The 288,358-nt window shown below is 38.5% G+C and overlaps 1 protein-coding gene across 1 annotated transcript; it reads right to left on the bottom strand.

The window, feature by feature from the left end:
- Positions 1-68,722: 68,722 nt before the first annotated feature.
- Positions 68,723-253,404, bottom strand: LOC131064650 (zinc finger CCCH domain-containing protein 64). Its single transcript, XM_059211204.1, has 10 exons — positions 253,180-253,404; positions 241,429-241,708; positions 211,573-211,700; positions 211,257-211,378; positions 181,876-181,993; positions 165,440-165,912; positions 164,818-165,163; positions 131,884-131,980; positions 82,533-82,678; positions 68,723-69,159 (listed from the first exon to the last, which is right to left on the bottom strand). Exons 1-10 carry the CDS (start codon positions 253,249-253,251, stop codon positions 69,025-69,027), a joined length of 1,917 nt encoding a protein of 638 aa, XP_059067187.1. The 5' UTR covers positions 253,252-253,404; the 3' UTR covers positions 68,723-69,024.
- Positions 253,405-288,358: the final 34,954 nt, after the last annotated feature.

The raw sequence follows: 288,358 nt of genomic DNA, 5'->3' as shown, positions 1-288,358 counted from the left end.
CCATGAATCCACTGACTTTGATATATGTAGAATGGTGGTTCTAAATGAACCAACATGTCCATTTCCTGATTATGGCCCTTGCTTTCGATCTTATTCTGTAACCTGTGTCACCTGTGAGTTTGATAATGACAGGGAAAAGGAAGGCATCATTTATTCTTTTGAAATGTGTCTTTGCGTCACTCAGAGGGAGTTGATTTTAGTACTCCCACACCTTCTTTTGCTCTTCCTCATCACTAAGCTGGCCCACTATTTGTAATCCTGGAAATTTGCTTGCTCGAGCAGCTACCCAGATAACATACGAGGTAAAGAAGAATTTCTTCATTTTTTGTACCTTAGTCAACTGCTTATGTATGTTGTTTGACAATATTTGGTTCCAGTCAAAGTATCATTTTCCAATCAGAATAGTGATCATCTATTGGAACATCCTTAGGTGGAAATGTCGGCAATCTGTCTTGCCGAAGGCCTTGCTCAACATGATGATCAAGTCACATTGTGGCTCCTTGAAGTCAGCCCTTAGAACATCATTAGCCTCCAGTCTTGTCTTCCTCTCCTCCTCTAACCAATTTTTATTCATGTTCCTTTTGAACGAAGCAATTTTATTTTCCCATATTTCAACAGCTTCTTCCTCAGTAGTTAAAAATAATTCCTCCCTTGAAGGGATGCCAAACACAAATCCTAACATATCTATTGACAAGTCTATTACTGTCCTTCCTTGATCATCTATGCACTTTCTAGTGTCAGTGTTATAAAATTGTGCCACGGTCATGACAAATTTCGGGGCTTGGATAGATTGAGGAAAAATGATTGTTTCTACTAACCTCGACCTCTTAATTCTCCTATAAGTAGCCTCTAGCCTTGGATTATCCATTTGTGTTTTGATATCCTCCAACTCGATGTGCCCTACCTTAGAATCAATCACCCAATGAACTACATGTTCTAGATTTGAGGCGTATGTTCGCCCTTAATATTGGTATTTCATGGTTGCGGGCAGTTTGTCCAATTCCTTGATTCTCTTTCTGGAGGTTGGGTCCATCTAATTGCTTTGATCTGTAAGAAAGTTCCAAATGTATATGGTGAAAATGGATAACAAATAACAACAATATTGAAAGACTAAAATGGATTCAACCACAAAAACCCTAGCCTAACAATGAACAAAGATCCACCATAACATATGAAGATAACCTAAGACAATGCAAATAACTCAAAATAACAAAGATTATACCATCACATGTCCAATAGGGTTTTGATCTCCATTCTTCCTATCTCCATTGATCTTGTTTGATATGCTTGCTCTCAGATTTTTGTATGCACAAGAGCTCAACAAAGAACGGAATGTGGTTGCAAGTAGAATTCTAGTGTAGTCAATTGATCAAGTAGTTAGGGTTTGACAATGAAGAAAGCATCTCCTTAAATAGAAGACACAATATGAAATGGAGGGTTAAGATTGAGAGGTGTAAAAAGAGAGGTCGGCTAGGATTAGAGGGTAGGTAAAAGAAATAATAAAATAATGAAAGGGGTAGGTAGTGTATGAATTAAGAGATGAGTGACATGTGTCATGTGTAGAAAAAGATAATGAATTAATTAAATAAATAAAGATTTATTTAATTAATAGAAGAATAAGACAATTAAATAAATAAAAGTATTTATTTAATTTAGGAAAGGGATAATTTAAATAAATAAATGTATTTATTTAAATGAGAAATAAGGCTAGAAGAGGATAAATGAATTAATTAAATAAATAAAAATTTATTTAATTAATAGAAGAATTAGGCTTAGATAATTAAATAAATAAAATATTTATTTAATTAGACATGACAATTTTGAGTGTCTACATTTTGCCCCTCTTTGAGACAATGCGGCTTGTCGCGTTGTTTCAAAGAAGATAAGATGAACTGATACAAAGTTGCCCCAGTATGGGAATAATATGCCCCCTCGAGAGATTGGATGAAAAAGTCTGGAAAGAGTGCAGACAATCTCTCGATAAGAAAGAAAGGTTAGAATGGAATGGCAGGATAAAGTGACAAAGTCACGGGATGAGAAAGACTGACTCGGGAAATGAAGACGAGGGCTAGGCTAGGCTATAAGATAGACCACGGGCAAAAGACATCCTCATTGTCATCCACTCCCTTAGAAGATCACAGTGCAGAGCGAGAAAAGAGCAGCAGCAGTCAGCAGCGATGGCATTCATTCATAGATTCGACCGTGTCCGCCGATTCCAGCGACCAGCCGATGCAGGAGAGCCGGTAAGTACCCGAAAACCTCCTCGTACTTTCACGCATTTCGAGTTTTGTCATAAATGTATATGGTGAAAATGGATAACAATGATAATCAATATTGAAAGACTAAATGAATTCAACCACAAAAACCCTAGCCTAACAATGAACAAAGATCCACCATAACATATGAAGATAACCTAAGACAATGCAAATAACTCAAAATAACAAAGATTATACCATCACATGTCCAATAGGGTTTTGATCTCCATTCTTCCTATCTCCATTGATCTTGTTTGATATGCTTGCTCTCAGATTTTTGTATGCACAAGAGCTCAACAAAGAACGGAATGTGGTTGCAAGTAGAATTGTTTTGTTAGACGCCTCAGCTTGGCCATTACCTTGAGGGTAATATGGTGTGGAGAAACGGTGAGAGATATGGAAGCGCTCACAGAGTTCACGAACATCCTGGTTTTTGAAGGGACGCCCGTTATCAGTGATAATGGAAGTAGGAATCCCATATCGGCAAATGATAAAGTTCAGAATGAAAGTAGCAATTTGTTTCCCAGTAACTTGTGTGAGAGGCACAGCTTCAATCCACTTTGTGAAATACTCTGTGGCTGTGATAATGAATTTATGTCCATTGGAAGAAGGAGGGTGAATCTTGCCTATGAGATCGAGTCCCCACTGACAAAAGGGCCAAGGAGATGCAAGTGGCTGTAGTTCTTGTGCTGGTGCATGTATAAGGTCTCCATGGATTTGACACTGCTTACACTTCTTGACAAACTGATATGCATCTTTTTCCATAGTAGGCCAGTAGTATCCAGTTCTGATGAGTTTCTTGGCCAAGGTAGGACCACTAGTATGCGGACCACATATCCCTTCGTGCACTTCTCGTAACGCAATCTGAGCTTCGTCACTCTCTAAACATCTAAGAAGGGTGCCATCTAGACCTCGTCGGTATAGGATATCAGCTAGGATAACGTATCGGGAGGATTGGCGAATGAAAGTGCGGCGTTGGTTGTTCGATAGATCGAGAGGTAAGATATTGTCGCGAAGGTATGTTAATATGGAACCATATAACTGGGATTTAGGACCAACAACACATATCATTGCCGTAGGAGTGATCTCATATGATGGAATCAGCAGGTTGTCAACCAGGAACTCATAGCAGGTCTCATTTTGCGGTAGATCAATGAGCGAAGCAATTGTAGCCATGGCATTAGCAACACGATTCTGTTCTCTTGGTATCTGCTCAAACTCTATCTTTGCAAAGTGTTGTTTCAGATCATCTACCAGTTGTTTGTAAGGCATTAGCTTTTCATCTTTTGTTTGATAATCATCAGTTGCTTGACGGATGACAAGTTGAGAATCCCCAAAAACACGAAGTTCTTGGATCTTTCACTGAACTGCAATTCTTAGCCCAGTTGTTAATGCCTCGTATTCCGCTATATTGTTGGTGCAAGGAAATGATAAGCGGTATGACTTTGGTATAGAATTGCCTTGGGGAGTTATAAAGAGTATACCCGCTCCTGCCCCATGCTGTGTGTATGAGCCGTCAAAGTATAGTTGCCATGGCTTGGCAGGTGATATTGTTAGAATGGACTCATCTGGAAATTCTGACTGTAGAGGAACATCATCTATCATGGGAGCATCTGCCAGTTGATCTGCGATGGCTTGTCCTTTTATGGCTTTTCTGTCCACGTATTCAATGTCGAATTCACTCAAAATCATTACCCACTTGGCCAGTCGCCCAGTAAGTGTAGCTTTGTTGAGAAGATATTTTAGTGGATCAATTCTGGCAATCAACTTAGTCTTGTGAGTGAGCATATAATGTCGTAACTTCTGTGAAGCGAAGACCACAGCGAGATAGGCACGCTCAATCGGTGTGTAATTCAGCTCATATCCCACCAGTGTGCGACTGATATAGTAGACTGCCTTTTCCTTGCCGTCAGGTAGTTGCTGTGCTAGAAGTGCCCCCAGTGCTGTTGGAGTAGCTGATATGTAAAGTAGCAATGGTTGATCTGGAATTGGTGGCATCAAAACTGGCGGGTTCAAAAGATAGTCTTTGAGTGCCTGAAAAGCCTGTTGACAGTTCTCATCCCATTTGAACTTGATGTTTTTGTGTAACAGGTGCTGGAAAGGATTGCACTTATCTGCAAGTTGTGCTATGAATCTTCGTATGGACTGGAGTCTCCCTTGTAAAGACCGAAGTTGACTGATATTCTTGGGTGGCAGCATGTCCAAGATAGCCTTGACTTTTGCTGGATCAGCTTCTATTCCTCTTTTAGACACAATGAATCCTAGGAGCTTCCCGGAGGTTACTCCAAAGACACATTTCTTTGGGTTTAATCTTACCTTGTATTTTTCCAGCCTATCAAAAGCAACTAAAAGTATGTCCAAGTGTGTATTTCTGTCTATTGATTTAACCAAAAGGTCGTCAACATAATCTTCCACCGTTACATGCATGAGATCATGGAAGATAGTAGTCATAGCTCGTTGATACGTGGCACCTGCATTTTTCAGCCCAAAGGGCATGACATTCCAGCAAAAGGTTCCCCATGGACAAGTAAATGATGTTTTATGTTGATCTTCAGGTGCAATCCTGATCTGATTATATCCAGAGAATCCGTCCATTAAAGATAACATCTCATGGCCTGTTGTGAGATCAACAATTAAATCAATGTTTGGTAATGGGAAATCGTCCTTCGGACAAGCCTTGTTGATATCCCTGAAGTCTGTACATATTCGGATGCTGCGATCTGGTTTGCTAATAGGTACTAAGTTGGAAATCCATTCAGGATAATCAATTGGGCGTATGAATCTGACATCCAGTAATTTCTCCAGCTCTGCCTTGACTAATAATGCCACTTGTGGATGCATTTTCCTCAATTTCTGTTTTACTGGTTTTGCCCCCGGTTTGACTGTTAAATGATGCATTACTAAATCGGGGTCTAGTCCAGGCATATCAGCATAAGACCATGCGAAGTTGACTTGTCGTTCCTTAAAGAAGCTTATGAACCTTGCTTTCTTGGCCTCTGTCAATGATTGAGCCAAAAATATGTTATGTGGAACCTCTGTTGTACCAATGTTTGTCTTTATAGTCTCCTCTACCAACATGGATGATTTTTCCTCGTATGATGCTGGGAGAATGTCAAGCCTTCCATCTTCGGGCGCCTCAGAGAGGTTTTCACCCTCAGATACGTCCTTTCTTTTTACTTTTTTAGAGTCAGATAGCGCCACAGTGTGGTTTTCGCCATAAGACCCTTGTTTTGTTTTTATTTTCACATTTTTGCGACTAGAAGGCCCGACACCCTCACCAAAGTATGCCATGTTATTAAGCTCTATGGCGTATCCTGCTTTATGATCTCCCGGGGGAAGATCATCTCGAATGCCAAGATAATCGACAATAGCTTCGTCGTTTTGAAATGTATCAAACTGTGCTGGTCCATCACGATCCCAGTCAATGAGTTGGGGGTGAACTAGGGGAAGGTCTTTAGTGTTTTCAGAATTCGCAAGGTTAATAGTGAAGATGTGGTTATATTCAGGTATGTCAAGATAGTCATCGAGGTCGTCAATGGCACTCTCCTCATCAGTTTCGATCGTGAGTGAGTCCAAATTATCATCACTAGTAGCACCCTCAGGGACAGGTGTCCTCATCCTATGTGATCTTGACCTAGGGCCTTGAAACGACGAATGTGCGGGATCCTTATGGGTCGGTTCTTGACCAACTCTGAATTTTTTGTAGAATTCCTCCTCCTCTGTAGGTTCATCTGACTCTCTAAATGTCTCATTGAGTTCATAGTCGCTGGAGGATTTGTCTGAACCCCATTCCCACTCATTGGAGTCTGTGGAATAATTATCCTCTTGTTGAACTTCAACCACTTTGACTTGCCATACCTGTTTTGTTCTTTTGTTGTGAATCTTGGGGTTTAGAAAACCAAGCCCTTTTGAGCGTTCCCTTCTTGTAGTTAGCTCAGGTTGTAAAGGCTCCATGACACCTTCTTTGCGTAGTCCGAGAGGGCTTTTTCCATCATACCCAAATCTTTGTAGAATTTTGAAACCTTTGCCATAGTTCTCACAGGGTATTATAATTTGATCATGTGTATCCTCTTCAGCGTCCTTATATAGCATTTTATATAAATTTTCTTCCTCTAGTTCGCCCCATTTTTGAAAGACGGTAGGATCCCATTTGAGTAGCATGATGGAGATTTGCTTATTAGGATGTGGCCTCCCATATTCCTTGGGAGAGGTCATGACTTGTCGTAAGAACATTGTTTGATTCAGAGTGTATTCTCCCATGCCTTTGTCTTGAAACTTGGCTCTAAGTTCACCTTGCTTGGATGTCGAGGGCTTTAATGACTCAGGATCAATATATGCTGAAGAGGGAGTAGCCTCACGATTGCTGGGAATGATAGTCTCAGTATGTGATCTCAAGTTATTGCAATATATGAATGGATTTGGATCACCATTGACCGTCACCTCGACTCCATTATGAGGAAACTTAATGCACTGATGGTATGTTGATGGAACTGCTCTCATTTCATGAATCCACGGACGTCCTAGCAATATGTTATACGTGACGTCTAGATCCAGGACTTGACAAACCACGTCCTTCGTGACTGGCCCTATTCTTAATGGTAATATGACCGTGCCCTTGGACGAGCGCTCTTCATCATCATAAGCCTTAATAGTGATTTGGTTTGTGGAATTTACAGCTTTGTCAGAATATCCCAATTGTCTGATGGTACTCAATGTACAAATATTAAGACCTGCTCCTCCATCTATCAGGACTCGTTTTATTCGGTGTTTATGTATGAAGGCTTCAATGTGTAGAGGTGCATTGTGAGGCTGACTTATGGAGGCGTCATCGGCTTCTGTAAATGTGAGGGAGTGTGGAACGGATAGGTATCCCACCATGGCTTGAAACTGGTCCACGTTCAGATCAGTAGGGACAGCAGTATCTCTCAAGGTTTTGTCAAGGACAACTTTATGTGTAGGAGATATACGTAAGAGCTCAAGAATAGAGATGAGTGCGGGTGTTTTCCCTAATTGCTCTACAAGGTCGTACTCAGGCTTAGTTGACGGAAGATTGGTATTCTTAGTAGAGGTACCTGGCAATGTGATCTTACCTCGACGGGTTGTAACATGACATTCAGAGGTAGATGCGGACGAAGATCCCACACCTTTTAGGACAATTTTAGGTCGCTGAGGAGGATTCTCAGGATTTTTATTTTTGATAGTAATGGTAGAGATATGATTGTCCATTGAGATGTGATTAATAGTGGAATCATAATTGTAAGATGCTCTGGTGTAATTGGCTTGATTATCTGTGACTTTGCCTTTTCCTTTGTCATGTTTTGGGAATGGTTCCTTAAACACCTCATGCTCTTGATTAGATGAATGTCCCTCAATCTCAATATCTCCTCTGTCAATGAGATCTTGTACAATGTTTTTCAATCGATGGCAATTACTTGTCTTGTGACCCTTGCTCTTATGAAACTCACAATATTCATCATCATTCCACCAATTCGGTTTTACCTTTGGTTCATATGGAGGAAAATCTGGGACCGTGATCACTTTGTTTGCTACAAGCTTTTTGAATACTGATTCAAGTGGTTCTCCCAATGGAGTGTACTTCCTTCGTGGTTTAGCAGCCGTTTGATTGTTCACTTGATTGTTGGTAGAACTTGATCCAGAAAAGATGAACTTTGGTCTTACTGTGTTGGCATCAACAACACCATCATTAACCGTGTTCTTGTTCTTGTTCCAAAATTTTGGTTTGTCCTTTCCTTTGAAGTCCTCTTTGTTTTCTTTGAATAGCTTGATAACTCCTTGTTCAATTAAGACCTTTTCTGTTGCTAGGCCCTTTTCAATGACATCCTTGAATGTAGACAAACAAGATTTTCTGAGATCATAGCCAATAGCCTTGTTAACATTTTGTGTGAACATTTCCACCATTTGTTTTTGCGGGATTTCGCAAGAGCATCTGCTAGCTAAGTTTCTCCATCTCTGTAAAAATGTTGCGAAAGATTCTCCTTCCTTTTGTTTCGTGTTGCACAAGGTAGTAACTGAGACATCTGTTTCAATGTTGTAAGAGAAATGCTGAATGAATGCTTCTGCCAAGTCGCCCCATGACTTAATACCAGGAGGTAATTGAGAAAACCATTCCATAGCTTGGTCACCTAAGCTCTGTGGGAACAACCTCATTAAGTATGTTTCTTCTGCGGCTACCTCAATGCAAGCTGTGAAGAATTGTCTTATATGTGCCTTGGGGTCTCCTCTCCCTCTATATTTGTCAAATTTTGGTGTCACAAAATGTGGAGGAAATGGAGGCATTGGAATGCTCTTATCGAAGGGATAAGGGCATATATCTCTCATAGTATATGTAGGTTTTGATGTACTCATGTCCTCCACTTTCTTTTGTAGATCTCTAATTTGTTGCTCCAAATTATTTTTGGGAGGAGATGGATTTCTTGTAGCATATCCCATGTTTGAAACACCCATTTGAGGAGGAACTTGTTGCATGTATGGATGATACTGATCGTAGACATGTCCATATGGAGGTCTATATTGTTGCGACATATATGGAGCACTTGGCATAACTTCTTGTTGAGGGACCCCATATCTGTTTTGTGTGTATAAACCATATTCAATAGGCCTTTCATTTTCCATTGTGTTGCCCCCAATTTTGGCATGAGGTCTCCTTGTGTCAAAATTTTGAGGAAGTCCTTGAGTATCCATTTGTCTTGGTTGACCCATATCTTGAGCATGTGTTTGAGCATAGGGCCTCCATGATGGTCTTTGAGTGTAAGTATCATACATTTGAACTTGTGTATGTGGGGTTGCTGGTTTCTGAAGCAAAACTGATGGTGACTCCGGCATCATATTATTTGGTCCTCCACTATTAGGTTGAGTTTGTTGTGAAGGTCTACTTTCCATAAGTTGAGATAAGTCAAAATCATGTGGTATTTTGGTGCCACTTTGTGCCATCATGTTTAGGAAATATTGACGATCTCTCCTCATTATCTCTTCAACCAATCTATTGAATTGAGGATCCATTATAGATTCTTGTATGTCTGCTGATAGTATTGAAGAGTTGTCAACATTGTCATTGTGTGTAGTATTGTTGTTTATAGCGTTTGCGCTTTCCACATTTGGATTGTTTCTATAAACATTCATGTCTGGTAATGTAGTGTGCTCAGGATTGTAGAAGACATCATTGTCATACTCATAAGAACTCATGTTTACAGATTCTTGAGCTTCTTTAGTTATTCTCCTAGACTTTTGAAGGCGGGTTTCAACCATGAACTAGGTGTTTAGCAAGATGTGAGAGACTTAGACGAAAATGACAAGGGTATGGAAGACCAAGAGTTGTATGGAGTGTAAATGAATCTTGGTGTACTTGCAATGTCCAAAGTGTAAGACCAAGTATGTAAGTAGTAGAGTAGGTGTGACTTCCAAAGAGAGGATAGTTTCTCTTGATGAGGTAAGCTGACCTTGACTCTAAGTAAGACCAAATGAGACCCAAAGGTAAGAAACCTTGATGAGGGACCACTTAGAAAAGTGTAGTTGTATGTAGTGTGTTGACAAAGTATGATGAGGACAAGCAAGTGACCTTTTGACTCAAGTTTTAGACAAGTATGAATGTAAAATGAGATGTGAAGCAATGATGGACTATGTGAGACCCTTAGAACAGGCTGAATGCTAGATGAAATCTGAAGAGACAACCTAGGAAGCTCAAGTATGTCGAAACTGATTTTCTTTGTTTGTTTGACTGTTAAAATTTTCAAATCCTGACACAGACGCCTCTGTATACTTCACAGACGCGGTTTTAAGACACAAACGCTACTCTGTTTAACGCAGACGTGATTCTGAGATTTTCCTGTTGATGTTTGCTGGGACTGTAACAGTTTTTTGCAATTGTGGACACAGACGCGCCTGTATACTTCACAGACGCGATTTCCAGACACAGACGTGTCTCTGTTCGACACAGACGCTGATAAAAACACAGACGCTATTCTGCCCTTCACAGACGCGTTTTCCCGACACAGACGCGGTTTGAACAGACACAGACGCGTTTCTGTAATCTTAGTGCAATTTTTCCTATCTGTGAAATTGTTTTGTTGTGACCAAATCTGATTGTTCGACTGTTTTTCGTGACAAGAGGACACAGTGTTGATGACTCAATGTTTGCTAGTGTTTAGACTCCAAAATGACTCCAAGAAAGTGTGTTGTTTGATGTAAAAAGTTTTTGCATACACTTGAAGACACAAAAGACACAATGTTTTGCTGTTTGGTCTTGATTGTTTGAATGTTTATCATAAGTCAAGCACAATTCTTATGGCTGGCCAAGACAATAGTTGTTGATCCCACATGGGGTTTTACCCCCGAGGCTACGCTATTCAGAGCGGATACTTAGATGCTTGACCTCACTGGCTCCACCCTCGGCACTCACTTCTCGGGTCAGCCAAGCATCAGTCCCCATGAAAACTCCCCATGGCAAACTTTGTATCTCTACTAAGAACCGTATGTGTGTGGGCCGCTACCAGAGGTCCGACCTCCTGCCCCAACAACTAGAAGGATTTGGGCCTCTAAAACAAAATGGTGCTAGTAAGGGCATCCGCTCGTGTGGCCATACATGCGGCACTTTCAGCTCTGTAAATACAGAAGGCTCCCAGCCAGTAGGGGTTACGCCCTACAAATGATCAAATAAATTTGATCAAACGGGTTTATGGGGAGACATAGTGTCGGTATGAACTAATCAGCACACGTTATTCATAGTTTTCACCATGAATACATTTGATTATAGTGGTTCGGATGAGGTGGGTTTTCCTCGCTACCACTTGGGTCGTTCTCTTCTCACTAGTAGTCCTAATGACCACACGGGAAGACAGGCCCTCTAAAGAGTAAACAAAAAGAGCCTATTGCTCAAGACACAAAAGACAATGATTCAATTTTAGTGCACCAATTGAAGTGTTTGCTAAGCTATGAAAACAAGGCACACAATAAAAATTACAAAACCCTAGCTAAGGCCCTGCAACAAAATTGTTAGTAGTTTGGATTGTTTCAAATGATAACCCCTTCCTGCAAGCACACAAGTTAGGTAAATTTTTAGAAAACCCAAAAAGACTTTGTGAAAAGGGGCCTTCAACAAAAACGTATTTGCCTCCAAAGCAAGCTGCACAAATCAGGTTAGCTAGATCTGCAAAGGTTAGCCGAAAATAAACCAGATCTGAAACCCTAAGTACAAAATCCGAAAACCCGAATCGAAAAACTTGAAAAATTTGCAAAACAGAAAACACAGACGCTGTTATACCAGACACAGACGCGTCTTCTCGACACAGACGCGGTTCTGTGAGACGCAGACGCGGTCACAGAACACAGACGTTACTGTAGAACTCAGACGCGATGATATCCGGCACAGACGCGGTTCGGAATCACAGACGCGGTTAGGAATCGCAGACGCGACTTTCGGAAACCTGCAAAAATAAAAAAGCAGAAACACAGACGCGATTCCAGAAACCTGCAAAAATAAAATCTGGCAAAAACACAGACGCGATTTTCGATATCACAGACGCTTCTGAAACACAAAAACGCGACCCGAACATTCGCAGACGCGAAAGAGACCTAAAATATTGCCGAAAACTGTCCGATCTGCAACTTCAAAAATGCAAAATCTGCAACAAAATGTTAAATGCAAAGGGACAAGAGTCCCACCGGGCGTGCCAAAATGTATATGGTGAAAATGGATAACAAATAACAACAATATTGAAAGACTAAAATGGATTCAACCACAAAAACCCTAGCCTAACAATGAACAAAGATCCACCATAACATATGAAGATAACCTAAGACAATGCAAATAACTCAAAATAACAAAGATTATACCATCACATGTCCAATAGGGTTTTGATCTCCATTCTTCCTATCTCCATTGATCTTGTTTGATATGCTTGCTCTCAGATTTTTGTATGCACAAGAGCTCAACAAAGAACGGAATGTGGTTGCAAGTAGAATTCTAGTGTAGTCAATTGATCAAGTAGTTAGGGTTTGACAATGAAGAAAGCATCTCCTTAAATAGAAGACACAATATGAAATGGAGGGTTAAGATTGAGAGGTGTAAAAAGAGAGGTCGGCTAGGATTAGAGGGTAGGTAAAAGAAATAATAAAATAATGAAAGGGGTAGGTAGTGTATGAATTAAGAGATGAGTGACATGTGTCATGTGTAGAAAAAGATAATGAATTAATTAAATAAATAAAGATTTATTTAATTAATAGAAGAATAAGACAATTAAATAAATAAAAGTATTTATTTAATTTAGGAAAGGGATAATTTAAATAAATAAATGTATTTATTTAAATGAGAAATAAGGCTAGAAGAGGATAAATGAATTAATTAAATAAATAAAAATTTATTTAATTAATAGAAGAATTAGGCTTAGATAATTAAATAAATAAAATATTTATTTAATTAGACATGACAATTTTGAGTGTCTACACTTATCATATACTCGAAATATCAATATATCACCCAACTCGGGACTCTAGGGTTTCGGGGTGAGTAACTCCTTTAAAACAATTAACCTTTGAACTCCGGGGTCCTGAGTTCTACATAAGCTGAAACAACATAGTCCAAAACTCCAGGGTTCTGGGGTGGAAAAAATAATAGTCTGGAACTCTAGGGTTCCGAGGTGAGTAAGTAACATGGCTCATCTAGGACTTCGGGGTTCTTGGGTCCCGTGGTAATTTAAGTGCAGGCCAAAAAGATAATCCGGAACTCGGGGGATCCGGGGTTGTAGGGTGGACAACATGACCACAAAGAATCAAGAACTTCAGAACTCCAGGGTTCCGAGGTTGTTCATCAACAAGGTGATTGGTTTGGAACTCCGGGGATCCGGGGTTTCGGGGTTAAGGTGCAACCAAAGAGGAACAACCTCGGGACTCCGAGGTGGCAAAAACCTTAGGGCACACGAAAAAACAATGAACACACAAAAAATGAAAAAACAAGAAAGGAACAATCTAAGCCTAAAAACAAGAAAATCTAAACAAGCAAACACAAAAGGGAAGAAAATCCACCAACCTGGCGGAAGAAAAACCCATGAAAGCTCGGCAACACAGAGGCACGAAGTCGGGAGGTAGAGCTAGGAGGCTGGAAAACTTGAATGCACAAATGAGCTCAAAAAGGTTCATTTCCTTTATTTATACCTACTGATACCTCGTCCGTATGGTTTCCTTAAACACAACCTCAGGAGTCTGGGGTTTCGAACTTTCGAGACAAAAAACATGAAAACCGAAAGCACACTTCGGAAGTACGGGGTTCCGAGGCAAACCCGCCCCCCCCCCCCCCCAAAAAAAAATAAAGACACCTCAGGACTCCGGGGTTTCGGAGTTCTGAGGTAAAAACATAAAAACACCTCGGGACTTCGGGTTCCGGGGTTCCGAGGTGCAAAAGGCAAAAACATAAAACTATAAAAACTATAAAAAGAAAAGAGAGGGGACCCATATTTTCAAGACAAGGAAATTAATGGGGCTAGGTATGCAGGGCATAACAAATGACGACTATATGAGAAAAATGACTCTGATAACTCAATGATGAACCACTAGTACCAAACCGGTACTGAGAGGGGGGTGAATTAGTACAAACACAAATACAGTCCAAAACCGGTTTGACAACAAACACTCCAAATGACTGATAAATAGAGACACCGGTAAAACAGAGTGCAACCGGTAATATCTAGTATAGCTCAATCAGTCATGAACCGGTCACTCAATAAGGTTTTCTCGTAGCTCAATACCACATTATCATAATATTCACATGCATGAACTAGTAGACTTAACCATCAAATCTTCACAGCAGTGAGTTCAATATGTTTTATAGACAGGCATAAAATATAGAACCTTCATGTGCATAACAGATAAAATAGAGCATCGCAAGACAAGAGTATTACACATGACACACATATTTTTCACGTGGAAACCCAGCTGGGAAAAACCACGGTGGGGATGAATACCCACAAGCTACTTTTTGAACTCTTTAGAAGTCTGCTCTGTTAGGAGCCTTGTCCGGTTAAGAACATTACAATAGGTTCTGGTAGGAACCGATCCTGTTAAGGATCACCCAGTTAAGGGATACCCAGTAGGGTCACCTTGTTAGAGGATTTTAAGAACTCAATAGCTGAAAGGATCTCCTAAGCTTCTCTAGCTTCTCAGAACTCATTAGCCTCGAGTTACCCGGTTAAGGGATTTGAAACAAGCCGGTTAAGGCCACTCGATTTAAGGGATTTTGAATCAAGCCAGTTAAGGCTACCCTGTTAGGGGATTTTACAACTGTTGAAGTGGTTAGAGATCAATAGGCATTACAATGATCTGTTAACAACACTCAATGCTAATGCAGATCCGTTTAGGCTCCTCTTTTCTTTTTGCACATTCACTTTGTAGGTATCTCTTCTCTCCTTTGGTCTGGCAAGAATCACGTATCACTTTCCTTGGATACACACACAACTTTTGCCAACAACCTCAGACAGAAACCTAACATTGACCTTATAGGGAACATACAGGTTGGTAGCAAAAACCCTAAACCCTAAACCTGTTAGGTTGAGCAATTCAAACGGTTTGATCCTGACTGTTGAATCATATTGCATTAAATGCACCAGTCTTGAGTTGATCTCAAGACATTATCCATCGTCCATTATCCACCGTTTTCATGGCGGCTGATAACCCATCACGCGTTATCACTGTTTGACAAACTTTGCACATTCCCGAGGTAGATAGGAATAGTCATCTTCATGCAAGATCCTTCATGCCCACAGAGCTTACGTGGCAACACCGATCTGTCCTCCATCATACTGCTAACTCATTACACAAAGATCACCGATTGAGTCACACAGACTTGAGGTACTCCAACCGAAAACCCCGAAGTGGAAGCTGCCTACCAACCGGTAGTCATACAGTGCTTCCATGTGCTGGTTCCCATAACTACATGCTGGTTCACCTTGAACAAATGTGCCGCTTCACTTTGGCATATACCGGTTCACACATATGCCGATACCTCTTTTTTCACTTATCACATGTGCCGGTTCACACCATGTCTCATATTGACATCAATGACAACATACAGTATCATTATGTCTTCATGCCGGTTCACATAATGCCAACAATCTCCCCCTTTGTCATTGATGACAATATACAAAAGATATCTTCTCCCCATTTGCTGCAGATATCTTTTCGCTTCACTCCTTCTCCCCCTTTGACAACAATGCCAAAGTGGAGGTACAATCATCACCGTTTCATCATGCTGCTCCCCCTGAGGAGTAGCATGCATAAACACACCAATCAACCAAAGATTTGTCTTTTCAATATCTGACTGATGTGGAACAATCACTTTTAGTTCACCTCCTGAAGGGGCAATACCCCTATTTCACCTCTTAAATGCACAAATGTTGTCTTTGGGAGAGGCTTGGTGAATATGTTTGCTAACTGCTCCTTATTGGACACATGCTCCAGTGCAATCTCTTTATTCTGAACCTTTTCCCTCAAGAAATGATACTTAAGCTCAAAATGCTTGGTTCTAGAATGTAAAACCAGATTCTTTGATATATTGATAGCACTTGTGTTATCACAGAATATACTTACCGGTTCAGGTACAGGGATCTTGAAGCCTTCTAGTTCATGCTTCATCTAGATTGTCTGAGTGTAGTTCATGAAAGCTGCAACATACTCTGCTTCCGCTGTAGACTGAGAGATGCAACTCTGCTTTTTACTCATCCATGAGACCAATCTACCACCGAGAAAGAATGCTCCACCGGTTGTGCTCTTCCGATCATCCACATTACCGGCTCAATCAACATCTGTGAATACTTTCAGATTGAAATTATTGCTGTATGGGTACCACAATCCATAGTCAACTGTTCCCTTCAGATACCTAAGAAGCCGCTTGACTGCACTCAAGTGAGATTCTCTTGGACTCTTCTGGAACCTTGTAGTGATGCCAACTGCATGTGCAATATCCGGTCTGCTATGCACTACATAATGCAACTTACCAATCATTGATCGGTATTCCTTCTCATCAACTAGTGCGGAATCATCCTCCTTTGTCAATTTGCAACCGGTCACCATCGGTGTACCAACCAATTTGCTATCTTCCATGCCAAAAGTCTTCAACACTTCTTTGACATATTTGGACTGAGTGATGAAGATTCCATCTTTCATCTGCTGGATCTGCAGTCCAATGAAGAACTTAATCTCCCCTATGAGTGACATCTCAAACTCTTTCTTCATCTCATCAGCAAACTCATGACTCATCTTGTCATCTCCACCAAAGATGATGTCATCAACAAAAACTTCACAGATCAGAATCTGATCTTCTTCAGACTTCAAGTAGATATTGCTATCTTCACTTGTTCTCTCAAATCCAATCTTCACAAGATGAGAATGTAGGCGCTCATACCATGCCCTAGGTGCTTGCTTCAGACTATATAATGCTTTATGTAGCCTACATACCATGTCACTGTCTTCAGATAGGGTAAACCCATCTGGTTGCTCAATATATACCTCCTCTTCAAGTACACCATTTAGGAATGCAGATTTTACATCCATTTGATATACCTTGAATCTCTTAAAAGCTGCATATGCAAGAAGCATACAAACTCCTTCCAATCTGGCTACAGGAGCAAAGGTTTCCCCATAGTCTTCACCTTCTTCTTGAGCATATCCTTTGCATACCAGTTTGACTTTATTCCTAATCACTATGCCATCCTCATTCAACTTATTTCTGAACACCCATTTGGTGCCAATGACATTTTTATGCTCTAGTCTGGGTACCAAGGACCATGTACCATTTTTCTCTATCTGGTCAAGTTCTTCTTTCATTGCCTTGATCCAGTCTTCATCTTTATGAGCCTCTTTGAATGACTTAGGCTCAAATTTAGAGATCATACATAAGTTTTCTTTGACCTTTCTTCTAGTAAGGATTCCTACATCCTTATCACTTATGATCTGCTTGGGATCATGATTCAACTTGACATACCGAGGAATGGTCTTAATTGGTTCTTCTTGCTTTTCTTCTTCATCCTCATCTTCATCAGTATCAGCATTCACCGGTTCAAGAACACTGTTACTGGTACTAGGTTGACTGACAACCGCTTCCTAGAAGATTGCAACCGGTTCATTTACAACTTGTTCACTACCGGTTTTCTCAATCTTCTTAGAGGATTCATCAACTCTTACATTGATGCTTTCCATAATTCTCTGAGTCCTATTGTTGTAGCACTTGAAAGCTTTACTCTTGGTGGAATATCCTAGAACTATTCCTTCATCACATTTAGCTTCAAATTTGCCCCGATGTTCACTCCTCTTGATGTAACATTTGCTACCAAATACCTTAAAGTAGTTTACCACAGGTGTCTTACCGGTCCAATTCTCATAAGGAGTTTTGTCCTTACCCTTTTTGATGAGTACCCAGTTCATAGTGTAGACAACAATGCTCACCACTTCTCTCCAAAAAGTGTGAGCAACCTTTCCTTGGATCAACATAGTTCTAGCTGCTTCAACCACAGTCCGGTTATTCCTCTCTGCTAGGCCATTCTGCTGTGGAGTCCGGGGGCAGACAACTGTCTCTTGATGCCAAATTCTTCACAATACTTGTTGAATTCATTGGAAGTGAATTCCCCTCCTTGATTAGTTCTGAGACATTTGATCCTTTTACCGCTTTCCTTCTCCACTAATGCTCTGAATGCTTTGAATTTCCCAAAAGCTTCAGACTTGTCTTTCAGGAATGTGACCCACATCATTCTTGAGCAGTCATCAGTGAGAATCATGAAGTACCTATCACCCTGCACACTTCTAGTTTTCATAGGACCACATAGATCAGTATGCACAAGATCAAGCAAGTTGTCAGTACTGAAAGATTTACCTTTAAAGGTTGAGGAAGACATTTTCCCTAATTGACATTCTTTACACAAGGTATTATCCAGTTTGCTCAGCACCGACAACCCTCTAACTGCCTTGATCTTACTAGCCTTCACAATGTTATCAAAGTTCACATGGCAGAACCTCCTATGCCATATCCAACTATCATCAAGCTTAGCCATAAGACATGTACTTATATTTGCGTTCAAATGAAATAGGTTACCTTTAGTCTGCATGCTGGTGGCTACCAATTTACCATCTTTACCTTTGATTCTGCAAACACCATTCTTGAATTGCAGAGTGAGACCACTGTCATTTAGCTGGGCAACACTTAGAAGGTTGTGTCTGAGACCATCAACCCAGTACACATTGTCAGCACTACTCTTTCCATTCAAAGAGATGGACCCTCTGCCTTTGACCATGCAAGGTGCATCATTGCCAAAGCGAACCACACTGCCATCATACTCCTCCAAGGATAGAAACTTTCTTCGATCACCAGTCATATGGTGAGAATAGCCACTATCAATGATCCACTCATTTGAATTTTCAAACTAGGAGACAAGAGCCTTCTTGTCTGCCACATCTTCCTTTACAACAACAAACACAATGTCTTCATTCTCTTCATCTTCTGATTCCTCATCTTTCACACCTTCATCAACTGCCACAAAACAATTTCTCTGGTTTCCTCTGAATTTCTTGAACCTTTCTGGTTTGTCCTTATTGTCACTATTAGGACAGTTCATAGCAATATGTCCTATCTGTTTACAGGAGAAACATTTCAAAGGAAGCTTACCTTTGTATTTACCAGTCCCTTTTGGAAATCTCCTGGCTAGAAGAGCTTCAAATTCCATCAGAAACTCTTCATCCTTCATTTCTCTATTCTGACTATGTTCCCCACTAGTGCTAGCCTCTTTTCCTTTTCTGGATGGTATAGCAGAAGCTTTAAAAGCTGATTCTAACTTTTGAACACTACCATCAAAACTATTCAGCTCATAGGCTGTCAACTTGGCTATGATGGAGTCCAAGGATGCCTTAGACTTGTCTATTGATCTCAGCTCCTGAATAGCAGCAACCCTTATTGCATAGACCGACAATAGGGATCTCAGGACTTTACTGACCATAGTGGAATCTTCTATTTTGCCACCTGCACTCTTTATTTCTTCAAAAACTGTTTTGATTCTTATTCCATACTGCTGAATGGTCTCTCCTTCAACCATCTACATGTCTTCAAACTTTCCTCTCAAGCTCTCTTCCTTAGCCTGTTTTACATGCTCATCACCACCATAGATATTTTCAAGAGCATCCCATACTTCTTTGGGATTTGCCTTGTCCTGAACATCAATAAACTCAATGTCAGATAGACTACTGATGAGGGCTTCCATGACTTGCCCATTTTCTTGTATCTCTCTCTTTTGATCGTCGGTGAGAGTACCGGTAGGAACAACATATACATTTTCAACATAACTCCAGTGTTGAACACCCATGCTTTTGATGAATATCTTCATTCTATCTTTCCATATACCAAAGTTTTCCCTATTGAACTTTGGACCTTCTCTCTTCATCATTGGCTAGGATCTTTTCCTCAAGCGGTTAAGCTTACAACACAGAGGACCTGGAATGCTCTGATACCAATTGATAACTCAATGATGAACCACTAGTACCAAACCGGTACTGAGAGTGGGGGTGAATCAATACAAACACAAATACAGTCCAAAACCTGTTTGACAGCAAACACTCCAAATGACTGATAAACAGAGACACCGGTAAAACAGAGTGCAACCGGTAACATCTAGTATAGCTCAATCAGTCATGAACCGGTCACTCAATAAGGTTTTCTCGTAGCTCAATACCACATTATCATAATATTCACATGCATGAAATAGTAGACTTAACCATCAAATCTTCACAACAGTGAGTTCAATATGTTATATAGACAGGCATAAAACATAGAACCTTCATGTGCATAACAGATAAAACAGAGCATCACAAGACAAGAGTATTACACAGGACACACATATTTTTCACGTGGAAACCCAACTGGAAAAAACCACGGTGGGGATGAATACCCACAAGCTACTTTTTGAACTCTTTAGAAGTCCGCTCAGTTAGGAGCCTTGTCCGGTTAAGAACATTACAATAGGTTCTGGTAGGAACCGATCCTGTTAAGGATCACCAGGTTAAGGGATACCCGGTTAAGGGTTAAACCCGGTAGGGTCACCTTGTTAGAGGATTTTAAGAACTCAATAGATGAAAGGATCTCCTAAGCTTCTCTAGCTTCTCAGAACTCATTAGCCTCGAGTTACTCGGTTAAGGGATTTGAAACAAGCCGGTTAAGGCCACCCGATTTAAGGGATTTTGAATCAAGCCAGTTAAGGCTACCCTGTTAGGGGATTTTACAACTGTTGAAGTGGTTAGAGATCAACAGGCATTACAATGATCTGTTAACAACACTCAATGCTAATGCAGATCTGTTTAGGCTCCTCTTTTCCTTCTGCACATTCACTTTGCAGGTATCTCTTCTCTCCTTTGGTTTGGCAAGAATCACGTATCGCTTTCCTTGGATACACACTCACAACTTTTGCCAACAACCTCAGACAGAAACCTAACATCGACCTTATAGGGAACATACAGGTCGGTAGCAAAAACCCTAAACCATAAACCTGTTAGGTTGAGCAATTCAAACGGTTCAATCCTGACCATTGAATCATACTGCATTAAATGCACCAGTCTTGAGTCGATCTCAAGACATTCTCCATCGTCCATTATCCACCGTTTTCATGGCGGCTGATAACCCATCACGCGTTATCACCGTTTGACAGACTTCGCACATTCCCGAGGTAGATAGGAATAGTCATCTTCATGCAAGATCCTTCATGCCCACAGAGCTTACGTGGCAACACGATCTGTCCTCCATCATACTGCTAACTCATTACACAAAGATCACCGATTGAGTCACACAGACTTGAGGTACTCCAACCAGAAACTCCGAAGTGGAAGCTGCCTACCAACCGGTAGTCATACAGTGCTTCCATGTGCCGGTTTCCATAACTACATGCCGGTTCACCTTGAACAAATGTGCCACTTCACTTTGGCATATACCGGTTCACACATATGCCGGTACCTCTTTCTTCACTTATCACATGTGCCGGTTCACACTATGTCTCATATTGACATCAATGACAACATACAGTATCATTATGTCTTCATGCCGGTTCACATAAGGCTCATGCCGGTTCACATAATGCCAACAGACTCTACGCATTTTAGAACTTGAGAATCTTGATATAACCTGACACCTAAGGCTACTATCATTCAAAATAATGTATAAGAGCGAAAAGATGAGTGAACTAATGAACAAACAACGAAGTCCAAAACTGAACAAGATTTAACTCTTGAGTGTGTGCTCATGATTTATTACTCCATCATTCTCAATAATGAAGGTAAACAAAGGAAATTGGGCCCAAGCTACCGAGGTGAAGTCAATCAATGTGTTCTGTGCAAGGTCATCCTGGGCATTGCTCTGCTGCCAGTCAGACATCCATAGCCCCGATAGAGATACCTCTGGCCCCTGTCAAGCAGTGCTCCACTGCCAGCCATGCGTCCATAACCCTGGTGGAGATTACTTGAAATACCCAAGTTTAGTTGCTTTAAGTGGATCATTTCTTTCTCTTTCTTTTTGTAGATCATTTTTCACGTAGAAGGATTATTTCTTTGTAACCTTTAAGAAACTTTCAAACATTAAAGTCCGAATACTGGGTTGGGAGCCACAGTGGACAACGTAAAACATCTTGACTTTCGATTTTTCACTTGGGAAAAAGTTCATCTGATATCTTACAAAATTTTGCGATGTAACTTAGTGTGATGGTAGTGCTGAGTAATCAGGTTAGCCTTTTCCAATTGAGAGTCAAGAACTCAAATCATATTTAAACCATTATATACCACCTTGGACGAGTGTAGACAAAGATTTCAAAATCAACCAAATAATAATGAAGCTGTAAAGAGCAAAGAGTCAAAGTCTCTCAAATTTGACAATCTGTTATGCAAAGAACACCTATCCTTTAAAATCTCTGAGAATAAAAATGTATCCCAACAAAGCAAAATGAAACAAACATACGAAGACCAACGAACCAAAGAAAACTAACGCGCAACAAAAGCGGAAACACGCAGCAACAATGAAAACACACAACAAACACTGAAACCCAAACAAACAACAAATAAAATAAAACAACTAAACTACTATAGTACAAAAATATTGAGCTTCTCTGAGATTTAATCAAAATAATGCTTGAGGAACTGACCATTGACGAGCAATGGTACAAGTTCTCCTGTCAAAGAGCTCAACCTAAAAGTGTTATCTCCTAAAAGTTCAGCAATCTGATAAGGACCTAACCACAACCTTTCAAACTTATGGTGACCACCCTTCTTTTCTTTGGCCTTGTCCCATAACAGAACTAAGTCAGAGATCCGAAAAGCTTTCACCTTGGTTCTTTATCAAACCATCGCTTAACAACTGCTTGATGCTTAGTGAAGTGTTGCAGGGTATTTATTCTTTTCTCATGAAGTTTTAATAGATTCAAGAGACAAACTTCCACTTGGTCCTCAATTTCAATATCTTTCATTAGTTGGAGGACAGGTATTTGTAAATTGACTGGGAAAACAGGGTTTTGGTCATAGACAAGGTAGTATGGAGAAGTCCCTAGGGCGGCTTTAACTCTGGTGCAGTCAGCCCATAAGGCGTACCTCAATTGATTGTGCCAATCCCTAGGGTTTCTCTCAAGAAACTTCTTAATAACATCTAAAATATTTTTATTCGTGGATTCAACTACATTTCCTTGCGGGTAATAATTAGATGAAAATTTCATATCTACCTTGTACTCATATGACCATTGCATTAATTGTGCAGAAGTAAAAGTAGGGCCGTTGTCACATACCAAAGTGAATGACATACCAAACCTAGTGATGATGTATTCATCAATGAATTTTAGAACAACCTTCGCAGTAGCCTTCCTACATGCTATGGCCTCTATCAATCGGGTGCAATAATTCGTTGCTGTGAGAATGAACCTATGTCTTGTAGACGAATTATGATTAATGACACCTACAAAATCTAATGCCCATTGGGCAAATGGTCTTACCTCGAACACTGGTTGGAGAGGCATAACAGGATTCCTTTCTTTGGAAGCTGTAGTTTGGCATGTATGGCAATGACGAACATGTTCATGAGTATCTTTAAAAATACTGGGCCAGTAATAGCCAACTTAAAAAATCTGGTGTGTTGTTGCATCTGCTGACCCATGGCTTGTACCATATTTCCCATGGAATTCCTCGATCATATTACGGGTTTCTTGGTGATCAAGACATCAAAGGTAAATACCTTCGTAGTTATTCCTATAAAGTGCCAAATCCTTGATCATATAATTGGAACTTTTGCACCTTAAATCTCATCTTTGTGTGGCCGTCAACCCCTCCGAACACTTGTTATTTAGTAAGATGAAAACCAAATCAGTGTACCATGGGTCCCGAGTGAATGACTGCAATCTATATTACTGGCACTAGATTTGAGGGATATCAGTCGCCATAGCTTGAGACATACCCTGACCTCTAACTAACCTCATTGGGTGCATTTCTAAATCAAATTCTTGTAAAATAGCCATCCATTTCCCTTGGCGTTCTCCCATCTTTGATTGCATAAGTAGTGACTTAACTGCTTGATCTGATACAATTGTGTATATCTTGCTCCTCAAGATATAGTGTCTAAATTTCTTGACTTATCTTACCAAAGAAAAAACCTATTTCTCAAGAGCAGAATATCTCACCTCAACATTCTTAAAAGGGGAGCTCATGAATGCGATTGGTTTCTCATCCCCTGCTTGCCTTTGTGTCAGAACAACAACGCCTGGATGCAATGATGCAAAATAATATATATAAAATGGCAAAGTATAGTTAGGACTAGTTAGTACAGGGGCTTCAACAATGGACTTCTTGATTTGGGAAAAGGCCTCTCTTGCTTCAACAGTACATTCAATCTTACCATCCTTTTTCATCATTTCGTTCAATGGCTTGACTATCCCTGCGAATCCAGTGATAAATTTTTTAACAAAAAATGATCTTCCCAAAGAAAGATCTCATCTCCTTTTTACTCCCAGGCATCTGCAATTTCAACAGTGCTTCCACTCGATCTGGGTCAATAGATATCCCTCTTTTAGAGATTACATGATCGAGGAGCTTCCCTTAAGGAACCCCGAATACACACTTTTTGGGATTAAGAGATATCCCATATCTTCGACATCTTTCTTAAACTTTACGGAGGTGGTCCGAGTGATCTCCCCTAACTTTGGAGAATATTGTCAGGTCATCCATATATATTATAATGCATTTGCCAATCAAATCTTTGAAAGCTGTATCCATTTCTCTCTGGAATGTTGCTCCGACATTAATCAACTCAAATGACATCCTACGGTATGCATAAGTCCCCCACTTCGAAGTGAATGTTGTTTTCATGCGGTCTTTATGGTTCACCAAAACTTGGTTATCTAGAATAACCATCAAGGAATGACATCATCTGTGAACCATTAACAATCTGTAAAACCTCATCCAAGGAAGGGAGCGGGAAGTTGTCCTTTTCAGATGCCTTATTGAGGTTACAGAAATCAACACAAAGTTGAATTTCCCCATTCTTTTTCCTTACTGGCACCAGGTTGGCAACCCAAGTAGAGTGGCGTATTGGGAAAATAATCCTAGCAATGAGCAGCTTTTGAACTTCCTTGAAAGTCAAGGGCTCTATCAATGAATTTACCGGTCGTTGCTTTTGTCTGAATGAATTTGTATTGGGTTTAAAGGTATAACATGAGTGATGATAGATGTATCAAATGTTTTCAGATCTTCGTATCCCCATGCTATAACATCAATGTATTCTTTTAATATTTGTAGAATTTTCTCCCTCTCAGTGGGAGTACAAATCTTCCCAATGTACTCTATCTTCTCTTGACCTTCCGGACCAATATTATGTGGTTCATATTTTCAAAGCATCTGAATCTATGGTCAATCTTTCTTTTATCCTGGGATCAGAGTCAAAAAGCCTCTCTAGAGTGACCATACCTTTGGGAATGACGTTCGTAGGCAAATTAATGATTTCTTCATCCCCATCTTCATTGGCAACATTTGATCTATCCTCTTCATCCATGATTTTCTCCTCGAAAGCAATGAAATTAGCAAGAAAAGATAGAATGTGTCGATCGTCCTCAAAAACTACGAAATGCTTAATATTGTCGGTGACAATGGGGGTGGAAACCAATTCTACAGAAAATCTTTTCAAAGGGGATTGACTTATTGGTTCTAATGTACTTGTTGCTACAACCAATGCATGTGATATTCCATTTACTTTTTTGGTCACTAACTGGATATTAAATGCATCAAAGTCTTCAATCAATCCCCATACCTGGTTCCTGTATGCTGCTAACCTTTTGTCATGACATGCATACTAACTTCTTATTTGCTTGACCACCAATTCAGAATCTCCTTGTGCTCTTAAGCATTTGGCTCCCTTTTTATGAGCGAAGAGGAGTCCTCTAACTAAGGCCTTATATTCAGTCATGTTGTTTGTGCAAGGGAATTGGAGTCGATAGGAGGCTAGAAAGGTCTTCCCTTAGGGACTGGTTAACTCAACTCTTTCTCCACTACCTTGCTTGGATCGAGACCCATCAAACTTTAGGAATCAACTTTCATCCTTTAGTTTCTTTATATCCACCGACTTAAGTTCGACAATCAATGGACGAGTTTTAGTTTCTGCAAGTGGTTGTTGTTCGTTAAGTTCGATGTCTTCTAACATTTGAGGTTGTTCATTTACATACTCCAGAAAGACCTTTGACCATATCAAGAGTGGACTGCTCTACTTGGAGCTGCATGAGAGATTGAGTTTCTTTGTTCTCCTGCTTGGGTGGAGTCTCCTCATTCCCTTGCTTACCAATCTCAACCATAAGGATCTCCTTCTTGCACTGCTTCAGTTGGGAAGTTTCTACTTCAACATTCACTCTTTGGGGTATTACTCTCTCATGGTTTAAAACTTCAATTTCTTCCATGTTGATATGATAATCAATATCTTCACAAGGGACTGGGCTCATCAACTTTGTTTTGGCAAGGGATACAGGGTATCTCCGAATGTTCTTGATGAGGTATCCTACACCATTGCGGGAGTAAAAAATCTTGCATTTTGATATCATCTCCTAACAGGCACATCCCTTGTTTCATTCCTACAATAAAGTCTTTAATTCTCCCCATATGCTCTTCCGCATCAACTTGGTGGGACTGGGGAACTATAGGTGCAAAGAAAGTGATAATTTCATTTACTCTATAGACTCCTGGACTCACTTCAACATATGCCACCTCATTGGGAGCTCCGTAATCTATGACCAACTTCTTCAATTTTGGCCCACTGCCAATTCAGATTTGGTTACTTACTCCTTTCCAAGGAAGCCATAAGTATGTAAAATAGGTTGAGAAGTAACCTCCCAAAGTTCTTGACCAATCTCTACTGAGAAGCATCCCATATACTTATGGAATATCAACTACTTGTATGTCAATGTAACGAGATATGCGTGGATCAACACCTAACTGGATGTACACATCTTTCAATTCCCCAATCACATTGACCTCAGTCTTGTCCAATTGTACCACCTTGTTGTTTTCCCGTACTGGGTTGAGACCGAGCTTCTAACATATAGAGTGAGGCATCATGTTTCCAGATGCGCCTGAATCTATCAAACAGTTGTGTAAGTTCTTTCCACATATCTTCAAATTGAGTAGAAATGGTGGGTTTTTGATGGCATCATTACTGATATTAGCATTGACTTCATTCAAATCAGTCATCTTAACCTCATTACTTTGAGATTTCAGTTGTTCCAACCTCTTGAGAAGAGCCTTTTTCTGTTTGGGGCAATATCTTATTACCTCCATTAGGGACATAGTTATGGTAGTCCTCTCCATCTCCTTAGTAACGTCAAAAGATCCTTTTACAATATATTCTTGGCCTTGACCTTGTCTAGGATGCGTTCATTTAAAAGCTTGAGGGAGGGGATTGTTACTTGCATTTGCATCAGGAGGTACAAATCTGCCAGTTGGGGGAGGTGGTTCTATCAATGGTGCCTTGCCTTGATTTCTAAGGTTGTAATTATTCTTGGTTTGAAAATCTTGCACGTCATAGACACATGGTTCACCTTTCGCTTTTGCTTGAAAATCTTTGTAGAGGAACGTGTCAACCAACATTGTTGTATTGACCTTTTCTGGTTCCTCATTAGGGCACCTTATCGATTGAGAATCAACTTGAGCAATCCTAATGATCTTTTCAAATTGGGCACAATTGACTTTCGAATGCGATGCTGTATCGTGCAACCTACACCAATTAGTTAGTAAATTCATATCTGCTAGGTGAACACTTTGTGTGTTATTATGGTTGTCTCTTGCATCTGGATGGTCATGGTTTACCCCACCATTGTTTGGACTTGTGTTCCATTGTCTATTGTATGGCTTGGAGTTATACCTTTGGTTTTGATTTTGGTTATTATAACCTCACTGGTTATTATATGTTTGGAATTGGTTATACCCTCTTGGAGGATTCATCTTCAGTTGACTCAAATTTGAAGTAACTTGTGAAATCATTTTATTTAATGCTTCTACTTCAACGGATACGTGTGACCCTTGACTCTCAGGAATCGTAGTTGGGGCTTGGTTTGCTGTTTGGGGATTACCAAACTGTTGATTTTTCCCTTGTACCTAACCAACGTACTGTGTTTGGATAGGGACATCACTAGTATTGTTCCACCAAGTTAAAGCTTGAGCAACAAACTATTGACTAGCCTGAGGTTGAGGTGCATAAATTGGCACCGGGTTCATTGTTGGGGCTCCCATTGGTAGAGGTGATGGTATCCTGGGGAGTTGGTTTGGTTGTAATTTCCTTGGTTTACTCCTATGGGTAAGTTGTATCCAATCCCCCCAGGTGTTTGATTCAACTCTTGGTTCATGTTGATGGCCAACGCATAAACCTTCGCCAAGGTATTCCTTGATCTTCAGGCACACTCTTTTTGATAAACACAACATTCCATGGGTCGATGGCTCTCAAATATGAGTCAATTGCTACATTTGTTGCCACTTGATAAGGAGCCTATAACCTCTTATATGCCCTTTAAAAGTTGGTATTAAAATTTGTCAAAGGCTCATTCGGTAACATTTTAAGAGATACAAACTGATGGTACAATGTTCCGGGATCCACATATACTCGAAACTGATCAATAAAAGCTTTTTCCAAAACATCCGAACCATTGATAGAGTTTGTAGGTAGGGTTAAGTTCCAATTATACTCATTTTCCCCAAGTGAATATGGGAAGAGTCTACACACCACGTCTTGATGTTCTATGTTATTATGAACTACTGCATCCTCGAATGCTCCAATATGCTCGTCTGTAGTCCTAGGCCCCGTAAAATAGAACTTACTATAAAATTTATCTGGGTTCCTAGGAAAGTCGTGTATTCCTCCAAGTATGTTTCCCAATGGTGTGTGATCTTGGTTGAAGTAGGCCATTGCGAGTGGTGACAGTGGATGTTGATCTACGAAAGGTGCAAAGATGGGTTGAAGGTTAGGGATTAACTGGTCTTCTATGTTGGGTCCAAATGACTGTGTTGGTGAAGATGTTGAAGGCTGTCCTTTAACTTTATTCCTTTTCTTCCTATTCCTAGGTCCTAACTCTGCTAAGTTTGATGGAGAAGAGTTACTCCTGAGAACTTTGTAAAACCTCTGTGGAGAAAAAGATGATATACGATCCAGCTTAGTACCTCAATTTCTTGGTTGTGGAGGAGCTGGTTGGGGGTTTCTTTGGGCAAGAAGTTGTCTTTGCACCTCCTCTTCTACACGTATACCTCTTTGCCTTTCGTAGTCAAGGACTTGTCGCGCTCACAACCAATCACCATGGTTCCTTCTACTATCCCAAGCAAGGGTGTATAGATGGGAAAGGGCGTCGTCTTGTTTGTAATTGAGGTTGGGTTGCATGAATGGTAAAAGTTTGTCTCTTGGGAGTACCATATCAAGTCATAGTACGACTGTGCAATTGAAAATTGAGGGGATTAGTATCTTGGCCTTCCTTCTAGTGCCGGTTTCTGTTGATGGGAGCTTTGACACACTCACCAACAATCATGTAGTTTATGCAACCACTCACCACCTCCTTGAAAAGCAATAAGTTTCGAGAAACTAACTACTCTAAGGTCTCTATAGTCGGGTCTCGAGGGTGATGGGCAACTCAATGGTTGATGCGGTTGTCCCTGTTAAGGGGCATGCTATTTAAAATAAATCCCAATAACTTTCAATAACTTAACTTTTTTTGGTATTTTTATGATTTAAAACTCTTTTAAAATAAACTGCAAAAGATAGAACAGGGAAACAAGAAAATAACAATGAAAATAATGCAATCACAACTTAATGAACTACTCAATTAGTACCCTGCAATCCAAAAATCATCAATATTATTTAAACCGACATTCAATAACGAACCTCTAATAAACCTGCAAAGTCAACAACCTCACAAATTCATGGAAAGAATATCACCACAATATCGTCCTATCACAGTAATTCTCATACACCACTTACATGCACAATATGAATCATAAAGCAATAAAACATAAGACCAAAATGAGTTTGTAATTTCAAACAATAGACATTACCAGACTGCAAAAAACAAATTAATATCACATACGCATAGATCAGGCAATCTATAAGCTGCTTCTTGTATTAACTTCAAAGAATGTATGACAAAACTATTCTCATTCATAAAAATCTGCATAAAAGTAATCTAAAATCTCTAAGTGGGCCTCAAATCATCAATTTGTGGATCCTTACAAATGAATCAAAATCTCCAATTTATAGAGTTTCTTGTCCTACTTTCGAGGAAATAACCCTATCTAATTTAAGCCCTAAAAAAGAAAGGAGTCGTAGTTGACATGTAAGTCTCTGCCTTGGACTCCAATTAATTATTACAAAACTAGGACTAGGTGAGCATTAGGAAAATAGTGCTGCATGAGCCAACATTTTGTAATCATGCAAAACCCATTCCATAATCCATGTACATGCCGAAGCAACAATGAAAGTCCCAGTTTTGGTGTCATGCAAAATTCCACAAAAATATCATGCTATAATTAGCAATTGCTTGTTTATCTTTTACTTATTTTTATAGCTCTTATAATTGCTAATGATACATGCAACCGCTTCAGCAGGAGGATCTGCAACATGCTTGATTATGAACTTGTACTTCTTCAAAATCTCCTCTGCATTCTTACTCCTATCTTCTAATTTTTCTATTATTTCTGAAGCTAGTTGACATTGAGTTATTAAGTATGCACATCTGTCCATTAACTCAACAGGAGTTGTAAGATATTGTGCCACATATGCATCCCATTGACGAAGTACATTGTCTTCCTCCATGTGTCAGGCACTACTAACAACAAGCCCAAAAATACCCAATACCTGGCCTACAAACCTTTCATACTTATTTACTACACCTAGGAGAGAAGAACGAGCATTTGTTACATCTTTTTGATACTGTAGAAGCATCTCAATCTTCAACTCCAAAATGTATATATATGATTGTAAATTGTCAACACTATCCCCTCCTAATAGGCCCTCACCTAGTATGATATCCGTTCCGAGATTCAAAACCCTATTCAAAACTTGACACTGCTTACCAAAAATGTTAAGTTTCCGCTCCCACTGCTGAGAACATGAAGCTAAAGCTACTGCAACTTGTGTAGCTTTCTTATACACGTCCATAGTATTTTGCAAAAATAATCTAATTTTAGAGGTATTTGCCTGCACCCATGCTTTTGTAGTGGCTGCCACCTTTCACACTTCAATAAGTGCCTTCACGTCTCCCTCTGGAAGTGATGAGGTTGAGGGAAGGCTATCATCAACCCGTACATCAAGGGGCTTGCTCATCTCCACTAGAAATTGATTATACTGTTCTAGCTGGGCCTTGACCTCTGAGTGGGAGATGTGTTCTTTTTCTATTCGGCTCCTCACTACACTAGTTGCAAGCTCCAATGTATCCAACTCTCCCCATTTGGTCCGTTTACCCAATTTTACCTGTGAACTTAGTATTTGGGGGAGCTCTGGCCTTCAACTTGTGTAGGAATTGCAACATCGACAATCACCTCACCAGAACCAGTTCTAGATAGATGATGTATGGTTTTAACCTTCTTTGTTTTTCTCAGTTCTTCAGTGATTGCCTGTTGTAGTGTGACCCTTGGTAGCACCACTTTCTTTTTGTTCTCAAAGGTTAAGTTTAGCCATTGTGGTGTATCCTTGTCCTCATCACCTTGATGCGGCACGATGTCTGCAGTCACCATGAGTACCTCCGACTGCTCTTCTGCGTCATCCTTCTCTCCTTCTACTTGCTCCGAGATTGAAATATCTTGGGTCGATGTTCCCGGTTGAACCTGGCTAGTTTGAAGAGTCATATCAATATTTAACTGCTGTTGCATGTGCAACTCTCCTAACCTATCACATATTTCTTCTTCAAACTCTTTATCTCCTTTATTTGTTTCTTCCATCCCTCCTTTACTAGCTATTTCTTTTAATAACTCCTCTTGGTCTTTTGGAGTTAAGATCAATCTTTCATCTTGTTCATCTTCAGAGTCATTCAACTTCTTTTGTAGGGGTGAACACTTGTGTTAGCGGAGGTAAGGTCGCTGATGCTGTAGTAAAAGTAGGAGTTGGTACATATACTGGCGCTGTTGTATCAGGAGGGGGTTGATTAGGTGTAGATATTTATTCATTGACCCATTCTTGCTCATATTCCTTTTGAGTGCCTTCTCCTGGTGTTTGCCCAATTGTTGTCATAGAAGGATGCACCTCAGCTAGTGGGATGGCTCCTAACCCTTCCCTTATTCCAATATCTGCGGCCTTTTTCAACAACTCGACCTTTCTCATTTTCTCCTTGACCTATCCAAGAAGTTCCTCAGTAGTTTTCTTAGGTTGGGCAACTTCATCTGGGTCCGTGGATGTGTTCCTTCTAGAACTAGACGTTGTCCTGCGGGCATACTCTTTATGAGCCCTTGACTGAGGATTCCCGGAGGCTGATTCCTTTTGATTTCCCTTTCAAGCACTTGGCCCAATCCTTAGACTCAACCATTGTTTAGTTCTCTCTATAATCGTTTGAGTCAGTGTATCTATATTTACATCTTCCTGCCCTGACCCTCTGATTGGAGAGAGAGGCTTTTCATCAATTCCTTACTCCTTATATGTTGGATCTAACAATTCACCATCACCCCTTAATTCTTTAGGGAGATTGGTCTCTATCTCAAAATCTCTTATTTGTGGAATTGATAGCCTAGAATAACTCTTCTCCCTAACCTCAAAACTGTCTTGGAGGTTGGCCCAAAAATCCTCCAAACTTGGTTGATGCCCATCATATGCTTTTGGCATCAATTGCTTTAATTTTCCACATGGGTCATAGTATTCCCGAGCATAACCAAACTCTTTTAAATGTAAATCTTGTAGCTCCCGCTCGACCGACTTAGCTACTTGGATTTGGGAACAAGAAAAGTAACCAATTGAAAGAGAGAAATCCACACTTGCCTTATGTTTTGAAGGTAACAAAGATTGTAACCCAACCATCTACTTGACATATTCCAAGAGTAATATCCTGTCAGTGCAGTATCGAGGCAACAACATGGGGTTCTCCGTGAATCCACTAACTCTGATATATGTAGAACGTTGGTTCTGAATGAACCAACATGCCCATTCCCTGATTATGGTCATTGCTTCCAGGCTTATTCTGTAACGTGTGTCACCTGTGAGTTTGATAATGACAGGGAAAAGGAAGGCATCATTTATTCTTTTGAAATTTGTCTTTGCGTCGCTCAGAGGGAGTTGAGTGTAGTACTCCCACACCTTCTTCTACCCTTCCTCATCACCAAGCTGGCCCATTGTTTGCCATCTTGGAAATTTGCCTACTTGGGCGGCTACCTAGATAACATACGAGGTAAAGAAGAATTTCTTCGTGTTGCGTACCTTAGTCAACTGCTTATGTATGTTGTCTCACAATATCTGGGCCCAGTCAAAGTATCGTTTTCAATTAGAATAGTGGTCATATATTGGAACATCCACTAGTGGAGATGTCGACAATCTGTCTTGCCGAAGGCCTTGCTCAACATGATGATCAAATCATGTTGTGGCTCTTTGAAGTCAGCCCTTATAACATTAGTAGCCTTCAGTCCTATCTTCCTCTCCTCCTTTAACCAATTTTCATTCATGTGCCTTTTGCACGAAGCAATATCATTTCCCCATATTTCAACAGCTTCTTCCTCAGTAGTTAAAAGCACTTCCTCCCTTGAAGGGATGCCAAACACAAATCCTAACATATGTGTTGACAAGTCTATTACTGTCTGTCCTTGTTCATTTGTGCACTTTCTAGTTTCAGTCTTATAAAATTGTGCCATGGTCATGACGAATTCCAGGGCTTGGAAAAATTGAGGAAAAATGGTCGCTTCTACAAATCCCAACCTCTTAATTTTCCTATAAGGAGCTCTAGCCTTGGATTATCGATTTGTGTTCTGATATCCTCCAACTCGATGTGCCCTACCTCAGAATCAGTCACCCACTGAACTACATCTTCCTGCTTTGAGGCGTATGTTCGCCCTTGATATTGGTATTTCATGGTTGCGGGCAGTTTGTCCAATTCCTTAATTCTCTTGCTGGAGGTTGGGTCCATCTAATTGCTTTGATCTACAAGAAAGTTCAAAAAATTAGCTTATCATATACTCGAAATATCAATATATCACCCACCTCGGGACTCCGAGGTTCCGGGGTGAGTAACTCCTTTAAAACAATTAACCTCATTACTCCAAGGTTCCGGGGTGGACAAAACAATAGAGTTCAGAACTCCGAGGTTTCGGGGTGAGTAATTAACATGGCTCATCTAAGACTTTGTGGTTTCGAGGTCCCATGGTAATTTAAGTGCAGGCCAAAAAGATAATTCGGAACTCTAGAGATTCGGGGAGGACAACATGGCCACAAAGGATTAAGAAATTCAGAACTCCAGGGTTCCAGGGTTTCGAGGTTGGGGGGGTAGTTCATCAACAAGGTGATTGGTACGAAACTTCAGGGATGTTGGGTTCTGGGGTTAAGGCGCAACCAAAGAGGAACAACCTCAGGACTCTGGGGTTCCGAGGTTGACAGGACTATGAAGCCCGGAATTCTGGGGTGGCAAAACCATGGGGCACGTGAAAAAACAACGAACAAACAAAAAACGAAAAAACAAGAAAGAATAATCTAAGCCTAAAAAACTAGAAAATCTAAACAAGCAAACACAAAGGGGAAGAATATCCACCAAGCTGGCGGAAGAAAAACCTACGAAAGCTCGGCAACACAGAGGCGTGAAGTTGAGAGGCAGAGTTAAGAGGTTGGAAAACTTGAATGCACAAATGAGCTCAAAAAGGTTCATTTCCTCTATTTCTACCCCCCGATGTCTCATTTGTATGGTTGCCTTAAACACGACCTCGAGAGTCTGGGGTTCTGGACTTTCGAGATGGAAAACATGAAAACTGAAAGCACACTTCAGAACTCCAGGGTTCTGAGGCAAAAACCAAAAAAACAAGCAAGACACCTTAGGACTCTGGGGTTCCGGAGTTTCGAGGTAAAAACAAAAAAACACCCATATTTTCAAGACAAGGAAATTAATGGGGCTAGGTATGTAGGGCATAACAAGACCCGCTCACATTTTTCACATTAATGTTAGGAGTGTGTGGCCATTTAATTATTTGACCACCCTTTTATTTCCACTGTCGACCATCGACCATAGCTTAGTTGGTTTCAAATATTAACTGAGCCATTAAAACATCTCTTTTTGGCAAATTTGGGGAATATGTTTGTTCTTTTCTTTACTTATATGTATAAATGTATGCATATACATATGCATTCATATGTATGTTTGTTCTCTTGTTTGCTAGAAATGTATGAATGTTTGTTCTCTTCTTTAGTCAAATCTATAAATGTATGCATATTTACACACACACGTATATGGCTGAAACATAGATAATAAACTAAAGAAACAATAAACATATATGACTAGAACATAGACAATAAATTGAGAAACTAATAAACATCTATGATTGAAACATAAACAATAAACAAAAAAAACAATAAACATATATGACTAAAACATATATGTACACATGTATACATATACATATGTACATATACACCTCTAACCCTGGATGAAATCATATCGTTGATACAAATTTTTTTGATGGAGGTCCAGACCTGCGAGCACAACAACTCAGCAAGGGCATGAATCCCGCGAGCTGCCATCCCAGCGAGGGCCTTCACGAAGTAATTTTTTCCACCCGATAGGGGGGCACGAGCCAATAGGCTGAACCTCTTCGGCTAAGAGCCAAGGATTGAGGGGTATCCATTCCACCAAATTCGCCCGGAGCACGATCCTAGCCTCATCCCTTATGATGTCGGAGCCTTGCACTCAACAAGACTTGATCCTTGGTGGGCTCATTTGGAACCATTCAACTTCACCAGTAGACCAAGGGTCCATTGATACGAATTTGACAAAATAAGTGTAATGACTTTCACATTACAAATGGAGACTATAACAAGTGTGCATGCTAAACTAGACATGTAGACAATAACAATATACCCATTAAATTTCATGATTAAAAATATAGGGTTTCGAATAAAAGTAGACAATAATCAACATTTTTTGCATTCTCTATAATTATTTTCACATTATAATGTGAGAGAGATCATTGAAATGAAACCCTCAATACCATAGCCATAAATAATGAAAAAATAGGTGTAATGAATATCATTATAAATGAAGACGATAATAGGTGTACATGGTAAGTAACAAATAGCGACAATAACACTTTACCCATTAAATTTAATGATTAAAAATCAGGGGTTTCGAATAAAAGCAGATAATAATCTATCTTTTTTGCATTCTATGTAATAATTTTCAAATTATAAAGTGAGAGAGATCATTGAAATACAACCCTCAATGCCATAACACTATTCCCATTCAATTTCATGATTAAAAATTAGGGGTTTTGAATAAAAGGAAACAATAATCTATCTTTTTCGCATTCTGTGTAATGATTTTCACATTATAAAGTGAGAGAGATCATTGAAATGAAACCCTCAATCCCATTGACGAAAATGATGAAAAAATAAAGCAAAATGTAGGTATGAAGGAGTAAAAACCCATCATTGAACATGAAAATTGCAAGGAGGAAGGATGCATGGGCGTTTCCTAGGCGAATGCAGTGAAGTTTTCGACCGGAGGCGATGAGGAAAGCTTTGTTCATCACAGAGCCCATTGTGGGAGGAAAACAATGGGGAAAATAATACCTGAATTTGCCAAAATGAGATTTTTTTAGGGTTTAGTTAATATTCGAGATGCGTGCCAGCCAAGCTATGTACTTGGTTGAGGGTGACATAAAATTGTGCCTTGACAACTAAATGGCCACACACTCATAACATTAAAGTGAAAAATGTGAGCGGGCCCATATGGATAAACACTTACAATTAGGTGTTATTTAATTTTTAATTAGATGCTATTTAAATTTATAATTGAATATTTTAAAAATTTATTTTGGTGGTCTTTTGAACTACTATTGGCACAAAGATCATTATGTATCGAGTGACACTTTGAAATGGCCACTTTTTGACCCTTTCGAGCATAAAAAATTCCACAACGTGCATCGTTACTTCCTAGAAAATAGAACCTTAGTTATAAGCAGTTAAGTCGTTTACAAAGACTACAAAAAAAATAGTCAAATTTTGATGTATCATTTATGAGTTCTGTTAGAATATTTAATCTTTACTTAGCTTAGGTTTATTTGTATTTAGTTTAGGATATTCCTTTGGAATTCCTACATGTAATTTGTCCTCTAGTACATGTGTGAGGACAAGTCATTTCTTTTATTTTCCTTTATTAAGGAATATTAGATTTCCTCCATAAGAGGATGTGGACACATGGCACACACATTTTATGAATGGTGGCATTCATAGATTTGGGAGTTACTTTGTAACTCCTCTCCTCATCTCTATTTAAGAGATGTCTCCTCTCTCATTTCTTCTTAATGACAATATTGTAAAGAGCTTCTTGCTCTCTCTCTCTCTCTCTCTCTCTCTCTCTCTCTCTCTCTCTCTCTCTCATTTTAGGCATTGCCTCATTCATAATATCACAAGGGGTTTTTCTTTTCTTTTCCCCTTTCAAAAGTTCTTGTGCCTCCTTCTTCACATTTGGGTGATTGCTCCAAGGTTTTTGCATTTCTCTTGGTAACATTTACTTCATCAATAAATTTTCTTGGATTTTATTTTTCTTTCCTTGCTCTAGTATTTCCTTTCATGGTATCAGAGCAGGTTTCTAATCCTCGTTTTAAGTTGACATTGATGAAGGTTACCATTCTGTGGAGTTCACCTTGTTGGAGGCATTCTTGAGAGGAGAAGTTCTTTTTCTAATATTTTCTATTGTGCAGGTTTTGGTTTCAGATTTTAATTTTTTTTTTTTCAAACTTGTTAACAAGTTTGCCTGCAGGTTTAATCTTCTATTCTAGTTTTTTTTTATTAAAAAAAAAAAAGGGCTTTGGAAGGCTTGCCGCCAAAGTTTCTTCTTTCTGGTTTAAATTTGTGTCTTTGGAAGGCTTGCCGCCAAAGTTTCTGGTTTTTTTTTAGTGTGAATAGTTTGGAAGGTTTACCGCCAAACTCAGCCTCCTTAATCTGTTTGGTCGGCTTGCCGCCAAAACTAATTTATTATTATATTACATTTCTGATTCACTTGCAGATTTTAACTTTTTTCTTGCTTACAACTATTCTGATTCAATTTGTTTGAATCTGCCATTCAATCCTAACATCTTTATTTGCAGGTGTTATTGATAAATAAAAAGGGTTTATATTGTAAGAATAACTGATTGTAGCAAGCTATTATAATTTCTCTTTAAGGCAGATATAATTTATTCTTTATTATTTTATTTCAAACCTTCTCTGTATTTAAGCATTTTGAAAATTTAAAATCTAAAATCATTTTCAAAGTACCTATAAATGATCCCTAACTGGCAATTATTCTTAACATTATACTCTCTGTGCTCTCTCTTCATTACATCTTTGCCCATTTTCTTTTCACTGTTTCCTTTTCGCTGCGTGCTCTCAGTGTAACTCTCCTGCCTGAATCCTCTGTAACATTTGTCTGTCCTTACTTCATTTCTGCACAAAACGCCTCTGTCAATTTTTGTCATTCATTGCATGCAGGAGCCATTATTTTTTTTCTTTGACCATAACATTTCACGTTGAATTCTTATTTCATTAGTCTTTAAAGAAAAAAAGTTTTAACTTTTTTTCTATGCGTAAAGGTAAACTTAAAGTTTTATAATTTAAGTTTAAGTTTTCTTTAATTTTAAGTTTCCTATTCGTATAAGTTTTAGTTTACTTTATTTTAAATAAAAGTTTAAGTTTCTTTTAAGTAAAGTAAAGTCTATTTAAAATAAACTAAACTACAGTTTAGTTTAGTTAAATATTAATTTATTTTTTAAAAAAGTTTATAAGCTTTTTAATAGAGCTTTGTTTCTTTAAAAGTTTTTTTCATATAAATAATTTTATTTTATTATTAATTAAGATTTAAAGTTTTTAATATAAAGTTTTTTAACTGAAATTAAAGTTTTTTTTAATTTAATTTTTTTATTAAAACTTTGAAAATTGCAATTTTTTTGGTATTTTTATAAAAAATTGTTATTTAAAAAAAAAAATATATATTATTCAAATTTTGTTTAGTTTAATCAAGGAGGTTAATTTTTCATTTTTTAATCAAGTGATTTTTTTAATAAAAGGGGGTAATTTTTATTTCTAATCATAATTTGTCCTTTATTTTGCTATCATGTCTACATTAATTCCGGAAATTAAATTAAATAGTTCTAATTATCATTCATGGAAAACACATATTTCTTTTATTTTTCGTTTCAAGCATCTTTTGAATGTTGCAACTGATAAAACCTTTGAGCTCGCTACAACTGCTCCTCAAGCCGACCAAGATAGATGGAAGGCTCAAAATGAGGAAGCACTTGGTTTAATTGGTATTTCAATGGTTCCTGATTTGTATGTTCTAACTGGAAATTGTACAAAAGCGTATGAAGCTTGGGAAATTTTAAAAACAACTTATGATAGCTCCAATGAATCCCGAAAAATTCAACTTCAAGATCAACTTGAAGATCTAAGGTATACGGATTTTAAAACTATGGATGAATTCTTATTAAAGTTTGATTCTGTTAATAGTCAATTAACTGGTTTAGGAGTTACTCTAGCTGATTTATGTTTAATTCATCTTATTCTTAAAAAATGTCTTCCTCATCAATTTCAACAATTTATTACGAATATTCATGCTCAACTTGCTATTCCTAGCTTAGCTACTCAATTAACTTATGATATTTTTCGTAATTTATTGCGTCAAGAGGAAGCTAAATTAATTCAATTTGGTACTCTTAAAAGTAGTGAACATGCTTTTATGTCTAAAAATCAAAATCATAATAATAATTTTAGATCCAATAATAATAATCATAATCATAATCATAATAATAATCATAATAATAATCACAAATCTTCTAATTATCAATCTCATTCTAAATCCTATCATAACAATTCTCATAATAATAATCATAATAATACGTACAATAATCAAAGGAATAATTCTCAAACAAGACCCCATTGCACATATTGTGGAAAAGATGGACATATTACTAATAATTGTTTTAAGAAACAAAATGGTAAAAAGCCCATGAATCAAAATAATCAAAATAATCAACATAAACCTCATTATAAGAAGGGTAATAATAATAATGGTAATTCATCTCGTCATGCATTTACATGTACTTATAATGTTTCTCAACCACTTGAGTGGATTATTCATTCTGGTGCATCTCAACATGTTACTTCTCATAAAGAATGTTTTGAATCTTTGCATCCCGATACTTCTAATATTCCTGTTCAATTAGCTAATAATCATAGTTGTAAAGTTGAAGCTATTGGTGATGTGAATGTTCCTAATGGGAAATTACATGATGTTCTTTATGTTCCTGAATTAAAATCAAATTTGATTTCAGTTCCTAAACTTTGTCAAGATTATAAAATTAACTTTTATAGGGGCATATGTTATATCATTGATCCAAAAACTAATCATGTTATTGCTACTGCTAAAATGGATAGTGATAACTTATTCAAGTTCTATGAATTTGCTCCTCCAAAGTATTCTTTGCTTACTACTGTTGATTTTACTATATGGCATGAAAGACTTGGCCATCTCAATTCTGATTATATTTCATTGATGCAAAAAACAAATATGGTTGATGGATTGCCTAGTATTGTTCCTTCTCAAATTGTTTGCAATGGTTGCATGAGTGGTAAGATGCATAGGGAACCCTTTCCTCATGGTCAATCTTGGAGGGCATATACTAAATTGCATCTAGTTCATAGTGATCTCTTGGGTCCCATGGAGAATCCCTCCATCCAAGGTTCAAGGTATGCACTTACCTTTGTTGATGATTTTTCAAGGAGAACATGGATATATTTCCTTCATAGGAAGGATCAAGTGCTTGATGTGTTTACTGAATTTCATATGTTTGTAGAAACGCAATCTGGTTCTAAAATTAAGATTCTCCGTACTGACAATGGAAGAGAATATGTCAATAATGCATTTAATGCTTATTTGAAATCGTTTGGAATTAAACATGAGCTTACCGTTCCTTATACACCACAACAAAATGGTGTGGCAGAACGGAAGCATAGGACAATTGTTGAAATGGCTAGATGTTTATTGCATGCAAAAAATATGGATTACAAGTTTTGGGCTGAAGCTATGGCTTGTGCAACTTATTTAATTAATAGAACACCTACCAAAGCCTTAAAGGATAAAACTCCTGAAGAAGCTTGGTCTGGTAGAAAGCCTAATTTGCAGAATTTAAGAATTTTTGGTTCCATAGCTTATGTTCACAAACCTAAGGAGAAAAGAAAAAAATTAGATGCTAAATCTTCTCCTTTTATTTTTGTTGGTTATGATGAAAATACTAAAGGTTATAGAGTTTACAATCCTATTACTAACAAGGTAAAAGTTGCAAGAGATGTTTGTATTGCAGAAAAAGGCATTCATGATTGTTCTAAAGTAGAGGATGATGAACTTGCTCAAAGCAAAGTTGTGCTTGTGGAGGACCAACCCCCTTCTCTTAACCCTACTCCTAATGCATCTCTTTCTATTCCTTCTAGTGATAGTGATGATGATAATAATAACTCTACTCCTCATGACTCTTCTTCTAGTGATGAATCCATTACTTCTAAAAGAAGACCTAAATGGTTTAAATCTTTAATTCAAGATAGTGATGAATACTTAGCTAGAATGGATAGACTTCAAGCTAGAAGAGTTAATTATTGTAATTATGCTTTAATGACTACTATTATGAATTCTAATGATCCTAAAACATTTGATCAAGCTAAAAATCAACCACATTGGCAAAAAGCAATGAAGGAAGAATATGATACTCTAATTTCTAACCAAACTTGGGATTTAGTTCCCTTGCCTCATGGTAAAAATCTTGTTTCTTGCAAGTGGCTTTATAAAACCAAATTGAATGCTAATAATCAAGTTAATAAATTTAAAGCTAGATTAGTTCCTAGAGGTTTTTCTCAAATTGAAGGCTTAGATTATACTGAAACTTTTGCTCCTGTTGCTAAAATGCCTACAATTAAACTTGTGCTTGCTTTAGCTTCTAGAATGAATTGGCCTATTCACCAAATGGATGTTAAAAGTGCTTTTCTTAATGGTGATTTACATGAGGAAATTTATAGGTCTCAACCTCCTGGTTTTATTAAAGAAGGTAATGCACACTTAGTTTGTAAATTAAAGAAATCAATTTATGGATTAAAGCAATCTCCTAGGGAGTGGTATTCAAAGATTAATGCATTCTTTCTTTCTCAAGGCTTTATTAGAAGTAAAAATGATCCTAACTTGTATATAAAACACAGTGAAGATGATATTATCATTATTATCTTGTATGTAGATGATTTGATTCTTACTTCAAGTTCCAATACTTTGATTTCTGATATTAAGTTTCAACTTAATCAAAAATTTCAAATGACTGATTTAGGTCTTTTACATTATTTCTTAGGAATGCAAATTTGGCAAACCTCTAAAGGAATTTTCTTATCTCAAAGTAAATATGCTCAAGATCTCATAGATAAGTTTAAAATGAATGATGCTCATCATGTTTCAATTCCTATTGAATTAGGCACTAAGTTAATGCTTGATATGCAAACTCCTCTTGTTGATCCTACTTTGTATAGACAATTAGTTGGAAGTTTGAATTATTTAACTCTTACTAGGTCGGATATTGCTTATAGTGTTGGTTTGGTTTCAAGATTCATCTCCAAACCTCAACAAACACACTTTAAAGTTGCTAAGAGAATTTTAAGATATATTAAAGGAACTATTAATGTAGGTTTGTTTTATGATGCAAATTCCGATTTTACTTTAAAAGGTTTTACTGATTCCGATCTAGGTGGAGATCCCAATGATGGGAAATCTACTTGTGGTTATTGTTTTTTTGTTGGTTCAGGAGCAATTTCTTGGAGTAGTAAAAAGCAACAATCTACCTCTCTTGGATCCACTGAAGCTGAGTACAAAGGATGCACTAATGCTTCCAAAGAAGTCTTGTGGCTTAGAAGACTACTTGAAGATTTGGGTCTACCTCAACACGAACCAACTCAATTGTATTGTGACAACCAAAGTGCCATTGCCTTGGCTAAAAATCCAGTTTTCCATGCAAGGACAAAACACATTGCTCTCCAACACCACTTTATTAGAGAGCAAATTGAAGACAAGCAAGTTTCACTCCTCTATTGCAAGGGGGAAGACCAAGTTGCAGATATTTTGACCAAGCCACTTTGTAAAGAAAAGTTCCAATTTCATTGTACAAATCTTGGATTACAACCCATTGAAGGGTTTGATGTAAGCTCCCCAAGTAAAGCTTAAGGGGGGGTGTTAGAATATTTAATCTTTACTTAGCTTAGGTTTATTTGTATTTAGTTTAGGATATTCCTTTGGAATTCCTACATGTAATTTGTCCTCTAGTACATGTGTGAGGACAAGTCATTTCTTTTATTTTCCTTTATTAAGGAATATTAGATTTCCTCCATAAGAGGATGTGGACACATGGCACACACATTTTATGAATGGTGGCATTCATAGATTTGGGAGTTACTTTGTAACTCCTCTCCTCATCTCTATTTAAGAGATGTCTCCTCTCTCATTTCTTCTTAATGACAATATTGTAAAGAGCTTCTCTCTCTCTCTCTCTCTCTCTCTCTCTCTCTCTCTCTCTCTCATTTTAGGCATTGCCTCATTCATAATATCACAAGGGGTTTTTCTTTGCTTTTCCCCTTTCAAAAGTTCTTGTGCCTCCTTCTTCACATTTGGGTGATTGCTCCAAGGTTTTTGCATTTCTCTTGGTAACATTTACTTCATCAATAAACTTTCTTGGATTTTATTTTTCTTTCCTTGCTCTAGTATTTCCTTTCAAGTTCTAGGTGCACAAAGTTAGCTATATCCACTACTGGTACGCTTCCCCTATTGGTCCAACACATTAATATACTGTGGTCCAAGCATTTTTTGGGATTGTTTTATTGGGTGATTAGGTGATTAGCGATTGGTGGTTGACATTTTTTTAATTTTTTGTCACATTTCATTTTGTGTTAAGTGGTGTGCTTTGGAAATGACACAAAGCTCCCAACACTTTTTTTTTCAAATTTATGCCAACTATGGCATTTTGGCCCCTATGTGCCTCTAAAGAGGGGGTGATTTTCTTTTGCTCATAACTTGGGCAAACAAAGGTTGTTTGTCCAGAACAAGATATCATTGGAAATGCGGCTTCATCAAATTTCTAGTGGTGGTGATAAAATAGTGACAATTTTGGGGCCAAATCAATAGGTTGGTTTTTGTTGTCAATATTCATAATTATTCATAGTGTGATTTTAATACCTATTAAGGTATACCCTAGGAACACTCTCTCGAGTCTAAGTTGAGCTTGAAGTTTAGGAGAGATAACCCACTCTCATAGAGTCTAACTTTAACCCTCCATGTTCTTTGATGAGCCATTTTCCCTTGCATGATGACAACCTTAGCATTACGAGTGGATTTTCATTCTAGAAAGTGGAGTAAAGACTTTGGGACCCAACAACATCCACTCCAACATAACACAATATGCACATACATTGCTATACACACTCAAGCAACTAGTCAAACTAATACGCAGTAGTGAGTTATTCACCAAGTTCCTTATAGTTACAAACACATTAACATTGGGTTATAAAAAATATCCATGGAAGACCTCAACATCTAAAACTTGCCACAACTTATCATAATAACTTTCTATCACTATTGTACTAGTTTGTGATCAAATGTTGTTAACATGATCTCAAACAATCCAACATTTTCTCTCATTGAGAACCCTTTGTAGGTGAATATTACACAAAAGTTCAAATATTTTCCCACTTGATATTTACTACATGAGTTTGTGGTATAATCAAAGAAGATAACTAATGCATGAGAAATGAATAAACCCATTGCATCCTTGCAATATGAGAATTTAATAATACTTACATGATTTGTTAAAGAAAATAGTATTTACCTAAGTGTCAATTTTCTTCATTTGAAATTCCTTGTATCAAATATCTTCCCAACGTAACAATATTGCACATCCAGATTTTTAGTCTAAAAATGGTAAAAAAATATTTTTAGCTACACAACTCTTTGATTATCACAATGCAACACTACATGACTCTAAAACTCAATATTGTTAAACAATATGTTAATGACCACACCACTTAGTTGTAAGCATTTGTTGTATCATATACTTTGTTTCAATAGTAGATGAAAAAATTACATGTTGCAACTTATTGAACTCATCACACCTTCAAACAAAGCTAAGATAACCATGTTGATATTTAGTGCAATCAAAACCAGAAAACCTCTATATGTTCAACATATTGCCAAAGTTGTTATGGGAAAATAAAAAATTGCTGCTGCTCAAAAACTCTCGCCCAGTGGCCTGCGTTTTGGGGACGACGCCTGGAGGAAGCCCTTCGGCTTGTGCTGTCCTTGGTCATGGTGGTAGCCCTTCAGCCTGCACAGTCCCTGGTCCTGTGCTAGGTGATGTGTCGTCTTGCCCTGCGACTGATGGTGGTGGTGGTGCTGCAGATTCTGGGATATTGGATGCAAACCATGCTTTTAGTGGGATTGCTAAGAGTTCGCATGCAGATCGATTGGGTAAGGAGATTCAACCATTCCCTGTTTGTCGCTCCATTGTTGTTAATTTGGATGATGAAATAATTAATGAAATAGATCAAGTGGCCTCTGATCTATCTTCTCATGCGGTTATCTATTGATTTAAAGGCTTTTGGCCTAGTCTTCCAGGGCTTCATGATTGGGTCTCTAAGCATTGGGAGCCCCTTATTTCAAACTCGGTGCAAATTTTCCCTTTGGCCAAGGGTTTCTTTGTTGCCAAGTTTGAAAATGCAGCTGACAGAAAGATTATTCTTTGCGATCATTATTTTATTTGGGAGAATCGTTACCCTTTTATGATTAAACCATGGCATAAGGACTTTGTTCCTTTATCTGAATCCTTTTGTAAGATGCCAATCTGGGTTAGACTCCCTAACCTCCCTCTTCACTTTTTGATGGATCCACTTCTTGAGGTTGTGGGGGATGCTTTGGGAGATTTTCTGATGGTAGATGATGAGTCTTCTGATATCCTTCATTCTACCTACGCTCGTATCTTGGTGGACATTGATACTTCTAAGGGGTTGCTTGAGGAGATTAACTATCGACTCCCAAGGGTTTTTGGATCCAACCTTTGGATTATGAAGGCATTCCCTTCAGATGTAGAAGGTGCTTCAAGACAGGTCATGTAGTGGCTAAATGTCACAAAGTTAAAGCAAAGAAGTCTTCGTCTTGGTAGATTGAGGCTTCCTCTCACCATTACACGGTGTTAAAGGGCTCTCCTAAGATGGGTATGGGGCCTGATATTTCTCCTGAAAATGTTGTTGAAGATGCTCCTCCTGCTACTAATGCGAATGGTGAGATGGTTCGTTCGGAGCCAATCGACGGTTCGAAGTTGTCAAATGCTGCTGGATCTGCTCTTGTTGTTGGTTTTGGAAGGTCTGAGAGTGTTGTTCTTGTGTCTAGGGAGGTTGTTGGAGTGATCCCTGTGCCTACTATTGTTTCTAAGGGTGTTTCTGACCCAAGTCCTGCTATGCCTGCTGGAGCTTCGTTGATTGCTGGATATCCCTCAACTACTGATTTTCCTGTGTTAAATTCATTGGAGTGGCAATATGAGGCTGCTAAAGTTGAAGATGGATGGATAATGGTTAAAGGTAAACGGTCTAAGAGGTCCTCACCTTCTTTTGACATGACCCTTCGATCCCACATGAAGGGTCCCAAAGGGAAATCCTAGGCCTACTAGTTTTCTTTGTCTATTCTTTTTCACAACTTCGTTTTGTGGAAGCTGTAGAGTCAGCTGTGCTGATTTTTTGGCTGTGGTTTTCATTGTTAATATCTTTGCGCAACCTGTTTTGTTGGGTTCTAGATCCTGGTAAAATCTATTGGGTTTCGGGTCCCTTCAAAACCTGTTGTATGGGGTTTTTGGTCCCCTTAAAACCCGTTTTCCCTTACTCAAAAACATATTGCCAAAGTTATTCATAATATGCTACAAAAATAGTAATCTAAATTTTATTTCAAGCACTTGAAAAATCCTTTTACTTGAGTCAAGTGTTCTCTACCAATATTTACATGAATGTACTTGGGCAGTATCTAGCCTTTATGTATTCCATTATATACATAGGGCATCATACCATATTTGGATGATTAAGAATTTTTGGCCCTTCCCATGTTGCATCCTTAATTGGCAAATTACTCCATTTGACCAAGTGCTCTATGGTACTCTTATTTCTTAGCTTCCTTTCTCTTGTTTCCAAAACCTCATTAGAAACCAAGACTAATTTTCCTTCATCATCTCAGGATGGCAGTTTAGGTTAAACCACAACTTGTTGTCCAGCCACATTCTTGAAACATAAAAGATGAAAGACATTATGTATCTTGCAACCCAATGGAAATTCTAGTTCATTGATTACTTCCCCTACCTTCTTGATGATCTAGTAGGCCCATAGAACTTGGGTTTAAGCTTATTTTCTATACTTTTCTTCAAGGAACCTTGATTATATGGCTACAACCTTACCATAACCAAATAATCAACCTTGAATACTCCCTATGTTCTCCTCTAATATGGATATAGTTTCTGTTGATTTTGTGCATGATGCAAATTATCTTTGAGGGAACTCAAAATATTTTGACTTTGTTGAACAAATTGGATACAAGAACTCTACTACTAGAAACAATAAATCAACAAAAGAGAGTACATCATAACTATAGAGAGCTTGAAAAGGAGACATATCAATAGACATGTGATAGGAGGTATTATAACAACACTCTCTTAGGTGCAACCATTTCAACCAAGCATTTTGTTGATTTGAAACACAACTCAAATATCCTTCTATCTACTTGTTAATAGCTCCTGTTTGCCCATTTATTTGAGGATGATATTTGTGCCATGTTTGAACTCTTTGGTGCATTCTCATACTTCTTCTCATCTACCTCTTCACACAAAGATATACCAAATGCAATTTTGCCCCCTTCCTTGCTAACATTCTAGAAACGTTTTGAGTAGTAAACTTGAGATAAGTAACATTGTTGTAGAAATCACAAAAATATAACCACCTTACCAAATCTATTAGTTGGTATGGAGTATGTCTCTATTCCTTTTCTATCAATACCTTACTCCTCACAGTCATCTCTGAGTTGTTGAGATACACCTTGCTAAAAACTATACCAATTGTCTCAAACCTTGCTTCAACTTCAAGGATGTGAAATACAAATTCAAAATCAGATTTTGAATAGAAATGGGACAATTGAGAATTAGGAAATAACATTATATAACAATAATAAATACTCCACCCAAATCTGAATATTGAACTTGCAATCAATAATTTATTTTGATAAATGCTTGGGTGAAGTCACAATACTGGTTCCCACTTTTTGACCAACTTTGACACTTAGATGAATATTTTGAAAAAAACCTTCACTTTCCAACACCTATAACTTTTAAACCGTTAAGAATTTAAAGATGATATAAACTAGTGATTTTTAGCATCTTGTTTGTAGATTCTAAATATATTTTTTTCAAATTTGTTTGAATAAAATTTTATTGACTTTTCCATCTCCCTCAAAAAGTAGTTTTTTACAGCAAACAACATTTTTTAAGAGTGATGTGTATCCCGAAACACATAATTTTTTTTCTATAAATGATAAAAACTTAATTCTTTTGAATTTTGGTTTGTAACATCAATACCCAGGGCATGCAGTTGGTTTGATAGTGATATGTTGAATATTTTTCATTTTATTAAGTTTTGAAGTTCGACTAATTATAATTCAAATATAGGTGTATGTTTGAACACATAACTTGTTCTCTATATATCAAAATTCAATTTTCTTTTTTTTCTTAGAAAGAAAACACCAATACCTAGTGCATAGATATTTTTCAGAATTTTTTTGAATTAGTTTACTATTTTTCCCAATGCATTGAATAAAGAAGTTCATGTTTAGTGAAAAACCTACATTCATAAGAAATAAAATAAAAATATATTAATGAAATTAAATATATTAAAAGTTATACTATTTGGAAAGCTTATAATAAGGACTAAATACCTAAAAAAAATAAAAACTAAATGAATTAATTTGACCCCCCAAAAGCTAATGTTAAATTGTTTTTTTATCAGCATTTGATAGATGCAAAGGAGACTCCATTGCAAGTATGATTTAGAAGTAGAGAGGTTCTATCCAAGAATTTTTGATCTAAGAGCCTTTGATTTAACTCTCTTCAATTAATTACTTCAAATGGGACATCTTAAAGCTTAAATCATTATATTTTCTAAAAAATATACAATTTCAGCAAAAATCAGGACGTACCAAAAAGTGGGAACCAGCTTTGTGAGTTCACCCGCTTGTGCATTATTTAATTCCAACCATTAGTGTATACTGATTAGCCAAAAAAAATTCTAGTATAATAGTGGGACGCACATTTATAACATGTTTTTCTATAATTTTCTCGATAACTCCTTTTAATCCTCTACATTTTCTTTTCTCACTTCCTATATGACATTTACTCAACAATGTAACCAGGCCAACTCCCTTCCCTCTAGTTATTGATTTGGAGAAATCTAAATTAAGAAATGCAAAACATGAGTTGATTACCTTCTCATATTTGGGGAGTTTTATTTGTATTCCATTCATCTACATAAGTACTTTATTTGTCATGTTGGTGATCAGTACTATCACATAAGGGAAACCCTATATAAAAATTATCCCTTGGACATGAGTATCAACGATGATAAACCACAAGAGGATTGAGAAATCTCCCTTAGTAGTCACAATATAGAAAATATTCTTCTCCCTAACTGAGATGCCCACTATAACATAGATTTCAATACTTATGATTGGGTGCAAATGAGCATTACAGGCACCATTCTCACAAGTGATTTTTTGATACAAGCTAATTTCTATCTTCATGGCATATTCAAATACTTTATTTGGTGGTGATTAAATTTTGAAGATTGCTCTATGCTGATTTGAAAGCATCTGAAAATCAAAATGAGGATTGTAATTCTTACCACGCCCTGAAATGTTATGCATGTTCTCCAAAACCAAGTTACTCACTGCCCCAAGAACTTATAGCATCAAACACTTCAAAGTAACTATCTCCACATGAAAATCACTCATAAACTTGTCTTCATTTATGGTACTTGGCTCCACAAAAATGATCTATGGATTGTAAACATTGATCCTTCACAACATGGTTACAATGTCAAATAACCCATAGAAACTTTCTTTCAATATATATGAGAAAATTGAGAAACTTCTTAACATTAAATCCTCCATTTCTTTTGATCCTCATAACATCACTAGGATTCCTTTGCAATAATAACTTTGAGTTGACACTAGTGAATCAACATTCTCATATTTACAAACTATATCTCTTACTCTAATCTCCCCTTTAGCATGTGCCCTTTTGTGACAAGATCTTTGCATTAGAGGCACCATTCTCACAAGCGAGTTTTTGATACAAGCTAATTTCCAGCTTCATGGCATATTCAAATCCTTTATTTGGTGGTTATACATTTTTGAAGATTTCTCTATGTTGATTTGAAAGCATCTGAAAATCAAAATGAGGATTATAATGCTACTATGCCTTGAAATGTTATGCATCTTCCCCAAACCCAGACAACTTGTTGCCCCAAGAACTTATAGCATCAAACACTTAAAAGTAACTATCTCCGTATGGAAATCACTCATAAGCTTATCTTCATTTGTGGTACTTGGCTCCAAAAAATGATCTATGGATTGTAAACATTGATCCTTCACAACATGGCTACAATGTCAAATAACCCATATAGACTTTCTTTCGATATATATGAGAAAATTGAGAAAATTCTTAGCAACATTAAATCCTCCATTTCTTTTGATCCTCATAACATCACTTGGATTCCATTTGCAATAATAGATTTGAATTGGTACTAGTGAATCAACATTCCCATATTTACAAATTGTATCTCTTACTCTAATCTCCCCTTTAGCATGTGCCCTTTTGTGACAAGATCTTTTTATTGGCATAAAGGAAAGCAATAAATTTGAAAATTGGAATTTCTCTCCATACCATAATTTTTCAATAAGGAATTCATTGTTTTTTGCCAAACTTAAAGTTGGGGAAACACCAACATGATTCCATTGTTCTTTTTTGATACAATTGGAAATTGATAGTCTTGAGCTATGATGTGGTTTTCTAAATGTGGTATTCAACCCATCAAAATTTGCAATCTTCATTTGTGATATCTTTATACCTGGATCCCACATTATTATGTATAAAAAAATTTGAGCCTTTGGAGAATGATCAATCCCCTTTGCATGTTTTACATCATGACAAGAATTTTGTGGTAACATATAAGTGAACTATTGCAAAGATGAATACCAAAATCAGAAAATTCATCTTACTTGTCAATAGTAATTCTATAGCATCCCAAATCATCTGTGCCTCTCAAGGAAGATGCTCAACAATAAGATTTGGATCATCGCTCACATGAATCCCTTGCTCAAAATTAGCTGCCAACAATGGCAAATCAAATTTTGTTTTAAGATCTTCATCAGAATCATCACCACCATCCCCCATACATACATTGTGCTCAAAATTAAAAACATCACCATAATTCCTTCTTTTATCATAAGTAACCATGAAATTTATCAGTCTTAGAAACATCACTTGATAATCATAAGATTAGACCCAAAGTTGATGTTTGGTTCTTTTCTTCATACACACCCTCAACTTCATGGATTTGTTTTGTGAAGTCGTATGAATCAATCTTTACTTGTTCTTCTTGCTCCCATAGTTTTGAAACTTCTTTTTAATTATCCATAGCCTCTTTCTAACTTGGACTTTGGTGTTGCTCATAACCTTTGTTTTCTAGCATACTTTGCATGAGAAACAAATAGTCATCAAATGGGACTGAATTTCTGAATCCCTCATCTAGCTTATCATATGTAGCTCTTATAGCAACTATCTCTACTACCAGTTCTTGAAGAGCACAAGAATATACTGAGAGGGGGTGAATCAGTATATTAATTAACTTTTAACTTTTTCAACTTCAATCTCAAACATATAACTTATCTCATAAACCTATTCATTGTATATTACCATTCACACGAGAGAAAACTATTATGAACACAATTAGAACACAAGATATACGTGGAAACCCTTATGAGAGAAAACCACAGCAAAATAATGCTTTTATATTTCTTCTTTTACAATGTTTGTAGGCACCAACCTACCAGAGGCACCAACCCACTGGAAGTACCAACTCCCATTTTATAATTCGTGAGCACCAACCCACTGGAAGTACCAACTCCCACTTTAGATTTTGTGAGCACCAACCCACTGGAAGTACCAACTCCCACTTCAGAATTCGTGAACATCAACCCACTTCACATAGATTTGATTTTCCACCTTACATTGTTTTTGTTACAATGGATGATAGACAAGTTGATCTTCTCAAATCTGCTTTAACCTCATTATAAATCTGATTACTATCTTCTCATAATCTCCCCATAGATCAGCAATTGACTACCTCACAATTTTCATAAATCTTGCTATCTGAGCTTCCCTTATGTCTGATTTATTCTTCCAGAATTATGTCCCACACGCACATCATTCTTTATGCACAAACTCATTTCATAATTTGATTACCAATATGGCAAAAATATCTTCCTTCAAAGTCTGATCACAAACACAGTCATTTTTCTTTCAAAGATTCTGCTAATGATTTCTTCATACGTCCACAAGGTCTTCACAAAAGTCTTCATAAGTCTTCATAGATCATTTTTCTTTCAAAGATTCTGCTAATGATTTCTTCATACGTCCACAAGGTCTTCACAAAAGTCTTCATAAGTCTTCATAGATCTGCCCTTCTACTTTCAGTATGCTTTATGTTTCTTTTCTTTATTCACATATCTTATTTTTCCTTTTTCTTACAGCTTTTTTTTTTTCACTCTTCAACACCGATTTAATATGCCATATACATATCTTTCCTTTCCTTTACGTGAAAGGATCACACCTCTTTGTATTCACCATACCCTTTCATATAGGCACAATTACATATAAACCTATTACTAAATAATTTGTTGAGACCGATTCATCACCATTATTTAAAGAGTTTTTTCATATTAATTATCGTGGCTTATGGCATCGAACCAACCAGTTATTAATAACAAATATTCTTTGTGTCTATCCACGGAGGCATTCTCTTCAAACAGATACATATGAATATTACAATTTTGACCAGCATAGAATCGCACCTTTTGTCTTACTAATCCAAACCGGTCAAATGCTTTATCAATCGATAATTGTAATTATCATGATTTCATAGTTTTATCAATTATCATATCATTCAACATTTGCTTTTTGTCTTCATCGGTCAATATATGGATCGCTCCTTATCCCACGACTTAGAATTTCCACGTCCAACTCACCCGATAGTAAGAATTGTCTTTTTCAAACCTTAGGGCCATCGAATTCATTCAAAACCACTTGTATTAACTATATGAATCACGGTTTAAAGAATCGTGGCATGTTCAAATTATTAATATCGCTGCCATCTTTAATGAACCACTGTCGTATCATAATTGTTTGGCTTGTCTAATTTACATCGCTGCCATAATATATCATAATTTTTGTAGACTAACTAATCACTTATTACATGACATCGTATAACAAGCTTATGCTTTTCTTCAGTCATGTTCGATGCCATTCACGATGATCATATTTACGTATCTCTGCCGCTGTCAACTCAACTTGAGATGCTGTTGCTATCTTACTTATCTCTGCCATTAATTATGTTTACTTTTGCACGAAGTCGACCATCATTCTGAATTGTACAGTCTGCAATTTCATTCAACACTTTGTTTATTTATTATTTCAAACATAGTCGCTCTCTTTCATAGTACAATCGCTGTGCTTATCATGTTTATGCTGTCGCTGCTATCACACTTATATTAATTTAGTCTTATACCGTCTTTCAATACAAGAATAATCCACGGTTTTTATGTAAACATTTCTTTGTGCTTTGTTTATATCCTCCATTATTTTCATAATCGGCTTGTCTAATCTGCCTTTAATATATCTGTAGCCTTCAAAATCCCTTATCAGTCGCTTCTTTAAATTTTGTGCATAAATTTTGTATCATCTGTATGAGCTCAAAACAATAGATGCCAGTCGACTCTTTTTTTTTATTTTTTTATCTCAAGCTACGAATCTGCACCACCATCTTTATTAGAATTTATATTAGATTCTTAATACAATTCGGCCGCATCCACAGAATGCTGCAGTAAGACATGAAGTCGACTCCATTCCTAATGACACCATACTCCAATGAAGTCAGCCATACATCAACTTATCTATTTATGTCTAACCGCTGCCTTTATTTACTTCAAAGTAACCTGATCTGTAATGTATCTGGAATGTTTGGTGTAGTAGTTTAATTAACAAGTGCAACAAGCTTTTTTAATATCTGGATCCTTCACCAAATTAATCAATCCTTGCATTAACTCACATAGACTTATCTATTGTAGACATTCTTCCAAACTCTGATATGCAACCAGGAAAAACTACGACCCAATAGGATGGCAAGGAGAACTTGTGCTCTGATCAACTGAACACACAGGTTGGCAGAAAACCAGTTTTGATACCACTATAATATGCCCCTTAATTTTTGTTTTCAATTATTTCAGTTTACAATCAACACAAACACCCATTAAGGTTAGAATAATTGAACTTGCACATAAAGGAAATGCTAAAAGTAACCCATTCACTTTCTGATCACCGAGAGCCTAGTATGGGAGGGTGAAAGTATACGGTAGCAAGGGGATCGTTAGCTCAAATAACTGCTGGAAATGAAATCTCAATTACAATACTTGGCGGCAAGCTAGCCCCTTCCGCTTATCTAGCGGGTGTAAGAACTTCTACAACAGTATGGCGGTGCAACCAGCCAATTCGAAGATTAACAATCACTCGACCGCTTATGCAGCAGGAGGACTAGAAATGAAATAGCAATCAACTCAATTGCTTATTCAATGGGAGGACAATGTTACAATAGATAAGAAGGTGGCAAGCCAACCTCTTCCACTTATGCAGTGGGACAAAGAGCAACAATCCAAGTATATAGCTGTTAGTACTACTAATCAGCTTTACAATGCAAACATGGATTACAAAATAACTAGAGTCACTGTCCAAACTAAGCGGCAAGGCTAGCCTCTTCCACTTATGCAATGGGACTAAGAGAGTTCAAATAAATTGCTATTATTACTACTAACCAGCATTATAATATGATTCATCATGGATATTCAAATGCCGAAACCCAAACTAACAATTGCAACTTATTACCAACACTCTTCACACCACACCAATAGACTCACAAACTTGAAAACCAGCTTCAACCCCAAAAGAAATAAATCTGATATGAATAAACAACATGCTGGAAATACAGACCAACAACATTAAAATCCTCACAAACACTTCTAAATCACTCCCCACACGCTCAAATTATCTCTAAACACACTCCAAAAGGCCTAGGCTTAAAGCGACTAAGGCTACACTGAGAAAATGGCACCAACAAATCACATTCAACATAACACACAACCCCAAACACCTCCCAGCAAAAACGCACACGAACCGAGAGTTATGAACTAAAACATGCTACAACCACACCAACACCAACAAACTGAAAATCCACACACAACACTCCAGAATTAGAAAACTAATACATAAATCTGCAACATTATCTTCAATCCACTTCTCTGAATGAAGAGCAGTCTCTGGCTCGACTAGTTGTTGTATTGCAAGCAAGAAATCAAGCTATGGCTAGGAGATAAACATTTCTCGAAGCTTTCACTCTGCATTTCGGCAACATTTCAATATAAAAAATTCTTGGATAGTCCCAAATGAAATCCAAGGCACATATTTACAACTTCCTCCTCAAGTCAAACTTCTTTTCCCTCCAATATGGGATTAAACAACCACATTCCAATTTCCTAAATTTGCATTTCATTTCATTTCTCCAAAATCAACCATTACTTGGTGGCAAATACACTTTATAAAAAATACATTGATAAAGTGTACTATGGCGTTTAAAGAATAAAGTGAATTATATCATAAAATTGTCTTATTTTTCTTCCTAAGGTGTCCATCTTGCATTAACAATAATTCACTTATAAAATATTTTCCTCAACAAAATAACTTAAAATAAATCGTCCAACCTTTGACTTCAATTATGCTAAAAATAGTACTTACTAAAAATAGCATACTGCTAAAAATAGTAAGTATTTCCAAAGTCATTTTAACCACATTCTGAGTAGCCGTCACACTTACTAAAAAATAGTAAGTCCGGAAAAAGTCTTCGGATTCGTTTGCATGTCACACCATCACGATGCTCTCTGAAAACCCATAAAAATAAGTTGTCCTCACCCACACTTACTAAAAATAGTAAGTTCGGAAAAGTCATTGGATTCAATTGTATGTCACACCATCGCGAATCTCTCTAAAAACCCAGAAGGAATCCAGAATCAGAACTATAAAATTCCAACATGGAAGCCACCAAAACTGCTAAAGCATCCTCCTAGAAAATAGGAAACCCTAATTTTGCCTTTGATTGACCAATGGGTCTCAGAATTGGCCAACAGACCCCAAAACAAACTAGAGTGGAAACAGGGACATTACAGAACATGGCAATTACAGAGAGTATAATGGAGTTGCTAGGTAAGATGTGGGGAATGATGTTGAGAAGGAAAATGAGATGTTTGCAAGAGAGCCACACTATGTGTCAAGAAAATTGAGGCGTCGTCCCCTAGGTGTTGTATAGAAGGTGTCTATTATGCAATTGCAAGAGGTCCATGAGTTGCAAGTCAACAACAAAATGCTAGAAGAGACTGCCAGACTTACGCATGGGCATGAGGCACATGGTAGTCTCTTTTTCACAATGGCACTTTGGGGTTGACCAATGGGTTCACGATGCCACTCTTGGGGAATGGATTGCTAACTAGGGCAGCAAGGAGAATAAAAGGGCTTTGTGATGACAATGGTTGGTGTGATTGCACCCATGCTGGAAGTCACCCAATTTTAGGATATAGAGTATATGAGTTTACAATTGTGTTTTGTGTTAAGGAATCTAGATCAGAGATAGAGAAAACAATAGTCTGATAATATATAGTAAGTATAGACTTTTGATGAGATCTGCAATGAACATCTTGACCACCGATTTATATATACAACTCTGTCTATTAATCTTCTATGACAACGCCGACTGCTTGATGGATCGTGAAATTGCCACGGTTATTGGTTTCACTCCCCAGCAAGTGTCAATGCCTTTGCATAAATAGAGGGGTGAAAAGTCATGTCCACGTAGGGGCATGAATTCTACGTGGCTTATGCCACGTAGAGTCATGACCCTACGAGAACATGGCTCTTCGTACATTGTTCACCTTTATGTTCATTAGTTAACATTATTAACGATGCTCGGGTTTACTAACTACTTTGACTGTCATCAGATAATGCAACGATGACAGTCACTATCTATGTCTTTCAACTTCGATAGTCACCGGGATTATTTTGATGTAGGAAATCTGTAACATGTCAATTAATATATGATGTGATATATATACCGGGATTATTCTGATGTTACAGATTTCCTACATTAGAATAATTCCGGTGACTGTCGAAGTCGAAAGACATAGATAGTGACTGTTTAAGTTTAAGGAACAACATTCTAGATATACATATTCATTTGACATGATCATTCACTCAGTAATACTTACTAGTGAAATATTTCATATCTCAGTGAGATATGGATTATCTGATATCCAACACTCTGGGATAACAACTACATGAAGTCTTATCAATCCTAGTAAAAACTGTAACATTGTCAGTATCACAGGTGAAATAATTTTAGTATCATGATATCCGACACATTCCGGGACAACAATTTAATGTAGTCAATCATGATATGATTGTTATTACAATTTCCGGCATATTTCAAAATAACCACTTAATGATAACAATTCAATAACTCATCATAGCAAATTTAGTATCAAGATTTCCGGCACATTCCGGGACAGCAATTTAATGTAGTCAATCTTGATAACCGATCAAGCTATTGTGAAAGTCGTTACCTTACAATAACGATCTTACACTTACATCACATGAAAGATCGTCACCTTTCATGACATAACACATACATGCAATATTGCATCCAAGATATTCATGAATATATCAAATTACATATGATTTAGATTAATATCAGAAATTTCCATTATAATTTAGTCATACCAAGTTTACCTCTAAAGTACTCCACTTTCAACTTTGCAAGAGGTTTGGTGAATATGTCGGCACTTTGGTCTTCAGTGCTGATGTAGGTCAATTTGACAACATCTCTGTCTACCATATCTCTTATGTAATGGTATGAGATTTCTATATGCTTAGATCGATTATGAAAAACTAGATTTACAAAAAGTTTGATGCAACTTTGATTATCACAGTGAATCACAGTGGGGTTTAAGGGCTTCCCAAATAGTCCAACTAGCAATTTCCTTAACCATACTGCTTCACGTGCTCCCATGCAGGCAGCCATATATTTGGCTTTAGTGGAATTGTTGATTGTTTTCTGCTAAACCAGGATATCATAGTTGATCCAAGACTAAAACAACACCCCGTTGTACTTTTACGATCAATGGAACTGCCTGCCCAGTTGGAATCAGAATACCCTTGGAGTTGTATCTCAACATTTTTATACTTCAATCCAAGTCCAATAGTACCACGCAAGTATCTCAGAATATGCTTAGCAGCTATTAGGTGAATCTTCTTAGGTTCGCACATGAAATGACTTAACACATTGGTAGCGTAACAAATATCAGGGTGAGTGTTTACCAAGTACATAAGAGATCCAATAATTTGTCTATAGTATGTAGGATCTGTAGGTTCTGAATCTACTGCTTCACTTTTGAGTTTATGAAGATTTGTTTCCATTGGAATGGATAGAGGTTTACAATCTATCATACCAAATCTGGTCAGGATATCAGTGGTGTATTTTCCTTGATTTAGGAAAATATAATTCTCTTTTTGCCATACTTCTAGGCCCAGAAAATAGTGCAATAGACCTAGATCCTTCATATCGAATTCAACCACAAGATCTTGTTTGCATTTTGCAATGAGGCAATCTTCTCCTGTTATCAACAAGTCATCAACATAGAGAACAAGTATTAACATGTCACCATCCAATATTTTGAAGTATATGTTAGAATCTGCTTCATTTTCGGAATATCCTAGTTTGGAGATATAACTATCTATCCTTCCGTACCATGCCCTAGGAGCTTGCTTGAGGCCGTAGAGAGCTTTTTTTAGTCTACACATAGAGATTTCTATCATGTGTAGCAAAGCCTTCAAGTTGTTCTATATATACTTCTTTTTCAATAACACCATTAAAAAATGTGGTCTTTACGCCCATTTGATGTATCTTCCACCCTTTGGAAGCTGCAATGGCAATGATGGTTCTTACAGAAGTATATCGGGCAACTGGAGCAAATGTCTCTTCGTAATCAATTCCAGCCTTTTGAGACAACCCCCTAGCAACGAATCTGGCTTTGTCTTATTCAATACTACCATCTGGTGCATATTTGATTTTGAATAACCACTTTGATGAGACAACTGATTTGTTTTTTGGTCTAGATACAATGTCCCAGACATCATTTTTAAGATTGATTGATATTCCTCAATCATTGCATCTTTCCAAGCTTGACATGTTAAGGCCCCTTCAACATTTGATGGTTCAGATTTTGTAAGTTCGGTCATGAGTGCAACATAGCATGATTGACTTCTTGTTTTCTTATTCTCTTTGAAGATTTCATCAGGTTCCACATTATTTTCTTCAATCATCTTTCTTACCCATAGTGGTTTTTTCTTCTTCTTAGGATTTTCAGCATTCTCGAAATTAGGTGATTGAAGTTCATGATTTTCTATGCTATTCTCCCTCTGATTCTCAATTGTAAGATTTTCATCTAATTCTATGGTTAGATCATCTTCTGCACTTAGAGAGAGTTTATAAGCAACATCTTCTTCAAATTTGACATCTCTACTAATTTCAATAGATCTTCATCCTGGAATATAGACTATGTATCCTTTAGTGGTTTCACTGTAGCCAACAAATATGTCTTTCTTCCCGAAGGATTCTAGTTTGGTTCTCTTTTCTTTAGGAACGTGAATATACACGTGGCAACCAAAGATTCTTAGATAGCTTAAATATGGTTTATTTCCTATAAAGGTTTTTTCAGGTGTTATATTCCCTAGGATTGAATGAGGGCATCTGTTTTGAATGTACACGGCTGTATTTGAGGCTTCAACCCAAAATGAGATATGTAGATTTTGATCATGCATCATGGTTTTAGCGGCTTCGATGATGGTTTTGTTTTTCCTTTCTGCGACTCCATTCCATTGAGGATTATAAGGTATAGTACACTCCCTCTTAATCTCAATAGAAATGCAGAATTCTTTAAAATTTTCAGAAATAAATTCACCCCCATTATCTGATCTTAGAGTCTTTATTTTCTTCCCAATTTGATTTTCCACTAAGGCTTTAAATTCTTTCAATTTCAATAACACTTCATTTGATTCTTTGAGTTTTATGAAATAGATCCAAGTTTTCCTAGAGTAATCATCAACAAATATCACGTAATACAAGAATCCCCCTAGTGATGGTAATGACATTGGACCACACAAATCAGTGTGGACAAGTTCTAGTACAACTTTTGATTTGTGTTCACTTGAGGGAAAGGATCCTTTTGAGTTCTCCCCTAGAGCACATCCTTTACAAGTTCCAACATGATTAGATTTTAGATTGGGTAATCCTATGGTAATCTTTCCTATAGAAGGTAGGGCACTAAATTGAAGATGTCCTAATCTTCTATGCCAAATTTCATTAGAGTTTGATACTTCATGATTTAGTGCTTGTTTTTTAGTATTACATAATTTGTATAAACTACCGTCTCTAGATCCTATAGGAATAACATTTTTTATGTTAGAATTTTTAGGCCAGAGTAGAACTTTATCTTCATGGAAGGTGACACGATATCCTTGATCAGCTAGTCCTGAAATAGAGAGCAAATTCCTTTTAATACCTGGTACAAAAAGAACATCTTTTAATTGTAATGTAACTCATGTTCTTAATTGAATTGAGCAGGTCCCAATTCCTTTCACTGGATAGGTAGAATTGTCTCCTATTGTAACTTCTTTAGTTGAGTGGCCTTCAAAGGTTTTGAATTGATCTCTAAATCCGGTTATGTGTCATGATGCTCCACTATCGATTATCCACATATGTTTGTTTGAGTTTAGTTCGCTTGATAAGGCTAAGAAAAATAGAGGATTCTCTACTTCCTTGACTTCAGCTATGGTTGCTTGAGCTTTCTTTCTTTTTGGGCAGAACCTGTGAGTGTGTCCAAATTTATCACATCTGTAGCATTGAATCTTGGAGAAGTCTCTGGTTTTGTGATTATTTCCTCTCTTCCGTTTGAACTTCCTTTTCTTCCCTTTGTTGCTTGTGTTAGCATGTAGTGCTTGGATTTCTCCCTCTTTGTTTGGACCCAACCCTCTTGTAATTAGTTGAGATTCTTCTTGAGTGCACTCATTCTTGAGTTGATCGAATTTTGGTTGTGTCGATCGAGCACTAATGCCTTGAATAAAGGATTCCCAACTGGATGGTAATCCCTTAAGTGCTATATGAGATAGCTCCATATCTTCTACATTATTTCCAATAGTTGACAATTGGTCTTTCAACTCTGAAATCCTCATGAAATAGGATGTGATTGTTTCTCCTTTGTTCATGTAGATATGCATTAATTGTTGTTTTAAAGTGAGCAATCTACTTGCATTATTTATTTCATATGAATTTTGAATGGTCTTGAACATATCATAAGTTGTAGTTAGTTTTGAGATGGTTGTAAGAATGTGATCTTTAACAACATCAATTATGATTTTCTTAGCCTTGTTGTTGTGTCTTTTCTAGGTTTTCTCTGGTTCATCTTTGGGCATCTTAGTATCTTCTTCTATGTATGCATCTAGTTCGAGTTCTTGAAGAATTGCTACTATTCAAATTCTCCATGAGACAAAGTTGGATGCGCCTTCGAGTCTATCCTCCACTCTAACACTGTTCAACATGATTGTTCTTCCTTTGATTCTGAATGCAAGTCTGAATTTAAAACAAAAAAGTTGTCACTATTTTTATTATTTCTCTACCAACTTGGCTCTGATATCATGTTAAGGAATCTAGATCAGAGATAGAGAAATCAATAGTCTGATAATATATAGTAAGGATACACTTTTGATGAGATCACTGCAATGAATATCTTGACCACCGATATATATATATCGCTTGCTTCAATCCGAATGAGGCTACATCCTTAACATTTTGGAGCAATGGAAGATGGCACCCCTAGGCAGTTGCTGTAATGTTCTCACTTTGAAATATAATTTAGTAATAAATAATAATAATAAAATAAAAATACAAAAAAAATTAAAAATTAAAAGTAAATTAATATATGAAAGAATATAATTAAAATTTGATTAAAGTTAATGAATGGTCAAAAGGCATGAAATGATAAGTAGTGACTCCCCCAAATATGAGGTATAAAAAGGAGAATAATACTCTTTTGAAAGGGGGATAATTTGGGAATCAGAAATGCAAATCTAATTTAAATAAAAAAGTGCAGATCTGATTGTGAAATGTTGTGTCCCTTTCAAAGAGTAGAAATGATGAAGAGTTGTACACTTTCAAAGGGTGCTAATGGTAAAAATGTGTGTCTCTTGCCAAAGGACATACATGATGAAGAGGTGTTTTCTCTACCTCACATAGAGAGATATAAAGGAAAGGAATCAAAGCATCCAATGAATCACCATGGATCAGATCAGATCAGAATTGTTATTAAGTTTCAGGCAATAACATCCTTGTTCTTGGTGCTATGCATGGGGATGTGCTTAATATGTGAAGCCTGATAATGTTCTTAAAGAGAATTTTATAGTAATATTAATATAGACTGCAATATGTATTACAGTCATACTTAATTTCATATATAATACATGAGAAGTTAGTATACTCGTACCCTAATCGTTAATCACACGCTATTGCCCCTTAAGAGGATAGGTTAGTTTTGTTAAGGAGAGGCAGAGAACTTCCTCACAAGGTAGGCAAATCCCAAGATAGGATATGGACGGGGTCCTGATGTTGCCAAGAATAATCATTATGTTATGTTGTCATATTATGTTTATGTTATCGTCGGTAATAATGACTTACAGTAGTCAGTTAGTTAGTCGTCCCGAAGCGCAGTTGGATGCGATGGTTGGTTGCACCCCTTCGGGTATTATATATTGCATACCGTTCCTTCTTAGTAAGATCATGATAGTCGTATTTGAGTTTAATGTTATAAGCACTTGATGTACATGGACTGTTGAATTAATACAGAGACTGGTTATTTAATATATTTCCATTATGTTATGTGCATTTACTTTATGCATTTAATTGTTTACTCGTATGTGGCAAACATTTGGCGTTGTTGCCTAGACATAATCGGGAAAGGAAGGAGCGGATGGCGTACGGACACGATGGGCCTACCCGTCGGTGAGATTAACCTAGAGGCCGACGTCGTGCAAACGGAACAATCGTCGTGGGACGCAGAGCGTGATGGCAAGAGGCGAAGGGGAAATTGAACCCTGTAATAATCCCCGCAAAATGTTGAGATAAATTGTGGCCGAAAGGGAAAATAATAAAAAAAATTATTTTTTTGTGTACATGGTGTGTGCTTGCTATGTACGGAAGTGATTTATGCCAAATATACTAAATAAGGACAAAAATAAAAAGATACAAAGTGACGAATGGGAAGTGGCACAAAGAGCGTTGAATCTTAGACAACAAATAGAACGAAGGCGTAGGCTAAGGAAGCTTGTCGAGGGACGACCGACCGAGGGGTTGTTCGAAGGGAACCCAGGAGGTGTCACAGAGGTTGCGGAGGCAAAGATAGACGGAGAGAATTACACACTCTACACTGTCGTAGGGTTGCCCGAAAGGAACTTAGGAGTCACAGAGGGTGCCGAAGGAGAACTCTACAGTTCGCTAGAATACCACCGTAGGGTAAGAAGTCATGAAGAGTTGGTGGAACAAACAAGGCGAAGTCTAAACCTGATCGACACTACCAGAGACCTACTAAAGAACTTGTCCATTTCAGAGGACAACCGGAGGGAGACGACGGAAGGTGACGGTACGGCCGACGGTGCTGAGGGAGCACAAGGGTGCCGTACGGGAGGCAATTTGTTCGGTTCGGGGTCAACAACCTTCTCCGGAGGACCCACAAGTGGAGGGTCAGGTGCAGGAGGCGGAGGCGGAGGATCACCACATACAAGCACACAAGGCACTAGAGGAGCGAGACCCAACAGTGGGATGGCAAGTAAGAAGAAGCTGCCGAAGTTCAACGGTGACGGGAAGGAAGATCCCATCTGCCATTGTCGCACTTGCGAAACCATATGGTCAGCGAACGATGTTACCGACTAGGACGAGTGGGTAACACCATTTCCAACAACCTTAAAGGGAGTGGCCATCGACTGGCACTCCAATACGGATAAGGCCAAAGTCGACACATGGCCCAACCTGAAGGAGTTCGGGATAGAGTTTCGTCTCCTCAAAGACGACAATGAAATAGTAGCCGAAATCTATGGCACAAAGCAGAACAAGAACGTGATTGTCTGAGCCTATAGTCGTTGGCTCAAGGAACTCTTGGGGAAAATGGAGAGTCAACCAGCGGATGGGTTCAAAAAGAGATGGTTCGTGGAGGGACTGAAACACTCCATCTGGAAGAAGATGAAAATTGTTCCACCAACCTCGTACGAAGATGCATCTAATAGAGCAATGGATCTCGAGAGCGAGACCAAGACATCCAAGAAGAAAAAGAAGAAGGATAGCTTGTCCGAGGATGATGACTCTTTCGAGGGAAGCAACAGTGATGGAAAGTCCGGCAAAAAGGTGCAAGCCCTATAGAAGGACATGTTGAGGATGATGAAAGAGATGAAGGTTATGAATGGAGGTCCGAGCAAGACCGATGAAGGGGAGCTTTGGTGCACGGAATGCAAGACGGACGGCCACACAAAACGCTCCTGCCAAAAGAAGGCCTATTGTGATATATGCCAGTTGATGGGGCATCCCACCAGGGAATGCCCCTACAACATGAAAACACGAAACCAACAAGTATTGCTTACGTAGGAACAACCAACTACATCGGGTAGTACCGACAGCTCCTAGGCGAACAACAATGCAACATTGGGAGGCTACCGAGATAACTGGTGGGGAGGATGAAACAACAATAACAATACAAGGAGCCGGATCCAATATGACTCCAAAGGCTGACCGATGGTACAATGCAGAGCGTGCAACCAGTGGGGGCACTTTGCCCGAGACTGCCCGAAGGGAGAGGCCACACAATATTTGTGCAAATGGTGCAGACTGGGAGACCACAAAGACACCACCTGCCTGAAGTCCAACGTCAATTTGCTCAATATCGAGGAAACCAAAGAAGAGGAAGTGTTGGCCGTAACCCACGCCCAAGCCAGACACGCAATGTGCCCAGACCCGAAGACAGGGAAGCGAAGGGTACGGGAAGCACAGGAAGAAATTGAGAAAGAGATACGAGAAAGGGCGAAGGCGAAGGGTACGACGATTACTTCCAGCCGACCGGAGGCGGAAGAGGCTATACTAAATCAAATTTTAAAATTGGAGGTGCCTATAAAGGTACACGACAACCTCCAAATGATGCCTCAATTACGAACAATGTTGCTGAATAATCTCTCCCAACCACACACCAATACCAACCACCGCACAAATGTTTCTGGGGGGTCTGCAATAGACCCCATGCTGCTGGCAGTTAACACTGGAAGGAACCCGACCATTGTGGAGATGGGTATCCTTGGCACCATTCTAACCGATACCATCGTCGATGGTGGATCAGGAGTGAATGTTCTTCCAGAAGAAACCTGACAGAAGCTAGGGAAGCCGATGCTGTGGCCATCTACATTCAATCTGCTGGGAGCAGATCAACATGGAATCAAACCCATCGGGACACTAATGGGCCAGCAAGTTACCATCGGGACGCAACCCTTCATACTGGACTTCGTGGTAATCCCACTAAAGAAAAAAGGGTATGATGTGATCTTAGGGAGAGGGTGGCTGGTGGCACCCAAGGCCACCCACAACTGGAAGAAGAACACTTTGTCTATGGAGAATGGAGGAAGGAATTTTATCATAGACCTCGGGACACAGTTGGTTAGTGAGGAACTAGCATCATCTTTGGAATCAGAGGGTGAAGGAGAAGGCGACCTGAGGAACGAAGGACGGGGCTGCAGGGATCCCAACGACGAAGGGATTCTCAAACTAGGAGAGTGCTCTGAGGATGAGACGGGGTCATTGAATGGGCTCTTCCACTGGCAGATGGAGGATTACGAAATGTTCTAGAGCTATAGGCTCGAAGTAGAGGAACTAGAGCAAGCAACAAAGGAGGTGTACCTGCCGGAATATAGAGAATATTGGAAGGGAGACACCCCAAACTTCGGTGATGTAGATAATCCCAAGATCATTCATGTCGGCAACGATTGGAACCCTGTGTGGAAGGCCGCAACCTTCAAAATCTTTATTATTCTTCTTCTTCTTATGTACGGGAAGGCGACCGTGGTTCCTGTAGAATTTATGGTTCCAGGTCTTCGGATGGCCATTGAAAATAGACTTGCCATCAACGGGTCCAAATTGAAACCCTACCACAAGAAGCGCGCAGGGGACTCAAGAGGCCGAAAGGACACTCGAGAGTCTGGAGGGGGACCCGAGAGGATGGAAGGGGACCCGAGAGGTCGGGCAGGAGACTACCGTGCAGTGGAACCACCGTACGTTGGACCACTAACGACAAAGGACACCTGCGGTGGAATACCATCGTACGGTGGACCCCCGTACGGTTGAACTGCGTTGGTCGTGCGGAAGGGGGACCGTATGGTGTGGACAGTTGGTCATGTTGTCTATACAGTGTGATCCGTACGATGGAGGGGTGACCGTACAGTAAGGAGGGTGTTGACCACACGGGAAGGTGGTCGTACGATTGGAGGTGTCAGTGTTGTTGTTGACCGTACGGGGAGGTTGTAAAGACCCCCAGTTTATTTTTGAGCTACAATACACTTTTTGAGTTGGGCAAAGGGCATCAGAGGAGGCAAGGTAAGTGTTGGATTGTCTCGTATTGTGAGAAAGAAGCCTGAAGCTAAGCAGTGGCAGGGAAGCCATAAGCCGTAGAGGGAGACGGATTTGGAGGTTGCGAACAAACAGAGTCTGAGGGAAGGCATTGTAGGCACGCGAAGTCATACGACACCAGGGAGTTATTCAGTTTAGTTATCAACCTTGGCTAGACGAGAGGTTGCCTTGGTGGATGCACAAAGGGCTCGGGAGGAGCTGACCACCGGGTTGGAGGCAAGAGTAGCGTGAGACTTAGCTCAGCGTACCCAGGAGTTGGATGCCGAGAGGGCCGTGCGGGTGGCTATCGAGGACAAATTGGCTAGGGAGATAGTATCATTTGAGTAGTAGTTGGTGGAGGCTGAGACTGAAAAGCGTGTTTTGCAGACAAGTTTGGTTTAGGCACAGGAGGACTATGATGTCAAAGGAAGCACTAATGGTGAAATCCGCTCTTGAGCATCGGATGGTAACAGAAAAGGGTTTTCAGGCGAGGACGCAGCAAGTGTATGAGTTCCACGCTCGACTAGCGTTCGCAGTTCCTGTAGTTCTCTACCTTGGTTTTGTTTAATGTCATCTCTATTTTGTATTAAGTCGTTCGGAAACGACTTCTTTTCTTGGGGGGGGGATGATGTTGCTGGGAATAATCATTATGTTATATTGTCGTCGGTAATAATGAGTTATGGCGGTCAGTTAGTTAGTCGTCCCGAAGGGCAGTTGGACGTGACGGTTGGTCGCACCCCTTCAGGCATTATATATTGCATACCGTTCCTTCTTAGTAGGATCATGATAGTCGTATCTGGGTTTAATGTTATAAGCACTTGATGTACATGGACTGTTGAATTAATACAGAGACTGGTTATTTAATATATTTCCATTATGTTCTATGCATTTACTTTCTACATTTAATCGTTTACCCGTATGTGGCAAATACTTGAAGCCTTGAGAGAGCCTACTTGTAGACTGGTTTCCAACCGCCCTATGACACGTAATTCCCCATCCTCCTTACGGTTGATGATTAGGAGAAAAGTAAGGAATTGGGGCTTAATTATGTCAACTGTCAAATGTATTATGAATCATTAATTGTTTCTTAATTTAATCTGATTTAAATGCATAGTGATGCTTGTTAATCATTGGGAATTGGCAGCCTCCTAGTTGGGGTCATTACAGTTGCAATGCTAGTGAACAAATGTGATAGTTTGTTGATGGATGGTTGTATCTTGCAGTGCAGGTTTGTCTAAGTTTATTTATCTTTTGTCTTGTCTGTAACCCTTATTTTGGCCATGGTGTTTATGGTTTGGGGAACAGTAGTTGTATTAGTTTTTCTGTTTTTTAGTGTCCTTTCTTTTGTTAGTTTTAGTTGTGCTTCTGGATTGTAATTTAAACGGGATACTTTTATCATTTTGCTAAGTAGTCCTTGTTTATGTGTATTTGGAGGTTAGATGTTTCCTTATGTTCCTGGGTCGTGGCCACAAAAAATAGAACCCCGAGATATATATATATATATATATATGGTTTTGCAAATCACTTATCTTAATATTGATTGCAAATAGATACTTTCATTCATCATCAGCATAAAGCAGAATGACACAAACAGAATAGGGTTTTCATTGTGAAAACTTCCTTTACAATCATGGGATTATTATTAAAGGTCAATTCTTCTAAATAGGAGCAAACAGCAATCATAAAGTGAAAATTTTAAAGACAAAATTAATCAAAAGAAATGCATAACTAAAGTAAAAGTGGCAACCCAGCAGATCTCAAAAGTTCATAATTTTGTTGCGACAATAAATTTCACTAGAAATCTCAGCGAAGGTCAATTCTATGATGACACAGAACTCATAATTGGATAGCTCACAGGATCTTAAAGTAACCAATTATCTGTGGTTATGATGAAATCATTGGATCAAATGATTCAAAACGGTTTTTGAAGTCCTCTGCCATTGATGTTTCCTCTTCCTTACTTAGTTTGCAATTCTTCCAATCACTTCTATCTATTTTCCCTAACAAGTTGGCAAGAACCTGCAATAAGTAAAACATATTAATCCAATAATCAAAGAAGATAACTAAAAGTTCAAAGATCCTAAGCAGAAAAGAAACAGACCAATCTGATTTTTCAATGATTACTGTCCATTCCAGATAAAATACATTATGTCCCCAGCCTTACCTTATGAATAAATAATGTTGATATTATCAAGAATAACAAATAAATGTTAGTTTTCTCCAGGTAGTCATGTTTTCATTTATTATTCAAGAAAGAGGCTAAAAAAAGCAGTGTTGGATGACAATGGAAATATGCTATCAACCTTGTCAGATATTAGAATGGTCAAATGCAATTTCAACAAATGTACAGAATATGTAAAAATCAGAAACAAGGATAGAGAAGACATGGATATATGTATAAAATTACATTGAAAATTACTATAGGAAGACAACTGTTAGGCTGAAAACTGTGGTGGTACATGAGGTAGAAAGAGTACCTTGTGGAGATTAAAGAGAGAATGAGGATTTGAAATCTCCTCTGCAGATTGTGCCAGAAGAAGTTGGCAACCTAGCAAAGTGATCAGAAGAAGTTGGCATACCCCAATTAAATAATATATATTTTTTATAACTGATTCTATCCTCATCCAACAATAATAACCTTTCAGTTTTAGGCTATTCATTTCAACTCGTAATGAGGTCATGGATGTGGTGATCTTTCAACTTTTTTGAAAATGTATAAATGGAGTCAACTCAAAGCCAATAAACAGAGTTGGAGGCATACAACTCTTTGGACAACTTTGTCAAACTGTGGCATACATCTTGTTTGATGAGTTTGCCAAATTGTATTATCTCTTCTAATAGAGATTGAGACATACATCTCTCTCAACAAGTTTGCCGAATTTTGCATACATCTCATCAAATGAATTTGCCAAATTGTATAAGCTTTCCTAAACAGAAATTGAGACATCTCTCCCACGAGTCTGCCCAAATTGTATAGATTATTTATATTCCAAATGTAGTGATGCTTCACATATTATTTGTTGTGTGTTTCACAATACCATCAGCTCTTAGCTAGGTATTGTCCTTTGAATTCACAAAATAATTTGGATTCAGTGATATCAAAGCCAAGTTCATTTTCCAATGGAGATGGCACAATCGATTTCTATGACAAGGGGTCCATGTGTAGCAGCTACTAATCTTTCAGCACCTACATCTATTACTGGTGGTGCAGGCTTTTCTTCAATATCTGCACCTATAACACTCTTTTTGGGGCTTCTACAACTGTAACATCATCTACCCTTTTCAGTGCATTAGCAACACCATCCTCCTTTGCCACCATACCATCTACCTATAGAAAAAAGTGGTCAAGGATAGTGCTTTGTCCAAGCACAATTTTGATGGTATGAATGCAATCAATATCAAACCTCATCAATACTATATAGTCATGACCCTCCTGCATCCAAGCTTCCAATGATGGTTTCTCGACTATTGCATAATCATCTTTCTTGTCTCAATAAGCAATTCAGAAGCATATTTTCTCACAATTTGTAAATATCCTTTTTCCTGCTCTACAAGTTTGAATAGTACAACAAAGCCATATTGAAAGACTACCATGTGGCGATGGTTGCTTTACTCTAAAAAATGAATAGAACACAAAATTGTATCTTCTGTTAGATATTGGGATAAATCAATACAAACACATTCACCTCCTTTAGAGTTTTGGAGTCAGAGTGAAACCTAAAAATAACCTGATATTAGAAATAAACTGATCTAATTTAAAGTCACTAAAGTGATTTTATTACAAATGTAAGTCTTAATACCCTCTCTTTAAGACTTAGAACATTAAAACAGACAAAATTAAAATAAAGCATATCAAACCAAAAACACCCTAAACCATGCATTCGCCATTCTTCAAAAGATTTACTTTGAAAACAGATCATACACTAGGTAGAACTCCATCAAACTGCCTCGAGCCTTCATAATGGTGTAGCTCACAAGCTGAAATCCCAAGTTTCCAAATTACCCCAGGCAACATGGACTCCAAATCTAACTAGGAAACCATCCATTATAAGTTTTGTCTACACTAGCTTTCTATTTGTCTTCAAGAACTAGACTTGTTTAAAATGCATAAAAAGAAACTTTTTCACCATTGTCAACATCTAGAGGATCTTCAACAATGGCTACATTAGCTCCTTTGAGTTTTCCTTTGAGAAAATCATTCATTTGAAGTCTACAATTCCAAGCCACATGCCCATTCTCTTGCAATAATAGCATTTTGGCCCCCTTTTGTCCTTAGTAGATCTTCTATGATTTGAGTATAATGCTACCTCAATTTGAGGAACATCTATTGTATCTTCTACAATAATTCTCTTTTGTTAACTGAGTAAAAATCATATCTTCCAATCTTTTACAAGAAAGTTGACTAAGAATAAAAATGCCATTGCTGAATTTTGAAGACAAAGTTCAATAAAATGGCTTTGGCATCCTCATCATCCACTGTAGCATTGACTTTTGCTAGTTGTCAAAGAAGAGATCTCAAATTATTCATGTGGCTTGACATAGTGACTCCATCAGTCATCTTGAACTTGAAAAGCTAAAGCTTTAAATAAAATTTTGCATTAACCGCTATTGCTCCAAATGGTGTATTTTCAAATTTCCCCAAATTTACTTAGATGGTTTTGCCATATCTATATGATGTAACTCAAAATTGGAGAGGAAAAGACCAATAATGGCTTTGGCATTATCATCTCTGCTCTACCATTCCATTACTTCACTAGCATCTATAGGAAGTTTCTCATTTCAATTTAATATTCTCCGCAGGTTCTTATGCATCAATTGCATCTTGATTTTTACTTTCCAAGTATGGAAATTGAAACCAGAATGTTAATCCATTGGAATTTCCATTTTCAAAAATTATATATGGCCAAATAATGAAACTTAAAAAAATTTAAACCCTAATATCTTCTTCCTGAAATTTTGACAAACCTTAGGATGCTGATCTACATAAAAATGTCACAAAAAATCCTTACCACAATTTTGAATTGGTGAACTACAAATCCTAATACCTTCCATAAACTTTAGCAACTGTGGATGATAAAACCCTAGTTTTTGTGATTGTGAAAACCTTAGTAGCAAGTTGTACCAATCAAACCCTAGTCATTGGTCTGAATTCTAGTCGTGATTTGCCCTAGCCACACCTAAAAATGGCTTGAAGAAGAAACCATCACGTTTTTCTTTAGAAACCCTAGTCGCCATTGCAGAAAATTTATGAAAAGATCAGTGTGAATTTTCTAACTATAAAAATGCTTAGGAAATCTAGCTGCTGTAGGAAAACTTGCTAATAAATAACACCACGGTTTTAAGGTTGAATAATCCACAATTCTGCAGCAAATTCCAATGCATTTTTTCATCAAAAAATTTGCTGCGATTTTCAACAAAAAATGGTTGCAACTTTTGCTAGCAAATCATGCAATTTTCAAAAGTACAAACCTACACGATTTCAAATATCTGCAGCAATTTCTCTATAAACTCTGCCATGACTTTCCCTTAAAATATAAATCTACCCACACAAAAAAAACAAACCTGTGATTTTTCTTGAAACCCTCACAAGCTCTTCCTACGTCACTCCTTGTTCTGATACCATGTTCCTTAAAACAAATAGAACACAAAATTGTATTCTTCTATTAGATATCAGGATAAAGCAATACAAAGACCTTCACCTCCTTTTATAGACTTTTGGAGTTAGAGTGAAACCTAAAAATAACCTAACATTAAGAAAAAATAATCTAATTCGAAGTCATTGAAGTGACTTTATTACAGATGTAAGTCTTAATCAACTCTAACATGCTTCAATATATATTCTTAGATTCTAAGCCATTTATTTGTAGAAGAATACTCGAGCATGTTACCAAATGGGACTCTTAGCACAACATTGTTGTCCCTACGAGGATTGGGAGGAACAATGTCCAACAAAGACTCCATTTGTAAACCTTTCAAATCCATACTCATGCCCAGCAAGTATGCCTTGATTGTAATACAAGTTCCTTGGTTTTTACATTGTGCTTTAAAGTTAGATTCCTTGCATGAATCCACAAGAAGCCACTTCTTTCTCCACATTATCGTCTCATTAACAGGAGTGCTACTGCAAAACCTAATTGATAGTCTCAATATAAATGTCAGGGAGGAGTAATAGAAATCATGTCAATGACTGGATTTTTGTTGAACTGGTGAATTGAATCGATCTTTTTAATAGGGGCTGTTTTATGTGGTGTTGTCAAGGTTTTAATATAGGATGATGAGTTTTAACAAGCATGGTGGAGGAGCTTTCATGTTCAAATCCTGCCACTCTGTTGAAGCTATATTTTAATTATGTATATAGGCACTAAGAATAATACTAGGCTTGTCATGAGCAAGTCATCAAACAAAATAATGAAGAAGATGCCCACCATGGCCAAGCCAGCTCCAAAGCTTTATAACATCCATCCATCTAGCTTTTGTGATCTCGTTAAGGAGCTCATCAGAAAAAAATTTGAATCTGAAATGTTGCAGACAGCACCATCATTGCTACCTCAACGACTAATTTAAATGACCATTTGCAAAAGTTCATGCCACCACCATTGAGCTCAGACACCACCTCTACTTTTCCTTCTTTGGCTTCCCATTAAAGCTCAATTTGTTAATGTCGTTGCTTATGAGCCTGGAGTATAGGGAGCTAGCAGACAACCTTCTTCAATAAGCAAAGGAAGAGAATGTAACAACTGCTCTCTCAACTATAGCATTTCACCACTTCAAACACGAGAGCTCTCGTTAGTTCAATCAACGACTAGGGTTTGCTTGTGTCATCCTTGTAGTGTCTCTACAGTTAGAGTTGTGGGACTTTGATAACAACATTTGGGTTTTCGAGCCCAAGGAACCATAGTTGGAAAACTTGGACTCGTTGCGGACTCGACAGCCCAAAAATTGGACTCGGACTCGGACTCGGCAAAAAAGAAAACCATAGTTTTACAAAAAAAATAAAAAAGAAATTAATGCATTTAGAGAACATAAGAGCCATAATTGAAACATTACACGTCATATAATCTCCAAACACTCAATATTTGAAATTTCATCATTCATACTCATAGTTTCAAACTTTAAAATGTATAACAGCAGCATAAGTTTATAAATGTTGTCAAAATTACATATAATGATATGTCCAAATGTAAAAAACAGCAAACTAAAGAGTACATCTTCCTCTTTCATCTCCTAACATAACTCAATTTTTCAGGCCTTGAACTAGTAGGTGCTGAGGTATCTAAATGTCAAAAATGAGGAAAAGGGAAAAAAAGAACATGTTTTAACTTGACCGGGCGTGCTCAGCAAACAGTGAGAGTCCTTCATCAGGACTCGGGAGTCTCAACATCAGACTTCAGCAAGTCCTCAGAAAAAACTTGGGAGTCTTTGTCTTGGACTCTCCCGGACTCGGCTCATGAGTATGTGGCGAGTCGACTCGGCCCGCCAAGAACTTGCAAGTCTGCAGAGTCTTCCAACTATGCAAGGAACTTTGTTAGTTTTGACCTAGAGACCATTAAGACTAAAAAGTTAAAAACAAAAGAGATTGATTAAAAGAAGAATGAAAATGTGGGACATCTGGAGGCAATAGCATGGTTTGTCAAAAATATTGGCAACAATAAAGACCATATGGCTGATGCAAAAAAGAGCACAAAATGAGCAGATAATGAGCATAATTTCAATCAGGTGCAATGGGGCCCATTGCCTCTCAAGGGTGGAGGAGTGATCAGAAGAAGTTGGGGTAGCAAAATTACATAATATATTTTAATTTTATTACTAGTCATATCCTCATCCATGTGTAATGACCTTCCAATTTTAGGATGTTCATTTCAACTCCTTATGAGGACATGGATGTGGTGACCTTTCAACTTCTTTAAAATGTATAAATGGGCTCAACTAAAAGCCAATGAACAGAGTTGGAGGCATACATCTCTTCAGACAAATTTGTATTAGCTCTTTTGACGAGTTTGCCGAACTGTATTAGCTCTTCTAGTAGAGTTTTAGGCATAAAGCTCTCAACAAATTTGCACAATTATGGTATACATCCCATGATCAGTATGCCAAATTGTATAAGCTTTCCTCAACAGAATTTGAGGCATACATCCCTCCCACAAGTTTGCCCAAATTGTATAGATTTTTTATATTCCAAATAAAATGATGCTTTACATATTATTGGTTGTGTATTTTACAATACCCCAAACTCCCTGCTAGGTTAGTTCTCCGAATTCACAAAATAATTAAGATTACAGAATGAGGATTCAAATCCAGCTGCTGGCTATTTGAATCTATATCTAGTGCTCTCGTTGCCATTTTGTTCCTATTTTTACTTTGATACAGTTAATATAATGGCAAAAGACTTCTTAAGATTGACTCTCACAGAAAATGGAGCTCTCTCTGAAACAATCTATGGACAATCCACACCTAGTAGAGAATAGGTCTGACTGTGTTTAAAAGCAGAGTTTCTGATGTAACTGTTGATATTAATTAGGGAAGGGCGGATTCATATTGCCTTGGGCAACATTGGAATCCGCCCAAAAAAGGGGCTGGCCCCTTTTCCCTCCAACGTGGCCCTAACCCCCACGCTACATCAAATAAACATTCAACGTGCTGTCCTATAGGGCCGACCCTATTAACAAAGGCAGTTAAAAAGGAAATAATTAAAAGATTAATTATTGGAAAAGCCGACCTAGTTAAAGGGGTTCGCTCCATATAAATAAAGATCAAGATTCATTTGTTATTCACTCAAGAAAACACAAGCTCTCCCATCTCATGCGAAAATTCATATGTCTACAATTACATAGTGCGAACTTCAGTCAACTTCAAGCAACAACCTCATTCACCATTTGAAGATGCGAAATTCACCTTAGTGTATTTGGCAACATTCAGGGTATGCACAGCAAGCTGATTGGAGGTTGCACAACAAACTGATTGGAGGTCTACCAGCCACCAATATCTAGCAAAGTACTAATTGAAGGACTGTCAACTTAAGGTCATACACAGCATAATTCTTAGAAGCCTACAATCTGAAGAAGTGAGCAGCAGTATCTATTCTGCATATAACAGCAAGTGAATGTTGAAGGCACCTCCCAGACAGCAACATCTGAATCTGCAAATACAAGAGATAAGTGGTGTAATGATTACATAACTATAATCCATAATCAGATCTAAGGATCTTTTCTGGCTGGGTTTTTCCTCCTAGGAGGTTTTCCCAGGGTAACTATGTCTTGCTCTCAATTTGTTCATTTCTATATTGTCATTTTCTTTCAATTAAACTAACTAATTAGAAACTAAGTCTAAAATTCTAAGTTATATCAATCTGAAAGTGTTAAATCAACATGGTATCAGAGCTATAGGCTAGATCAACTTTAAGATTTCAGAATTTAGTGCTCCTTTATTTCCAGATTGGTGTGTCATTTTCAGGTTAGGTCAATGGGGCTGAAAGTTGAAGATAGGCTTGATGGGAATCTCAATTTTACTGTATGGAAAGTTCGAATCAAGTTGGCTCTAGAGGAAGAAGATCTTCTCCAATTCATAGAAGCAAAAGAGCTAACTGAACCTACGGATGCAGCCGAGCTAAAACAATTCAAAAGGGATGCTATCAAGGCCAGGAAGATTCTCATTGATTCAGTCAAAGACCACCTAGTCACCTCTATTGCCTCATTTACCACTGCAAGGGAAATGTTCAGCCATTTACAAGGTACATATGAAGTTAACAATCTCAGTAGGGCAATTACTTTAAGACAACAACTACTTAATATCAAAATGGCAAAAGAAGATTCTGTTATTTCCTACTTTTTGAGAATTTCAGAACTAAAGAATCAGCTAAGCTTAATTGGCCATAACATGGAAGATAAAGACCTTGTCATGATTGCCCTAAATGGTCTACCTCACTCATGGGAGTCATTTATCCAAACCATAAGTGGCAGGACTGAGTTACCCACCCTTGATCGCCTTAAAAATGATTGTATCCAAGAAGAGTCTCGCCTCATCACAACAGGGCAAACCAAAAGTTCCCATATAGACGATCATCACATGCTTGCAGCTCAATGCAAGAAAGGGGGAAATTGGAAGAAACCTTATCCAAAAAGAAATAAGGAATTCAGACCATTTAGTTTCCAACACCCTTGGAAGAAACCAAGAGATACCTCGCGTGTCCAATGCTTTAGATGTGACAAATTTGGTCACTATGCTAAAGAATGTCAGTATAACCCTAACCAAAGTGAAGCCAACCTAAATGAAGTATCAGAACAAAATGATGATTTTTTATTCATCTCCGCTCTGTCTAGCAGTGTTACTTCAGATAGCAATACTTGGTTGATTGACAGTGGTGCCTCCAAACACATCACAGGCTACTATGATCACCTTTCAAACTTAGTAGAAAAGGATACCAGCCTTCACGTAGTAATTGGTGATGACGCTCGCTATTCGGTAAGAGGTTCTGGCTCTACTTCTCTAAATTTAGATTCTGGTATTTCCTTGCACCTCAGTGATATCTTGTTTGTTCCTGGAATTAAAAGAAACCTAATTTCCATTTCTGCCTTAGAAGATAAAGGTTATCAAATTGCATTTTCTGAGGGAAAAGTTCTTGCATGGCCTAAGAAATCTAGTTTTAAATTTGCTTGTATAATTGGTCATAGATATGATAGTCTTTATAAGCTCTCTACTAACCCTATCCAAGCACTCATTAATGAGGTTCCTGAGTCCTGTGAGTTATGACATAGAAGGCTTGGACACTTGCATTATCAAGCTCTTCCATCCCTTGAAAAGTTAGTCAAAGGTATGCCTAAACTCAGTCAAATCCATGATAACACTTGTAAAGGTTGTGCTATAGGTAAGAATGTTAAAAGTCCATTTCATAAAAGTGAAAATAGAGCTAAAGACAAACTAGAACTTGGTCACTCTGATTTATGTGGTCCTATGTCTATAGCATCTCCTAGTGGATTTCTTTATCATGTAATCTTCATAGATGATTTCTCTAGGAAAACTTGGATCTACTTCTTGAAATCTAAAGAATTTGATGAAGTCTTAAGTAAATTCAAAGAGTTCAAAGCATTAATTGAAAACTGCTCTGGTAAAAGAATTAAATGCTTAAGATCTGCCAATGGAGGTGAGTACACCTCCGGTAGCTTTTATGATTTTTGCGTTGAGTCAGGAATTAAGAGGGAGTTTTGTGTTCCATACAATCCTCAACAAAATGGTGTTGCTAAAAGAAAGAATAGGACTATTGTGGAGGCTGCAAAGGCTATGATTCATGATCAAAACTTACAGACCTCCCTATGGGCAGAGGCCTCCAGAACAACAGTATATATCCAGAATAGATACCCTCACCGTGTTCTAAAGAATGTGACCCCTGAAGAAGCCTTCACAGGATCCAAACCTGACATCAGTCACCTCAGAATCTTTGGAAGTCCTGTTTATGTTCATGTGCCCAAAGAAAAGAGAACCAAGTTGGAACCCTCCGGAAAGAAAGGCATTCTAGTCGATTACAGTGAATCCTCCAAGGCATTCAAGATTTACATCCCAGGTCAAAGGTATGTTGAGGTAAGTAGGGATGTTACATTTGAAGAAGATATTGCTTTTAAGAAATCAAAGGGTTCTTGTGTTATCAATGAAACTAATGACAATCAAAATATGAATGTTGATACTAACCATGAGATTCAGAGGGAGCCTGCTGATCCTCCTCCTCAAGATGATCTTCATGACCCACCAGAGCCCATGAATCCCACTGATATTCCTAGCGACATTGTCGTCACCAAAAAGAGGCCTCTTTGGGTAAGAAACACCATTCAAGAAGCCAAAAGATTTGCAGCCCCCAGTGGCACCTTTCGTGAAACTAAGAGACCTCAGGTTTTCTCCAACTACATTGCATTGATGTGCAATCTCATCGAATCTGAACCTTGCAATGTTGAAGAAGCCTTGAGTCATCATGCCTGGAAGCTTGCTATGGATGAAGAGTATCAGTCAATCATCAAGAATGATGTGTGGGATATTGTGCCCAGACCCAAAGGTAAATCTGTTGTTTCCTCTAAATGGTTATTTAAAATTAAGCATAATGTTGATGGTAGTATTGAAAAATATAAGGCTAGATTTGTAGCTCATGGTTTTTCTCAAAAGGAAGACATAGACTATGAAGAAACATTTGCTCCTGTTGCTAGATATACATCTATTAGAACGATAATAGCTATTGCTGCTGCTAAGGGTTGGAAACTACATCAGATGGATGTTAAGACTGCTTTCCTTAATGGTGTCATTGAGGAAGAAGTCTATATTGAGCAACCTGAGGGTTATGAGATTCAAAATAAATTAACTCATGTGTGCAGGTTGAAGAAAGCTCTGTATGGTCTTAAACAAGGTCCTCGTGCTTGGTATGAAAGAATTGATAAATACTTGTTAAGTCTAGGTTTTTGTAAAAATGATGATGACTCTAACATATACTTTAAGGTAGCCAATGATGAAATGCTAATTCTAGTTCTATATGTGGATGACCTATTCCTTACTGGTAAAGATGAACTTATTATTAGGTGCAAGAAAGAACTAGCTTCAGAATTTGAAATGAAAGATTTAGGTCTAATGCATTATTTTCTAGGTCTTGAAGTATGGCAAAGATCTAACGAAATTTTTCTAAGTCAAGGAAAGTATACTATTGACATTTTGAAAAGATTTAGAATGATGGATTGTAAACCCATGTCTACTCCTATGGAATCTAACTTAAAGAAGTTAAGTGTTTCTGCAGCTAACTCTGGTTTTGCAGATCCATCAGAGTACCGACAGTTGATTGGATCACTGATGTATCTTGTTAACACTAGACCAGACATATGTTTTGTTGTGAATGCTCTTAGCCAGTTTATGAGCATACCCAAACATGTTCATCTTGTTGCGGCCAAGCACATCCTAAGATATTTGCGAGGTACAGTTGGTTTTGGGCTTAAGTATCCACTTAACACTCCAATAACCTTGGAAGGTTATTCAAATGCAGATTGGACTGGAAGCGTCAAGGATAGGAAAAGCACCTCTGGTATTTGTTTTTGCTTGGGATCCGCAGTAATCTCTTGGGCTTGCAAGAAACAATCCTCAGTGGCATTGAGTACTGCTGAAGCTGAGTATATTACAGCAAGTGTAGCTTCTAGAGAAGCAGTGTGGCTTCGCAAGCTTCTTGCAGAGCTGTTTGGTCAGGCTTGGGATCCTACAGTTATTCACTGTGATAACCAGAGTTGTATTAAAATGTCCATCAACCCAGTGTTTCATGATAGGTCAAAACATGTGGAAACCCACTATCATTTCATTTGGGACATGGTGCAAAGAGGTGCTATTCAGCTGAAGTATGTCAGCACTGATGAGCAGGTTGCAGATATTCTTACCAAGCCTCTATCCAAAGTGAAGTTTGCGTACTTCAGGGACAGACTTGGTATTATGGAAAATGAAACCCTAATTGAGAAGGAGTCTCAATCTCAGTGATACGTTGTGTTGTATCAAACCACCCTCTGCGGGCAATGTAAGGTGGTATTGTAAACTTCTCAGGGAGAAGTATAATTATTAACCATCCTCTGCGGGCAATGTAAGATGGTATTGTAAATGTTAAACCACCCTCTGCGAGCAATGTAAGGTGGTATTGTAAACTTCTCAAGGAGAAGTATAATTATTAACCATCCTTTGCGGGCAATGTAAGATGGTATTGTAAATGTTAAACCACCCTCTGCGGGCAATGTAAGGTGGTATTGTAAACTTCTCAGGGAGAAGTGTAATTAGTAACCATCCTCTGCGGGCAATGTAAGATGGTATTAGTGTAATTGATTGACCATCCTCTGCGGGCAATGTAAGATGGTCAAAAAGATCCTCTCCACCCTCTGCGGGTAATGTAAGGTGGATCTAGTCTATGCTTGTGTGCAAGCTAAAAGATTGTATTATGTAATTCCATTCCTTGCTTGTGTATGCAAGATGGAAGATTATAGTTATGTTCTCCTCCCTAATTAAGAGGGAGTGTTGATATTAATTAGGGAAGGGCGGATTCATATTGCCTTGGGCAACATTGGAATCTGCCCAAAAAGGGGCTGGCCCCTTTTCCCTCCAACGTGGCCCTAACCCCCACGCTACATCAAATAAACATTCAACGTGCTGTCCTATAGGGCCGACCCTATTAACAAAGGCAGTTAAAAAGGAAAAAATTAAAAGATTAATTATTGGAAAAGCCGACCTAGTTAAAGGGGTTCGCTCCATATAAATAAAGATCAAGATTCATTTGTTATTCACTCAAGAAAACACAAGCTCTCCCATCTCATGCAAAAATTCATTTGTCTACATAGTGCGAACCTCAGTCAACTTCAAGCAGCAACCTCATTCACCATTTGAAGATGCGAAATTCACCTTAGTGTATTTGGCAACATTCAGGGTATGCACAGCAAGCTGATTGGAGGTTGCACAACAAACTGATTGGAGGTCTACCAGCCACCAATATCCAGCAAAGTACTAATTGAAGGACTGTCAACTTAAGGTCATACACAGCATAATTCTTAGAAGCCTACAATCTGAAGAAGTGAGTAGCAGTATCTATTCTGCATATAACAGCAAGTGAATGTTGAAGGCACCTCCTGGACAGCAACATCTGAATCTGCAAATACAAGAGATGGTGTAATGATTACATAACTATAATCGATAATCAGATCTAAGGATCTTTTCTGGCTGGGTTTTTCCTCCTAGGAGGTTTTCCCAGGGTAACTGTGTCTTGCTCTCAATTTGTTCATTTCTATATTGTCATTTTCTTTCAGTTAAACTAACTAATTAGAAACTAAGTCTAAAATTCTAAGTTATATCAATCTGAAAGTGTTAAATCAACAGTAACTGGCTGTGTTAAGGAGCTACCATATTTTATAGTCTTCAGTGTACATTAATGAAACTGTTTCTGAATTCTGAATCAATAAAAGACAGATACAAGGTTTCTAATCCAACAGTTTCTGAAGGCACCAAAGGCTAACCGAAAGGCATAAATGTCTTAGGCTAAAGCTACAAAGACAATGTAGACCACCTCCAATGATTTTATTGAGGTCAAGTTTCAATAGATTTCACAAATCAGCAGCAGTAACCTATTTTCATCAACTATCACATATTTAATATGAAAACACAGCTGGAATCCATATAAATTAATCCCAGATTAACGAAACAGCACCATTTAGAATTTTCTGTTTTTTTTCTAAGGTAAATCAGCAGAAGCAATGAGTGATACTGTGTAATGTGGGAAACATTACATCAACCTCCAGAAATAGCTGTTCAAAAACAGTATGGGCTATAAGTCACTAAGTAGAACAAAACAGTCCACAGTGGCTGTTCAACAATTCTGATGTGAGAACAATTTTGATATTACAACTTACCTCACGCCCAAATTGCATAGGCAGTTTCTCTCCAGACTCAAGCAAATGTGCCAATATGGTTCCTTCTGGAAGCTCCACAAAGAAATAGCCATTCCCACCACGCAGTAACTTCTTTAATGACATTTTGGTATCATCATCATTCTCTCCTGATATGCATGGAACACCACAATCAATTGCTAAGTTTGACAAAGAAAAAAAATAAAGCCATGTGAGATTTAATACAAAGCAAGATGAATTCACTCATTGGGATGTGTATTCACTCCTGATATGCATGGAACACCACACAGTGAATTGCTAGTGTTCAGCAAAAAGAAAAATATAGACAGATGAAATGAAATACAATAAAAGAGAACCACGGTAAGGTTTGCCCTCAAGATAACTGAACATCACAACAAAATGCAAGGTGAATTGGCTCATGCCAATCTGGTATGCATAATGCCACGCTAAAGTAAACTCACTTAAAAAAAACTGAACAATAATGTCACATGGCACACATAATCTTTCAAGTACATACACTAACTTGCCTTATGCATATGAATCACCCAAAGAACATCTCACAAACTAAGTTGGACGACAAATACATCATATTTATTTAGTGATTACAGGAGCTTTTACTATGGGTCATGTGATAAGGAACTTGGCAACTGAATTTTAGAATACTTATAGAAACAACAATATTGTTATACATATTATGGGCAATAGAAAAGATTGACCAAAATAGTTAGGGACTAGTACATAAGTGCTCAAAGAATTTTAATCTTAAGTTATGAGTTCCAGGTTACTGCATTAAACACAATGCTGCCAAAAATGTATAAAAACTGTTATTCTAAGTTGCCAAATTGGAATCAGGTACGGGTGTGATAACCCCTACGGTATCACCTAATGTAAAATTATTTAATAATGTTAACATATGGATTAATTAAATAAGGTTATTGTAAATAGATGATTAATATGATATTAAAAAATAGAGGAAATATATTTAATATGTAATAAAGGAAAGTGGTATTTAATATTTAATATATTTAAAATATATATATAATAAGGAAGTGTTATTTATTATTTAATATATTTAAAATGTATATATAATAAAGAAAGTGCTATTTATTATTTAGTACATTTAAAATATATATACAATAAAGAAAAAGTGTTATTTATTTAATACATTTTAAATAACAAGGTAATACGTAATACCTTGCACATATAATGCGATGGACTTTGACGAGCCCTCCCGCCCACCCCCCCCCTCTATCACCCCTGCACGAAGTGGTGCGAGGGTAATCGCAGCCTATCGCACCCCTTCATGTGGAAGGGGACCCGTGGAGGGGTACAACCCTTCACGTGGTATTAAGGGGAAGACAGCCGCAGTTTGGAAAGGGAAAGGAGAGCAGGAAGTATAGCATAGAGACAAACCACAGAGCAGAACCTCTGCTGCGAACAGTCAGGTAAGGATATAGTATTGTTTAGTTACCAATGAATATATAGTAGTTAATACGTTGCTGCTCATTACTATATATACCAATGGACATAGGTAATTAATACGTTAGTGCTATTTACTTTATTTATTAATGAATATCATTAATTAATATGTTAAGGTTCATTACTATATATATATCGATGAACATAGATAGTTAATATGTACATATTAATGAATACAAGTAATTAATATCTTAATTTACACATTGAGGAATGAATTTACTAATACAGATGTGATGAATGAAATTAATGAAAATGTAATGCATATATGAATGGCTTGGTTGACAAAGTTCATCCAAGAAGAGACGGATCTGGCCGGTCCCCTCTGAGGACTTGGATGATGAGATGCATCATCCAAGGCAAGGAAATGACATATGATCTTCCTTGGATGGCTTGGGTGTAAGAAATTACGCCAAGACAAGAATCAAATTAACATCCGATTTCCTGGATGGCTTGGGTGTAAGTAGTTACATCCAAGACAGGGATCAAATTAATTTTGATTTCCTGGATGGCTTGGGTGTAAGAAATTACACCCAAGACAGGAATCGAATTCACTTTCGATTTCCTGGATGGCTTGGGACCAAGATGGGTTCCAAGAAGGTGAGCTTCACAGCCGCCTAAGGACATACCTCTGTTTGGCATTCATATCCTTTTTGTTAGATAGGAATTGTAATTATTATCACTTAAGTATTTCAATGTTTAATTGCAAGTTGGATTAGTAATATATATTTACATATTTGTTGTATTCTAACAATCTGTTTTGCAGGACAATAATCCCTAACTAGTGGGGACATTACAACGGGTATGGGCTAAGTCACCGCATTCGAATTTGAATTCGAGTTCAGCAACCATAAAATTTGGATGTAATTTGACAAAGCGAAAAATTCGAAAAAAAAATTCACCATTAAATTCACCCTATATAATTATTATTTTTAAATATATGTAATATATCTAATATAATATCAAAATAGTTTAAGATTGAAAAATAGATTTGAAAGCATTATAAATAGATTAAAAATAAATTAAAATTATAATAAATTAAATATACTAAATATTAAATTTTTAATGAAAATTTAATATAAATTAAAATTATAAAACAACTACCCGTTCATGGGTTTCCAAGGGTTAATCCTGTTTGTAAGAACCATGGAAACAAGGAGGAAATTTGGTCAAAACCCGAACAAGGATGGGTTAAGAACTTAAGATCAACTTTGACGGGGCTTTTAGGGGTAACCCGAGTACTTATGGAGCAGGATGTGTGGCTTGCGATGATGAAGGAAAGGTTCTTTTTAAAGGAGCAAAAAGGCTGCAAGACGGAACTAATAATGATACAAAGGTGCAAGCGGCTCTGTTAGCAACTGATTTGGCAGTAAACATGAAGGTTTCGAAAGTCCATTTAGAGGGAGATTCTCAAGTTGTGGTTAACGCAATCATGAAAGGAGTAACTCCGAGTTGGAGATTAAATAAGTTTATCACATTAATCTGCTCAAAATAAAAAACTTTTCAAGATTTTTGCATCTCTCATATAAGGAGAAGTGGAAATGTCAATGCTAATGGGTTGTCCAATGTGGCATGTGATCTAGCTAAGGGAGAGGTGAGGTGGTGGGATCGAAATGACAGTACCATTCAATGGAGTTAAGACAATCTGCTAAGTACAGTACTGTTGTGACGTATTCACACATCGCCCCATTACAAATGGGGACCCCTACTTTTTGCCTTCTAGGGTTTGTTTTCTAGGTCTTTTAGGTTCTTGTCTATTAGCCTTTGCATTTTGGGAGTTGCCAGAGGGATCACTAAGATAGCAAGCTCTGCTTGAGCTTGGGTGAGTCAGTGGATGCTCCAGGTCAAGGTTTCTTTTAAGGCCTTCCTTAGGTCAAGTTTTGCTTTTGTGTCTGGTCTGAGTTCGAGGAAGTCAGTGAAGTTTTGTGAGTGAGTATCATCTTTTGAGGGTTTGAGATTGGTCCAATTGGTAAAAGATGAAGTCTTGGGCATTGATTGATGAGTAGCTAACCTATTTATCCTTTGGGGACACCTTGGACAAATCTGGACTTGGAGATTTGATGAAAAGGTCAATATTTGAGCCTAGTGGAGAAATTTCGCTCCTAACCCTTCCAAAGGGTCCAGAGCGAAATCCTTGGAAAAAACCTAAATTGTCATCAAAAACATTGAAATGATATCACCTTGAAGGCGAATCAACTTGAAAAGATGAAGGAACGATCTAACAACCAAGTCAAATGTTGATGATTTATAGCTTCAGTCGGATAAAATTAAATGTTAAATTGGCCTTAAGGCCTTCAACATTTTATAATATATATTATTATGTTATTTATTATTATTATTGTTAAATTGATTAGATAATAATAATTATTACTATATTTAAATTAATAACATTATTATGTAACTAAGTAAATATAACATAAATACACACAATAGATTGTGCAAAAGAATTTTGTGTTAGATCAAATCTAACTGAACTAGAAACGAAGACAGCATGCTGTGGGTGCATATAATTTGCAGATCAAATATAGGATACATATAAGATCGAATTGATATATATAGGGCAGACCGATGCCTGGGCTGCATTCAACATGGTATCAGAGCCAGGTTTCCTTCTATAAGCCTAACCGCTTGAAGGAAGATCCGATTAAAGATCAGATTGATATCTCCTTGAAAGTTTGTATTTTAAAATAACGAATGGAATCAGATTCGAAGACAGACTTGAAGGTGCCTCAAACTATGATTCATGGAAACTACGAATGATGTTGGTACTAAGGAAGAATGAGTTAAAAACAATAATAGAGAATCCTTCTAAACCTGATGGAAAAGACGAACAGAGTCAGTGGGAAAAGAACAATATTAAAGCAATGGAGTTATTAGTAGATGGAGTAAAGAGTCATCTACTACCTATCATTACAAGGTTAGATTTTGCATATGACATGTTCAAAGCCTTGAGAGACATGTTTGAGATTAACAACACGAGCAGAATCCTCACACTTAAAAATCAACTTTCTAATATTAAAATGAGTAAAGAAGAGACTATCACTTCATATTTTATGAGGATAACAGAATTAAGGAACCAACTCTCATCAATTGGTCACATTTATGATAATAAGGAGCCAACTATGATAACTCTAAATGGGCTCCCTATCTCATGGGAAAACTTTAGACAAGGAGTTAGTGTCGATCCAAAGTTCCCAAATTTGATAGACTAAAGCTGACTGCATTCAAGAAGAGTGTAACCTAATATCAAGAGGAATCACGAAACCCATTGATGAAGATGTTCAAGTTCTAGTCTCTAGTTTGAAAAGGAAAAAGGACAAAAAGACATATGGTAATAGATCATTCAAGAAGTCTAGAAACTTCTCTAAAGTACAATGTTTCATATGTGACGAATATGGCCACATTGCAAGAACTTGTCCTCTTAAACTTAAACTACAAGCTTCCCTTGCTGAAGTCAGAAATTCAGACATATATTCAGAAAAATATGTTCTCTAGAAGAAACTCAAGATACCTTGTGATTGAGAGGGAGCTTACTAATAAAGATTGAGCACTTCTCAGGTAAAATTGTAAATATTGATTATTATTATTAATACTAATAATTATTTTATGGGCCCTGTGTAAATCATAAGGAAGTGACGACTTCCAAATGATTTCCACTTGTATTTTTTGAAGTTATTGGAAGGTGACGATCTTACAATAACTCAAGATTGTGGATAGAATCGCCGACTGAGGCAATCCACATGAGTTCATGGATAGAACTGCCGACTGAGACAATCCACGTAAGAGCTTGTGGATAGAATCGCCGACTGAGGCAATCCACGTGAGAGCTCATGGATAGAATCGCCGACTAAGGCAATCCACACAAGAGCTTGTGGATAGAATCGCCAACAGAGGCAATCCACACAAAAGCTTATGGATAGAATCGCCGACAGAGGCAATCCACTCAAGAGTTTGTGAATAGAATCGCCGACAGAGGCAATTCACATCTTGAAACTATGGTCCCAAGATAAGCATCATACGATTTATGAATATTGTTCCCAATTTCTTTTATCCTCCCTAGCTAAGAGGGAGTGTTGATGATTTATAGCTTCAGTCGGATAAAATTAAATGTTAAATTGGCCTTAAGGCCTTCAACATTTAATAATATATATCATTATGTTATTTATTATTATTATTGTTAAATTGATTAGATAATAATAATTATTACTATATTTAAATTAATAACATTATTATGTAACTAAGTAAATATAACATAAATACACACACTAGATCTTGCAAAAGAATTTTGTGTCAGATCAAATCTAACTGAGCTAGAAACGAAGACAACATACTGTGGGTGCATATAATCTGCAGATCAAATATAGGATACATATAAGATCGAATTGATATATATAGGGCAGACCGATGTCTGGGCTGCATTCAACATTAAAGGGCAAAGTTGAGGAAAAAATGAGAAATTCTAGCCCAATCTATGAATTTCGTTCCTGACCCTTCCAAAGGGTCCAGAGCGAAATTCTAGGATAGGTCTTGTCCTTCCAAGGGTACTTGGGCAAAATGGTTAAAATGTCTTTATAATCCAAAATTTTGAGCCAGGAACTCCTCAAGGTGGTTTGTTAGAGGTAGGAGCAATGTGATTGAGGTGGAAGTTTGGATGTTTGAGTGGTCTCTAAGGTAAAATCTCAAATTTCACTCTTGACCCTTCCAAAGGGTCCAGAGCGAAATTTCACAAAGGACCTAAGATTTCACCTAAGTTAAAGAGTGGTTGAGCGAATTTGCAAGGATATGGAAGGATGTGCATCAAAAGGTTGAGTCTAAGGCAAAGTCAAGTCAAATTCAAGGAAAATTAAGCCTAGAATAGGAATTTCGCTCCTGACCCTTCCAAAGGGTCCAAAGCGAATTCCTCTATAAGACACTCTACCTTGCCCAAAACTATGAACCAATCCATGTCCCAGGTATTATTGAAGGCAATTCACTTGTTTGGATGAAGAAATGTGGGAGTTGAAGTCAAAATTGGAGCCTAAGGGTGAATTTCGCTCTTGACCCTTCCAAAGGGTCCAAAGCGAAATTCTTGTAAGACCCTATTTCTTCACAAAATCTTGAACTAAATGCCAATTCAAGGAGCAAATTCACTTGATCATGATAGGAGGAGGCTTGAGAAGTTATGTCCAAAGAATGGAAAGGAGAAAGGAAGTGAGAAATGAGCCTAAAATGAAAATTTTGCTCCTGACCCTTCCAAAGGGTCCAGAGCGAAATTCACATATCCTCTACGTTGCTACTTGTTATGGCCAAGTTCTTGACTTCTAAGGCATGGATGGAAGGACTTTGATGTGTTCTAGCCTTTGAAAGGTGGATTGAGGCGATGGAATAGTGAAAATCAACCCAAAATAGGAATTTCGGTTCTGACCCTTCCAAAGGGTCCAGAGCGAAATCCTAAATTTGACACTCTATTTTGCCTAAGACATTGAAAAGTGAGGATTTTGAGCTAAGTGGATGGCAAATAGACTTGATTGTGGTGAGGAAAGGTGAGTTTGATCAAGTTTGACGGTGGATTGAAGGGAAGAAGTGTGAAATCAACCTAGAACAAGAATTTCGCTCCTGACCCTTCCAAAGGGTCCAGAGCGAAATTCTCCATAAGCACTATTTTCTTCCTTGTTTTGACCAAAAGCCTTGTTCCTTGGACGTAATGGGGGTAAATTGACATGTTTTTGCCTTTTGAAGTGATAGAAAGTAAAGAAGATAAAGGATTTTGTCCAAGATTATGAATTCCGCTCCTGACCCTTCTAAAGGGTCCAAAGCGAAATTCTTGAAAACACCTATTTTCTCTTTACATGAGGTCCAAACCTTGGTTCCTTTGGCGTGGATGGAAGTGGAGTGATGTAGTCTTGCCTTTTGAGGTACATTGGAGTTGAAGAAATGAAGAATCAAGTCTAAAACTTGAATTTTGCTCCTGACCCTTCCAAAGGGTGCAGAGCGAAATTCTAAATAGGTCATGTCCCTGGCCATGGTTTTGAGCGAATTTCTCCTTTTAGGCCTTTTTGGGACCAAACAAGTGTTGTCTTTGTGTGAGAGGGATCCAAAGGTGAGAGTCAAAGGAAAACAAGGTAGGAAAGGTAGAGCTAAGTGAGGGAAAGCAAGCAAACTATGAATTTCGCTCCCGACCCTTCCAAAGGGTCCAGAGCGAAATTCCCAAAATCACTTAATTTGCTCATGATGGAGGCTAAGATATAGATTCCTAGGCCTTGGTGGAGAGAAGACTAGTGTATGATTGTCTTGGGAAGCAATTTGGAGTAAGGAAATGATGGAATTTAGACCAAATCATGAATTTCGCTCCTGACCCTTCCAAAGGGTGCAGAGCGAAATCCTTTGAAACCCCTATTTTTCACCTTGTTTGAGCTGGGCAAAGGGATAGTTGTGAGATCATGATGGGAGGAGGCTTTAAGGTTAAGTCTAGGATTGTGAAATGTTGAAGGAAATGGTCTAATTGAGCAAAATAGCAAAAATCGCTCCTAACCCTTCCAAAGGCCCCAGAGCGAAATGCTTATAGGGCCTGTCCCTGGGGAGGATCCTAAAGCAAATTCCATTTTGATCCCTTTTTGTTAATGATTTGAGGTAAAAAGTGCTATGACCAAGATAAATATATCATGTGTGCTTAATCATCTTTTGGTTTGTTTTGCAGATGGAAGAAGGTCAGGTCAAGACAAGGATGACCTATTCCAATCCCATCATCATCAAGGACACTCCAAATGCATGGAGGAAGACTTCAAGTATTCGAGAAAAGCATTGGGAGATTTCAAGTGTTCAAGGAGTTCTAAGCTATCCTCAAGGATTCCATTCTACCACATGATGACAGAGAAGAATGACCTTACCAACACTTCAAGGCGAGGTATGCTACCGGAGAAAGAAAACTTGACATTAAGGAAGCCTCATCAAGCACATAGAGAATCAAGGAGTGCATCATTCATCGCATCAAGGACGAAGGAGGATCAACTAAATTCAATACAAAGGTACATTTAAGAAGTAGATAGTTTCAGAAGAGTTAATCAAAGTTAAGCTTCTCATCAAATATCAAAAGATCATCACAGAGCATGTACCAGACAAGGTGGCGTCCCAGTCACTGTTCCTCCAATCAGATAGGTCCACCTCAGCATGTCTAGATTCAATGTACCTGACTCGCCAGTGATGGCACAAACTTCGAGGCACCTACCCTTGTTTCTATTGGTTGTCAAAATTAAATGTAATTATTTCATTGGCTAAAGGAATTTGTTGTAACAAACCCTAATTAGGGTTTCTATCTTGTAATCCTAGCCATTGATTCTAAGTCAATCATAGCCATCAATTTGTAAAGGGCTCTCTATATAAAGCCCTAGCTCTTCATTTGTAAAGGTTAATAGTTAGGAATTAGCTAAAAGAGAGTTAGTGAATAGTCAGCAAATAGAATAGCAATTAGAGTAGATTAGGAGGACAAGGCAAGAAATTGTTGCCCTTGATTGTAAATAAACTCCATTTTCATTGAAGTCATGGTGAAATGTGTCGTTTCTTTGCAATATGCATGGTCTCTTGTTGAATCTTCGTATTAGATGGTAAATAATTAGATTGAATGGAGAAAATTGTTGAATGCACTCGTGTGGAATCCGCCTAATCCAAACCACTTGCTGACTGTAAGTGTGCCTTGTGTGGTCAACTGGCATAGAATGAACTTAATTTCGAGTCATTACACGTCTATTGTTCATGCATTATCTTGAATGGTGATCAGTGTTTGATGGTGTATGATTTGAATCCGTTTGAAGCATCCCTTAGAAGATCGCACTGAGTTGGTGTCGGGTTGTTCAATCTCATGGTGAGACCCAGCCCAGTAGGACTCCATCTAGTCATTCACCCATCTGCTCGCATTCTAGGTCTTAGAGTAGACTTTCTGAGCCTTTCATCTTTTGATATTTCTTTATCTTCCAGCCAGTGGATAGGACTTGAGTTCCAGCAAATCAGATGCTCGAGTGTTTGGATGTAAGTCCCCTTGTGATTCCAACAAAATCACATCATACCGCAAGAGCTTATCCACAAGTAGAGAACCTACATACAAGAACCTTGGAGTTGCCTCGATTGATCCTTCGGCGAAATCTTCAGCATTCGGGGAAACTTTGTTCAAGAGAGGATAAGATACCTTGGTATTTTATTCTGTGTTCGCATATGCATGAAAAACACATCAACAAGTACCTTGTCATACTTGAAATGTGCGAAATGTGTTTCTTTTCTCTATGTTCGTGTGCGTAGGCTGGCTTGAGTATTACGGGCACTTAATGCCAAGTTCCTCTGTATTGGTGGCGGGAGTTGGGAGAGCTTCATTTATTGTTAGAATGGGAATTTTCGTTCACTCATTGTGGTAGTCGAGTGATTTTGGTGGTGGTAATAGTGGTCTTTGTGCAGAGTTAGGCGATTTTGTGGGGAGTGCGATATGGAAGCCAATTTCACACTCAAAAGAACTAAAATCATGCTTGCTTTTTGGGGTCCGCTTCCTGCAAAACGGCTGCAAAACGGCTGCAAAACATGTTCATTCCAAAGGATCCCCTGTTATTGAGGGTTGTTCAATTGGTTCTTGGTCAAGAGGTGGCTGTTATCGGACATAGATACAAAACAAGGGTGGACATCTACGCCTTAATTATGGCTTGGGGACTCGAATTTGGTTATTCCTGTGTGGAGGTGAGAAACGTGACGACGACAATAGTGCCAAGAGATTATTTGCTCAATATGGAATCTTTGCTAGAGTGGGCGGTCCTGAGATGGGGCTTTAATGTTTCGGAAGGCATCCCGAAGGAGCATGTTGAGCGTAGAGGCAAGCATTTGCGAATTCCTTTTTTGAGACACTGAGAAGAAGTAAAAGCAAGATTTCGGGATGATGCGAGGAGAGGGTGGGAGGGCCTGATAATGTACATTCAAATCATGGAAATTGAGGAGATTCTTAGGCAGGCGAAGGAGGAAGTTGGGGTGGTGGAGGAGGAGCAAGGGATGCGACTGATAATCAGGCGCCTATCTGCGGAAATGGCCAAGCAGAATATGTCGCGGGCTAACAGACCGACTGGTGAAGTGTTCAAGGTTGGGGGTGCTGCGAGCTCATTGGATGCAGAGGTGGTGAAGAAAGAGAGATAAAAATACTGGAGGCCAGGGTACCTCTTGGTGCCATTTCTTTTTTCTATTAAATTCTTGTTTTGAAAATCTGAACTTTCAGTTAGAACAGTTTGAATAGCATATGCCAATTTTTGTCTGGCATAATGTATATGACATTCTAATACTTGTAGATGTAGGGTAGGGTTTGTGCAGAATACTAGTTTATGGATGTTTTTTTTATGGGTGGTTTGGAGTTTTTTGTGGGTGATTTTTAGGGTGGCTTGAGGGATATAATCCGGTTGAAGATGTACTGTTTAGTTTTATTCAATAAAATAAAAAAATATTACCGATCAAAAAAAAAATTATAAAACAATAAATAAATCTAAATCTATTTAATATTAATAACTAACAGCCTATTAAAATAACATTAATCTTGGTCAAAATAAAAGCTTTTACATTAACATTTTTTAAAGTAAAAAAGAATAATATTTCAACTTTTACCTATGTATGCTTGAGGTTACCAATATTAATGTATGGTAGAAAGAGAATTTCTTAAAATAACATTAATGTATGCTTGGTCGAAAACGCATTCACGAGGTTACATTATTTTTAATTAAAATTTGGTAAGTTCTCTTTTACTACCAAAAACAAAAAATCCAGTGGAGCACTGCGAGCGCGAGGGAGAAGTCTTGGGCTGGGCAGGGACTCACACAGCGGTGGCTGGGCACAAATGATTAATTTTGCCGTGCAATTTTTTCCAAATTTTATTTTTATAGATTCACCAAATTCTGAACTTGAAGCCGGAAATTCGGCGAATGCGGTGACTTAGGGTATGGGTTTGTGGGTATGGTACACCGGTACAGCAAAAATAATTGGGGCTGGGTACATTCTAAGTAGGTCCATTTAAAAATATATACGAATCACAAACATATACATACTTTCAGCCTACTACTATAGATACCACATATAATGCATATATTAAACCAAACTACCATAAATATTACAAATTTGAGATGCAATAAATTAATTCTCTGTCATTTTGTCAAACTTGAATGTCATGATACATATTTGATGTTCATAAAAAAAATGGCTACATGAGCATTTATTTATTTAATAAATAGAAGAGATTAATTTATTTATTTAACTAATTAAATTTTGAAATCCAAAAAGTTAAATAATAAAAATAATAATAAATCAAACAAAACTGAAAAAAGAAAAAAGAAAATGCAAAGAGAACAATGAACTAAAAGATATAAATGTATTTGTAAGGGAATTTAAAAGCCACAAAAAAGAGGGTAAATCAAATGAAATATAAAGTGAATACAAAGAAATGAAACAACATATGACTCAGGACTCTCAGAGTAATGAAAGACAATGCACACAAAGTAATTAAGTGAAAACAAAAGAGAATGGGAGATGAGTATAGTTTATAAAGATTACAGGGTATGATTTCAGATTGAAGCATTAACAAAGTAGGCAGTTAAATTAAATGGTAATTCATAATAACATCTCAGTTTGATCTTTCCAAAGAAATATTATTTTGGATTTTTCCGAGTATTGATAAGGAATTTCAGTGACTTGTTACTGTTAGCTGCAACTTGTTCCCTATTTACTGTTGCCTGTGACTCATTCACTGTTTGTTGTTGACTATGACTCATTCTGTAATGTCCCCAACTTTGGCCTAGAAAACAACAAGCACTTGTGTGATCAAGGGTGGCAACCTTGATGACAATCTTTAAGTAGTTAAGAGTTAGGAAGTAGTAAAATGTGCGTAGTACCAATGTTAGGTTGTAAAATGGTAAAATATTGAGGAGATCATCATATCTCAACAAGATAAAGATTCATGAGAAATTGAATGTTATTCATCCACCAAAGAATAAAGACTTGCAAGCATCCAAGCTCGCATACTGTCATTTTTGCTCTACCATTAATGACATTGATGATCACCTTTCCAGAAGTGATGAGGATCAACATATCGAGCAAGAAGAGCATTAAGTCAATTAATCTCACATGGAGAAGAAGCAAAGCAATGACATGAAGACCATCCATAGTATAATCACAAAGAGGTTATGAACTATCAGCACCTCAGTGTGGATGAGAAGTTTACTCTACCAGTGTCAGGACATCATTGCATATCTATATCGATGGTGACTTACTCATAAGAAACCTCGATAATCATTGTCAAAAGAACAGGTCGATTAAGGCCGGTATGAGATGTGATCAGCAACAGATCAACTGGGGAAGAGTCGGTATTAGATACGAAGGGATCAACTGATCAGATGGTTACTTACGGAACTCAAAACATGAAGATCATCAATCTCTATCAAGGAATAAAGGGCGAATGCAGTTGTAAGGATATTGACTAAGTATATATCAATCACAGTGACTAATATTTGCCATCAGCATGATCATAATTGATCAAATAAACAGCAATTAGCATCGATGATAGACCAATACAAATACCATTGACGGATGTCAACTATTGATTGCAACATCGATTAAGGAAAGAAGACTATCTATCCTCGAGAGAAGCACGATATTAACTAAACATTAATTATATAAATCAGTGGAGAAGACATATTAATCAATCATAATTTGACAACGATTAGTAAGGAGACTAATCGAACCCACTGATTATATATGGATAAGGAGTGATTAACATAAGTGTAGATGATGTTATAGCTAAGGTCGGATCCTTCAAAGGGCCAACTCATAAATATGCAAGTAGTCATTCGACTTTGCATATTTAATATATGCCTCTCTTGTCCATGTTGGATCTACCCTATGAGCGTAGCCATTGTGGTTGACATCTTGATGAGGTGATATGTCTTGTGCAGCTAGAAATATCCTCCCTAGCTGAGAGGGAGTGTTGAAGATTGGCAGTGTCAGTCATCACTTCCAGCCTGAGGAAGACAAATATGAAAGTGGCCTAATCGGCCTAATTGTCTTAGAAGGACTGTTGATGCTATGGTCAGATTCCTTCAAGACGACATAGACAACATAAAGGTTGTGTTAATATAATTATTGCGATATAATAATTATATTGATAATTATTGATAATATAGTAATTAAATTGATAATATAATTATAATGTGATAATATAATTATATTGTATAATTATTATATTATATTAATAATATTATAATTGATGCCACTTGGAAGAGTGGCGTCCCTTGGTGAAGGGGCACCACAAAAGGTAATTAAAAAAAATAGAGACATAACACACAATCTGCTATATTGAGAATAAGCAGTGCTCGGGGGAGACAATCGTGTATTGTCTATGGCTGGGAGGGCAAATCAGTGCCCGTGGTTAATCGAGCACCTACAACAACATGGTATCAGAGTGGGTACGAAACCCGGGAAACGCCCTGATACAGTAGCAACATTTGACAGAAGAGAATAGGGAATCGATCATTAAAGGAAATTGACCATCCCGGTATAAACATTATATCAGCAAACCCCTTAAGTTTGGTGATCAGTGAATTACAATTTTGATTGACGATTCATAACTTGATGATTATCAAGGCGTGGCATAATTCTCTTCGAAATAGTTTTTGGCCGCCGCTGCGTGGATTTGACATGAAGAATTGATTTTTGATTCTGAAATCGAGCTCTGCCCAAGACTATTAATCTGAAACAGGAAATTTTAGATTTCAAAGAGATTACCAGCAAAGTAGAGAAGAGAAGACATGGAGGATAAGTATGGAGGTAGAGCACCAAGAAGAAGTAATAATCCCAATACACATCAAGAGACCATTCAAGAACTGGGAGTCGGACTCAAACTCCAGCGAGGTCACCAGTTCAACGCCCAGCATTGGCCCTGCGATATCTGGCATGGGAGGGAGGCGGGTCCTCTATGTATGATCCGCCTAGCCTAGGATTTGCTTTGAGCCCCTGGGCAAGCAGATCAAGTTGGCAAACTCCACCAAGGCCAACAGCATATGACTTCCACCATTAAATTTAACCCTTCCCAAATCCAATTCCAAGATGAATCTTACCCACAAGCACAAGGTTTTCTTGCTGATTTGTTAACTTAGATGTTATTTGATGAATCGATCATGAAGATTTGTTGTGAAGAACTACAACTTTTTACAATTTCCTCTTCCCCATTCTACTGAGAAATTGGGTAGTAGAGAATATGGTCCTCGTGCTTGAATGTAGCTCCTTGCTTGGTCTAGAAGATTGTGCCCATGGCTCCACCCTCCTACTAGATGACAATGACTCCTCTGCTATATCAATGTCATCAAATGACAATCCAATCTCCCCTGCTTCCACTATAGCCACATCCTACAAATCTTGCCTCTCAAAATCAACAATCTTCTCCTCAATAAACAAGGAGGTCTCATCATCTTGCACAGTCCAGTCACTATAGAGATAATCCCATCCATATCAATAAGTTGCTTTGATTGGTCTTCCACCTTTCTTGTGCGAAGCCAAACATTCTATTGCTCAAAAACTAGATCATTGAGGTGTTGATAAGTCAGCTTATTACACTTCTCCAAGTGAATGGCATCAAACAAACTCCAATTGCACTCACAACCAAAAGCACTACAAGTTTGAGACAAAATTTGGAGGGCTAGCCTTTGCAAATTTGGGGTATTTCCACCCCAATCTTCTTGTTGACGAGTGTTTTATGACCACACCAGCATAGAATAAAGTTTCCAACGGTCACTCTATCCTCTCTTGAGCAAAATCCCAAGTATGCTAAGATTGCGAAATATCATACAGCGATTCCAAGGTTCCAACTGCGGACTTGCGGCTCTGTGATGGATATAGGCTCATTTGGCTTTGATGTTTGTTGGTAATCCAAGGAGACTTACATGCAATGAAGAAGACTTAAACAGATTTGGAACTTCAAGGAGATTTTGCAAATGATTTAGCAATAGATAGCTCTTTTGGAAATGTTTCTCTATGAAATATGTGGAAATTAAATGGGAAGGGTTGACAGAGATTCTAGTCTAATCTAAGGAACTCAAAAGATAACACGGGCTCAAGTGAAATCAACCACACTTTGTTTTGCCAACATTAGACAACTATACAAAGGGAGGTGCAATCTTCAACGGTTGTGCATAAGATTTTCAAATCGCCAATGAATACCATCAAGACAAACAATATTCATTCAAGGATTGAAGTTAAACATACACATTCAAAAAGGCTTATAGTCCAACCTTACATTGCAAGTAGAAATCATCTACTTACAAAAGGTATGCGTGTATGATTTCACCATAAGACAATGCTATCGATCTCATTCATCAAAGTACTTGAAAGCATATCTAATCTAAGTGAGGAAGACGAAACCATGCAAGCTTTAAAATAAAAAAAGTGAACACCAAATTCCAACGAATCACTCTTATTATCTCAATAACTTATAGCAACAATCTCATACAATCCCTCCTTTTACAAATGAAGGGGTGAACCCCTTTTATAGGCCCCAAAATGAAAATGGACAGCCTAGATTACATTAAGATCAATGGTTAGGATTCACCCATGCAATGAATGACATATCATATGCATTTAATAGATTATCATCCAAAATAAGACAACCATTATCCCTTTCGTTGATGGTGAATGCGATGAATCTGGTCACGACGGCCTCTAGCTCTCCTATGGAGACACTTGGCACAATCTCTAATTTGAATTCCAGCATGGCAATATACTTTTCACACTTGGAGAAAAACTTCTCCCATCTTGGCACAGCTTCCTGAGTCTTGCGCATTGTGCTAGAGAACAAGGAAACATTTTCCAAATGTTCCTTTGAGAAGGATTCCATGAAGAAGAATTCATGCAGCCTATCCTTTAGGTTGTCCACTGTCAGCTCTTCATCAGTTGATCTTCTTGCAAACAATGTGTTGGCGGCAATATTGTACATGAAAATAAAACTAGTTAATTAAGTTGTAATTGTCTTGGTTAGTTGGCAACCCCGGGGTGGTAGTTGCGGTGCGACAGTTGGCGCTCGCACCCCCTCGGTACCTTTAAATACTTCCGAATGTAACTTGTGAGAAAACAATTATGAATGGAATAACATCTTGTGAGATTTTGCCAAGATCAAAAGCTCAATGAAAAGTACAATAGAGAGACAAAATATACGATAAGAATAAACTGTATTCTCATCAATAGATAAATGATCAATTGTTCCATTTTCATACAATGTAGATGAACTTGCTTATATAGGCAAGGCTAGGGATATGTGAGCACACAAACATGACATGTGGCTCAATAAGAAACAAGGGTAGGTAAAAAATAGGTGTGGGTAGGTAGGAGAAATAATATAATAGTCCACATGAGGTGGATCACCCACTGAATGTGGAGTGTAACAACAAGATCAACACCATAAAAGGTGGAAATTCTCCTACACACACTATCCCAATTTGGCACAAACACCCAAGTGTCTCATACCCAAACTACTATGAAATGGATTTCCTAAGTAAACTTAAGTAAAGTGTAATAATATCCATGATGAATAATTATTTACACCAACACATCTCTTATATTGCATCTGATATCTATGGCATTATTATTCTACATTACGTGTTTTATCTGTGTGCTTTAAGTTATTCACCCAAGAGGGTAAACATTTGGCGCCGTTGCCTAGACGTACTCGGGAACGGAAGACGCGGATGGCGCACGAACACGATGGGCCTACCCGTCGGTGAGATTAACACAGAGGCCGACGACGTGCAAACAGAACAATCATCGTGGGACGCAGAGCGTGATGGTAAGAGGCAAAGGGGAAATTGAACCCTGTAATAATCCCGGCACAATGTTGAGATAAATTGTGGCCGAAAGGAAAAATAATAAAAGTTCTTTTTTTTGTGTACATGGCGTGTGCTTGCTATGTACGGAAGTGATTTATGCCCAATCTATTAAATAAAGATAGAAATAAAAAAGCAGAAACGGACGAGTGGGAGGCCGCGCAAAGGGCCTTGATTCTGGAGCAACAAGTAGAACGTAGACGAAGGCTGAGGCAACTTGCCGAAGGATGACCTACCGAAGGACGGCCTGAGGGGAACCAAGGAGGTGTCACGGAGGGTGCAGAAGTCGACAAAAATTTCTACGTGTCGCCAAAACACCGTAGGGTGCGGAGCCACAAAGAGTTTCTGGAGGAAACAAGGTTAAGGAGAGAACTAGTCGAAAAGACTCGGGATCGGTTTAGAAACTTATCCCTTACACCACAAAGTGAGGATCACCAAAGAGAGCCAGGAGTGGGCGCGGGTGACAACGAAGGGGAGGATAACCGTACGGTAGGTGCCACACTCGGCAGGCAAAACACCGTACCTCTAGTCACCCACGCAGGACACACCACCGGCACCGGAGGGAGCGGCACAGGGGCACAGACACAGCCACCTCCAGGAAGACGACCCCCATCGATGGGGAGTAAACAGAAACTGTCGAAGTTCAATGGCGACAGGAAGGAAGATCCCATCCGCCATTGTCGAACGTGCAAAACCATATGGTCAGCGAACGATGTTACCGACCAAGACGAATGGGTAACATAGTTCCCAGCAACTTTAAGGGGAGTGGCCATAGACTGGTACTCAGACATGATAAGGCCAAAGTCGGCACATGGCCCGACCTGAAGGAGGAGTTTGGGATAGAGTTCTGCCTCCTAAGAGATGTCAACGAAATAGTCGCCCAGATCTATGGAACGAAGCAAAACAAGAACGAGACTGTCCGAGCCTATAGTCGGCCGCTGAAGGAACTATTGGGAAAAATGGAGAGTCAACCAGCAGATGGGTTGAAAAAGCGATGGTTCGTGGAGGGACTAAAGCATTTCGTCCGAAAGAAGATGAAAATCGTTCCACCTACATCATACAAAGACGCATACAATAGAGCAATGGATCTTGAGAGCGAGACCAAAACATCGAAGAAAAAGAAGAAGGAGGATAGCTCGTCCGAGGAGGATGACTCGTCACAGGAAAGTAGCAGCGACAACGAGGCTAGCAAACGGGTGCAAGCGCTCCAAAAAGACATGGAGCGAATGAGGAGGGAATTCAAAACAATGAGAAGCACCGGTCGGCCCGAAGGGGACATATGGTGCACTGAGTGCAAAGAGGAGAAGCACACAAAGGGTACTTGCCCGAAGAAGGCATTCTACGAGATTTGCCAAGTGATGGGACACTCCACCAAGGAGTGCCCATACAACATGAAAACCCAGAATACGCAAATGAACCAGGTGTTGTTCACGGAGCAGGCCACAACGTCCGCACCAACGAGTACAAGCCAACAAGCGAACAACAATGCAACCTCGAGAGGCTACCGAGATAACCGGTGGGGAGGACGAAACAACAATAACAACAATAACAACACAAGGAGCCAGATCCAATATGACTCCAAAGGTCGACCGATGGTACAATGCAGAGCGTGCAGCCAGTGGGGGCACTTTGCCCAAGATTGCCCGAAGGGAGAGGCCACACAATATTTGTGAAAATGGTGCGGACCGGGAGACCACAAAGACACCACCTACCCGAAGTCCGGTGTCAACTTGCTCAATGTCGAGGAAACCAAAGAAGAGGAAGTGCTGGCCGTAACCCGTTCCCAAGCCAGACATGCAATGTGCCCAAACCCGGAGATGGAGAAGCGAAGGGCACAGGAAGCACAGGAAGAAATTGAGAAAGAGATACGAGAAAGGGCAAAGGTGAAGGGTACGGCGAGTACTTCCAGCCGACCGGAGGCGGAGGATGCTATACTAAATCAAATTTTAAAATTAAAACTAGAGGTTCCTATGAAGGTACACGACCTCCTCCAAATGATGCCTCAATTACGAACGGCGTTGCTAAATAATCTCTCCCAACCACGCACCAATACCAACCACCGCACAGATGTTCCTGGGGGGCCTGCAATAGACCCAATGTTGCTGGCAGTTAACACTGGAAGGACCCCGGCCATTGTGGAGATGGGTATCCTTGGCACCATTCTAACCGATACCATCGTCGATGGTGGATCAGGAGTGAATGTTCTTCCAGAAGAAACCTGGCGGAAGCTGGGGAAGCCGACGTTGTGGCCATCTACATTCAATTTGCTCGAAGCAGATCAGCATGGAATCAAACCCATTGGGACACTGATGGGCCAACAAGTTACCATCGGGACGCAACCCTTCATACTGGACTTCGTGGTAATCCCACTAAAGAAAAAAGGGTATGATGCGATCTTAGGGAGAGGGTGGCTGGTGGCAGCCAAGGCCACCCACAACTGGAAGAACACTCTGTCTATGGAGAATGGAGGAAGGAAGTTTATCATAGACCTCGGGACACGGTTAGTGAGGAACTGGCATCATCTTCGGAATCGGAGGGTGAAGGAGAAGGCAACCTGAGGAACGAAGGACGAGGCTACAAGGAGCCCAATGACGAAGGGATTCTCAAACTAGGAGAGTGCTCCGAGGATGAGACGAGGTCATTGAACGGGCTCTTCCACTGGTAGATGGAAGATTATGAAATGTTCCAGAGCTACAGGCTCGAAGTAGAGGAACCAGAGGAGGTGTACCTGCCAGAATACATAGAATATTGGAAGGGAGACGCCCCAAACCTCAGTGACGTAGATAATCCGAAGATCAATTGTGTCGGCAACAATTGGAACCCTATGTGGAAGGTCGTAGCTTTCAAAATCTTTATTATTCTTCTTCTTCTTATGTACGGGAAGGAGACCGTGGTCCCTGTAGAATTTGTGGTTCCAGGTCTTCGGATGGCCATTGAAAATAGACTTGCCACCAACGGGTCCAAATTGAAACCCTACCACAAGAAGCGCGCAGGGGACCCGAGAGTCTGGAGGGGAACTCAATAGGATGGAAGGGGACTCGAGAGGCCGAGCAGGCGACTTGAGAGGCACGGGACCAACGCGAGATATTCTTGGTCAAGGAAAACCGAGAAGGATGAAGGGCGATCCCAGAGACAGGGGACCCGAGCCGAAGACTCTCTAGACAATTAAATTAGGAAATTGAAAAATAAAAAAAATAAAAAATTCGGCCATACAGGTCCGTACGGCAATTGACCATACGGCTTGAAAAAAAATTTTAAAAAGGAAAAAAAAAAGAGAAGAAAGCCACGGTGGAACCACCGTACGGTAGCACCACCGTGCGGTGGCAACACCGACGGTGGAACCACCGTACGGTAGCACCACCGTGTGGTGGCAACACCGACGGTGGCACCACCGTGCGGTGGCAACACCGTCAGTGGGACCACCGGCAGTGGAACCATCGTACGGTAGCACCACCGTGCGGTGGCAACATCGACGGTGGGACCATCGTATGGTGGACCACCGTGCGGTGGAAACCACCGCTGCCGCAAGGAATAAAGGCGCGGAGTGTGGAGACATAAACGCAGCCCCCGCACAAACAAACACAGCCGTACGGTGGAGGGGTGTTGACCGCACGGGAAGGTGGCCGCACGATTGGAGGTGACAGTGTTGTTGTTGACCGTACGGGGAGGTTGTATGGCCGGGGTGCCATTGGGGACATTACAGTGGGAAAAAAAAAAATGACGACGACCAGATTGAAAAATCATTCGATGACATCTGGAGCCAGGACGCTGAAAATATTAGAGTGGAGAAGAAGTGTTTTGACATCTGGAGCCAGGACCCTGCGAGGGGCGCTGCTCCAAACCCTGCGGGGGCGCTGCCCTCGACCCCACTGGGGGCATTGCCCCCAGACCCCCAGTTTATTTTTGAGCTATAGTACACTTGTTGGAGTTGGGCGAAGGGCATTAGAGATGTCACGGTAAGTGTTGTGGTTGTCCGTACTGTGAGAAGGAAGCCTGAAGCTACGCATTGGGGAGGGAAGGCATTGCAGGTCCGCGCAGTTGTATGACACCAGGGAGTTATTAAGTTTTTAGCCTTTGGGGAGTGTGATGGAGGATTTGAGGTGTCTCCTAGCCTTTGTGCCAGCGGATTGTGGCCACCTCCAGGTAGGAATGGTATGCTTTGAGGAACTTGGAGTAGGTCTCGGTTGGACGTGAGGTTGCCTTGGTGGATGCAGAGAGGGCTCGGGAGGAGCTGACCACCAAGTTGGAGGCAGTACTAGCGTGAGACTTAGCTCAGCGTACCCAGGAGTTGGATGCCGAGAGGGCAACGCCGGTGGCTATCGAGGACAAATTGGCTAGGGAGACAGTATCATTTGAGTAGAAGTTGGTGGAGGCTGAGACTGAAAAGCATGTTCTGCAGACAAGTTTGGTTTAGGCACAGGAGGATTGTGATGTCAAAGGAAGCACTAATGGTGAAATCCGCACTTGAGCATCGGATGGTAGCAAAAAAGGGTTTTCAGGCGAGGACGCAGCAGGTGTATAAGTTCCGAGCTCGACTGGCGTCAGCAGTTCTGTTTAATGTCATCTCTATTTTGTACTAAGTTGTCCGGAGACGACTTCTTTTCTTTTGGGGGGGATGATGTTAGCAGCAATATTGTACATGAAAATAAAACTAGTTAATTAAGTTGTAATTGTCTTGGTTAGTTGGCAACCGTGGGGTGGTAGTTGCGGTGCGACGATTGGCGCTCGCACCCCCTCGGTACCTTTAAATACTTCTGAATGTAACTTGTGAGAAAACAATTATGAACGGAATTACATCTCTTATATTGCATCTGATATCTATGGCATTATTATTCTACATTACGTGTTTTATCTATGTGCTTTAAGTTATTCATCCGAGAGGGTAAACACAATGCCTCCACTGAATTGAGAATTTCCTCCTAAACCCTTTTGACCAATGCTCTCAATAATGTCTACTCCCTATTGGATCTCTCAAAGAATTCCTTTCCAGTGCTTACTGCATAGAACCATTGAGGGAAATCAAATGCCTCGTTTTCCTTGATGACCTTTCCATCAATCAATGTCTGCCTAGAAGTCTCCATTAGTGCCTCAAGGCGTGGAATTGTCAAGTCTTGATAAATGTGCACATCCTCCCATGAATTGTCCACACTCTCCAACCTGCTTAGGATAGCCAAGATCCTCCAGTAGAAATGAATCAAGTCCTCAATAAATTTACAAGCTAAGGTCAAGACGTCCTCTACTCGTTTCTTAGAGCATTGAGCCATTTTCCTTATTTCTTCGATCCCATCCACGGATTCCTTCGAAAGAGAAGAGGAAAGAACAAAAGTCTGATCTTCCTCTCTAAATGGACACATCAAGCACCACACATACTCACACAAGGTTTCGTTTTCACTATTCAACTTCTTGTTTTTCTCTTCTGCTCTCTTCACCTGCTCCTTCAACGTTAGGGAAGACTCATCAAACTCCTCTATCACTTATGCCTTGGAGGCACACCCCAAGTCAACTGTTGTAACATCATACTCATTTGGAGTAATCTCACTCTTGTCCTTATTGACTATGGACACAACTATGTGCAAAGTCTTGGATCCCGATTCATCTCTCGTGACTTTGGCGAATATCTTCACCAATTTCTTCTCTGTTGGCTTGATTATCCTGTTTAGAATTTCCACAAGTTCCAATGCAAGATCCATCTCTTCCTCTGTTTCTTTCCTCATTCTCTCTTTCAGCCAATCTGGAGCTATTGCTTGTTGATCCTACATCCCTAGTTGTACTTGTTCTTGTGAAACTTCCTCGAAAGGTCCTAAATCTCCCATGTTTGTTTCCCTGAAACAATCCTGGACTTGTTGTCCCAGATTCGAAGGAAGTTCCTATCTTTGATTCTTCTGTTGAACAGGTCTCTAGGAGGCATTGACACTGAGAATATCCCGCACTTGTGAAATGTCCTGATCATCATCTTGTGGCTGATTTCCTACTACTTCTGTTGTGAACATTTCAACTTCGTGCACGCTTGAAGAGTTGGCGGGTGACTGTGCTTCTTCCATCCTTGGCCTCTTTTGTTGCAATTCTTCCTGTTGAACTTCCTTTCTTTTCCTTCCATGTGTATTCACTAAAACATTTTTCTCCTTCCCACACTCTATCCTTCCCTATGGAATTGCTTCTTCTCCGGCCTGGGCTCCTAATGACCCTTTAGTTGCCTCGTCATGGGATTCCAAGTCTCCCATCATATTGTAAGTCAATTAGGTACTCTTTGATTTCAACTTTGTGTTATGTTGTTCAACCCAGTGCCTAGTGAACTTCAAAACTTGCTTGCTTAGGACATCTAAATAATCCACTTCTGGTTCTAACTAGTTAGGCGCCTGAATTGGCTTATCCTTCTCCTTTTCATACTCCGGCTGAACAGTATTCACATCCTCCTCTATTTGATCCGACACTTGTATGATTTCATAAATTCTTATCAACTTAAGAGGCAATCTGGAAAACATCCTCTTCCTAATTCCATAGTCATCCTTGGCGTTAGCCCAATAATCCTATAGCTGAATCTTGTGCCTGTGTTTTATGCCAGCTACCATCCTTATCTTATCATACGGATAAAAGAATGTCCTTGCGGTATGAGGTGCTAGGTGGTAGAATATTAATTCATCTATTGACTTCTTCGCTGCCACCAATGATGGACACATTTCCTCATAATCTCCCATGACAATTGGAAATTCGAGCCCCAACTTCTTCTTTTGAATTATGTCATAGGCAATCAGTTGGCTGGTTACTTCTAATAGCACCACCTTGTCCTTTGGATATCTTGGAAGTTTATATGGCTGGGCAGAGAATCCTTAGACTCGGATATAAGTAAACTTTGGAAACTGAATGTACCAGGCCCCATACTTCTTTACCAACTTCAATGCCTCTTGCGACAACCTAGTGTGCAGTCCTCCTTGCAAAGATCTGGTAATATGCATAGTGAAATTGCTGCATACTTTCTTGAAATAAGTAGGATCTTATAAGTGTAATTGTGGATAACATTCATGGAACTTCAGTTATCTTGGGCTGCATCCCATGGGTCCTTTGCCTAGAAATCGATTGAAGTTGCCCATCCTAGCCAACAAGTAGAGAATATATGAGCTCATGTAGAAAGACTGAGACTACTTTAAATTCCTCAGCTGCTCGTCTAGGTTGTTTCTAATTATTCTTGCCTAATCTACCACCTTTATGCCTTCCATTACTTCACCAATGAAGTAAAACATCTAAGATTTGAAGATGTAGGCTTGGGCAACTTTGAAATGCGAAGCTTCGGCTTTCGCATCCATGTTCTATTGATAATTCTAGTGCACCTCTCAAAACCAAAATCATAAATTAAAGTTGCTCTTTCTCTGGTCTTATACATCATGGACTGGAAAGTTGGGATTCCAAAAGCTTCACCAATTGATTGAACAACAAGATTTGTCAGGAGCCTACCATGAGGTGCCAAATCGCTCTTCTTTCAGTGTCATAATGCTTTGCACATTCCATAATCAGTTTCGGGCACTAGATAACAGAAGGGAAGTCAGCAGCTGCTACAATTCCACTTTTGACAATCTTATTGGCAGTGGTAGATGGAGAATGTCTGTTTGTTACAAATACTCTTTTTCTGAATTCTCCCAACTTGAAAGTTCCCAAGTTGGTATCGCTGACTTCTCTCCATTTTGAAATGATTTTTATCTCTAGGAGAAATCATCTTTGTTCATTCTTGCTCCGTGTTTGTCGAGAAATATTTGCCACTTTGCTGGATTCTGCTATTTCTGCAAAATAAAATGATTAACATTAAATTCCTGACAAGAGAATTCTAGAATTTTGCCAAGGGGAGAATTCTATGCTTTCAAATCCAGACTTGGAATAAATAAAAACCTCCAAAATAAGAACTTCTAGATAATAATAAAAAACTTCACCCTAGCTTTTCGTTGCTTTGCTCTTGCTTCAATTTCTTCAAAACTTGTTGTGAAGAATGAATTCCTAAGCTTTGCTTATATAGAAATAGTCCACTAAATTGCTAAGTTGGCAAGGAGATAAATTTAGCAATTGTATTAATTCATTCTAATCATATGTCATGTTTGCTTAATGAGGAGACAACTCGCCATTCTTGTGGACCCTGCTATCATTCTTGAGTTCAAAAATAGAACTTCCATAATTTTCCAAGTTATGCTTCATTAATGTGGAATATTCCCTTTTGCATGTTGCCAACTCATCTTTCATAAGATTCTTTCTATCCTGGGCATACAAGGGATATTTTGGAGGATTTTCTTGCATTAAAGGAATTTTTACAATCTTTTCCATTTCCGAAGAATTCTTGAACACCTGTCGATCTTGTGAAATTTTTCCATTTCATGTTTTGTAAATGCTCGTGCATGCTTTGTCCTAAAGGAGGAATTTTCTGACATTCAACCACTTTTTCCATTTTCAAGCAATTATGTCTTGTTTGGAGTCTGGAGGAGGATTTTCAACACTTAGTCAATTTTTTCACTTTCCTGGACTTCTACATACTTGGGCGCATTTTGGCTTGGAAGGAGGAATTCTGGCATTTTTGAAAAATCCTTCATTGCTAGTGAAATGCACTTTCTTCCCTATCCTAGGCACAAATTTGAGGTGGAGGAATTTGGCCTTGGAGGGAAAATCCTCCTTGACCAAGGAAATGTGCTATCCTCTTGTCCTTGAGTGCATTTTTTATGAGGTGGAGGAATTTCATGATAATGGAAAAATCCTCCTTGACTTGGTTTTGGTGCCCTCCTCTGTCCTTGAGCACATTTTTTATGAGGTGGAGGAATTTATTGATAATGGAAAAATCCTCCTTGACTTGGTTTTGGCCCCCTCCTCTTGTCCTTGAACACATTTTTGAGGTAGTGGAGGAATTTTCCCAAAGAAGGAAATCCTTCTTGACATGTGAAATGCGCTCTCTACCTAAACCTAGGCACCATTTGGAGGTGGAGGAGGAATCTTGAGTGAAGGATAAATTCCTTCATGCCCAAGAATAGACTTTTCATGCCTTTGTCATTTCGAGAAAGAGTTCCAGATTGGGCCAAAATTTTGATTGTCTGCCTGCTTCTCAAAGTTTATGGATTTAGAACTTAGATATTCAAGAATGTTCTATCGTCAGTGTCCTGCTAGCTGCCAGAGATAGACTTGCCAAAACTAGACTTACTAAAAATGGTAAGTTCTTCCAATCACCAAATTAAGGCAAATTGGGACACAGTGACACTTATTAAAACTAGACACTGCTAAAAATAGTAAGTTTGTTTAAATGCAAAATTAGGCCAATCCGAGATATAGTGAAACTAAAAATAGTAAGTCCTCAGAATTCGCTCAAATTTCACTAGTAGCTTCCTTGAAGGGTTCTCATTTCATTGCTTCGTTTAGATTTCTCAAAACCCTAAGTTACTAACCTCATTTCTAAGGCTAAAGGGTAAAAACCCTAAAATAGCTATGCCGACATTCTTTTCAAGCATCCCCATCCCGAGGACAGGGGACTCCTAGGGCACGTCCCCATAAATTCTGCATATATAGCTGTCCCCTTTGCCATCCCCTAGTCGTCCCCGAAATTGGCAAAAAAAATCACCATCCCGGAAACGCATACCCCGTCCCCTGTCGTCCCCATCTTGAAAACTCGGGGAACATAGTAAAATAGACAATACAAGCTTCCAAACTTAGCCAAATTTCCTCAAAACTCTAGCAAACTTAGGTAAAATTTGCCAAAACACTTAGGGACCTGAGGAGATCAAAGAAACAACTGCCAAACTACCCAAAAGACCAAGTGGACAAAAATGTAGGGGTTCCCCATTTGGAATGGGGTGATGTGTGATTAGCTCACGACACTTCCCAACAAAAAATTGTAAATAAGATACTCAAGATTTTCTAAATAAACAATATTCTATTAATAATTGTAATTTACAAATTATAAGATATAAGACTTCAATTTTTCTTACTTGGTGTTTGGGGGGATCTTCCTCATATAGCTAATGGCGAAGAGAAGAACCTCCCCCTACTTTGCTTATAATTTTGCAACTTGGAAATGATGGGGTCTCTCACCTCAACCATGGGTCCCACCTCTCAATGCATGTCGATAGGCCATCCATGACCTCCCCATTAACGTCCATAAATCTATAAAAGAAGAAAAACTTGGGGTTAAGGTAGTATTGGTGGATTTGATTGTTCCACCTCGGATCAATGATCTCCCAAATCGAAGCAAATCATTTTACGTCAAGAAAAATGGATTTCAATAGGCAAAGTTTAGATCAAAGCCCTCTCCTGGATGGATTGCGCCTCCTCTAGCTTCAAAGAGAATAAACTCCACCCTCTTTAGCCTTCAACACTTGGAAGAAATTCGCTCCAAACAAGCTAGATTTCACTCCTCCAATTTGCTCTCCAAATTCGCATTTAAAGGAATGATTGAATGATTTGAAATGCGAAGCAAAACTCCTCCAATATATAGAGCGCTCACCCCTTGCTTCCCCTAGGCCGACTTGGCAAAAAGGAGGCTAAAACATGGATATAGCATGTGTATGATACTATGAAAACATTTTAGAATGTAAATTCTGGACATACAACATTGTCAATACTCAATATGCAATTATGCATTCATAATTCAGAGTTTCAATTCATTCACATTGTCAATATGCATGTCATAATAGATATTAAAGAAATAACATACAAAATGTCAAAATGCCCAAAGGCTACACTGCTGCCATATAGTTTTATTGTCAATTACGATATGAAAATCAAAATAGTACTAATGAATTAATATTCTATTATTTTGATTTCCTATTTATAATTTATTATTTATTAATTTTAAATTTTTAAATATTTAACAATTTAATATTTTCTATTTATAATATGAATTAATTTTAAACGTTTGATATGAATTAAATTTTAATAATGTTGCCTTTTCATTTTTTTAATAACAATTTGAATTAATAGGGGCCTGTTGTGACCTTTTCCACACATCGCCCCATTGCAAATGGGGACCCTCTTTTTTCTTGCTTTCTAGGATTTTGTTAGTGTCCTGTGACCTTTTGCTGCAGTTTCACCAAGCCTTGTCCAATTCAAAGCATTTCAGGCCCTGACGATTGAAAGTTAGTTTCTGCAAGTTATGTGATTCCAAAGTGTGAACACCACCAAAATGCTTAGAGAGGCCAAAGGACGAAGATCGCAATTGATTTGGACAAATTTGGACAACTTTCTATTTTTAGAAAGATTGCTTTTTTGCTTTTGCCTATTTTTTAGGAAGTTTCGTTTTTGGCATTTTTAGCCCGATCCCTGGTATGGCTATTTTTAGAAAGTTTTTCCTATTTTTTAGGGATGTCTGCCTTTTGCTTTTTCCAGGATGCTGTTGAAGTGTATTTTGTACACAACCAAACACAGAATAAAATACCCAAATGGTACCTTATCCTCTCTTGATTAAAGCCTCTGAATGCTGAAGATATCACGAAAAGGATCAATCAGGGTGACTTCAAGGTTCTTCGTTGTAGGATCTCTACGTGTGGATAAGCACCAGTGGTCGTTGTAAATGTTGTTTCTTCAAGGGGTCTTACACACTTCCTGAGAAAGCTGGTCTGTGTTACTCTCGTTTAACTGCAGGAACAGGATTTTCCTAATACTAACAGATTCTCAAAAAAGATCAAAAGATAAGGGTTTCAAGAGATGAATACTAATCTAATCCTAAGAATGACTCAATGTAGGCTAGACTTGGTAAGATTCTACCAATTTCAGTATTGCCAAGAAATTACAACTCTACTGGAATTAATGCGATCTTCTAAGGTGATTAGTGATTTTCAAATCATCAAGGATTATAGATACTATCATAAAGATGCATATCAATATTTCAACAATGATTGAATGTTTAAGCAATCTCAATATCTCTAGTTGACCACACAAGGCGTCCTTACAATCAGTAAGAAGCTAGTGGTTTGGACATGAATCTCACCAAAGATCAAGCACAACACTTAGTCCTTCAAACTTAAATACTACTTCGACTGAGAATGATTCAAGAAGATAAACAATCATGAAGATAGCCACAAGCATTGCAATAAAACACCATAACTTCAATATTTTATTGATCTCAAAGCCAAATAGACAACAATTGTTCAAAATTCATTCTTCACTACTCAATCTTGCTACACAATAACTTTCTTCTCTCTAAGCTCTAACTATTATCTCTCATCTATTCTCCTAATCACAAAATGAAAATGAGCGAGGGTATATATAGCATCCTCAATTACAATGAATGGCCCAGATCGAAAGAAGATCAATGGCTGAGATTTTGACACCTAAACCCTAATTAGGGTTTGTTACAAAAAAGGTCCCCATTTATATGAACATTATTAAATGCATAGCCAATATTTAATTGGCACAAATATTGAGGAAACATAGACCAATAGGAATTGAGCTGCCACATCATCCTATAACAACTTTTCATCTAGAAGCTTGTTCCCTTTCCTATGTTCTTTCTTAGCATATCCAATGAATCTGGACACAATTCCTTCAATCTCAGCCATGGGAATCTCAGGAAGATTCTTCATTTGTTCTTCCAAGTGAATGACCTGATCAAAAGCAGTGAGAAGAGCTGTCTCCCATCCAGGCTCAAGTTCTTTGATCTTATTAATCAGGAACATGGTAGTGAACATCAGATCTTGTTGCTCATCTGTGATGACGTTCTCCTCTTTGCAAAAGATGACCTTGACTCTTTCTTCCAACTCTTGGATGTCCACATCTGTCTCAATCTCGATCTGCCTGCCAAGAATGGTACACAATACTTCAAACACTTTATCCTGAATCGGATGGATGATACCTTCAACTTGACTGCATTTGGTGCTGATGTCTTCAAAAAGGACCTCTTTCATCTAGAGTAGAGCTGACCACTGTAAGAGGTTATGAGTTCCTCCATCCATTATCTTTTCTTGTGCCAGGATCCGTCTTGGTGTTTGCCTTATTACTTGCAGGACAGGAATGATAACATCTCTAGTGTGAGCGAAAGCGGCTACAGTTATCATTAGATTATGAATAATCTCAAGGACCTGGTAGCTCGATGAATTGTCTTCATCATTCTTGTTGCAAATTCAACAGCTACCATGTGGGATTTATCAATCCAAGAGCTCATAAGCTGAACCAAGCTTTTGACCCTTTCCGCTTCACCAACTGATTCAAGAGGAAGTGCTTGTAAAGGAGATACTGCTGGATCCTGACGTCTCAAGGGCTGATTGAGATGACTAAAATAGCCTCTCCAAGCACCTCTCTCTCTCTCAAGCTTCCTATTCTTTTCCATTTCTTCCTTAAGTTTGTCTTTAAGTGCTTCAAATGAATTGGTTGCCTCTTCCATTGCTTGTTCGGTGGTAAGTGGACCAAGCTCGAATGTCTCTAAGTCATACTCATCTGCGAGAATCTCATCCTCATACTTGTCTACTACTGGTGTAGCAATTTGCAATTTGCTGGATCCCGTTTCATCCCTTATTACCTTGGACATCTTTGTGGCCTTCTTCTTTTCCACTACCTCTTGAGAATTTCCTATAAGGCTTTCTAAATCAAATACATCTTCTTCTTTTTCGACCACAATTACCCTTGTCAGTCTCTCTTTTAACCAATCTGGAATGGCAGATCTTGTCTCTCTCGCTTGTATTTCTTTAGGCAATGGATCATCTTCTCGGAGAGGAGATGTCGCTTCATCATCATTCTTCTCTTCATGTAGCTCATTAGCATCAACTTGGGGAGATTGACTTGATGAATGCTGAGGTGTCTGTCCCTTCTGAGGCTTGTCATTTTGTACCATAGATTCCATAGATTCATCAACTTCAGGTACCATCTTCTCTTGACCTTCTCCTTGACTTGCCTTCTTTTCATGTCGAGAGGATGTGCCTGATGGGTGATCTCGATTGGCCTCTTGCTTCTTCTTCTTCCGGTCATGCCTCCAAAGTAAAAGTCATTGATATGTTCTGTTCTCTCAACTTCTGATGCTGTACATCTACCCATCTACGAGTACATGATAAAACAGGAGCCATCAAAGCTCTCAAGTCTAAAACTTCGGGCTCATTCCAATCTATCTTCACTGCTTTGTCTTCTTTGTCATAAGACGACTGGAGATGTCTACTGCTATCCTGGGCTTGATCAGCTACTCTATAAACTTTGCATTTCCTGATGAGATCTAAGGGTAGCCTGGAATGCATCTTTCTTTTCACCTCTAAATCACTTGAGAGATTCATCCAAAAGTCCTCTACCTGAAACTCATGTCTGTACTTCCTACCGACTGTCTCCTCCATATAACCGTAAGGATCAAAATTCTCCCGCAAGGCAAAGGATGTGAACGAATATAAAGATAATTCCTTCTCTGCATCCTCCGAGGCTTGAGTGTTAGGACATACCTCAACTGAATTCCCCAATATGATGGGCACGGGAACTCCATTTCCATGCTTGTATCTGGATGCCTTCGCATAAGCTGCCAACTGTCTGGTCACCTCAAGTAGCACTATCCTGTCTGTCGGATACCTCGGCAACATGTAGGGAGGTGAAGGACACCCATGAACTCTGATGTATGTAAACTTTTGAAACTGGATGAACCATGCACCATACTTCTTCACAAGTTCTTGTGCATCCAGAGATAGTCGATTGTGAATCCCACCTTGCAATATCCTAGTGATGTTCATCGTGAAGGTATCATTGACTAACTTGTAGTCACTTCTAGGTGGATGATGCAAATGAACATAAGAGTCACAAACTCTCACCTCTCCAGGTCCTCTTCCGATCACTCCTCTGTGAGGTAGCCCTGCATACTCGAAACTCCTGATCAAGGCATATATAACATATGAGCTCATGTGGAATGATTTGGTAGGTCTTAGCCTTCTCAACTGCACATCCAGACTATTGCTAATAATTCTGACCCAATGAAGCGTTCCTTTTCCTTGGACTATCACTTGAATGAAGAAGAACATCCACTTCTCGAAGTATAAGGCTTGAGGAGCCCCTGTAACTTGATTGAGCAAAGTTATCAAATCTCTATACTCCTCCTGGAAGTCGATCCTATGCGGTGTGTTGGGAATCTTGCTTAGGCGAGGCCGACTTTTGAGCAACCAATTCTTATTGATGAGATTCAGGCAAGTGTCGGGATCATCTTCATACATTGATCTGGCTCCCTCTAGGCTTTTGTAAATCATATCTTTATGCTTTGGAAGATGAAGAGCTTCACTTATAGCTTCCTCTGAAAGATAAGCTAAGGTGTTCCCTTCCTTGGATACGATCGACCTTGATTGTGAGTCATAATGGCAGGCACACTCGATCATCAACTCATGACACTTGACTGCTGGAGGGAAACCTGCCACCTTGATGATGCCACTTTCAATTATCCTCTTCGCAACAGGTGATGGCTTTGCCAATGTAGGGGACCTCTCGAAACTTCTTCACATTGAAGTTTCCCAAGTTGGTATCTCCAATATTACTCCATTTGGACACGATCCTGGTCTCCAATTCGTCATTCTTCTGATCTTCCTTGATGAGAGCCGGGCAACTAGTAGATGCTCCTGCCTTTGGAGTCGCCATCTTGATACCTACACAACATTTTGAAATTAGTTCTTAAGCATTATATCTTGAAGTGTAGAGATTAAGACTTAAATGGAAGATTTAAGATATTAATTAGGAAATTTCATGATAAATCTGGAGTTATCATTTCCTAATTAACTAATCAATCACTTAGACTTTTCTATAAAAATGTCCAAAAATCAAGACTTGACCAAGGATGTAAAGATAATTTCGCCATACCTCCTCTTGAGTGCTAAACTCTAAGACCTTTGAAAATGATGCAAGAAAAATGGATTTCACTAGGCAAAGTTTAGATCAAAGCCCTCTCCTGGATGGATTGCGCCTCCTCTAGCTTCAAAGAGAATAAACTCCACCCTCTTTAGCCTTCAACACTTGGAAGAAATTCGCTCCAAACAAGCTAGATTTCACTCCTCCAATTTGCTCTCCAAATTCGCATTTAAAGGAATGATTGAATGATTTGAAATGCGAAGCAAAACTCCTCCAATATATAGAGCGCTCACCCCTTGCTTCCCCTAGGCCGACGTGGCAAAAAGGAGGCTAAAAAATAAATAAAATCTCCAAAAGGGGTGGCCGACCTGAAAAATAAAAGCAAAATAATGCCTTGAGTGCTCACCAATGAATTTTAATTTAATAAAAAATTAATTTTAAATGCCTCCAAAGTAAAATTTCGATTTTCTCAAGGCTTAAAATTGATTTATTAAATGCCAAAATGCTTTTTAATTTAATGCGAATTTAATTTTAATTTTCCAAATGCCTCAATTTTAGCAATTTTGGTGATCTAATGCAAATTGAAGAATATCAATTTTCAGAACAAGGCTTAAGGATGCTTCATGATGATTTCGCCTTGGACCCTCTCCAAGGGTCAGGGGCGATTTTTTGTTTTTAGCCTTGAATACTTCACATATTGACTCCAAAATCTCCTGGAGGATAAATTCACATCCAGTTAAGGCGTTGCACTTCAAATTTTGACATTTTCTATGAGGAAATTTAGGTGGAAATGTAGATTTTGCCCTGGACCTTCTCCAAGGGTCAGGAGCGATTTTTCAATTTTAAGTTGTAATCCACCTTGGCTTGATTGTTGAACCCTCAATGTTATCTCTAAGATCCATTTCCTTGCGCCACCAAGTTAATTCATCAACAATTTTGAAGGAAATAATGTCTTTTAGAGGAATTTCGCCCTGGACCCTCAGCAAGGGTCAGGAGCGATTTTCCATTTTTTGCTCAAAATTAGCATTTTTCAACGTTCAAAATCTCTTCAAGGCATTTCAAATAGGTTTTCTTACTAACTTCTAGACTTTGCTTTATCAAACTTTGGGGAAAAAGTGCACTTTTGGTGTTTTTCGCCCTGGACCCTCTCCAAGGGTCAGGTGCGATTTTTCAAATTTTGACTACAAATCCTCATTTTCTTGTCAAAACACTTCTTCACCAAGCAAGATTATGTCAATGCCTCCAAAATAAGCAATAAAATCCTCTTTCCAAGTTTTTCGCCCTAGACCCTCTTTGAGGGTCAGGAGCGATTTTTGCAAATTGGGCTTAATTCTCCATCATTTTTCATTGAAACTTTATTCACTACCAGGCAATGTCTTTCCTTTATCCCCTCCATCCAAATTTGCTTTGTTATTGCAAGGAAAAATAGGAGGTTTTAAAGTTTTCGCCCTGGACCCTCAGCAAGGGTCAGGAGCGATTTTTCAATTTTGGCTTGATTGCTTCCTTGTTGATCGTCCAAGTTATATTCAATGGGTAAGACATGCTTTCTTTCATCCCTTCCAATCATAAAAAACATTTTGACTTTGCAAGAAAAATGTGCTTTTGAAAATTTCGCTCTGGGCCTTCAGAGAGGGTCAGGAGCGATTTTTGCTATCTGGACCAAAATGCTTCACTTTTCATCTCGAAATGTCCTTGCTAAGGAAGATGTCATCTTGTTTCATGCTATGAATAGGATTTCATGTCCAAGAAGGTTAAAAAAAATGTGTTTATAAAGAACTTCGCTCTGGACCCTCAGAGAGAGTCAGGAGCGAAATTACTCTTCCTGGGCAAAACTCCTTCATCTCATCATCTTTAGTCAAGTCTGGATACTTTATCACGCTCCTTTCATCCTCCACCATGCCTTTGACATCCCAAATCGACCAAACAAGGCTAGAACCGACCTCCATAAGAATTTTCGCCCTGGACCCTCAGCAAGGGTCAGGAGCGATTTTGATGATTCCAACAAGATCCTTCATCACTTCAAGTTAAAACTCTTTCAGGCGGGTGGAGAAAGTCATCTATTTTCCATTCATGCTGAAAACTTGGTCTCTTTCTACTGCAAAATGAGGGAAATCAAAATTTCACCCTAGGCCCTCAACAAGGGTCAGGAGCGATTTTCGCCTTAGTCTCCAAAAATCATCACTTTTCTTGTCTTCAAAACTTCAAACTTCAATTGCCTTAAGTGACGTCCAATCATCCTTCCGGGAGACCCTGCACAAAACAATTTAGAAAAGTCAGTGACAAATAAGCTCAAACAACATTTTCGCCCTGGACCCTCAGCAAGGGTCAGGAGCAATTTTACCCTGTTAGGCCAAACAGTTCAAAATTTGAGTCTCAAACCACTTCATGAGGCAGAGTTAGGTCATTTTCAAGGCCAGGAACCAGTTAGCAAGTCCATCAAAAACAAGAAATTGTACTTAGGATAAAGTTCGCCTTGGACCCTCAGCAAGGGTCAGGAGCGAATTCTCTGTTTCAGGCATCATCTCACTTTCAAAAATTGATCAAAACTTCCCCAGGCAAGAACACACAATTTCTCCTTCAAAAATGCTAACACTTAGTCAAAACTGTGAAGCAAATCCAGTCTACAAGGAATTTCGCCTTGGACCCTCAACAAGGGTCAGGAGCGAATTTGACATTGTCAGGCTCTTGATCTATTTCATTCCCTGTTTAACTTAGCCTACTAAACTCACTCTCTTCACTGACCATGCTTCACTAACCCGGACTTTGAAACAAACTGGACTTGACTCTAAAAAACCCTTCTTTCAATTAGGACCTAACCTGAGACCTACTTTGACTCCCCTGAAAGGTTTACCTCATTTCAACAATCTCAATTCTTCAGGAAGACACTTACCAATTTTCCAAAATTTGACTGGACTTAGCTTGAATGATGTCAAAAAGGAACCCTTAGGGTTCAGCCCTAGCCCAAACAGACCACTCACTCACTCCAAAACCCTAAAACAAAGAGAAGAACAAGCAGAGAGAAAGCAAAACAAAAGCAAGAAGAGGGGGTCCCCATTCTAATGGGGCGATGTGTGAAATGGTCACAACAGATGCAAACCTAGGATATTGTTGCACCATCGACCAGCTCCGACCAGATCTCGAAAATTCCAAGTTTTGAACTAAAAAAGCTGAATCCCTAGATTTTAGGCTTTTTGCTTTTTCCGGGATGCAAACCTAGGGTTTACACTTGCACCATGGACCAGCTCCGACCAAATCTCGAAAATTCCAAGTTTTGACCTAAAAAGCTGAAATCCCTAGATTTTAGGCTTTTTGCTTTTTCAGATGATCCACCTAAAGCACGGATTTCAAATTTCAAGTTAATCCGGTTAAATTAGATTAAACTGTGAAATTTTGAAATTTCTTTGAAAATTCTTCTAAGTCTGGCTAACAAGGGTTTTGAAGTGTTTCTGCAGGTTCAAACCCCATCACGAAGGTTGAAGAGGCCATGAAGGTGCCAAGCTCAAAGTCCGCCATGCCAAGGGAGGTCATGTGGGTGCTGAGGTTAAAGTCCGCCATGCCAATGGAGGTCATGTGGGCGCCTTGCCTAAAGTCCACCATGAGTTGGGAGGTCACATGGGTGCCCACTCCAAAGTCCGCCCCACCTAAGGAGACCATGGAGGAGCAAGGGTTGAAGTCCGCCCAAGATCAAAGGAGGTCACATGGGTGCAAGGCTTGAAGTCCGCCCAAGGCATAAGAGGAGCCATGAAGGAGGTAACTCCAAAGTCCGCCCAGCCATGAAGAGGCCTAGCTAAAGTCCGCCCAAGTTTGAAGGGGCCACAAAGGAGCACTCTCCAAAGTCCGCCCAAGGTTGGGAGGCTAAGGAGGAGTGATCAAAGTCCACCCAAGGAGGAGAAGCACTAGAAGTCCGCCCAAGATGGAGAAGACACCAAAGTCCGCGACAGCAATGAAGAAACCTTGCTAGAAGTCCGCCCAAGATGCTAAGTCAAGCAAGAGGAGTGTAGCTTAAAGTCCGCCCAAGCAAGAAGAGGGGCTATGAAGGAGCTAACAACAAAGTCCGCCCGACCTTGATGGAGACCATGAAGGCGCTAAGGCCAATGTCTGCCCCACCTTGATGGAGACCATGGAGGAGCAAGGGTAAAAGTCCGCCCAAGGCTGAAGAGGCTATGTGGGGGCTAAGGTAAAGTCTGCCCAAGGTTGAAGGGGCCATGAAGAGCCCAAGGTAAAGTCCGCCCAAGGTTGAAGGGGTCATGAAGAGACCACCAAAGTCCGCCCAAGCTTGCCAAGTGTTGGGAGCAACCTCCAAAGTCCGCCATAGGCTAGGAGGGTCCATGGAGGAATCAACACCAAAGTCCACCAAGGTAAAGGAGGCCATGGAGGAGTCAACATCAAAGTCCGCCCCAATGCCTTAGTCAATTTTTCACGTTAATAAAGGCCACGAAGGAGTTCTAGGCAAAGTCCGCCATACCTTGGAGAGGTTGGCAAAATTCGCCAAAATTTGAAAAAGATGGAGATAAAATTCGAAAAATCAACCTACACATGGAAGGTCAAACAAAGTCAACAAAATCCACAAAGAGTTCAAATTAAATCCAAAATGAAGAAATATCTAAATAAAAAAAAAAATCCTCAAAATAAATCCAAAATGGAAAGTATTTTTTGAGAATATTGAGGGAGTATTAAAAATTTATTAAGATATTAATTCAAAATGGAAAGTTTTTTTTTGAAAGGGAATATTGGAGGATTAATGAATATCTTCAAACTTAAATCGAAATGGAAAGTTTTTTTTTAGAATTAGAAGTATGAGTTGGATGATTTTAGGGGTTTTTCTTAAAACTTGTCTACAAATACTTCATTATCAAATTCATTATTACATCAAGAAGTTCAAAATTACTAAGGAAAGCTTGGTGAAAGTTCAGTTTGACGAACATCTAGACAAGGATTTTGACATTTTTTGAAGATTTCTAGCCCTGTTTCTGCACATTCGAAAGTAAAATCCAATTCAAAATGCAGATTTAATGGATTTTTCTGAATATTTTCAAGAACTTGAGAAATATTTTTTTTGGTTGAGTATGAAAATTTTCGAAGGTTTTAACACTTGATGGTGACTTCAACCAGCTTCAAGGTTGAGGGTCTGGAGGTGAAAATTCAATTTTTTTGGCTAAGTATAAATTTTTTTCGAAAGTTTTAACACTTGATGGTGACTTCAACCAGCTTCAAGGCTGAGGGTCTGGAGGTGAAAATTCAATTTTTTTGGCTAAGTATAAAATTTTTTCGAAAGTTTTAACACTTGATGGTGACTTCAACCAGCTTCAAGGCTGAGGGTCTGGAGGTGAAAATTCAATTTTTTTTGGCTAAGTATGAAAATTTTCGAAAGTTTTAACACTTGATGGTGACTTCAACCAGCTTCAAGGCTGAGGGTCTGGAGGTGAAAATTCAACTTTTGTGGCTAAGTAATGAGAGTGAAAAAAAATGGAAAATTTTCCAACACTTAGCCATTTCGCGGCCACGTTTTTTCTAACTTAAAGTTTTTATCATTCATCTACAGGTTTTGAGCACCATGAAGTTCCAGGTAGATAAAGATGCTCCTCCAGAGTCAAGGATGACTTCCAAGTGGAAGAACATCAGCGACACGAACCTCGGACACATCAATCTAAGGGAGTTTAAGAAGCGAATGTTTGGTCTGGACAACCTTGTGCCTACCACCATTGTGTGGAAAATGATGAAGAGTGGTATCGTGCACGCTGCCGGCTTCCTCCCCACCATGCAGTGCAATGAACTAGTAGTTGAATGTGCCAAACACTACAACCCCATCAGTAAGGATATTGTTGCACCTGATGGAAGAGTGTTGGCGAATGTCAGTGATGAGGCCATCAGAGAGGCCTTCAGGATCCTTGAGTACCACAACACAGTATATATGACCAAGGACGAAGCTGACAGTTTGTACCATGATCACCTGGAAGAATATGATGCCATAGTTAATCATTCCTGGCTAGACAAGCCGAGGAAGGGCGCCTCTAAACTCCAGAGAAAAAGCCTAGTGCGAGCATACTTCAAGGAGGACATTGGGGACATGATTGTCTTACTCAATAGAATAATAGGAAATCCTCAGGGAGCTCCATTCGAACACTGGATGTATTATTTTATTAATGAAATAATCAATGGAGTAAAAATGATAGACTGGGCCCGTATGATCAGCGACAGTTTAGACAGCCAGCTAAGGAATCTGGAGGCAAATAGGACTTTCTTCATGAGTTCTTACTTGTTCTATTCTTTGGCCAGGACCTACAGGTACAGAGGTCTCACTTGTAGAGGAGAAGTTGGGAACAAGGAGAACCAATTTCCGGTATATGATTGCTATCCCCAGCTCCATATGGAGGAGAAGTTCCATTTCAAAAGGGTGAATGATGCCTTCCTAATGCACATTACCCAGACCCTTCAAGGTGGCCTGCACCAGAGGCTCTCTCAAGAGTCTATAGACTTCATCGGTCAGTTCGGGTGTTGGTACATCCAATATCCAAAGTTCACTTACCTCCGAATTCAGGGATTCTCTGGTCCTCCATACAAGCTTCCAACTTACCCTACCAACCGAGTGGTGTTGCTCGAGGTTGTGAGACAATTGGAGGAGTATATAGTGATTCAAAGGGATAAGCAGAAGAAGGCAGGCACATCCTCACTTACAATTGGTAATGGGCTGGAAACATGTCCATCATCACAAGCTGCAGCTACCGCTGAGAAAGAACTGGCCTGGTATCCCTTTTACCAATACAAGGCAAGAAAAGATTTCGATCCATTCCAGAGGATAAAGAAGATCGAAGGGACAACGTTTGAGCACAGACTGGATCTGGAAGACTACTGGGCTAATGCAGCCGATAGTTTCGAGATCCGAAAGAGGTTCTGGTCTAGAATTCCTTTAAGTATGGTGAGAGCAACAGAAGTGTTCAAAGTTGCCGATCAGGTGGAAGAAAGCCTAGAACTTCAGCAGCCGGGTTTTGAGAAGATGAAGAATGAACCTTTAGTCTTGATAGATTGGACAGAGCGAGAAAAATCAGATCTAGCAGACCTCATGAGGTCAGTGGTTGAATACTCAAGGTGGTGGGCATCTGAAAAGACAAAACAGTTGAAGGCCAAAGGTATGGTTCTAACTTATGAATTAATGGGAGTGGATGATACTCTATCCGTCCACCCTTGTACCTTCGCCGGTGATGCTCGGAATCGGGAAAGCGTTGGATCTCGAAAGAGAAAGGAGTTGGGTGGAAGCTCCACAAAGTGCATAGGGAAAAGGGTTGTAGTTGAGAGAAGAGAATCTAGCGAAAGTCACTCCATCCTAAGTACTGCTTCCATTGCGCCTGATCAGAGTACAATTGGGGAACAAGAGATAAATATCTATGTGAGTGATGATGAAGTAAGAGTGCTTTCTCAGCCAGTTGAGGAGGTGATGGAGAAGGTCTTCCGAACTCCAGACAGGGGGCAGGATGAAGCCCCTATAATTTTCTTGGATGGCATACTAGCGAACCCAGGAGAAGCAGACGATGAGTTTGATCGGAATACTCTAGAACAATCAACCATTCTTGATTGGCTGAGAGCAAGAATAAAGGCCAAGGTTCCCAAGGAGGTTCACTCAACCGAGGAGGCTACCGCAGCATTCCTGGAGAAGGTGAATGAGCCTGCCGCAGCTAAACCGCCCAAACCAGCCAGGAAGTTCTCCCTGATTCAGAGAGACAGTGCCAGATTCAGGACAGTCCAGATAGCAGTGCCCAAAGAAGGGAAGACTAGGGACAATGTCACCGCAGATGACTACAAGATCACCACCATAGAGATGGGTAAGCCTACCCAGGACCAGGAGGTCCAATATTTTGACGACTCCTGTAATGTTCTAAAGACAAGGCTGGCTCATGAGAAAGAAAAGAGAAAGAAAGTGGAAGAAGAGAACCAGCAGTGGAGGAAGTATGTTCTCCATCTTACCAGCCCGCTCAACCATGAAGTCCCAGCTACTCCACCACAGCCTCTTTAGCAGGGATCAATGAAGGGATCGTACACTCAAGAAAAGGAGTGGATTTCAGATGCTGTGATACGTGCTGACACCCTGGTAGAAAACTTAGTATCAGCGCATGAGGCAACTTCTTTGTTGATTGATCGTATCCAGGATCTATCATTCAATTGGGAAGAAGTGGATGAAATTCAGAATGAAATACTCCCTCACCTAAAGGTCATCTGAGGCATGTCAAAGAAGAGCTTAGTGGATGCAGGCATCATACAGACAGGAGACAGGTACGACTTCGGCACGTGGTACTATGCTCTGGTCACTCGGATTGAAGTCCTAAAGAAATCCGAGATCAAGTGTTTCGAGACAAAGGCAAGGGTTGGAGAGATCCTAGGCAAGGTATTCCAGGTGGCGTCAGAGATCTGGCAGAAGGAAAGCCTAAGGGAGAAGCATTTACAAGCAGAGAACCTGAGAGCCAGGATTCAGACAAGCTTCTTCCGAGATTCAGGGATGATTGACAAAGGCGATCTTTCTAAGATTGCCAACTTCCTCTCCATCGATGACAACTTCCTCACCCAGGCAGTGGAGTGGGAAGGCATCCTTGCTACGTGCGCCGAAGATGTGGATCTCGTCGACTTCCAAATTGGCGGTTTGCCAAGTGTCACCATAGAGGAGGTCAAGCTCGTGGTGTCCAGATACGTTGAATCTCTGAAAGAGGAAAGTGGCCACTCACCTCAGTAAAATTAGTAGCTGCGCCACTTGTCACTCTTTCATTTGCTTGAATTGATAGTATTTCGGGAAACCCTAATTAGGGTTTAGGACTTTCAATCTTGGCCCTTGATCACTGTTTGATCTCGGCCATTCATTTATTTTTGAGAAACTATATAAGGTTGCCTCCCCTCATTTGAAAAGGGTGAGGTTTTTGATGTATTGTTGCTTAAGGTCATTTCCAGATAATATATTGCATGTGCGCTGCTTTGTAATCTCTATTATTTGAATGATTTGCATGGTTTCAATTGCCTCAACACTTAGTTAGAAACAATTTAGATTTGCTTTCACTATTGTTAATTTGAATGAAGGATTTGATAAGTATCAATTAATGGTGTATCTTCGCTCATACTTTTGGTAAATGGATGATTTCCATTCTACCATGCAAAGTTAGTCTGAGCCCATCCCCTGTGCATCCCAACATAGTCGATCATAAGCACAACCCATTGAAGATTGCACCGGCCTTTTGTAGTTGTCCCTAGTGTGGCGAAGCAAGGTTTGGTTTCTCGAGAGCACCCAGTTGACACCGTCTCCAAAATTCGTAGGATTAGATTAGCCTTCCTAAACCCTATCTCTTTTTCCCTTTCTTTTGAAAGTCTAAATCCTAGAAAACCCCCCAAAAAAGAAGAGCCTAAATTGCTAAATCCATCTAAGTCCAGCAGTTCAAAAGAATACTTGTCAAACGTAAGTCCCCCTTGAAAATTTCAGCATACACTACCCAAGAAGCTATTCCACTAAAGTCGCTTGTTCGCACATATAGACCTTGGAATCAGTAGTGATTTTTCAAGAGAGGATAGAATACCTTCGGGTATCCTATCCTAATGTTTGGTAGATGATAAAACAGACACCAACAGGGCCCATATTAGAAAATTAAAAAAAAATTGAAAATACGACATTTTTTATTATTTTAATATTTTTTAAGTCTTAGATGTGGGGGACGTCTCGCCATCCCCGACACAGATTGGGGACGTCCCAGTCATCCCTGGGACGTACAGACGTCCCCCCATTTCGGGGACGTCCCCTCTAAATTCTTGGCAATTTGGGGATGGGGGGAAACGTCCCCTGGCCGTCCCCAGGTCCCCGAAACGTCCCCGAGACTGGGACGGGGGGTTTCATGCCGAGGACGCATCCCCAGGTTACATAGATTATATATCAACTTGCAATATCAATAAGAACAAAAAATAGTGATTAAGAAGATAATCATTTTGAACATGATTTTTTTTTAATCATGTAAAATTCACATGCATTTATATGTAATACAATAAAACATAATTGAATTCACGAGTTTGATAGAAGTATGATAATATCATCTCTTAACCTTACATTAAAAAATAGAAAAATAGAAAAAAAATGGAAAAAATTGATTCAAATCATCATAAATCAATTAAATTTTAATCAATCACAAACTAAGTTACTAGATACGGCATCAAAAGTCTGGGTGTCTGTCTGGGTTTGAGCTGGGTTTGGGTCCAAGCCGAGTGCGATTCTAGGTTCGCTGCTGGCACTAATAAAAACTTGTCTTTTTTTTGCAGATTTTTCTCCTGCGTGTCTCGGTACAAAATCAATGTGGGCGCTTCAACCTCTGCTCCACCCCTACCTCTTCCCCCACCGTGCTACTATATTTGTTCGCAAGCCCTAGAGCGAATTCCACATCCATCAAGGGTAATGGTAATCAAACGAAGTTTATATCTAATAAAAGGCAAATTGATATATGTAAGTTTATTTATTAAAAGACTTTAAAATTAATAAATAAATTGATATATTTAAGTTTATAATTAAATAAAAAAATAAGTTTATTTATTTATTAATTTTAAAGTTTTTTAATAAATAAAATTGATATATTATAATATATTAAATTATTAATAATATGTTTGGATAATGGTCGTTTTCGTGATCTATGGTGGTGAAGTCTCTATGTTGCTGGAACTCTCTAGGTTGTTGATTTAGATGGGCCCTTTGTGAGTTGTATTATTGTTCCCATAGTTGAAAAACTCGGACTCGGCAAACCAAAAATTTGGACTCGGACTCGGACTCGTGAAAGACTCGTGAAAGACTCGGCAAGGACTCGGCAAAAAAAAAAACCGTAGTTTTACAAAAAAACATAAAGAAATTAATGCATTTAGAGAACATAAGAGCCATAATTGAAACATTACACATGTCACATACTCATAGTTTCAAACTTTCAACTCTAAAATGTATAATACCAAGATTTCTTCAATGCTAATTATGCTTTTATATGGAGCCTAATCAGACTCGGAGGTTAAATTTTCCCCACTTCCATCGGCGCAATTTCCCCCTATATTTTTTGACAGGGGTTTGGGGGCAATGCCCCCAAGTTGGGGTCAAGGGGCATCGCCGAAGGATCCTGAAATTTGACTAAGTCTGGAAAATTGAAGAATCCTCCAAAAACTAGATTTTGCATTATAACTCCTGGAGGTCCGAAACCACTCTCAAACATCCTGATAGTATATATGGAATATAACTTAAAGTCTGGAATGTCATCCTGATCTTCAAATGCCCTGAAATTTGGCTAAGTCTGGAATGTCTTCCTGATCCTGAAATCTGACTAAGTCTGGAAAATTGAAGAATCCTCCAAAAACTAGATTTTGCATTATAACTCCTGGAGGTCCGAAACCACTCTCAAACATCCTGATAGTATATATGGAATATAACTTAAAGTATAAGCTTATACTTAAATGTTATATTCCATATATGAATCCTGACGGAGAGACCAAATTTTTTCACATGTTAAACTCAATTTTAAAGCTTGCATGACATTTTTTCTGGGTCGCGCGAGTCCATCTGAAAGACTCGCGAGTCCATGCAAAAGACTCGCGCGAGTCCTTGCAAAAGACTCGCGAGTCTTTCAAATGGACTCGCCAGGACTCGCCTCGCGAGTCCTTGGCGAGTCGACTCGTGGCTCCCATGGACTCGCGAGTCTGTGGCGAGTCCGTGGCGAGTCCACGAGTTTTAAAACTATGATTGTTCCTTCTCTGATTTGATAAATTTTTATCCCCCTTTTTCCAATATCTATACATATGGGCGTAATATCTATACATATGGGCGTACCCATACCCAAGTGAAAAAAATTGCCATACCTGCATATCCGTATCCATACCTGCACCAATTTATATGCCTAAAAACAGATTAAAACAGTGGAACTAACTAATGCAAATCCAAAATTCTAAAAATTTCTTCAAATCACATAAAAAATCTTCCCAATTAGTTCTAGAATGCTTGCTTGCTGCTGTGTGTCGAGGAGCAACGAATGAAGGGTTTTAGAGGCAAAAAATCGTGTTTTTATTGCATTTTTTTTCCATTTTTTCCTGCGTGGAACCCACATTTTCCCTTATTTACACCAAAGCGAGTTTTCAGCTCAAACTCATTGAGTTTTGGCCATTAGTCACCAAAAAACTCAGCGAATTTTCCTCTACAACTCATGATACAAACTAAATGAGTAAAGCTTGTCAAATTCACACCATAAAAAAGGCAAGTACTCAAAGACTCGCAGAGTATGTAAACAAAGCTCATAAGACTCAGCAAGCTATACAATCTATTACAACACACATGCCATGTCACATAGCAAGTTTTTAGCTCAGACTCACTAAGTTTTGGCAATTACTCACCAAAACACTCCGCGATTTTCCCTCCATGACTCGCCATACAGACTCAACGACTAAACCTTGGAAAACTCGTGCCAAAAAAAAAAGCAGTGAGTACTCAAAGACTAAACAAGCATGTAAACTATGCTCAAAAGAATCTGTGAGCTATAGAATCTATTACTGCACACATGCCATGTCGCAAATGGGTGGGAAGGACTATAGCTTAAAATTTCCCAATAGAATGCAATAGACATTACTCAATGAGATGCAAGAACACATTGCAAAGTGTAGCTAGTGTTGTCAAAAGTTTAGCATTCCAAAGAACCCCATCAGCTCTTCATGGTTCAATATTCAAGTTATGAGTCTATTGTCATCATGAAACAAATGAAACATTAGCAATTAGAAGCTCATCTTGAATACCTCCAAAAGTTTGGAAAATTTACCTAATATTAGATGATATACATTATTTTTGTTCTTTGCTTTTCAACTAAGAATCAGACTTTTCTTTTTGGGGAGGATGATCTTTTCCCTAAAATCAACTTGTGTTTTGTTAGTCATTTCTTGATTTGTAGGTAGTTTCTAGGAGTTGGTTGTAAGTGGTTGTCGACAATTGTGTTCCATTTGGCAACCATAGGGCACTTTACGACAATATTATTATAGTCTAGGAAAGAAGTATGATTTGAGGCACAATCTTCTCTAGTCTACGATTTGGATTGTGCAAACACTACCAGACTAAAGCAATTTTTGGTTTTCGTCTAGAATTATTTGGTATGTACCACTATATTTTATTTATATTGCAATTGATAGTGTTAGAGATTTAATTGTCAACAATTACAATGCTCAAAATTTTACATTTAGATGACACTTTTTTAGCCGTTTGTGGATGGAAATAAAAATTTGGAAAACAGAAAAAGAAATAATTCGCCCAAAACCTCAAGCAATAAGCATTCCCCCAAAGAAGTGATGAGGTTATGTCATGAGATGGACCACATTAAAGGCATAATGTTTCTATTTCCTAAAACCTTGGCTTTTTGATACATTTTTGGTATTTTATTTTCCAAGGCCCTTTGGAGCATTTTTCAAAAAAATAGTATTCCATTTGAATGAAATTGAAGAACGGCAACTCCGAAGCTTTCCAATGGATTATTACAGTTCCAGATTTCAAGCACCGGTAAAGAGTTGACCCAGCAAGGTGACCATCTGTAGTGACCGACCCCGGATCACGGAATCACAACCGATCGTAAGTCAGATTTTTTTTGATTTTTTTTTTTCTGATTTTTTGGTTTTGGAGTTTTTTTATTTTTGTGTTTTGATATTTTTTTGATTGCTATGTGATTTGTAATTGATTGAAAACAATGCCAAATTCTGGAAATACAAAATAAACTGAAACAAGTGCTGATTTCAACTAGAAAGCATACAATGAAAATTTTGTAACATACCATTAACTCCAAAATATTTGCAATGTAAGTCCAATAGGCAGGATGTGAAGGATCAGGTCTGAAAACTGATTTTTAACAGCATAACCAGGTCTGATACAATCAAATTCACATTCCCACTTGCTACATTTAATGACTTATTTGTGGACTAATGCTGGAAATGGCGGATCACAGTCTGATATGATGCAAAATTCCTACTGGCAGTAGTTCGACCTGTCATAGAAGTGGTACAGCCTGTTTGTAAGCTGCTGAAACTACTGGATCTGCAACAGCAGGAGTCCGATCTGCCAATACTAAGGTCTGATCTGCAACCTGCCCCTTCGATTTTTCTCTTTACACTGACTGATTTACTGCTTCTTTCACCAAATAAGCTGATAAAGATAAATTGTCCTATAGAATACCCTTAGATGGTCTCACACACCTGTAGGCATTCGACCTTCTGAGAGTGTACGTTCTCAAAAGCTCTGCAATCACTTCTGAAACCGTGCACAAGGCTCCAATACCAAGTTTCTGCTGTAAAAATGAGTTCTTGAATCCCCAATTTCCCACCAACGTCACTTTATTAACTTCCCATGGATCGAATTCCCTCCAAAAGGCATTTTTGGCATATTCTTTGGTTATTCCTTGGAATATGCTCTCTCTAATTGGTTTGAACCTCTTGGAGATGCATAACTTAATTTTATTTCATTATGTTTTTAAAAACGTTACGTGTCCTAGGCATCATGACTCCCAAGGGGGTCCACTTCGCCCCTTTTTATAATAATAATATAATAACTTTATTGAAGCATTTTATTTAAATAAATGAAGATATTAAAGTTATTATTTAAATATTCAAATTTATTCCCTGAAATCACACCCAATAACCCCCAAACTGAAACCTGATGGTGCCACTGGCACCGGGGGTGATGACTGGGTGTAGTGCTCCAACTGCCAATCTCCCCTAAAAATTAGGGATCCTCCTCAAATACTAAGGAACGGCCCCTAATCACTGAAATTCACTTCACTAGCTCCCTGACAATTCTCCCAACATCCTGGTGGGTCCACTGGTGACTACTAGTCTGCTCCTAAAAAATAGGAACCTCCCTAAAATTTAGGAGACAGTTACCGAACAACCGGTGATGCTCCCAGTGTCTCCTGCTATGCTTCCCCAAGCTCCGAATGAGCTAACAGTCACTCCCTAAAAAATAGGAGCCCTTCCTAAAAAGTAGAAAACTGGCTCAAAGCTCCAAAAACGACTCATATGCCTACCCAAAGTCTCTCGGTCCACTGTATAAGTCCTCTGTCCACTGTATAAGCCTATGGGGACTCTTGTCAATAGGTAACCCCTACAAAAGATACTGACCTAGGAAATGGGGACATTACACCATCTTGAGGAAATTTCACACTAAACTGTCACTAGATCAAATGATGGACACCCCAAGGTATCATTGGGGGGGAGAAGTGGGGAAACCACAAACAAAATAACTTGAACTATCAATGTTATGGTTGCACTAACAGAGAAAAAAGACAAAACAAATAACAACCTTTGATCCAAAAACATAAAATTCAACTTTTGTCGGACATCGACTAAGCTTGGTCCTCTCCAATAGATGCTCCTCCTTATATTCTTGGTACTCTTTCCTTTTGCAATCTGGATTGAATAATCGTTAACCATGGAACTCCTTGCGACCAAATCCCAGCTATATGTAAAAGTTAAAAATATCCTAAAACATATCCAACTGAAGTAGAAGTTTCAATTCTCCAAATGCAGCTATTAACTATGCTAGAGAGTAAAAAAACAAAATTAGGACTAGCCCAGCCTTAATAGTTGAAATCCTAAAGTGGGAGTACAGCCTTCGATACCTTTGTTTTAATTGATGACACCATGCATAAATTGCCATTATGTCTCATTAATGATACTCACCTCATCCACAATCCCAAAGCTTTGAAGAATCATATGTTCAAGGTAATCATACATGATGCAAGAAGCATTATCTAAGCCGATGAATACTTGTCATTTATGAGACAAACAAGGATAACTCAATAACTCTACATGCTAGTTTTAAACCTTTATAAACTCTTCATCATGAAAATATCCATCACTCTTCCATGGAAATGTTTTAAAGAATGTCTCTAAAGTAATATTCATGGTTTAAATATAAGTTTTTTACCATAATAATTTTAAATGTCATTCACAGCTTGGCCTGAAAACTTTTAATCGTATGCATAGTTACTTAGACATGTCATTTGGGTGTTGAGGTCTGGTTAGGTGTATAAAACCATTCAGAATAGATAAAAATATTTTTTAAGTCCGCCCTATCAAGACAACTTTTTCCATAGGAATCAATAAGAGACTATCTAGACATGCTGCTCTGGTAAAGTCCCTAGGGACTCCTCAAATTCCTAAAAATCCTACTCCATAGTTTATTGCTTACCGAATGCAAATATACAGAAGGATAAAATATTGATAGGATATTAAATGGCACTTTAAGCATTTGAGTGTTGAAAACTCACCAGGTTTGATTACATCAAATTCAAACCCTAACTTCTTGCCTGCAGATATAAATTCACTTCGCACAGCTGATGCCTTGGATAATGGTATGGGAACAACCTGCTCATTAAGCAAAAAGCTTATTACTTCCTGCCGTAGGCAAAAGGAATTATAGAAACATTTCCTTAACTAGCCATTATTAAATAGACCTTCAAACAAATCAAAATCAGTTATAATTTATTATTTAATATTTATCCATGTTTTCTTGTCAATATCGAAAGAGCAACAATGCTCATTTCTTACTAAATTAAAAAAATTATGATTTATCTCAATTGATATTTGATAAAAGGTTTAGTTTCAGTCATATTGCTCCCAATGTATAGTTCACGTAAATAATAATAAATTCTTTGTTATAAAAGCATGAGAAAAGTGGCAACTGTCTTACTTTTCTAATTTTTAAAACTAAAATAAAGTGTGATGTCCACTTGTTCTCAAGTCAAAGTTATCAATTGTGGTTGTACTTGCAAGTGGTTTGTAGTCAATTTCAGTCCCCTCAAGTGTCATAAAAATTTTTTAAGTCAACTTAATAATCTTATCAACATGATAATCCATGCAAAATGATTATGTTCTGATAGCAGAAATACAGGATTTAACTGCAGCATGTGATATCCTAAACTCAAATAAAATTGTTTCTGCAATTTCACAATGGACAATGAATGAAACCTTAACACATTTTGATCAATGAGATTCCAATGTGATCAGGGTGAGAGCATAAAGTGAAAGAAATTTAACTGATACTACAGCAAAATGCATGTTGGTGGCAACCCACACAACTTACATAGCACTGTTACAAAATCTAGAATTATTGAAATGTTTATTCAGGTGGCAACTCTTCTCAATTAATAACAAACTGACTATGAAACATCTGAAACTGGTCTTGGCACAAGCTAACATTGATTCTGAAAGAAAATTGCACAAGTTATTTGTAATGTCCCCTTCTCAGTGAGGAGTAATCAGTGGTCCATTGGCCTATCCCGGAGACCCATAGGCTGATCTGCAACTTCATTCGTGGATTCCTTCTGGGTTTTTCAAGAGCTCCACAGTGATATAAAATGCATTCAATTTTGAGAGGAATTCTGAACTTACTATTTTTAGTGAGTTGGTGGCAGTTGTCGGGGTTTTGAGATTATTCTAAGTTTTCTGAGCTTCTTCTCATGGTTCGAAAAGCAGGCTGTTTGGAGTTGTTTTTGGGACTTACTATTTTTAGTAAGTGCCATTTCAGGCAGTTCTATTTTTAGCAGTGCAGTTCAGAGCCCCAGTCTAGTCCAGTTGTTGGTTTTTGGTATTTCAACCCATCAGTTCAATTTGGCATAATCAGTATTTGATTTTCAGTGATTTATTAAATATTATTACTTTATGCTAAAGTTAATATTTAATGTGTTTTTGGATGATTTATGGAAAAATACTTTGCACCTAAAAATATTATATTTTTCCTAAGTTGGTGGCATGAGAAAAGGAGGCATATTTCATGAGTTTATTATGTTTTAAGTTGTAAGTCATACACCAAGGAAAAAAGTTCGAACTTTTTGCCTAGGAGTTGGACGCCAAACATATGAGGGCGTGGGAAATGAAATGCAAATGAGGAAGTTGTAATTTGGATGCCATTTGGAAGTGAATTTGGGGTCTCATAATCTATAAATATGAGAGTTTTGTCTCTCATTTGGGATCTTGAACATTTTCATAACGAAGTGCTGCCAAAATTGTGCCAGACCTTTGCTTCGAAGTTGCATGCTTCCTACCTTGTACCAGTTTCGTGCTTGGGAGATAGCACCTAGCTGTGAGAGAGCTTATTTCTCATTCAGAGGAGTAGATTGAGCTTCAAAGTGATGGAGTTTGTTGTTATATTTTCAGTTTTCTGATTGCTGCTATGTTTTTGGTGTGTGTTGGGCGTATAGTGGCTGAAGCAATCTTTCATTCGTACCTCCCTATCTGTTGAGTGTTTCGATATGGGTATTGGCTCTGATTTTCTCTTTACCATAGGCGATGAAGTACTCCAAATTGCAGAAGACAGTTTGCTGATCTGATTTTTATATTGCTGGTCGAACTTTTCTGCTGGGCCGCCCCTTCCATAGCTGCCTTGGGATGCATGCAGCTGGTTTCAGACTTTGAAGTTGCAGGTTTGAGGTTCTAAAATGTTTGCTTCTGTCATATTAGTCATTTGCTTTTGATTTGGTGTGATTTCGAGTAGATTCGAGTTAGTTATGAGCATTTTGGTGTTTCCAGTAGTGGTTGGTCTGCGTATTATTGACTTTCAGAATAAAGAACAGCAGTAGTTGCTTTATGTTTGAGTTGGTTTTAGAGGTAGATATCATTTGTGATCAACATTGTTCTTCTTTTCTAAGCATTTCTCTCTATATTGTAAGGTTGAATAGTAGTACTTTCAACCACTTCTGGATTGTAAACCATACCCCACTAAAAAGTGGAAGAGGCTGGCTTGCTGCCTACATTTGATATTTGTAATTTTGTCATCCCGCTGCATAAGCGGTTGAGTGATTTATGTTTGTAATGGTCCTCCCGCTGCATAAGCGGTGTTTGCCACATACGGGTAAACGATTAAACGCAGAAAGTAAATGCACAGAACATAATGGAAATATATTAAAGAACCAGTTTCTGTATTAATTCAACAGTCCATGTACATCAAGTGCTTATAACATCACATCTAGATATGACCATAATGATCCTACTTCGAAGGAAAGGTATGCAATATATAATACCCAAAGGGATGCGACCAACCGTCACGTCCAACCGCCCTTCGGGAAGACTAACTGACTGTCGTAACCCACAATTACCGACAACTACATAACATATTACGACAACATCATCCCCCCCAAGAAAAGAAGTCGTCTCTGGACGACTTAATACAAAATAGAGATGATGTTCATACATTAAACAGAATCAAGGTATAGAACTGCAGGAACTGCTAATGCCAGTCGAGCTCGGAACTCATACACCTACTGCATCCTCGCCTAAAAACCCTTTTCTGCTACCATCCGATGCTCAAGTGCGGATTTCACCATTAGTGCTTCCGCAAGGAGGTCTTTTTTTTTCCTTGACATCACAGTCTTTCTCTGCCTAAACCAAACTTGTCTGCAAAACATGCTTTTCAATCTCAGCCTCCACCAACAGGTACTCAAATGATATTGTCTCCCTAGCCAATTTGTCCTCGATAGCCACCCACACTGCCCTCTCGGCATCCAACTCCTAGGTACGTTGAGCTAAGTCTCACACTACTACTACCTCCAACCTAGTGGTTAGCTCCTCCCGAGCCCTCTGTGCATCCACCAAGACAACCTCATGTCTAGCCGAGACATACTCCGAGTTCCTCAAAGCGTACCATTCATGCCTGGCACAAAGGCTAGAAGATGCCTCAAATCCTCCATCACACTCCCCAAAGGCTAATAATTGAACTGAATAACTCCCTGGTGTTGTACGACTTCGCGTTCTTGCAATGCCTTCCCTCAAACTCTATTTGTTCACAACCACCAAATCCGTCTCCCTCTACGGCTTATGGCTTCCCCGCCAATGCTTAGCTTCAGACTTCTATCTCACAATACGAAACAACCCCAACACTTACCGTGACTTCTCTGATGCCCTTCGCCCAACTCAAAAGTGTATTGTAGCTCAAAAATTAACTGGGGGTGTGCCCCCAGCAGGATCGAGGGGCACATCATTTTTGTGATATTTTAAGATACCAAAGACCTTCTTCTCCACTCTAAATTTTTCAGCGCCCTGGCTCCAGACTCCATCGAATGATTTTTCAATCTGGTCATCGGTTTTTTTTTGTTTTTTTAATAAGTTAAATGCATGCTTGTTTGAATGTCAGAGCATTTTTTAATTTTTTTTCATGTGCCCTCACCAATTTATCCTTGCCGTGCCGTGGTATTTTTCCTTTCGCCCTTTCTTAAACCGTCGCCGTGCTCCTTCAGGCCTACGGTCTGTAATGTCCTGAGCCCGTACAAAGGTTATCTCTCGTACGATGGAGTGAACCCGTACGGTGGCTGAGTCGTACGGCAACTGGGGTCACCCGAAGGCTTGGTGTCGTGCAGTGATTGGTCTGGCCGTACGAGGTGTACGGTAGTGGTCGTACGGTGGATGAATACCCACCAAGTTCTGCCCTCAGAGGCCGGTGACCTCCGTCGACGGTGGTCTCACCGTACGGTGGTCCCACCACCACTTTCAAAAAAAAAAATATTGCCTCCCTGCAGCAAGGTTCGATTCATGATTTCTTCCTTCAGCGCTAAATTGTTTCCCTTCGAATTACATACAACATCTTTCAACCGATGGCAATTGAAATCTTTCTGTGGAGTCCGCCTCTATCCAACACCCTTCGTTAATATACCCCTTTGGCTTCCAAGACCCCCTTCGGCTGGCGTTTTATTTGCTCCTTTGTTAATTGCTATCCTTCGGCGACTTCGTATCTCTCTTTGGTGCTTTTCCTACGGCAAAATCTTCGTCTTCCCTATGGCGTCGAGTTTCCTTTACTCCCTTCTGCTGCAATTTCTTTTTCCCTCACGATTGTGTCTTTGGCTAGGGCGTGGGTACTTCTATTTTCTATCTCTGCGGCTAGTATTATAGATTTGTCGGGGCCTATCTGCGGTGGACAACGACCGCATGGTGGTCACCGACAGTGGTTCCACTGCATAGCGGTAATGTCGTGGCCACCGAATTTTTTTTTTCTCTTTTTTTTTTTCATTTTTTTTTTTTTCCTAATCTAATTGTCCAGAGTCTTCGGCTCGGGTCCCGTGCCTTTGGGATAGCCCTTCATCCTTCTCCGTTTGCCTCGCCCGAGAGTCTCCCGCTTTGGTCCCGTGCCTCTCGGGTCCCCCTCCGGACTCTCAAGTGCCCTTCCGACCTCTCGGGTCTGGGTTTGAATTTGGACCCATTGATGGCAAGTCTATTTTCAATGGCCATCCGAAGAACTGGAACCATAAATTCTACAGGGACCACGGTCTCCTTCCGGTACATAAGAAGAAGAAGAAGAAGAAGAAGAAGAATAAAGATTTCGAAGGCTGCAGCCTTCCACACAGGGTTCTGTTGTGCGTTGCACACGCTCCCTGTCGTTGACAGAGTCCCCCTTTTTTGAGGGCCCTTTTTCGTCTTCGCCCTATTGAGTTCCGCGCAGAGTGTCTTGTGTCCTTTCGAGCGAGCCTGCAATTAGTCCGTGAGATGATAATGTTGGTGATCCCTATGGTTAGTCGAACTCTCGGGCACGAATTCCAAGAGATTGTTCAAGCTAGTGAAATCGCCTTGAATAGGCGTGGGACGATAGAAATTGGCGAAGTCCGCCAGGTAAAGGATAATGTGTCTAAAGGACGTATAAGGACCCAAAGACGCCAATTTTCGTATAAGAATGGAGAGATTACATGATGTTTGTTTTTACAAGTTTGCGAGACTTGTGTGAATGGCGATTCTCGCCAGCTGAAAGGCAAAAGAAGGGCGAAATCTTTAAAGTACCTAAAAGTGAAAAAGTTGACAAAATGGCCAAAAAGGCCAAAATTCGGACCTTAAGGCCGAAATGAGAGAAAATTAGAAAAGTTGACAAAATGACTAAAAGGGCCGAAATTCAGACCTTAAGGCCAAAATGAGAGAAAATTAGAAAAGTTGGCAAAATGGCCAAAAGGGTCGAAATTCAGACCTTTAGGCCGAAATGCCAAAAAGAAGGAAGTTTGCAAATAACTAAAAAGGTCCGAAAGTTTTAAAAGTTGGTAAAAGTTGGAAAAGGTCCGAAATTCTCTAAAGACTTAAAATTGTGAAATTTTCAAAGCACCGAAAATCGCGTGAAGGTAAAAAGCGTGGAAAATGTAAAATGTTTGCAAAATTGTCAAAAACGCCGAAGTTTTGCAAACCACACCCAACTCCCGAAAATCGCGATTTCTTCGGAGGTTGCGAGGTTGGCAAAGGGGGTCAAAGTGCCGTAGTTTTCAAAATCCCCATCGAGTTATAAAGAGAAACGCCGAAGTTCAACAAAGCGCCGAAAATCGCATTATAGGGTGAGAGTGCGTGAAAGGAAAATTGGCAAAACGCCTTAGAATGCCGAAAATCGCGATTTAGGGTAAATACGAAAGAAGGTTTAAAGTTTTAAATGGTTTTCAAAACTCTCCGATTCACCGAAGTTCGCCATCCGCAGCCCCTTTTTACAATCACGTTTCAACTAGGTTACCCAAGTTAAACTTGCAAAACGCCCAGGGGAAAACACGCAAAAGCAAATTGCCCATATCGCCAAGGTAATTAAAATCGCTAAGTCTCAAATCCAAATTCAAAATAAAAGATTCCAAATTCCTTTCAAACCATAGCCGTGAAAATTTGAATTAGAAAGTTGACCGTCGAAATTCAAAATTGCAGACCCTCCCATTCAAAATTTGGAGTCCATTCTCGCAGGGCAAATCGTGCAAATTCTCGCCATTCATTTTCACCAGGTAAGTGTGCTCTACCTCTTTCAATCATCTGAAATATTTACAAATTGAATGGATGTTTGTGCAAAAAAAAAATTGATTAAAATGCTTAAATCTTGAGAATCGCATCTTTCCGTTTATAAGGCGTCATGCAAAGCAATCGAAATGAGAATTTACTCCTAAGATTTAACCAGAAAATGCATTTTCAAACTTAGGAAAATTTCTCAAGCTTTGTCCATTTTGAAATTAATGCCTAAACATAAATTTGCAATCGAAAAGCTTCATAACTATTCATGTTTAAATCAATCAAGCTTTTAGCTAACAATATCATGTTGTTCTTTCAATTCGATTTTTGAATTGATCCTGGTATGCTGGTATATCCTTTATCTAACCCACTTTACTTCCTTTTTATCGCCTCGTAATCTGCATCCAATTGTGCAGGATAAATACCTAAATCGGTGGTAGAATCATCAAAGACGCCTGCTACAACCGAGACATCACGAGCATCCAAATCAGATATCCCTCACACAATCGAAAGGATGAAATAACAGTATCAAAGAGGGGACTGAAGGAGTCAAAAGTTCAGAGTGTCTGGGACAATGTCGGTGATACTAACCTAGGCCATATTGATATCCAAGATTTCAGGAGCCGAGTCTTCTCCCCTAATGCCTACGGCAGGCCTAGACAGATGATGGAAAGTGGCATCGCCCAAGTAGCGGGATTTCCCCCAGCAGTGCAAAACTATGAGTTAGTAGTGGAGGTTGCCCGACATTACCAACCAGGTTCCAGATTGGTGCTCCTCGAGGACATGGTCCTCGCTAACTTCACTCCTGAGGCCATTGGCGACGCATTTGATATTCCCTTCCCAAACAATCCCACAGCCACGACTATAGATGAAGCGCAGGGGGCGTATGATATGAATCCTGCCAAATGCAGAACACTGATCAATGAAGAGTGGTACAAGGAGAGAAGACCTCCAAGCGTCAGAATTGGGAAAAAGACCCCAAGAAGTGACTTTCACAATGAGCATGGGGACATGGTCACATTGCTCAGCAGGGTTATGGGACTCCCCAAATCCAACTACTTTGAAGAATGGATGTTTTACTTCACAGAACAGGTCTTCGCTAGGAAATCCAAGTTTGACTGGGCCCAGATCATAAGCGACAATATCCACACCCAGCTGATCGAACTTGAGGCAAAGAAGTACTTCACTATGACATCCTATTTAGTCTACATGTTCGCCAGGAAACAGCCACTGCCAGGTTTGATAATGAAAGGTGAAATTGAGAATGGACCTGATCAGGTAAAAGTATACGATTGTTACCCACAGCTACACTATCAGGATATAGCTCAAAGGGAAAAGAACAGCCCGGCCTATGCAGTTGGCCAGTATGAGCGCGTCAATGATGCCTTCACAATGCGCTTGGTCAGGCTTATGCAGGGAGGATTACACATAAGGCTCTCAGAGCAAGCTACTATTCTAGTACAGAGATACGGAGCCTGGTTCATCCAGTTCCCAAGGTTCTCCTACATCCGGATAGCTAGCTTTGATGGTGCCCCTCTCCGGCTTCCACGGTACCTAACCGACAAGATAATTCTCAAGGAGGTCGCAAGGCAGTCACGTCCAGCCGGTAGCTTACTCAGAGACAGCAAGCAGGCTGGATTCGCATTCCCCATGATTATAGGCAACCAGGATGTCCATCTAAAGACCCCATCCCAGGCAAAGGAATCCTTAGCAGAGTTGGCCTCCTATGGCCTACAGAAGCATTTTCCAAGAAAATGCTTCGATCACGACAATCTGGCGAAGAGAGCCTATGGTAGGCAGTACAGAGCAAAAGAATCAATTGAAGATTATTGGAAAAATTGCTCTGATGACTATGAGGTCCGAAGGCGTGAATATTCGAGGCTGAGTGTGCAGCAAATGCAACTCTATGAAAATCGTCGGGTCCCAGATCAACTCGTAGATTCAGGAAACTGCCTGCAAGTCCGGGAATTTGAGGCAGTAAGGCATCTTTTGCCAGGCGTTGATTGGTCGCAAGACCCGATCACTGATTTTGAGGCAGTCATGGCAGCCCCAGGAAGATATACTAACCAATGGTTGCATCTGCAGATTGAGCGACTAATTCATGGAGGAGTCCAGTTCACCTACCACTTAATGGGTAACCTTGATTCTCAGTCCTCCGAAGATGAGGGAGCTTCCAGTGCACCTAAGGAAGAAATTGAAAAGCCCGAGAAGAGGAAGAAGGCTAAGGCCAGCAGAGGAAATCGGACGTCCAAGAGAACAAGAAGGGAAAAGATTCCCATTAGGAGACCAAAGGTCACTTCGTCATCAAAGGACCCTAGTTCGTTCAATGATGTAGTTGAATTGGATTATATACCTGCTTCGCCTTCCCAGAGTGACATTGATGCATTTGGAGTTGATGACTCTCCCGCACCCGACATGCTAGACGCCGAGCTAAGAGCTATTGAATCAACCGAGCCGGGTAACCAAATTGAGGAAGGAGAAGTTCCATCCATTCAGGGGATTGAAGTGCATGAACCCACCCAACAGAGCCACCATAAATTGCTGCTTCATAATACTACCAAAGATGACTCTACCGTTAAAGGAGAGCAAAGAAGAGAGGAGACCCGCGAGCTTGAAAAGACTGAAGAGCAACCGTCACACAAAGGCACCAGGCAATCGTTCAGTGAAGTGGGAGAAAACTCTGCTGCAAGCAAACAACTCGACACCTCCTCCACTCCCCCGGTAACGGAACAACTGCAAATTTGTGATGAGTCGGCTGAAAACATCAAAGAACAGAGTGCAAACTTAACCATAGCATCAGCCCAGACTGTACCTCGAGAATGGTTAATTGCTCGAGCTCAGCGCAAGGCCGCCACAAAGCCACCCATTGACTTGGAAGACATCTTCTCACATATAGATCAAGCTATAGGGAAGGGGGAAAAAAAGCCCAAGGCATATTCCAGAATGACCAAAGATGAGCAAAGGAACCGTACTCTTCACATCGCCACCCCGCCTGTAGACAAGCCAGCAGATCAGATCACACTGGCAGATTATAGCATCACGACTGTCCCCGTCGGACGAGCCACTAAGGAACAGGAAAAGGAGGAATTCAAGGATTCAGTATAGAACATACTCAGGTAGCTTGAAGAGATAACAGCTGAAAAGAACATGTATCGAGCTCGTGCTGACCAGGCAGAGGGATACATCGATCAGCTCCTGAGACCATTACACAATGCTTCTAAATCCCACATTCCCCTGACGGCATTGGCACAAAGGACCACAACAGAATTTGAAGGAGTACGGGATACTGCAAGGGCTGTCACAGAATGGATACAAGGCATCAAAGGGAGGGGCGAACGAATTCTCGAAGAAGTAAAAGAGATGGCTCACCATCGAGAGACCACCCTGGTCCGGCTATTAGAGGTAAAGAGGGAATCCCTTAGAATGCATGAAGTGGCTGCCACTACTCTTCCCCTCATGAGAGCTCTCTTCTGGACCCATGCACAGATTCCTACATTGTCCGCCATCCTAGATCCTTATAACATCAGCACTCTTAATCAATGGTACTAGACTATCACCATGAAGAATGACACAAGAGAAATTATTGATAAAGAAAACGATGCATGCGAGGCAATTCTGAAAGGCATGCAGAAACTCGGCAAGACGATCCTCCGATCAATGGTCTCAGGATGGCAAAATAACCTGTCAGATGACGTAATACAGCCAGACTGGGAAGAAAGACTAGGGACGAATAGGATCACCTATTCTACTAAGGACCTGAGTTTTGCTGGTCAATTCCATTCGGACATGTTGTGCTTCGAGTGTAATCGTTCCAATTGGAAAGATGGTTTGAAGCACGTGGACCAGTACCTTGAGGGCATGCAGTATAAAATCTGCCATCCTCCTATGCCTCCATTCAGTTTGCTATTCCAATTATGCATCAGGTTCCAGGAATATGTTTGTAAAGAACGTACAGCGGGTCGGGACCTTTGGCAAGAATATTTGCATGATGAGGATGAGTATCATCAGGTCGAGAGGTAAAGGAAACAAAAAAACTCAACGCCATCCGAAAACCCTAACCTGAGTCAGGTAAACTTCTTTTGACCTTGTTAGACCTTGTTAGCCATTGTGCCAAGTAACCTAGACGGTCAGTGCAGAGAGTTAAGGGTTCATAACCCTAGGTTTTGTCGCTTCTCGAGGTAATTTTTAATTATAATTATCATTATCGTTTAATTAATTATTTCATTAATTAAAAATCAAATTTAGCTGTGACTAATGTTTCTTTTTATTGTATATATATATATATATATATATATATATATATATATATATATATATATATATATATATATATATATATATATATATATATATATATTTTTATGTATATGAATATATATATTACATACATATTTTATGTGAATACCTGGGTACGAGAGTACGTATACATGGTCATATACGTACTTCCACAGTCAGGTATACATAAGATGTATGGGTCGTATATATATATATAAATATATATGAATATGTATATTTAAATCAATTAGTTATATTGCAAGTCTTCGGACATGTAGTGTCGCAGTTAAAACACTTCGTTGCTGAAGCGGCCACCAAGGTTCAAACCCCTGCTGGGCCATTATGCTCGCAGGCCTTGTGTCTTCACTGGGCCGTTGTGCTCGTAGGTTTGAACAAGTGTGGGGATGAGGTCCCCCTGTTGTGGCCTCACCGGTTCATAGCTCCGGGTCAAAAGCGTTTCACGTGGAGTTGGAGGGCATGTCATGCCAACATCGCCAGTCACGTTAAAAAGTTTTTAAAAAAAATTAATTATATTGCAAGACAAGGTTTATTTGTTATAAATAAATTAATACTTAGCCAATTTTAATTGGCAACTCAATAAAGCAAGTAAATGAAGACACGTTATTAAATCCTTCCTAAAGTCGCTAGGTGAGTTGGCTTGGAATACTTGAAAGTGATGAGAGAAAATAAGTTTTAATTAAAAACACTTTTAATTACCTTATTCTTAAACGCTATGATAAGCAAGTTATAATATTTTAACGGGCATATAGGAGGGTTGATAAAAAAAAAGAGTAATGCAAATTAAAACCATTTTATCGCCCATCCTTGGTATATGCTTTATCGGGCACTTGAAAGAATAGAGATTTAATTCTTTTGTCAAAACTTTATAACATATCGATATGGAGGAGATATTTTTCTTTCACGGGCATGATTTTTGTGAGCGGGGAAAGCTTCCTTAGGAAGCCAAAATGCTGATCACGTGGGGAAGAAGCACGGGAATGGCATGACTCTTGCTGGTAAATGAATCCGCCTGGTATTAGGGCGAAGGAAGCAGTAAAAACGTTTGGTGGAATACATAAATGGGTGGGAAAAGAAAAAGAAAACACTTCACTTCATTTCTTCTTCTTGGACGGGAAGAAACAAGGGTTTTGTTTTGTGTTTTAACCATATTTCGGCTTTGCAATTTCATCACTACTGCTGAGAATCTCCATTTTTCTACTCCATGTTTTCCTTGAGTAGGGGTTTGGAAAAGAAGGCATTGAAATACATTTTGACGTGATTCTTCCCTTCACAAATCACATATTCTGTTATACCTGACAAATTTGTTCTACATTTCATGCACTCTCTCTTATGTTTGGATATATGGTGTTGGTTCTAAAAAAAATACCGTGTCATTCTCAGTTATGAGCAATTTGGTTAAGTTATTATGTGATTTTCTTCCTGTTTGGGTAAGAAAGAGTAGGAAATGAATAGATATTTCTGTTGATGTTCACCGTTGGTTATGTGCAACTCAAATAGGAGGTTAATTTTAATTTCTCCAGTCTACTCTTAATTGTAGAAGAAGGGTTTATAAAGTTTGACTGTATTTTTCACTCTCTCTTCCATGAAAAATTGCAGCGGGTTTGTATATAGGCAGATTTGTATATATACAAGTATGCATGTATAAATTCCTGTACAACTGAAAAATATCATTCTATCTCTTAAAATATGTTTTAGGAAGTGAGAAAAAGAGTTCTGAAACTGTACTACTAACTTTGGGAGAAAGGGTTTTGAATGTTGGCAAAATAAAAAAGGAATTTATGTCCAATTATAACTGTTGTGAAACCCTTCTTGAACAGCTGAACCTCCATTTCCTTCATAAAAAATGTGGATAATCTACAATTATTTGGAATTCATAATTAAACTTTTGAATCAGCTTTATATCTGTTCCCGGACGTGAAAATATACTCTCACTAATGGGAATCTATGACTGTAACAGCAGTCATCTTGGGATTTGAGTAAATTTAATATTAATAACCCTTGAATAAGTGCAGTTGTTAAGTTTGCTTAAAGTAAATTAAGCCGTAAATCTTAGGCACCCGAAAATAATCATCGTACATGTGAAGGTGCGGGTACAGGTACACATTTGCACACATACTTTGACATATACCAGCAAGTATGTACCAGTGTGGCTTATAACTGGTAATACTTGACGTATATGTAAAGGTATTTGCGCTCGTGTGTCCGCATATGTGTACCTTAACATGTACTGGTAAGCCTATTCCAGCATAGTGGTGCAGACTTATACCATTCAATGGAAGGGTGTTCATAACCGAGACAACTTAAAGAAGAATTTGACCTCCTAATCAAATTATTCAGAACTTTCTTAGACTGAGAAGGTAGGACAGCTCTAAGATAAAATTATCTAATTAAGATTAACCTCTCTAGTTTAAGAAATTAACCTATACCCTAGCCTAGGAAGGCAGTGGGTAGAAGAGCACCATGGTACTTGATGCAGTTAGCATCACTATTGGGAGGTCACTCTCAAGATGCCAGGACAGCAAAGACATGTCCGGCAAAGTTATATTTCGTACTTAGGAATTGTGAATACAATTTGGCGGCTCTTATGCCCCCTATTTTTCCCAAGCCAGGGATTCAGTTGAAACATCATAAGTCATTGCAGTCTTGAATGAGAGAGAAATTAATGATAACATTTTAGAGTACTGTAACTGATAACAAATGAATGCTAAGCATAAGTTTGGCCTTAGTTCCCTTCTGAGTTTAGTTGAACTCCTTTGAACCTAGACTTATTGTAGTCAAGAAGGGTGTAATTATGATTTCACTAGCAAGTGTAATTGCAGCTATTGGATACCATTGGGCCGAAAGGGTCCTCATACCAGAGCGTCAATCAAGATGATTAAGTTATCTTCAGCTTGGTAAGAAACGTCCGACTAGAATAGTATTTCAGAGCTCATAAATGCAGATGGGCATAATAAACATTATGGGAGCACTTAGTCTTTTAGTAAATATTACCTCAGTGAGAAAGGGGTTGATAGACAAGGGAGCTTATAACGTTTTTTAAGCTAATAGTCCTATGTATAGAAATACATAGCTCCTCAGCCTTAATGCAGTTGACATTCAAGCAATATAAATAGTTTTTCTAAACAGTATAGTAGCAGCACGAATGCTCTCAATAAGCACAAAACATAGAAACTAATATTGATGGGGGTGCTGGCAATCTGTCGTCTATCTTATCTTTCCCTCACTAAGGAAGTAATTCAGTTTTAACCATGCTTCAATGAAATTAGAAGGGAACAATTTTTATCTAAATAAAATAAGGTCTTTAACCTCAAGATGAGGTAAAGTACCAACCGATAAAATCAAATATGTCAATCTGTGGTGAACTAATGACGATTGAGATTCATGTAACCTTTATGCGCAAAAACGGCATCGTTTGTTAATCATTTGTAACATAATGGCAGATGTCAGTTAATAAAGGCCGAGTATGGGCTACTTTCCTTGTGTAAATAGCATTGAGACTGTGCGGATTTCGAACTATTCAACTATTGTGCTCCAGGCTGGTATATTTGTACAGAACTTTGGTTCATGAAAAGAAGAAGGTCAATGATTTCTACATATTCATTAAACTTGGATTCATCCTTGTTCCCGTGAAAGAGTGTTGTTGGCATAAATTGCCTATTGTTATGTTTGATATTATTTGTTATCTGACAAGGTATTAATTAATTGTATTGAGTGGGTTGTCAGTCTCGGGTGGTTATGTGTCGGTTGGTTGACAGTTGTGTACCTCTCGACAACCATCGGGTCCTTTAAATATGTTGTGTACTGTCAAGGAAGGGGATGGTATTGTCGGATCTAGTGTAATCCTTGGCCGACCATCTTTGGTCTCTTCTCTATAATAATTGAATGTGCGAATAAAGATATATTTTCTGCCGTCTGGTATGCATTGTCATGTACATTATTATTTCCTATATTTAATTTACCAGTTGTACCAGCAAACAAGAGCAGGTTGCTAGCTCAAGGGCACAAGTATGAATTTCCGTATTAAATTAACATTAAGGTTTGTCAAGAAAGGTTTCATTCTTAGAGTATAAGTCATCTCGAGTTTGTTGAACAGCAAGGAAAGCTTGAGTCCAAACATGTATGGTAGCCAATGGGCCTCATAGAGTCAGAATGCAGTAGCATAGAGACAGATTTGAGAACTTGATCACCTACCGAAATTCATTCCAAACTAGCAAGATGTTAAACAATTGACTTCATGTTTTAGCGTGTTTGCAATAACCTAGAAAACCCCAGACATGGAGACGATACTTCTGTAAACGTCAACCAGTATGTTATCCAGATACACAATCCAGTCAGAGGTCATAGCAATTAGGGGAAACCTATAGGATATGACCGACTAGGAATTTGTGTAGGATTATCTTCAGTTCAGATCGCATTGAGTTCATCTTCCCGTTACCTTCCTACGAAGGGTCGGGCCAATCCAATTGGATATGGCACGGGGGACTAAGCAGTCTGTGGTTGGGCGGAAAAGCGCCCTAATGATACTTTCCCTCCTCACTGGTATCTTGATAAAGTTGTGAAGTTCAAAAGTTAGCATCAGATGAAAAGTACCTTCAAAACCCTTGCTCTTTCAATTAATGTAATGTTAATTATTTCCTTATCTTACGTTTATGTTTAGTTTAGATCTATGGAAATACTTTCAGTTATTGTTATCTTACAAACAATAAAAAAAAATCACTTCCTTTATGTTACTTTGCAATGATTATGTTAACGGTTGTATTTGCAACGGTTACATTCGTTTCAGTTAGTCTCGCCTCGTCTCGCCTCTCCCCTTACCCCAACTTGGCTCCCATAAGCCCAAGGTAAGGCGGGGTTGGTCGCTGGGATGAGACGCAAGGATACCTCTGGGTTACCAAAAAAAAAAAAAAAAAATCTTTCCTTTAAATTTTTAGCATGTTACACAAGTATGCATTGTCATCTATATTGTTACTTCTTGTATTTAATTTATCAGATATAGCTGTAAACACCCACATTGCACAAGAAGATGAGAAGTAGTGCCTCCGTCCTCATACGTCAATGCCTACAATCAGGCAATAGACATCAAGAGTGAAAACAAAAACATCCTCCCAAGGGAAGAGGAAGACTGGCAATATGACGAGCACCGAAGGTAGCAGCAACTAAGAATCCAAAACAATTCAAGTCCTAGGACAAGATATGATGAGATGATGAAACAATTGAATGAAAGAATTGAAGGCAGAGAAAGGGACCAGTAAAGATACTAATGACTATGGTGTACTAAGTGCAAAATTAAGGGCCACACGAAAGGTAATTGTCCTAGAAAGATGTTCTGTGAGATTTGCCAAGGGATGGGTCATTCAATAAAGGAGTGTCCATATAATTTGAAGACTAGAGTATGCAAGTACTTTTCATGTAGGGAGAATCTACTCCATCAAAACCACAAAATGTATTGTCAAGCGCCTACGGAAATCAACGAGGGAAAAATCAAATACAATATGACTCCAAAGGACATCCTATCATACAATGCCGACAATGTAGTGAATGGGGAGACTTTCTGAGAGATTGCCAAAATAAGAAAGACAACATACAAATATTGTGCAAATGGTGTGGACTAGGTAACCATGAAGACACCAACTCCACAAAGCAAAAGGGTATTAATATGTTGGACGTGGAGGAACAAGACGAGGCAATTCGGGCAATCACGAGAGAATAGACAAAGAAGGTGGTGTACCCGAACCCTCGCACGAAGAAAGAATGACTTCGAGAGGCCAAAGAAGAAGTAGAACAAGTGATGGTGAAAGAATGAATAGTCTCCAACATAAATCAAGTATATCATTGTGATTGGAGTCAGAGAAGAACATAGTTCAGCAAGTGCTATAGACAACCGTACCCATCAAGGTGACAAACCTTCTTCAAACCATACCGCAACTGAGAGTGGCAATTACCAACGCTATCAGTAACATTTGGCCAGAATGAATGGAAGTCACATGAGGAAGTGACTGAAGGTAACCAAGCCATTCATCCCATGTTGTTGACGGTTAGCATCAGAAGGAAGCAGACCGTCGTCGAGATGGAAATGAGGAAGAAGCTGACAAACACCATCGTCGACAGAGGCTCAAGAGTAAATGTACTACCAGAAGATACTTGGAAATGCCTAGGGAAGCCAACACTCTGGTCGCCAACCTTCTACTTGGTAAGTGCCGACCAGCATGGCATTAAGCCATTAGAGATATTAATCGCAAAAAAAGTAATAATTGGGACACAACATTTTTTCTTGGACTTCATAGTCATCCTGTTGTAGAAGAAGGCGTACGATGCACTCCTTGGATGAGCTTGGTTGATTACTACCAAGGCAAATCATAACTAGAAGAGGAACACACTCTCAATCAAAAGTAAAGGAAGTACATCATTGACCTGAGAAATCAGATGGTTAGCAAGTAGTTGGGATCCTTCAATTCAAAGTCGAAGGACTAAGAGTCAAGTACGGACGAAGGAAGGAAAGGCATGGAACCCAACGATTAAGGGGTGCTCAAGCTAGAAGATTGTTCTGAAGATGAGACAAATTTCTTGAATGGCCTATTCCATTGGCAAATAGAGGACTATGAAGTATTACACTCGACGTGTAACATGTTGTAGATCGCAAAGATGGATGAGGAAGAAAATAAAGCATCAACGAGTGAGACGTTCGTGCACGACTATGAGTAATATAAAGGAGTTGCAAAAGTTGACAACACATCGACTCACAATTTTGACTCAGTCAAGGAGATAAAATTTAAAGAATTGAAGATGAAGAGAATAAAATTGGGTGAAGTACAGATTAGCATGGAGCCTGGGCATCGAACCATATGCCTTTCCAATATGTCACAACCCTTCAAATCTAAGATCGTACGACATCAGCTTCATATCATAAGGCATCTTTGTCAAATTGTGCGACTTTCTCAACAAGTATGGCATACCAAGTTTCCTACTGTACGACACCTCCTTGCTCCTCCCGTACAACACCGTACAACATTTTCAACAAGTGCAGCATATTGAATTCCCACCATGCGATGCCTCCTTGCTCCTCCTATATGGCTAAGCCATGTACAACATCCTTGTTGCCCAATATGGCCCTTAGAAATTGACAACGTATGGCATCCTTGCTACCTAATACGGCCCCCACAAATTGACATTGTACGACCTTTGAATAGTGTACAGTCAGGTAAACATATTTTTTCTGTAGTACAGTTATGTAAAAAAATTTCAACCGTATGGCCACATCCATCCATATTTGTATGGCCATCTTGGTATTGTTTCCAAGTAAGGCAAGGTAGTAATTTTCGCATACAGTGATTTGTTCCTAAAACCGTACGGCAATGGCTTGCTTCATGTTGAACCGCACAAGAGCTTCTCACCACATGGCGTCTTCTTGATCCCCTCATATGGCTTCTCCTATGCACCATACAACTTCTATGTTTCTTTGCACTCACATCGTACATCATACGGGCTATCCTTCCAATTGTACAATATTGTCATCTTCATACACCATACGGGCTATTTTTCCAATCATACGTCATTCTCTGTTCCATTGTGTCGTACGTCGTATGGTCACCTCCATGCCACTCTACCATACAGACAACAAAACTTTTGACATCATGCGTGCACAATTCTCCCACCACGTATTGATACAATGGAAGACTCTACAGAGAGGAGTACAGAACGAATCATAACCTAGTACAACCATCTTTTCTAAAGTGGAGAGCATGACTTGATCAAAATTTGACATGAAATCGATATTTTCTAGCTTCATCAGCACTACTTGTGACGTTTTAAAAAATCAGAAAAATGATATGCGCCATGGAGTTCCATGTGGTTCTAATACATTCTAATGTCACAATGTAGAATTGAGATCAATACAAGAGTTGACTTCTTGGAATCACAATTAGGATTGAGTTGGGGACTCCACAAGGGCATAGATAGAGGATAATTGTGAGACTCACACAGAAGATACTGAGGAGGGGGGAGGGGGGTTGAATCGGTATTTAAAACCTTTTAAAAACTACAAATTACTCTTGAATCAACTTGAAACAAGGATGCAAAAATGCAAGCAAGACACAGAAACAAGAACACAAAATTTTCTCAGTATTTATAACCTTTTAAAAACTACAAATTACTCTTGAATCAACTTGAAACAAGGATGCAAAAATGCAAGCAAGACACAAAAACAAGAACACCAAATTTTCTCATGGAAAACCCTTTTGGGTAAAAAACCACAACATCAAGAAGCTTCCATTAGCACCAATGGGCACCAACCCAAGTTACAAAGAGAGCTCAACTCTCTAATTCTCTGAAAGCACCAACTCAGAAACAAAGAAACATTCAAAATACACTTTTAGATCATTCTGGGCACTTTAGAATCAATGCAAGCAAAACATAACACTCCTTACTTCCTTCCAGAATATCTTCACTAAAACCTCATTCTCCAACAAAAATCAGAATTTTCTGCACACTTAACTTATCCCAGCAAAACATATTTAAAAATTTATCCCTGCTTATAACTTGAAGGCATCATACTCAAATAGTTACTATCCACAATATTAAAACAAACACTCCCCTTTATCTTCACCACACCCAGAAAAATAAATCCAACACCCGATAAGTAACAACTTCATTATTTTACGATAAAAGACTAGTTGGCTATGACAATTAATATAGTCGAAATTAAAATTCTTAAGATCCGACAAACTTCCTCAAACACCTACCGATAACATCAGAGAATAGTCCCAAAAAAAATCATTCAAAGACTACCCCTTTTATTTTTGTACCTTTCACCAAAACAAAAACTTTATACATAGGCCTCGAAGACATCCCGTTAAAATCTTCCCATACCCGCATATTTGGATTTCATCGATAATAAGGGTAAGTGCAAGAAGTTGTGTCCACTTAGTGTTTAAGTTTTACACTTAGAAAAATATGGCAAATCGCGCAGAGCGCATGAGAAACGAAATGGGATCCCGTTATAGTTCGGGGTCCCGAGTGAAAATTTGAAACAAGATCTCGTTTTGATCCCATTTCAAATACAAAACTCTCTCCTTTCTCTCCCAAAATCTAGACCTATCTCTACCTCTTTCTCATGTCCTTAACTCTTTACTCTGTATCTCATTTATCTCTACACATCCCCTCACTCCCTACCTACCTCTATATCTCTACATATACCTATCTATCTATCTCTACATACCTTTCTCTCCCTTCCTACCAACATCTCTCTCTCTCCACCCCTCCCTCATTCCCTCTCTACTTTTATCTCCCTTCTATCCCCTCTCTACCTCTCTATCTCACTCTAGAAAGAGGTAGAGATATACGTGGGGAGGGAGAGAGATGTAGGTTGAGAAAAAGGTAATAGAGAGAGAGTGGGGAGAGAGTGAGATTGATAGAAGTGATAAGGGAAGGTTTGGGAGATAGAAGAAAAGATAGAAATAGAGGTCTTCTAGGGAGGGAGATATATAGAGAGAAAGAAAGAGAGGAAGAGGGGAGATAGTGTTGTGCGTTGCACACGCTCCATGTCGCCGACAAGGTCCCCCTTCCTGTTTTTTTTGAGCCTTTCGTCCTCACCCTGTTGGGTCTTGCGCAAAGTGTCTCGTGTCCTTTCGAGCGTGTCCGCAACTGGTCCGTTAAGTGATGATGTCAAAGAAATGAGCTGATGAATCCATCAAGCTAATCTAGCCCTCTGGCACGATGCCAAGAGTTTGTTCGAAATTTTGAAAATCGCCTTGGATAGGCGTAAGGTGATAGAAATTGGCGAAGCCCGCCAAGCAAGAGCAGTGTGTCTAAAGGTCACACAAGGACCAAAGTCGCCATTTTTCGCACAAGAGCTACGAAGTAGATTGCATAAGGTTTGTCTCCGCGATGTTTGTGGGATTTGAGTAAAGGATGATTTTTGCCTGCTGGTGAAGGAGCGAATTTCCTGGCCAAAATGCCAAAGTTGCGAAATTTGCCCAAATGCCTTAGAATTCCATAACCTCCAAAATCCAAAATTTGTAGAATCTGGCAAAAACTGGTCTAAAGTCCGAAATTTTGCTTAAGTTCCCAAAATCGCCTTATGGGCCGAATTTCGGACCCAGAGGCCAAAATGTTAAAATTTCACAAGGTTGGAAGATTGCTAAAATCGCCCAGGCGACCGAATTTCGGACCCTGGGGCAAAAACTGAAAAACGTGAAATGTTGCAAAAAGACCCTTTAGGTCCGAATTTCACTTAAAATGCCCAATTTCGAACCCTGGGGCAAAAACTAAAAAATGTGAAATGTTGCAAAAAGACCCTTTAGGTCCGAATTTCACTTAAAATGCCCAATTCCGGACCCTGGGGCAAAAACTGAAAAATGTGAAATATTGCAAAAAGACCCTTTAGGTCCGAATTTCACTTAAAATGCCCAATTTCGGACCCTGGGGCAAAAACTGAAAAAAGTAAAATGTTGCAAAAGGTGGGTTTAGGTCCGAAAATCTCCAACTCGCCAAAACACCAAACATCCGAAATTTGCAAAACGCGTTTAAAGGTCCGAAGTTTTTTACGAAAGGCATTTAGGTCCGAAAACTTTTCTAACTTGCAAAAACGCTTAATGCTCCGAAATTTGCAGAATCATATGAAAGGTCCGAAGTTTTTTGGCAAGGCGTTAAGCTCTGGAAATCATCAAAATCGCAAAATGCCTTGAAGCTCTGAAGTTTGAAGATGCGAAAACTTGCGAAAATGGGCCTAGGGTTCGAAGTTTTTTGAAAATTGCAAAAGGTGTTAAATGCTCCGAAATATCTCCAGTTTGCAAAAACCCCAAATGCTCTGAAATTTGCCAGAAGTGTGAAAAATTGCGAAATCCCAAAGGGGGGTAAACAATCTGAAGTCATTTGAAAATTGCAAAGAAGCGTTAAAAATCGCGGAATTCCGAGGGGAGTTTATGGTCTGAAGTCCGCCCTTAGGGTTGTATAAAGCAAAGTTTAAAGTTTTGAGGGGCCTCCATATTCGCCAAAGGGTCCGAAGTTGAAAGGTAAAACGCATTTGAAATTCTAAAGTCCTCTAACTCTCCGAAAATCGTTGCGCATAGGCCCAGATATAGAAATTCAAAATTGATAAACCCCCTCCATGCTGCTACATTTCATGTGAAGAAAGATCACGTCCGATTTTGAAAGGGAAAAGAGCCAATTTCGCACGGTTTGCATTCAAGGTAAAACGTTGCAAACCATTAATCATTCAAGTTCAGGTTGCCAATTACCCAAGGTAAAAAACCATTTAAAAAATGATGAATTCCTCTCAAACAATAACCGCAAAAATTTGAATCAAGGAGGTAACTGTTGGAATTCAAAAATTTCCAGAATCGTCCATTCATCTTCATGCAGCAAAGTCAGGCAATTTCTCGCCATCCACTCTAATCAGGTAAGTACGCTTTGTCTATTGTGATCATCTGAAATGCTTATAAATCAAATAGACGTATGTGCGAAATCTGATTAAAATGCTTAAATTTTCGAAATCTGCATCTCTTTCGCTTGTAAAACGTTGTTCAAAGCAATCAAAATTTAGAATTCACTCCTAAGGTTTAACTAGAAATTGCATTTTCAAACTTAGGAAAAACTTTTCGAGCTTTGTCCCTGTTGAAAATAAATCCAAAATGCTTAAGTATAAATTCGCGATCAAAAGCTTCATGAATCCTTTGGTTTAAAATCAATCAAGCTTTTAGCTAGAAATGTCGCTCCATGCCCAATCTCAATTTTGAATTAATCCTTGAATGTTGGAGTATTCTCTATCTAACTTGCCTTACTTCTTTGTGTATCGCCTCGTAATGCGCATCCGACTGTGCAGGATAAATGCCTAAATCGGCGGTAGAATCATCAAGACGCCCCCTGCAGCTGAGACATCGCGAGCACCCAAATCAGATATCCCACGCAAACTTGAAAGGATGAAGTATCAGTATCAAAGAGGAGGATTGAGGGAGTCAAAAGTGCAGAGCGTCTGGGACAATATCGGTGATACCGACCTAGGCCATATTGACATCTAGGACTTCAGGAATCGGGTCTTCTCCCCTAACGCATATGGCAAGCCTAGACAGATGGTGGAAAGTGGCATCGCCCAAGTGGCGGGATTTCCTCCAGCAGTGCAGAATTATGAGTTAGTGGTAGAGGCCAACCGACACTATCAACCAACTTCCAAATTGGTGCTCCTTGAGAACATGACCATCGCCAACTTCACTCCTGAGGCCATCGGCGACGCATTCGACATTCCCTTCCCAAACAATCCCACGGCTACAACTATAGACGAAGCACAAGGGGCATATGATATGAATCCGGCCCAATGCAAAGCACTGATCAACGAAGAGTGGTACAAGGAGAGAAGGCTTCCAAGCACCAGAATTGTGAAAAAGACCCCCAGAAGTGATTTTCATAATGAGCATGGGGATATGGTCACGTTACTCAGCCGAGTTATGGGACTTCCTAAATCCAGCTACTTTGAGGAGTGGATGTTCTATTTCACAGAGCAAGTCTTCGCTAGGAAGTCTAAGTTTGACTAGGCCCAGATCATAAGTGACAACATCCACACTCAGGTGATAGAGCTTGAAACAAAGAAATACTTCACCATGACCTCTTATTTGGTCTACATTTTCGCCAAGAACCAACCGCTGCCAAGTTTGATAATGAAAGGTGAAATCGAGAATGGACCCGATCAGGTAAAGGTCTATGATTGTTACCCGCAGCTACATTACCAAGATATAGCTCAGAGGGAAAAGAATAGCCCAACTTATGCAGTTGGCCAATATGAGCATGTCAATGACGCCTTCACAATGCGCCTGGTCAGGCTAATGCAGGGAGGATTACACATAAGGCTCTCAGACCAAGCTACTATTCTAGTATAGAGGTATGGAGCCTGGTTCATTCAGTTCCCGAGGTTCTCCTATATCCGAATAGCAGGCTTTGATGGTGCCCCTCTCCGACTTCCACGGTACCCAACCGACAAAGTAGTTCTTATGGAGGTCACAAGGCAGTCACGTCCGGCCGGCATCCTACTCAGAGAAAGTAAGCAGGCTGGATTCACATTCCCCATGATCATAGGCAACCACGATGTCCACCTAAAGACCCCTACCCTAGCAGAGGAATCCCTTGCAGAGCTGGCCTCTTATGGCCTACAGGACCATTTTCCAAGAAAATATTTCAATCGCGATAATCTGGCAAAAAGAGCCTATGGCAGGCGGTGCAGAGCAAAGGAATCAGTTTAAGACTATTGGAAGAATTGCTCTGATGACTATGAGGTCCGAAGACGTGAGTATTCTAGGCTAAGTGTGCAGCAAATGCGACTCTTTGAATATCGTCGGATCCCAGATTAGCTCACAGATTCAGGAAATTGCCTCCAAGTCCGAGAATTCGAAGCAGTAAGGCATCTCTTGCCAGGCGTTGATTGGTCCCAGGACCCAATCACTGATTTTGAGGCAGTCATGGCAGCCCCAGCGAGGTACACAGATCAATGGTTACATTAGCAGATTGAGAGGCTAATTCACGAAGGAGTCCAGTTCACTTACCACCTAATGGGCAGCCTCGATTCTCAGTCTTCCGAAGATGAAGGAACGTCCAGTGCACCCCGGGAAGAAATTGAGAAACCAGAGAAGAGAAAGAAAGCCAAGGCTTGCAAAGGGACTCGGACGTCCAAAAGAACAAAAAGGGAGAAGATTCCTATAAGGAGACCAGAGGCCACTTCATCGTCAAAAGACCCCAGTTCGTCCGACGATGTAGTAGAATTGGATTATATACCTGCTCCGCCTTACCAGAGTGACGTCGACGCGTTTGAAGCTAATGATCCTCCCGTGCCCGACATGCTGGAAGATGAGCTAAGAGCCCATGAATCAACCGAACCGGGCAACCAAATTGAAGGAGAGATTCCATCCATCCAAGGGATCGAAGTGCATGAACCCACGCAATAGAGTCGCCATGAGTTGCTGCTCCACAATACAGCCAAAGATGACTCTACTGTTGAAGGAGAGCAAAAGACAGAGGAGACTCGCGAGCTCGAAAGGACTGAAGAGCAACCATCACACAAAGGCGCCAGACAATTGTTCAGTGAAGTAGGAGAAAATTCAGCTGCAAGCAAGGAGCTTGGCACCTCTTCCACCCTTCCAGTAGCAGAACAGTTGTGAATCTGTGACGAGTCGGCTGAAAACCTCAAAGAAAAGAATGCAAACTTAACCGTATCGTCAGCCCAGACAGTTCCTCAAGAGTGGTTGATTGCCAGAGCCCAGCGCAAGGCCGCCACCAAACCACCTATTGATCTAGAGGATATCTTCTCGCGCATAGACCAAGCGAAAGCTAAGGGGAAGAAAAAGCCTAGGGCATATTCTAGAGTGACCAAGGACGAGCAAAGGAACCGCACTCTTCACATTGCCACCCCGCCTGTAGACAAGCCAGCAGATCAGATCGCACTGGCAAATTATAGCATCACAACCGTCCCCATTGGACGAGCCACTAAGAAGCAAGAAAAAGAAGAATTCAAAGATTCAGTGCAGAATATACTCGGGCAGCTTGAAGAGATAACAGCTGAAAAGAACATGTATCGGGCTCGTGCTGAGCAAGCCGAGGGATACATCAATCAGCTCCTGAGGCCATTACACAATGCTTCTGAATCCCATATTCCCTCGACAGCATTGGCGCAAAGGACCACAACAGAATTTGAAGGAGTACGAGACACAGCAAAGGCCGTCAGGGAATGGATCGAAGCCTCAAGGCGAAGGGGGAGCTGATCATTAAGGATGTAAAGGAAATGGCCCACCACCGAGAAACCGTTTTGGTCAAATTGTACGAGATGAAGCGGGAATGCCTCATAATTCACGAAGCAGTTACTACAACTCTTCCCCTCATGACAGCTCTTTTTTGGACCCATCCGCAAATTCCTCCATTGTCTGACATCTTGGGCCCCCCACGACGTCAGCATTTTTAAAGAATGGTACTGGGCTATCAGCATGAAGAAGGACACAAAGGCCACCATTAACAAAGAACAAGAGGCATGCGAAGAAATTCTGAGAAACACCAGGGACCTCGGTGGAGTAATCCTCCGATCCATGGTTTTGGGTTGCCAAAACAATCTGTCTGATCCCGTAATCCATCCAAACTGGGAGGACAGATTAAAAATAGACAAGGTTGCCTACTCTACAGAGGACCTAGATTTTGCTAGTAAATTACACTCTGATATCTTGAGTTTTGAGGCTAATTGGTCCAGCTGGCGAGACAGTTTGAAGCACATAGATCATTATCTAGAGAGCATGCAGTACAAAATTCATCATCCCCCTATGCCTCCCTTCAGTCTGCTATTTCAATTATGCATCAGGTTCCAGGTGTATGTTCGCGAGGAACGCGCGGCAGGTCGGGACCTTTGGCAAGAATATTTGCATGGAGAAGATCAATTCTTGGTAAAGGCATATGAAACTGGAAAAGAAAAAGTGGTTTCTTAAAAGTGTTTTTTTCTCTCTAAATCTTAAAAGTGCACTTTTGCACCAAAAGGTGACATTTGACTTTTAGTGAACAAAATGTAAAACTTTATTAATGCACCTTTTTGGATTATTTCTGAAATTGTTGTAATTACCTTTTTAGGTAGTTATTGCTCCTTTGGGGGTGGTTGTTGATATTTGCATCCCATTTATGGGTATGGGCAGCCATGTTTTATGGATGAATCTGGGCCACTTGTTTAGATTAGATCTGGGCCATTCATCCTGTTTTGAAGCCTATTTAAGGGACTGGTTTTCCCTCATTTTGTAAGAAGTTCTTGGATTGTTGCAAAAGCTCTGCCGAAATTTACAGGAATTAATGCAAAGATTAAGACTATTTTCAATTTTCCTTGTGAGTGCATGGTCTCCTTCTTCACTTAATTTAGAAATCTTTCAGTTATGTTTATTTCCTTTACATAGAATTTTCAAGCAAGCATCTGATAGAATCCTCGCAGTTCATATCATTGGGGAATGGCTGATTGCCTTTCTCTCTGCATGGTTAATCTGAACCCCTTATGCTTAGTTCGGTTATTGAACACTCACTATGAATGTAAAAGTTCTAATGTTGTACTTGATAACATGAAAATCTTGTTTTCCTTTGAAGATTGCATTGGATTATGCAAACATTGTGCTTAAGTAGCTGGTGATGTTTAATCTAGTTTCTTGGAGGTGTCTGTCTGCTTGACTGAATTTGCTATCTTAGTTAGAATTTACATTTCATGTATCTCTCTCTCCCTATCCTTCCCTCCTTTTTTCCCTTTTTTATCAAGAGAACCCGCAGTCCCACTGAGAACAGTATCAACTCAACCGAAATCATTTGATAAGAAAGATTATAAAAGTTCCAGGGAACTTATCTATAAATTACCCATTCAACATAAGTCCCCCTTGTGTTTCCAGCAAAAACACATCAAACTACTGAGTAATCCCACAGTCAAGACCTGACGAAAGAAAACTTGAGGTTATCCCCTTTGATCAAAACGTAGAAAATAGCATTAGGGATTCTCTTATCTCAAGAGAGGATAGGTTACTCAACTGGTTATTCTATTCTGTGTTGGCCGTATGGAGTTTGCAGCAATGCGATTCCAGACACGTCAACAGAATTGGTGCTAGAAGGAGGGCCATGATGAATGTTTAAACTACTAAATCAAGATCATATCAGCCTGCATTTGTAAAGAGTAACCCTATAGCTTTTTACCCTCTTCCGCGCGCAACAGAAGCGGCGATACGAGGGCGGCTAATGATGCAGTATGGAGTTTGCAGCAATGCGATTCCAAACACGTCAACAGATAGTTATAAGTTGAGAGTAAAATAGATACAGAGAGGTGGAGACGAAAAGAGAGAGATGGAGATAGGTGATATATACAAAAGTGGAGAGGAGACTTGGAGTGAGGGAGAGGAGAGGTATTTAAAGAAAGGTCAGGTAGATAGAGATAAGTAGCTAGAGAGATAGTATGGAGAGGGAGAGAGGGAGAGAGGGAGAGAGAGAGAGTAGAATGGAGGAAAGGAGGTAGAAAATTAGGGGAGATAAAAGTAGATAGGGATGGAAAGAGAGGTAGGTAGAGAGAGGGAGAGGGGAGATTAGAAGACCAGGAGGGAAGATAGATACTCATATCTAGAGAGAAGAGATAAATACATAAAGGGAGAAAGGAGATAGATAGTATAGATAGATGGGTACTTGATAGAGAGGTGGAGTAAAGAATACCTCTCCTTCCCTCCCTCTCTTTGAATACCTCTCCTTCTCTCCCTCACTCCAACTCTCCCCTCCACTTTTGTATATCTCACCTGTCTCTATCTCCTTCCCTCTCCACCTCTTTATCTATTCCCCCCCTCTAAACTTATCACTATCTCCCCTCTTCCTCTCTCTCTTCCTCTATCTCTATTCATACATCCCTCCCTCCTTCCCTCCACCTCTCTACTTACCCCTCAAGAGATCACATGACCCCTTTTAGCATCCTAGTACATGACATGAGCCCTTAGGACACCATATGACCCTTCAGGATAATATTATCTCCTAAAGGGTCATATGGTGTCCTAAGGGGTCATATGGTGTACTAAGGGGTCCTAGGATGTACTAAGGGGTCCTAGGATAACATTTTAACATCTAACTATACATGTATAACATTTATACATAACATTGAAAACATCTCGAACATATACATCACATTTAAACATATCAGAAAGAAATTTAAACATTTAAACATCTAACTAAGTAGGTAGGGAGAGAGAGAGAGAGAGAGAGAGAGAGAGAGAGAGGGGGGAGGTGCATAGAAAGAGAGAGGAGACAAAGAGTAGAGAGTTAAGGATGGGAGAGAGAGGTGGAGAGATAGATCTAGATTTTGGGAGAGAGAGGAGAGAGATAGAGAGAGGTAGATTAATATGGAGAGAGATATGTCTAGAGCTTGAGGGCGATAAAGAGAGTGATATAGAGAGAGCGAGAAAATGTTGATAGGAGCCTGTTGATTGTTGGAATTTTACTGTCTAAAAATTTATAAGATCTTCTAAAATTTAGAATTCGCATTATAACTCCTAGAGATCTGAAACCACTCTCAAACATCCTACCAATATATACATGAAATATACTTATACTTAAATGTTATATTTCATGTATATATAGCTTATTTTTAATAATAAAAAAATAACAAAAAAAACGGGATCCCATTTTCTCGTTCTATTTTTGAAACAGGATCTCGTTCTATTTTTGAAACAGGATCCCCTTTGCTTTTTTATTTTTAATTATTGAAAAAAAAAAACGGGATCTCGTATCCTAATCGATAAACGAGATCCTGTTTCTAAAAATTTTGAATTTTGGCTCGGTTGTTCCTTCGGATTTTGGCTTGGGAAATGGCTTGGAGTGCCGACCCTCTGGCTTAGACCTAGTTTGACCCGCAACTTGAAGGCCAAATCAATCTTAATACAAAATAATGACTTTAAAAATATATTTGAACACCAAATTTTCAGAATTTTTTTAAACAATGAAAACCCATTATAGTAGAGACTATCTAGATTCCAAATTTTATTTTTTTTAATGGATCAATATTTTTATTTTTAAAATAATTTCTAATGAAAGAGGTCCATAAACTTGAAATAACAGGGTTTTTTAGTTTTTTAATAACTTTTTTCTCTTTAAGTTTTTTGAAAAGAAAATTATATGGCATCAAACTAAAGACAATTCTATACAGTTTAAAAAAAAAAATCAAAAATGTTAAGTTTAGGTCAAATTATGCTTGCCGTACACGAGGATTTTTCAAAACAATGATTATGCCCAATAGAAAATTAACAAAAAAAAAACATGCAGAAAAAAATTACAAAAAAATATCCTTATCAAAGGTGAGTGAGTTATAGAACTTTTCGCAAAAAGATTCAAAAAAATACTTTCATTTAGGTCAAATCATGTTTGTCGTACACGAGCATGGTATGGTCCTGAAAAGTGACTTTTAAACTATAGGTTTTAGTAATGCCTATTCAAACTTAATTTTTGAGATCTGGGTATTAAAATAAATTACATATTTGAAAAGTAGACTTCGAGCACTACATTTTCTATTACTGACTTTTTTCAAGATTCATTATTTAAGTGCTTCAATTTTTATGTCAAACAGGACAAAATCTAAAAAACAGAGAAAACACTTCCAAAAAGTGGACTCAACTTCTTGCAAGCACCCATAATATTCTCCAGTCAGAAGACGTTTTTAGTTTTCCCTTTTCAAGAACTTGAATTTGCAAAAATCCATACCACAAACACATCCTTTGAACATAAACCAATAATAATCGACGCTATTCAACCATGTCGGAACTAGGAAAAAATATTAATAAAGTTTGCTCCACTAAAACTGACATCACTTATTACGGCTCCTCAAAAAGTCTATTTCCAGCCACAACACAAGAAAAAGTAACTCCCGCAATAAAAAACCACTTTTAAAAAACTTCCAATCAAAACAAAATCCACAGCGGCACCACTGCATCTTAAATAATGGCTTTTTCAAATCATAAACTTTGAGGAGTCATATCCATAAATAAGTCGCTTATCTTAGGATATCCGTTACACATAAAATTCGATCGACTCTTTGAATAGTCGAGCTAATGATGTGTCATATTGAACTGACATGACAACCAAGTAACTTACAAGGATAACAAGCAACCTCACATACTGCTGATGCAGACACACAAGCAGGTCAAGTTGGGCAAGCTCCTCAAGCACCTCAAGCACCCAAGAAGGCAAGCAGCTCAATAAAAAAGTAACTCCCGCAATAAAAAACCACTTTTAAAAAACTTCCAATCAAAACAAAATCCACAACGGCACCACTGCATCGTAAATAATGGCTTTTTCAAATCATAAACTTTGAGGAGTCATATCCATAAATAAGTTGCTTATCTTAGGATATCCGTTACACATAAAATTCAATCGACTCTTTGAATAGTCAAGCTAATGATGTGTCATATTGAACTAACATGGCAACCAAGTAAGTAACTTACAAGGATAACAAGCAACCTCACATACTGCTGTTGCAGACACACAAGCAGGTCAAGTTGGGCAAGCTCCTCAAGCACCTCAAGCACCTCAAGCACCCAAGAAGGCAAGCAGCTCAATTAAACTTCATCAATAAACTTCAAAATTAGCCCTGACATCAATGACAAAAATTCCAACAAATTGTTCTATCAACATAGATGATCACCATGATTGTAAAACCTATGACCCACTTATAGATAAGCTTATTGTCGCTCCAATGTGACAAGATTCAAGGAGCATGCTCTACAGACATACTCAGTTGTACCATAGAGTTAGTCGGCTTTCACTAGTAGCATGCAGGTGATAGATGCTTGAAGCTACTTGGTTTCATAGGGTTAACTGGCTTTCACTAGTAGCATGCAAGTGAGAGATGCCAAGAGTTATCCGATTTTATAGGGTTTAGATTGGCTTTCATCAGTACCATGTAAGTCATAAAGCCAGTGGCATGTGAGCGGTGGATGCTCGTGCTACTCTAGAGGCATGGATGGTTTGCAAGTGGCATGCAAGCTATGAAGCTAGTGGCATGCAAGTGATGGATGCATGCGAGCAGTGGATGCTCGTGCTACACTAGAGGCATGGATGGTTTGCAAGTGGCATGCAAGCTATGAAGCCAGTGGCATGCAAGTGATGGATGGTTGTACTACTCTAGAGGCATGGATGGTTTCAAATTTTCAATCAATGAAATGAAGGCAATGGACATCCATGCTACTCTAGAGAGCATTGATGATTTCCACTCATGCCATGCAAGCCATAGAACCAATAGCATGCAAGTGATGGATATCAAGATCTAACCATCTCAAGAGTTTAAAATTGGCATTGGTTTATCAGAAGAATTGGGTGTTTCCTATGTGGTGTTTGCCTACAGTAGGATTTTCTAGTTTTGATTATTACTTTAGTCCATGCGATTGATAATATAGGTACTAGCCTTGGGTCTATGGTATAACCATAAGACATCTGGACTATGCAAGTTATATGGCAATTTGATGACCTAGACAATTAACGGGTTGTGGAAATCTTATTACTAGCCTTAAGTATTGTGAAAATTATCATACCAATGTCCTCACTACTGAGGGCATCAAGTAGTAGGAAATGTTTGACTATCATCATTGATCGCAGAATTGGAAAAAGGATGGAACCCATGGTGTAGTCTGTGATGTACTGGCAATCCTTTTTCCAAATGAGATATACTTATGAATTTGTGTTAGGGAACCACGTAGTGGGATGATGCATACAACAAGTTGCATCCACTTGCAATGTGTTAGTCGGTCTTTATGTGAACATGTAATGTATGTGTGGATCATTCCTACTAGATAAAGGCAATGTATGCTTCAGCTAGTTGCTATTGTGCTTGTGATGTGCATGTAAGCTAGTCACTGTTGTACTTGTGGTGTGTGTATGAAATAGTCACCCTATGTATATGTGATGCATTCTTGAGCCAATCATTGTGTGTGAACTCGAGATTTTGGAACAATCCTATGTGGTTTTGTGTGTTGTATACTAATGATTGGTATGAAACCAACACTTGACTGGAACATGTTGTTATCATTCTATTGTAACTAGACAAATTTAAAAACATAAGCTTAATTAATAGACATGCGCTAAAAGCAAAATCGAAGATCTCATACAGGGAGGATACACTCTATCATTGGTGCACGAACTACAACTCCTCTAACTCCCAAAGGGAACACGTAAACAGGGTCATCACAAATGAACCCTTGAGGTTTAGGTCTAGGTCTAGGAATGACCCTAACATAAGGGGCTTACCACTTTCTAGTGTAAGCATAAGAGTGGGATGTGGAGTCATCGCCACAAGGATTAGAGATGTTATAAAGTCATCTTCTGGATTAGACTGAAGATGCTTGTTCAATTAGGTTTGTAGTTGCTATGAAATGAATAAAAAAACTGTAGTAACTGGGGGGCAGTTATTACATCCAAGTGATACCTGCATTGGTTCTTTTTTAATGCTTAGTTGAGCCATACATTTTGCAAATTATCTTCTTCAATATTTAAAATATATATTTCATGCATCACTTTTGACATTTGGTTCTTAGACAACCTGAAAAAAAATTTAAGATGATAAAAAGTTCCCCTACTTGTTGCTACAAAAAGCTGGATACATCACTCTTAAGCTCTATTGCAGAGTATGCATATCATAAACTTTAAAGCATTACCAGATAAGAGTGGAAGCCTCACTCTCCTACCTGTAAATGAGCATGAGTGGCCACTCTTAGATTGAAGTACCTTTCAAACACAATAATTGAATTCCCTTGCTTCCTAAAAAATCTTTTGAGAGCATGCTTATAATTTTGTAGTTCACCATCTGCATCTGGAGGCAGCGAAAGGGAGGAAGGTAAATGTTCAACAGGAATTATTAGTACATGTCCTTCAACAAGTGGACCTTTGGCTATTGCACAGTAGAAGTTTTCTCCTATACTGACCACAAGATGAGAATCTATATTAGGACTTGAAAGACAAAACCAGCAAGGCTGATTTGTAGTAGATATTGCATTTCCCCTTTTCTTCCCAGCATCAAGGTCATGGCTAAATCTGCAATTTAGATTCAAAGTAACATTATTAAATTTCAAAAATGACTACATGAGAAATATTAAGAATAAAAAGGCATGTATAAAGAAACAGAAAAAGGCTAAAAATTTTGCAAATATCCTATGTAAGCTATCAAAAATGTATGGAATTTTTCACATTAGAATTTGCTATATGCTCACCCAATAGCACAAAATAAATCAAACCTACAATATCCCAAATGCTCTTATTTTCGTATTTTTTGACATATATGCTAAAATAAGAAATAAAACTATGCCTAACCTGCATTCATCCCCCTTATTGCATCTACCATTCTTGAAAAATTCAAAGCAGCTACCAGAAGGAATCTGATCATCACTCCCACCACCCTCTGAGCTGTGGCGAAATTTACAGTCTGAACCTCTCTCACATCTACCCTTACTAATGAAATCAAAACAGAACCCCTTTGAGAAGGGAGTTTTATTGTCTATATCATGTCTAAAATTACATTTTTCACCTCGTGTACAAGAACCAGATGATAAAAACTGAAAACACATTTTTTCACCATCTGTAGTGCCCCCTCTGTGTCGTTTTTGTGATACATCATATCGCCAATACTGAGAATCAGAAGCTTCAGGTTGCTTCCTCGTATTTTTTGCTCCACCAGATTTTAATAGAACATTATACGGAGAAGCTGTTGCATTTGCAGGTATTGCAGAAAGTTCAGATGCAGACATCACAGATGCGGGCATGGGAGAAAGTGCATGGATAAATTTCTGACAAAGCAAACATTCACTATCAATATGCATTACATACAATCAATTTGTCAAGCTGCAGCACAAAAAACATATCTAGCAAGGTTGCAATAATACACAACAATACTAATTTATATTACAATCATGATAGCATAAAACAAAAAACATAAACAATTATCAAAGAAATAGAAGCAAGAAAGAGATGAATGTTTGAATAGTTCTGAGCTGCCCCACTTTTGGATGAGAATGAAGTTATTCGACAATGATTCAAACCTGAATATAAAATTCCATTTTTTTTAAGAACACATGCCCTTATTTCATATCCATGCCAATCCCCAGACGACTAGATTACAAGAGGATTGTGTCTAATCTAATTTGCTACACCAATTTAAAAGATTTAAAGAAAACAACGTAGATTTTGCTTGTGATGATTGCCTATCAATGTCAGTTTTAACTAATGGGAATTCATCTCCACTGAATAGAAAACTTCAATCTTAGAAGTACACATGTTGAACATTTAAGTGAAAACAGACTCGTTTTTAAACTCTGCATTGCTTCTCTCAGTTTTAGAAAAATGAAGTAACATCATTATTTATGATCAAAACAACCAATTGCAACCGTCATGCCCAACATGTTATCAAGAGTAGTTTATAAATTAAATGCCTTGCTTCTCTTCAACAAAGAATCAATCATACGATTTTATCTCCTCTTATCGAGCATATTATGTTCGTCAGATTCCTTGGCAGAATCCACCCCAGCATATCCCTGTTTTGTGTGTGGCCTCTGGAATAGTTGTGGACATTTCATTTCTGTCAATTATGTATTATTACACTTAACTAAAACTCTGACACATTACAAAAGCCAGGGGTTTAAGACCTATTGCCTTTTGATCCCTTGCAGTAACCTGGTTCACAAAGGCATTGCTGTCAACATAAAATATGCATGGTTTTGTTCAAATAGAAGGTAAGAATATTCAAAAAAAATTGAAGATTTGAAGCACTCTCTATGGACAAATATATTTTGCATTAAAAAATTTATGCTTTTGTGTAAGAACCCTGCTGGTTCTAACTCTCCTAAAATACTATTGCTGATGTGTTTTTGGATTTTCAAGGATTTTGAACAATTTTACAGCAAAAAATAACACGTGCTAGGCAAGAATTGCACATAGAACCAAATAGAAATGAAATTGAGAGCAACTGCAATAGAAATGAAATTGAGAGCAACTGCAACTATATTATGAATAAAATAACTGCTACAATAAATTCTACTGCTAACTACATACCCGTAGGTCCTTAGCTTATTTTAAATGAAGAATTCTAGTGTTTGCCAGCCAAAACTAGGAAACTGACCAAAATTGAAGTACAAGTCCAAAATACAATTTCTCCAGGCCAAAAATGAGATGAATCCACCTGATTATACTGGGCGTTGGGAATGGTGCACCAAGATTGCAAATTAGAAAGGCGTTTCAGCCTCCCACTCAAAACGGCCCTTTCCTGGACCCCACATGCCAAGCCTGAATTGTACGGCCAGCAACTGGAAACTGTACGGCTGCTTATTGAAATGAAATATGCTGCTAAAAGGGGCGTCTAACCTGATTTGCCCTTTCTGTTACATCCCACTTGTGCCCTAGTTGTTTATGTGCAGTATTTACACCCTGATACATGTTAACCCTAGTGCATTTTGATATACTTGTAAGATGTATAATGTGCCTAGTTTTATGCTTTAAATGATGGATTTGTTCAGATGATTACGCATACATGAATAATGATAATTATGCTTTCTATGATGATTTGATGTACTTTGACGCATTAAATTGATGAAATTGCAATTAACAATATGATATCATGTTTCACTTTTGTCATAAATTATTAATTGTCAGAACTAGGCAAGATTTGGATCTAATCGATTTCCGTGGGCCAAGTGTGTGCAGGAGACCGTCATCCTCAACGAAAGGAGGGAAAGTATCATCAGGTCGGGAGGTGAAAGGAAGGAAAGGACTCAATGCCGTTTGAAAACCCTAACCTAGCCAGGTAAACCTATGTTGATCTTGTCAAACCTTGTTACCCAGTGCACCAGGTAACCTAGAGGGTCAATGTAGAGAATTTAGGGTTCATAACCCTAGGGTTTGTCGCGTCTCGAGGTTATTATTATTTTTTATTATTATTAATATTTAATTAATTATTTCATTAATTATTAATCAAGTTAGCTGGGACTAATGTTATTTTTATTATATAAAATTTAAATATGTTTATTTAATTAATGATTAATTTGCTTGACAAGGGTTATTATAATTAAATAAATTAATATTTGTGCCAACTTTATTTGGCAACTCATATATTCAAGTGAAGGTTATGTGAGAGGGATATAAGTTTTTAAATTAAACCATATTTCATCGCTTCACTTGCCTTTTGATTTTTATCGAGCACAAAGGAGGTTTATAAAAATAAAATAAAGGAAATTAAAACTATTATGTTGCCATGCTAAATACATGGTTTTATTGGGCATTTGAAAGAAGAAGAAAAAACTAAAACATGAAAGAGAAAGCATATTTGAACGAGAAGGAAAAAGATATTTGCTGCACGAAAATGCTGAAGGCGTGAAAACGGACCATGGGATAAACGTGTCTCCTGGAGGGTTGTAATACCGCCTAGTATTAGGGCATTTTAGCTTGGAAGAAAACGTTTTTGGCATACTTAAGCAGGAAATGGGAAAAGAGCAATTCATATTTTTTACGACTGGCTTTTGGAAAACAGCGAGGAACAAGGGTTTTGCTATGCGTTTTCTATCATTCTCAGCTCTGCTATTTCGTATTTCAAAGGATTCTCAGACGTGATACTTCATTTCAGAGGTCATACTATCTCCCAGACCTACGATTTTCTCTTCTTCTTACCATTATTTTCTCATTTGAAAATTAAAAGGAAGAAATGCATAAATGCGTCTGTGGTTTGTAAATTACTGAAAGTCTAGAAACTTTCATGGAATTTCTTATGGGTTTGAAACCCTTCTGCGTTTTTATGAAACATAATGTTATTATTTCAGTTAGTTTGTAAATGAAATAAGAAAGGAGGTATACATACATATATATTTGTATATATAAATGGGAATATATACACAAATATGTATGTAAAGATGCCTGCAGGTCTGAGATTACTATTTTATTCATTTTAAACATGTTTAAGATGAGAGAAAAGAAATTAAGAACTTATACCTCTGTTTGATGAGGGTTAAACTTGTGTAAAAAGAAGATACATATCTATATTCTGCAGTATTTTTATATTTAAAACAGATTTGTTCACTGTTTGGAATATTAAGGATGGTATGAGTGAATGTCATTACTTTTTACCTGTATAACTATGAAATATATATATATATACGTACAAAGTATATGTATATACATATATATATATATATAGAGAGAGAGAGAGAGGTATAACCTTGTGAGGGCATTTTATTTTGAGAAGGCAAGACATCTCTATTATGATAATACTGCTGTTATCTTTCTAAACAAGGAAGTTCATTCTTCAGCAGCCTCGTTAGTATAACTGAAACCAAACAGCAAACTGCAGGTCTATGAGATAGATTCACATGCTTTCCGCAGTTAAACAACAGACTAGAATAAATCTTATACACAAAATCTCTGCCCTTCATGAAATTTTAGTTATTGTGATACAAAGGTTAAGGCCATTGTTAAGTTTGTCTAAAGTAAATTAAGCCGTAAACCTTAGACACCGAAAATACTCATTGTACATGTGAAGGTGCGGGTATAGGTGCACATATGTACACGTACTTGGGCATATACCGGCAAGTATGTACCAGTGTGATTATAACTGATAATACTTGACGTATACGCAAAGGTAATTGTACTCATGTGTTTGTGTATGCGTATCTTAACATGCACTGGTAAACATATTCCGGCATAGTGGTGCAGACTTGTACCATTCCAGGAAAGGGTGTTCATTTCCGAGACAACTTAATCAAGATTTTGACCTCTTATCCAAGATTTTAGAACTTTCTTAGACTGAGATGACAAGACAGCTCTTAGATAAATTTATTTTATTGAGATTAACCTCTCTAGAATAAGGGATTTACCTATACCCTAGCGTAGGAAGGTAGTGGATGGAAGAGCACTATTGTACATGATGCAGTTAGCATCACCATTGGGAGGTTACTCTCAAGAGGCCAAATAGCAGAGACATGTCCGGCAGGTTATATTCCATACTTAGGAATTGTACGTACAATTGGCGTCTCTTATGCCCCCTAACTTCCCAAGCCAGGGATTCAATTGATACATCATAAAACATTGCAGTATTAAATGTCTTAAATGAGAAGAAATTAACGATAACACTTTAGAGTACTAAAATTGTGTCTATTGAATGCTAACACAAAAGTTGGACCTTAGTTCCCTCTTGAGTTCAGTTGAACTCCTTGAACCTAGACTTATTGTCGAGAAGGGTGAGATCATTGACAGCGCATTAATTTGTGCTTACAGTGTAAAACCTTGGCCAAGGTGGTGCTGCGTAATGCATGCACTCATCAGATCTTTGGGACCAAATACACCTCTAGTCAGAGCTTCATACTAGTAGGGAGTTACCCTTAGTGTATGACCGACTAAGAGTGTAGGTCCTAACACCAAGTCTCAAATGCATTGAGTTCTCTTTTTCCTTTACCTCCTTGCGAAGGGCCAGGCCAATCCAAAAGGATATGGCACGAGGGACTAGACAGTCCGTGGTTGGGCGGAAAAGCGCCCTAATGATACTTTCCCTCCTCACCAATATCATGACAGAGTTTGAAGTTTAGAATTTATCATCAGTTGAAAAGTACTCTCTAAACCCTTTCTCTCTTAAATTTCATGCAAAGTTATTTATTTCTTAATCTTACATGTATGCTTAATTTTAGTTCAATGTAATTAATCTTTCAGTTATTGTTTAGATTTTTTGTTACTTGTTAGCGGCTATTTTTGCAACGGTTAGATTTTTTGAATTGATATCTCTTTTAAATTTTTAGCATGTTACACATGGTATCAGAGCGTTGGGTTCAACACTGAACCTAGGGCTCACCACATCAACAAAAAAAAACTTAGAATAAGAAACTGAAACAAAATACTTGGCTTTGTCCAGGATGTTTTGCACAACCAAACGAAAACAAGCACGTGACCCGGTTTACCTTTGGTTGTGGAAGGTAATCAAGCCCAAGTATGATTACTCATACTGCTCTTTGTCGTCTGACGATGAGACCCTAGCTGATGACCTAAAAAGAATCGTCAAGGACCCTAGACTATTGTCAGTAAGGCAACAGTACGAACAAAAATACTAGCAAACAAAGCACCGAAACCGATTAAACCTGCAACTGAAGAGATGAAATATAGCACAGTTGTCATCCATCCCGAACCTAAGGAACCGAAGACGGTTCGCATACCCCGACTTGGTTTTCGGTTGGTACCCTTTTCCGACTTTGAGGGGCAAGAAGAGCCCATCACAGGATCGGAAAGTACCTTTTAGAGAGAGAGCCTTTCTTGTATATATTGAATCCTAAGCCTAACTATTTTTGAGAGTAACCCCTAATAGGGTTACATTGTATATATTGAACTTTAACCCCACTTACTTTTGACAACAGTTCAGATTGATGATATATATATATATATATATATATATATATATGTGGATAGTTAAATGGTTAAATTTTATGCTTTCATTTCATACTCTTATTGATGAAAATTAGACAAAAATTAAAATTTCATATACTATAATAACAGGTTTAACAAGAACTATAACATGTCTCATCACCAGGAAGGTGGGGGAGAATCCGAAGGTCCGGAAACATCAAATGATAAACTAGACAAACTCATCTAGATGGTTCAAAACACGCAAAACAGGCTCCAAGTCTTGGAGTAGACAGTAAATGGCCATACTAGAACACCCAGTGTGGAATTTGGGTCTCAATTTAGGGACCAGTTTACTAAGCAGGAGCACACTCGTCAGAGTGGGTTCCAAGAAACACAAAACCGTAACCAGAACCCTAAAGGGAAACAGAGTATGGGTGTCATATCGGAGGATATGAAGAAAGTAAAACCTCTGCAGTACGATGGGGCTGAAGGAGGAGATGATGTTGAAGCCTAGCTTACAGGCATGGAAAAGTACTTTGAGATCGGGGATTATACTGAAAACATGAAGGCTGTTTGGGGAGCCTACCAACTAACCGGAGAAGCTATCGATTGGTGGGAAAACAAAAAGGCCGAACTTGGCCTGAGATCAGACAATATAACCTGGAGCAAATTTGTGGAGGTGTTTAGACAAAGATGGCTGCCTCAATTATTCTTCGAGCAAAAATTGACAGACTTCCAGGATTTGAAACAAGGAGAACTTTCCGTGCATGCTTACTGGGAAAAATTCACGCGTCTCCTGAAGTATGTACCTCACTTCCAGGTAAACAAAAAGTATAAGATTAGGAAGTTCATTATGGGCTTAAATTACTGAATAGGTGGTTCAGTAGATGTTTTAGCTCCGACTACCATGAATGAAGCCTATGAAAAGGCTATTAGGCAAAAACAAAAACTCCGTAAAGATGATTCCATTAGAGATAGAAGCAGAAAGAAGAGTAACTGGGGGCAGTCATCTCGAAATTTCAGCAAGAAGGGAGACAGATACGGGGTCAACAATAAAAACAGTAAAAGGCACAAGGGAGGACAGCAAAACAACCGTAGAGATGGTATAGGTTATGATAAATCCAGAAGGGACAATAGTAGGAATATCAACAAATCAGAAAAGAAAGGACCACCAGGGGGTTGTTTTAATTGTGGTGGCAATCCCTATGCCAACCAGTGCCCAACTAAACCACCAGGAGGGCAGCAACAGAGGAACCCAGTGCCACCTCAACAGGCAGTTTTTCAACAAATAATTCATGCAGCGGTTGATAACCGCCAAGCTGAGTACCAGTTTACGCCAGTGGAGACTCCAGGTACTTTATACGATATTTCCATTACTATACTCATTGATACAAGAGCTACTGAGAATTTTATTTCGCCAAAATTACTTAGTAAATTTCCTACAAGAGTTGGTTATATGGCTAACTCATGGACAATAGAGCAATGCTTGTTTGGGGCAAGAGTAGAATTTCCAAACTTCACCACTGAAGTTGACTTGTTTGTAGCACCTCTAGGTACGTATGATGCCATCTTAGGTATGAAGTGGTTGGGTCAGCATAGGGCAAAGGTCAATTGTTTTGACAAGTTTGTGGAGTGTCAGGATGATTATGGCAACAAAGTATCCTTACAAGGCATCCAACGGGAAATCAGATTGCGGCAACTTTCTGCCATGCAGCTGAGGCAAAGTGAAAAGAAACGGTATCAAATATTTGCAGTTAAAATGGATGAAATCAGTGATGCAAAGGATGTTCTGTATCAAGACGATATGATGATGTATGAGAATAGTAATCATCATACTAGTAGGGAGTTTGGTGAAGTTGAAGAACCAGAAGAGCCTTTTGAAGTAAAATATCCCTACCTCAAAGATTTTCAGGATGTATTTCCAAAGGAACTGCCTGGCTTACTGCCAAAAAGGATATTTGACTTCTCCATCAAATTAATACCAGGGGCAGCAACTGTATCCAAAGCTCCTTACCGAAAGACATTGTGTGTCACCTTGGGGGGCACCAGTAATCTTTGTTAAAAAGAAAGATGGGACTCTCCGACTTTGCATAGATTACAGGATGTTGAATAAGTTGACCGTCTAAAACAGATATTCTCTACCCCGCATCGATGATTTATTTGATCAAATGCGTGGAGATTTGCGATCAGGGTACCATCAATTGAGGTTAAAGGATGAGGATATCCATAAAACTGCTTTCAAAACTCGTTATGGGCATTACAAGTTCATTGTTCTACCATTTGGACTTACTAATGCACCAACCGCTTTCATGAATTTAATGAATAGCGTATTCCATGACTGCCTCGACAAGTTTGTCTTGGTGTTCTTAGATGACATTTTGATATATTCAAAGAATGAAGAGGAACACCTGCAGCATTTGCGGTTTGTTTTACAGCGATTGCGAGAAAACAAATTATATGGGAAATTAACCAAGTGTGCTTTCTTCCAAAGAGAAGTACAATATCTAGGGCATATCATTTCAGCCAAAGGGATAGCAGTAGACCCGGCAAAGATTAAAGCCATTTCTAAATGGCCAACTCCTAGGAATGTGCATGAAGTTTGAAGCTTCATGGGGTTAGTGGGATACTATAGAAAGTTCATAATGAACTTCTCGCGCATCGCACACCCCATCACATCATTGCAGAGGAAGGGCAAAAGATTTGAATGGTCAGAAAAATGCCAGGTGGCTTTTGAACTCCTTAAAGAGAAATCGACCACAGCACCAATTCTAAAAGTGTCAGATCCAGATGACCAATTCTTAGTAGTAACTAATGCTTCAGGGGAAGGATTAGGTGGAGTCCTGATGCAAAGAGGACAAGTAATTGCCTATGAGTCAAGAAAGCTCAAAAATTATGAGCAAAATTATGCACTGCGTGACCTTGAGCTCGCAACAATAGTACATGCTCTACAAAAGTTGAGTCACTATTTGCTAAGCAAGCCTTTTGAGCTTCGGTTGGATCACCAAGGGTTGAAATATATTTTCACTCAACCCAACCTTAATGCACGACAAAGACGATGGTTAGAACTAATCTCATATTGCGATTTTGAGATCAGCTACATCAAGGGTAAGGAAAACAGAGTGGCAGACGCGTTGAGTCGTAGACGCCATATCAGTGCCATCACAGCAGTGCATACAGATTTCAGGAACCATGTCCTACAATTGTTAGGAGGGGATAGATTTTACCAGCAGGTAAAAGAAGCTTTATAAATACATTCCTAGGATCCAAGATATGACGGTTTCCAATTTGAAACAAATGGACTTTTAAGATACCAAGTTAGGATGTATATACCTAAGTCCTCCGAGTTGAGAAAATTGGTGTTGAAAGAAGTGCACTCTGCACCTTACTCTGGACATCCGAGAGTAACTAAACTGCTTGTTGACATCAGACCCTTAGATTTCTGGAAAGGAATGAAAAAGGACGCTGCAAGGTTTGTGGCTAGCTATTTTGAATGCCAACGAGTTAAGGCTGAACATCAACACCCAACAGAGTTGTTGCAACCTACCACAGTACCTAACTGGAAATGGCAAATAATTAGCATGGACTTTGTCCAGGGATTGCCTATGTCCAAAAATAAGCATAATGCCATTCTAGTAGTGGTAGATAGACTAACCAAAGTGGCTCACTTTATACCAAGCAACTTATTAGATGGGGCACCTACCATAGCTTACAAATTCTTGCATGAGATATTTCAGTTACATGGTGTACCAGAGAAAATAATCTCAGATAGGGATGCCAGAATGACATCCAGATTTTGGCAAACTCTATTTTCAGCTTTAGGAACTCAGTTGAACATAAGCTCAGCCTATCACCCTGAAATAGATGGTCAAACAAAAAGAGTCAACTAGGTTTTAGAAGACCTTTTGAGAATGTATTGCATGGATCAACAGTACAAATGGGAGGAATACCTTCCATTGGTCGAATTTGCCTATAATAATTCCTATCAATCATCCATTAAGATGGCACCCTTCGAGGCACTATATGGAAGGAGGTGTAAAACGCCTATCAGCTAGGATAAGCCAGAAGATAGGATAACCCTCGGTCCAGAAATGCTCTCAGAAATGGAAAAGCAAGTTAAGCTGATCAGAACTTAGCTGATCAAGAAGTTAAGTTTTGATTTCATAACGTTAAAAGTATCTATACTAAAACATCAGAACTTAGCAACATAAGCATAATTCAATTCTAAGCATTCTAACTTTGAGATCCTTGCAAGAATATGTCGGGAGAAGGATCAAGGAAAGATCAGCCGAAGGCCTTCCTCAAAGGTTTCTATCCAGAATCTCAGATTACTTCGAGATGGAAGAAAATTGGAGACACCAACATGGAGCAGTTCGACTTAACCAAGTTCAAAAGAAGGATGTTTAGCGCACATGACCAAATGTCGTCTCCCGTGGCAACCAATATGATCAAGAACAGAATCTGTCAAGTTGGTGGCTTTCCATCCGTGATCCAATGCAATGAACTAATGGTAGAGTGTGCAAAACACTATAACTCAAGCAATAGAACTATAGTAGCTTCCAATGGAATGGTCATGTCACATCTCACGGAAGAAGCAACCAGAGAGACGTTTGGTATCCCTCATCATGATGGGATGGTTGAATTGACCAAACAAGAATCAGAAGCTTTCTATGAAAAGGCATCCGGAAGATGTATGAACCTCATCACTTCAGACTGGATGAATGGACCAAAGAAACCTCAATCCAAAATACCAAAGAAGTTTGTATATGCAGATTTCAAAGGAGAGTATGGTGATATGTAATGTCCCTACTAGTTAGAGATCATTGCCCTGCAAAACAAATTGTTAGAATACAACAAATAAATACATATAACTAATCTAATTTGCAATTAAACTTCAATTACTTAATTAACACTAATCTCAATTCTTATTTAATAAAAAGGATATGAGTGCAGTACTGGGACATGTCCTTAGGCGGCTGTGAAGCTCGCCTTCTTGGAACCCATCTTGGTTCCAAGCCATACCAGGAAATCGAAGGTTAATTCGATTCCTGTCTTGGATGTAATTTCTTACACCCAAGCCATACCAAGGAAGACCATCATATATGATTGATTCCTTGCCTTGGATGATGCATCTCATCATCCAAGTCTACCAGAGAGGACCGGCCAGATCCGTCTCGTCTTGGATGAACTTTGTCAACCAAGCCATAACATATATGCATATAGATACTCAGTATATACTGCCTACCAGGGATTATCATAACCCCTGAATTAGACTAAGGGAATTTCTTCCCAATAGCCTCCATCATATAGCCACATCATTCATATTACATTCTATAATTCATTATCATTTTCATTCCATAATCTACATTTACATATTCCTATATTAACATGTATTTGGTAACATATATTCAAAAAATATTCATTAACATGTTCTCAAGAAAATTCATTAACATATAAAAATTAACATATATTCATGACTATTCATTAACGTATATTCACAAATATTCATTAACATATATCTAGAACTATTCATTAACATGTATTAAAATATTCATTACTATATATGTGTGTGTGTGGCACACACGTCCACACACATATATATCCTCTGTGAACCGCAGACATCACTTACCTGTCGCAGTCTGCAGTCTGTTGTTGAAGCTCCTAGACCGTAGTCCGCTTGCTATCCTCCCGTCTCCCTTCCTGTCGTATCACTTGTAATGTTGTAATGTCCCCTACTAGGTCTAGGCTTGTTTTCACCATAATTAATCCATCTCAATATACTTATGACTTAAACTAATTGATTAGGAGACAAATCTAACTTAACATGAATCGAATCAGTGATATTCCATAGTTCAATCGATCAGCTTGCTACTAAGTAAATGGTTCATCTACCCCAATAGATAATTAACTCTATCATACTAGATAGTTAATTTTATTTTGATTCATTATATATCATTTACATATTTATTGATTACTGATTGTATGAATTATTATGCATTACTGCAGATTAGTTTCTAAAAGATATTATAATTATTATAGTAATATCTATATTTATAACTATTATATTACTGACTACATTTATATTTTCTAATCAAGACATCTTTATATATGTGTATATATAATTATATTACCAATTATTAATGTCTTTGCTGATAAAAGCAGACAGATCTGACACATGTCAGATCTGGTCTGCCATTGTTATGAAATTATATAATACATTTTGCAATTAGTATTATTATTAAATTCTGCATAAAACATTATTGGGTTATATATATTAAGCATTCATATCAGACACATTCATATGCATACCACCAAGAACAGGGATGTTACTGCTTGTACTTAATAATAGTTCTGTTTTCTTCCCTATCACAAATCCACTCTCTAAAATATATTCTTCTTTTTTTTAATTCCTATCCTCTCTCCACCGAACTCCATTTTTAATCAATATTTATATGTTTCTTCTATCAAAAAGACATGTCTCTTCATACAGTCGCAACTCTTGTATTAATGTTTCAATAACTTAATCGAAAGTACCTCTTCTCTTAGAAACCACACCTCCTTACAATAAACAATGTATTAACTTTGACCTTTTAACGTGGTTTCCTTGCATTAATTTTAATTCTTACAAATTGCTTCGTTTCGTAAGTTATTAAGTACTACACCATTAATAAGGAAATCATATATGCTTCACACCAATATGTATTCCTTCACGTGTAAATCTGTAATATACATATATATCTTTATTATTGCCCGTAGATCTTTGTTTTTCTTCTATCGTGCTGTCTCCTTAATGTTAACTATTATCTTCTTTATTAATTTCACTCGTATGTTATTCTGATTAGGAGTCAGCTTCATCACATGAATAAAGTCTTTGTGTAATGTCCCCCGATCTTCACAATTATATATTTATTATTTTAAATATATAAATGTGTTTATAATATGTAAATTATGTTTATTATTTATAAGATATGAATCATGTTTATAATAACATAAAATATAATTTATTTTTTAATTTGAATATTTCTAGAATATTATTATTAATAAATATTAGTTAAATAATAATATTTAAATTTTTAATAAATAAAGAAATTTCAAATAATTATTTGTTGGTAATTATTATATTAATTAATAATAATAATTGCTTTGTTTCGATTATATATATATAACAATCGAAGGGACATGACATGATATGGTATTTTTGTTGAACAGGATCATGGGGCATCCACAAGGAGCAATATTTCACCCATGGATGTTTTGCTATGTGGATGAGGTCTCTCTAGGCTTGAAGACGATAAATTGGGCTAAGTTGATCAGCGATAACTTAGACATCCAGCTGAGAGAGTTAGAAAGAACAAGAACTTTTTACATGAGCTCATATGAAGTGTATTCATTGGCTAGACACATAAGGTATAAGGGGTTGATATGCAAAGGAGAGGTAGGTATAAAGAAGGGACAACTCAAAGTTTATGATTGCTATCCTTAGTTGCGGCTGCATGAGAAACAACACTTTAGAAGAGTCAATGATGTATTCACAATGTATCTTACCCGGTTGTTTCGAGGAGGACTTCACATAAGACTATCCAAAGGAGCAATGGCATTGGTAGAAAAGTTTGGTTCGTGGTTCATCCAATTCCCCACTTTCTCATACATCAGAATTCAAGGATGCTCGGATCATCCATATCGTCTTCCACGATATCTCACTGATAGGATGGTATTACTTGAAGTGGTAAGACAACTAACACAGTTTGATTTCGTCCAAAAAGAAGAAGGAAGGCAAGGAGTTTCATATCCCATCTCAATTGGCAAACTAATGGAGACATGTTATTCAGTTCACGCAGCCAAGACAGCAAACATGGAGTTAGAATTTTATCTACTTTGATCCTTATAATAGATACCCACCATTGGAGGCAAAAGGTTCAAGCATAGAATTTATATAGAAGACTATTGGGCAAATCTTGAACATGAGTTCGAGGTTAGGAAAAAGATGTGGTCTAGGATGTCAATCAAATTCATCAAGAAGTGTAACATCTTCCCAATCCCAGATCAAGTTGAGGATGAAGGAGAACAAGTATTACCACAATATGAGCAAGAGAAAGATAAATCTATCTCAACACCTAGTGGTTCTCAACCTAAACTCACTAATATCATCACTTTAATGAAGGATGTGTTGGACAATTCAAGATGGTGGGTTGATTAGCAAAACAACAACTTGACAAGTCAAGGCATTTTAAATTGTCCTTCAAATGTTCTAACTTCTAGCTTTGTACATGAACATGTCAGGGGAATACACAAGGCAACTTGGAGGAGGCGAATTGGCATCAAAAAAGAAGGTTGAAAGCTTAAAGAATATCAAAACATCAACACATTTGAGCTGAGTCAATAAGGTGATCCATACATTGAGGTCTCACTCAACATTCCAAAGAAGGACATGCTCCACATTTCAACATCAAGGTCATCGACATGATAGAAGATACCTCAAAGATGCATGAAGAGGAAACATGTCACATGGTTTCCAAAGGATCAAAGTCTACATTTCAAGACAACAACATGTTCCAAGTCCAAGGCAAAGAAGTTCAATACCAAAGAAGGTTAAGGAAGGAAGTACTTCATGATTCAAAGGTAGAGATCGGGAATGCATCACAAGGAGGAAAATTTCCAAGTTAGAGTAAAGAAGAATGAACATGATCAAGCAATGAAGATAGTTTCAGAAGAAGCTGATGTGGCATCCTATTCGCATTCAAGCCAATCAAGTTACTTCCACATCAGCAAGTCCAAGTTCAATGAACCTAATTCATCTCATGATGGAGCAAGTGACACATGGCGCTTCATCAAATACTATTTTATGTATCTAACCTATTCTCTCATTGGTTAGAAATCAAAATGAACATGTGTCCAATTCATTGTAATGATCTTATTGGCCAAAAGGAAGTTTTTATAACAAACCCTAATTAGGGTTTTCATCTTGTAATCTCAGCCATCGATCTCAAATCGATCTAAGCCTTTGAATTGTAATGAGCTCTCTATATAAGGCTCAATCTTCTCATTTGTAAAGTTTAATAGTTAATAACAGCAAGTTAATAATAGTGAATAGTAAATAGATAATAGCTAGTTAGCAATTAGAATAGAAGTTAGATTAGAAGAAGGCCAAGATTGTTGCCAAAACTTTGTTGTAAAGAACATATGATTTCATTGAAGTTGTGGTGAATTAATGTGTCATTTCAACAAGTTGCATGGTCTCTACTTCTCAATTCGTTTGCTTTCATGTTGATTAGATTGAATGGAGGAATTTGTTGAATGCATTTGTGTGGAATCCGTTTAGTCCATACCACTATCCTCTTGTTGATTGTAAGTGTGCCTTGCATGGTCAACTGGAATGATATGAGTTTAACTTCAAATTATTATAAATCCATTATTTATGCATTAACTTGAATGGTAATCAATGTCTAATGATAATGATTTGAACATTTTTTAAATGCCCTTAGAAGATTGCATTGAGCTTGTGTCAAATTGTTCAATTTGATGATGAGACCTCACCCAGTAGGATTCCATCTAATCATTCACCCATCTCCTTGCATTCTTAGGATTAGAAAAGACTCCCTAAACCCTATGCCTTTTGCTGTTTCTTTAATCTCCAAGCAAGTAGTTAGGATCTAAGTTCCAGCAATTCAAACATTCAACAATTCAACGTAAGTTCCAGCAATTCAAACATTCAACAATTCAACGTAAGTCCCCTTGTGATTCCAACATAATCACATCAAACCAACGAGCTTATCCACACGTCGTGACTGGACATACAAGAACCTTGGAGTTATCTCAAGTGATCCTTAGGCAAATCTTCAACATTTGAGAGACTTTGATCAAGAGAGGATAAGATACTCTTGGGTGTTTTATTCTATGTTTGCATGTACATAAAAAACACATCAACACAACCTTTTGTTTTCTTTTATACCCTAAACAAATACAATCATTCTTCTTTTATATTTGAATCATCTAGCATAAATCCTATTCTCATTTTTTCCTGTTTCCAAAAGCTAAGAAATATTCCAATTCTTAATCTAGTAAAATGAATCTAGTTCAAGTAGGACATAAAGCATTTCATTGGATAAGGAACCACGTTAATAGCATTTGTTTATTTCATTTATAAGCAATTGTTATCTACTATCCAATACAATGCTAGAAATAGTGTAAAAGGTGGTTTGTAGAGTAAAAACAATATATCCACAACCTTCTTGCCTTTTAACACCCATTTCAGCTGGTCACGTGATTTACAGTATTTACCAAGGGAAATGAAAAATAAAGTACAAAAAAATAAAATGTTGTTCTACAAATAGTTTGTCTAGGAAGAATACACAGTTAACAGATATAAAAGGAAGGTAAGATCTAACCTGTTTCTTATCATTTCCAACTGCTGCTACTCCTATAAAACGTGTTACATGTGAAGCTCCATCATTTGTGTATGGCTCTCTAGCATAAAATATACCTTCACAACCTGCAATGTGATACCTAGCAAAACAGAGAATCAAAACCTGTAATTCAAACAATCGGATGCATCTTATTGCACTTTGAACAAAAAAAAATCTTTTAAGAAAAAAAAAAAAAAAAAAAAGAAATCATCATCGCATAATAACTTATTTTAGTCCAAAAAAGCAATCATCATCTGAATACAGTTCAACAATGGAAGATAAAAATGAATTGAGAAAGCACTGGAGCATACAGCTATGGAATATTTGTAATAGATCAAATGTGACATACCTGATTGAAAATTATTGGTTGTGGTTAAACAGCCATTCATAATGCAGCGAAACCATTCTATAATTGTTAAAAAAGCAGCAGAGATGCCTTATATATAAAAGTAATGTCACATTCAAAATTAATAGCACAATCACTCATAAGAAATATTAATATTTCATGTATGATAACAACGATATGGAAGATTTAAAATTATCTGTTTAAGCCAACAAAGAATTTCCACTCATAGTTACAACAAACATTTCTTGGAAAAATATACTAGATAAAAAAAGAAATAAAAATAAAATACGATATGCAAGTATCTGACAAGCTAAAAACACATGATTTTACTCCAAAACATAAAAGAACCCATTTCAAAAGTTGATTGCCCAGGAAGAGCGACGCTAACAGATCCTTCGCAACTACGAAGAAAACAACCGACGGGAAACGGAACGAGATGGCGCCAGGCCAGGAGGAAATTGAACGTTGAACTTTTTATTTCCAAATAAAAGTGTCATTGACACGAGTTGTACTTAAGCAGATGAATTAATAAAGACATGTTTTGATTTGTGAATTGAGAGTTATGGAAATGTGCAACAATTAATGCCAAACCTATTGAATAAAGATAGAAATAAAAAACCAGAAACGAACGAGTGGGAGGCCGCGCAGAGGGCCTTGATTCTGGAGCAGCAAGTAGAACGTAGACGGAGGCTAAGGCAACTTGCCGAAGGACAACTTGCCGAAGGGGGGCCCGAGGGGAACCAAGGAGGTGTCACGGAGGGTGCAGAGGCCGACGGAAATTTCTATGCGTCGCCAGATCATCGTAGGACGCGGAGCCACGAAGAGTTTCTAGAAGAAACAAGGTTACGGCGAAATCTAATCGAGGAGACTCGGGATCAGTTTAGAAACTTATCCCTTACGCCATGGAGTGAAGATCACCAACGGGAAGCAGGAGTGGGCGCGTGTGAGAGCGAAGGGGAGGGCAACCGTACGGGTGTAGGTGCCACACAGGACAGGCAAAACACCGTACCTCCAGTCATCCACGCAGGACACACCACCAACGCCGCCGGAGGAAGCAGCGCAGGGCCACAAACACAGGCACAACCGGCCCCAGGAAGACGACCCGGGATGGCAGGTAAACAAAAATTACCAAAGTTCACAGGGGACGGCAAGGAAGACCCCCTACGGCACTGTCGTACATGTGAAACCATTTGGTCTGCCAACGGAGTGACAGACCAGAATGACTGGGTGCAGCAGTTCCCAACCACGTTACGTGGAGTCGCCATAGATTGGTACTCCGATGTAGATAAGCAAAAAGTGGCCACATGGGCCAACCTACAGAAGGAATTCACGGAGGAGTTTCGGTTGCTCCGTGATGACAACGAAATTGTAACAGAGGTATATAGTACCAAGCAAGGTACTAAGGAGACAGTACGGGCATACAGCAGGAGACTAAAGGAATTGTTGGGTAAAATGGAGAGCCAACCGGCTGAGGGCTTGAAAAAACGATGGTTTGTGGAAGGATTGAAATCCTCCCTACGGAAAAAAATGAAAATTGTACCCCCTACATCATATGACGATGCCTATAATAGGGCGATGGACCTAGAGAGCGAATACAAAACATCAAGGAAGAAGAAAAGTAATAAATATTCATCTGACGATGATGAAGATTCTGACGGGGAAAGCAGTAGCGGTGGCGAATCGAGTAAAAAGGTACACGCGCTCCAAAAGGACATGGAACGAATGCTGAAAGAATTCAAAGCCATGAAAGGGAGTACAAGTAAGACGGAAGAAAATGAAGTGTGGTGTACCGACTGTAGAAGTGACGGACACACCAAGGGGTCCTGTCCCAAGAGGCTTTCTGCGACATTTGCCAGATTGCGGGACATTTGACAAAGGAATGTCCCTACAATATGAAAACCAAGAACCAACAAGTTCTCTTCACGCAAGAGCAGCCGACCGCCGGAACTACGCAAACCGCCAACAATAATGCATCATCTAGCAGATACCGGAACAACCGACGAGGGGGGAGGACCAATAATAATAATAGGAGCCGAATCCAATATGATGCAAAGGGACGGCCAATGATCCAGTGCCGAGCCTGCAATCAATGGGGCCACTTTGCTAGAGAATGCACCTCAAAAGAAACTCCACAAAAATTATGCAAATGGTGTGGGCCTGGAGACCACGATGATGGAACATGCCCAAAGTCTGGAGTAAACCTGCTCAACATCGACAGGACGGAGGAACGGGTATTGGCAATCACACGGTCGCAAGCAAAGAAGGCCACATACCCGGACCCTCGCACGGAGAAGCAGCGGGCGCAGGAGGCCAAGGCAGAAGTGGCGAAGGAAATGTTGGCACAAAGGAGTACTCAGGAAGCGGTAACTACCTCCCGATCTGAGGCAGAGGAGAATATCCTGAAGCAAATGCTGCAGATTGAAGTGCCGGTAAAAATGAAGGACCTCCTGGAAACGATGCCACAATTATGTACAGCACTCCTACGTACGGTCCAAGTAACCCCGCACAGTCAGGCAACCCGGAATACGGATGGTACCGGCAGAACACCTACAGACCCATTGGTCCTGACATTACACAGTGGCCGACACCAAGCGGTGGTAGAAATGGGAATACTGGGAACCATTCTGACTGACACTATCGTCAACGGCGAGTCCGGAGTGAATGTGCTTCCGAAAGAAACCTGGAAGCAGCTTGGCAAACCAACACTATGGCCGTCAACCTTTAACTTACTGGGAGCGTATCAACATGGTATCAAACCCCTTGGAACGCTCATGGCGCAACAAGTGACCATCGAGACACAACCATTTGTCCTCGACTTCGTGGTGATTCCGCTAGCCAAGAAAGGATACGACGCCATTCTAGGCAGAGGGTGGTTGGTGGCAGCCAGAGTGAATCACAACTGGAAGCGTAACACGTTGTCAATGGAAAAAGCCGGGAGAAAATTTATTATCGACCTGAAGACACAACTTGTGAGTGAAGAACTCGCGTCAGAGTCGGAATCAAACGGCGAAGGCGGAGTTGACGGAGGAAAGTACGGAAGGGAACCGAACGAGGAAGGCGTTCTCGGAATCCAAGGATGTTCTGAGGACGAGACCGATTCCCTTAATGGGCTTTTTCACTGGCAAATGGAGGACTACGAGTTGCTATATGGGTGTAACATGTTGCAGGTAGACGAGGATCGAGACGAGAACGAATTTCAGCCAGCGTACAGGGAATACACAGAAGGGGATGCCCCAGTCAACGAAGTACCAACACACAAGTTCGACATGACAAAACCAATCCGGTACGAAGAATCGGTAAAACCTACAAACCTCGGCACGGAAGTAGAGCCAAGAAACATCCTGGTTGGTGACGATTGGAACCCAGTCTTGAAAGCCGCTGTGTTTAAAATATTCATGGAATACAAGGATGTATTCCCTTGGACGTATAAGGACCTCAAAGGGGTGTCGCCAAAACTATGCATACACAAAATTTCACTCGTACCTGGGGCCGTACCTATACGGAAGAGGCCATACAGAATGAATAAAAACTATGCGGCAAGAGTGAATGATGAAATTGAACGTATGCTCGAAGCCGGGATTGTTTTTGAAGTGCAGACCAGCGAGTGGGTATCGCCCATAGTGCTATCCCTTAAAAAAGAGGCAAACCAGATACGAATCTATGTGGATTTCAGATGCCTTAACACAGTCACCATAAAAGACCCGTTTCCAATACCATTCACGGATAGCATCTTGGAAGAAGTGGCCGGTCATGAAATTTATTCATTCATGGATGGATTTTCTGGGTATAACCAGATATCCATTGCCGCAGAAGACAAATTAAAAACCACCTTCATAGTGGAGGATGGCGTGTACGCATATAATCGAATGCTGTTCGGATTATGCAACGCACCAGCGACCTTTCAACGGATAATCCTTCACATATTTGAAAAGATGTCAGTAGGGAACTTCAGGGCGTTCCTGGACGACTGGTCCATCTACAGTAACCAAGATACACATTTGGCCGCACTGGGCGAATGCATGGAGAGATGCAGGCGAGCTCGCCTAGCACTCAACCCCAAAAAATGCAGATTCATGGTGCCTCAAGGGAAGTTGTTAGGACACATAGTGTGTAAGGCTGGACTCAAGACTGACCCAGACAAGATTCGGGTGATAGTGGAAATGGAGGCACCCACAGATGTCACGGGAGTCAAATCCTTCCTAGGACACATAGGGTATTACAAGCGATTTATCAAAAATTTTGCTCGAGTATCCTGCCCTTTGGACAAGCTAACAAGGAAAGGTGAACGGTATATATGGGGAACGGCTCAGGAGGAGGCCTTCCAAGAACTAAAGTCACGGTTGGTGGGTGCGCCAATCCTAGCCTATCCTGACTGGGACAAAGAGTTCCACGTACACGTTGACGCATCCAACTTTGCCATAGGGGCCACACTGGCGCAAGTTGGCAACCACGGGCTAGATCACCTGGTCTACTTTGCAAGCAGACTCCTGTCGAAGGCAGAGAAAAATTATAGCACCACAGAAAGGGAAGCCCTCGGGATGGTGTACTCCGTCCAGAAATTTCGACATTACTTGCTCGCCACCCTGTTCACATTTTACATGGACCACCAGGCTTTAATGTATCTGGTAAATAAGCCAATTATCCAAGGATGAATCAGCCGATGGCTGCTATTGCTGCAGGAATTTACATTCAACATTATAGTAAGACCTGGGAAGAGCCATGTGATAGCTGACCAGCTGTCGAGAATCCAGTCAGGAGAACCAACCAAAGGAGTGAACGAAGATTTTCCAGACGCTCACTTATTTCGCATCGCGGTTCTCCCCGCCTAGTACGTAAGCGTGGGGGAATATTTGTCGACATCACAGTTTCCGAGGGAGATGCCACCAGGAGAAAGAAGGAAACTGGTACTAAGGAGCAGGACATTCCAACTCATTAATGGCTTATTGTATAAAATGGGGCCCGATCAAATCCTACGGCGATGCGTCCTAGAAGAGGAAATCTCGGGCGTCTTAAGAGAAGCACATGAAGGGCCCCCAGGGGGACACATGGGGCCCGACACCACGGCGAGGAAAATTTTGTTGGCAGGACTGTGGTGGCCGACACTACATAATGACGCCAGGGAGTGGGTAACAAGCTGTGATACATGCCAACGGGCCGGACAACCATTAAAAAGAGATTTTATGCCCCTCAACCCATCGAATGCCCAGCAACTGTTTGAGAGATGGGGATTGGATTTCGTCGGACCATTAAATCCAAGTAGAGCTCGACGATGCAGATACATTGTAGTGGCAATAGAATACATGACCAAGTGGGTGGAGGCACGGGCCTTACCCGACAATTCGGTGGTCAACACAGCAAAATTCATCTATGAACACATCATTACGTGGTATGGGATTCCAATCCAACTGACGAGTGACAGAGGAGGCCATTTTGTAAATCACATAATCCGACTGTTAACAACGGAGTTTAAAATCGTCCACTCCTTATCAAGCCCCTACTATCCACGGGTGAACGGGTAGGCCGAGGCAACCAATAAAATAATAATGTCGGTGATATATAAGTCTTGCGGAGTGGAGAAGGATGACTGGGAGGAGCGCCTACCATCAGTACTTTGGGCATACTGAACAACTTACAAGGTAACTACTGGACAGACTCCCTTCCAGCTAATGTATGGACAAGAAGCTGTGGTGCCAGTTGAATTCATGGTGCCGAGTCTCCAGATCGCCATCGATAATCGACTTGGCGACATGGAAAGCCTGAGGGAGAGACTGTACGCTTTGAACAAATTGGACGAACAGAGGATGATGGCTCAATGGGCGACAGAGACGGCCCAGCAAAGACGGAAGGTTTGGCATGACAAGCATCTCCGGCGAATGAAGTTTACTCCTGGGCAGTTGGTATTGAAATTCAACGGAAGGAACGAAATTAAACCTGGGAAATTCAAAGTGCGTTGGCTAGGACCATTCAAGGTACGCGAGGTCAACACCAACGGGGCAATTAAGTTGTGGACGCTGGACGGGGAAGAGATACCAGATGCCGTCAACGGGTCGAAATTAAAAATCTACCACGAACGGAGGGAGCCCGGACCATGACGAATGTTTGAAAAAAAAATTTAAAAAAAATTAAAATTAAAATAAAAAATTAAAATTAAAATTTAAAAAAAAAAAAAAAAAAAAGTGGGCCCACCGTACGATGGAACCACCGACGGTGACACCACCGTGCGGTGGTCACCGCACACGCCAACCACGCACCGCCAGCCGCACACGCCAACCGCACACGCCAACCACGCACACGCCAACCGCACACGCCAACCACGCGCCGCCAACTGCCAATAAAACCCCGCCCACGCCGACCACTTCCATTGCCCGCACAACGCCGAAGCCACACACTCCCGCAACCTCCACGCGCAGCCCGCACAGCCTCCACCCGCAGCCGCACAGTGCGCAACCCGCAGCCGCACACCCGCGCAGCCGCAACCGGCACAAGCCCACACACACCAAGCCGCACGAGTCTGTGCCGATTATGGGTAGACGGTTTTTTTTTTTATTTTGGAAAAAAACAAAACAAAGGGGGTTATAAAAGCAAAATTGAAGAAATAATCTATACTAATGGACACAAACAGGAACAAGGTAGATTGGCGGAAGCGGTTGCAGCCGTTAGAAGACAAGTTGCAGGGAGGGCAAAAAGGAACCAGTGCAGACACAAGCAAACGGATTCTACCATCTGGGATGCGCATTGCAGGTAATCTCGATATGAGCACCAGTCAAAAAAGCAAGAAGCATCGTCCCAAACCCTTGGCGACAAAGGACAGAGATGAAATAACGGCAGATAATGTTATGTTCGAGGGTTTGAATGGAATCGACTGTCGGAACTGGTGGGCAAAGACACCTCCGGATGATTTAATAAAGAAGAGCCTTCGCTAGGCACAAGTACACTGGGCGGTCCAGATGCCAGTTTTTTCGATAAAGGACTTTGAGGTGGTTTTGCGTGCCATGATTGGCAGCTATGACAGACATCGCCACCAGTCGGTATTTGATTATCAACATCAGCGGATAACAATGCCATTCACGGCAGGCGAGTTCACTAGGGTATTTGGCATACCAAGGATAAAAGGAAAGAAAATAGACACTTCCCAAAAAATATCCCCCGAGAATCATGCTACACTACTCTAGCTGATGTTGCGCGATAACCTTACCCAGGCCGAGAAAGATAGCCTCAAGAGTGCAGGCAAGAGTCGGGGAGTGAAGAAACAATTTTTCGCCAAGGGAGTATGGCGATGCCTGTTGTCGGTGGTGAAGAGTCGCCTCACAAGTGCCACCCGCGCGTCGGACATAGCCATTCCACAGATAGTACTGATGAACGGGCTGCACAATGGAGTGGTATACGATTGGGCGTCACTATTGGCGGATAGGATGGACGAGTTCATGACGCTGCAATTCAAGAAATTCTACATGCCGCATCACGCCATTGGATTATTCCTGGACGCAGTTCGCACACAGATCACCCCGGGCTCACAGCCATTGGAGCCACAGGGCCGTGTTGCACCAGACCAGCCGCCCATATTCTACTGGTCACACTTAGACGTCTTGGCACATGGCACGGAGGCACGTTTGGGCACAAAACGAAAGAAGGCCGCCATGTCCGACACGGAAGAGTCCGAGGCTGAGGATGCAGACAGTGGCAGGGAGGAATCCGCAGACACCTCCCAGGTAAGTGGGGGAAGTTTCCGACTAACAGGAAGAAGGGGCGACCAGTTGCCTGAAGAAGGGGTAGTGGAGTCTGCAGGTACAGTAGGGTCTACTGTAGCATCGGAGGTGCAGGTCCACTTTACACCAGCCCGCTTACCAGAGACTTGTCAGTTGGCGATGTCGCGGTCCTTCGAGATAGTGAGTGTAGTTACCACGGTACCAGTTCCTAGTTTCGGGCAGCCTCGGGCGACGATAGCCATGACACCACCACAGGTGGGGACCTTGGCGAGTGCAAAGGCTTCCATGGTGCACGAAGTGCTGGATGTGGCAGGACAGACTGTGCCAGGGTTACCTGGATATATGCAGGAGGCAATGATGATAGCAGGCACTCTTCATGATGACCTCACTAGCTGGTTGAGCCGTTACCAGATGGCACCCACGGCACCGGGAGAGGCCACTCTATCCCTAGGGCGGACCGCGTATTCCTTGGATGTCATTGATCTCGAGGAAGGGAGTTCCCGGAGCAGCAGGGCAGTTCAGAGGGTTGCTTCACCCCCTGCTGTGGTAGTAACCAATCCGTACAGAGCCGAGGAGGTGCCAATGGGAAGTCAGCAGGGTGCAGAGTTGGAGCAGTTTATTACTGAGATGACTTTGGGAGCACAGCGGCTTGTGTCATTTGCCACGCTCCAGGCCGATGCGACCATGGTTGACCAGATGGAAGGGTTGTTGACCTTTGCCTGCACGGGATGCCAAGCTGAGTTTGAGAGGTGTTTTGAGCGTGCCAGGTGGCCGGACACGGAGAGCCTAGCAATGCTGGAGGCTTGGCGCCTCACTGAGGGGGTTGGCGAGACCCGGATGCAGTCGTTGGTGAGAGAGGTAGAGCAGGCTTTCCGGGAAGGTTATCTGGAGCTTCGAAGGTCACAACAGATGGCAACTACAGTTGAGGCTTTGAGGGTGGCAGGAGTCACAGCTCGGGAGGAGCTGGCTACCAGGTTCCACAAGCTCGAGGCTACCATGGCACAGAACCAGGCAGCGGTGGACATCTTAGTAGCAGAGAAGTCCGCCTTGTTGGCACAGTTGGAGGAGGAGAGGGCCTTGAGGGAGCTGTTGGAGACTCGGTTGGTCAGTGCCCTGGAAAATGTGGACAAGAAGGATAAGGAGGTGCTCGAGGCAGCCTACATGGTAAAGACTGCTATGGAGCGGCAGATGGTCGCGGAACGGGATCTCAAGAGGAGGATGGAGCAGGTGTATGAGCTCCGTGGGCGCTTCGCGTCCACTGCTACACCACCACCGGCACCTTCTTCATCAGGGATGCCTTCTGCACTTAGTTTTTTTCTTCTTCTGGATTTTGCGCGCTCCATGTATTCTCCATTTTGTTGTAAGTCGCCTGGAGACGACTTTTCTTTTCGGGGGGGATGATGTTAGCCGCATTATTGTATACGGGAATACGAATAGTTAATTAAGTCGTAATTGAGTTTGTTTGTTAGTTGGCACCCGAGGGGTGGCAGTTGCGATGCGGCGGTTGGCGCTCGCACCCCCTCGGTATCTTTATATACTCCTCATTGTAACTTGTAAAGGACACGAATTATGAATAGAATAACATATCTGATACTTGTCTGATATCTATGGCATTGTTCTGCATTACGTACTTCCTGCTTTAAGTATTCACCCGAGAGGGCAAACAACTGACATGATAGTAAACCAAACTCAACAGCTAAAATCAATAAGAAGACAATTCAAGCTATTAGAATTTCCAATTACAAATTACTCACAAGATTAGCACGCACGGGGATATAGGTTTAAATCTGGACTGCATTCTGATTAAAAGTTACAAACAGGAAATAGAGCAGTTATAGAAAGTCAACAGCAGTTATATATGCTCAACAATCTCCTACTCTCTATTTGTACAGCAGTGTAAAGGCAAAGTAGCAATCTGAAATCAGTAAACATCACCCAACAATGCTATTTCAGCTAAAACATCCCATAAAACAGTCAAAACAGCCCTTAGATATATCATAAAGCAGGTCGAATATGTTGCTATTCATATAAATGAAGAGTTTGACAAACCAAAAGAAACATGTGTCAGACTTTGTCTCCCATAAGCTGTTTTAAGTCACTTAAGCTGATAAAACCAAAAGGCTGATAGAATCTGATATGACTTAAAAAACTGTGATTTCCTCTGGGATATAACACAAGGATATGTGTTTTCTTGTTTCATTTTTTAGTTAGTTTGTTAATTCATTTATAATTTTATACAATTGATTTAATTTGCTGCGCGTATTTTATTATTATGTTCCATTTGCTTGTTTCTATTTTTATTCTTTTTGCTTTATTTATTTTAATTTTTCCTTTGTTTCCTTTCTCGTTCATTTTTACTATTTTGATTCCCTTACTTGATATCTTTTTAATTTACTCCTTTTATACCATTCCTATTGCTTTCCCTTTCTCTTAAGATTCTTGATATATCAAGGTTCTCTTCTCTTTATTCTCTTGTTCTTCTCTTTTGATTTTTTCTTTTCATTGCCTAATTATTTTTATAATTTTTTCTTGGAGTCAGTCCATGTTGGCCTTTGATGTGATTTGTTTCCCAGCTCTTCTCCTCCTACCTATCTCTATTCCCACCTATTTATATATTCCTTAGATCTGCAACAATTCATTTTACTACTCCTGAGCTCTCTTACATCCCGATGATGGATCACAGAGTGCGATCTGAAACGTTGATGCAATTAAAAAAGCGCACAATCAAGATCCAGAAATAGCACACAGCAGCATTATGGATTGTGGAAAACTGATATCAAAAAGCAATGTAGTGAATTGGGAGGATGGATAGGCCTGCCCGAATATTCATGAAGCAACGCCACCCTAAAATCTATTTTGCGATCAGGCGACCAAGTTATGAAGACAAGTATTGGGCTGTTAGGGCTTCCAACCAAAGGGTAATGTGCATGTACATCAAGCGAGATCCAAGCAAACTTCCTTCCATTGTCGTAGCGTAATGTATCAGAGGAGAGTCCAGCATCAAACCCATTCCACGAATTTGGTCCCCCATTGATTAGGGTTGCAACTGGTAGGGGAGCCAAGACATCTTGGACAGGGACCTGATCGCCATGGGGTGCAAGGTCAAATGAAATCCGTTCACCGTGTGAAACAGATGAGTGCGGGGGAGAACAAAAAACCCTATTTGCAGAGTGATCAGCATAAAGACCACACGAAACACCACTGCCCAGTGCTGAGCAATTGCAAGAGGGGGTGACCGAGCAAAGAGGGCCATCACCCGCAGCCTCACCTGCAATGCCAAACTCCCAAAGATTTTTGGAAGGATCCAAATTCGCACAGAGCAGAGCAGAGGAATTCATTTCGGAGTATCCGAATTAAAATATTTCACTGGAACTTTCACAAAGAAAAATTGGAACTTAACTGAATCCTCAACACAACTAGAACCCTCCAATACCAAACCAAAAATACTGAAGCATTGGAAACACACACCCTGAAACACCAACTGAAAACACTCCAAAAATATGAGAATATTCAACACAAACCAAAAACTGACTGAAACTATTAATACTTCTACAGCCTTTCAGCACAACTATGTTCTCTTAATTAAATCGCTAAGGAGGATCATAAGGTTTTCTTCCTCAAATCTGTCTCAAAACCGAAAGGCTTTTGTCCTTTGATTGCCTACACATCAAGGGTTTCCGTCCTCGAGAGCAAATAGACGAACACAAGGTCCAAGCTGTTGGAGAACTCAAATTGATAAAATATTTTGGATGCCTTTTTTCTCCAGAGCCAAGCTTCGCCTTTTATAATCCCTAGTTTACTAATTTAGGCCTCCTTCTAGAAGTAACTCTAGTACACTTTTAATTATACATTATATTGGCCCTCTAGAAACAATTCTTTTAATATCTCAATTGACCCATTTGTCCTAGTGACACTTATATCATCACTTTAGGCCCTCTTTAAAAACACTTTATTGGACCTTTCATTTTATAATAAAATACTATTAAGTTATCCTTTTAATAAAATAGTCACTAGAACAATTTAAAAAATTGTTGGACCTATGATGCAAATAATTCTACACAGTTCAATCCAATCCAAAAAACACTCACAACACTGTTAAGATATTATTTTTATTATTTCCTTAGCTTACTGGAAAAAGAGGACGTAATAAACTATACCAATTCATTATTAAATGGTTTGCAGGCCATCCATTCATGGGATTCCAAGGATGTCTAGAGGAATTATTACAAGAGGTTCGCTCACTTACCATAACTTGTATACTTATGACATGCCAAATTGATATCTTCATCAAGCCAAAACAGCAATGTATAAAACATGCAGTGATTTGTCATGGGTTATAGATGAAAAAACTTGCCAATAAACCAAAATGTGAACCAAGGAGGGAAGTGAGCTACAGTGAAAAATCAGCCAAATCAAGTTATACTACCATATTACATGGCTGCTCACAATGTAACAATTGAAAGACATGATAAGAAAAGAATGTGTCACACTCTCAATCTATCATGCATATTTATATGATAATATTGGTTTCACAGTGATATGATATCACAAAACTCATTTTTACATTGAAAATTGGGTTTTATAAATGTATTACAGTCACAAATAAATCAAAGCAAAAGGAAGACGCAGTCTTGGAAAAAAATTGTATCATAAGATGCAAACTACCCATGAACATGGGCATTAAAGGCATAGATTATCACATTTAACTCTTTTTTAAGAAAACGTGAGTACATAGCAGCACTCACCAGTGATCTAACGAAGGAAATAATTGAATGTTACTGTTGACCATCTTTTAAAAAAAAAAATGAGCAAACAGGAGTGCTCACCACTGAACTAATGAACGAATGAATATTACAATTGAACAACTCAAAATAAACATTTCATCACATATAACATATAACCCAAGAACCCAAACTAGGATTCAAAAAAGATGTAACTGACTCCAAATTAATTAAATTGGAAAAAATATATATTGATGTCCACATATGACCAAAAAAGTTTAGTGGGGCTTGAACATATAACCAAGTATGTAGAATTGATCAGTGCCATGTAAAAAATCAGAAATTGTATCCTTGACCCAAAAAATCATTAAGGTTTGCCCAAGAAGGAAGAGGCATCCAAAATCAAGAGGAAATAAGTTGTCAATGCATCTAAAATCAAAAAGGCGGCAAAAGGAGAAAACTCTTAAAGGAGAAGTCATCAATATGGAACAGCTCATGAAGGTATTGTTATCACAAAAGCTTGCACCCTTGCTGAGCTATCAACTCAGCAACCTTGTGAAACATGGAAACAACCCCGAAGTGTGGGACCTTGCGCAAGGGGGTTGAATCTCCAGAGAAGGTCAGCTTCCTTCTCTGTCTAAGTGCAGGTGTTGAACCAACTCAACACTTCAAAGCTAATTCCTAAGCCTACCCTAACAACTTGTAGAGGAAAAGAGAAGAGAGAAATTGCTTGAAATAAAAGGAGGTGATGCACCAAGAAGAGATAGTTCCTCTCCCTACCTAAATGACACAAGTAATTAACTGAAACACAATGAAGATGCACTACTTTCAGTTATATGTAATATCCCTTGGCTAATCTGACCCTGTTTCGCTTATTGAACCCCCAAGGAATATTGTCAAACACTTGGCATACAATGTTTGAAGCCGCTGTAATGAATTCTTATTTGTCTGCTTTGGGTTTGTAGGCTGCAAATGAAGTTATGGAAAGCTTCTAACAATGCAAAGTTGTTATAGAAATGATATGCTAGCTGTTTTAGAGCTTACACACACATGAAATGACTGAAATTAACTAGTACAGCTAGTAGACATTAAGACAAACACTTGTCATGCATCCCAAAGTACACCTACAGCCATTAGGCATTTAAGCAAACAGTTGGCATGAAAGCTAAGTGGCTGATCAATGTTGAATGTTACCATGAATGTGGAATATGCAAATTATATCTCCATTAAACATATGCAACCTCCAAATATTTCATGATATAATCTTAATAGAAAATGATGCAATGAAGTAATGATTTTCTAATACAATGACCATAGATAGAAAACCTGGTATTTCAATGGCTGCCTTGATATATTGGTTTGATTCTCCTCATATGCAAATCCCTTGTCACATATATATAGCTGTTCAACCTCTCTAAATCCCCTTCTATAGAACTCCAACTACTGTAGCGCACTGTTCATGTGCATTGTTCACGGCACTGTAGCGCACTATTCACGGCACTGTTCATGCGCACTGTTCACGGCACTGTTCACGCGCACTGTTCACGGCACTGTTCATGCGCACTGTTCACGCGCACTGTTCATGCGCACTGTAACAGCAAGAACAAACTTGCAATCTGCTCTTAAAACCTTGAATAATTTGTTGATAATCTCTCCCAACAAGAATGATATAACTCCATGTGCCAAAGAAGGATGATTCACAACCAACTATAAATGTTCTTCAACAATAAACTTCAAACCCTTGTAGAAAACTTCACCAATTTGCACAAATGAAAGAACTGAAGTATTCTTTCCCACAACTGCAATAATTCAGGTGTTATTCCACACCTTCAAAATTGCTATCAATAGGAAGTTTTCGTTTCCTATGATCAAAGAAGAAAATTGCGAAAGCCCTAGGCTCCACAATAAAAATCAATCAAAATACTATTCATCAACTGGATGCCGAGAATGAACTCTTGCCTTTCCTTTTATTCTTTCCTTAAGAGAGCTCAAACACCTTCCTGGCCAATGTGGGATAAAAGATTTATTCCCACATTAAATTATTCACTTAACGCACTTTATTATATTAAAGTGACTTTATTATTATAAAGTTACTTTAAAACTTTATAATAATATTAAAATATTAAATAAATCACTTAAGTCACTTAAACTTTAATATCTCTTGATGTACTTGTCTGATTGCTAAACGGTCTGAGCCAGGAGTCGACTCTCCCTGTTCTCCATGTGATTGGATGCCTGTCTAAAAATAGAAACCCTGAATAGTGACTTACTATAAATAGTAAGTATGTGGAACTGAGTCTAGAAATAGCTGCAAAGGCCCAATCAAGGTCGACACTGCCAATAAGCTCTGCTCAGGTGTCTTTCTATTAATAGGAACCCTGACTCTCCCAAAATAGTAACCTACTATAAATAGTAAGTGTGCCAATCTGAGTCAAAAAACCTGTGCAAAGGCCAAAACTTGAATCCAGCTGAAGAGTAATGTCTCTAATCACCAAGTAATTGCCACACGAGGCCCTCTATCAATAACTGTTAGCCTACGAGGGTCAAATGATAGGCTAATTCTTACAAACTCTGATGCTCGCAAAATGGGGACATTACATTATATGAGTAACCCCAATGCATAGATGAAGGTTAGAATCCACTGAACGCCAAGAGGGGAGAAGGATTCCCACAAGTCACACTCAGAAAACCAGTTAACACAGCATATATGAAGAGAAAGAGCCACAACATGCACCTATGATGAAGGTAAGAAAGCATACACAAAATACATAGGTTGAAAGAAGGCAAGAATAGTGTTCTTCAATTAATCATAAGACCAAACGCCAATCTTACAGTTGCAGAAATGTAAAGATTCAAAAAAGATGTAACTGACTCCAAATTAATTAAATTGGAAAAAATATATATTGATGTCCACATATGACCAAAAAAGTTTAGTGGGGCTTGAACATATAACCAAGTATGTAGAATTGATCAGTGCCATGTAAAAAATCAGAAATTGTATCCTTGACCCAAAAAATCATTAAGGTTTGCCCAAGAAGGAAGAGGCATCCAAAATCAAGAGGAAATAAGTTGTCAATGCATCTAAAATCAAAAAGGCGGCAAAAGGAGAAAACTCTTAAAGGAGAAGTCATCAATATGGAACAGCTCATGAAGGTATTGTTATCACAAAAGCTTGCACCCTTGCTGAGCTATCAACTCAGCAACCTTGTGAAACATGGAAACAACCCCGAAGTGTGGGACCTTGTGCAAGGGGGTTGAATCTCCGGAGAAGGTCAGCTTCCTTCTCTGTCTAAGTGCAGGTGTTGAACCAACTCAACACTTCAAAGCTAATTCCTAAGCCTACCCTAACAACTTGTAGAGGAAAAGAGAAGAGAGAAATTGCTTGAAATAAAAGGAGGTGATGCACCAAGAAGAGATAGTTCCTCTCCCTACCTAAATGACACAAGTAATTAACTGAAACACCCTGAAGATGCACTACTTTCAGTTATATGAGTAACCCCAATGCATAGATGAAGGTTAGAATCCACTGAACGCCAAGAGGGGAGAAGGATTCCCACAAGTCACACTCAGAAAACCAGTTAACACAGCATATATGAAGAGAAAGAGCCACAACATGCACCTATGATGAAGGTAAGAAAGCATACACAAAATACATAGGTTGAAAGAAGGCAAGAATAGTGTTCTTCAATTAATCATAAGACCAAACGCCAATCTTACAGTTGCAGAAATGCAAAGATTACAAGTCTTCAAGAGAAGAGGAGAGCATAAGAAAACTCAAGGCAACAAGGAGAGAACCATTACAATGAGCTTAACAGCCTTATATAGAAAAAATGGGTTACAATGGTGATCATGACCCCTGCATGTTAGTCTGGAGGTGCAGGGAAGTGCATGCACTTGACTTGTACATGCAAGCAACCTAGCCATACCCACAAAGAGCAATCCTAAGAAGGTGGATTAACTGACCTTCCAAAGTCAGGCATGACATAAGTCACCCAGCATGGCCCCGTACCTCCCTTGATGGAAATCCTGCCAAAAACATTAAATGCACCCCTGTGGCTCCACAAAAAAGTGCATAAGTCGCCAAAACTGTCGGAGCATTTAAAGCTTTGAGTGTCGATCATGCCATCCGGAAGTGTTGCAAGCCAGAAGCAAGCCCAAAGACTTCGGAAGTTCGGATTCCCGAAGTGAGGAAGACAAGGGAAGGAGCAAGGAACTTCGAAACCTCAGGGTTCCGAAGTTCCGGAGGAACTAGGGAGAGAAGGCAAAAGGGGAAAGAACTTCGGAACCTCGGGGTTCCAAAGTTTTGGGATAGAGAGGGAAACTTCAGAGACCGAGGTCACCGTAGTTGGGGAACTTCGGAGACCGAGGTCACCGTAGTTGGGGAACTTCGGAGGTCGGGGTCTCCGTAGTTGGGCAAGGAACTTAGGAACCTGGGGGTTCTGGAGTTTCGGGGTTGAAGACAAGGGAACTTCGGAACCTGGGGGTTCCGTAGTTGGGGAACTTCGGAGACCGGGGTCTCCATAGTTGGGCAAGGAAGTTCGGAACCTGGGGGTTCCAGAACTCCGGGGTTGAAGACTAAGGAACTTCGGAACCTGGGGGTTCTGGAGTTCCGGGGTTGAAGACAAGGGAACTTCGGAACCTGGGGTTTCCGAAGTTGGACAAGGGAACTTCGGAACCTGGGGGTTCCGGAGTTCCGGGGTTGAAGACAAGGGAACTTCGGAACCTGGGGTTTCCGGAGTTGGACAAGGGAACTTCGGAACCTGGGGGTTCCGGAGTTCCGGGGTAGAGGACTAGGGAACTTCGAAACCTGGGGGTTCCGGAGTTCCGAGGGAGGAAAGAAAGAGGCTAAGGCAAAGAAACTCGGAAGCTCGGGGTTCTGGAGTTTCAGGAAGAGAAAGAGAGGGTCAAGGAACTTCCAACAAGGCAACACTTCAAACAATGATTTCACTGCTTTTCTCCTTGATCAACTGGGGAGCGCTAGTCCATGGAACATATCTTTGATCGATTCTCACTGATGGACCAAGGGTGTCATAAAATGACAACATTTTTGGCGATTTCTGCGGGATGCTTGCCTGCTAAGCATGAAGTCCAGAAGCCTTAAGCATCCATTGGGCACTGAGTCATGGAAGACCCAAACATGTGTGTGCCATCACTTGGAGGAAAACTGAAAACTAGAGCATACACCCTCTTAAGGAGAATGCGGCATGTGCATAAGCACTTATGAAAGCAAAATAACCCCTTGTCTAATATTTACATAGTCATCAACACCCTCTTTAGAAGCAAGGCTTGAGATGAATCCCATTCACTGGGATTGGAAGAACTTCGCCATCAAGCTGGGAGAGATGAAATGCATTGGCCTCCTTGCAACTAGTGATGACATATGGACCACTCCAGATAGCATCAAATTTGGAGTGTCGCCCAGCTTTGGCTCTGTCTGCATCCCACTTGAGAACTAGGTCTCCCTCTTTGAAGACCCTATTAGTAGCCTTTTTGTCAAAAACCTTCTTAACCTGCTCTTGACGAGTCTTAAGTGTATGCATAGCCTGACTTCTAACCTCCTCCAGCTCCATCAGCTTAGCTAGTCTTACTATCATGGCATCATTTTCTATTAATTCCAATTGATGTGCTAGCTCAAGAGAGGGTAACTCTAGGGAAGTTGGGAGTCTTGCTTCTTTCCCATATACTAGCATGAAAGGGGAGTTGCCAATTGCCCTCTTGGGTGTGATCCTGTCAGCCCATAAGGTTGTCCTCAACTTAGTGTGCCATACCCTCTGATTGTCTTCAATTGTCCTTTTAATTATCCTGATGAGGTTCTTGTTGGAATATTTAGCCAAGTCGTTACCCTGAGGGTAATAGTTGGATGATATCTTCAAGTATACACCATGCTTAATTGCCCAAGAACTAATTTGGGTTCCAACAAATGCCCTGGCATTGTCTGATATGATGGTGGAGGGGATACCGAATCTTGTCACAATTCCCTCAAGGAATTCTAATACTGAGGCTTCAGTAGCATCCCTCAATGCAACTGCCTCGGTCCACCTAGTGAAGTAATCTGTTGCGGCCAAGATCCCCTTATGGCCAGCACTAGAAAGTGGGTTTATCATGCCAATGAAGTCTAAACCCCATTGGGCGAACGGTTGATCTGCTTGGATGGGATGAAGAGGTAGGGCAGCTAGTCTTTGCTTCCCAGAGAAGAGAACACATTTCTTGCAATTCCTCACCCATCTATGTGAGTCACTGAATAAGGATGGCCAGTAATAACCAGCCCTCATTATTTTGATAGCCGTAGTCCTTGCAGAGAAGTGGCCCCCTAAAGAGCCATCATGAAATTCCTCTAACAACCTACTGACTTGGTTTTGCTTGATACATCTTAGTAAGACTCCATTGGAGTCTTTTCGGAAAAGAGTGCCATTCACCAAGACATAGGGAATGGACTGCAACCTGAAATGTCTTCTTTTGGTCCGGTCTAGACCTTGGGGGTATCTACCTTCCACTAAGAAGGTGGTCATGTCACTTACCCAACTGAATTGAGTGTTGTTGTCAGTTGATTGATCCTCTTGTAACACAAGGGCGACCTCTGAAGTAGTCTCAGAAGATGAGACAAGTTGTTCACATAGGCCCTTGCCTCTTACAAGCTTGGTGATCTTGATGTTGATGTCATACTCCATGACCTTGGTTATCCACCCAGCCCTCTTCTCACTGATATCCTAGTTTAGAAGGAAATCCTTGACACTTGCATGCGGAACTAAGAGTTGGATCCTGTTGTTGGACAACATGTGCCTGAACTTTTTTAATGCCCTTACAACGGTGAGGACTTGCTTCTCTACATAGCTATATTTAAGTTTGTAGTCCTTTAGCCCCTCACTAAAGAAAGCAATAGGTTGCTCCAACTTGTCATCGTTCAGCTGTGTTAGGACAGCTGAAATGCTGGATTCTCCTCCGAAGGTATAGAGGATAAAATCCCTTTCATAATTAGGATTGACGAGGATAGGGGCCTGAGCAATTTTCTACCACATTCCCTTCAATTCACATGTATGAGTAGCAATTCATATTTTGGTAGAACCAGTAGAAAAGGTTGTGATCTCATTATGAGAGGACTACACTAGCTTACAAGCATGCATCTTGCAACAGAAGGCTAAACACAACCCAAGGTACCAAGTACAATAGATTCGGCTTGGTACAAACCTAAACAAAATAAAAACAGGAAAATAAGTGCAAATCCGGATAGATCCAAAGTCCTGCCATATGAGAAAAAATAGTGGAACTAAGCCACGAAAGGGAAATTGAATCAACTTCTCTTCCATATCTTCATGTGAGGCATTTAAAATCTTTTGCAGGTGTCATTTTGTCATTTGTAAGCATAAACGTAACACTTTTGTTATGTGGAGGCAATCAATCATTGAATTCAAAATTTCAGATGTTGAAGATGATTATACAACCAAGTGCAGCAGTCAAGAATATCAATTAAGAAAGTTTTCCACAGCAAGGCAAGCTGCTAGAAGCATGTGGAAGTACTATCGGAGGCCCACAACGCTCTTGAAGACTAAATATTGACAATTGGCTTGCAACTCTTAAAAGATGATGTTTGAGATGAGGAGGCACAACACCAATCTTTTGGAGTTTTCCTACATTATGTTTATCGAGGACAAATCTTTGTGTTAGTCTCTCTTTTCATGTGTATTTGAGTCATTAATTGCTTAATCTCACACTATGCAACCACTTCAAATATTCAAGCACTTAAGCAAGCATATAGCTCACATGCTCAGCTGACAACTAGCATTGACTTTTCATAAAAGCAAGTATGAGTACAGTCATATTCAATTTTAATAGTCAACATACTTCTTTACTACATCATTATCTTGAGATTCAAAGTGCCACATGTTGGTTGTAGCATAAAAGGCGTGTAAGTTCTGGCGTATAAGCATTGTACGCATGTAAGTGACCATGTACAAAATTGTATATTGAATATAAGATGTAAATGGAAGCCTGTATTGTAGCAAACATCAATAGAAGCCTTATGCATACCGATTTTCATAGCATAGAATCATTTGATTGACACATAAGTAGAGATGTGAAAACATCAATAGAAGCCTTATGCATACCGATTTTCATAGCATAGAATCATTTGATTGACACATAAGTAGAGATGTGAATTTGTGTTGATTGATCATTCACTGGGAAATCCAAGTCGATTGTGAATCATCACCCTAATAATCTCAGCAATCGTCAATTAACAAACAGAACTATCTAGTATTATTCCTTTTGCAAACTCCAATGGAGTTGTAAAAAACTAGGATTGAAGCATTACTTTCAATACTTGATATCAAGCATAGTATCATGGAAGATCCCTACTAGAGAGAATTGAATGTTTGATCAATCCTAAAAGATTGCAACAGTAAAATAAATTAAATAAATGATATTTTAGAAAGAAAATGTGACAACTGTAACGGTGATATGTATTTACATCAGCGTTGAGAGCAATCTTCCATATATAAATTATAGATAACAATAAATTGAAGATCTATTAATGTCTACATTTGATAGTAGCCTTCTACCAAGCAAGGGAGCAGGCAGTCAATGCAATTGTACATTGCAGGTGGCACAGTAAAGATTTTCTAAAACAGATGATTTGTCAATCAACTTATTGTGTACCGGAAAGCAGTATAGCATGGTCTATCTTCTATAATTTTTGTGATGGTTACGCATAGGCTTGAATCAGGCTAGTTACAACTGAATACTTGCACAGACACCCTAGTTAGTGAAGAAATCAGCATAACAAAGCCTGGTCTAAATGTCATATGAATTACAAAATCTGCTCCTCAAAAAGGGAGGCTTTGCCTACAAGTTTTTCAGTTGTTATCAATAACAATTTTACTTATTGTTGTCCTCATTTTTGTTTCCAAAAATGAAGGACCAGTACATGAAATTTTTGTGAAAAAATGAAAAAATTTACTCTATGGCATGCTTCCCGAGGCAGAATTTCGACTAATCCTTGGACTGGCTTAATCCTCAGTCCATTCTAGAACTGCGTTTCGAATTTCGTCAAATTCTGGGTTCGTTTGCTATGTCTTTCCTTCAATTTCGGGTTTTAAAACCCCGACTGCAGGTGGAGAATTTTCTTCAAACTGCAAGTTTTAATGATATTCATTGTTTTGGTTGTTGTAGGGGAATTTTTAGCTTATTACATGTGCATTTTAATTAAAAGATGTTACTTGCAATTTGTTTTAAATTTCCCTTCCTTCTTTTGTTATTTTTAATTGTTTCTTGGTCTTGTTTAGTTAAAATAGGGATTTTTTCGCCCAATTACAAGTAAACTTGCAGTTTGGTCAAAAAACCCCTACTTTAATGGTTTTTGCATGTAATAGGGATTTTAAATCCCCATTACATATGTGCAAGTATTTCTAACTTGTTGTAGGGATTTTATTTCCCTTTTACAAGTAATTAAAACTTGTATTCCTCTCCAAAAAACCCGTTTTTGCCTTGCAAGTGCATTTTTGACAATTTTAAACTTGTCATTTGTCCAAAAAATCCCGATTTTGGCTTGGCAAGTGAAAAAGTAAAAATAAAACTTGTAGTTTGCTCCAAAAAACCCGATTTTGGCTTTGTAAGGAAAAAATGAAAATTAGAACTTGTCATTTGCTCCAAAAAACCCGATTTTCACTTGTTATGCAAAATCGAACTTGCACTTATCTTCCAAAAACCCGAATTGCAGAAAAAAAAACGGTTTTTGAAGAATTCAAAGCAATTTTTTGTGGAGATTTTCTAGGAAGTAAAGGCGTTTTTGTTTCTACCCTATTTTCATGCATTCATGGACACCTTTCATGCCAAATGGAGGTTACATTGACTGGTTTTTTGCCCCAAATCAGCAAAAACGTGTTTCCAAAATGCCACATTTTGGGGGATTAGAACTTATTGAAGCTGCATTCTTCTAAATCGTTTTGAACTATATTACCTAGGCATGGAGTTTGGGATAAGATTTGAGCTATTTAATGATCCATCAAAGATGCATTGAATACCACGTTTTTCCTCCACGTGATTCCTTTGGCTGCAAATTGGAAGGGTTTAATGCCACGAATCTTTAACAAGATGAATCGTTTTTGCTTTCCATGCTAAGGCGTTGGGGTTTGAGGAAGATTTGACCTCTTCTTGTGCTTCCAAGTTTGCATTTTGTGCCACGATTTTCTGCTAAAGACGTTTTTCAAAAACGTGGCAAGGGTTTGTGCATTGCGGTTTGGGTTTATTCATCGGTTTTCCTTCTTCTTTCCAAAGATTGTTGCATTTTTGGAGAAGCATTTGCATTTTCAAGAAAGGTATGGCTTCTTTCCTTTCTTTCCTTTATTTTATTATTTTCTTGTTTTCTTAATTTTCTTTCTTAGTTGCATTTTTGGCATGTGTTGTTCTTCCCCCAAAAATCGGTTTTTGTAAGAGGATTCGTCCCTTGGTATGCAATTTTTGAATTGCATTGTTCTCCCCTAAATTTTCCCTCTTTACTTGTATTCGGGATTTTTAATCCCGATTACAAGTTCGCTGGAAATTCTTGTTCTTCCCCTACGGTTAAGGAATTTAACCATTTTTGGTTAAAATTCCAAGTTGAAAAGTGTGAAATACCCCTCCCTTGCAAATTCGGGTTTTGAAAAACCGGATTACATGTTGAAGAGTTCTTCCCATTTTCATGAAAATGACTTTCCCAGATTTTCCCATTTCTATTCATTCATGTTCCCCATATCCGTACTTTCCATTTCCGTCATTTTCCGCAAGTCAAAATCTCATTTTTCGTCCATTTCTCCATTTTCGAATTTACAAGTGTACTTGTATTCGGGTTTTAAAACCCCGATTCCATGTATGTTCTCTCCAACTTGTATACTTGCGAAAATTCTCCCAAGATCCGAAATTGGTCAAAGTCAAGATTTTCCCATTTCTACATATTTCCCCTCTTCCTCTCACAAAATCGTAAAGTTCAAGGATCAAAGTTTTACCCATTTGGAGAAGGAAGAGTGATATTTGCAACTAACTATGATGTTGCCTTAACTCTTTTAAGTCTCCATCACAGTATTTCAGGTTCACAATCAATGTCAGATTTGTCGGCATCTCCAACTCCAAAGAAGATGAAATACAAATATGACAAATATCAAAATGAGGTTGCACCTTCACAGGTTTCTTCTCCTTTGGATCGCATCAAAGACACAGAAATAGAGCACGTTGACATGTTAGAATTCATCAAAAGGGTAGAAGATCCGCACGATAATAACTTGTAGCGTCTGTTGGACAGCCATATCCATCATGCATCTTCCTTCCCAGTGGCTGCCCTAGAACCTGAGTTCGTTCTTACATGCGCCCATCATTTTGACAAAGAGTCAAGAGTCATCAAAAATGATGATGGCGAAGCTATAATCCGTCTTGATGTAGATATGATCGAGAAAGTTTTCAGAATACCTCCTGCACCTGTTTATATGGAAATCTCCAAAGAAAGTGCAGTGGAGTATTATGTGAAGAGGGAAAAAGATTGCAAGCGACACATTAATAGGCGGATCCAAGAGCCACGAGCCTCCTTCTCAAGGTGGGCGAAGTTGTACCGCTGCGATTTCAAATGGGAGATAGGAGACACCATCAGTCTTCTTAGCAGGATGATGGGCCTTGAGCATTCCAATGTCTTTGAGCCATGGATGTATCAGTTCATTATGTTCATATGGCAGTCACATCACATTTCATGGGGAGAAGTCATTAGCGATGCCTTGTGCAAACAACTTGCAGCAGTTCCTACCACCATGACCTTCTTCATGAATTCTTATTTGGTATATTTAGCAACATCACTTAGACACTTTCCAGGTCTTTCTACCAAGGGTGATCGCTCACTTTAACCAATTTGGGAATATTATGACCACTTGCCGTTGAGACCCAGCAGACTGCATTTCAGAAGGCTCCAAGATGCATTCATTGGATATTTCATGTGTCAGTTTGATAGAAATCTCAGGAACAAGAGAGTATCAGATGAGGCATGGGACAAGGTGTCTGATTATGGGTGTTTGTTTCTGCAATTTCCCAACTTCACTTATATGAGGATCGGATGCTATGATGGTCAGCCATACATGCTTCCCAGATACCCAACTGATAAGATCATTCTTGTGGATTTGGGAAGACAGATCATCGCTGTTCATACTTTTCAGTCTGCTAAGCACAAGGTTGGAATGGGGATCTCTACCACAAACCCATTGAAAATTGGTCGGTACTCCCTTGTCACATCTATGAAGGCTAAGGCCATGGAGGCTGAATTGCAGGAAATCAAGCTCAAAAGGTTTAAACCTAGAGCTGATTTTGATTATAGAGGTATGAAGGAGAAGATCAAGAAATCCTTTGTGCATGTTCATCGCATTGAAGACATCTGGGTAGATCTCCGCACAGAAGCCGAAGTCCTCAAGATGGATTACTGCAGGCTCACTGTTGAGCAAATTGTTGATTTGAACTTAGTGGATATCCCACAAGGGATGATTGATGACGGGCATATACTTGATCCTAAATACACTTCACGGAGGGTTGAGGAAGCTCCACTTCCTTTGATCCAATGGTCGCACAAAGAGTGCATCTCCATCCTTGACAGATTTCAGCCTATCTTGGCCAACACCAACTCATGGTTGAAAAGTAATGTTGTTAGACTTATCAAAATCAAGGTTGGTAAAGAAGATGATTCTACGGGGCCTCTTGGACGGAAATCTGAGATTCAGATTGACAACAAGGAGGGTGCTTCATCTTCAAGCACAAGGATCAAGTTACAAGTCAGTCGTGCAGTAGTGCTTTCTCCTGAGGAGACGACTATTCGTGGGAAGGAAAAATCACGATTCCATGTTCAGGTGATCGATCTAGATAATCCAAAAGAGGGGCAGCAATCTGATGATGCTCCTAAGTCTCCAGTTTCAGACTTGCCTCATGAGGTCATTCCTCCAGTTTCCATTGAGACGCCTCATGAGGTCATTCCTCCTGATTTGCTTGTGGATGAGTCTCCTCAGAATGCAATTCCCATTTCAGCATACGAGCCATCTCCTGATCATCAACAAGAGAGTGTGTTGAAAGTTCCTGAGAATATTCCTACTTGCATTCAGTTATCAGAAATTGATACTTCCAGTTTTGGTTTTGAAGAATTCATGAGGCAATCTTCATGCCCATTGGTAACTGAGCAAACCGTGGTCACTGTCCAAACAGATATTCCTCCCAGGATGACCATGGTGATTCAAACAGAAACTGCTTCTCCTTTGCCTACGGCTGTTACTGGAGGGGAGTTGATGACTTTGCCTCCATGGCTTAGTTCTTTCACCCCGAAAAGGAAGAAGCAAGAAATCTCACCTGACGCCTTTGACTAACAGCAAATGAGACAGTCCAGATCCAAAGTTGCTGAGAAGGCCAAGACTATCTCTAGGGTAACTATTGATAGCAACAAGATGAAGGTAGCTGAAATTGTGGAACCTATTGCAGATGAGCCACTTGATGAAATGTCAGCTGCTGATTATAAGGTTACAAGGATAGAGTTGGGCAAACAAGCGCATGAGGTCATTAAACATGATGCTCAGTTTTCTGTTGCTTCACTGGTGCAAAGGTGTGATAATCTTCTAGCAAAGAAAGGCAAGCTAGAAGAGGAAAACCGACAACTTATGGCAGTCATTCATAAAATTACAAAACCTGCTGCTGAAGGGAGTAACTCCATAGGTTCTTCTGGTTCCCAAGAATCAATTCGTGGAGTGGAAAGGGCTGCTCAGAAAGTACAAGCACTGGATTCCTGGGTTGATCAACTTCATGATCAATGTGTACAGGTAATGAAAGAAATTTTTCAAATAATGTCTAAGTTGGAAACTGTTGAGGAGAAACTAGATCAAACTTCTAATACTTTCAAAAAGAATCTACAAAGTGTTGAAGAAATTTTGACAATTTTGCGTACCATGCCCCAACAACAGCTGAGTGTTCTACAGGAGCACGCCATCATCTCTTCCAGGGTCATGTACTTGGAATTTGAAGAACTCCTGGAAAACAAGACCCTTGTTCTTAAATCCCTCATTGAGGAAATCGGTGATGCAAAGAGATTTTGAGGTGAAGTTTTCCAAGATATTGTCTCACATTGTGAAAGGGCCTCTTGCAACATAGTAAGTCAGGATGGAGAGCTGATTCCAGAAGAAGTTCTTGCTGATTTACAGATGAGGATTCATAATGAATGGAGGAGCAAACAATTCTCGGCAGCTTCAATTCAAGCATTGATGAAACCCCAAGCCTTTCTGCATGAAATCCAGTCTATCCTGGATAAAAACAATTATGCGCTCCTCTGGTGTCACGACACTATTGTGAAGACCATGGTTGTCGCTAAGAACACCCATGAACCCAATCCCGATAAACTACAAGCGAGCATCCAGAAATTTCAAGGATTTGTGTCTTCACAAAATGCAATTTAAGTGTTTTTCAACACTTAGTTGAATTTTCCCTCTTTTGTAATCTTTAGTTGTAATTTAGTTTTAGCAAGTTACATGTAAAAGTATTTTTTGTAAAATGCAAGTTACACATTACTTGCACTTTTGTAATTACATGTAAGGCAACTACAAGTTGTGTCCGATCAGGACTGTAGTTGGAATAAGTCTTAGTTAGTTGGAGTAACTATTAGTTAGTTAATGAAGTCTCAATTAGTTATTGAATGAGTCTTGGTGGTTGAGAGAATCTCTCAAGTTAGTTAGGATCCTCCCACCTTTTTCTCAAGGCTCTTCTTCTATAAATACTGGAGGAGTCCATTGTAATTTTTATCTTTTGGAAAGCAAGCAAAAACTCTGCCAAATTTACAACAAGAAGTCTTTGAGCTTATGTATGTGAATTGAAGGTTTTGAAGAATAATAAAGAAGGATTACTCAAGTTTTGAGTCTTTGAGCTACATGTTTGAGTTTGAATCTTTTTATTTCTTCCATGCAAAGTGTTTATAAAGGAGCTTAGTCCAATCTGATTTGAAGTCTTTGAGCTGCAAGTGGAGAAGATTAATTAAAATAGGAAAATCTCTAGAAGGAGCAGCAAGTCTTTGAGCTTGCGTCTATTCTTGAGGAAAAATTACTGTTTGAGAAGAAATAGCAGCAAGTCTTTGAGCTTGCATTAGTTCTTGTCTTTGTGTTGAAAGAATAGATTATTCCAGTCTTTGAGTTGTTGTCTTTTATTCATTGTAAAATTTAGTATAGCAAAGGGTAGATAGGACTTCCAATAGTCGTCTTTGAGCTTGATATTGTTGTCCCGTCCCGAAGGAAGTGACGGAAGTCTTTGCGCTTTCAGGAAACTTCATTTCCTTTCTCTCATTTCACTTGAAAGTCGTTACTGTTGTTCAAATTCAATCGCTATCCTTTTCTGTGAAGAGAAAAGGATATTGTCTTTCTTGAAAAAAGACGAAAGATTGCTGTCCCATCCTATTTTATTTTCAAAGTTGTAGTTAGATAGGGGGAGCCTTCCCTTAATTAGGAGAGTTTTTACTCGTGTGCTGTGGTTGAAACCATAATTTTGTATATTTCCCCAAGTGTACAAAATTTTCAACCAACACTTATATAACTAATAACATTATTTATTCGAGAATTTGCAATCACTAATGCAGGTATAAATTGCATGTAATAAAGTTCACTTCATTCATAATATGGATATATCTTCAGGATCCATTGGTTGAAGTAATTTATTAATTCAGAAACCAACATGTTACCACCATTACATGCCTAGAGCCTTATACTTTTCCAATATTAATATAGTGTTATCTTAACTTTTCTTACTTTAAAAATTATTAAAAAAAAACACAAATAAAATGTCAATGGTGTTATGCTTATTTGGCAAGGCCATAGGGTCCTCAAGATGGAGATCCAAGTTCGAGTCCCCTTAGTGAAATCTAGAGGTGGAATTTCAAGTGATGAACTCTTGGACTTTCATTGTAGCTTCTACATTGATTTAAGTTAAATGTGCGACTTCTAAATTGAAAATGTTGTTAAAGTGGATGTGTTGTGGGGAGGAGGTTCCCCTTGTGACCTCCACCAGTACAATGCCAGACCAAATAATCACACCTCACAATTTTTAATTTTATTTTTATATTATTTTCAAATAAGTCTTTTAAGGACATCACGTTCCTGTTCTACACACAAACTACTGCAAGCAATTTTATATTTTAATAAGCCAAATTTGATTTACAAAAAGATTTGCCCAGAAGATCTCACAAAATTTATAACTGACCAAGTATTATCAGGTATAGAAATCAGTGATCAACTGAAACTCTACCCAAGTATTTGTGTCCAAATGAATCTAAATATAAAACAATTTTGACTATAAAAACGTGCCTATAGAATATCCAGGATGCCTTCTATCAACAAAAGCTATTTTCAGAATCATTAAGCTAAACAAAATTATGTGAACTTTGCACTTGAAAATGAAGCTATTTTCAGGATCATAAACTTAAACCAAATTAACTAAATTTACGGTTGAGAATGAAGCTATTTTCAAAATCATAAAGTTAAAACAAATTAAGTAAACTTCACAGTTGAGAATGCCTTTTAAGATTCACTTTACTTGTATGTGTAATCAGCTTTGTGTAGCATAACAAAAGCTTACCGAGGCTTGAGCTCTTTAACTAGCTCTGATATCACAGCATTTCCCCCTGACAGATGCTCAATTCCTGGAGGAGCATCTGCTAAATTAGCACCACTAAGAATTCCTTCCGGCCATTCATTAGTAAAATAAGTCAAGGTCTACTGAAGCAAAACCTACTCCCTAAAATTCTATAAGAGAATGAGAAGTGTACAACCCAACCAGCAAGAAAATCTATTTCAAACTTCCAATCACACATTAGTGATCTAGACTGCCCCTTTTTATACTCTGCAAATACAATTTCACAGATTTTCAACTCATGCAACATACAAGGATATGTTAGAAACAGATCAACAACACCAGATTCTTCAGCAAAAGCTCTCAGTGCATCAATATCGTCTTCACAGTATACTCCTACCATTGATCCATTTGATGAACTTCTTCCTGCTAAATAGGCTACAGATAAACCTGCAGAGTAATCCAAATATTAAAAAATCAGGAAAAAAAAAACAAGTGAAACTAGCTAAATAAAGCTTATAAAGTCCTTAATGAGAAACAAGGAACAAGAAACAAGAACTAAAACTATATGAAAAATAACAAGCCACTTTTCTGATAATGGAAGATTCTTTCACAGTTACACATGCAAACAGTAGTGGAGATGCAACATATGAGCCATATATTCTGTGCCAACAACAAAAGCACAGCCATACACAATGTATATAGAAGTTAGAGCTATGCCAAGAGAAGAAAAACAGTGAATGCCAAGCTACTTTCAAAAGACCCCCTAAGGTGAGTCTGAGGCGAAGAGATTGCAACGACAGAGAGGAAGAGATGAAGAAGAATAACTAACTGCTAGTTGGACAGAAGAGCATTGATCAAGCCTCAACTTGATGAAGGAATTGCCTTTGGCATTCTCACATCATGCTCTATCAAGTATGAAATGATTAATGAAACAATAGCCAAAAGTGTATTACTATTAATCTAAGGCATTACCTCGTTATTTAAAATAACAAAGATAGAGACCAAAATCAAATAGAGCATAACACAAAGAATGGCCAATCATACCATATAAAGCAAAAAATTATTTTTTGACATGTATTAAGTATAAACCAAATTAGAAGGCTCTCCTTGCTTCTTATGGAACCTATGAATACATAAAAAATGAAGGTTCTCCTTGCTACTTATGATCAAAAGAAATTAGAAAAGAAACAGAATCCACAAGTAATTGAACTAATGCCAAGGCAACAAGCCCCACTTGGAGACATTGCACACCAAGTAGAGAGGCAAGAATAGTGGTGCAATTATTGTGGGTTGCGAATGAGAAGAGGTGTCAATCACCTCAATTTTCCAATAGACATCTGGTATCTACAGGTAATTGAAGTGGTGCCAAAGCTGGGTACCTGACATGGAGGCATTGCACACCAAGTATAGAGGCAAGAACAATGGTGCAATTATTGTGGTTAGTGGATGAATAGAGATTCCACTTGCCTCAAATATCAACTTTCATGAATCCTTTGCTAAGATGTGCAACAATGAATTTAGTCAAACCTAAGAATACATGAGAGATGTGTTGAATTTTGAATCACAAAATCTTGCAAGATCAAACGGCAAACAAGAACACCACCTACAAATGAGAGCTGCACAAATGAATGTTATATTACTCAAAAACAAAGAATGCAAAATTACAAGATGAATTACAATTGTACAATGAGGTGCTTATAAAGAAAGCACGGAGCTAAATTTAAGAGAACTAAAGTGCAAGCATGAGGAGCTAAATAAAGCTCAACTCTAGCTAAACTAGATGCACAACTAAAATAAGCACTCCTAAGTGAACTTAAACAAAAAAGCATAACTAGTTGTAAAAACCAACTAATAGCTAAATATGCTCTAACACCCCTTAAGTGAAACTTACGGTGAGTAGAAAAACTATAATACATGAATGCAAAAATGCATCCCAATAACAAAAGGCCTGATTAGGTACCCATGTACAAACTACAAACCAATGAAGTCTCTCTACGCGGAGAAAAGGAGAAAAACCACTTGGGAAAAAACCCTCTCCAAAAGCGAGAGATGCAATGAAATGAAAAAGGTACTACATGTGACTAAGATGAAGGACTCCAAGTGGCCTCCCATGTTACATCCCACTTGTGCCCTAGTTGTTAATGTGCAGTATTTACGCCATGATATATGTTTGCCCTATGGCATTTATGCTATACTTGCAAGATGTTTAACGTGCCCTAGTTTTTCATATTTAATTTGAATGAATGTGCCTTAGTTTTCATGTTTAATGGAATGAATGTGCCCTAGTTTTTCATGTTTAAATTGAATGAATATGCTCACATGTTCATGCTTATTTGAATGATGACTACTTTGCTTATAGTATATACTTATAATTTGATGAATCTTAATTGGTAAATTGATGACTAGACAGTTAACATTATGACATGAGGTCTTACTTTTGTCAATGATCTATGAAATGTCAAAATAGGACAAGATTTTGATCTAACTGATTTAATTGGCCAAGTGTGTGCAAGAGATCTCCGCGAAGGGAGGGAAAGTATCATTGGGTAGGGAGGTAAAGGGAAGAAAGAACTCATGCCTACTAAAACCCTAACCCTGAGCCAGGTAGACTTATGATTGACCTTGTCAAACCTTGTTGGTCGTCGCGTCAAGTAACCCTAGATGGTCCATGCCGGGATTTTTAGGGTTCATAACCCTAGGTTTTGATTACGTTTCGAGGTAACTCGTTATTATTATTTTAAAGAGTTTTTAATTAATTATTATTTATATTCCGCAAAAGCTCATGTTTTATCATGTAAATATATTTATATATGTATATATTCATATACATAAATATATGAATATGTTTTACAATTCTAGCTAAGGCAAAGTCTTTTAAAAAAATAATTTAAAAATTAACCTTAAGCCAACTATGTTTGGCGATATTATAAATGGAGTGTGATAAGGGGGGAAGGCCTTGATATTTTAATAAATTTTGAAATTTCCTTAAGCTACCAAATGTATTATGGGGCATAAAGCAAGGAAGCGAATAAAACATCAATCTATGTTTAATCCATATATATTAATGCATGTTATATACCATGCCTTGTATTTTATCGGGCAATAAAGGAAGTTTGCTTTAATAAAAAAAACGTAATGCATATAAAACCATTATATCGTATAACCTTGAAATATTTTGAGGCATAAGAAATAAATTGGGTTATTCATATTATCGATAGGGAAGATATTTTGAGCAGGCAATTTGGTGTGAGCCCGAGAGGCTTCTCCAGGAAGCTTGAAAGGTGAAAAACGCGTGAAGATGGAGCATGATTGTGGCGTGACTCCTAGTGGATTTGGGATTCAGCCTGGTATTAGGGCGTTTTGGCAAAAAGGAAAAACGTGTTTTGGGAATACAAAAGCGAATTTGGGGAAGAACAATTTATTCATTACTTTTAGTAGCCACAAGAAAGAGGAATTTTGCTCTGCGAAGTTGGTTTTACTACTTCCGTTTTCTGAGAATAAGAGGTTTTGCAGTAAGGAATGACTTTGGGAAAGCATTCTTCAAAGAGTTTCTTCTTCTAAAAACATATCAGGTCATGTATTATCTCAAAAACCCAGTTAGCGGTATTTGTTCTATTTCTTCATTTAGAATCGAATATTATTTATTCAAATTGTGTGTAATGAGAGAAATTTTAAGTCTGATCAATACGTAGGGCATTGGATATATTGGTTCCTATTTAGGAAAGAGAGGAATGGAAATGTGTTTAATCTCTACTTCCTGTATTATGAAAAGGAAGAGTAATTTCTGAAATTTCTGCATTACTAGTTAGGGAAGAATATTAATAAGTCTGAACCAATTTATATTTCTCAGTAATCAGACATATCCCTGATATATTCAGATTTATATATATACATACATGTATATTAATGTACCTACAAAGATATATATGTATGTGTATGTATAAGTATAATTGAAGGTCATTTGGGTGAATGATTGTATGTATTTGATAGCATTTCTTTTCTAAAAAAAAGAAGACAGTTCCAGAATATTGTGGCTTTTCTAAGATAACTAGTAGGGTTTGGGGAGTCTTCAAATTGAAAAGAAGCATACTCACTGTTTAGGTAAATGGCTGTTATAGGCCCTTCTCACTAGCTTATTCTCTGTAACAGCAGTCATTTGATCTTGTTTTCAAAAAAAAGGATAAAGTCTAAATCTCTTAAAAGGAGCAGTACATCCTAATTGGTTATAATAAATAGATGGCTGTTAGCTTAAACATTTTTAAGATCCCAAACGAGTATGGGTAGATGAATTTATATATACATACTAATACATATACAAACATATATATATGTACATATATGTGCGTGTGTGTAAGCATGTATGTATAATCCTCTATACCAGTATGTATAAAGTATATGGATTATTTAACCCATAGTCAGCGTAATAAGCTGGAAATAGATATGCAAGCAATATTCTTCAAATTTAGAGTGGATGCCTGTGCAAGTCTTGTGTTGAGAAGACTTTTGACCTCTTAATTGAGCATTTTCAGATTTGTCTAAGTCGGAAATAACACCAAAACAACAAAATCAAACAACCTATCTAATTGAGATTATCATCTCTACATAATGAAATCAACTAATACCCTAGCCTAGGAAGGTAGTGGGTAGAAGGGCATCGTTGTACTTCGATACAGATAGCACCACCATTGCGAGAGTACTCTCAAGATGCCAAGACAGCAAAGACATGTTAGGCATGGCTTATATTCCATACTTATGAGTCGAATGTACAACTAGCGGCTCTTATGCCCCTTATTTTCCCATCCTAGGGATTTAGTTGAATCAATACAAATCTTGCAATAATAAATGAGAAGAAATAACAGTAACTTTTAAGAGTAATAGAGTTGTTGACAAATGAATGTTAAATATATGTTTGGTCTTAGTTCCTTAATGAGTTCAGTTGAACCCATTTGACCCTAGACCTATGTCGAGAAGGGTGGTGATCATTGATAGTGCGTTAATTCGTGCTTGCAGTGTTAAACCTTGGCCAAGGTGGTGCTACATAATGCATGCAACTGTCTGATCATTAGTACCAGATACACCTCTAGTCAGGAGCATCATACTAGTTGGGGGTTACCCATAGTGTATGGCCGACTAGCATGTGTAGGTCCTAAACACCAAGTCTCAGATGGCATTGAGTTCCACTTCCCGTTACCTCCCTGCGAAGGGTCGGGCCAATCCAGTTGGATATGGCACGGGGGACTAGTAAGTCCGTGGTTGGGCGGAAAAGTGCCCTGATGATACTTTCCCTCCTCACTGATATCTTGTTAATGTCATGAAGTTCAGAATGTTAGCATCAAATGAAATGTACTTTCTAAACCCTCTCTCTTTCAATGAATGCAATGTTTAGTTATCTTCTTATTTTAGGTTTATATTTGGTTTAGATCAATGTAATTACTTTCAGTTATTGTTACCTCAAAAAAAAAAAAAAAATCTCTTCCTTTATATGTTAAGTTGCAATATTCATGATAACGGCTATATTCGTTTCAATATGATTACATTTATGTTTAAATGTTCTATTCCTTTTTAAGCATGTTATCTCTTTTCATGATGTTACACCCCAAGAACTGAATCGATCAAATAAGTACAATCAAGATTACCCCCATAGGAGAGAAAAAAACAGACAATGTAATCATATTGAAATGAATATAGCCGTTATTCATGATAACGGCTATATTCGTTTCAATATGATTACATTTATGTTTAAATGTTTTATTCCTTTTTAAGCATGTTATCTCGTTTCAGGATGTTACACCCCAAGAATTGAATCGATCAAATAAGTACAATCAAGATTACCCCCATAGGAGAGAAAAAAACAGACAATGTATTGCCTCCCAAAATGAAGAAGCTCCAACGTCGAAGATGAAGGCTCAAGGATGAAAGTTGATAAATATCCAAGAGCAGCAAACCATGTTTGTTTGGAAGAAACAAATCAAGTGGCCAAGGTTGAAACAACTCCATGGAAGATGGAAGGAAAAGTCTCGTGATGTGTGCCATGGAAGACTGCTCAACTATCCAACTATCTTAATCAAAAGACACCAAATCAACTGAAGTAAATCCAAACTGCTATGAAAATACCTGTTGAACAAACTCTGAATTCACTAAAAAATGGGATGATAGGAATGCTCAAATTGCCATCAAAGAGGAATAGAATATCCTCAATCATGTCCCAAATGTCTGGAGTGTATGATGTATCAAAGAACCTTGCAATATCTAGCAAGTACTCATCCCACTCTGCTGAAATTGGAAGGGAACAATTAACCTGTTGAACTGAATTGATCTCTGAAGAAGCAAGTTGTGGAGGAGGATCAACACAAGTCTCAGGGGAACCACTGTGGATGAATGAAGCACACATAGGTTCAAGTGACCAAACCTCTCCTCATATTTCTTATGTACTCTTGATGCATGAGAGATAGGACCAGATGCATGCTCAATGGGAGTAAAATGTGAGAACTCGTACAATCCTAATGTATGATCAACACTGCCAACTAGAAAGCTCTCTACTATGCAGATCTCTAATAAGCACTAAATCTGGGTTGAACTCAACTGTCTTGCCTGTCCCACTATGAGTAATCTAATAAATGGAAAGGAGATTGGAAGATAAAGCGGGGACACAAAGAACATTATTAAATGTGCCACCATCAACCTCAATAGAATCACTCCCATTAACACTCGTGTAAGTGTTATTACCAACAAAATCTATGGAAATGCATGATGCTCAAAAGACGAGAACATATCATCTGATGATGCCATATGATGTGAAGCTCTTGAATCTAGAAGCCACCTGGAGGACTAAGAATGTGTCAATGCAAAGAGAGCATGGTCTTTCATCTTGTCTTCACCATGTGTCATAGATGAAGACCCAAAATGTCCAGGTTCTGAAGTGGTGGAAGAGGATGCACTAGATGAAGGCGACTGAATATTATTCTTCCGAAGAAATTCTTTCAACTCATCAATCTTCTTTGCATAGCACCAATGCTCATCATGACCTGGCTTAGTGCAATAAGCACACTTAGGGTTGTCCTTCCTGGATGAAGACCTCTTGGAAGAGGTGGAAGAATTTGAATCATGTCCATGAGACTCTGAAGGTAGAGGCGACTAAGTAGACTTTGTACCTTTGTTCTTTTGCTTCTTCTGTTTCCCTGTACATGTAGGAGTCTAAGCGACCAAGGCCTGAGATTTGGAACCAGAAACTAAATCAAGTTGTGATAGCTTGGCCTGCTCCCATGTCAAGCGCTCACAAAACACCTCAAATGAAGGCATAGTGAATGCAATACCCAAAGCATCCAAGGTGGAATAGAATGATGAAGCAAAGAACTGAAATTGGCCTCAAAGCTTTGACAGAATCAAGAAGATGCACTCCTTATCAGTCTTTTGCTTGCCACAACCCCGTAACTGTGATTTGATGGATTTGAATTTCACTAGAAAGTCCTCAATGGAAGGAAATGAATTAGGTGTCAATGATGTCAAATATGTCTCAAGCTGAAGTGCGTGAAACTCATTAATACCCCCAGAAATTTGCTCAAAATTGAGCCACATAGCCCTAGAAGTGGTGCAGAAATCAATATGGAACTAAAGACTGTTTGAAACATGTAAAGCAATCAAAACCATAGTCTGATCCATCTTGTCCCTACGCTGAATGATCTCATACTCACAAATCAAGTTGGGTTGGATTTGATCTAAACAATACCATAAACCCATAGACCAAAGCAATTTGATCATTGTAGTCTTCCAGCTATGATAGTTATGAGGGGTGAGTTTCTCAATGGAAGGATCCACCATTAGGCTAGGGTTTAAAAAATATAGGAATCTAAAAGATGATAATTCTACCTCCCCACATCAACAAAAACGAACCCTTTTGCATTTGTATATGCTAAGAAATCACAAAATTGAGAAATGACAAAACTGAGATCACTGAGTACCCGGTGAATATAGAAAAATTGACTGCAAATCTAGATAGAGGACTCTAAGAGCTTTCTAACGATATGCAAAAGTTGAAAAATGGAGTCTATTTGTTCAAGTTATGGCCCCAGAAGCATGAAACTAAAAGCTGACTTTAGAGACGTGGTACGGAAAATTGGTGCAAAATTTGATCAAACCACCTACAAAATTGCACAGCCCTCTGAACCAACTTTCCAACGAAATCTCTTTTGCCCAATTTCGACTCCATATGATAAAGATATGAGAAAAACACTAAAGACTACTTTTTAGGGCTTGGAAGGCTTGAAGGAACCAAAAAAAAAAAAAACTTTCTAAAAATAGGAACTTTCTAAAAATAGGAACTTTCCAAAAATAGAATCTTTCCAAATGTGAGAATTTGCCAAGATCTAGAGTCCAATTAATAGTACAAATAAGAGAGAACAAAATATGACAAGAATAAACTGTATTCCTATCAATGATGCAAAATACTGATCAACTAGATCATCTAAAGTTCTTACATACAATGTAGATGAACCTGCTTATAAAGGCAAGGCCATGTGGATATGTGAGCACACAAACATGACATGTGGCTCAATGAGAAACAAGGGTAGGTGAGGATAGGTAGGAGTAGTAATAAAATATTCCACAAGAGGTGGATCACCCACCAAAGGTGAAATGTAACAAGATAAGACCACAAAAAGTGGAATTTCTCATACATACAACTTCCCTATGTGCAAACTTCCCTAAGTGTCTCATATGCAAACTACTATGAAATGCATTATCCTAAGTTGACTTAAGTAAGGTGTCATTATATCCTATAAGAATAAATAATTACACCAACACCCCCCCTTAAGTGCAACTTAGGGGAATGCACTTAAGCTAACAGTGCAAGATGAGTCCCGGCTACTAAGCCATGTTAGGTACCCATGTACAAATGCAAATGCATACAAACGAATAAAATCTCTCACAAACAGAGAAAGAGAGAAAAACCATGGGAAAAAACTCCCCCCCAAAAGAGAGATGAAAGCACACAATGCTCTGAATGAAGAATGAGAAGAACAAATCCTCATGTGAGGAAAAAGTCCCCCCATAAGAGACAAGAAGAGAGACCATGAAGCCCCCCCTCAATGTAGATTCTCCTGCAAGGATGGTCCAAGATGATGACCAAAATACCTCCCCATAGGAAAAAAGAGAGCCAATGTTGCACCAAGAATGTCAAAGCGTGACAAAACCAGGTACCAATGTCGATGACGATGAATCACTCGCTGCAACAAAATGAAGATCAGGCATGGAGACAACCTGCTTTGAGCATCACCTGGATACTCATAAATAGCATAAGTACTGGTATAATCAAAGTCTCACAAGAGCTATGCACAAATGTGTACAATCTAAGTCTCAACGGGAGCCATGCACCAAGTCTCACAAGGAGATAAACGGATGAGCACCAATGGAAAATGTACTCGATCCAAATACTTTCTCAACTAGAGAATAAAAGTCTCACATGAATATTCCTAATCTACGATGTACAAGAGGATTACATCAAATATGTCATCAATGACAAGATACAAATAAGTGTGGCACTTTATTAATAGTGTGAGTACAATATAGCTCATGCAAGAGCATACAATATGATAAGTGCAAATCTGGAAAAATGAAGATGATGCCACCATAACGATGCCCTGTAGAAGACCGCAGATAAAGACGCCTCAAATTGGGAATGTCGCCAAGAGATATAAAGGAGCAAATTGACCCCCGCCCTTGACTACCGGTTGGAAGCGTTGCAAAACAAGTATGAAGGTGGACAAAAAAATTGTGTTCCCAATTTTGCTCATTATATGAAAATTTTGTTTTTAAAAGATTTGAAAAAGAACCCATAAAAAACATTTATTAAAATACCCATTAAAAAGCATGAAAAAAACTTTATTAAACTCTAATGAACAAAAAAAATTGAATTTTTTTTTTTTTTTGACATTTAAAAAAACTTTATTAAAAGAACAAAAAAAAATTTAATTTTTTAACATTAAAAAAAATATATTAAAAAGTTTATTAAAAAAACAAATTTAAAAAATGTTTTAAAAATTTTTAAAAATTAAAAAGAAATTTTTTAATGCCCCTGCGGGGGTTCCGTAGGAACTACCTACGGTACCCGCAAGAGCCTGCGGGGCTACAGGCCGCAAGTGTCCTACATACCTGCAGGTACACTTGCCACCGCAAGTGACCTGCGGGCTGCATGGACCACCTGTGGTACCTGCAAGAGCCTACAGGGCTGCAGGCCTGCGGGCCCAAAAAGCCTCCTGAGCACAATGGTGATGTTTAGTTTTGCCCAAACTAACCAAATTTTTCAGCTACCCCCGAAACTCGCCTCGAAAAATGCCAATTTGACCCCAAATTTCAACTGCTTGGATTTTTATGAAACAATAATCGATCTAAGGGTTTTTTAACGCTATGCATGCGATGATGATGCCCATGTTGCTCTAAAATTGAAAAAAATTGCTCACCTCCAAATCCACAAAAAACAAATGTGGCCCTTCAACAGTTTTGAGCAAAGAAACCCTCAAAGCTTGAGAAGAGGCTTGCCAAACCCATGCTCTGATACCATGTTAAATTTGAAACACAAGCACCTACAAGATCAAATGGCAAACAAGAACACCTTCCACAAACGAGAGCTACACAAATGAATGCTATATTACTCAAAAGCAAATAATACAGAATTACAAGAAGAATTACAATTGTACAATGAGGTGTTGTTGACGTGTATTTTATACACCATCATACACAGAATAAAATACCAATAGGCATCTTATCCTCTCTTGAGAAAAAGCCTCTAACTGCTGAAGATTCGCATAAAGGATCAGTTAGGAAGACTCCAAGGTTCTGGTTAGTAGGGTCTCTACGTGTGGACAAGCTTCCAGCGGTATGATGTGATTTGCTGTTTCCTTCAAGGGGTCTTACACATTCCGAAAGTTCAAGATTTTACTAAACTAAAGAAACTTTTCAAAAATAATGAAAGAGTAGGGTTTGAAAGAGGTCTAATCTAGCCTAACCTTAAGAATGACTTCGTATGGACAAGACTTGGCAAGATTCAACCAACTTCAATTTTGCCATAGGAAACAACTCAATTGAAATTGATGCGATCTTCTAAGGTAACAAAATGATATTCAATGCATCAAAGATCAAAGACACTACCACGGAGGTACATATCCAAGATACAATAATGATTGAAGATTAAGGGGACTCAAAGTATTCTCCAGTTGACCACGCAAGGCGTTCCTACAATCAGCAAGAAGCTAGTGGTTTGGATTACGAATCCTACCAAAGATCAAGTCTCACACTATGTCCTTCAAATTAACACACTACTTTGATTGAGCATGATTCAAGTAGATTAAACAACCATGAAGATAACCAAGAAAGTTGCAACAAAACACCATAACTTCAATATTTTATTGATTTCCAAGTCATCATGTACAACAATTGCTTGAATTCCTCTCTTCAAAACTCAATCTTGCTACAAAATAAAATTGCTTCTAACTCTAATCTCTCTAATACAACAAACTCTCTGAAATCTAACTATTGACTATTATCAAATGAAATGAAAAATGGGGGTATAAATAGCATCCCCAATTACAATGAAAGGTCCAGATCGAAAGTAGATCAACGGTCAAGATCATGACACCTAAACCCTAATTAGGGTTTGTTACAAATGGCCTCCTTTTTACTGAACAATATTAAATACATAGCCAAATATTAAATTTGGCACAAAAACCTAGGAGACATAAACCAATGACAAATAAGATGCCATGTCATCTATAACAACCTTTCATCTAGAATCTTATTCCCTTTCCAATGTTCTTTTTTGGCATATGCAATGAATCTTGTCACGATTCCTTCGATTTCTGCAATTGGAATCTCGGGAAGATTCTTCATACTCTCTTCCAAGTGGATGACCTGATCGAATGCATCTAGAAGAGCTGCGTCCCAAGTAGATTCAAGTTCCTTTGTTCTTTCAATCAGGAGCATGGTGGCAAACATCTGATCATATTGCTCATCTGTAACATTTGCGTCCTTGCAAAAGATGACCTTAATTCTATCTTCTAATTCCTGCATATCCACATCTGTCTCGACCTCGATCCTTCTGCCAAGAATGGTACGAAGTACCTCAAATACTCTGTCCTGGATCGGATTGATCACCTCCTCAACTTGGCCACATCTAACACTGATGTCCTCGAAGAAAACACTCTTCATATGGAGTAAGGTTGACCACTGAAACAAACTGTGAGATTCTCCATCCAAGATCTTCTCTTGCGCTAAGACCTTCCTGGATGTGTGTCTAATTACCTTCAAGACAGGAATGATAACATCTTTGGTATGGGTAAATGCAGCTACTGTTATCATCAAATTGTGGATTATCTCAAGAACCTGGATAGCTTGATGAATAATCTTCATCATCCTTGTTACAAACTCTATGGCCACTGTATGAGATCTATCCATCCAATTACTTGTACGTTGGACCATGTTCCTGAATCTTTCTGCCTCATTGATTGATTGAAGTGGAAGTGCTTGCACTGGTGATCTAGCTGGATCCTGACGTCCCAAACGTTCATTGATGTGACTGAAATATGCCCTCCATGCACCGACCTCTCTCAAGCTTTCTATTCTTCTCCATTTCTTCTCTAAGCTTGTCTTTCAATGCTTCAAATGAATCGGTGGCATCATCTAAAGTCTGCTCTGCTGTAGATGGTCCTAACTCAAATGTCTGTATATCATATTCCTCTGCTAGGATCTCACCTTCATATTTGTCTGCTGCTGGTGTAGCTATCTGCAGTTTTCTGGATCCAGTCTCATCTCGAATCATCTTGGACATCTTGGTAGCCTTTCTCTTCTCTGTTACTTTGTGTGAGCGTCCAACAAGGCTCTCTAAATCAATTGCACTGTCCTCGTCTTCTACTACGATCACCTTGGTTAATCTTTCCTTCAACCAATCTGGGATAATCGATCTTGTTTCTTGAACTTGAATCTCTTTGTGCACTATTCCTTCTTGTCTGGGAGGAGATGTCATTTCATTGTCTTCTTTATCTTCATCTAACTCATAGTCCTGGAGAGATCCATCTAGTGAACCATGTTGTGCCTGTCCTTCTTCCTGCCTGTCATTCTGTACCATAGACTCCATGGATTCTTCCACTTGAATTGTCCTCTTCTCTGGTCTAGAAGAAGTACCGGATGATCGATCTCTGTTAGCCTCTTGTTTCCTCTTGGAAGATTCTTTCTTTTCTGACCTTTCTTTTCTCTTCGAACCTCTTGGATGGAGATTGCCCTCACTGGCACATCGAAGGTTACCTTCTCCTGAATTTCTAGGATTAGGATTGCCTTCACTCACACTAGCTCCACCTTCGGCTGGTTTCTCTTCCAAAGTGAAAGTCATAGCTATGCCTTGTTCTCTCAACTTCTGATGCTGTACGTCAACCCATCTGCGAGTACAAGACAAGACTGGTGCCATCAAAGTATCTAAATCCATGACCTCGGGCACATTCCAATCTAACCTTATTGTTTTGCTTTCTCGATCATAGGAAGACTGGATATGTCTGCCACTGTCCTGAGCTTGGTCGGCCACTCTATAAATCCTGCATTTCCTGATGAAATCCAAAGGCAATCTAGAATGCATTTTTCGTTTCACTTCAAGATCATCTAAGAGATTTATCATAAAATCTTCTATTTGGTACTCATGCCTAAACTTTCTGCCGACTGTCTCCTCTAAATGTCCATGTGGATCAAAGCTTTCTCTCAAAGCAAAAGATGAAAAAGAATACAAGGCTAACTCCTTCTCTGCGTCATCCATGGCTAAAGCATTAGGACATACCTCAACTGAATTGCCCAAAATGATAGGTACTGGAACTCCATTCTGATGTCTGTGTCTGAATGCCCTCGCATATGCTGCCAACTGTCTTGTTACTTCAAGTAACACAATTCTGTCTGTCGGATATCTCGGCAACATGTATGGTGGTAAAGGACATCCATGCACTCTAATATAAGTGAACTTGGGAAACTGAATGAACCAAGCACCATACCTCTTTATGAATTCCTGTGCATCCTGAGATAACCTGTTGTGAATTCCACCTTGCAACGTCCTTGTGATGTGCATCGTGAAGGTATCATTAACTAGCTTGTAGTTTCTTCCTGGCGGATGATGCAAGTAGGCATAGGAATCACAAGCTCTGACCTCGCCGGGTCCTCTTCCAATCACTCCTCTATGAGGTAGTCCTGCGTACTCAACACTCCTAATCAAGGCATAGATGACATATGAACTCATGTGGAAGGACTTAGTAGCCTTGAGTCTCCTCAACTGTACGTCCAAGCAATGGCTAATCATCCTAGCCCAATGTATCATACCTTTCCCTTGAACGATCACCTGGATGAAGTAGAACATCCACTTCTCAAAATAGAAGGCATGAGGGGCTCTTGTAACTCGGTTGAGCATAGTAATCAAATCTCTGTACTCCTCCTGGAAATCAATCCTGTGCGGTGTGTTCGGGATCTTGCTTAGACGGGGACGGCTCTTAAGTAACCAGTTCTTATTGATAATGCTTAGACAAGCATCTGGATCATCTTCGTACATTGACCTGGCTCCTTCTATGCTCTTGTATATCATGTCCCTGTGCTCTGGAAGATGGAAAGCTTCACTTATAGCTTCCTCTGAAAGGTACGCCAAAGTGTTTCCCTCATTGGACACGATCGTCCTGGACTGTGGATCATAATGACGAGCACACTCGATCATCAACTCATGGCACTGAACAGCTGGAGGAAAGCCAGCCGCCTTAATGATGCCACTCTCGATTATTCTCCGGGCGACAGGTGATGGCTTGCCAATGTAAGGGACCTCTCGAAACTTCTTCGTGCTGAAGTTACCCAAGTTGGTATCTCCAATGTTGCTCCACTTCGACACGATCTTGGTCTCCACTTCTTCGGTCTTTTGATCCTCTTTCATGAGAGCTGAACGACTGGTGGATGCTCCCGCCTTCGGGGTTGCCATACCTACACAACATTTCATAATGAGAAGCTAGATTTTGCAATAAATAACATAGATTAGAGAATATTTTAGGAAACTTCATGATAAGTCTTTGAGTTATCATTTCCTAAAATAAAACGATTGAGCTAGGAATTCAAAATTTCAAAATTTCAAAATTTAGGTAATGATGATCAACTAATAAAACAATAAAGCAAATATCGCCATACCTCAATAGAGAGCTAACTCTAGAATGCAAAATGAACAAAAATTCGCCTAGGCAAAATTGACGTTAGATAGCTTCGATGTGATCTTCAAATCAACGTTCTTCTTATCAACTTCGCCACCCTTCAAGTATTTGACGTGATCTCTAATGCATTTGACAAATTCGCCACCTTTGGTATGTCCTTGACGTGATCTCCTCTAAATGATCGATCCTTTGTCAATTCGCCCAAGTGAAAACTAAGTTCACACTCCTCAAACACAATTCGCACTTTCTCCTTCAAGATCGCATGTAAGAGATGATAAATGATGATGTGAAAATGACGATCTTCATCTCCCCTTTATAGGCGCTTCTCACCATAATTACCTTAGGCCGACTTGTGTAAAAATAAGGCAATTTAAATGATTTTTAAATAAATAATAAAGGCCGACCTCTAAAATACCAAGCGCTCCTTTTGATTTTTTATTAATTTAATAATTAATTATTAAATGCCTTCATTATTATTTAATAAATTCAATTTTTCTCACAAGGCAAAAAAACAATTAATTAATACCAAGCGCAATATTTAAATGCCATTTTAATTGGATTTTCAAACTTTATCGAATTCTAGCATTTAAATAAATTAAAAAATATGTGTTTGAGCACCAAATTTTGAAGATGAAATATACATACCTCATCGCCCTGGTCCCTGACTGAGGGACAGGAGCGATCCATCAATTTGGTCTTGATCTTTGCATTTTTGACATCCAAAGTCTTCATCTCCACGTTCAAATCGACACTTTATCTGGGTCCTTCGAGTTTGATTGACTTGTTTGTGCGAAGGAATGTCTTTAAATGTGATATCGCCCTGGTCCCTTGGAGAGGGACGGGAGCGATCCTTGTCTTCTAGCTTGAAATTCATCGTTTTTGATTCTAACTCTTCGTTCATTGCCTTCCAAATGGCGTTTTAGACCCTTTGCAACTTGTTTTGTTATGATCTTCGAAGGATAATAGGTGTTTTGGCAAATATCGCCCTGGTCCCTTGGAGAGGAACAGGAGCGATCCTCATAACTTCTCCTTGACCTTTGTAAATTCGAGCCTCAATCATCTTTGTGAAGGACAAACAATGCTATTCTTTCATTCCATGCTCATTTCGCTTGAATTCCACAAGACATTTAAACGTTGGAAGGATCATCGCCCTTGTCCCTTGGAGAGGGACAGGAGCGATCCATGTGTCTTGGCTCAAATTTGCAAACTTTTGATCTTGGTTCTTTGTTCATCACCTTCCAAATAGCATCTTTGATATTGCCTATCCTTGCCTTGTCTTGGTTTTGAGGGAACATGGGTATTTTAATAAAAATCGCTTTGGTCCTTGTCCAAAGGACAGGAGCGATATAGGCCTTTTGTACAAATTGGTAGCATTTTAACGTTCAACACCTTGGTATATGACCTTCAAAGGACGCCTTGAACCTTTTACGACCTTGTAAAGTCTTGACTTAACGTGATTTTTGCATGAATTGGCCAATATATTCAATATCCATCTGGTCCCTTGGAGAGGGACAGGAGCAAACTTCAAGTTTTTGGGTTCATGCTTGCGTTCTCCAACTTGCAATCGTCTTCCTTGGGTAAAACATAGTCCCTTGATCCTTCTTGGTCACTTGATGCTTGTTTAACTTTCGAAATCTATGCCTTTATGCAAATTTCGCTCTGGTCCCTTCCTGAGGGACAGGAGCGAACTAGGGTATTTTGTACAAATCTTTCAATGTTGATAACCCTTGATGCTTTGTGCTTGATGGAGATGCCTTAAGACGTCCTTGCCACCTTGTTCTCCGTCTTAGAAAGTCTTGAATTTGGAGGAACGATAGTATAATCATTATATCGCCCTGGTCCCTTGGAGAGGGACAGGAGCGATCCTGCTCTTGTGGGCTTTATTTCACTTTATCATCTTCGAAAACTATCTTCAACGGATTCGTAATGTTCCATTCCATTCACCCATGCCTTGGGGTCCATTCAAATTGAGCAAGAAAATCATCTAAAGTAAAAATCGCTCTGGTCCCTACCTGAGGGACAGGAGCGAACTTAGGTATTTAGGTCCCTTGTTGAGGTTTGATAATCTTCAATTTATCTTCAACGGGTTCAACTCACCTCCTTTCTTGCCTTTGAACGTAAAACTGACTTGATCTTTGCCCAGCGCGTGCCCTATGAAGAACTTCGCTCTGGTCCCTTGGAGAGGGACGGGAGCTACAAAGAACTTCGCCCTGGTCCCTGACTGAGGGACAGGAGCGATTTTGGCATTCTGGGTCATTCTCCTTCATGTCGGCACTTCAAGTTATATTCATTTGATAAAATGCATCTCCTTGGACCTCTTCAAATCGTCAAGTCGTTAAAATCTTGCAAGGACAAGGTAATATTTGATTTGTAGCTCCAGTCCTTCACTGAGGGACAAGAGCGATTTTGACTCCTGCAGGCACTTCCGTGTTCGTGAAATTCTTCAATTTATATTCAACGGAAAGATCACGCCATTCTTTATCACTTGCAATTCGAAATTCATCTTGACTCTGCAGGGACAGTAAGATATTTGAAAACGAGCTCCGGTCCTCCACTGAGGGACAGGAGCGATTTTGCTCCTACAGGCCAAAATATCATGATTTTGCACATTTAATCACTTCACGAGGCAAAAACAAATCATTCCCAATGCCCGGGATCAAAAATCAAAAAAGTCAAAATTTGGTCAAAATTACTCAATTGGACAAAAATTCACATTTCATAATCAACAATTAGACAAATTTAAGCTCAGCACTCAAAAATTCCAATTGAAAATAGACCACTCTGGCGAATTCATTTCATTCAAAATTGCATCCTACAAAAGGAAGCTCAAAAAGCTCTCAAAATTGACTGGATTCTGGCCTGAAAGACGGCAATTAAAACCCTAAGGCTTGACCCTAAATCCAGACAACTGACTGACTAACAAAACCCTAAGAACGAAGCGAAAGGCGAGCGAAAAACAAGCAAAAAGAGGGGGTCCCCATTTGCAATGGGGCGATGTGTGAAATGGTCACAACAGGTGCTTATAAAGAAAGCACAGAGCTAAATTTAGGAGGACTAAAGTGCAAGCATGAGGTACTAAATAAAGCTCAACTCTAGCTAAACTAGATGCATAAAGCCAAATTATGTGCACAACTAAAATAAGCACTCCTAAGTGAACTTAAGCAAAAAAACATAACTAGTTGTAAAAAAGCAACTAATAGCTAAATATGCTCTAACAAGATGAAGGCGACCTCTTCCTATGATTAGAAAAAATCAGAAAATAAACTGATAATTCAAGAAATGGTAGTTGTGGCAAATTCTCTAAGCAATGGTAGTTGTGGCAAGTTCTCTTTCAAAGTCAAAGACTAATGTAGTCAGCTCTTGCATTGACCCACAAATACAAGGTTCATCATCCACTACAAATAGTTATAGTTGAGTGTGGTCACATTCACAAGGGTTCTACTCTTTTGCTCAAATGTTTTGAGTGAAACCAAGAGAAGCGTCAATAGGCAAGACTAGCATGTACCAATTTGCCAATATAACATACTATTCATTATGAGGAATCCCTATTGGGAACCATTGGCCAATGCATTGACCATAGCTAGACACAAGTTCAAGGCACCAAGCCCACATGATTTGAGTGGGCCCTTGATGGATGGTGTTGTGAAATATCTTGAGGTCATACTTGAAGAATAAAAGAGGATTTGCCACAAAAAGGGCTGCACTATTTTGTCTAATAAGTTGATGGATGGCAAGAATCACACATTGATCAACTACCTAGTGACTCAAATGGACAGTTATACAAAGTCAATTGATGCCTCTAATAATGTGAAAAATGCTAAGACCCTATGCTCTATGTTTGATGAGAAGGTAATGCACACAGACATGGATAATGTCATCCAAGTTTTGACTAACAATGCAGCACCATATGCAGTAGCAAGGAGAATACTAGAGAAAAGTCACCCAAATAGTTTTTGGAGCCCTTGTGTTTCCCATTGCATTGATCTTCCCTTTGATGATATAAGGAAAACTTTGATGGGTGAAGATTCTAGTGGAAGAGACGAGGAACATCATAGAGTATATCTACAACCACCCTTGGGTGCTAAATCTAATGAGAGAGCACACCAATGGAAAGGAGGAGCTTGTTCAATGAAAATCCCCACAACTTACCACCAATTTCAATTAGTTGCAAAGTATTGTAAGTTTAATAGAGATGTTAGTGAACCCTAAGTGGGTGGCTTCTCCTTACTCAAAGGAGGCCGAAGGGGTATATGAAGACCATTTTTGATGATTTCTTTGCAAGAAACATAGATGAGATCCTCCAGGTAAATTTAAACTTGACATTTTCCAACTTACAAACAATCAACTTGTTAATCCATTATTAACACTTTTATTTTCATTTACCTTTTTATTCATTCAAAATCTTTCTTTTTGAATTTTCTATATTATTTTGCTTTAGGTGATAGAACCTCTACTTAGGATTCATTGATTAGAGGATGGGGAGGAAAACCCAATGAATTATCTATATGATGCCACAAAAAAGGCCAAAGAGGCCATCCAACATTTATTTGGGTAAAACAATGAAATATGAACCTGTTTGGCACATAATTGATGGAGGTGAAACAAACATCACCAACACATTTGATCCAAACTTTTTCTTCTCTAATTCCTTTGGGGTTGATAAAGAGGTTGTGGATACCCTTAATACATGCATAGAGAGGAGGTGGCTTTCTTCACCTTTATGCATTCAAAGACGAATGACTCAGCAGCCAAGTTAAAACACAACCTACTTAACTACGATTGATAATTTCAATTGTAGTTTAACTTTATCAAGTTACAAATGTAGTTCTTGTAGATTTGTAGTGGGAAACTTATGGTGCAAAAACACCAAATCTTCAAATTCTTGCCGTATGTATTTTGTCCCCATCTAGTAGCCCCCTAGGTGTGAATGCAATTGGAACACATTTGAGCCCACTCTATTCAAAAGCACCTCAATCATCTCATTTTTGTATAGTATAACCTGCATTTGCATGCTAAAAAGGTACAAAGAAAGGAAACATATAAAGAGTTTGACTCGGATGACATCAATCCGTATTTGGACCAGATTACCAAAGATGCAAAGCCCAAGGTTTTCACGGATGAGATTGCTGGTTTTAAAAAGGAAGTTGCAAAATGGACAACATATGTAGTGGCACAAGCAGAGACAGAAGTGACAGTAGGAGCTTCATTAGATAATCATGATATGCTTGAGGATGATGATATGCTTTCTCAGCAGGAATCATGACCATCCAATTTGAGGGCACCCACAAAACCATTGAGAAGGTTTAGTCAAAAGAAAAAATTTGTAAAGTATTTATATGGATTTATAATTGCAATAATATGATATCATGATGTGCATTGAACTCCTTTTTTAATCTGTAAATGAAGGAAAAACTATTTATGAGTACATTAAATTCCATTTTATGCCCATTTTTTAAGTTTGTTCTACAAAACTTGTGTTTTTTATATGTGCCAAGTTTTTGCTGAGTCCCAAGTCTGAATCAAATCTTAGGCCTGCCAAGTTATTGCCCAGTAGGAGTTTTTTTTAAAAATGGATGAAAGCATATCTCAAGCTGCCACATGGTCCACAAATTGTTCTCAAGTAAATCCTTTTCTAAAACAATATCATGTTCCATGAAAAAAAAATAAAGGTCTATTTCATATGTGTGTGTAACCATAAAAGCCTCTGGTTTGTTCTGCAATATTTTAACATTTGGAATTTAAGAAACAAGTTCACATATGTATGGGCGGGAATAGAACCATAATTAAAGATAATGTCTAGTGAAGTTTTAAGAGTGAGATTTGTTGTGACCTATTACACACATCGCCCCATTGCAAATGGGGACCCCCTGTTGTTTGCCTTTTAGGGTTTTCTTTTAGCTCTGCAAGTTTTGTAAGTCTTCCTTTTTGAGAGTTTAAGAGTTAGAATTTTTGAGTCGTCCCAAGCCAAATAGAGAAATCATGCTCTGATCAGTGTCTGGACGTCGTCAAAGCACTCAAAAGGCCCAAAGACCAAAGATCACCTAACACCTTCCTATTTTTAAGGAATTCTGCTTTTTCGCTTTTTTTTGCTTTTTTTATTTTTGCCACTTTGGGACCAATCCGAGAAGCAGCTTTTTTGGCTTGCTTTTTTGCTTTTTTGAAAGTAGACCTAGGGTTGGGTCCCTCAAGTCATGGCATCAACACCCATGTCTCTAGAATCAAAAAATTATGTCTCCGAGTGTACAAAGCAGGGTAAAATCACTAGGCTAGGGTTTCGTTCTAGATGATCCAAATCAAAACATGGCAGGTCAAACATGAACATGGCAGTAGAAGGAAGGTTGAAACATGGCACAAGGACCTATGGCCAGACCAATGTCAAATTTGTCCGAGGTTTGGACATGACAAAAGTCTCTCAAAGTCTGCCCAACAAGGTAAGAAGACAATGTCCAGCCAGCTATGTATGTCCGCCCAAGCCTATGGAAGGATGTCCAAACTCTCTTCAAGTCCGCCATGAAGGATGTCCAATCAAGTCGTCAAGTCTGCCATGCCAAAGGTCAAGATGGCAAGACATTGGCAAAGTCTGCCATGTGCCAATAGAAGGTGAAGTCCGCCGCTCTCAAAGTCCGCCAAGCACATGAAAGGATTGTCCAAAGGAGTATAAAGTCCACCTTGCCTAGCAAAGGCATTGTCCAACAAGCATGAAAGTCCGACTTGCCTTATGGCTAAGCATTGGTAAAGTCCGCTAGGCATATGACAAGCATGTCCAATGGAGCAAGAAGTCTGCCATGGTATTGAAGGGTTCAATGGCCAGCCAAGTGTGAAATCCGCCCAAGGGGGAGATGGCAAGCCAACCTCCAAGTCTGCCCAAGCATGTCCAAGAAATCTTGAAGTCGGCCCTAGCCAAGCATGTTCCAAACATGAGTAAACTCCGCCCTCCTAAGTTGGAATGTCCAATTAACCTTGAAGTCCACCTAGGAAAAGTTGAAGGTGGCAAGATAAGAAGTGCACAAGGTTTTATTAGAATAATATCTTTCTCTTTGTGTTATTAATTGTCACTTAAGTTGTTTCTAATTTCGCCTCTAGTTAACGATTGTTTCTTTTAGAAACATCGTCTTTGTAACTCTATCTAAAGGAGTTCTGTCTCCTTGATTAATTGAACAACATCGATTCTTTGAAATCCATATGCTTTTGCATCTGTATTATGGTATCAGAGCCTTGGTTATTTTCGAAATAATTTTTCAATTAAAAATTCATCATGAATTTTTAACAGTTTTTTTTTGAAAAATTTCTTTGTTTATTTGAAATTGCTACTTTGGCAGTTCGTTTTGGCCGCAGCTACTAGAGTTTTCGGCTATTTTCTGCCCTCTCCGGCGACCCTTCTCTCCTGCATTTCGCGCAACCACGTGATGCAATTTTTTTCCCACCTGCAAATTTTTTCTACCATTTTTGAACGGAAATCTGCATTTTTGGCTAGGGTTTTGACCCTCCAGATTCAATCGAAAAAATTTTATGAGCACAAATTCGTGGTGGGTTTCTCGAGATCTCAACTAGGTCATCATTAGAATTTTCTGGGTGCCTCGATTTTCATGCCTCAATTTTTGAGCCAGCAGATCCAGATTCCGACAGTAGATTCATTCTGGGTTTTTCGCAAAGATTTCTGGGTTGTCTTCGAATTTTTCTGAGTCAGCCGGAAATTTTTTCTTGAAATTTGTGCCCGCCACACTTCATTTTTTGAAGTCTGTACCTACATCTAGCTCTGTTTCTGCATTGGGATTCAAATTTTTTGAATTTCGTGCCAGCGCCTCTTCTCAGTTTTTCGTGCACTGGGAAACGTGCAAGATGGCGTCATTGACCAACTTGACGTTGGAAGGCAGTCAGGTTTTGTGCACTTAGCATCTTCTCAGTACCTCTTTTTTCATGCCTCGAAAAGCATGAAGATGGCTTATGGGCATCGATGTTTGTTTCGTTTTTTAATATTTTTTTACCTAAAAAAAATTCTGATGGGTTTTAATATTTTTTCCCTTAAAAAAATCTATGGGTTTTAATAATTTTGTCCTAAAAAATTATCTGTGGGTTTTTAAATATTTTTTGTCCCTGTAAAAAATAAAATAAATCATGAGGGTTTATGATTTTTTCCTCAAAAATTGTACTTTGTTGCAGTCTGTTTTTCGTCGCACCTGGAGTTGTGTGAACATCTGCACTAGTCTCTTATTTGCAGTCTATTTTCGGGCATCTTGCTCATCTGCAATAGTTTGGAGGGTTTGCCGATTTTTTCCTCAAAATCGTGACAGTTGTTCTTGGTGTGTCTCTGGTTACAGGGAGGGGCAGTTCTCCAACATCAGGTTGGACGGTTGGTGTTGTTTTGGGTATCTCTAGAAGTTTTGCAGTTTCTGGGAGAGTTGGTAGCAGACTCATCTCAAGTGGCAGAGTTAGTGGCAGGCTCTTGTCTTCTGTTGCAGCGTGTTCTGAGAAGAAGGGGGCAACCTTCTTTGTTATTTCTCTTGGTAGTTAGAACGATGACCATTAAAAAAGGGTATTAGAATAATATCTTTCTCTTTGTGTTATTAATGGTCATTTAAGTTGTTTCTAATTTCGCCTCTAGTTAACGATTGTTTCTTTTAGAAACATCATCTTTGTAACTCAAGAGTTTTGTCTCCTTGATTAATTGAACAACATCGATTCTTTGACCATGATTCTTGAAGTTAGCCCTAGCCAAGCATGTTCCAAACATGAGTAAAGTCCGCCCTCCTAAGTTGGAATGTCCAATTAACCTTGAAGTCTACCTAGGAAAAGTTGAAGGTGGCAAGGTAAGAAGTGCACAAGGTTTGACATGGCAACAAGCATCAAAGTCCGACCTAGGCACATAAAGATGTCCAAACCCTATCAAAGTTCGCCTAGGCACTTGGAAAAATATCAAATCAACATCAAAGTCCGCCATGAGAAGAATAAAATGGTTTGGAAAACTATGAAATCCACTAAGGTACGGTATGAAGATGATCAAATTCGCCATGAAGAAGGGAAAATGGCTAGAGAAACAGACAATTTTGGCAAAAAGCACACCATTGAAAGATTGATCAAGGTTGAAGGGATTGGTAAAATTAAATTTAAACGCTTAATATATTTTTTATATTTTTCCAACAATTAGAATTATTCTCAACACTTTAAAAAAATTTTGAAAAATTCAACACTTAGAAAATTTGTGGAACTTGAGAGAATCATCTAGAAGGTTCTATGCCAAATCGCCTTGGGTGAAAAACAAAAAGTTTACATTTTGAGAAAATAAAACAAGGCTATGTTCAATGAACCTAAGGAAAATCAAAAAAACAGGAAGCTCCTAAAAATCAAACTTCTCAACTCTATATCTATTCAATTTGTCACTTTCAAATTCATTATCAGGTTTGGAGATTGGAGTGTGATTTTGGAAGAAGTTTTTTCTCTCTCAAGGTTGTAAAAAACTTGATTTTGAAGAAAAAAATTGAAAGAGAAATAAAATTTTCTAAGTGGAGGACAAAATTTTCAAGAGAATAAGGTGCTTTTTCTGAGTTTAAGACAGAAATTTCAGAATTAAAGACAATTTTTTACCAAAATCAGTCAAAGAAAATTCCAAAGGTTCAAAAAAATTCATACTTTATCTACTAAATGCTTAGCCAAATTCTTCTACTTTCAGTCTGATTTTTTGCAGAATTTTAGCTTTTCAATAGGCTGAAAGTGAAATTTTCGAGTTAAGATTCCAAAATCAGGGTTAAAATCTTCGATTTTCTCAAAAGTAATGCTAAATCTTCCATGTTTTTCGCAGGTTAATGACTACCAAGGGAGCATCTTCGAGGAAAGCTCAAATGAAATTCGCCAATAAAGGGTTGCAACCAGAATCAAAGATCAATTCCAAGTGGAAGAATGTCATAGACACCAACCTCGGGCATGTAGATTTCAAAGAATTCATAAAGGGGATGTATGGGCTAAATGGATTTGCTCGACGGATGATGAGAAATGGCATCATCCAAGCAGTTGGATTTCCACTGGCTATGGAATGTGCAGAACTTATGGTTGAATGTGCCATACATTACAATTCACAAGAGAGAGAAATTGTTGCACTAGATGGAAGAGTCTTGGCTCATCTCGGAGAATTGGCCATTCAGGAAGCATTCGGGATTCCAAGCTACAACAGGACTTCGTATAAAACTAAGGAACAAACTAGAAGACTTTATGAAGATCGACCTGGACTTTGAGCCACAAACGTTAATAAGTCATGGCTGGAAAGCCAAGACCCCGTCTCAAGAAGGTGTCGAAGAAACTATTTCGCACTGACTTCAAGGAAGACTATGGTGATCTCATTTTACTGCTAAATAGAGTAATGGGAAGCCCTCAAGGTGCCCCATTCGAGACATGGATGTATTATTTCATTGATGAGATCACTTTTAGAGTTAAGATGTTCGATTGGTCCATAATAATCAATGACAACCTGAACGAACAGCTGAGGAATTTAGAAAGGACGAAATCCTTTTACATGAGCTCCTACATTGTCTACTTGTTAGCAAGAGACTATAGATATACAGGGCTGATTTGCAGAGGCACCATAGGCAATGGCGAAAATGAGTTCAAGTCCTATGACTACTACCCACAACTGCAGTTGAGCGACAAGGCCCACTTTAGGCGGGCAAATGATGCTTTCTCGATGTACATCACCAGAATACTACAAGCAAAAACCCATTAGAGGCTAACTCCAAAGGCTAAAAGTCTAATAAGCAAGTATGGAGCCTGGTTTATCCAGTTTCCTAGATTTACATACATAAGAATTCAGGGGTTTACTGGATGTCTGTATCGGCTTCCAATTTATCCCACAAACAGAATGGTCTTGCTTGAAGTCCTTAGATAGTTGGAGACATATCAGAGCTTCCAGAGAACCAAGCAAAAAGCAGCTATTTCCTTTCCATTCTTCATCGGAAATATGCTAGTCTTGTCCAACAGCACAGGCAACTGAGAGTGCCAAGTTGGAGATGCAGTGGTACCCATTCACATTCTACCGATCTTGGGCTGATTTTGATCCTCATAACCACATAGGATCGATAAATGGAGAAAAGTATAGACACAAAATTGACCTGGAAGAATTTTGGGCAAATGTTGCAGATGAGTTTGGAAGTTCAAAAAAGACTTTGGTCCAGACTACCTGTAAGCGCTTGATCAGAACAACTGAACTCTTCCAAGTGCCAGATCAATTGGAAGACGATGGAGAATACACTCAGTCGTGCTTTGATGAGAATTGGTCTCTCTACCCTGTGAAGTGGTCAGAACCAGAACTCGCTGATCTAACCACCTTAATGCGACCAGTTGTCAAATATTCACAGTGGTGGGTTGACAAGCAGGTCCAAGGGCTAAGGCGAAGGGGTGTGACTCTTACATATAACCTGATGGGCGCCACGGAATCGTAGTCTTCCAATGAAGAAAGTGCCCGGCCAGTTGAAAGTATCCACTCTCGTAAAAGGAAGGAAGCAGTTGAGGGTTCTTCAATGACAAAAGGAAAGAAGGTTGAGCAGTCTGTTCAGGAAAAACAAAGATCAGAGCCATCCCATTATACGGCAACCAAGAATGTGAACAATGTATTGATTATTGAGGATCAGCCACTTGATGAGATAGAAATTCCTTCTCCAATCCATGAGGAAAATATGATGACAGTCCATCAGGAAGATGAAGACCATCGTCTCCTACAGGCACAGAAATATTGGAGTCGGATAATGAAATGGATATTCTGTGCGATGAATTTCAAGAGGCAATGATTTCCGCTCTTCGAGAAGGTCGAAATATTCCATGTGAAGTGAATAATCAGGAAGAAGAAAGCATTGAACAGCCTACAGTTCTTGATTGGCTGAAAGAAAGACTGAAAATAAAAACACCAATGGAAGTTCAGGAAGAAGAAAATGACACAACCGATTTCTTGGCTAGACAAGGGAAGGTTGTTGCAAAGAAGCCCACCAGAAAGTTTTTCAAAATCTAGAGAGACGAAGCAGGCAACCGTACAGTTCAGATTGCTGTACCAAAGGTAAACAAGGCAAAAGAAGATATTACTCCTCCGGAATATGAGATTACCACTTCTGACTTGGGACCTACTACAAAGGGTCGGGAGGTAGAAGACTTAGACAACTCAGTTGCTTCCATGAAGGCTAGAATAGACAAAGAAGTAGGGAAGAAGAGAGAATACAAAAGGAATGTGGAGTGCCTGAAGGAATACATCCAGCACTTGACTAAACCACTCAACCAGGGCGATGCAGCAGCTCCTCTACTTTTGAATTCTTCACAAGAAACAATTGGAAATTTAGAAGAAGAAAGGGTAATGACAAGAGAGGCCAAAGAATGGATGGCAAGCAGTAGGGAAGAGGCAGCCATGTTCGTGGACAAATTGATGCTGACATATGGACAGACTTCCTTCTTGCTTTCCAGAATTGCGAACATGGCAGAAGCATGGGCTGACCTTCAGGATGTTCAGGACAGAATTATCCCATGCCTTGAAGTATTGAAAGGCATGCATAAATAGGAATTGATTGATAAGAAGATAATTGTAGCAGGGGCCGCCTATGATTTAATGCATGGCATTGGGCATTAGTTGCATGCAACGAAGTCTTGGAAAAAGTAAAAGCTGAAAGTATTAAGTCCGAGGAACAGATTAAAGAAATACAGAGTAAAATTTTCCTTGTGACTATAGATTTGCTTGAGAAGGAAACCATTCGGGAAAGTGATATGCGGCTAGACAATCTCAAGCTCAGGACTCAGGAGATTTTATTCACCCTCGCAAGACCAACCCTAAAGCAAAATTTGACCAAGGCATCAAAATTCTTATCCATCTGAGATGTCTTCCAAAAACAGGAGTTGGAATGGGAGATTGCTTTTGCCACTTGTGCAGACGACTTGGACAGATGGGAATGCAGGATAAATATGCGGCCACGTGTCACCATAGAAGAAGTCAGCTTAATTGTGTCCAGATTCATTGAATACCCTGTTGCTCGCGAGGATAAGGATGTGCATTCCTAGGAGATGGCTAATCACGTCACTTGTCTAGCATGCATTTGCTTCTAGTTTTATTTTGGTAAACTCTACTAGGGTTGTGTTGTCTTAATCTCAGCCATTGATTTTAGATCGATCTCAGCCTTTCATTTGTTTTTGAAAACTCTATATAAACTCTCACTCTCTCATTTCATTGTTGTTGGGGAGAGAATTATGAAATTGTTGCTTAGAACTACTTGAATAATAAAAAGTTCATTTGCAGATTTTGCTTTGAAGTCTTATTGTTATTAAGTGGTTGCATATCTTTCTTCAACAATAGAATAGTTTGCTTAGAGTAAATTTGCTTTCAAAGTTGTTAGATGAATGAAAGATTTGATAGTATAGATTGGTGAAATCTTGCTCATACTTTCTTTGGATGGATGATTTTCGTTCAATGTGTAAAGTTAGCCTGAGCTTATAATGTGGATGCTTTAACTTCTACTTTGAGTAAATATTGTTCGATTGATGGTATTATTCATAAGTATGAAAATCTTGAGCACACCCTTAGAAGATTGCACTTGCTTTGCATAGTTGTCCTAGCGTGGCAAAACAAAGTACTGTTATTGATTTTACTTACCGTCTCTTGAGTTCATTAGTAGTATAGAACTTCTAAACCCTTATCCTTTTTGCCCTTTTATTGAAGAGGTTCAAAGTCTAAAAATCAAAAAAAAAAAAAAGAGCAGTTATTGGTAAATCCGTCTAAGTCCTAACTTGTGACCAGTCTTAGTTGAGCGTAAGTATTTCAGCATAGATAACCACGAAGGCTATCCACATAAAGTCGCTTGTTTGCACATATAAACCATGGAGTCGTCGTGTGGTCTTTCTTTGCAATCTTGGCACACATAGTGATTTTGTTTAGGAGAGGATAGAGTGTCCTAGACATTTTATTCTAAGTGTTTGGTGAATGATAAAACGTACACCAACAAGACTCAAAACTGATTAACAACAAAAGTGCAAAGGATAAGAATAGTGTAAATTTTCTCTCAAAATATTAACACATGCTTGCAAAGATTTTGAGGATGTGAGGCAGAATATTCCCTACATCAAGTTTGACAGGACCTTGAAAATCAAAGTCAAAATTCAGGGGCGGGAATAAATCTCTATTTCTCAAATAGGTATAAAAGATAACACTTTATTAAGGTCCAAGAATGTCTACAAAGATACTGTAGTGTTCAAGGATCCAGTTTAAAGTTTTAATTTTTAAACTATTTCTCTTAATTATACACTATGCTATTCTTGACACACAGAAATTTCATTATATCATGCTATGGTCAGATTTCAACTTATAGGTGTTCCCCAGAAACATGAAAACTTCTAACTGTTTTGACCTTTTTTATACAATAGGTAAAGTTATAGGTCATTTTAGATCAGCCCGGACAGAATGTAATTGGGCATATGAAACAGATCCTTGTGAGGGAAAAGGAGTATTTTTCTCTTTATCCAGAATATAAATTGTTCAAATTTCGTAACCCCTACTTCAACCCTTGGACCAAGCTCAAGAGTAAATTGAGCCTTGTTAATCTGCCTGCAGCAATAGGTTAAAAAAACTAATGAGCTCAGAAAAAACCTCATTCATTAATCGAACACTCTCAACCAACTAATATAGCTTCTACCTTAACAATTTCTATCAGATAATTTGATCCAATGGTTGTGACATAATACAGATTTTTAGTAATCCACAAAATATATCCAAACAGAACGCACTGGATTGTGAGAAGAAAATTACTCACAACATGCAGCCATGAAATAAATATCACTGTAATTAATCCACATAAATATTTTGATTTAGTTGAGTTGTCTGAGTTGTAGAAAGGTTGGACCACATGCCACATTATTCTTTAATATATACAAACTTCATATTATATATATCTTTAATAGACATTTTGCAGAGTGAAGATGTATATGGCAATCAAAAAGTACGTTAAACAAAAATTCCATACCATGAAGAATAAACTTGCCACTCCCTTTGAGCCAATAAAGATTCTTGCAAACTGGAATGCCTTCCATTTTAAACCCTTGATTAGCAGATTCTAATTTAGCAGCAGATAGTACAGAAGCAGCCCCTTCACCAAAATCCCCTATAAAATAGGTTGGTAAAGGAATTTCCTTCTGGCCCTGTATGTATAGCAGCATCTCATCTAACTCCTCAATGTTATTTGATTTTGGAAATAGCTGTCCCACACATAGCAGAACATCAAAAGGACCATTTGCCTTGTTTACCTATTGCACCCGCATAAAACCACATGTTCAGCATTAAACTCAATGGCAACAAATAAATGTTTAGCTATCACAGAATAACTTCAATATGAGGCAAAATCTCCAATTACACTGAAAATTTTGAACTTCTGATTCATCATGCTGATGCCCATTTATAGCAATTATTTAACTCTGAAAGCAACTAACTTATATTCTGATATAACAGAGTGGAATATTTGAGTATTCTAAGTTTGATCAAGATAAGTTTTGATAATGAAGACAGATTTCCTGTAACAATGATCCCTGAAGGCTCCAAAATTGCATCAACATTTGGTATTGCTAACCTACAAACTCACCCAGATTACATCCTAAAAATCTATATAAAAAGTTATGAGAAGCTTTAAGTTTTCTGAATACAGTCAATGTAATATCTGTTTGTTTTATTGATCAAATCCAAAGTTATCATTTCGAGTATGGGGATTCAGTACATAGATTTGCAGACTTGGCACCAAAAAATTAAAAAAATCATTTTAGGTTAGTTTGTACAAAAACATAAAAAAATTATAATATATATATATATATATATATATTTGCAGCCTAAAAACAGGAATTAACTTCAGAATACTACATAGCTGATGAGCACACGGTTATACTGAGAGTTGGGGAGGTAAAATAGCATAACAATAATTTTTACTTTTTCAAACTTAATACCATAAGCATATCAATTGCACGATAATAACTAAGATACAACAACTACACAACACAAGAAGAACACGAGATTTACATGGAAACCCTTGCAGGAGAAAACCACAGCAAAATATTGCTTTATAAAGCCAAAAAAGAGTATCATTAATTTTTATGTTGTCTCCCTTTTGCTAGGTTTCATTCTTATTTTTCTGAAAGAAAATGGCTACAGAAAATAGAACTGGTGGCGAACAAAGGGATCCTTGCTAGAAACATGGGACACCAAGTGCTATGTGAGGAGAGGTTATTTGTATCCATTGCACTAAGTCTACGAACGGTGGCATAAATCGATTCAAATATCACCTTGCATGGATCATTTACTGGGATGTTAAGCCACGTAAAGATGTACTAAAGAAGTTGAAAGGGAAGCAAGGGTGCAGCATATGACATGTTTTTTACCTAGTAGTAGGGTGTCACTCCTACGAGTGCAATCATTTGAAGAAAACAATGCCTCTTCAGCTCACTTATAACTCTGGGTTCAAATAGTAGGCAACAACATGAATATGTTGATGTTGTAAATTCCATCTCTGATCAATTATGCGCCATATGGGTTTATATCTGAGCTTGTTTGACCCATACAAATGCTGAATTGCCTCTTTGGCCTCATATAGATATCCCATATAGATATCCCATGGGGTTTTGATCCCCATCCAACAATAGTAGAACCCTAACCAACAGTTCTGACCTTAAATATAAAAAGATTAACAAAATCAGCAAATTGTAATATTAGAAAATTAAAAAATAAATCACTAGTCAAAATTCAAAAACTTACATTGATGATCTCCTTTATGACTTTGGTAAATCTATCATAAAAAATGGCCTTCACGACCTTCTCTGCTTTAGGCTTCCTACAATAAGCATTGTCTTACCATCTTTAAGTCACAAAAATGCACTTAAGGTTGGACAATTTGGCTAATATGCTCCGCAAGGTGAGGAAATTAATAGCAAAGCGTGGGACTCCTGATTGCACGAGATCCTTACCATTAGAGTGCTCTCTCATAAGATTCGGGACCCATGTGTGGTTGTAGATTTACTTTGTGATATTCCTTCCATCTTCAACCACATTCTTCATCTAGCTCAGTTTCCCTATGTACTCAAAGAGTAAGGCATGGTAGCGGGTAGAATAAAGGCTCTAAAATAATGTTGGTGTCTTGCTTGTAGAAGTTTACCAGCTGCCACATATGTAGTTGCCTTGTTGGTCACAATCTGAATGACATTTTGAAGTCCCACTTCCATAATCACCTCATCCAACATGTTGCACAAGGTCTCTGCATTTTTTACTTAATTGAAGGCATCAATTGATTTTAAAAATACTGACTACCCCTTTGAAGCCACTTATAAGTTGATGAGTGTCCTATTTCTACCATCCGTCCGCACATCAGATAAAATACTGCAGCTTTTCTTTTCCCAAATTCTCCTTTATTCTTCCATTACTCAAAGTGTGTTTTGGACCTCATCCTGCAATAATGGCCCAAGAAAGGGAAGAAAGAGGGGGGATCGACCAAGAAAATACAAAATAAATGAAAAATAAATATAAGAAATAAAATGGCATTAAGAAGGTAAACATAACATAAGAAAAGAGGAAAGAACGCTAAAAAAGATATGAAATCAAATGAAACAAAAACATGACTAAAGCTCTTAATATTGTAAAATAAGACTTAATATGAAAAATACTACAAAATGTCTAATAAGACAAATTAAAAGATAATACACTAAAAGAATGACAAAAAAGACTAAAAATGAAAAAGAAAAATAATAACCACCATCAAAAGGAAGACAAGAAGAAATAAAAATACAACAAGAAAGATCAAGAAAAGAGAAACCATAAAGCAGGAAAAGGAGGAAAGAGAGAAAAGGAAAGAAAGGAGGGGGCAACAACTAGGAGGAAGAAAGACCCAAAAAGACGGGCATGGAAAGAAGGAAAGGAGGGATCAAGAACGATTAGGGGTGGTGTGGAGGGAGAAAAGCAAGGGTAACCAAGATGGGCTCAGATGACAACCTTCGTCGCGGTTAAGATTCGAGGGGTGAGAATGGCTTCTTGGAGCTTCCTCTTGAAAAAATTGTCTTCTTTAACTAAAACTTGGGTGTTCTCAAGACAAATGTGATGCTTAAAGCGATGGGGGTGCTCAACTAGGCCAGAGTTGGCCACACAATTGTGTCTAATGTCAACACTATGTTCTTTAATTCTTGTGCTGATAGCTCTGCCAATTTCTCCAATATAAGGAATTCCACACAAGCAAATGACCTTGTAAACCCTTGAATTAGAGATGGCTTGAGTGGGATCTTTGGTAGAAGGGATGCACTTTCAAGTAGTAGAGAGGGGTCTAAAGGAAGAAATGAGGCCTTTTTTACGAAGGATTTTAGAAATTTTGTTAGAAAGGCCTTCAATTTAAGGTAAGGTCACTATGGTAAGGGTTGTCAAAAAGATTAGGCTTAGGTTTGGGAAAGGAACAATTTTTGGCAAGGTTAAAGGCTCTAATGATGTGTTTGCTCCAATAACCATTAAGGTTGGCATCTGAGCCCATCTTGGTTACCCTTGCTTTCCTCCCTCCACACTACCCCTCATCATTCTTGATCCCTCCTCCTTTCCGTGCCCATCTTTTTCGTTCTTTCTTCCTCCTAGTTGTTGTCCCCTCCTTTCTTTCCTTTGCTCTCTTTCCTCCTTTTCTTGCTTTATGGTTTTTCTTTTCTTGACTTTTCTTGTTGTATTTTTATTTCTTTTGTCTTCCTTTTGATGGTGGTTATTATTTTTCTTTTTCATTTTTAGTCTTTTTTGTCATTCTTTTAGTGTATTATCTTTTATTTTGTCTTATAGTACATTTTGTCGTATTTTTCATACTAAGTCTTATTTTACAATATTAGGAGCTTTAGTCATGTTTTTGTTTCCTTTGATTTCATTTCTTTTTTAGTGTTCTTTCCTCTTTTCATATGTTATGTTTACCTTCTTAATGCCATTTTATTTCTTATATTTCTTTTTCATTTATTTTGTATTTTCTTGGTTAATCCCCCCTGTTTCCTTCTAGTCGTCCTTTTATTATTTGTTCTTTACTTCTTCATTTCTTTCATTTTTATATCATCTTAGCTTGTCTTTGATCTTGCATTTCATTTTCCTTTTTGTATACTTTTTTATCTTTCTATTTTTATTATTTTCTTGTCCTTTTATCTTTTAGTGATTTTATTGCTTTTCTTCTTATATTTATACTTTATTTTGTTGTTCCTTCCTTATATCATTCTGTTTGATATTATTACATATTTTTTTATTTCATTTTGTATTGTAATTTTTCTTATCTATTTTATTATCTGTCATTTTCTTTCATTCTTTCCCCCCACCTCACTCTTACTCCTCGTGTTGTGTGTCTTCCTAAACCCCACCTACCTTTTTATAGTCTTTGTCTGCAATCCATCTCTTCATTATTCCTCTTCCTGATGATGGATTGCTGAGTGCAATCTGAAACGTCGATTCAAAAATTTACACAATTTTTCCAAAAACAAATCTTGCTCATACTTGATGCATTTGACACATAGATCAGATTTGTTGTTTGTAATGCATTTGATGATAAATTCCAGCATTTTGAAGGTTTATTGTGAAGTTCCCAGCCACTTGTATATGTAATCTGCATTTAATCTAAAGTTCAGTTTGTTGATCCAATTTTATTCTTAATTCAAAAATCAGAAATTACAACAAAAAAAAAATCAAATATTTCACAAAATTCAGATTTGGGACTGTTAGAGTAATCGGAGTAATCTTTTATTAGCTAATAATTATTTATTTAATTATTAGTCTATTATACTCTATGCTTAAGCTAAACTTAGGAATCATATAATTCTTTAGGGTTTTCTCTTTTAGGGTTTCAAGTATCCTCTTATAAGGATTCTCTCTTTGTATTTTTCATAACAACTGTAATTATTGAATTGCATTCTTGTTGCACAATGGCACACTCGCAGAGTACCCGGCGAGTTGCAAAAACTCGCCGAGTTTTTGAGCTCTGCGAGTTTTTCTGACTTTAACTCGCAGCAAAAATTCGGCGAGTTTCTTTTAAAAACTCGGCTAGACTAAAAAAGAGACCCAAACATGTGAAAAAATTATCAATTTTTGTTTTTTCAGGTCAGTTTCATTCTCTTCATCAAAATATACACATGGAATATAACATTTAAGTATAAGTGATACTTTAAGTTATATTCCACATATACTGTCAGGATGTTTGAGAGTGGTTTCGGACCTCCAGGAGTTATAATGCAAAATCTAGTTTTTGGAGGATTCTTCAATTTTCCAGACTTAGTCAAATTTCAAGATCCTTCAGCGATGCCCCTTGACCCCAACCTGGGGGCGCTGCCCCCAAACCCCCGTCGAAAAATATAGGGGGGAACTGTGCTGATGGAAGTAGGGAAAATTTAACCTCCGAGTCTGATTAGGCTCCATATAACAACATAATTAGCATTGAAGAAATCCTGGTATTATACATTTTAGAGTTGAAAGTTTGAAACTATGAGTATGAATGATGAAATTTCAAATATGATGAAAGTTTGAAACTATGAGTATGAATGATGAAATTTCAAATATGATGAAAGTTTGAAACTAGTTTTGGCTAGAGCTGGGAAGAGGAAGTTGTATTTATTTTTGGTTTTACAAAACTAGTTTTGGCTAGAGCTGGGAAGAGGAAGTTGTATTTACTTTTGGTTTTACAAAAACTATTTACCATTTTGCTTCCAGCCATCAGCATTTCTCATGAGGATGCAATTTTGTAGACACTTTGCATTTAAATATATCTAAAATCAGCTTGTTTCTTTTGTGTTATCATTTATTGACTCATTGGATGCATCTTCCCATTAAATTTTGCAAAAAAAATGCATTTTTTATTAAAATTAAGCGTGTTTTTACATTGCCGAGTTTTTCGTCGAGTTTTTCCAAGTTTTTCCCCAGTTTTTGCCGAGTTTTTTTCTTAGGGGCTTGGCGAGTCGAGCCGAGTCGCGAGTAGTTCAACTATGATCAATATGACTCCTCTTTTCTGGATCTCTGAATTCTAGCCTCCATAGCTTTTTTGCTTCTCTCCTTCTGTGACAAGTTTGCATGCACGTGATCTTTGGGAGCTATAGAGTTGATTTTTTCTCAACTCCAATATGGTATCAGAGCTCTAGATCTGCATGGCCATGTTCTCTTCATGAGAGTTTTAGGGCCTTGTTCTTCAGATCTGTGTATTCGGGGGTTTGTGCAGTTGTTTTTTTTCCATTTATGGGGGTTGCTAATTTTTTGGTACATTTTGGTGCCAAAAGGACCTCACAGTTGGATTCAGAAGGCTGATTCCATGAATTTGATATATAATTTGTCTATTTTCGGTGACAAGGACATCTGGGACATGATTTTTATTGGCACGTTTTTCGAGGCACGAAAATCCGTACAGCTGTACTTGCAAATGTGTCAGAAAATTTTCGTCAAAAAAAATATATATTTTTTTTTAACCCTTTTTATGCCCTAAAAGAGGGGTTTTTTTCTTTTGGCCGTAACTTGGTCATACGGAGGCGCTTTTTCAAAAACTTTATATCGTTGGAAAGCTCTTTCTGAGCTCTATCCAGATCTGGAGGTTTGAATTTTTTATTTTGTTTTTTTTATGGTGTTTTTTTTGTCAAAGCAAAAGGTTCTTTTTGCACTTCGGGAGACATAATTTGAGCATCCGAACTCCATTTTTCGAAAACTTTATATCGTTGGAAAGCTTGTTCTGTGTTCTTTCCATTCATATGAGTTTTATTTCCAAATTCTTCTCCAAGTACATTTTATTCAGTTTTTTGCTTTTCAGCACTCTGGTGAATATCTTGGATGTTTCAAGTCGTGGGATCTATTTCTTTGAGTAGGATGTCTCGTCTTTGGCTGTTATTTTTGTGTTTTCAGTCTTCTATCTCTTCTAATCATTGTAGCATTTTTATTTATGCAAACGCACTAAGATAAAGTGCCCATATGCATTGTATACTTGGGATCTTGCACATCTTGTGCCTTATTGTACATGCACTACTTATAAAGTGCCATGGGGGCTTGATGTTTGCCTTTTGTTTGCCATCTACCTTTGTCAAGTGAATGTTCCTCCCACAACATTAGCCTCATGTGTGTGTCAAGTGGGTGTTCCTTCCACGACACTATGTACTTTCTCTGCACCTTCGATGTTCATGGTTCTTCGTCTTGCAGTTCTTGTTGGCCGTTCTTTTGAGTGTACCTATCCCTCTCCTTTTTCAGCATTATGGGGAGGTTTGTCCTGTTGGTTCTAATGCTTCCTTGGTTCGATTGATCAGCTCTTCAGGCTTTGGTGTTTTCATTCCATCTGTATCTTCAAGTTCAGTTGTTTGCCTTTGTTTGCCATCTGATTCGAGTAGTGTCATTTGAAGGCACTCATGCATATTATAGTCTTCTCTACCTGGTCATGTTCTATTTCAATGGAGGTTCTTCAGATCAGCAGTTACTCTTCGACAATGTTTGCAGCTATTTCATGCTTCAGTGGTGTTCTTCATTCTCTTCTTTTTGTTCCTATCTTCTGAAACACTCTTGTTTGGAGGCTTCTTAGTCCTTCACTTGAGCTTTCATCTCTTCTTGGAGAGGAGTTTTATTCCCACAGGGTTTTCTCCTTTTTCTCCACTTTACAGAGATTTTATTGCACTTGGGTACCTCATCAGGCCTAGTTGTCAAGACCCATTGTTGCTTTCCTGCATTTTTTACATGCTTTTTTAGTCCTTAGTTGTTTTTTAGCTACTCCCTAAGTTCATCTTAAGGGGGGGTGTTAGAGTAATCTTTTATTAGCTAATAATTATTTATTTAATTATTAGTCTATTATACTCTATGCTTAAGCTAAACTTAGGAATCTTATAATTCTTTAGGGTTTTCTCCTTTAGGGTTTCAAGTATCCTCTTATAAGGATTCTCTGTTTGTATTTTTCTTGTAATTATTGAATTGCATTCTTGTTGCACAATCAATATGACTCCTCTTTTCTAGATCTCTGAATTCTTGCCTCCATAGTTTTTTTGCTTCTCTCCTTCTGTGACGGGTTTGCATGCAGGTGATCTTTGGGAGCTGTCACATTGATTTTTCCTCAACTCCAATAGAGACAATAAATTTCAGGAGATCAACTTTGGTCATTGTAAAAGGTTGTTGTATACAGAAGCAGATCACCTAGCAAATGCTGGGGTGAACCAAGAGCCATTAACTGCAATTTGTAGTCATGTGTCAAACTCTTGGAATGACCTAGCACAGCATATAAGATATCATCCACCTTGATTTTGACTTTTAATGTGTGTATATATAATAAAGGAGTAGATTTTGTAAGGTTTTATGCATTCACTGAAGAAGGGTATATGAATGTTAAGGGTTTTTTGTATTTATCGAAGAAGAGTATATGTATGCTGATGGTTATAGCTACCATATCTTGGCATGATGGCATCGGACATTTGAAAGGTGAAACAACACTAGTTGAGAAATTAGGTAGCATTAAGCATTAATGGAAGCATTGAGGTAACATGTGTAGGAGGACATATTAACATGGTGCAAGCTAACTATGTGTATGCTCAAATTGGGGTGTTTTGGTGGCTTGCCCCATCTAGCTTGTTTGATTGTAAGGAAGTGGTATAAAGAGTGGGCAAGGATGGCAAATATTAACCAATCCAAGAGGAGTGAAGAAAATAAGTGCCACACCTTCCTACATAATAGGTCAATCCAACAAATATTTGCTTGCAACTCTCTAGTGTCTTTAGGGTTTGAGCAAGGATGCTGAGAGAAAAAGGTTTAGAGTTTGGCAATAAGCCTAAAGCGGCAACTAGAGGATATTTTATAGCAAATCTTGGACCAGTGGTGACAAATGCAATTTGCACTTATTGTTGTTAAAGTTATTTCTTGGAACCAATTTGATGATATGGAGCCAACATAGGAAATAGAGACAATAGAAGCAACAAAGAGCATAGTTGTTATGGGACCTTTTCCCAAAATGACAGAAGGTTATTTTTCCATGAGATAGCCCTTCAAAATTAAAAGGGAGAAAACAAAATAAAGGATATTATGCTCCTTTGGTTCACATGGGCATTAATAAATAGTATTTGTATAAAAAAAACATTAAAGGAGAGGAATAATTGTATTTGTTAAATAATTATTAAAAAGGAAATCTTTGTGAAAGTGTGAGATGGTTTTTAAGGTTTATATAAAGCATTTATGTGAGACTTCAAAGGGGGTTGGAGATCACTCAAGGAAGAAGACGGTGGTTTGGTGGGCTATGGCATTGGAGAAGTACAAAGTACACCTCAGATTGTCCTAGCTAAGTCTTTGGGCATGTTAAGTGATTACTCTGGAGCATGTATTGTGTATGTTGAGCAATTATTGTGGAGCATGCCAAGTTGTGCATGTTGAGTGATTACTTTGAAGCATGTGTTATGGATATTGAGCAATTACTCTAGAGCATGCTAAGTTGTGCATGTTGAGTGATTACTCTAGAGCATGTGTTATACATGTTGATTAATTACTCTAGAGCATATTGAATTGTGCATATTGAGTGATTACTCTGGAGAATGTCATGTTGTGCATGTTGAGTAATAACTCTGGGGCATGTTGTGTTGTACATGTTAAGTAAACACTTTGGAGCATGTTATGTTTTGAATAAAAATTGTTCCTCCTAGAGTGAGCCATAGTTATGAGGGTCAAAACTGTTGAAATTATAGCCAAGTTCGGATTACATGTAATTATAGCTTGCTATGAATATTGGGCAAGACCTATATAATGTAACTTGTGGATAGGGAAAGACCTATTGAATGTAACTTGTAATTAAGCAAGACCTATATGTAACTTGCAATTGTATTGGACAAGACCTGTATGAATGTAACTTGTAATCTATAGGTTTGATCCTATTCTTGGAGCCAAAACAATAAAGCCAACCTAGGTAAATTGGGAGGCTATGTCACATATATATACAAAGCATCATTCATGCTTATTACACATTCATTCCACACAGTGATCTCCTTCGGTGACAATCAGAGAATACATTCATTCAGCAGTAATCAGCGAATCCATGCAGTCATCAGCGAATACATTCTTATCAGCAGCAAATCATCTTCTATGCTCAGCGAACTGCTTTCTGGAAACAGCGAACTCCACCTTGAGGACAGCGAACCTTATTCAGAGGACAGCAAACTAGATACAAAGGGCAGCGAACCTTCTTGAGGCAGTGAATTGATCTGCAAATGGTGTCTTGAATCAGCATTCAAGTGTACTGCAGATAAGTCATTTCATTACTGTGTATGCCCTAGTTTGAGTACTCCGTACTACTGTTCACATTCTGCAGTTCTGATTGCTTCAAGTGTTGAAGCAGATTTGTAAAGACTCATACTGATTTGTCATAATAAGATTTGAGATTATAGCTGGGTTTTTCACCTCCACGTGGGAGGTTTTCCCAGGGTATTCTGGTGTTCTTTATTTTCTGATTTTGCTATCTATATATTACAGTCTGATCCTAAAACTAACAAAAACCAATAAAATCTTCCAAGGTGGGAGTGATAAGTCCAAGTGCTCTAATTCAAATAAGTATTGAATTTATTAGCATTCAAAGATTTATTTAGAATTATAAATAAATGGGATGGAGCTAGACAGATGTTATTTGTTTCCTTTTGATAAAATTCATACTATTGGATGTCATTTTATATATTAATAATTGTGATCATTCTATGCTTAAGTCTTAAGCTAGTTAATATTGATAAACAAAAAAATTGTACATTTGTATTTAACTTATAGATACAGTTTATAATCTTTAGACTTAGATACTAACACTAATAAATCCACTGCCACATGAATTAACTCTGATATAAATCTATACAATTTTATACTCCGACCAAAAAGTAGCATTATAATGGCAAAATGAGACATATAAAGAGAAGACGCCACCCTCCTTAGTGCATCATGAGGCCAAGAAGAAGGAGCTTTTAGCTTTGAAGCAGGATATTAGTCTTCTGAGGGCATATTGTCGTGATATGGGCAAGGTGATGGCGGGTTCACATGTTTCTCCTGATAATGGGAGACTTGAAGTTAGTAATGATTACGCCACTCTAGTGTTCTGTAGTGGTTCAATCCACAGAGAGGAGAGTCACAGGGAACTCAGTAGTGGCATACATTCCCTAGATTTGGTAGGGCTGGCTCACTACTGGCAAGCCTATGGTGGTCCATGAGGTGCGGTTGGCATCGTAGATGAGGTGTTCGAACCTAATGTGGACATACCTGTGAGCAAGGAGAAATGGAAGGTGGTGTAAGGTTTTAGAATTATGAGTTATATTTTGTTTGAGATTGGCTTCATAATTGGCTTCATAGTCCCTATTTGTTTGGTAATGCCAGTGTGACGTCGGTGGTTCAGCTAGTTAAATTGTTAATGTCTTTACTGCCTATATGTTGATATAGTGTCTTTTTGCTAGCTATGGCTATTACTGTTAATGAAAGAAGTTCGTTTGGACTTACGTTTGATGATTTTAATCGGCGGGAGAACAAAAGAGCCTAACTAAATGATCTTTATAAAAGAGTTCATTAAAAAAATATTTTCTGGTCTTTTTTAAGTTGGGTGAATGAAACGCCTTCTTTCTTAAATGAGACTGCGATACTTTAATACTACAAATTTCGTGAGTTTTGTCGAATATTTTTTCTCTCTGTCATTCAATTAGGTTCTACAACTTGCTCAAAAGTTCGTAAGAAAAATTGCAAGGCAAAAGTAGAAACTTAAAGAGTGTAAAAAAAAAAAGAACTAACTAACCGTGGCAATGCGCTTGAAGAGTGCATTGAAGCGACCCAGAACGTCGCCGCAGAGAAGTATCCGAGGTGCCATGTTCGAATCCCCTGCGCTCCCAACAAAAACCAAAAATAAAAATAGAAGGCTTTGCTTAATAAAAACCTTTGTACAGAAAACCTTCGGTCCATTAAATAGTGTGGATTTTAAATCATAAACCAAAGAGAGCTGAACGGCGTCCAGAGTCTTTGGTTTGTAATAGGTGAAAAAAATTCCACATAAGGTTAGCCTACTTAGCTTACTAGGTTTTTATAAGTAGGTGTGTCACATTCTAATAGTAATAAGAGTACATATTTAATAAGGGTTGAATAAGGGTTGGGTGGATACAAGATCAAATAATTAAAAGGATAATATTAGGAAAGCTTATAATAATATATAAAATAAAGGTCACTTAAGGTATGAGAGCAATTTCACTTGAAGGAGGCGGAGGAATCCACTCGAGGATCTCGGTCATTTGTTTTACCCCATACATCAGTAAGGTCTAAGTGACATTAGGAGCAAACCACCCCTCATCTTCTTTATCATTAACATCAAAACTTGTATTTTAGTTTTGAATTATTTTTTTATGAAAAAGGAAAGGCTCTATATTCATTTTCAATTACTTAACCATTATGTTAATAGAAGTTATTTTTATTCTAATATTGTCTTAATATGTTAGTGTTAGGAGTTTCCTCAAAACCCTTCGAACATAATAAGGGATGGGTAGTTATAAATTGAGGAATAGAATATGTTGGGATGTAAAATAAATAAATACTTAAATAAAATATATAGCATGTGTCGATTGATTATGTAAGAATATAATAAGAAGATGGGGTGTTGATTGATTATGTGAGAATATGATGTAGGAGAATCTTACCACATTTTACTGCATAACTTGAATTTGGCTCATGGCAAAAAAACAAAGTTACACAACATCTCATTCATGACATATTTAGCTTTCAACATCTTTGGATTAGTCTACAAAAAGTTACCATCACCAAAAGTTCACGATTTAGAACAATCAATACTCAATTCATTAGGTGAAGTTTGTAGAACCTTTTTGCACCTTGCAACATCAAATCCAACAAATCACGAGGCAATATGGGACTAGAGGAACCCCCAATTGGAATCGTACTGGATTTCTTTAACTCTTGGAGCTTCATCATCGGATTCAAATTGACCTACGTGTTTCACAAGACATCGAGTTTTGGGACACATAATAGTCGACGCGAATCATTCCTAAAGCTTGGAATTGATATATAAACATCCCTTACATTCATTGTGAGGTAGTTTTCAGGGAAATTTCAAGCTTGAGTTCTTAATTCTCAGTCAACTAGATAATAGTCAGTTAGCTATACTTCAAGTTATGAGATTTAGATTTGAATATCATTGTCATATCTTGCATGTAAGCCTATAACAAGATTGTGACAACATGTGAGCCAATTTGTACCTATAATCTCCATGTAGCAGGGCAATAAGCTATCTATAACTATTCTAAGATGTCAAATCAATGAGAAGTTATTATGTTATTATATGTTATTTTCATTGTGTTGGACTCTAAGCTACGTAATTAGATAGCTTTTTTTGGCCCTCATTTCATGATTGCATCAAGTGGTATTAGAGAAAGTTTTTAAATACTTTGGAAGTAAGGGCATTCTAAAAGATCCAAGGGTAGACAAATCATTAACTTGAGGCAACTTGTAAGTGTTTATCAACAAAGTGTCGACTATGAAATACTTGCAGCTTTGTAGCTAGATTGTCGACTTGAGGCAATTGCAACCTTCTAGCTAAATTGCCAACTTAAGGAAGTTGTACTAAATCTGAGGAAAGATGTCACCAAGAAGGATGTCTAGTATAACCAATGTTGCTGGAAGAATGGAAGAAATGCTATACATTATGAGAAAAATGACGATTTGATTGGATGTTGTAGAAGAAAATAAAAAAAGAGATCCAAACCCTAGACATGAGGAGGAGAGTGATGATGATGAATTGAGAACTCAAATGGCAGATCGAGTTGTTGAAAGCCATTTCTGAAATTGGTAAGAGGCCTAGAATTGAAATCTCTAAATATTCTAGTAATTTAAATCATAGGGAATTTGATTAAATGGATAAATGATATGGAAAAATATTTTGAGTATGAGAAAACTAAAGATCTGGAAAGGTCATATTCATAAAAATCAAGTTGAAAGGACATGTTGCTACTTGGTGGAAGGAAATTTAATTAGACAAAACAAGGATAGGAAAAGAAAGAATCACAAGATGGGATAGTATGGTGATGAAGCATAAGAATCAATTTGTACCTATTGATTATGAAGTGGAATTATTGAAGAAATTAAAAAATCTAAGGCAAAAGGAAAAGACAACGAAGGAGTACTCTACAGAATTTCATAAGATTGTCATTGAATTGGACATAGTGAAACCAAAAAGGAGAAAAATTATGTGGTACATAATGAACATTCAAGAATAATTGAGCTTGGTAAGGATGACAACAATTGAAGAGGCGTATTCATCTATACTAAAAGTTCAGTAAAAGTTGAATGATAGATTTTACCAAAGACATAAAAGTAGAGGAGGTAGATTTCATAAAGGTAGACCAATATTCAATGAAAGGAGACCATATGTAGAGAAAAATAAGGATGGCATCCCATACCACAATGATGAGAAAAGCAATAGCTTATGAGGGAGGAGGGATAAGAACTCCTACCATAATAACGGATCTGAATTATGGCTTCGAAGTACAATACATGGTTAATAACCTGAGGTATCGACAATCTGATTACAAGAATAGAATTCGACAAGAACTATTGCAAGCCAAAAAGTGATCTCATTCTATTCGAAAATCTTGTATATAAAAAGTTCATGAGATCCCAAGGGTCACCAAAATCCCCTTGGAATTGAAAATGAAAAGTCTGGAATATTTATTACAGAATAAAATCCAAAAACTAACAAAATTATCAAAATACTATATAATTTAACTCAGTCCAACTTCGAAAAGTCATAACTTTTCACTCAAGGCTCGAAACTGCGAACCATTTTCACTGTTGGAAATATCTCCAAGAGCTCTAGTTCCAGTCCTTTATGGATTTGCCTATGGAAATATCCATAAAGATCGTCCACAGTTTAGAGGGCCAGAAATGCTCCAAAGACCTCCAAAAATGTCATTTACTAAAACATAGAAAATACCAAAAAATTACATTTTTCGATATTTTCCATTACTGCTTGTGCCCACACCATTTGGACACTCTTGGATTGTTTTATGATCTATCCTCCCCCCTTGAAAGGCAGTGGGCCCCATTGCATCAACACTCTATAGTAAGTGAGGGAAATGAAGTTGAATCTGATCTCAAGTAAGCCAATTACCTTGATGAACAAATTGACTTGCTTGAACCATTTTGCACAAATGAATGACCTGATGTTTCAGGTTTTTCACAATGGCCTCCATAACCTGATCACTTCTTAATGGAGTTTTAGCTTCTAGATTCAGTTTTGTATTACTAATTGTCTCAACAACATCCAACAGTGGAGGAAAATAAGGCTTCAATAGTAACATTGAAGACTAGATGAATACCCAAAAATGGGGGTAAGTTAAGCTCAAAGGCATTGTCACCAACTTGCTTGATGATCATATATGGGCCATAACAAAGAGGATGAAGCTTCCTATTGGGACCTTTCAATCTCTTGTTCTAAATATGCAACCAAACCTTATCCCTGATTTAAAATTTTTTGGGGGTTTGATGTTCATCATGCCTCTCCTTGTATTTCTTACTAGTGCATTCCAAGATTTCATGCACCTATCGTTGCAAGTGGTGAATTCTGTCAATAAACCTTATTGCATTGTTTTCCTCCTTATCTACACATGGAACCAAATCAGGTCGTATGTTTGGTATGGCAACATTCATGGGTGCTAATGGTTGATAACCAAGACAAACTACAAATGGATTGTGACTTGTTGAATTGTGAATTGCCTTGTTGTAGCTATGTTGAACATATGGAAGGCTTTCATCCAATGTGCGGGGATGCTTTGAATGATACATGTGTAAAATTTGAATGATCATTTGATTTACTACCTCTGTTTGACCATATGTTTGAGGGTGGAAGGAAGTAGAGTTTGTTAATTTTGTGTCCATCTTTTCCCATAGGGAAGACCAAAACTTGTTGAGAAATCTAGTATCCCTGTCTGAAATAAAGCTATTTGGAAAATAAAAATGAACCCAAACATGCTCAAATAAAAGATTTGCAATGTCCTCTACAAAAATTTCCTTTTTACAAGCCACTATTATTGCCATTTTTGAAAATCTATCTACCACAACATACACGCAATCATGCCCCCACCTGGTGGTAGGAAGACTAGACATAAAATCCATAGAGACTGAGTGTCAAGGTTTTTTAGGATTAGGAAGTGGTGAATATAAACCTAACTTACTATTGGTAGGCTTTGCAATAGCACATGTTGTACAAGCTTGAATGTATGAAATTACATCATTCTTAATTTTTTGCCAATAAAAATATCTTTGGAGTATAGCAGCAGTCTTACCTATTCCAAAATGATCTGCAACCTTACTGTAGTGAGTTTCCCATATCAACTTCTTGCGCTCTTCACTGGGCACATAGATTTGGCTAAGGCAAAAAATCATTCCATCCTTCAAATAGAAATCATTCACATGTTTACCCTCCACAAGTTGATTGTAAACATCAGAAAATTCATTATCATGCCCATATAAATGAGCTCAAGTTTCACTTTGGTGACCACATGATTCTAGCACCATACTTATAGCAACAATTGGGGGCATGCTCAAACAATCTGCTACTTTATTAGTGCTCCCTTTCTTATGCTGAATATTGAGATGAAATTGTTGAAGATAGGCTGACCATCGTTGGTGTCTATGATTTTGCAACTTCCCTTGTGTTTGCAAAAATTGAAGGGGCTTGTGATATGTGTGGATGACAGTTTCCTTACCCCAAATATAATGCTTTCATTGCTTACAAGCTTGAACAATTGCATATAGCTCCTTGTCATAGGTGGGATATCTATGCACTACATCAGAAAAGGTCTCACTATGGTATGCAACTAGATGGGCATGTTGCATGAGGACTGCTCCTAGGGCATACTCTGATGTATCAGTTTGTATTTCAAATGATTGTTTTGTCAAGAATAGATAAACATGGTGTAGAACATAACCTTTGTTTTAACTCCTCAAATTCTTGTTGTTGAGCACCTATCCACTTGAATTTCGCTTGTACTCCTCCTCGCAATGACTGATTTAAAGGCCAAGACAGGTGTGAAAAACCAAACACAAATCTGTGATAAAAATTTGCCAACCCAAGGAAACTACGTAACTCTATGAGATTCCTAGGAGAAGGCCAATCCTTAATCACATGTATTTTCTCAGGATCAACATGAACACCCTCATTGTCAATGACATGTCCCAAATATTTCATGCTCTGCATACCAAAGGAATATTTTCTTTATTTGCATAAAGTCCATGATCTTACAGAGTTGAAAGTACTTGTTCCATATGTTGTAGATGTTCCTCCCAAGTTTTGTTGGAAATGAGTATGTCATCTAGGCATACCACTACAAAAGAATCAATGAATGGTCTAAGTACATCATTCATCATCCTCGTGAATGTGGTTGGGGAATTCGTTAGGCCAAAAGGCATCACTAACCATTCAAACAAACCCTCCTTAGATTTAAAAGCGGTCTTCCACACATCTGCTAGATCAATTGGTACTTGATGGTACCTAGATTTCAAATCAACTTTAGTGAAGAATTTGGCCCCTCTAAGATGGTCCAAAATATCATCTATCTGAGGGATTGTATATCTATTTTTCACTATGGTTTTATTCATGGTCAATACAAAGTCTCCATGTTCCATCCTTTTTATTTGCCAGGACAATTGGGCTACTACAAGGTGATGCACTTGGACGTATATGTCCTTTCTGAATCAATTCTTGTATCTACCTTTTAACTTCATCATTTTCTAGTGTTAACCTTCAATATATTGGTTCATTAGGAAATGGATTTCCTAGTATCGAATCAATAGGATGTCTAACTTGGCAGTGTGAGGGTACCCCAGTTGGAAACTTAAATAAATTATAATATTTTGTCAAAATTTGATCCATTGATCTTTTTTGTTGTGTTGTGGTGTTCACAGTGGCATGGGAATTATATATTGGTTTTCTTTCTTCCTTAGGATGAATCATCAATAATACAAATGTTCTAGTTTGGGCAATCAATCTTCTACATTTCTTAGCACCAATCAAATATGCAGAGTGTGCAGGACTTACCTCTAGTATCTGATACTTTTGTCCACCTAATTTAATTGTCACATTGCGTGGTCTAGACTCATATACACCATGTCGTTGATACATGTATGGTTGTCCCAACAAAACATCACAAACATCAAGAGGAGCTACATCACAAATTACCTCATCTTTGAAAGGCTTGATAGAATATGGAAGACGACATTGCTTGTTCACTTGAATATCTCGCCCTTGACTTACGCATCCCGTGGAGTAGGTTTGTGGGTGTGCTGTTGTTTTCAAATTCAACCTCTTTATAGTCTCAACCGATATTAAGTTCCTTTGGCTCCCACTATCAACAATAAAATTCAGGGCCTTTCCTCCAACCCACATTTGTGAATGGAATAATCTTTCTTTATCCTCCCGAGGCAATTATTTTGTAGTAGCTACTGTAGCATATGGGTCAACCTTAATGACCTGTCCATTGTCTTTTTCCTTGCAAGAATCTGTCATATCAGGTTCCACATTGTCCTCGTGTGTTTCCATCATTAAATTTTTTATAGTTCTAAAATCCTTCGTATTTTGAGTAAGAATTTTATGGACTTCACACTACATACCCGTATCTTGTTCTATTTTTTTCACACCTCATGTCTCCTTTGATGGTGAATTGGAAAATGACTCTTTGGCTATTTGTTTCCCTGTGATTTTGTTGCTTTCACCTTTCCATTTGTTGTTCGTAAAATTATCCCTCCTTCCTTTTTTCTTGAATTTCTCCTCAATATTTGAAGCAAACTTGAAAGCACTAGATAAAGTCTCTATGTTTAGAAAGTCCATCTCAGTTTGGATATACCTATGAAGCCCACTTTGATACTTCAGAACTCGATGTTTCTCAGAATCCTTCATGCCAAGCTTTGTTGACAAGGCATGAAATGTGTTAGTATATTCCTGAACTGATTGGTCCTTTTGCTATCGAATCAATTGATATTGCATATATTTCTATTCATAGGTATCTTCAGGAAAATATTCTTCCTTTATGTGTTCCACGAATTCCCCCCATGTAGGTTTTTGATCAAAATTTATGCCAAATTCATCCCCGACTTGTACTTCCTTGGATGATGTTTTAGCTTCCCATGAATGCTTCACATGACTCCCAACTTTGAGAAGGGAAAAATTAATTTTTTCAGCATCTGAGAATTGGTTAACAAAAAATTACCTCTCCAATTTTGATAACCAATCATCGACAGTTTCTGCATCAATCTTTCCTTGAAAAGTAGGAATATCAAAGTTCACTTGCACCCTGAATGGGGTGTATCCACCGAATGGTGGATTTGCTTGTGACCCATGATTTTCCAGCATCTGTTTGAATTGTTCCATCATTTCTTCATGTTGTTTCTTTAACACATCTTCAACCAATGTTTTGATTGTGTCATCTTAACCATCACTGTGAAATTTAGACATTTGCGATCATGTGTGTCTTAAAGGAAGGTAATCTGAAGGATATTTTGTTTCCAACCCAAGCCTTTGATATTTTGATCGTGTGCAATGTGACATATAAGAGCGAACAAGCTCTGATACCACTGATCTGAATTATGGCTTCAGAGTACAATACTTGGTGTATAACCCGCAGTATTGACAACCTGATTACTAGAATAGAATTTGACAAGAATTGTTGCAAGACAAAAAATGATCTCATTCCATTCGAAAATCTTGTATATACAAAGTTCATGAGATCCTAAGGGTCACCGAAATCCCCTTGGAATTGAAAATGAATAGTCTGGAATATTTATTGCAGAATAAAATCCAAAAACTAACAAAAATATCAAAAAACTATATAAAAACTTAGTCCATCTTTGAAAAGTCATAGCTTTTCACTCAAGGCTCAAAAGTGTGAACCGTTTTCACCGTTGGAAAGATCTCCAGGAGCTCTAATTTTAGTCCTTAATGGCCTACAATAATACCCATAGAGGACCATTGAAAGTTTCAAGGGCCAAAAATGCTCCGAAGACCTCCAAAAATGTCATTTACTAAAACATAGAAAATACCAAAAAATTAAATTTTTGATATTTTTCATTACTGCTTGTTCCCACACCATCTGGACACTCCTGGATTGTTTTCTGATCAATAACAAAAGAAGTAATAACACCTACCACAATTATGAATACTAGAGGAAGATAGGAGATTTGATAAGAATCCATTTAGAGGTTCACCTATTTCAAATGTGGATGAAAATGACGTCAAGCATCTAAATGGCACTAAGAGAGTGTTAGCAAAAGAGGGGAGAATAGTGCAAGAGCAACATATGTGGAGGAAGATCATGTTGGATGACCCATATTCATAGGAAAACCTAAGAAGGGTAAATCACTACTTATGAGAAAAGATTGGTTACAAATTGAGACAACTAAGAAGTGAATGCAAAAAAGTTTGTTTAGAACGATATGTAAATTAGGAGGTAAATTTTGTAAAGTTATCATTGATAGTGGTTGTATAGATAATTTGGTTTCTATGGAGATGGTGAGGATGATGAATTTGAGGATAATAGAATACTTAAAACATTATAGGGTTGCATGGATTCAAGATGATCACAAGATACCAAGAAGTGAACAAAATTTGATGAAATTTCATATAGGATCATATAATGATAAAGTATTGTGTGCTATTATGCCAATAGATGCATGTTGTGTTGTTGGGTAGGTCATGTCAATGAGATACAAAATAAATTCATGGTGGAAGAAATAACACATACACCATGATCTTGTATGGGAAGAAGCATATCTTAATACTTTGGAGGAGCATAAGAGTGAATTCTACAATAATGCTTGAATCTATTTAGTGGGTGGATGGAAATGTTTGAATGAAATGATACATAAAAATACGTGTTTTGTACTAATTCTAATCAAATGCAACAATCAAAGTATGGTAAGTAGCACCTCAAAGAAAGAGGAACCACTGTAGAGGGAAGTATATGATTTGCTAACAGAATACCAAGACATTGTATTGGAGAATGTGTTGGAAGGACTACCTCCAATCTAGAGCATTATTCATCATATAGACCTAATACTTAAATCCAAATTTCCAAACAAAGTGACACATAGGAAAACACAACAAAGGATATGGAGGTAGACAAATAAGTGCAATAATACTTGACCATGTTCAATTCATCATAAACTATGAGTAGGGACATATGCATCTACTCATGACAATAAATAGTTGAACTAGCCTCACTACACTTATTGTACTTTCATCCAAGGATAGGGACTAACACATCTATCGATGAAACCAAGGATAGGGACTAAGGACTAACACATCTATCGATGAAACCAAGGATAGGGACTAACACATCTATCGATGAAATCAAGGATAGGGACTAACATATCTATCCAAGGTCTTACAATAAGTTTGGATAGGGACAAACACATCTATCTAACATCGAAGTTATGAACAGGGACACATACACCTGCTCATAACAATTATGACTCAGGGACAAATACATCCAATCATAAGCACCAACTCTCATGACTTGGGGACAAACACTTCCAGTCACTTACACCATCTTGTGAATGGGAACAAACACATCCATTCACAAATAACCAAGGACTATGATTGGGGACATGCACATCCAACCACAACATAAAAAGTTTGAGAAACAAGTCCTCATTTTCACATATGCAACCATCATTATAGATCATTTCCTTTTTGATAACAAATTGACATCAGACGATTGTTGCTATCATCTGGAAACCAATCTTTGCTTTAGTCATTTTGACACAAATAATTTTGAAACCTATGCAATTTTGCAACCTTGTGGCTAGTAACTAGAGAGAGGTCATTGAATGTCCTCCAACCTCATATGCCTCTATCCTCAAGCTAGCTTGCTAATTAATTAATAAATTTGAATTTTAGGATAAATCTTACAATGCTTTCCTTGATATAGACATTGTATACAAACAATAGTGTGTGGAAATACAATGGATGTCATTTTTTATATTTTGACACTTTTAAAATTTTGACAAACCTTGACCACATACAATATTTTTAGAAGATTAAAATAATAATTAATTACTATTTTCAATGACTCAACTCACATTTGTTGATTGATTATTCCAATCATGGCTATAATGTTTTTTCATAAGGTTTGTCATGTAGTCATAGTAAAAGTTGTAACTTGTAGAATTTTTCCATGGATTGTTTTAACATCTAATTCTACAGGTCTTTTATCACAAAAGACTACAAACCAAGATTTTGTCTTGCTCTTGATTATGGTCATGCCAAATTTATAGATCTCCAAACAATATGGCACTATAAGCACACAAATCAAAACATCATCAATAAGTGGCATTTAGATGAAAGCACCCAAAGATTAAATCCATGCATCAAAGCCAATCTTTGGATTCTCTTGCAGCCAAACTTACTCTAAATGCATTACAAAATCAATCATTACATGCAAAAATTTTACCACTCATTAAGTAATCTCTATACAATCACTTCTTTAGTCTAACTCTCATCAACCCCTCAAGCGCTCGAGAAGAAAATCAAGCCCAAGCAAAAAAAAATGCAATTAAACCACTCATGCTCATCATCAAACCATAATCTACATGTTTTATACTAAATCTCGCTGAAGAAAACTAGACCCTTCTACTTACATCAAATTTATAAAATTGAATTATTGGAGAGCTAAATTTATTCATGAAACATATGACTTACATTCTTTTAACAAGCTAGAGAAATGCTTGTAGATTGTCATAGCCTCCATAAAATTAACCAAAAATAAATAAATCTAAAAATACTATTAAACCAACCTATAAAATAGCACAAGCTACCATTTCATCAGGAGGAGACTTACAAAAACATTAATTTTTAGCATGCCCAATTATTACCAAAAAGCCTATTTTCTTCTATTAGTAGCTTTCACAGTTCAAAATATAATTTATGGGTTTTCTTAGACTCTTGTTATTCATCTTTCCAATGCAATTTGAATCATCAATTTTTCTCAAGAATGAGAAACATATGATAGTATTTGTCAAGTTGTTCCACACTTCTTTTATATTAAAAAAAAACAGGTTGTTTCACCTTTATTGTTTTGTTCAAGCTCTAGACCATGCTTTGAGAATGAGAAAGCCTTCTCTTGCTCTCATATCAGGAGAGAACTTGGGCATTGTTATAGAAGATTACAAGATTAATTATTCACAAATATCACTATCCTTCTTTATTTTTGTTTAATGGTACATTACATCTATATAGGATTTTCGCATTTTATGTTATAGTGAAATTTACTAACTACTCTCTTTATATAGATAATCACAAATATTTATGAGTGTAACCAAAATATAACAAATGCTCACAAAAATAAGTAAACTATAAACAAACCCAAGTAAATGAACTAATTATAACTATGACACATAATAATGTAATGTTCCTAACAAGTTGTTGAGAAAACAGTTGATCCATGAAAGTTTAAGCACATGTACCAATGATGTTATCACCAAAGACACATGGAGAATGGAGGATGTGTACAGATTCAAAATCCATCAACAAGATCACTATTGAGTATAAATTTTGATTGCCAAGGATTGATGATATTATGGATTATTTGACTGGTGTGAACTACTCGCGAATATAGATACAGAAAGCAAATATCACCATATCAAAATCAGAGAGGGAGATGAGTAGAAGACTACAATAAAGAAAAATGAGGGCCCGTATGAGTGGTTAGTCATGTTTTTTGGATTAAGCAATGCATCAAGCATATTCATGCGATTAATGAACGAGGTTGTGAAAGAATTTTTTGATAAGTTTTGTTGGTATTATGGATGACTTTGTCATGTGTTGCATTGGTTTTATCATTGATGTCAACACTTGTCTTCTTGGAGGTTTACATTATGTTCACCGATATGGTTAGTGGCTTATGCACAGTCACCAGTATGTGTTCACCAGCAAGTTATATTGTTCACCGACAATGATGATAACTTGGAGATCATTTGGTTATGTCGAAAACATGGATTGAAAGTTTGGTTTTGGTGTTTTGCTTATTGGTCTAATCGGGTTGACAGATTTGCCTTTACCAGCAGATAGGTCTAGGTTATGGACCGGTACTCCAGATCAACACGACACGTTATAGAGATTGTTTTATTGATTGGTTATTATGGTAAATGTATTGAGCCGACATGTTGTATCACATCAAGACTCATTTGTAATTGATTTAATTATAATATCTTTAGTGAGATGACCTATTCATATGGTCTTAGGTTTTATATAAATGATTGCAAGATCTTATTGAAGATCATGGTTGTGGTAATTATGAGTGTATTCAAATATTGAAGAGCAAAAATAAGCAGATCCTTGTGCGAATCACACAGACATTATTCGAAGGTTGAAGGAAGGTTATGAAGGTGTTTTGACACTCATGTTCAGAGCTTAACCGGTACTGAATCCAACATTGCAGATGCTATTTTGAGTAGTACATTATCATTGGATTTAACCATCCAATTGTGTAGTCAGTGTGACTCCTATTTTGTGATTGAGCAGTGAGCTCTAGGCAGTTGGCCTTTCTGCATGTGCAGACCCCATTTGTATACACATACTATCTACAGTAGTATCATCTGATTGTGGGTAAGGTTTCCCACCATGGTTTTTCCCTTACCGAGTTTACATGTCAAAATATTTGTGTTATGTGTTGTGGATGTTGTTTCTTTTTATGTTTGATGCATTAAGTTATACCGGTACTACTATATCTATTAATTTGTTTTACCGACACTTAAGTTTGGTTTACCGACATTAAGTTTAAATTGGAATAACTTGTATTTGGATTACAATTTATTGATAACTGGTTCACAACTGATTCACCCCCCCCCCCCCCTTCTCATTTGTCCTTCCCGGGACCTAACAAGTTTGTTATTGTTTACTTGGATGATACTCTATTTTTTAGTAGAACAAAAGAGAAACATTTGTAGCACATTAGACAAGTATTTCAAAAATTGAGAGAAGAGAAGTTGATGATGACAAAGTTTACTTTCATGAAAATAGAGTTGGTCTATTTGGGATTGTATACACTAAAAATTTGTCTGGAAAATCAAATTAATTAAATACAAAAAATATTTAAGTAATGATAATTTATTCTTCTACTATATAAATGAATTAAATAATTTGTTTATATAGTTCATTTTCTTAATTCATCCCACAAAAATCATTTTCTTTTATTTTCTAATTAAATAAATAAATTTGGTTAATTTGTTTATTTAATTATTCCCTCCCCATTAAATTTGAATTTTAAATTCAAATTTAAGCACATGTGTCCTAACTCCTAACCACTCCCTAACCTAACCTTCTTCTAACCAACCCCTAGTCTAACCATTTTTGGAGTGTCCACCCTCTCTTGGATACATGTGGCACTTATGCTACATATCTCTCATCTCCATGCCACTTGCTGCTTTGTCGGCATATGGTTGGAGATTCTTTGTCACTTGTCTCCTTAGGAATGACAAGTGTCCATCTCCTCAACCTCCTTCCAAATTCTTCAATCTCGACCATTGATTTATCCAGATTGAATATGCACCGTTGGTTCTTGCCACCTCACCTTTGGTCATAAAAATCCTATAAATACACCCTCTTTTGGCTACGAGAGGACCCTTAGCATCATTATCAGCATTCTGTTAGTATTCTATCAGCATTTTTAACAATCATAGTTATCATAGCATTAGAATAGCATAGTATCTTTGTAATAATGGTTTTCATGATAGTTTAATCATCATAATGTAGATTTGCATAGAAATAGATTAACTTTTGCATCTTATCTTGCATATCAATTCCCGTTTCTTGGGTCATCACTTTGTCAAAGGTCATGCATCTGGGAGCCACCAAATGAACCGACAAAGTCCCCAAGACTAGGGAGCGATGAGACGACATTAGGGAGTGTTTTAATTGTTTTGTTTTATTTCCTCAATTTAATGTTTCATTGTGTATGTGTGTTTTATATGTTTATTAATGGATTAATCATAATATTTTTGCACACATAGATTTTGGCGCCCACCGTGGGGCATAGCCCCAAAGTTTTTAACAAAATTTGCTTGCAAGAATTTTCCTTGACAGGTTCTCATGGATTTTGATAATAACATTTTTGACACATAAATTAGCTCTCCTAGAATACAGATTGGTGCTCTCAGTCACCATTCAGTGTTTTCGTCAACCAAAATAGAGGATTTGGCTCTTGACTCTATTTTTCTTTGTTTTGCCTCTTGGTTTCTAAAATAGCGTTCCTGGTTTTTGAGATAGCATTTCTGGTTTCTGAAATAGCTCTTTTGGTTTTTGAAATAGCTCTTCTGGTTTCTGAAATAGCTCTTCTGGTTTCTGAAATAGCGTTTATGGTTTATTAGACAATGTTTTTGGTTAATGAAACATCGTTTATGGTTAATAAGATAATGTTTATGGTCAATGAAATAATGTTTTTAGTTTATGAAATAGCATTTCTGGCTTTTGAAATAGCATTTTTGGCTAACAGGGTAGCGTTTTTGGTTTCCAGAACATCATTTTAGACAGTTAATTTAGCAAATTGATGTTCGGTTCTACACTTTTCTATTCTATTTCTAGACTATTATTCTGCATAATCTGATTGGTTGTTTTCTGTTTTGTAGGCACCTAATTCACTGTCCAAGACCAGAGTTAAAAACCCTTCGCCACCAAGCAAAAATTAGAAATTGCTAAAATTTTGATGCAGTTGCGGGATATTGTAAATTACTTATTTTCATTAACATAGGCACCTAGACTAATTAGGAAGGAAAATAAACACCATGTCTTGCGTGTCTTCGATGATAGGAGAGTATACTCTCACCTTCATGAGGTGATCAAAAATCCAAACTAGTCGCTTTTATTTTCAGTAGTGCAATAATCCTTAGCAGGCCTACCCTACCGAGTAGCCCATAAGGTCGGGTGAGAGGGGAACGACCCAAGTGGGAACAACTAAAGCCAAGTTCATCTAACCTACTATAAAATAAATGTGATTTTGATGAAAATTAGAATCAACGACAGTGTTGGGAATAGATCTCCTTTGTACCTTCGGGTATATAAAACCTTGGTTCTCAAGGCTGGGAGACCTCTTAATTGAGTTTATACCTCGACGCACCGAACATAGGCCCTTACTAGTTCCTTGTTAGTTAGAAGCCACCCTTTTTATCCTTGGTGTGTTAATTTCAATGCAAGGGGATAAAAGGTTTTCCCCCCAAGACACTCACCATTTGGCTCCTTGGAGGAGAGGCATAAATCCTCGGCTTTACATAGGCTACTTGTAGCCTTCTGAGGAGAGGGTGATTGGGTCATCCTTCTAGTCTTGGAGGCCCCTATCTGCCACCACTCGACAACGACAAAAGTGGACATCCCTATTTAGAGTGTTTACACTTGCGTCACAGAGATTCCTGGCTATGGGCTGAGTTATCGCATTGTCGCTGATTCCTTAGGATAAATCTGCTTGAAGTGTCTTCTTTGTGCAAAACCCGTGGAAATTTGTGCTTTTTGTGAGCCTTTGGAACATACACTTGATGTTTAGATCTTAGGAGCAAACAAGACAACTACTTTAAATTTTGTCTTCTATGTTTTCAGACAATAAATCAGACACATATCATCCATTGGTAGCACAAAAAATTCAAACTCAAACATCAAACTATCAAAATAACACATTTCATAGCAAATTATCTCTCTTGGTTCAAAAATTAGCTCTCTTAGTTCAAACATTAGCGTTCTCGGTTCATAGAGTAGAGTTCTCGGTTCATAGAGTAGATTTATCATTCTAAACAATAGTGTTCCTAGTTCAAATATCAAAGTTCTCGGTGCAAACATTAGAGTTTGTAGTCCAAACATTAGATTTCCCAGTTCAAACATTAGATTTCTTGATGCAAACAATATAGTTCTATGTCTGAAGAGTAGAGTTCTTGGTCCAAATATCAGAGTTCTTCATTCTAACAGGGGAGTTTCCAATTCAAATTTTAGCTCTTTTGGTCCAAGCATCAACTCTTTCGATTTGAACTTTAGCTCTCTTGGTGTGAATATTATCTTTCTCATGTATCATCATTAACTCTTCATGTTTTCACTTGTTATCTCTAAACATTAGTTGTCTGAGTTTGCACATTAAATCTTTGAGTCAAAACAACAAGTTTTTGAGTCTAAACATCACTTTTTCAAACTTGAGAGTTCCTAATTTGCAAAATAGCTCTTTCAGTCTAAGTAATAGAGTTCTTGGTCAAAATATTAGCATTCTCAGGTTAGAAAATAACACTATCTGTCTGAGAAACAATGTTTTCAGTATAGGAAGTAGCACTGTCTATCTAGGAAATAGCTCTCCTTGTCTGATAAATAGCTCTTCTAGTCTGTGAAATAGCTCTACTTGTGTCAGAAGTAGCATTTCTGGTCAGAACAGTAGCTTTTCGGTTTAGGAGATAATTTTGTCAATATTTGAAACATTTCAAGAGCCAGCTCTTCCAAAGAAAACATTAGCTCTTTTGGTCTGAGAAACAACTTTCCTTGTCTAAGAAGTAGCGTTTCTGGTATAAACAACAACTCTTTCGGTCTAAGAAATATCTTTCCTGGTTTGAGAAGTAGCGTTCTTGGTGTAGCTATTTTAGTTTGCAAAACAACTTTCTCAGTCAATAGAATATCTCTTTTAGTCTAAGAAACAACTCTCTCGATCAACATAATAGCTCTTTCAGTCTGAGAAATAGGTTTTTTGGTCAGCAAAGTAGCTCTTCCAGTTTGGGAAATAACTCTTTAGGTTTGCGAAGCAGCTCTTTTGATTGACATTATAGCACCATAATTTAGGACATCTATTGGTCAAATACTCCAAAAATTGCCTCTGATTGAGTCAAATTTAAGACTAAATGCACTAGGTTCCACAAGTAATCATCTCAAACAAGTTTAAGATCCAAATATCTCAAGTGCATAATCGAACATCTTTGATAATTTGATCTTTCAGACATAGTTTCTCATCAGGATCTATCATCCTTCATCACGAAACTACAACGCTAGATCAGATTGACCTAGTTCTCTAAATAGGATACATCCTTCCTATTTGACTTGGTTATATCATAACAAAACTTTGCACTCAAAACTAAGATAAAAAACTTGTAAATTTTCAGATACTTGATGACCATTGCATATTGATTGAAAAAGAAGAAACTTAGTCGCAAGGCAATCTTAAAAAGGAGAAAATTTCTCTACATAAATCACAAAATCTTGTTGAAATATTGCATATTTTTACATCATTATCAAAATTATTTGCATGGTAGAGGAAATGAATTTGATGAGGAACCTTTGAGAACACATACTATGCAACAAAGATTTGCGTTATCACAAAGTCTAAATTAAAGTGGTCACATTAACTTGTCTTATTTACCTCAAGAATTGATCACTTATTGAGCAACATTTTTGGAACAGTAAAAATTTTCGAAACAATAAAATCACTTGTACACCAGTTTTGACCAGAAATCAGAGGAGACTTAAATAATATAAACAAGTGCAAACATTTACAATGGATGAAGAGAATTATTTCTATCACCAATTTGGATCCACTGCTCACAATAATGATGTCGATTATGAAATAACAGAAGAAATGATCAGAGGAGCACAACAAGATCCAAAATTCGGTAGATTCTTGGAAAGAATCATTGAAGCAGAAAAGGAAAGATATTTTCTCATTTTAGCATGTCAAGCGGCCAAGCTACCAAGTAATTTTTATATCACTAATATAAAACGAAGTGGAGAGACAAGTGATACTTGCAATGAACGAACTCAAAGTGGCACTCGCAATGAACAAAGTGAGAGTGATACTCACAATGAACGAACTGAAAGTGATACTCACAATGAACGAATTCAAAGTGATACTCGCAATGAATGAAATCAAAATAAGACTCATAACGAACAAATTTAGAATAACTGTCACAACGAAAGAATGCAAAATAACCAAGATGGTGAAGGGAGGAACAATCTTGATAATCCCCTTTTAGCTCTTACTCAACAAATTCAATCACTCCAAACACAAGTGAAAGACTTGCAAGGGGGAACCACAAGAAGATATTCATTGCAAGAGATATGTCCTTGTCCATTTGACATAAATCTAAATATGATACCATTTCCTCCTAATTGTGAAATCCCTAAGTATGACAAATACAATGGTAAGACTGACGCTCGAGATCACGTGATTGAATTTTGCACAATGAGTATGGATTTCGCACACGGGGACACCTATTTGATGAGACTATTCCCTAAGAGTTTAAGTGGCCAAGCAATGGAGTGGTTTTCCAAGTTACCACCTAGTATAAGAACATTTTCAGAATTGGTAGAAAGATTTGTTTCTAGATATTCATATAACATTCGACATGAGATTACTATGCTTGACCTATGTAATATAAAGAAAAAGAATGGGGAACCTTTTATGACATTCTTACAAAGATGGAGAAGTTTGTTTGCATGATATTCTAGTCCTATTCCTGATAGTGAAAAGATGGAATTTTTTATCGATAACTTGAACGACAAAATGAGTTGTGTACTTAAGATGCAATGTCCTCCAAGCTTTAATAAAAATGGTTGAGAATGGAATCAAAATCAAAGAAGCCTTGGTCAAGAAAGGGGTATTAAAGCTTCATAGAGAAGGGAATAATTCTTCCAACACTCCTCACAATAATGTTGATAAAGTTAAATTCTAGAATATAAATAGAAACATTGTAAATGATGGGATAGTGGATGCTAACACTGTGAAACCCAAGCAGCCCACATTCAACTTGTCAATTCAAAGCTCGACAACCAATCATGATAATAATAAACTGAGGTTACCCTTCACCAACTTTCACAGGAAATTTACACCTATTGGTGAACCACTTGAATCAACATTAAAAACACTTCTTGCAAACAAATTAATTACATTACCAGAAGTGAGGGATTTTGAACCAAAGGTGAAACTTGCTTGGTGGAATGACAATCATTTTTACAAATATCATCGGAGTAAAGGACACCATACTAATGATTGTCAAAAATTAAAGCATGTCATTCAAGATTTGATAGATAACGAGGTAATAATGGTAGATGGGCACACAACAAATGAATCGCACACAACATTTAAAACTCTGCTACCTAACTACAAGAAGAGCGAGACATCGACAACTAGAGATAGCAAGGGCAAGGAGAAAGTGAATTATGCTTACACTTATGATAATGTGGTCAATGTCATTGTAGTCAAAGAAAATCTCAACCAGAACCTGCACACACTATTACGCGCAGTAAAGCTAACGTCACTTTACCGGGACCCACAACTAACGCACCCTCTACTTCCAAGCAATACAACATAGTAGATCAATTACAGAAGACCCCTGCACAAATGTCAATATAGAACTTCTAAAAATAACACCCATGCATAAAGAGATCCTAGAAAAGGCTCTAGTAGATACCACGGTCCCCAAAGACTTGGGTATTGATCAATTTCAAACCATGGTGGGACATCTTATAGCCCCTCATTCCTTATCCTTCTCGGAAGATGATGACATGTCCCTGTAATATCCATATAATTCTCCTTTGCATATCAAAGTATTAATTTACAAAACCCGTGTAAAATGTGTCTTAATAGATGGAGGAGTTGACCTAAATATTTGTTCATTAATTCTTTTCAACGTGTTAGGCTATTCTGAAGATGCAGTTGATCCTCACAAAACGATAACAATAAAAGCCTATGATGAAGAAGAGCATTCCTCTAAAGGGGTTGTAGTGTTGCCAATCAGAGTTGGACCTGCGCAAAAGGATGCAGTATGTCAAGTGCTGGACATTAATTTATCTTATAACATACTACTAGGCAGACCATGGATCCATGATATGAAAGCTATCCCTTCAACTTACTATCAGTGCCTCAAGTTTCCTTACGATGGACAAGAGATCACTATTCCAGCAGATTCAAACCCATTTCAATATTGTAGTAACCTGAAGCTAGTTCAAGAGAACATTGTTTTGCATAATAGAGAAGCATCCTCTTCTAATACACCACCTAAAGAAAAAGCGTTTGCTTCAATCTTTTCAAACTTTAAGAAAAAGATGCAATTGAATGACAAAGGCCCAGGGAATATTCACTACCATGCCTACCAATCTCTCCAAGATCATATGGAAAGCCATCAAGTTCAAAACAACAACCTATCTCAAAACCAAGTAAAATCCTAGATGGATCATTTGTCAAAGTCGGTACCTTAGCTGAAGAGACCGATGACAAGGATATTTGCAATGGTTATACAAAGATGAGATAGAATCTGAACCAGAAGTCAATAATGTCAGTATCCCAGTAGAGCAGTATGGAAAAGGATATGATATCATGAGAAAGATGGGATACGGTGGCAGTGGTCCTATGGGCAAAAGAAAAGAAGGTATTTCATAACCAATACAACCTCATTCACAACTTCCTAGGGATAAATTGGGATTAGGTTATGGGCAGAATACTATATATCCACAAGAAGAAGCATCATCTCACAATCAACAAGAGCAATAATATGAATGACAATAAGAAGAATTGGCCATTTAGAGAGAAGAAGAAGTTGCATGTAAACAACAAGAGGAAGCTATCTGCAAACAACAACAAGAAACGGCTTGCAGGCAATAGGAAGAAGCTAAGGAAATTGCTAAAAAGAGAGAAGAAGCTACTAATAACCTTTATGAGAAAATCTTCGGATTACAAGCTTCTAGTGAAACAAATTCCAATGAGTGGGAATGGGATTCTTACCAATTTGAAGATTTTGCTGAAGAGTCATGCTATATAAAAGATGTAGACGTCAATATTATGCACTCGTATGTAGCGTAAATGGTAGGGTATAGAACACTCAAATGGGAACTACAATATATCAATGTCGACTCCAATGAGGACGACCGTGAACTACTTGTTGAAGCTCATTCTGAGGAAAATGACATGTTAGACTTAGAAATAGTCATTGAATACTTAGATATCTCTATCATGACCCTTAATACTCTTGACACGCAACAATTTGATGATCCCTTTCTATTAGTGTATCCTGAGCTTATTGACTGGGATAATGAAGGACCCATTGAGATAGAAACCTTCCTTGATGATCATGCCATTGCCTTATACCTCAATGCATTCAAACCTACAATAACTTCCACAAGTGAATTTTGTCGTGCATCTTCTACGCAAGGGGGTGCCAAATCTCTTATTCACAAAAGTGAAAAGAAAAAAACAAATATCACGTCTAATGTTGAAAACCAGTTAATGACAATATTAGATCAAGAAAAAGTAAAAAGAAAGGACAAATCCGATGGTGAAAACCTCCTTGAGGTGCCAGAGGATGGGAGATTTGACACCTTACTTGAGTATTTCCAGGAAAGGTCTTCAATACTGATTGAACCAACTAAAGCAGTCAACATTGGAACATCATATCAACCAAAGATTCTTTATCCAACCGCTTCATTATTAGAGTAAGAGAAATATGACTATATGGCATTCTTGAAAGAAAGACAAGTCAATTTCGCATGGTCATACGCAAATATGCCAGGATTAGATCCAGATCTCATCATACATCACTTGAATGTTTCTCCCGAAGTAAAACCAGTAAAGAAAATGATAAGAAAGATACATCCTCATATAGGCATATTGGTCAAAGCAAAATTGAAGAAATTGCTAGACGTAGGATTTATCATACCAATAGCATATCCAGAATGGGTATCCAATATAGTTCTTGTTTCTAAGTGAAACAAAAGTATCAAGGTATGCACAGACTTCAGAGGTCTTAATAAGGCATGTCCTAAAGATGATTTTCCTTTACCAAATATAGATATCATTGTGGATTTGACAACTGGACACGAAATGTTATGTCTTATGGATGGTTTCTTAGGCTACAATCAAATCAAAATAGCATCAGAAGATCAAGAGAAGACAACCTTCACATGCCCATGGAGTACTTTTTGTTGGAATGTAATGCCTTTCAGACTCAAGAACGCAAGAGCTACCTATCAAAGAGCAATGACAACAATTTTTAATGATATGATGCATACCTATATGGAAGATTGTGTTGATGACCTATTGGCTAAGTCACATAATAGAGAAGCACATCTGGAAATCCTAGCAAAGATCTTTGACTGCTTAGAGAAATACAAACTAAGGTTGAATCCAAAGAAATGTACATTTGGTGTCACATCAGGCAGAATTATGGGATACATTGTTTCAACATGAGGTATTGAAGTAGATATAGACAAAGTTAAAGCAATCATGGAAATGGAATCACCTAAAAACACCAGTCACCTAAGATCGCTTCAAGGAAGACTCCAGTCCACTAGAAGGTTCATATCCTAGCTAGGTGATAGATTTCATCCTTTCATGCATTTGTTGCGCAAAAATGTTCCATTTAAATGGGATGACACCTATGAATAATCTTTTCATACAATAAAGGAATATCTAATGAACCCACCTGTTCTAATGTCACCAATTGAAGGCAATTTATGACTGCTTTATATATTAGCCATTGATGTATCATTAGGAGCTCTATTAGCACAATTGGATCATGAAGGGAAAGAATGAGCTATTTACTACATCAGTAGGACCTTAGTCGGATATGAGCTCAACTATTCATCTATTGAGAAGGCATTCTTAGCAGTAGTGTTTGCATCCCAGAAACTGAGACACTATATGCTAACCCATTCAGTAAAGCTGATAGCCAAAATTGATCCATTGAAATATCTTCTTAGCAAGATAGCCTTAATAGGTAGATTGGTAAAATGGGTAATGATCCTGAGTGAGTTTGACATTGAATACATTGATAAAAAATCTATTAAAGGACAAGTTATTACTAATCAATTAGCAAAAGCACCACTCCAAGATGATCATCCAATAAATGTTGAATTTCCAGATGTTGACATTCTCACGGTCACTAAGCAAACATGATAATTGTATTTTGATGGTTCTTACACACAACATGGATTGGGGATAGGCTTGTTATTTATCACACCTCAAGCTCACACCATCCCAAAAGCATACAAACTGACTTTCCCTTGTACCAACAATATGGTAGAATATGAAGCATTAGTAACAAGAATTAAGATGAATTTAGAATGGAATATAACACATTTGCAAGTTTTGGGAGATTCTCAGCTAGTCATCAATCAAGTCAATGATGATTATCAAACCAAAGATGAAAATCTAATGCCTTACAAGAAGATGGTTGATGATTTTAGAAAGTACTTTGTAGACATTTCTTTTCAGCAGATCCCAAGGAATGACAACAAAGCAGTCAATGCCATGGCTACAATTGCCTCTTTGCTTCAAACACAAGAAAATCAAGATCGTTACAAATTTTTGGTGGAAGAATTGTTTCACGCTGCCTATGAGAGTCTTGATTCCCAAATCATATGTCACCTAGTAGGACTTGATTCCTCCTGTTATGGCCAAATTTATACCTACTTGAAAGACGATACCCTTCCTCTTGACCTATCAAAGAATCACAAACGAAACTTCATTCAACAATCCGCTCGTTACACCATTGTTGCAGATACTTTATATAGATGAGGTCTACATGGTAATCTCCTCAGATGTCTTGAGCAAGAAGAATTTGAGAAGGATTTAACTAAAGTTCATAATGGTATTTGTGATACTCATTCGAGTGGTCTTACTCTTTTAAATAAACTCATACGATTGGGTTACTATTGGCCTACTATGGAAAGGGATTCTTTTCAATTCGCCAAAAAGTGCAAACAATGCCAAATTCATGACGATCTCATACACGCACCTGCACAGGAGCTTCATACATTGGCAACATCATGGCCATTTTGTCAATGGGGCCTAGATCTAGTAGGGAAAATACATCCACCTTCCTCAAATGGTCATAAGTTCATACTCACAGCTACCAAGTATTTCACAAAGTGGATTGAAGCAATGCCACAAGAATAAAATTGCTGCATTCATCTTGAACTATATCATATGTCACTATGGTATTCCTATGCCTATTATCACTGATAACGGGCGACCATTCAAATATCAAAATGTAAGAGAGCTCTTTGAAAACTTTCATATCCAACACATGTTTTCTACACCATATTACCCATAAGGAAATGGTCAGGCAGATTCATCAAACAAAACAATCTTGAAGAAAACAGTTAATGATGCTGGCAAAGACTGACATGTTCAGCTGAATCCTGCTCTATGGGCAGATCTCACTAGTATTCGCACCTTGACAGATGCCACACCATATTCTCTTGTCTATGGGTCTGAAGCGATATTGCCAGTGGAGGTTGAAATACCATATCTTCACGTAACACTAAAAGGTATCATTCCAGATGAAGAGCAACGAGTGTCTAGGTTACAAGAGCTTGAATTGCTGCAAGAGTGTAGGCAAAATGTTGCTGATCATTTGAGAGTCTACCAACAAAGGATGTCTCGCAGCTACAATCATAAGGTCAAACCTAGGATATTTCAAGTTGGTGATCTTATTCTTAAGGAAAATCTGCACAATCAACAAGATCGTGACAAAGAAAGGGGAAGTTTTAGCCAATTGGTTGGGTCCTTTTGTTGTCACAACTACATATGGATCTGGTGCTTATCAGTTATTAACACCAGAAGGAGATCAGCTTGAGGAACCCATCAATAGCCTTCATCTATAAAAGTTTTATACCTAAAAGCAAAGAAAAAATTCCCAAAAATCATAAAAGCAAAAAATCCCAAAAATCAGAAAAGCCAAAACTAAAAATAAAAAATTTGAAAAAGAGAAAAATACAAAAAAAATCAAATATGAGAAAAATTGCAATAAAAACAAATGGTGAAAACCTGGAAACAGGCACCATTTGTCAGCTAGCTTATTCATCTATTTGGTCACTTGTCTTGCATCTATCCTTCGTCATTGTACATATCCGCAATAAAGCCTTTTGTATCTAATCAAGCCTCATCTATAAATCCCACCATGGTTTTGAACATTGTATATATCGGTGTGTTTCTGGACTGGGGGCAAAATCGTGAACTCAATCGGTAATAATCTACATTGAGCTTGAACGCATTAGATAAGCAATGATTAGGCAACATTAGTCATAAGCAAAGATCGAGAAATTCAACATTTGAACATAATTATCAAAATCCAACTTAACATAAAAAACAAGCACCAAATCAATGGATGATATAAGCTGAATCATATATGAAACACTTTAGTCTAAATGTTCAACTGTTGTGTTTTTATTTTTGTTATCATGCTTCTTGAGTGACTCAAGGATGTCTTTTACTAGAGAAACAAGGATGGAGCATGATCTTTTCTTTGTCTTCTGCCTATTAGTTAATCATTATTACTATGCAAATTTGTCGAGGGACATGATCAATCAAATATCGTTGATGACATTTTGGGTTTGCATAGGAGGATGATTAAATTTTTTCTATTTGCACACAAGCAACACTCAAGTCATATTGGTCCATTATACCTTGATGCTTGTGTTAACTTTCAATATAAAAATCCAAGTAAACAATGCTCAGGTCATCATGGTTCAATTATACCATCGATGTTTGCACTTACTTACCACATTTTAAAGGCTCAATAATGATAAAGATAATGATCAAAGTGACTGGTCTTATTGTAACATGGCATTACTTGCATATTTGCATATTTAGATTAGATTGCATGTTGCATTCAAGGTACATATGGGATCAAATCTCATTTTCTAGAGGCTGGGGCCAAGTGGTGTTATCTCTCTTACTAAGTGATTGAGTACAATGGACATCATCAAAAATCAATAATTTATGCTTCACACATTTTAGATCATGCATTCTAGATCATAACATGTCATTGCATTGCATCTCATCAACATACATTTAGTTAATTCATACATTTCATATTGCACATCATTGTGATAGGGTCATTTGCATTTCATCAAAAATAATAAAAAAACAACAAAAAGAAAAGCATATGATATAGTTAGCATCTCATACCATCACATAGTACATAAAATCATTCATAAAACATCATTGTATAAATCATTATTGCATCATAGAATCATAACATCATTCATTTTAAAAAAACATAAGCATCTCAAATAGGATCCATCATCCATAGTATTCAATCATCAATAAATCACATAATCACATAGACATGCCTCATTTAAATATTGCATCATCATATAGAAAGCATACATCCATCATCTAAAATCCATAACGATATAGAACCTAAGACATACATCATGTAAAGAGTTGCATACATCTAATAGATATAATACATCATCATAAAGTAAGTAGAACGCATCCATCATATAGAAAATAAGCTGCATTGTAAGTTGCATCTTGTGTAATCAAAAGATAATTGATATCCAATGTACAATAATATCACAAAAATAGCTCGCAAGAATCATTAGTGTATCATCAATAAGTATATACAATCAAATAAAAATTATGTCATATCTCAACATCTCAAGAAGGACGAGGAACTGAGATCACGTTTGATGCTATAGATCTGGCACCATCACCGCCAGATGAACCTGACCCACCTTGATCCCTCCTAGGGCCTATAACACCCCAACTCTCTGAATCTCCATGTGAACTGCCCTGCCTGGTACTTTGCACATAGGATGTCGCTTGTCTCTCTATAGGTACAACCTGGTAATATAAACTCTTATGTGCTAGACCCCTCAGGGTCACCTCGGCCAATCCATGAGAAGTTGTCCATTGTAAAGTCTATATCAACTCCTGGGCATGCCCATGTCTCTCTATGGTCGTATCTCTCTGTGTGGTCAGCGTAGCAATCTATGTTTGCATCTGAGTTACTTGACCCTGTACCCGTGCCTATAAATATGTCATATGAGTCTGTAACTATTTTATCTGTGAGTCTCTATCTGTTAGCTTGCCCTCCAACAGCTGAACCTGGCTCTCCAAGTCACTAATCTGTGTTTGCTACTGGTGAGAAGGCATCCTGATGAATACCCGCTTAGAGGCCTCTGCCGGTACATGTGGTATCTAATCTGCCTGTGTAACTTGTTGAACTTGTCCTATGTCTCCAGATCTCCTTCGTAGAACCACCCTGGTCACCTAGTCCATAGGTGACATTCTCATAGCTCTAGAACTACTAGCTCCTAATAAATATACCACTACTAAATCTCCTCCACCATCGCCTCCCTCATCTCCTCTATAATCTCATCCATGTCCTCTATCATCTCCCTCATCTCCTCAATCTCTCTTGTCTTCTCTCCCTCCTCTCTCTCTCAATCATCTACAAGCCTGACGCGGTGGTCTATCCTCTCCATCATCAAACCTAGGTACCGACTCATCCAAGGTAGTCAATCTCGAAAACGGGTGTGTCAGAAGATGCTGGCCATACTTTGTTGTAACGCCTAGATCAATAATATCAACCATGTAGTCCCAATCATGTCCTCTGAGGCTCTCATTCTCAGCATAGGAAGCATCATAGGATATAGTCAGTCCTTAAGTGGCCACACCCTATTGCCTCCGTGCATACAACGATGTCCCTTGTGGGAGTCCCTGGACTCTGCCATACTGACGTAACACTAGGGTGATGATGAACTGCTCAATAATGTATAGAGTAGAACCAATGAGATACCGTGAGCAGAAAACAAATGACATCTCATGACCATCCTGTACCCATCGCTCACAATCTCTATATGGCTGCCAAATCACGTTGTCAAGATCATCCAGGACTCACCTCCAATACTCTAGTTTGCTCATATTTCACTGGACAACTGCACCTGGGTAACCATACACATAAGGCCTCCCTACTGGACGATCTCTGTCTAATAGTGGACATGTGATAGGTAAGAGCTCCCAAGCCCATATTTGTAATAGGGGTGACTATTGATAACGTGATTGATCCTTGGTAAACAACCCGGTGCAAGTCATAGTATAAGTGAGCTAACATGCAAGATCCCCAAGAGAACCTAGTGCCCTATGTAATCATCTACTCCAGCAAGCAGCCCCATCCAACTGATAAGCCCTTTGACCTGTGATCAGGACAAAAGAAACCACCAACGAACCCTACCAATACTGAAGGAAGTGGAACATAATCCAAATCGAGCATCTCTTGCGAAGGGATATCATACCTGCATATTTGATCATCTTCAAACATCCTCCTCAATGCGTTTGTCCCACCTTGCTCATATAAATCATAACAGACAACGTGCCCAACCACGAGTATCTTGAGTATCCAATAGACATCCTCAGGTGTCACTGTCATCTCACCTTGAGGTAGATGAAAGGTATTATGTTCGTTGTGCCATCTCTCGACCAACACGGTTAGCAAACCCTAGTTAATCGTATATCGGGGCATATCGATCAAGGGAGATAGTCCACATCGGTGAACCAAATCCAGATCTGCCTGAGTAAGGTCTTGTATCAAACTATAGGTATTTGGAAAACATTCTTGACACTAAAGAGTACCTAAGGGCTCTTGTTATCATACCAAATCAACATATCAATAACTCGATTTATCTATCTATCTATCAATCAATTTGTCTATCTAGCTCACTCATGTGATATTTCTATCAAACCTTGTTGAGCCCCTATCAACGACTCTCATTTATCATGAGGTCGTTATCAATTTTATCCTATCTCGCACACAAATCAAGGTAATTAAAATTGATCATTATCTAACAAATCAGGAGTCTCTAAACCCAATTTCATCAATCTATTATCAAATCGCTAATCAGGCTAAGCAAAAATCCAATATTAATGCTCTTCATCAATATCTATCTGGGTGCTTAAATAGTTGATCTAAAAAAAATCAATCATTTTGTGGCGTCGATGATGACGCTCATGGGGCCGTCGTCGGCATCCATGGTGTCGGCGACAACACCCAAGACATCGGTGATGACGCCCATGGGGTTGTCGTTGGCGCTAATGGTGCCTCAAAAGGCCATCCAAAACCAAAAAAAAAAAAAAAAAACCCCAAAAAACAATCTAAAAAAATCAAAACCCCAAAATTTCGGTACCAAATCTAAAACGCTAAAAACCCATTTTTTAAAATAAAAAACCCACAAAAACCCATCTTGCGGAATTGAAAATCACTAATCTAACGAACAAAAACATACAAAGAGGGTTTTCTCGAAGTGCGTACCAGTGGACCATAGGTTGGAGGATGTTGATATTGCCGCACTCTCTCAAATCGATGCTCCTGACGGGGAATCACCATCTTGGCTTCAAAGCTCCACTTCCAAACTTTCAAAATGCACAAATGAAAATGAGAGAAATGGGGTTCACTTTTTATTTAAAAGGGGCAAAATGGCATTTTAGTGGGATGTTTTCATTCCATTTAATTTAAAAACCTCTTCTAATCAATTTAATCAAAATTGTCAACGCTAGGACAAAAATTTGAAATCTTTTATAGGGAGATCAATTGAAAAATTAAAAAATCTTTAAAAATCTAAAATCAGTAAAAATTCCAATTTTTTTTTTAAATCACAAAAAATATTAAAAATTCAAAAAATTTCGATTTATTTACCGAGGGGGCATCCTCACATCCACCATCTATCAATCAATGTCTGGGGCATCATATCAAATCAAATTAGTAGCAACAAGTGAATTTTTTCTTTGAACCGACATGTTATCACACATCACTTCAAAGAGGGGCAAAATGTATACACTAAAAATCTGTCTGGAAAATCAAATTAATTAAATACGAAAATATGTAATTAATGATCATTTATTCTTCTACTATATAAATGAATTAAATAGTTTGTTTATATAGTTCTTTTTCTTAATTCATCCCGCCAAAATCAATTTCTTTTATTTCCTAATTAAATAAATGAATTTGGTTAATTTGTTTATTTAATTATTCCCTCCCTATTAAATTTAAATTTTAAATTCAAATTTAAGCACACGTGTCCTAACTCCTAACGACTTCGTAACCCAACCTTCTTCTAACCAACCTCTAGTCTAACCATTTTTGGAATGTCCACCCTCTCTTGGAGACACATGGCACTTATGCCACATGACTCTCATCTCCATGCCACTTGCCCCTTTGTTGGCATATGGTTGGAGATTCTTTGCCACTTGTCTCCTTAGGAATGACAAGTGTCCATCTCCTCAACCTCCTTCCAAATTCTTCAATCTCGACCGTTGATTTATCTAGACTGAATCTGCATCGTTGATTCTTGCCACCTCATCTCTTGTCATGAAAATCCTATAAATACCCCCTCTTTTGGCTATGAGAGGACCCTTAGCATCATTATCAGCATTCTGTCAGTATTCTATTAGCATTTTCAGCATTCATAGTTATCATAGCATTATAATAGCATAGTATCATTATAATAATGGATTTCATGGTAGTTTAATCTTCATAATGTAGATTTGCATAGAATTAGATTAACTTTTTCATCTTATCTTGCATATCAATTCCCATTTATTGGGTTGTCACTTTGTCAAAGATCATGCATCTGAGAGCCACCAAATGAACCGACAAAGTCCTCATGACTAGGGAGCGATGAGACAACATTGGGGAGTGTTTTAATTGCTTTGTTTTATTTCCTTAATTTAATGTTTTATTGTGTATGTGTGTTTTATATGTTTATTAATGAATTAAACACAATATTTTTGCACACAGGGATTTGTCGCAATTGTAAAATGGCCAATACTAAAAAGCATTAGAGAGGTGAGAACTTTTCATGGATTGAAAAGTTTCTATAGGAAGTTCATTAGGATTTTTAGTATCATATGCACACCAATGAAAAGATAATGATGAGAGATAAGACGAAGCTCAAGTGGACATCAAGAGCACAAAAGAGTTTTGAATTGTTGAAATGAAACGGAAAAAAAAACTAATGTTAGCCTTATCTGATATTAATAAAGTGTTTCAAGTTTATCATGATGCTAGTGGAAGTGCAATAGCAGTGGTATTGAGCCAAGAAGGTAGGCTGATAACATATTTCAGTGAAAATTTTAATGATGTAAGAAATTGATACTCAATATTTGATCATAAGCTCCATGCCATAATTCAAGCCTTGGAGAAGTAGAGACACTACTTGTTATCGATGGAATTTGTGTTTCACTAACAATCAAGCCCTACAATACTTGAATTACCAAGGTAAATTGATCGAAAGACACATGAGGTGGGTAGAGTCCATGCAGAGCTATACATTTGTGTTGAAACATCAAAGTAAATATCAAACAAGGTAGTGGATGCACTTAGTAGAGGAAGAAACTTGTTGGTGGAGATGAAGGTCATAGTAATGGGACTTGAAGATTTGAAATGCTTGTATGAAAATGACTTGGAGCTTTTAGAAGCCTGGAAAGTAAGTAGGGAACACTAACACATTTGGACACATTTTCCTACGGTTTTGTATCGTAGGTTCGATGAAATGGTGGCGAGTTTTTCATCGCTGAAATTTTGTTGGAGCACCCGACGCAGGATTTAATTGAACAACCAACAAAATTTTTATCGGAAACCAACTTCACCTCGCACGAAACCATGCAACATTTTTTGTCAGAACTCCAATGGAAACCATTGTAGTTTTCCATCGCACGTGAAACATTCCCGTCGAAACCATGTTGTATGTGCGGCAAATTTTGACGACATCGATTGTTGGAATTTCGATGGACTGCCACTATGCTTCCACAAGAATGGTGTGCCTTCGATGAAATATTTTGTTAGAAGTTCAGCAGTCTCATCGGGGCATTTTGGGGGCATTCATCGAAATTTTGATGAAAAGTTAATATTTAAAAAAAAAAATGTCAATCAATCTCTCTCTCTCTCGCGCGCGCCCTCCATCTCTATTTCTCCCTCTCTTTGCCTCTTTCTCTCAGGTGTCTCTATCCCATTATATCCATTCTCTCTCTCTCTCTCTCTCCATTCTCTCCCTCCCACTCTTCGTCTCTCTGTTCCCTTCTCCTTGTCGGCCTTTATCTCTATCTCTCCCTTTCTTTACAAGGTTTAGAGTTAGGTTTGGGGATTGATGGTTCACTATAAACTCTCTATATCCATATTATTTGCATTACATATCAGTACAAACTTAAACTTAATTTTGGAAAATTTTACTTGGCTAATAGATGGTTAAGGTACTCTAATTTGGTTTAGGGTTATAGAAGGTTGTCGAAACTTAAACTTAACAATGTCAGTGCTATGAGGTTTTTATTATCAAATAGAGATAAGGGTTTTTGAGTATCAAGAGGTGATAGAAGATAGGGTGAAAGAAATTCCAAGAATATGGTAAAAAAACCCTTGAGTTCAATCACTCACCAAGAAGTGATAGTAATGAGATGTTTTAGATTAGAGAGACACTGTCAAAGGAAGGCTCAGAGCAACTGAGTTATTGTTATGTAATTTTGGGTAATGTTTTAATTGTGAAATTATTAGTTCAATGATTGCAAGTTTTGTGTAGAAGATGCTTTAAAACCTTGAAATGTAAAATTTTTGACTGTTTATGGGAAGCCTTTGTTGGCATTGAGTTGTCATTGATGTCAACTGGTATTGCAGGCAGGCTACCGGTAATAGTATATCATCTGGTATAAAGAAGAGTGAACTGATATGGTGAAAGACAAATAAGGTATTGAGAAGATTAAAATGAAGGCTTGTCAACCGGTATGGTGGAAGACAAGTAGTTATTGAGACTATCAGTGACTTCACCGGTATGAGGTGAGATGCATGTGTGTGTTAGGATGTTGAGTGATAACCGGTAGAGCATAAATCAGTCTAGAGGTTGGCTGCCTCTTCATGATGAAGAGGTAGAATGTTAAAATGATCACAAACCACTGGAGGTGAAGATATGCTATCGGTGTAGTGTGCACCACCAGTTAACAGGAGGAGTAGGACTCACCGGTAAGGGCTTGTACCGGTATGAGTTTGGTGATTGTTCAACTATAAACCAACCTTGTGTCAATGAGCTGAGTGTATGACCGATTTGATGCCATGTGGAGCTGAGGTGGCAAGCATGCAGAGGTCGATGAAGTTCCCATTGACATGGTTGTTAAAACAACTAAGTCAATATTAATCAAACAACCACAAATCATGGGGTGATAATTGACTGATGCGGCTCGATGAAGAAAGAATGACAAAGAGAGATCAAGGAGTAGTTGGCACTTGGATCAAAGCAAAGAAATCAGACTATAAAATGACCTCAAGAAGAAAACAACTGGACTATAAACGAGTCAAGAAATTTCAAGGCACAAAATCATGGACGAGATTGATATCTTTAATAAATATGTATTGGATAATGGAAAACACATACAGATGCATTCCTCGAGTATAGGTGATCGATCCAAGGTAGATTGGATCGAATCTCATGCAAATTTTGTCAAGTGAAGGAAACCCTAACTGCCCTGAGTTTAAATTGATTCTTGGTGAGAAAGTTCAAGTTTAAATATGACGACTTGAGATTGTGATTGATGTTGTGTAAAGGGAAGGGAAGTGTGAAATTGTTGTCTAAGAGCCGAAGAGATAAACACTTGAAGTGTTTATGAGTGAAGAATAGACTGGTAAGGAGAAGAAGGGTAAACCGGTGTAAGGAACAACCGGTGGAGTGTGCATTGAACACAAAGGTGACAAACCAACATAAGTTGTACCTGATTAAGAGTGATCAAGTGTGAGTTGAAAGTGTGAAGACATTGTGAGAGGGGATTTAGAAAAGTTATCAGCAAAGTCAAGTTGCAGAGTGGGTGAAGAGAATACAAATTGAAAAGGTTGAAACCGACAGAGGAGAATGTTGCAAGGTTGCAAAACTTCATTTGCAATAGTGATTTCATTTCTATAACTCAGTTTGACATTATTTTCACTAAGTTGGAGCTTAGTGCAAGGGTTGTAGCTCCTTTAGGTTGTAGCCTATAAATTGTGCAAGGGTTGGTGCTCCTTGGGTTGGTGCTCTAAATATTATAATCAAAGACTTATTGTATGTTTGGATTAGAGCATAAGATCTCCGACAACTATTCTCACCGAGGTTTTTCCCACATTAGGTTTTCCTCGTATATATATGGTGTTGTGTGATGCATTCTTGTGAATGTGTTATGTTAATGTTTAGCAAGTCCTTTCACACACCTTGTTTGCACTATTTGAGCTATCGGTTAGCACTCAGTCTGTTTTATATACTACCAGTATCTTCTTGTTCAAGAAAAAGTGTTTAAATAACTGATTCATCCCCCTCTCAGTTATCCATTGTGTCAAACAACCTTAGATATGAGGGGATATGTTTTTGTCTTATTTAAGACCTTAGCTTGACTAATCTCAAAATATCTATATGTATTTGATAGTGACAAACACTAATGATTGCATTGACAAGATGCTACTATTCTGAAGAAAAAAGCAATCCATCTGCAAAGCTTCAAGAAAATTAAAGAGAGGAAAGAAAATTTGAAAAATATATAGATTTATACCTTCCCACATAGGTTGTATTGATCCATCTTAAAGCAAATATGAACATCAATGGATTCAGCCCTTGATAACAAAATGAAATAGCAATGGTGAGTTATTTCCATGTAAACCATACTCAAAGTCAACCATCAATGAGTCTTTCAAGGGTAATCATACATGAACTGTTCCTCGCCTAATCTATAACCATCAACAATTACATGTTAGCTTCTGTGGTAGAAAGTGAAAATTTTCACAAAACAAATTACAAGAATATAAACTTAATTTAGTCAATAATTTAGGTAATTTAGTCAAATTACTTGGTTTCAAATACAACCACACTGCTCATAGATACCTTCTTCTGCCAATTTTGTTGAAGATAAAATATTGAAGTTCTGAACCGATCTGATGATGTCAAGTATTGCTCTTAGTCTGAAAGATTGGGACTTGCAGCATCATATGCCCCAAAGATAGGAAGAGAGAGAGAGGTTGATTCCCATGAACATCAAACCTTAAAAGTAAAAATGAATAGAGTAACAATTATTTACTATGAAGCATTGGATGCCCCAAAGACATGAACACATCCAATGCTTCATAGTATAGATTCGATAGTATACTCATCTTTTCTCTCATATTTTCCTTTAAGGTTTAATGTTCATGGGAAT

This window comes from Cryptomeria japonica, chromosome 9 (genome assembly GCF_030272615.1).
Source record: "Cryptomeria japonica chromosome 9, Sugi_1.0, whole genome shotgun sequence".
NCBI lineage: Eukaryota > Viridiplantae > Streptophyta > Pinopsida > Cupressales > Cupressaceae > Cryptomeria > Cryptomeria japonica.
Note: the sequence above shows the minus strand (reverse complement) of the source record. Positions and strands in the feature narration are given on the sequence as shown.

Bases quoted from the DNA above. Each gene is read 5' to 3' on its own strand.
- LOC131064650 (XM_059211204.1), bottom strand. From the start codon at position 253,251: ATGGCACCTCGGATACTTCTCTGCGGCGACGTTCTGGGTCGCTTCAAT. The intron at 211,379-211,572 runs ACATATCCTTGT...TTGACTTATTTT, and splicing joins GTGTTGTTGATCTGTTTCTA to ACTAATGAATGGCCGGAAGG. The intron at 165,913-181,875 runs GTTAGATCTTAC...TTGCTTTGTCAG, and splicing joins TTGGAAATGATAAGAAACAG to AAATTTATCCATGCACTTTC.